The sequence below is a fragment of the Chiloscyllium plagiosum genome, unplaced genomic scaffold (genome assembly GCF_037043375.1).
Source record: "Chiloscyllium plagiosum isolate Xiang-an unplaced genomic scaffold, Cpla_swu_hap1 HiC_scaffold_29, whole genome shotgun sequence".
NCBI classification, from domain to species: domain Eukaryota; kingdom Metazoa; phylum Chordata; class Chondrichthyes; order Orectolobiformes; family Hemiscylliidae; genus Chiloscyllium; species Chiloscyllium plagiosum.
The window spans coordinates 99,390,901-99,679,258 of record NW_028270167.1 but is presented as its reverse complement, the minus strand read 5'-3'; positions in this window follow the sequence as shown (position 1 = coordinate 99,679,258).

Here is a 288,358-nt window from a genome sequence, read left to right as displayed (position 1 = left end):
GGATAGAGGATTTGTCTGATTGGCACAATGGGAACTGGTGATGGGGGAGCTCCACAGGGGTCAGTGTTGGGACTACACGCTACACATAGAGTCATAGAGAGATGTACAGCATGGAAACAGACCCTTCGGTCCAACCCGTCCATGCCAACCAGATATCCCAACCCAATCTAGTCCCACCTGCCAGCGCCCAGCCTATATCCCTCCAAACCCTTCCTATTCATATACCCATCCAAATGCTTCTTAAATGTTGCAATTGGACCAGCCTCCACCACATCCTCTGGCAGCTCGTTCCATAAACGTACCACACTCTGCGTGAAAACGTTGCCCCTTAGGTCTCTTTTAAATCTTTCCTATCTCACTCTAAACATATGTCCTCTAGTTCTGGACTCCCCGACCCCAGGGAAAAGACTTTGTTTATTTATCCTCTCCATGCAGGTCATAATTTTGTAAACCTCTATAAGTTCACCCCTCAGCATCCGACGGTCCAGAGAAAGCAGCCCCAGCCTGTTCAGCCTCTCCCTGTCGCTCAGATCCGCCAACCCTGGCAACATCCTTGTAAATCTTTTCTGAACCATTTCAAGCTTCACAACATCTTTCCGATAGGAAGGAGACCAGAATTGCATGCAATATTCCAACAGTGGCCTAACCAATGTCCTGTACAGCCACAAAATGACCTCCCAACTCCTGTACTCAATACTCTGACCAATAAAGGAAAGCATATCGAACGCCTTCTTCACTATCCTTTCTACCTGCGACTCCACTTTCAAGGAGCTATGAACCTTCACTCTATGTTCAGCAGCACTCCCTAGGACCTTACCATTAAGTGTTGTGGGAAAGGCTTTGGAAAGGATTATAAGAGGTAAGAGGTAAGATTCATAATCACCTAGCAAACAACAATTTGATTTCAGATAGTCAACATGGTTTCGTCAAGGGCAGGTCATTGAGTTTTTTGAGAAAATGACCAAGCATGGAGATGAGGATCGGGCAGTTGACGTGGTGTACATGGATTTAAGTAAAGCCTTTGATAAGGTTCCACATGGTAGGCTGTTGGAGAAAATGCAGAGACATGGAATTGAGGGTGATGTAGCAGTTTGGATTAGAAACTGGCTTTCTGAAAGAAGGCAGCGAGTGATGGTTGACGGAAAATATTCCACTGGAGTCTAGTTACTAGTGATGTGCCACGAGGATCTGTTTTAGGATCACTACTGTTTGTCATTTTTATAAATGACTTAGATGCAGGCATAGGTGGATGGATTAGTAAATTTGCCAAAGACACTAAATTCGGTGAGTAGTGGACAATGTGGAAGAATGTTACAGTTTGCAGGGGGACTTGGATAAACTGCAGAATTGGGTGAGATGCGGCAAATGGAGTTCAATGCAGCTAAATGTGAGCTGATGTACTTTGGGAAGAATAACAGGAAGGCTGAGTACTTTGTCAATGGAAAGATTCTTGTTAGTGTGGATGTGCAGAGGGATCTTTGAGTCCATGTACATAGATATCCGAAAGTTGCCACCCAGGTGGATAGTGCTGTTAAGAAAGCATACGGTGTGTTAGGTTTCATTCATAGAGGGATTGAGATCCGGAGCCGCAATATCATGCTGCAAATATACAAAATGCTGGTGAGGTTATACTTGGAATATTGTGTGTAGTTCAGGTGCCCATATTTCGGGAAGGATATGGAAGCATTGGGAAAGGTGCAGAGGAGATTTACCAGGATGTTGCCTGGTCTGGAGGAAACGTCTTATACGGAAATGCTGAGAGAGTTGAACCTCTTCTCATTGGCAAGAAGAAGGCTAAGACGGGATGTGATAGAAACATACAGGATGATCGGAGGCTTATATAGGGTAGACGTTGGAAGTCTTTTTTCTAGGATGATGACGTCAGCTTTGACGAGGGGGCATAACCACAAATTTAGGGGGTGATAGATTTAAGACAGATGTCAGAGGCAGGTTCTTTACTCAGAGAATGGTTCGGTTGTGGAATGCACTACCTGCTAATGTAGTCAACTCAGCCACAACAGGAAGATTTAATCAATCCTTAGATAAGCACATGGGTGATTTTGGGATATTGCAGCGGGACGAGCTGAGAACAGTTCAAAGGTCAGCTCAACATCATGGAGCAAAGGGCCTCTTCTGCGCTGTATTGTTCGATGACTAAAGTGCTACAAGAGATTTCTGCTGTCTTAAACAGAGTGACGGATCTTGTATTGTGGGCTTACGAAATATCATTGATCTCTACCAAACATATACGAGTTCGCGTCAGGGCAATAATAAGATGCTGCAAAAGGAGGGTAACAGCTAACTCCATACAAAACCCTCCTCCTTCTCACCTATTTTCACGTCCAAAAGCCAGCTCCTTCCAGAAGAGCACCTCTATATCCCACCACAACACTTTGCCCCACAATCGTGGTATCTGGCTGTGCACTAGGAGTAGTGCAATAGTCTGTACTGGGACTCACCGGGGCCCTGAAACACTTGGTAAAGACAAAACTCATCTGAGCATTGAGAGCTCCACCACATTGCATGCATTGTCTATTGTTTTAACTCTGTTCCTGACTTCCCTTGTTTTTCCTAATGAACCTGTTCAAAGTTATTATTACACACATCTGCACAAGCTGTCAATTGAACCCAGGCCTCTCGGTCCAAGATTCGGGATATTTTCACCACATCACAAGGCATCGACTCTAACTTCCTTTGTCCCTTAGCCTGCTGAGTCACGCCTGAATCAACTCTGCAATTGGGAGGAAGGGTCAGAACTTGAGGACCGAGCAGCAGCCGGTCCTCCAACCAGCATGTGGGAGGAGCGAGCCCAAAGCATTCTCGGGAGTGAACGCTTCAGGATTGGTCAGAAAGCAAACTATTTTGTCGGATTGATCATTCTTACTACATAGTGGAGCATGAATTAATGTGAGATTTTTAGAAATAGTTGAGATGTAAATCTGATAACGTACATATATACAACAGATTTGCACAACACGAGTAAGAAACGTATTTTCAAACTCCCAGAACGATTCATAATTTACATACCTGGTCAGTATGGTTGAGTTGGACGGAACAGTCCGTTTGCATGCTAAACAGCTCAATGCCTGTAACTCAACAGAGCAATTGTTAATGACTAACATTCCACCCATGATTCTGTGCAGGTGTGAATATTCTCTATAAACTCACCGATAACGTCAGACGCACGCGCAGTTTAGTTTCTATGTAGAGTGTGCACAGTGTCACATTTGGAGATGCAGGTGTTGGACTGGGGTGTACAAAGTTAAAAATCACACAACACCAGGTTATGGTCCAGCAGGTTTAATTGGAAGCACACTAGCTTTCGGAGCGACGTTCCACAATCGCCTGATGAAGGAGCATCGCTCCGAGCGCTAGTGTGCTTCCAATTAAACCTGTTGGATTATGACCTGGTGTTGTGTGATTTTTAACAGTGTCACATTAGTCAGGACACAGCAAGAGAGAGAGAGACATGGAGCTGCTTTCTCTGGCAGCGGCTGCGATCAGCTTCAGAGAGCGATGCTCAGAGCCTCGCTGGGAGAAAGGAGCGCAGAGAACTCACAAGTCCTGGATACAGGTAAAAACAATACCCGAAATAGACCCTCCAGGACCCATTTTTATTGATTGATTCCACGAACGTAGCTTCACTGGGCGATCCCGCAGGAATATCCTCTCTCAGTACTTCTGTGATGTTTCACCCAATCAGAACCAGCGGCTCTCCTCCTCTCTCAGCTCCCTTTCTGTCCTTCCTGCAGCATCTGTCCCCTGGAACATTTAGCTGTCTGTCCTGTCCCTCCCTCAGCTGTTGTTCTGTAATACCTGTGATATCCCAGTCCCAACTTAGATTACTTCACTAAAGACATGAATGCACCCGATGGATTTTTCTTAACATCAGCAATTGTTTAATACTCACTCACAGATTTCTGGATAAATTGTCTCACAATAATACCACAAGGCCAGCACTTCGCCTGCTCACAGGTTGCGCATCCCAGTGTAACATGAATCAAAACTCTTTTACCCGGCACTCTGGTGATATCACTCAGTATCTCTCCATGTGGTATCCCTCACTGTGTGGGTCTAATTGCTGCCTCTGTCAGCATCTCTCACTCTTGCAGTCACTCCAGATCCTGAGCCAACAGAATTCTCCACTCCAGAGAGATGAGGCAGCGCAGGCCATGAATGGAGACTGAGATTTTCCAGATCTCTGTGGGGCTCAGTGCCATTCTCCATGTGTAACCCTCATAGCATCAATCTAATTTCCCATTCTGCCTATTTCTGTGCCTTCTACAGGTACGTAGGGAGTTGCTGACTCAATAGACTTGCCAATTGCTGGTTGGAAAGATTGTTGGTCAGCCAAAGAGACAAAGGTCAGGGAGGTCGGCAGCCTTTCAAAAATCCTGCCGCCAGGTAAGATCACTCCAGTGCACAGAGCAGAGAGCAATGAGAGGGCTCCAAACATCAGCTAGCAAGACATGACATAGATATCGTGCTGGAGTGGGAGCACAGTACTGACACACCCCAGGCTCATTCACCACGTTTACTTTAAGTGTTGTTGTACTGAGACAGTATCAGGTGTTCCCAGTTTTCAATCCAGGCATGTGGTGTCTTGGTGAGCATCAGGATAACAGAGGGGAAAGCAGGCCTCCCACGAGAAGGTGGTTATGCTGCCTGGGATCTTTCTATTCCCTCTCCAACACTGTATCGATAGCATGTCTTGTGGACCAGTGTCTTCAATCATTTTAACTTCTATAAGAATTCCTACCTCTGTCATCTCCTCCCCTCTCACCAATTACTTCACATATTTGAAGCCTCCAGTTCAGACGACCATCCATATCGCTGTAACTTGCTTCAGTCTCTACACATGCCTTGTCTAGATAGTCTCCTCCTCCAACAACTGAAGACATAGGGTCTGTTTCTGTGCTTCATGACTCTTCGGTCGAGGTTTCTGAAATGGAATGAGTCACATTTGCATGTGATTGGCCCATATTCCTTCAAATCATCTCCTCTCCATATACCTGCCCAAGTGTCTTTTCCATGTTGAATTGTACTTGTTTTTACCATTTCCATTCTGTATATGCACCATCCTCTGTGGAAAATGTTGCCCCTCAGCTCCCTCTTTAAATCCTAGCTCGCTCACCTCACGTTAATGCCTCTCGGTTTGGACTCACCTACCCTTGGCAATTCACCTTATTTAGGCCATGCATGGTTTCATAACCATTTATAAGCTCACCCCGTGGCCTCCTCTGCCCAGGAGAAATATTGACGACAATGTTACACATATCTCCAACTCATGTGCTCAACGCTCTGACCAATGACGGCAAGTGTGCCAAATGCTGCTTTCCCCACCCTGTCCCCATTCAATGCCAATTCCAAGGAACAATGTAACTGTACCCCTTAGTCTCTCTTTATTCGACAACACTGCCCAAGGCCCTACCATTAACTGTATTTGTCCTCCCTGTTTGGCAGAACGAAATCCAACACCTGAATTAATCTCCACCTTTCATTCCTTGGTCCACTGGCCCAGTTGATTACCATCCGTTTCAATAACTATATTGCCTGCCCACTCTTCCACTAATCTTGGTATCCACAAACATACTAACAGTGACTCCTATATTTTCACTCAAATCGTTTAGGTAAATGGTGCACAACTGTGTTCCCAACACCAATCCTTACAGCACACTGCTGGTCAGTGGTCTCCAGTCTGAACAACAACCTTCTCCCACTCTTTCTCCCCCTGTCATCCCATTTTGTATCCAGTTGGCTAGCTCTCCCTGATTCCTTGTGATCTACCCTTTCTAACCAATGTATCATGCTACACCCTGACCAAGGGATTGCTGAAGCCAGAAATAACATCTGTTGCTCTGCCTTTGTCTATCGTCTTGGTCAGATCTTGAACAAACTCAAGTCAAGTTTGTGAGACATGTTTTCCCATGCACAAAGCATCTGTAATCAGTCCTTGTCTTTCCAAATGCATGTAAGTCCTACCTCTCAGAATTACTCCAACATCTGACCCACCCTGCTGTCTGGCTCATCAGTCTGTAGGTTCCTGGCTTTCTCTTGCAGCCTTTCTTAATTAATGACACAACATTATATTCATAGTCAGAGTCATACCGCACTGTTCGGTTAACGCTAACCATACTCTAAAACAGATCTCGTCCAACCTGCCTGTTCCTGGATCATAAACCTTCAAACCTTTCCTATTCCTGTCCTAATCCTAATGTATTTTAAACATTGTAATTGTCCCCATGTTCACGCCTTCCTTGGGAAATTCATTCCACACACAACCCACCCTCTGTGTAACAATGTGCCTCTCATGTCTTTTTTTTTAAATGTCTCTCCTCTTAAAATTAAAAATGTAGCTCCTAGTCTTGAAGCTGCCCTGTCCATGGGAAAAGACAACTCCCATTAACTCTATCTATCCCCCTCATTATTTTATAAACTTCTATGACGTCATCTGTCAACATTCAGGTTTCAATGAATAAATACCAACCTAACCAGCCTTTCTTTATAACTGAAAACTTCCATAACCAGCCACATCCCAGTAAATCTCATCTGAACACTCTCCAACTTAATAATATATTTCCTGCAACTGGGCGAACAGAACTGGACGCAGGATTCCAGAAGAGGACTCACCAATGGCCTGTGTAATCTCAATGTGATTTCCCAACTCCTATATCCAAAGGACTGAGCAATGAAAGCAAGTGCGGCAAGCACTTTTTTTTAGCCATTCTGTCTCTCCATGTTCGAAGAGGAAGTGAGGGCTGCAGATGCTGGAGAACAAAGCTGAAAATGTGTTGCTGGAAAAGCGCAGCAGGTCAGGCAGCATCCAAGGAACAGGAGAATCGACGTTTCGGGCATAAGCCCTTCTTCTGGAATGTGGAAAGAGTGTCCAGCAGGCTAAGATAAAAGGTAGGGAGGAGGGACTTGGGGGAGGGGCGTTGGAAATGCGATAGGTGGAGGGAGGTCAAGGTGAGGGTGATCGGCCGGAGTGGGGTGGGGCGGAGAGGTCAGGAAGAAGATTACAGGTTAGGAAGGTGGTGCTGAGTTCGAGGGATTTGACTGAGACAAGGTGTGGGGGAGGGGAAATGAGTAAACTGGATAAATCTGAGTTCATCCCTTGTGGTTGGAGGGTTCCCAGGCAGAAGATGAGACGCACTTCCTCCAACCGTCGTGTTGCCATGGTCTGGCGATGGTGGAGTGGGAGGGGGAGTTAAAGTGTTGGGCTACGGGGTGGTTGGGTTGGTTGACTCCTTGGATGCTGTATGACCTGCTGCGCTTTTCCAGCAACACATTTTCAGCTCTGTCTCTCCATGTTGCAAACTTCAAAGAATTATGTAACTGAACCCCGAGGTCCCTCTGTTCGATAACACTACCGAAGGTCCTACCATTAATTGTACAAGCCCTGCTCATGTTTGTTGTACCAAATGCATTCCTTCGCATTTATTCAGACTGAACTCCATCTACGGTTTTTCAGCCGTTCACGCATTTCATCAGGTCCCTTTTGTAATCTTCAGAAACCTTCTTCACTGTCAACAATGCCACCCTCCAGTCTACCAGCCTATCGCACATCGCTCTCTATGGTACAAATATCTCTGCTCGGGGCCCTACAATGTCTTCACCAACTTCCCACAATGTCCTGAGATACATTTGATCAGGTCCTGGGGATTTATCTACCTTCCTGTTTTAAACCCTCCAGCACCTCCTTTTCTATAAGGTGGAATCATTTCAAGACATTGAGTCATAGAGATGTATAGCACGGAAGCAGATCCTTCGGACCAACTTCTGCATGACGTATCTAGTCACATTTGCCAGAATGTTGCCAATTTCCCTCTAAACCTTTCCTATTCATGTACCCATCCACATGCCTTTTAAATGTATTTCTATCAGCCTCCACTAATTCCTCTGACAGCTTATTCCATTCAGTCTGCAGGAATCAGTTGCCCTCTAGGTCCCTTTGAAAAGTTTCCCTCGCCTGGGGAAATGACCTTGTCGCTTCACCCTATCGATGACCATCGTGATTTTAAACAACTTTATCAGGTAACTCCTCAGCTTCCCATGTTCAGTTGAAAATAGCCCCAGCCTATTCAGCTTTTCCCTGTTGCGCAAACCCTCCAACCCTCGCAACATCCTTGGTCATTTCTTCTGAACACTTTCATGTTCCACAACATCCTTCCGATGGCATTGAGACCAGAATTGCACACAGTATTCCAATAGTGGTCAGGCCAAACACTGTTTTGTTCCCTGAGCACCCCAGTGTTTATCCACAGTAAGCTCCAGAGTGAAATGTTAGTTTCAGATCTTGTCGTTTCGCACATCGTTGGCTTATTGATCATTTAGGATACCTAGCTCTTCTTTTGCTCTTAATACCCTTGTAGAATCTCTTTGGACTCTCTTTAACTTTCTCTGCCAAAGCTATCTCATGTCCCCTTTTTGCATTCCTGATTTCCATCCTCAGTTTATTTCCACAGCTCCGATGCTCCTGAAGGGATTCACATGAGTCAGCCTGTTTTATCTGACATGTGCCAACTTTTTTCTTGACCAGAACCTCGAAACTCATCCAGTGTTGCCTAATCCTGTCAGCATTGAGCTGCACACTAACAGGAACATGCTCGTGCTGAACGCTCCTTTTATCTCGGTTTTAAGATATTCCTACATGCCAGACCTCCCTTTACCTACAAATAGCCTCCCCAAATCTACTTTAAAAATTCATGTCTAATACTATCTTGCTCCATTGTATAACTTGAAATTGTGGACGAGACCTGTCCTTTTCCATCGCTATTTTCACACTAATGCAATTGTGATGATTTTCCAAAGTGCTCTCCCACTAACACCTCAGTCCCGTTCCCGACCTTCTTTCCCAAGGGAAGGTCAGGTTTATCCCCTTTCTCCAGTTGGGCCACTTACATAATGACAAGGAGTTCCTGGAACACACTTAACAAATTCCTTCCATCCAAATACGTAACACAGTAGCAATCCCAGTCCAGGTTTGGAAAGGTTAAAAAACCTCTACCGTTACAACCCTATTATTCTAACTGATATCTGAGATCTCCTGATATATTTGCTCATTCATCTCCCATTGCCTATCCCTGTAGTACAATCGTAGCAAACTGATGACATATTTTTGTTTCTCAGTTCCACTAATATCGCTTAACTGTGCAATCCTGCATGAGTACTCTCTCTGGGTACTGCCGTGATGCTTCCCCCAATCAAAACCACCACCTCTCCTCCTGTTTTGCCTCCTGCTCTATCCTTCCTGTAGCATCTGTCCCCTAGAACATTGAGCTGCCCGTCCTTAGCTGATTTTCTGTATTACCTATGGTATCCCAGTCCCATGTTCACATCAATGCTGTGGGTTCACCTGCCTTATCTGTCTGGCACTTTGCATTGAAATAAATGCAGTTTAATTAATCGATTTTCCCTCATGTTCGGCTATTGCTTGCCGTTTCTATTTATATTGCTGTCTAGAACGTCTGTACCAGCCTCAAACTTCTTTCTGGCCTTACGACTGTTTGGGGTCCCACAACCCTGTGAAACGAGTTTAAATCCTCTCGACCAGTTCCAGCAACTCTCCCCACCAGGGTGTGGGTCCCCTCCTCTTCCCAGTTCAGCTGTCGTCCCCACCCTGTCTGCCAATGTTGACACCTTCAGACATCCAGGGACATATCCACCAACATCCATATGTTCCTCAGTACTTCAGGAGGACCTACAATTCATGATGGATATCGTTACCTTATTAGACTTCCAAAAGTAATCAGAAGTAGACTCAATTTACCATTACTCTCCTCAGTTTATCATCTGATCGATATCAGACAGCAGCCTGAGACCATCCCCCTCACTGTGACCAACTCTCTCACCTTTCATGTCATTTGCAAACCTCCTAATGATACCTTCTACTTTCACATGCGAGATATTAATGGACATAATAACCAGCAATGGTTCCTGTACAGGTCCCTGTGGTACACCCGCTGGGCAAAGGCTTCCAATCGTGAAAGAAACTCTCCACCAATTGTGGATCCAATTTACCAAATTGCCTTGGATCCCATGGGCTCTTTCCTTTTGGAACAGCCTTCCATGTGGAACCTTGTCAAAGACCTTAATGAACTCCATGTAAACCACATCATCTGCACAGCCCTCACTAATATCAGAGGACAGTCCTCTACCTAATCCATACAGACAATCCCTAATGTATTCCTGTCCTGTTGAATGTTGATTCATCGTGTCCCTCAGAATTGTTTCCAATAAATTCCCTCCCAATGCTGTCAGATGATCTGTTCTGGAATTACCTGGCCTATCCCTGCTGCTCTTGAACAAAGGAACAACATTCGCTATCCTCCAGTCGTTCGGCACTTCATCTGTGGCCAGCAAATTATTAAATATATCCGCCAGGGCCCCAGCAATCTGCTCCCTTCTCTCCCATAGCAGCCTGGGATATATTTTATTGTTACTGGGAATTTTTTCACCTTTTTGCCTGTGAATACATTTAACGCCTCCTTCTAATTGATTTTAATATGTTCCAGAACCTCACCATCCCAACTGAAATCCCCGGCTACAATGACTTTCTCCTGTGTGAATACAGATGGGAATTATTCATTGAAGTCCTCACCTATTTCCTCTGGCTCCATGCACTGAATGTCTCTTTGGTTTCTAACAGGCTCCACTGCTTAGTTGGGGGATCCTCTTACTCTAACTGTACTTATTAAATATCTTGTGGCTTATCCTTAACATTATCTGCTAAGGATATTTTGTGACCATCGTTTGCCCGTTCATTTTTAAGTAACAAGATCCCCTCCCCCCGCTTTCTATCTAATGCCTTTGTTACCCATTATTGTTAGCATCGTTTATTTTGCCTGAGTTTCCACAAGGTTGTGAACCATTGAATATTTATGTTCCACCTTTTGTTCACCCTGTAACCACATCTCTCTGGTGTCTAAATCACTCATCTCTGTGTCACAAGTCCACCTACCTTATTGAAGAGAGTTTGTCGATGCGGAAAGTTAAAGTTCTGTACTCTTTTCCACTATTTCCTATCACAAACCAATTCGCTAATGTAGAGTTTTAGTTAAACTCTGTCCCATCCTGTTCCTTTCTGCTTGTCTTCAGCCACATCCCCATGCTGTTTCGATGCGTCACTTTTACTATTTGGATTTGGAAAACATTTTGCTGTGGGTATGTCGTGCAGACCACGTGAGGAAAGGCAGATGTCCTTCTCGAAAGGACAAGTGTTTGGGCTTTTTGTACATCAGCAATGGTTTCATACGTATTTATGGATTGTTAATTATTGTTTTTAAATTATTGATTTGAACTTCCACCATTTCTGATGGTGGGATTCAAATCTGCCTCCCCTGAACATGCCCCAACAGTGATACCACGAGGGTATCACTTCACGTGTTCACACGTTGCTCATCCCTGAGCACGGATACCAGTGTATCATGAAGCTAAACCCTTTCTCCCTACACAACTGTTTGATCCTGACATCTTCCTGAACTCGAGTGATATCACTCAGTCTCTCTCCATGTCGTATCCCTCACTGTGAGGTCTAATCGCTACCTCTGAGCTCACCTCTCCCTCTTGCAGCTAATCCAGATCCTGAGCCAACAGAATTCTCTACTCCAGAGAGACGCAACAGCATTGGCCAGGGATGGAAACTAGATTTTCCAGATCTCTGTGGGACTCAGTGCCATTCTCCATGTGTAACCCTCACTGCATCAGATTAATTTCCCATTCTCCCTATTTCTCTGCCTCCTGCACGTAATCAGGAAGGTCCTGACTCAACAGACTTCCCAACTGTTGGGTGTCTCGTCCATCACCTCATCGAATACAGTTGCTCACCCAGAGGGCAGGGAGTTCTGGAGCCTTCAATAAATCCTGCAGCGAGGTAAGATCACTCACAGTGACCAGAGCAGAAGGCATTTAAAGAGTGAGAATCTTCAGCTCACAGGACATGTCATAGATACAGTGCTGAAGGGTAAACACAGGTCATAAAGCTCCCAGGCTTAATCTCCACCCTCATGTAAGAGGATGAGTTTCAGCTCTGCTGCCCTAAGCCTTCCTAAGGCAGTATGGAGAGTTAACAGTTATAAATCCAGGCCTGTGCAGTCTCAGTGAGATCAGTACAACAGAGGGGAAAACAGGCCTCGCTTATGAAAGTACTATTGAAGCCTAAGATCTTTCTGTTCCCTCTCCTACATTCTCTGTTGTCCCATCGTAGAGTCATACAGCACGGAAACTTACCTTTCAGTCCACCTCATCTGAGCCTGTGCCTTGAATGCTTCAAACTCTGAGAACAGTTCCTATCTCTGTAAACTCTTCCCTTGTCTCCAATCCCACTGTATATTTAAAACCTATTCCAATGTTGAATATTCTCCCTGTCTCTGTAAACTGCTCCAATCTGAATAATATATTTCCAATCCCAACAATCTCCTCCTTTAGTCATTACAATAATCCCTATTCCTGTCATCTTGCACAATACCTACAGCCCATCCTATCCCTGTAACATCCTCCAGACTTTACCAACCACCCCCATCTGCATACCTTACTCCAGCCCGTACAGCGCATGATATCACTGTCACCTTCAATCCCTATAACATTCCTGCCTCCTGTCCTACGTCACCACATGACTTCTGAAAACATACCTTCCGAACAGACCTCCCAAGCTGTGTAAGCTCCTCCAATCTCTTCAGCCTTTCCTGCCAGTTTAACCTGCTCCAATCCCTGCAACCCTCCCTGTGCATAGTGTTCTGAAACCAATTTAACCTTCCCCATGTCTGCAATCGCATCCATCCTCTGTGATCTCCTCTGTCGCTGTGACCTTCTCCCTCACGGCAATGCTTCGTTACTCTACATCCTGCCATCACTACTAACCTTTCTGACTCTGTAACCTCCTGTCGCCACTAATACCATCGATGAACCTGGAACTTCTCTTTGTGGCTGCATCCAAGCCCACTCCGTACAGGCCCCTCTCTCTAACCACCTTCTGTCTGAAGAATCATCCAGTGTCTACACCACTCTGCATTACTAAGTTCATCCAATTTCAAAAGACATCACCACAAAGCTCACTATCTCAGTAACCTCTTCCAGCTCCTCGCTATCACTGTACGCCATCCTGCCTCTACTACCCTCCCTATCACGTCATTTCATCTCTGAAACCCTCACGATCATAATAAATCTCTTCTATCTCTACAAAATAGACCAAATCTCAGCAAACTCTTCTCTTCCTACTCCCCTCCATGTGCATGTAATCTCATTGAATCTTTAGAAACAGTTGCTTATTACCACTTCTGGGGAAAAGACGACAATATATGTTTCCCAATGAACACGACCTCCTATAATCCTCCCTGTCACAGTAAATTTCTCCAACCCCTTCACACATCCCTTTTCAGTCACCTCCTCCAGCCTCCACAGATGAATGACCGTCCCTATCTCATTAAATCTCGATCAGACTCCAAAAACCTCCCTATCTCTGTAACCTCCCATAGTCAACCCATCCCTTCCGATCTCTGCAAACTCCTCCATTCACTCCCTGCCTCCCTATCTCTGTCACCTCCTCCAGTCGTTCCTCCCGTCCCAATCTCTGTCACTTCCGCCAGTCACTCCTTCCATCCCATCTCCATAAATCACCAAATCACTCCATCCACAACCTCCACAAATGGCGGGCCGAAGGTCCTATTGCTGTGCTTTACTGTTGGATTTTCTAATTTCCTGGCATCTACCATGGCAGTGCCCCTCAGAATCCTAGATGGTCCGTTCAATTTCTTTGCGATTTTTTGAAATGTCAATGTTTCAAACTCAATCTACTACACCTCATTCCATTAGAAAATCCCATTATCTCCAGGATCAGCTGAGTGATCCTTCTCTGGCCTGCCGCCAATACAAGAATATCTTTCCTTCGGGAACTCATACTGTTCATAGTATTCTCGGTGTGGTCTGACTGGTACCTTGTATAGTTTAGCAAGAAATCTATATATTACGACTCCATTACATTTGTAATAAATGTCAGCATTTGATCTGCCTTCTCGATTACCTGCTGACCCTGTAAGCTATCTTTTTCAGATTGATCCACAAGGATTCCCAAAACCCTTTGTGCAGTCAGTCTGAAACCAAACAGTGTTAGCCTGACAGTAAGTCAGGAATGTGTTGGAATATATTATAAAGGATATGGCAATAAATGATAACTGGACACTTAGAAACAATTGGAGATGCATGATATTTTAAAAGAAGAATATTTTTTAAATCTGTTGGATTCTATATTTCGGTGTGACCATAAGTGGCAGAATAGATAAGGTTGGGGGAGGCTAGTGGCAGTAGAGGGAAACTTCAGAGGCATTTTGTCAATTCCAAACAGGGCTAAAGAGTAATGAGAGAGAGAATAGGGCCCCTGAAAGGTCAATGAAGATTTACTGTGGAGAAAAACATGGAAGCTCAGGAACTTGGGAAAATACATAGTGATGTCTTGAACAGAGTTTACATTTGAGAACAGGAGTTGCTGGATGTCTTAAAATGCAAAAACGTTGATAAAACCTTCGGACATAATCAGATGTATCACAGCGCCTTGTGGGAGGCTAGGAATGAAATTGCAAGGCCCCTCGCAGAGGTATTCGTGTCATCGACAGGCACTACAGGCCAGTAAGACTGATGGGAGGGTAATTTGTTCGACTAAATTCTGAGAGAGTGGATCACCATGCATTTGGAAAGGCAAGAACTCATTAGCGATAATCAACATTGCTTTGTGTGTGGAAAATGATGACTGAGTGTTTGTGGAGGTAGACAAATAATAGATCAAGGCAGAGGAGTAGATTATGTCTCCATGTATTGTCATGTGTCTGCATGGCAGACTGGTTAGTAAGTTTAGATCACACATAACCAGGGAGCGCTCACCAAATGGATACAAAACAGGATTGATGGAAGGAGACAGAGCATGTTCAGAGAGGGTTACTGCTCAGACTACATGCCTGTGACCATGGTATGCCATGGAGTTCGGTGCTGGGTCACTGTTATGCATCATTTATATAAACGGTTTGGATGATAACACGGGAATCATGGTTCTCAAGTTTGTGAGTGACACTCTAATTGCTGGGAAAGTGGACGGCGAAGAGGATTATCTGACAGTACAACGAGCTCAACAGTACTTCTGGGCCAGTGAGTTTAGGAATAACATGTGGACAAATGCAAGATTGTGCATTTTGCGAAGGCAAACCAGGCTGGAATTGTACAGTTAATGTTCGGGCCCTGGGTAGTGTTGTCAATCAGAGACCCAGGGATACAGGTACACAGTTCTTTGAAAGTGGTGTCACAGGGGATTATGTGGAAAAACTCAACTGGTCCACGTATGTCCTTGAGGGAAGGATAGCTGACATTCTAACCTGGTATGGCTCACATGTGACTCCAGACCCACAGCAATATGGCTGACTGTGCTGCCCTCTGGGCAATTAGCAGTGGGTAATGTGTGCTGGTCCAAGTGGTGACATCCACAGCCCATGAATGAATAAATAAAAAATGATATTTCCATCGCTACCGCTGCAAACCCCTCCAGCTGCAGCAATTCGTATTGGCTGTGTAACATTGCCCCTCTCTGTAACACTCTCACCACCTCCAGCACCAGCACCTCTCCCTGTTCCTATCATCTCATTAAACCCTGACAATGTTTCATTTTCCTGGTGCACTCCTCCTGCTACTAGACCCCGAATGATCCCTTTATCAAATACTTCCATGTTTATAAAGCATTGGCTTCTTCAGAATTATTGGGTGTTATTTTTATTATCTTCTAAGAATCTCTTAATGAGATCTGGTAAATCCTGGGAATGACTGAGCCAAGACCATCCAAATGGGGGAGCAGCATTGGGAAGGTTTCGAGCACCTTGAGACTTTCTGTGGGGAAAAAGGGGAATCCAGGAGAAAACAGCACAAGGAGCTCGCAGCTACTGCAACGCCCCATCCACACCTTCCCACGGCCACCTTCTGCCCCAAGTGTAGCAGAGTCTGTGGAAGGCCACATCGGTCTGAACAGCCACCTACAGACTCCCCCTGAGAGTGGGAAAGAGTCAGCCCCGTCTGTGACCCACCACCAATGAGATGATGCGATAGGGAAGTTTAATCTTCTTTCAATTGTTCTACTGTCTGTTACAAATTCCGATAATTCCCTGCCCAATGTCTTGCCTCACAATGTAATGCTGTAAAGGGGCCTTAACACTGCCCTTCCACTTCTGTGTTCTGACTCCTATTAACCAGAATTTGATTTCCTAATGTTTGATTGTGTGAGGCCACATATAATCCCATTGTGATCCCTAACGATGAGAGTTCCCCATTCTCCTTCCCATTCTGCCTGACTTTCCACAATATTGTGTATCCGTGAATATTAATGCCCCATCTTTTGTTCACCCTGTGACCACGACTCTATGATGGTTATTGGATAGAAATCACAGTCACATGAGCATATCCCTTATCACAAATGCTTCGTGCATTCAAATTAAGAAATAGTAATTTACTTTTGAAATCACAATTTCCTGTCACAAACCTATCTGCTGATTACAGTTCTGGTTAAACTCAGTCTCTTTCTGTTTCTTCCTGTTTTTCCTTAGCCACAGCCCCATGTATCAATATTTGAACATTTCTCTATGGAATTGGGAATTTCCTTTCAGCTGAGCCCTGTCCCTCCTCGTCTGTGTCAGTTTAAAGCACTCCATATAATCCTGGTCATATGATTTACCAAGGCACTGGTCCCAGCACAGTACCATCCCATTACAATAGCTGACTCCTCCCTGAGTACTGGTAGTAGTGCCCACTGCATAAGACCCACTTTTTCTGACACCATGGTTTGGTCCTGAAATCTTCCAGCATTCTGGTGATATGACTCAATCGTTCTCCATTTGGTATCCCTCATTGTGTGGGTCTAATTGCTGCCTCTGTCAGCGTGTCTCACTCTTACAGCTACTCCAGATCTGGAGCCAAAAGAATCCTCCGATCCACAACAGCACAGACCAGGGATGGGGACTGGGATTTTCGTGCTTTTTGCTGGACTCAATGCTACTCTACCTGAGTTATCTTCACTGCATCAGTCTAATTTCCCATTCTGTCTGATTCTGCCTCGTGCAGTTAATCAGGATGTTTATAACTCCTGTCTCAACTATCACCACATTGACAACGCTTGGTCAGCCAGAGAGAGAGGGAGAGGGAGATTTGGAGCCTTCAGTAAATCCTGCAGCCGGTAAAATCACTCACAGGAAATAGCACAGGGAGGAGTTAGTGGCCGTCTTTATTCAGACCTGGAACACAGGACATAGATACAGAGCTGGGCAAGGAAAAGCAACATACTAGGCTTCAATCCCACCATCTTGTGAGGGTCCTGTTCTCGCCTCTGCTGTACTGCTCCTCCCTGAGACAGCACAGGAGATCCCAGGCATCAGTCTTTGCCCATGCTATATGAGAGACCTCTGTAATATCCTTCAGTCCCGATAATCTATCTCTGTTTGGAATCTCCTTTCGTCCACACCATTCTCTCTGTCTCAGTCAGTTTCTCCAATCCCTAACACCCTAATTCCTAAACTTCTCCAGTAGATACTAAGTTCCTTCATTCCTGTAAACCCTGACAGTCCTGTCTATCCCTGTAAGCTCCTCCTAACAATACCATCCTCCATGTCATTGGGTTTGTTTTTAACCTCTCCATTGGTCCCTACCAAGGTAATCTTCTCGAGCTCCTACAACCCTATCTTATCTGTAAAAATATTATAATATCCTTATCCTTCTCCAATTCTTCGATGTTAATCTTCTTAAATTTCACCCTTTATTCCCACCCCACCACACTCCTCCTGACTACAGGAAACCCGTTCAGTTTGTGCAATCCTCCCATCTGTGTAACTGTCTCCAACCCAGCAACCTGGCATTCTCCATTGCCTTCCTATCTATGTAGCCTCCAGAACTAGAAGCCTTCTTATATCTGTAAATATCTTCAGTCACTACAACCTTCCATATCTCTGTTAGTATACACAATACTCACCTACTGTTACACCCCACCCCCGTCTGTGCCTCTCAGTCTGCTTACCTCTCCATTTCTCCATTCCTATCCCTACCTTCAGAATCTACTCCAGCTCCCTCTTTCTCTGTAATTTCTTCCAATCTCCAAACATCTTTGTCCCCCTGACATTCTTGACCAAATGTAACTCTGTTTAACTCTAACATTCTCGAGTCCCTGAAAGCCTCCCAATCTCTGTAACCTCGACCCATCTGTTCAAACCCCCACTGCTGAGGAATGACTCCCTGCATTCGCCATAAGGCAGATAGAATGGCAGTGAACAGCTATTATACAATTGTCATTCCGGAGATGTAGCTGCAGAATGACTATTAGTGGGAAGGGAATATTGAAGGTTTGTTGGGATCTAGACAGACTACGCAAAAAGCCAACAAGTTGTGAAGAAAGAATGAGGTTAATGCATTAATGAGGGCTGAAGAAGGGCTTATGCCCGAAACGTCGATTGTCCTGCTCCTTTGATGCTGCCTGACCTGCTGCGCCTTTCCAGCAACACAATTTTAAGCTCTAATGCATTAATGAGACAGTCATGTGGATCTGAAGATCAAAATTTGGAGTCTATTTGGGTGGAGTTGAGTTTAAGCAAGCAGTAGCAACCGTTACAAGGAATTCTTCTATAGGCACATTGATGGTAATGTCAATATGGTTACAGTCAGGACACTGAATGTTCTTGTAACAAGGGCAGTACAGTAACTGTGTGTGACAGTGGTCTCCATTGCGACTGGATAACTAATGAGTATCAGGGCTGTAATGGATGGAATCCTGGATTGTATTTAAGATGGGTTTCTATAACAACATATCAAGGAGCTATCAACAAAATTGTCTATTGTAGATCAAATGCTGAGTACTAATAAATATCCAATAATCACATCATAAAGGAGTTTTGTGAGCAGAGATCCATAATGTTATAATGTAGATACTGAATTTGAGATCAGACCATGAGATGTAGGAGCAGAATTAGGCCATTTGGTCCATTGAAGATGCTCTGCCTTTCAATCATTTCATGGCTGACCTGATGATCCTCAATTCTACTTTCCTGTCACTTCCCCAAAGCCCTTGTTTTCCTGATCCATTAAAACCTGTCCAGCTCTGCTGTAAATATTCTCAATGACCCAGCCTCGACAGCCCCCTGCAGTCAGGAATTCCCACAGAGTCACTACCTTCTGAGTGAAGACATTCCTTCTCATCTCCATCTTGAATGGGTGAGCCCTTGCTGGGATTTTCTGCTCCCTGATTACAGATTCACACACAATTGAAAGGAAAGGCAGTGACAAAGATAATTATTGCAGATGACATGAAAATTAGTGGAGTTTGGGTGAATGGGCAAGGAGATCCAAGTTTGCAGGAGGTTACAGATCAGTTGGAAAGGTGTGCTGAGAAATGGCAAATTAAGTTTCATCTGGCCAAGTGTGAGATGATGAAGAAGAAAGTCAAGAAGAAAGTTTGGATACTGAGGGATATTGATATACAGAAGGATCTTGGTGCAAGTCAGTAACTCCCTGAAAATGGCAACAGAAGTGTTTCAGATGGGATAGAAAGCAAATGGAACACTGGCCTTCATCGGTAACAACTTTGGGTAAAGTGGTTTGCACCTGATGTTGTAATTGTATAAAACTTTTGTTTGGTCACACTTGGAGTACTGTGTGCAGTTCTCATCTCCACATAATAGGAAGGATGGGGAGGCTTTGGAGAGGGTGCAAAAGGGGTTTATCAGCATGTTGCCTGTGTTAGGTTTTTTAAGGGTGTCTTTGGTACAAGAGGGAATTAAATGAAGTTGGATTGTTTTGCGAGAGTATCAGATGCTGACAGGCGACCATGTACAAGAATATAACATTCGGAGAGGGACAGATAATATGGATAGTCGGAATCTCTTTTCCAATGTGTAAGCTTCAAATCCTAGAATGCATAGTATAAGGTGAGAAAGAGAAAGTTTAAACGAGATCTGTGAGGCAAGTTATTTTTTACATAGAGAGTGGATGTTTCCGAGTGATGTCGTAGAAAAAGAAATGTGAGTAAAGTTTTGAAGTGGCATTTAGACAAAAACATGAAGAGGCAGAGAATAGCGGGATGTGGACCATGTGCAGGCAGATGGTATGAGTCAGAATAGCATCTTGGACAGCACAGACATGGCGGGCCGAATGGCCTGTTGCTGTTCTGTACTGTTCTATTTTCTAACTTCCCAGCATCTGCCCAGTCAGGGCCCCTCAGAATCTTGGATGTTTCATTCCATTTCCCTCTCATTTTCTAAACTTTAATGGGTTCAAACTCAACCTACTCCACCTCGTCTCATTAGAAAATCCCTCCATTCCCAGGATCAACCAAGTGAACCTTCTCTGGACTGCCTCCAATGCGACAATATCTTTCCTTCGGGCACTCACACTGTTCATAGTATTAGAGGTGAGGTCTAACATGTACCTTGCATAGTTTTAGCTAGACATGCCTATTTTAGACTCCATTCCCTCTGTAATAAATGCCAGAATTTGATTTGCCAGCTGACCCTGTAAGCTACCTTTTTCAGTTGATAAACAAGAGCTACCACAACCCTTTCTGCTGTCAGTCTGAAACCAGATAGTGTTAACCTGTCAGTAAGTCGGGAGCAAACTGACATTGTTATAAATAATATGTCTATAGACAATAGCTGCCACTTAGAAACACATTTGATAAAAGAGAATTTGCTTTTGAGCCTGTTGGATTTAACTTGTTGATGTGAATATAAATGGCAGAATAGATAAGGATGTGGGGGCGGGGGGTGTAGTGGTATGGGGGATATGGTGTATTTAAATTTCAGAAACCTTTATGCAAGTTTTAATAAGAGCTAAAAAGTAACTCGTTGGAGAATAGGGCCTCTTAAAGATCAATAAAATCATCCCTGTGTGGAACCAGTGGAGAAGGGTGAGATATTGGACAAAAACAATCTTGTCAGTATTTATTGTGGAGGAAGACATGGAAGCTCGGGAACTTAGGGAAATAAATAGTGATGTCTTGGAAAGAATCCTCAACAGGGAAGTGAAAGTGCTGGAATCTTTAAACAAATAATTTAGATCAATTCTCAGTGTCTTGTTCTGTCTATGCTAGAATATTGTGGGAAGCTATGGAAGAGGTTGCAGTGTCCCTAACAGAGATATTTACATTATCAACTGACACCGTGAGGTACCGGAAGACTTGAGGGGGTATAATGCTGTTACATCACTTAAGAGTTGCAGGGAAAAGCCATGCAATTACAGCCCAGTGAACCCAGTGATGGGTATGTTGTTGGAGGAGATTCTGAAAGAAAGGAGCTACTTATATTTGGAAAGGCAAGGGCTGATTAAAGATAGTCTTTAGATTAGTGTCTCACAAACCGGATTGACTCTTCGAGGAGATGGCCAAGAGATAGATAGGCAGTGTTGACCACATGGACATCAGCAAAGCATTTGACAGGGTTCGAAGGGATGTAGAATATCTAGTTAAGAGGAAGAAGGAAGCTTACTTAAGATTGAGAAAGCAAGGGCCAGATAGGTTTCTGGAAGGTAACATGGAGCAGCACGATAGCTCAGTGGTTAAATAACTCATAACACCACGGACTCCATTTCGATTCCAGCGTATAGCAACTGTCTGTGTGGATTTGCACATTCTCCCCGTGTCAGCGTGGGTTTCCTCCAGGTGCTCCGGTTTCCTCCCACAGCCTAAGGATGTGCATGTTCAGTGACTCAGCCATGCGAAATAATCCATGGTGTTTGCGGATGTATAGGTTTGACGCATTAGTCAGGGCAAATGGGTAGTAATAGGGTGGGGAAATGAGTCTTGGTGGGTACTGCTTGAAGGGCTGATATGGAGGTGTTGGGCCAAATCTAGCGATTTTCTAAAGGTAGCCAGGAAGGAACTGAGGAATGGACTTAGGACAACTAGAAGGGGGCATAAAAAAGCTTTGTTGGGAAGGATTAAGGAAAACCATAAGGCATTCTCCACTTATGTAAGGAACAAAAGCATGGCCAGAGTGAGGGTAGTGCCGATCAGGGATAGTGGAGGGAAATTGTTCCTGAAGTTAGAGGTGGTCGGGAAGGTCCTTCATATATACTATGCTTCAGTATTCACTGCGGAGAGGGACCTTGTAATTTGTGAGGACAGCATGAAAATGACTGATGTATGTGAGCAGGTGGATGTTAAGAAGGTGGATGTGTTCAGGATTTTGTAAAAGATAAGGATAGATAAGTCTGCTGAACCAGATTGGATATGCCCAAAGTTACGACAGGAGGCGAGGGAAGAGATTGCTGCGCAATTGGCGATGACCTTTGCACACTCACTGTTCACTGGAGTCGTACTAGAAGATTGGTGGTTGGCAAATGTTGTTCCCTTGTTCAGGAAATGGAATATGGATAATCCTGGTAATTACAGACCTGTCAGTCTTATGTCTGTGATGTGCAGATAATTGGAGAGGACTCCGAGACAGGATTTATGATTCCTTGGAAAACCATAGTTTGATTAGAGACAGTCAGCATAGCTTTGTTAGGGGCAGGTCATGCCTCACAAATCTTATTGCATCTTTTGAGAATGTGACAAAAACACCTTTTTGACTCATTCAGAAAGTACATAGGCATGGGATACAGGGAGACCTGTCTGCCTGGATGTGGAATTACTGGCCTTCAGAAGACAGAAGGTGATGATAGATGGAAAGCATTCATCCTGGAGCTCAGTGACCAGTGGGCTTCTGCAGGGAGTGGTGACAGAACCTCTGCTCTTTGTGAGTTTTTGAATGACTTGGATGTGAGAGTGGGTTAGTAAGTTTCCCAATGACACGAAGGTTGGTGGAGTGGTGGATAGTGTGGAGGGCGGTTTTAGGTTGCAACGGGACATTGACAGGCTGGAGAGCTGGGTTGAGAAGTGGCAGATGGAGGTCAATCTGGAAAAGTGTGGAGTCAGTCATTTTGGAAAATTGAATTGGATTGCAGAATGCAGGATGAAAGGCAGGATCTTTGGCAGTGTGCAGGAACAGAGAGATCTTGGGTTCCAAGTCCATAGATCCCTCAACGTTGCCACCCAAGCTGATAGGCTTGTTAAGAACGAATATATTGTGTTGGATCTCACTGGCTTGGAGATTGTGTTTTAAAGCCGTGAGGTTATGCTGCAGTTCTGTGGAGCCCTGGTTCGACCCCATTTGGAATATTGTGTTTGATTCTGGTCCCCAAATTACAGAAAGGATGTGGAAGCTTTAGAGAGGGTAAAAAGGAAATTTACCAAGACGATGCGTGGACTGGAGAGCATGCCTTATGAAGAAAGGTGGTGGAGCTAAGGCTCTTCTCTTGGAGTGGAGAAGAGCGAGGGGTGACATAGTAGAGGTGAACAAGATGATGAGAGTTACAGAGAGAGTGAATTTTTCCCTCATGACATAAATAGTCATTGCAAGGTGGTAGAATCTTAAAATGATGAGCAGGTGGTTAAGGGGAGATTTCAGAGGTAGGTCCGATAGATATAGAGTGGTGGGTGGGTAGAATGCACCGCCAGCGGTGGCAGTAAAATTAGATGTATTAGGGACATTTAATATAGTTTTGATTGGCACATAAACGATAATAAAATGAAGGTATGTTGTTTAGGATGATCTTACTGACCTATAAAAGGCCAAAGGATCTTGTGCTGCACTGTTCTGTGTTCTACATTCCATATGGTAAACTGGGTAATAAGCTCACATCAATGTAAAAGGATATGGCATTCAGGAGGAGCGAGGGAACTGGATACATAAATTGGCTTGATGGTAGGAGACAGAAAGTGATGGGAGACATGTTGTTTTTCTGACTGGAGGCATGTGACTAGCGGTGTAGTGGGACCACTGTTGTTTGTCGTTTGGATGGGAGTATTGGTTTCCTGGTAAGTAAGTTTTATTGGGTGACACTGAGATTGGTGGTAAAGTGGACAGTGAAGAAGGTTATCTATGATAGAACAGATGAATAGTGGGCTGAAGAATAGCAGATGGTGATTAATTAGATAAAAGTGAAGTGTTCCATTTTGGTGAACAAATCAGGGTGGGAATTATGCAGTTAATATTCGGGCCCTGGGTTGTCAGTCAATGACCCAGTGATGCAGGTACACAGTTCTTTAAAAGTGGCGACACCGGTAGACAGGCTGGTGAAGCAGGAGTTTGGGATGGTTACCTTCATTGGTCAGAGCATTGAGAGTAGGAGTTGGGATGTCATGATGTATCTGTACAAGACATTGGTGAGGCCACCATTAAAGCATTGTTGATCAGTCGGAAGAACTCATCAGGTTCACTTACCTCCTTTAGGGAAGGACATCTGATATTCTAACCTGGTCTGGCCTACATGCGACTCCAGACCCAAAGCAGTATGGCTGACTCTGAGCTGCCATCTGGACGATTAGCATTCGGGCAAATAATGCTGTCCAATCAGTGACATCTTCATACTATTAATGAATAAATAAAAATGCATATAGAGTCATAGAGATGTACTGCATGGAAACAGACCCTTCGGTCCAACCAGTCCATGCCGACCAGATATCTCAACCCAATCTAGTACCACCTGTCAGCACCCGGCCCATATCCCTCCAAACCCTTCCTATTCATACACCCATCCAAATGCTTCTTAAATGTTGCATTGTACCAGCTTCGACCACTTCCTCTGGCAGCTCATTCCATACACGTACCACCCTCTGCGTGAAAAAGTTGCCCCTTATGTCTCTTTTATATTTTTCCCCTCTCACCCTAAACCTATGACCTCTCGTTCTGGACTCCCCGACCCCAGGGAAAATACTTTACCTATTTATCCTATCCATGTCTATCATAATTTTGTAAACCTCTATAAGGTCACCCCTCAGCCTCCCACGCTCCAGGGAAAACAGCCCCAGCCTGTTGTCCCTTCCTACCTCTGCAAACCCGTCCAGCTGCAGCAATCCATATTGGCTTTGTAACACCGTTCAGGCCCTGACCAGTCTCTGTAACACTCTCACCACCTCCAGCATCTTCACCTCTCCCTGTTCCTACCTTGGCAATGATTCCCCTGCCCACTGCCCTCCTCCTGATAGCAGACCGTTTGCAAACTCTTTAAAACGTAATCCTAAATCACTCTCTCACTTCAGGATTTTAAATAATTTTTGGTGACCTTCTCAGCCTAATAATCTAATATGATCCATTTTGTGCTGAGTGAGGTACGGGTGGGAATTTCTTGCTGAGGTTTTGTTTGTTTAAATGGAATGTGCTTTTGTTGAGTGTTTTACACTGTTCCTTCAAAAGTTTTCCACTGTTCATTTGCAGACCCATGTTTCAGTGTGTTTCCCCTGTTTACCTTGGTCAGTTATCCTCTCAAACTCATGTAATTGGCTATTTTTATTTCTAATTGCAGCGTGTCCTTTCTGTGATTCACTTTAAAACTTTATATTCCTTTAAACTACACTTTACCAAAATTTCCCGGAGGACCTCTTCAGGTGGAATTACTCATCCACTACGTTTCATCACACAATCTGACATAGTTATGTCCCTTGCCAGTTGCACAATGTGTTACTCAAAAATAAGACAAAAAACCCTGCAAACTCCACTTCCACTATCACTGTTGTCAGTGTGACTGTCCCAGATTATACCAATATCAAAGTTTCCAAGCATTATAACAATGCCTTTATTAAGAAATTCCAATGAGTTCCCGTGTAATGCAGTGATGAGCTATGAAATGTTGTTCGGTGCTGCTGCTTGTGCCCTTAGCAAGTAGTAGCCAGAATTTACATTCAGACTGACTCTACTTCATGATCTACGGCCAAATGCTTTCTCTGTGATGCCTTTGTTGAATATTATTGTTAGTGTCACCCATTTTGCCTGAGTTTCTGCAAGGTTGTGAACCATTGAATATATATGTTCCACCTTTTGTTTGCACTGTAACCATGTCTCACTGGTGTCTAAATCTCGTGTATCACTGTGTCGCAAATACATCTACTTTATTGAAAAGACTTTGTCATTTCGAAAAAATCTCATAATTTACTCTTTCCCACAATTTCTTGTCAGAAATCGATTCGCTAATGTACATTTCTAGCTAAACTCTGTCCCTTCCTGTTCCTTTCTGCTTGTATTCAGCCACACTCCAATGCTGTTCCGATGCTTTACCTTTTCTCTTTGGATTTGGAAAGCTCATTTCACCTGAACCCTGTCCCTGCATCCTCTCTGTCAGTTTAAAGCCCTGTCCATTAACCTACCGACGTGATTGGCCAGGTCACTGATCCCAGCACTGCTCCAGTAGGACCATCTTAATGGATTATTTATTAAATCAGTTTTGGGATGTGGGTGTGTCTGGCTGACCAGCCTTTCTTGCCCAGCCCTTGAGCTGAGTAACTTCCTCGGCCATTTAAGAGGGTAATTGAGAGGCAAACACTTTGCTGTGGGTATATCCTGCAGACCACGTGAGGATGGGCAGATGTCTTTCTGTCAAGGACAAGTGTTTGGGTTTTTTTGTCCATCAGCAATGATTTCATATTTACTTGTAGATTGTTCATTAGTATTTTTAAAAATATTGATTTCAATTTCCCCATTTCTGGTGGGGTTCAGACCCTTGTCCCTGAACATTAGCTGAGGTTTTGGATACATGCTCTAGCAATAATAGCTCGGGACCATCACTTTGCTTACTCATTCCTGACCAGATATTACCAGGGCATCATGAAGCTAAACCCATTCTTCCTATACAGTTGTGTGATCCTGAAATCTTCCTGCCCTCTGGTGATATCACTCTGTCTCCCTCCATGTGGTATCCCTCATTGTGTGGGTCGAATTGCTGCTTATGTCAGTGTCTTTCGCTCTTGCAGCTACTCCAGATCCTGAGCCAACAGAATTCTCCACTCCAGCTGGACGACGCAGCACAGGCCAGGGATGGAGACTGGGATCTTCCAGATCTCTGTGGGACTCAGTGCCATTATTCGTGTGGAACCCTACTGCATCAGTCTAATTCCCCATTCTGTATGTTTCTGTGTCTCCTGTTGGTTCTTAGGAAGGTCCTGACTCAATATTCTCACCTCACTGAAGATGATTGGTCAGCCAAAGAGACCAAGGATAGGGAGATGTGGAGCCTTCAATAAATCCTGCAGTGAGGTAAGATCACTCAGTGCACAGGACAGAGAGCAATGAGAGAGAAACAAAACAATGGCTAACAGGACATGAAAGTTACAGTGCTGGAGAGTTAGCACAGTACAGGCACACCTCCTGCTGTAAGTTATGTTGTACTGAGACAGCATCTGGAGTTCACAGTTATCAATCCAGGCCTGTGCTGTCTTAGTGAGCATCAGGACAATAGAGGTGAAAGCAGGCCTCACACGATAGGGTGGGCATGCTGCCTGGGATCTTTCTGTTCTGTGTTCCCTCTCCAACGTTGTATCTTTGGCATGTCTCATGGACCAGTGTCTTCAATAACTTTTATCTGCTATAACTGTTCCTGTTCCTGTAACCTCATCCCTTACTGATAATTCCTCCACATATTCGAAACGTCCTGCGTTCCAGACTACCATCCCTGTAGCTGTAAGTTGCTTTTATGTCTACAACATGCCTTGGCTCGGTAGTATCCCCATCCAATAACTGGAGACAGAACCATGCAGCACGGAAACGGTTCCTTCAATCCAACAAGTGCAGACTGACCAAGATTCGTGAACAAGTAACATTTCTCTGCATTTGACCCATATCGCTGCAAACCTTTCTCCTCTCCATGTATCTGCCCAAATATCTTTGAAATGGTGTAATTGTACTTTACCATTTCCCTGGCATCTCATTCAAGACGTGCACCATCGTGTGTGTGCAAATTGTTCTCCTCTGATCCCTTTTATGTCTTACCTCTCCGACCTCACATTTATGCCATCTTGCTATGGACTCCCCTACCCTACAGATAAGACCTAAGCTATTCGCTTTACCTCAACTCGTCATGGTTTACAAACCGTTATAAAGTCACCTCTCAGGCACCTACACCCAATGGAAATATGACGGACAACGATACAAATATTTCTGCTAGGGTGCCCGCCACTACTTTGCTACAATGTTCTGGGATACCTTTGCGTTTTAAGACCTCCAGCACCACCTCTTCTGTAATGGGAACTCTTTTCAGGTCATTACATCTTGTTTTCCTTTGTTTCCCAGTCTTTGTCCACAGTACGTTCTGACATGAAATATTCATTTAGGATCTCGTCCATCTCCTGTGGTTCCACACATGGATGGCCTTATGGAAATTTGAGGTGCCCTATTGTCTTTCCAGTTGCGAATTTGTACTTTATTCTGTAGAGTTTCTTTGGATTGTCCTTAGACTTCTCTGCCAAAGCTATCTCGTCCCTCCGATTTCTTTTTCCAGCTTAACCAGCCAATCCTTCTAAGTCAAACCCTCCAATATCAGTAACATCTTCATCAATCTTTGCTCCATTTACAGTTTCAGAAATTGCTTCCTGAAGCAGGAGGATCGGAATTCTATGCAATACTCCATCTAGAGACCAGCAATGTATTATACAGCCGTATCATGATGTACCAACTCATGTACTCATTGCTCTGACCCATGAGAGGTGGTGGTACCAAATTCTGCTTTCAACACCATGTCCACTTCCAAGGAACAATATAACTCCATCCCATAGTCTCTCTCTGTTTGATAACACTTCCCAGGGCCCTACCGTTAACTGTGTTAGTCCTCCCTGTTTTTTCTTCACAAAATCCAACACCTGAATTAAACTCCATCTTTCATTCCTTGACCCACTGGTTCAGTTGATCAAGATAAGCTTCAATAACTGTATTTCCTGCCCGCTTTAATACTATTTTTGGTATCCACGAACTCATTAACAATGACTTCTACACTCTGAAACATATCGTGCATATAATTGATGCATTAAAGTGAATCCACCACTGGTCATAGGCTTCCAGGGTGAAGAACAACCATCGCCAACCACCCTCTGTCTCCTACAGTCAAGGCAATTTTGTGTCCGTTCGGCTAGCTCTCCCTGATCCCATGTGATCTAAACTTACTAACTCGTGTACCACACCCAATCCCGTCAAAGGCCTTGCTGACGTCAGTATAGACAACATTTACTGCTCTGCCTTCATTTATCTTCTCGGTCAACTCTTCAGCAAAACCAATCATGGTTGAGGGACGCTATTTTATCTACACAAAGCTGTGCCGACTATCCCTAATCAATCCTTGCCTTTCCAATTGCATGTAACCCCTGTCCCACAGAATCGCTTCCACATTCTCAATGGTCTTTCGTCAATGGCCTTTTATTCGCCGCCATCCTACAGGATCCCAGCTCATCACCCGTGGCTGTCAGTGAGAGAAATATCTCTTTAAGGGGCCCCACAATTTCTTCCCGCACTTCCCACAACGTCCTGGGATATATTTGATTAGCTACCAGGGATTTGTCTTTTTTATGCACCTTTTATAAACCCCAGCACCTCTTGTCCTCTAATGTGGACCCTTTTGAATACATCACTGTTTATTTCCCTGACTTCCCAAGTCTTTCTCCACAATAAGTTCAAACGTGATATTTTTGTTCAGGATCTCACTCATCTCCTGTGGTTCCACACATGGATGGCCTCATTGATCTTTATGAGGCCATATTCTGTCCCTAGTTAATCTTTTGTTGTCAATATTCAAGTCCAATCTCTTTGGATTTTCCTCAGCCTGATCTGCCAAAGCTTATTGTGGTCACCTTTGTGCCCTCCTGATTTCCGACTTCAGTGTATTATTTCTTCAAGGGATTGCCTTAACACAGTTGGCTATATGTGACACGTGCCCCCTTTTGCTTGACTAGAATCTCTATACACCCTGTCATCCAGTGTTTCCCACTTGTGTCAGCATTGTCCTGCACACTAATAGGAATATGCTGACCCTGAAATCTCACTTTAGCTCTCTTTTGAAATTTTCCCAGCTGCCTGACGTTCCTTTTCCTGCAAATAGCCTCCACAATCAATTGTTAAAAGCTCTTGACTCATAGCTTCAGGTTTGAGGCAAGGTCAGTTTTGATCTTTAACCTTGTGGATCAGGCCTCTCCTTTTCCATCACTATTTTAAACTAATAGAATTGTGGTCACTTTGACAAAGTATTGCCACACTAACAACTCAGTCCCCTTCCCTCCCTTGTTTCCCAAGGGGAGGACAGGTCTTACTCCTTCCTGCAGTCCGACCATTGACATTCTGACTGAGAGAGTTTACTTGAACAAATCCCTCCCATCCAAGCTCTGAACACTCTGGCAGTCCCAGTCTAGATTTGGAAAGTTAAAATCCCTGACCATTACAACCCTATCCTTACAGATATCTGAGATCTCCCGACATATTTGCTGCTCAATTTCCTGCTGACTGTTGCGGGCCTGTAGTGCAGTCATATCAAACTGATGACCCATTCTCATATCTCAATTTCACTATTATAGCTTCACTGTTGTTTGCACAGCAATAGCCTCTCTAAATGGTGCAGTGATATTTCACTGCCCAAAAACTACACTCTCCCTCCTCTCTCACCTCTTGTTCTCTTCGTCCTCTAGAATCTGTGCCCTGGAACATTGAGCTGCCAGTCCTGTCCCTCCCTCAGGTGGTTCTGGCATACCTGTGGTGTCTCAGTCTCATGTTCCTGTCCATGCACCAAGCTCATCTGCCTTACCTGTTAGGTCTGTTGTGTTGAAATAAAGTAGTTTAATTGATGAGGTTTCGCTCACTGCCTACTGTGCTCTTGCCTGCCTTGTCTATTTAAATTACTCTCTTGAAATTCTGTCCCAGGCTCAACATTCAGACTGTAGCCTGAGACCATCCCCCTCGCTGTGGACAACACTGTCACTTTTCATGTCATCTGCAAACCTAATAATGATACCTTCTGCTTTCACATTCAACTCATTAATGTACATAATAACCAGCGATGGTTCCTGCACAGATCCCTGTGGTACACCCGCTGGACGAAGGCTTCCAATCATGAAAGCAACCCTCCACCAATTTTGGATCCAATTTGCCAACTTGCCTTGGATCCCATGGGCTCTTCCCTTTTGGAACAGCTTCCATGTGGGCCCTTGTCAAAGGCCTTATTCGATTCCATGTAAACCACATTATCTGCACTGCCCTCATCAACATTTTCAGACACCATTTCAAAAAACTCAACTGAATTCGTAAGGCAGGATCTTCGTCTACTAAATCGATGCTGACTATCCCCAATTTATCCCTGCGTTTTCAATTATTGATTCATTATGTCCCCCAGAATAGTTTCCAATAATTTCCCTATCTCTGCAATCAGACTATCTGCTCTGTAATTACCTGGACTATCCCTGCTGCCCTTCCTGAACAAAGGAACCACATTGGCGATCTTCCAGTCATTCGGCCCTTCACCTGCGGCCAGCAAAATATTAAATATATCCAGCAGCGCCCCAGCATCTCCTCCCTTTCCTCCCATAGCAGCCTGGGATACATTTCATTGGGCACTTGAGATTTCTCGACCTTTATGCCTGTGAAAACATTAAATAGCTCCTCCTTATTGATCTTACCATGATCCAAAATCTCACCATTCCGACTGAAATCCCCGGCTACAATGCCTTGCTCCTGTGTGAATACAGATGGGAAGTATTCATGAAGACCTCACCTGCTTCCCCTGGCTCCATGCACAGATTGTCCCTTTGGTTGCTAACAGCCCCAATTCTTTTGCTGGGAATCATTTTTACTCTGAATATAGCCATCAAATAGCTTGTGACATTTCCTTAATAGTGTCTGCCAAGGAGGTTTCATGGCCATTGCTTGCTCCTCATTTTTAAGGACCCGCTTGCACTCTATATAATTGTGAAGGGTTTCACCTGATTTTATTGCACTGTATTTTCTTTATCAAACTCACGATATCACTTGATCAGCATTCGCTAGACTTGCTGTCTGTGTCATTTCCTCTTCATGAACACACTGGCCATGAATTCTCACTGTATCTTTAAAATACTCCACTTTCCAAATATAGCCTAACTGCAGGTAGTTCATGCCAGTCTATGTTTGCCACATCCTGTCTAATTATCGGAGACTCAGTAGTGAGGGGGACAGACATGAGACTGTGTGGCTGCAGAAGTGACACCAGGATGGTGTGCTGCCTGCTGGGTACCAGGGTCAGGGGTTTCTCTGAGTCGTTACAGAACATTCTGAAGGTGGAGGGTGAATAGCCAGAGGTTATTGTGCACATCAATCCACAAGGCAGAGGTACACAATGGGATAGTATCCTGTGAAATGAGTATCGGGCGTTAGGTAAAAAGTTAAAAAGCAGGACCACCAGGGTAGTGATCTCCAGATTACTCCCAGCGCCACATGCCAGTGAGGATTAAAATAGAAAGATAGGCCGGACTGATGTGTGCCTGAGGAACAGGCGTAGGGGGGCAGGGTTTTCAGTTCTTGGATCATTGGGATCTCTTCTGGGGTAGAGGTGACCTGAACAAGCGGGAACGGGTTGGACTTGTACCAGAGGGGCACCAGTATCCCCAGTATCCCTTGGGGGGCTTGGGTGGGAGGGGTTGCGTAGTGGGCTGACTGACAATGCACGAGGCCTGACTGGTAAGGCAAATGAGCTCAGACCATGGATTCGCTCTGGGAACTGCGATATTCCAGCCATAACAGAAACATGGCTGAGATAAGGGCAGAGCTGAAAATGTGTTGCTGGAAAAGCGCAGCAGGTCAGGCAGCATCCAATGTGCAGGAGAATCGACGTTTCGCGCATGAGCCCTTCTTCAGGAATCTTTCTTCAGGATAAGGGCAGGACCAGCAGCTTAGTGTTCCAGGATACAGAAACTACAGGTGGGAGAGAAGGACAAGTAAGTGAGGGGGGTGGAGTTGTCCTTTTGATATGTGAGGACAAGACAACAGTGTTTAGTGAGGATACACTTAAAGGATAATCAAATGCGGCCATATATTTAGACGTTAGAAACAAAAAGGGGGATGGTAAGTCTGCTGGAATGGAGTTTTTGACCCCCAAATAGCCAGCAGATATGTGCAGAGCAGATATGTAGAGAGGTTGCAATGACCGATAGGAATATTTAATAGAGTTGTATTGGTTTGAGTTTAATTTCCCCTGGATTTACTGGGCCGCCCATAGTATAAAAAGGCCTGGAAGGGGTGTAATTTGTCAAATGTGGCCAAGAACGTTTCCCAAATCAATATGTCGAGGGTTGATCTCGACTCAGGCGGGTCGAGGTCTAGCAAGTGACTGAAGTGTCAGTCAGAAAGCACTTTGGGTCCAGTGACCACAACTGTCTGCGTTTTAACATAGCTATGGAAAAATATCAGACAGGTCGATAGATTAAAGTGTTTAACTGGAGCAGGGCCAGTTTTGGGATAATTAGGCAGGATCGAGCAGTTGTTGATTGGGTGAATTAAAAATTACACAACACCAGGTTATAGTAAAACAGGTTTATTTCGAAGCACTAGCTTTCGAAGCGCAGGTGATCATTCTAAAAGATGAAAGGCTTAAACTAAATTTGTTGATATTACATTCCATTACATTGCTTTCCTGTTTCAATAAATTCTGTGTCTTATGATTGTGCTGCACAACCACCTGATGAAGGAGAAGCGCTCTGAAACCTAGTGCCTCCAAATGAACCTGCTGGACTGCAAGCTGGTGTTGTGTCTTTTAACTTTGTACACCCCTGTTCAACACAGGCTCGTCCACATCATTAGTGTCGTCGATTGGGTGAGTCTGTTTGAAGAAAAAGCAACAACTGGCAAAAGCGTGATCTCAAAGATCTAGGGTCAATATGTCACTGTTAGAGTGAAGGGAAAAGCGGGCAGGTTTAGGGATGCCTCGCTGATGAGGGACATTGCGGCTTTGTCCGGAAAATGAAGAAGCATACAGTGGATCTAAGCTATCCGTATCTTCTTCCAGCCCAAAAGACACGATCATTATGTGGAGATCTTATAATCTCTCAGGTCCTTGCAGCACTCCTGATCTGCAGAACTCACTCCAATGCCTGTTACTCTCCTGCTCCAGTTCTGAAAAGACTCGCTATCTGTGTAACATCCTCCCGTGGCTATCTCCCGCCCTGTCAATGTAAATTCCTCCAGTTTCTCCATCTATCTCCTCATTTCAATAACATTCTCCAGCTCTTACACTCCATCTGTGTAAACGTCACACTCCCTACAACCCTTCCCACTTTGACCAAACTGGAGGAGGTTACAAATGCTCCCTTACCTATGAAACCGTCTTCACCTAAATTGCTGTGCTTATATCCTGAAATATCTGCCCAATTCCACACCCACCATATGTAAATCATCTCCAGAACCTAAGCCTTTCTATATCTATAAACATCTTCAGTCACAACTGCTCTTCATATATCTATTTTTCTTCCAATCTATCTAACCGTCTTGATCGCCATAATCGGCTTCATTCACCTAGAACACGGCTGTCTGTGTAAACCGCTCCATCCTACCAACATCCCTATCTATGCAAACAACTCCATCCCTCCCAACCTCCCCATCTCCACAAACTCCTAAAGGCCCTACAGCTCTCTGCATTTCTGTAACACCCGGTGGCTCTCTGGTCCTCCCTTCCTGTGAAACCACCTCCAGTCCCCACATCCCACCCAATCTGGGTCCTCTGCTCCAGATCAGACCATTGCTGTCTCTGTTACCTCCGACAATCCTCGCAAACCCTTCCTATTTGTATATCTTCATTCGGATCCCATCCTCTCCAATTTGCTGTAACCCTTCCTATTTGGAACATAGAACAGTTCAACACCATAAAGGCCCTTCGGCCCTCAAAGTTGTGCTGACCTTTTATCAACTATAAGATCAAACTAACCAACATACCCTACATTTAACTATCATCCAGGTGCCTATCCAAGACTGACTGAAATGTCCCTAATGCATCTGACTCGATTACCACTGTTGACAGTGCATTCCACGCACCCACCACCCTCTGTGTACAGCACTACCTCTGACATCTCCATGAAACTTCCTCCAATCACCTTCAATTTATTCCCCGCATTATAGCCATTTTTCACAATGGGAAAAGTCTCTGTCTATCCACTCTATCTATGCCTCTCATCATCTCGTGCACCTCCAACAAGTCACCTCTCATCCTTTTTCATTCCAATGAGAAAAGCCTGATCTCGCACACTCTTTCTTCAAAAGACATGCCCTCCAGTACAGGCAGCATCCTGATAAATCTCCTCTGCAACCTCACGAAAGCTTCCACAACTTTCTGATAATGAGGCAACCAGAACTGAACACAGTATACCAAGTGTTATCTAACTAGGACTCGATAGAGCTGCAGCATAACCTCATGGCTCTTAAACTCAATCACCCTGCTAATGAAAGCCAATATATCATATACATTCTGAACAAGGCTATCAAATTAAATGGCAACTTTGAGAGATCTATGGTCTTTGAACTCAATATTCTTCTGTTCCTCCACACTGTCAAGAATCCTGATGTTTTCCTGTAAAGTTTGTCTGTGGAATCCTTCAATCTTAAACCCTCCCTATCTTGGCAACATCCTCCAAACCCTACAGCACTCATAAACTGTGAAACCTTTTCAAGTTCTGACAATCCACCTCAGCTCTGAAATTTCTTATATTAGCATGCAACCCTCAGAATTACTGAAGTTTCTTTTTGCTATTGCAATATTCCTAATATCCGCAAAATTCTTCTGTCCTGATATCCCTCACTATCTCTGTAACTGCCACCGTCCTTCAGTATCCTTCTGGGGAACATTGCAGAGGAAGGAAGGGTTCTAGAGTCCGGGTCATGTTACGGAGGTAGGAAGGGCTGTAGAACCTGTAGGATGGTACAAATGTAGGAATGGATGTCAATCCTACAGGAGGTTAGAGGGAACGGGATTCTTAGAGCCTGCAGGAGTAACCGGGAATGGGTTGTTGAACCTGCAGGATGTTTAAATTTGAATGTCTTACTGTTTTTGATCGGACTATTGGGCTGATCTCGCTGTCCTATTTATACAAATATTGGACAGAATGGCTAAGCACAGCTTTAGGTTCCCAGGCTGGGAGATGTGATCTCAGATGTGAATCTATTTGCTGTTCTGACTGTGTCCCTGACAGTGACCTAGTGCTGCTCTGGTACAAAGCACTCTCCGTGCATGTGGTAACCTCCAGGTCTATGTGACTGAGCAGAGTTCACCTCATCAAAGTCTTCATTTGGAATGTTCTTTTTCCCCCATTCTTTTCAAGTGGCAGTTTTGCGAGATGCAGGAATCGGGGATTTTCCATTTTGAGAGAATGAAAGCTTTATCATTGGGAATTGAGAAGCCTTCCGAAATAGGATAGCTGCAGTCCCAAGACAGGAGACGTATGCCTGTTAGGGAAAAAGGAAAGGTTGGTAGGTGTGGAGAACGCTGAATGATTAAAGAAACTGAGGTTTTAGTTAGAAAAAGGAGCATATGTCAGGTATAGACAGGAGAGATAGTGTGAATCCTTAGAGTGGAAAGGCAGTAGGAGTATAATAAAGAGGGAAATAAGGACGGCAAAAAAGGGACATAAAATAGCTTTGGCAAATAGAGTTAAGGAGAATCCAAAGGGATTTTATAAATACATAAAGGAAAAAATGGTAACTAGGGAGAGAATAGGGTCCTCGACGTTCAGTAAGGCACGTAGAGCTGCAGGAGATGGGGAAATACTAAACAAGTATTTTACATCAGTATTTACTGCAGAGAAGGACATGGAAGATATAGAATGTTGGGAAATAAATGGTGACATCTTGAAAAGTGTCCACATTACAGAGGAGTATGTACTGGATGTCTTGAAGTGTAGAAAGGTTGATAAATCCGCAGGACCTTATCAGGTGTACCATAGAACTCTGTGGGAAGCTAGGGAAGTGATTGCTGGGCCTCTTGCTGAGATACTTGTGTCATCGATAATCAAAGGTGAGATGCCAGAAGGCTGGAAGTTGGCTAACGTGGAGCGACTATTTAAGAAAGGTGGTAAGGAAAAGCCAGAGATCGGCAGGCCGGTTCGCCTAACGTCAGTGTTGGGCAAGTTGAAGGAGGGAATCCTGAGGGATAGGATTTGCATGTGTTTGGAAAGGCAGTGGAAAGGCAGTAGGAGTATAATAAAGAGGGAAATCAGGACGGCAAAAAAGGGACATACCTTTGTGCGCGGGAAATCATGTCTCAGGAAATTGATTGTTTTTTTGAAGAAGTAACAAAAAGGATTGATGGGGGCAAAGCGGTGGATGTGACCGATATGGACTTCACGAAGGTGTTCGAAAAGTTTCCCCATGGGAGATTGGGGAGCAAGCTTACATCGCATGGAATAAAGGGAGAACTGGCTATTTGGATACAGAATGGCTCGAAGATGGTGGTGGAGGGTTGCTTTTCAGACTGGGGATCTGTGAAGTGGTGTGCCACAACGATCAATGCTGGAGCTACTATTTTCATTATATATACAAATTATTTGGATGTGAACATAGGAGGTATAGTTAGTAAGTTTACAGTTGGCACCAAAATTGAAGGTGTTGTGCACAGTGAAAAACGTTACCTCAGATTACATTGGGTTCGTGATCAGATGGGCCAATTGGCTGAGGAGTGGCAGATAGAGTTTACTTTAGATAAATGTGAGATGCTGCATTTTGGAAAAATACATCTTAATGGTAAGGTCCTCGGAACAAAGGGACCTTGGAGTGCAGGTTCATAGTTGCTTGAAAGGAGAACCGCAGGTAGATAGGATAGTGAGAAGGTGTTTGGTATGCTTACATTTACTGATCAGAGCATTGAGTAGTGGAGTTGGGAGGTCATCTTGTGGCTGTCCAGGACATTGGATAAGCCACTTTTGGAATATTGCGTGCAATTCTTGGCTCCTCCCTATCGGAAGGATGTTGTGTAAATTGAAAGGGTTCATAAAAGATCTACAAGGATTTTGCCAGGATTGGAAGATTTGAGCTACAGGGAGAGGTTGAATGGGCTGGGGCTATTTTCCCTCTGATGTCTGACGCTGAGGGGTGGCCATGTAAAGGTTTATAAAATCAAGCGAGGCATGGGTAGATATAACGGCAAGGGCTTTTCCCTGAGGTACTAGAATCCAGAACTGGAGGGCCTAGGTTCAGGGTGAGAGGGGAAAGATATAAAAGGAACCTAAGGGACACCTTTTTCAGGCAGAAGGTGGTGCATGTATGGAATGAACTGAGGGAAGAAGTGGTGGAGGCTGGTACAATTACTGCATTTAAAAGGCATGTGGATGGGTATGCGAACAGGAAGGACTGAGAGGGATTTGGGCCAAGTGCTGACAAATGAGATGAGATTGTGTTAGGATATGTGAGTGGCGCGGACAGTTGGATGGAAGGCTCTGTTTCTGTGCAGTCCATCTCTATTACTGTAAATGCTTTCCACTGTCCATTTCCAGCCATACACTTCACTGTTTCCCCTCTTTACCTTGGTCAGTCCTCCTCTCAAACACGCGTAAATGCCTTTGGTTGTGATTGTAGGGTGTGCTTTATGGTCACTTTAAAAATCCATCATCTCACTGAATTCCACTACACTACAATTTCCCAGAGGATATCTCAGTGTGACATTACTCTTTCACTCAGCGTCATCACCCAATGGTCGATCTGAGATAGTCGCATCCCTGGCCATTTACACAATGTGTTCTTCAAAGAAACACTGACACAAATATTCAAACAGGATTTTGGAGAACATCACTTTTGCCAATGTGACTGTCCCAGATGACACAAAGACTGAAGTCTCCCAAAATTATTACAGTGCCTTTGCATTACAGAGGAAATCTGTCGACAACAGATTTCCTTTCTTAAAGGATATTGAGCAGTCAGATGAGTATATCGGACACTGACATTAAATTCTGGGTGAACAGTCTGGTGAGAATAACACGAGGCCATCACCTCTCCCACTCGTAGCTCAACCATCACTGAGTACTGATCCATTAATCAAAGCCCTTTCATCATGACCATTGATTGATTCTGAAACTTTCCAGCACTCTGATGATATCACTCAGTCTCTCTCCATGTGGTATCCCTCACTGTGTGGGTCTAATTGCTGCCTCTGTCAGCGCCTCTCGCTGTTGCAGCTACTCCAGATCCTGAGCCAACAGAATTCTCCACTGCAGAGAGACGAGGCAGCACAGGCCAGGCATGGAGACTGGGGTTTTCCAGATAACTGTGGGACTCCATGCCATTCTCCATGTGTATCCCTCACGGCATCAAACTAATTTCCCATTTTGTCTATTTCTCGGTCTCCTGTAGGCAATCAGGATGTTCTTGTCTTAGCCGAATTCCTAACTCCTGTCTCATTTATGACCACATCAAACATGGTTGGTCAGCCAGAGACAGATAGAGAGGGAGACCTGGGGCCGTCAGTAAATCCTGCAGCCAGTAAGATCACTCACAGTAAACAGCACAGGGAGGAGTTAGTGGCCTACTGTATTTACAGCTGGTAGACAGGACATAGGTACAAGCTGGGCAAGGTGCATCTACATTCTAGGTGTCGTTTCCGCCATCTTGTGAGCATCCTACTCTCACCTCTGCTGTACTGGTCCTCCCTGAGACATCTCTCACTCTCTCTCTCTCACTCTCTGTCTCTTTGTCTCTGTCTCTCTCCGTCTCTCTATCTTTGTCTCTCTATCTCTGTCTCTCTATCTGTTTCTCTATCTCTTTCTCAGTCTCTCTCTGTCTCTCCGTCTCTCTCTCTCTGTCTCTCTCTCTCTACACCCCTTCTATTACACCCTCACTTTCATTTTCTTCCTCTCACCCCCTCACTCTCATTCACTCTCTCTCCCACTCACTCTCATTCTCTCACACACCCCACACTCTCTCTTCCCCTCACTCATTCTCTCACACCCCCCACTCACTCTCAACATCATCCCTTTATCTCACCGGACTCTCACTCTGCCTCGCTAACCTCTTTCACAACTCTGTCTACGGCTCGCCCTCTATCTCTCCCTATCTTGCTCTCCCTCCTCTCTATCTATCTATTTTTCTCACTCTCACTCTCTCTTTCGTCCCTTTCTGGCACTCTCTCTTGCTCTCTCAGTCTCTCTCTCTCTCTCATTTCCATATCCTTTCCCTCACTCTCACTTGCACCTCTCTCTCTCTCTCACCCCCCTCTCGCTCTCTCATCCCTCTCTCTTGCTCGCAACCCTCTCCACTCTCTCTCATCCCCATTCTCTCTCATTCCCATTCTCTCTCTCCCCTCTCTCACTCTCACCCCCCCTCTCTCTCTCCCCTTTGTCTCTCTCCCCCTTTCTCTCTCTCCCCCTTTCCCTCTCTCTCCACTTTCTCTTTCCTCTCCCTCCCCCAATCTCAACACCCTCTCTCTGCCCTCCCTCTCGCCCCTATCACTGCACCCACTTGCTCGCCCCACTCTGTCTGTCTGTCTCTCAATCTCTAGACACCTCTCTCTCACGCGCCCCTGTCTCTCGACCCGCTCTCTCCCGCCTCTACCTCTCTCCCGCCTCTACCTCTCTCTCGTCCCCACTCTTTCGCCCTCTCTCTTGCCTCCTCTCTCTTACCCCCCTCTCTTGCCCCTTCTTTCTTGTCCCACTCTTGCCACCTCACTCTTGCCTCCTCTCTCTCGCCTCCTCTCTCTCGCCCCCTCTCTCCTGCCCCCTCACTCTCATACCCGCACTCTTGCCCTCTCACTTTTGCCCCCTCACTCTCGCCCCCTCACTCTCACCCCCTGTCTCCCGCGCCTCTCTCTCGCCCCATCTCTCTCGCCCCTATCTCTCTCACCCCTAACTCTCGCGTCTTTATCTCTTGCGTCCCGATCTCTCGCGGCCCTCTCTCTTGTGCCCCTGTTTCGCTTGCACCCCTCTCTCTCACGCCTCTCTCTCTCTCGCGCGCCCCTCTCTCTCATGCTGCTCTCTCTCACCCGACTCTCTCTCGCCCCCTCTCTCTCGCCCCTCTCTCTCTCGCCCCTCACTCTCTTGCCCCACTCTCTCGCGCCCCTCTCTCTCGCCCCTTTCACCCTTCACTCTCACCCTTCTCTCTCACCCTTCTCTCTCTCGCCCGTCTCTCTCACCCGACTCTTCCCGTCTCACCCCCGTCTCTCCCCGTCTCTCCCCGTCTCTCCCCTCCGTCTCTCACCCTATATCCCACACCCCCGTCGCTCACCCCCGTCTCTCAGCCCCGTCTCTCACCCTCTCTCCCCGTCTCTCCACTCTCTCTCCCCCGTGTCACCCTGTCTCTCTCCCCACCTCTACCCCGTCTGTCCCCCTCTCTCTCTCCTGTGTCACCCCCGTCTCTCCCCCGCTTCTCCCCCCGGCTCTCCCCTCGTCTGTCCCCCTGTCTCTCCCCTGTCTCTCCCCCTCTCTCTAAGCCACTCTCTCTACCCCCTCTCTCTACCCCCTCTCTTTACCCCTGTCACTACACCACTCTCTCAACCCCCTCTCTCTTCATCTGTCTCTCTTCCTCCCTCTCTCTTCCCGTTCCCTCTCCCTCTCCTCTCTCTCCCTCCCCTCTCTCTCCCTCCCCTCTCTCTCACCCTCCCCTCTCTCTCTCTCTCCCTCTCTCTCCCTCCCCTATCACTCCCTCCCCTCTCCCTCACCCTCCCCTCTCTCTCTCTCTCCCCCTCTCTCTCCCTCCTCTCTCCCTCTTTACCTCGCCTCTTTCTCTCCCTCACGCCTCGATCTCACTCCACATTATATCTCCCTCCCCTCTCTCTCCCCCCTCTCTCTCCCACCTCTCACTCTCGCCACCCTCTCTCTCCCTCCCCTCTCTCTCCCCGTTCCCTCTCCCTCTCCTCTCTCTCCCTCCCCTCTCTCTCCCACCCCTCTCTCTCATCCTCCCTCTCTCTCTCTCTCTCTCCCTCTCTCTCCCTCCCCTCTCTCCCTCCCCTCTCTCTTTCCAACCTCTCTCTTCCTCCCTATCTCTCCCTCACCACTCTCACTCCCGAACCTCTCTCTCCCTCCACTCTCTCGCCCTCCACTCTCTTCCCTTTCCTTCTATCTCACCCTACCCTCCCTCGCCCTCCCCTCTCTCCCTCACCTCCCTCGCCTTTCTCCTTCTCTCACCCTTCCCCTCTCACCGTCCCCTTTCTCTCACCCTCATCACTCTCTCGCCCTCCCCTCTCTCCCCCGCTCTCTCCCTGCGCTCTCTCCCTGCTCTCTCCATCCGTCTCCCCCTGCTCTCTCCCCCTATCTCTCTCCCCGCGCTCTCTCCCCGCTCTCTCTAGCATTTCTCTACCCCCGCGCTCCCCTCCGCTCTCTACCCCCACTGTCTCTTCCCCCACTGTCTCTTCACCCCGCTCTCTCTTCGCCCCGCTCTCTCTTCGTCCCGCTTTCTCTTCACTCCTCTCTTTCTTCCCCCGATCTCTCTTCCCCCCGCGCTCTCTTCCCCCCGCTTCTCTTCCCCCGATCTCTCTTCCCCCGCGCTATCTTCCCCCCGATCATTCTTCCCCGAATCTATGTTCCCCCCGACCTCTCTCCCCCGTTCTCTCTTCTCCGTGATCTCTCTTCCCCGCTCTCTCTTCCCTCCGCGCTCTCTTCCCCGATCTCTTCCCACCACACTCTTCCCCCGCTGTCCTACGCCCGCTGTCTTACCCCCACTCTCTTCCCTCGCTCTCTCCCCCTCGCTCTGTTCCCCGCGCTCTCTTCCCCGCGCTCTTCCTCCCGCTCTCTCTTCCCCCGATCTTTCTTCCCCGATCTCTCTTCCCCCGCTCTCTCTTCCGCCGCTTTCTTCCCCCCGCTCCCCTGCTCTCTTCTCCCCATTGTTCCCTCCCGACACTCTCTTCCCCCACTCTCTCTTCCCCATGTGAGAAACAAAGCCCACTACATCAATAATTTCAGTCCGAGACCAAGTATCTGAAACAGCAGCGTCGTTTTATTTGTACATCTGCAGGTGGGTGTAATGTCTGACGCCTCGAAAGGCATTGACAAAATACACACCAAACCCCAATCAACTCTGCAATTTATACATTTTAAATTCCCATATTTTTGTCTCATTTTACTATTTGTCTCTGCTTCACTTACATCACTCATTTCCTTAAGACTTATCCCACAACTTCTGTTTATCCTGTCTTGTCCGTGACAAACTCTTATCTCTGACTCCCATAAGGGTGTTTGACGTCAGTCTACCGTAGGTTATTGATTCGGCATATATTTTCTTCTATCCCATCTATTTCCATCCAGAGGCCACTTTGACCTCTTTGATTAGGGTTTGTTCCTGTGTCTCCGTGTAAGTGGGGAAACAGATGTCTTCCTGTTTGCCCATACATCCACCATTGTTCTGTAATCACGTCTCATGCTAACATCTCCTTTCTTTTTGCTGAATATATATTTTCTCATTCCTGTTCTGTATCAGAATTTATAGTTGCAGAAATAACATTAATTCATTTATATTCCACAATTTCCCCTTTTTCTTTTCATTACTATCTGTTATCTTCTGCATTTTTGTGTCCTTTTTTTAAAACATTGTTCCCAAAATTCGCAAGCATCATTTCAGAGATTTCATCCAACTTAGTCTCACTCATCTCCTTATTATTTAGTTGATAAAGTTCCTCTGCCTGATTCCCTCTCAGGGGCATCTGTTTCAACAAGGCTGTTTCAATCAGCCTCTGGGTGAGCCCTCGTATGCAGGGTATGACACAACAGCCAATGGCCACCAATACCCCGACTACTACTATCAGGGAAGTAAGGATCGAAACCACCACCCCCTTTTTCTGCTAAAATCATATCAAGGGCTATTCTGTTTTCCCATGCCATCCTACTTGTCGCATCAAGCTGTTCTGATATTCCTTTAACCACATCTCTCGTATAATATATAAATCGCTGTTGATTATAGGAAATGTAATTTATCCAATCTACATTTTTATTAATTGTTACACACCAAAAGAGAGCTGACTCAAAGCCTCCTGCCATCTGGTTACGAGCTTTGAATTCATCAGGTACTCCCCTAGGGACTCCTACCGAATCAAGATAAATCCTGTCATCAAAAGAAGTATCTAACAGTAATCTCTTACCCCTTCCCTTTTTCCCTACTATCCTTTCCTTCTCAAATGCCAAGGTAAATGTAATTGCCAATTGTTCAATTGCGCATATCCCTTTCCAATCCGGAGGTAGTGTGGGTCTCAATATTTTTCCTCCACAGTACCACCACAGATCCGCTCTGGGAACCTTTAGTGCTGAGTAGTTCCCTCCCTTCTCCGTTTCGGTAACATTCTTAATCTCTGTACATAATTTCAGCTCCCCCAAATCTCTCGACCGACTCGTACCTCGCCTGTGCACACACGACATGTGATTTCCAACTGCAGCGGAAAATTTCGGGGGGGGGGGGGAACGTTTACATCTTTCTTCTCCAAGGGAGGGAACATTAGAGATAGGGAGGTACAATTCCTATCATTCCATGCAGTCTCATCCTGGTACAGGGCTATCATACATTTCATGCCCTTACTATTTCGCTTCCACATGAGCGGAAAGGGAACCACCTGGGACACTGGCCTACCGGAGGCACATCCATAGCAATTGCTTTTGTTCAGACTTTTTACAGTATACTTTACCCATTCAACCCAGGCATTTGCATCCCCGTACCCAGTCTCTATCTCGATGGTCTGTTTCAAATCCTTTACCTCTATAATTTTTACTACTTTAGGATCATCGGGAGGGGTGAAAGGTTGTATCTCATTACCCAGTAATTCTACCCGTTTTCCCTGTCCTACGCTAATTCGAAAACAACAGCCCACAAACTCCTTCCCATTTGCTTTCATTTCAATCCCAAATGTTTCATTTAATTGTATCTCATAATTGCCACCCCCCAAAACTGCTTCGTGCCATGTGGGTTTCCTTTTCGTTAAATATATGGGGTTCCACTTTTTATCGGGACAATTGCATGCTGGTCGGAAGGGGGCCCGGTGTATTGTGACAAGACCATTATACCAGGTACCATCCCCGAGGCTTTCCCCGTAGCACTTAAGATGTATCTCTGAGTTGCGGTATTGTCTCTGATTAACTACATTTCCACAATTTACTGAGCTACATACATCAGTGTCTATTACTGGTGGATTATCAGACTCCGGAACCATTAATAATACATATGAAAATGATATTTGACAAAATCCTAATACCAAGAGCGCTAGCATCATGACTCTAAACATACGCAGCATTCTAATCATTACGCTAAAACACAAAAAGGCTTAATATACAATCTTACAGAAATAATCCGTGCTCGCGTCGCCACTGTATAGTCAGTTACTCAAAGTCTCTTTAGTCTGAGTTTCAGCGGGTCTTGCGTTGATTCGGCTGTCCAGACTTCTTCCTCAACTGGAGGGTCCACTGGCCCTTTGATCCGAGTGTAATGAGTCCAGCCTTTCTCCGCCGTCCTTATTGCCGTTTCGGTAGTCAAAAGAGCCTGATACGGCCCTTCCCAGTCTGGCTGCAGCTTAGTCTCTGTCCATGATTTTACTAAGATCCAATCTCCTGGCCGGATGGGATGAACAGCAAATTCAAGGGGCGGAGTCTGTGCCAATAGACCCTGTTTTCTGAGGAAAGATAAAAAGGAGGACAAGCCCAGTATATACTTCTTTAAAAACAAATCTTTAGTTTCGGGAATTGGCAATTCTCCCTGCGTTCCCAGATAAGATAATCCAAATAAGATTTCATAGGGGGATAGTCCCAAATCTTTCCTCCGCCAAGGGACAAGCCCAAAAGGCATCCTTTAAATCTATCACACTAAAGCATTTGTGGTCATGAGGGATCTTACTTAATAACATATAGGGGTTTGGCACCACTAGGTGCCTGATCTGTACTATTCGATTTCATGTTCTCAAATCCTGCACTAATCGATAAGTTCCATCAGATTTCCGCACTGGTAGAATTGGGGTATTATAAGGAGACATACATGGCTCCAACAATCCATCTCTAATCAGTCCCTCAATTACTGGCTGCAGTCCTCGTTTACCTTCTATGGAAATAGGGTATTGTCGTTCACAGATAACGTCTCCTTTCCGTTTTAAATTTATTAAAAGGGGAGGGATCTATAGTTTTCCACGATTCCCTTCTCTAGCCCATACAATAGGTTCTATCTTTCTCTCTGCATCCTCTGTCAACATCGCCAGTTGTACAACTAATTCTTTTTCCTGAATTCCAATCTCCAGTCCTAAAAGGATAATTAAGTCTCTCCCTAGTAAGTTGCTTACAATATCAGGGATATACAGTAGATCCCCTGTGACCCTATCCTTAGGACCTTCTATCATCATAGGTTCAAATACTGGAACAGTAAATCCTTCCCCTTTTACCCCTGAAACAAAGAAACAATAATTGACCGTGTCGACATTTCTACCTTCTTTGTTTTAAAATTCAGCAATGACCATGCTGCCCCCGTATCTACTAGGAAGACTGCCTCTTCCCTAAAGGGTCCCACCTTCAAGTTTATCAAGGGTTCCTGGTGGGCCCCCGAGGGCAGGAACCCCTGACACCCCTATTCTTCATCATAATTCATAAGCGGAATTGCCCTTTCTTCCCTTTGTAGATCAGGACACTCCCGCTTAAAATGCCCTATCTTTCCACAATAATAGCATCCTGCCTGTGGAGACTTCCATTTCTGTCCCTGTCGCTCAAACCCTCTATCAAATGTTTCCCCTTGTCCTCTCCCTTTTCCTCTTCCTCTCTGTCCTACATGCCGCCTCCTGCCGCTCCGGTTGCTCACTATTGGTTCCATTCTTTTCTTAATTACCTCATCCACTGTAGCTCCCGTCATTTTCGCCTTCTGTTTTTGTCTCTCATCCTCCCTCTTTACAAATACTTTCTGTACCTCTCTCAACAATTCATCTAATGGTTTTTCGCTCCATCCTTCTATCTTCTGTATCTTTCTCTGTATATCTGGCCATTCTCTTGTCACAAAATGTACTTTCAACAGGCCCTGTGCCACTGGGTCCTCAGGGTTCATTCCAGAGTATTTCTGCATTGAGTCCCTTAATCTTTGCAAGAAAGCTGAGGGAGTCTCATCTTTCTCCTGTCTAATTTCAAAGGCTTTCATCAAATTCTGTGACTTCGGAACTGCCTCTGTTATTCCTTTTAGAATCAGGTCTTTCAATTCCCTCATTCCTTCTCTGTGCTCCGGGTTTTGGTTTTCCCACTGGGGGTCTCTGAGGGGAAACTTCACCTCTCCCTGTCCAGCATCCCCATCTCCAATCGGGTGTTTCCTGTCCCATATTTTAATGGCAGCTCCTCGTATAAGTCCCCTTTCCTCCCCAGTAAATAGTATATTCAAAATAGACATTAATTCAGCCCAGGTATACAGACTGGGCCCCATAAATTGATCAATTTGTTCAGACAATCCCACCGGGTCCTCAACCAGGACCTTCATTTCCTTTTTAAATGTTCTGACCTCCCCACTGGTGAGGGGGGCACTTACAAACCCAATCTCTTTGTCCCCTATGGGTACCTCCCGAAGGGGATAAGTCGTTACGTTCTTCCCCTTTTTCTTTTTTTTTTAAAGAAATATTGCAATATTTCTAGCTCCCCATAACTTCAAACACCAATTCATCAATTCATGCTTGACTAACCTTTAAAGCCTATTCCTAACTTATAAATATATTTATATATATTTACGTTCATTTCTTCAGTATTTAATAGTTAAAATGCAAAATGCATACAGTTCCCAATTTTGCAATTCACTGTAATTACCCAGTTTTAGTCCTTTAATTTAGATCCAAAATTAGTTTTCTTAAATAGTCCTGACCGATCATTGCTCAATTACAATACTATAGGTCGTAAAATAATCAGAGCTTGCCTTAAAATAATTTGTCTACTCAAGTGTTTTTCAAAAAAAAAACTTCTAATGCATGACCAATGGCTGAATCCAAGGTCACAGATATTAACCAGAGAATTTTGCTTTTATTACAATCTAATGTTGAACTGAAACTTCAACTGTCCTCCATAAATCGCTTTTATGTAAAGATAAAAGAGATTAGTTAGAAACTGATAGTAAGGCAGTCATGATCTGTAAAAAGAACAGGAGTTATCATTCTTTTTTTTCTTCATAATCTCGATAGAATCCTTAACCTTAAAAGAAATCATGTTAAGTTTCCATAACAAAAATCAGATTCAAAACAGTCCTGGAACTTAAGCTCCAGGGAATAAAACACAAACATTCAATCACCAACAAACAAATGTTCACTCAAACCAAATCACAAAGGGTTAAACTTCCTACCAGCTGTACAACTCTTTACATTCTCTCTCTCTCTCTCTCTCTCGCACATTGACATATAAACTCAGATATTCACAAACCCAGTTTTCGTCCGATCCGTACTTTGGCCAGAAGACAGCGGGACGAAGAATGGATTCCTTAGTCCATACAAAGCAACAATATTTAATCATCTTTCTCCCTTGTACAAGTATTATTTTGCCAATTTCCACAACATCCTGCCCAAAGGACTTTCCGGAGGAATGTTGTAAATGAATTAATGTTATTTCTGCAACTATAAATTCTGCTACAGAACAGGAATGAGAAAATATATATTCAGCAAAAAGAAAGGAGATGTTAGCATGAGACGTGATTACAGAACAATGGTGGATGTATGGGCAAACAGGAAGACATTTGTTTCCCCACTTACACGGAGACACAGGAACAAACCCTAATCAAAGAGGTCAAAGTGGCCTCTGGATGGAAATAGATGGGATAGAAGAAAAGATATGCCTAATCAATAACCTACGGTAGACTGACGTCAAACACCCTTATGGGAGTCAGAGATAAGAGTTTGTCACGGACAAGACAGGATAAACAGAAGTTGTGGGATAAGTCTTAAGGAAATGAGTGATGTAAGTGAAGCAGAGACAAATAGTAAAATGAGACAAAAATATGGGAATTTAAATGTATAAATTGCAGAGTTGATTGGGGTTTGGTGTGTATTTTGTCAATGCCTTTCGAGGCATCGGACATTACACCCACCTGCAGATGTACAAATAAAACGACGCTGCTGTTTCAGATACTTGGTCTCGGACTGAAATTATTGATGTGAGTGGGCTTTGTTTCTCACAATTGGGGGCTCGTGTCCGGGATTATCCGGGATATCCCACACCCACGTTCTCTCTTGCCCCCGCTCTCTCTTCACCCCGCTTTCTTTTGCCTCCGCTCTCTTTTCTCTCCACTCTCTCTTCCACGCTCTCTCTTCCCCACGCTCTCTCTTCCCCACGTTCTCCCTTATCTCCGCTCTCCCTTCCCCCGCTCTCTCTTCCGCCCGCACTCTCTTCTCCCGCTCTCTCTTTCCCGCCCTCTCTTCCCCGCTCTCTGTTCACCCAGCTCTCTTCCCCCTCCTCTCTTCCCCCGCTCTATTCTCCCCGCTCTCTTTTCCTCGCTGTCTTACCCCGCTCTCTTCCCCACGCTCTCTTCTCCCACTCTCTTCCCCGCTTAATCTTCCCTCCACGCTCTCTTCTCCCCGTTCTCTCTTCTCCTCGCTCTCTCTTCTCCCTGCTCTCTCTTCCCCCGCTCTCTTCCCCGCGCTCTCTCCCCCCCTCTTTCCCCCGCTCTCTCTTCCTCCCGCTCGCTCTTCACCCCGCTCTCTCTTCCCCCTGCACTCTCTTTTCCCCCCGCTCTCTCGCCCCCACTCTCTACACCCCCCGGTCTCTTCCCCCACTTTCCTCCCCCCGCTCTCCTGCCTCCACTCTCTCCCCACCCGCTCTCACCCCAGGTCTCTCTCCCGCTCTCTCTCTCTCTCTCTCACCTCTCTTTCTCCCTTCCCTCTTGCCTCCCATCTTTCGTGCCCCTCTCTGTTGCTTCCTCTCATGCTCCCCTCTGTAACTTTCGTCCTTTCTCTCTCTCTTCTCTTTCACCATCTCTTCTCTCTCGCACACGCGACCCCCAACCTCTCTCCCTCTCTCTCTCTATCCCTTTCTCCATCTCCCCTCTCTCTTGTGGGAAGTGAGAAATGTAGTTTCTGCAGGCGAAATAGAAGTGTAGTTGTTGTAGGTGGTAGTGGAATGTAGTTTCTATAGATGGGGTGGGGTATTGCGGGGGTGAGCGGGATTCTTGTAACATGTAACATACTTAAGGCTAAGACTTTAGTCTGATTGTAAGTGAGTTCTGTTTCTCACAATTGGGAGCTCGTCCTGGATCCAAAACTCCGACCGCCCGACATTCATTGGACGACGGGAAAGGTACACCTCGCCGATTTCGGCCATCTCCAACTCCCTTGTTTGCCGTTTGCGGTTTGGCCGAGTATGATCCGGACTGGGAGACCCTGGAAACAAGGCGGGCACACGCGGCGGTTTCGGTCGGGCTACTCTTGTGTGGTATTTGCTGCAGGAATTGCCGCGGGATGGGGCGCGCCGAAACAACCAGGTAACTCGGTGCACAGACCAAGGTAAGAAAAGAGACCTTTAAGTATCGCCTTAGTGGTTGGGACGTACAAAAGTACGGGGAATTGGCGATATTAAATTAAGCATATATCAATGGAAAACAGCCTGTGTCAGAAGAGCTAGTAGCTGAAGGGCTACTGAGGGTGCACTTCGTAACTAACTTATGGCCAGACGTCCAGAAAAACATTCAAAAGCTAGAGGAGTCGTTGTGGGAAGCTCAAAGTGTCTGTGAGACACAGTGTCTGTGTGTGTGTGAGTGAGAGAGAGAGAGGGAAAAGAGCTGTGAAGCTAGTAGAAAGTTTAACCCTTTGTGATTTGGTTTGAATGCACATTTGTTTGTTGGTGATTGAATGTAAACAGTTTAAGTCTCAAAAAGCATATAATTGGCCAGATTAATTAAATTTGCAATAATGGGAGGCAAAGGGAGTTGCCTGAGTAATGATCGATTTACAAATAACGATAAAGGGGGATATATCCCGCCCGACAGTCCTTTGGAGAAAATGTTGGGTAATTGGGAACACAACTCCCAGACACGGGAGAAAGATAAGGCTACAATGATAAACTGTTGCTGTTTCGTTTGGACTCGAGAAAGTATTAAGGCGCCTGTTTTTTTTTGGCCCAAATATGGGTCCGATTAGGATTGGCTGTGTCAAGATCTTAATATATATGTCAATCGAAAAGAACTGTACAGTCTTAAAAGAGTCCGATTATGCGGCTTGTTGGATAGGGAGCGCGGGAGTAAAATTATGTTCCATGAATACGGAGGAATAAGGGAAAGAACAGAAAAAGAATGAACAAGGGAAGCCACAATGGGATCCCTTAACGTTTTTCCCGCCCCCATACACTACACACTGGAACGGGCCTACAGCTCCCGAAGTAGAACCGAGTCCAGACACAGAAAGGGGAACGGACTTTGAACTAAAAGATGCAGAATCTAGGGGGCTCAGAGTCACTCGAGCCACCACACGTAAAGGAGGGGCAGAGATATTGGAAAATGCAAAATTATGTCCCTTATGAGAGGTTCCGATTGGTGAAGGTACAATCGGATATGTAAATGCTCTCTTAACGAGCAGTGAAGTTAGGGTCTTTAAAAAGGAAATGAAAAGTTTAATAGAGGATCCAGTTGGACTAGCCGAACAATTAGATCAATTCCTAGGGCCTAATTTATATACCTGGGGAGAACTGATGGCAATTTTAGGAAGGTTATTTTCAGGGGAAGAACGAGGTATGATTAGGAGAGCGGCTTTAGAGGAATGGGAAAAGAAGCACCCAGTTGGGGAAGAAGGGGCCCCAGCAGAACAGAAATTCCCAAATGTTGACCCTCATTGGGAAAATAATGACAGAGAAGACAGGGAGTCAATGCGGGATCTATGAGAAATGGTAATATTAGGAATTAAAGAGGCAGCACCTCGAGCACAAAACTTTGTTAAGGCCTTTGCAGTACGACAAGAGAAGAATGAAACCCCTTCTGCATTTCTTAAAAGGCCCAAGGAAGTATTCGGGAATGGACCGCAATAATCCGGTAGCACAGAGACTCTTAAATGTCTAGTTTGTAACTAACTCATGGTCGGACAGATAAAAGAAATTACAGAAATTAGATGGATGGAGTAAAAGACAGATGGAAGAACTGTTACGTGAGGCACAGAAAGTGTATGTGAAAAGGGAAGACAAGAAGCAGAAACAGAAAGCCAAAATGATGGTAGCGGCAGTAGAAGAAATAACAAAGAGAATGGGATCAAGGGATAACAGGAATGGTAGGGGAGGACACGAAAGACAAGGGTCGGATACCTGGGAAAGGAGGCAACAGGCAGGGTTGTTACCATTGCGGCAAAGTGGGGCATTTTATACGGGAATTCCCGGAATTAGCACGAGAAAGGGAAGCTATTTCCTTAATGACTTTAGAGAAGATTAGTGGAGTCAGGGGTTCCTTCCTCCTGAGACCCACCGGGAAACCTTGATAAATTTAAAGGGGAGGAGGCAGTATTTATGATGGACACGGGAACGGCACGGTCATCCCTAAGTTTTAGACCTACCGGTGTTAAGTTGACTAAGGAGTATCTTAAGGTTTCTGGAGTAAAAGGCGAAGAATTCTTGGTTTAAAAATTTGTTGCTGGAAAAGCGCAGCAGGTCAGGCAGCATCAAAGGAGAAGGAGAATCGACCTTTCGGGCATAAGCCCTTCTTCAGGAATGAGGAGGGTATGCCAAGCAGACTAAAATAAAAGGTAGGGAGGAGGGACTTGGGGAAGGGGCGTTGGGAATGCGATAGGTGGAAGGTTAAGGTGAGGGTGATAGGCCGGAGAGGGGGTGGGGCGGAGAGGTCGGGAAAAAGATTGCAGGTCAAGAAGGCGGTGCTTAGGCTGAGGGTTGGGACTGAGAAAAGGTGGAGGGAGGGGAAATTAGGAAATCAACACGGACGTATATTATAAACCGACTGACTCCCACAGCAACCTAGATTACACCTCTTCCCACTCTGCCCCCTTTAAAAACGCCATCCCATATTCCCAATTCCTTCGCCTTCGCCGCATCTGCTCCCAGGAGCACCAATTCCAATACCGAACAACCCAGATGGCCTCCTTCTTCAAAGACCACAATTTTCTCTCCGACGTGGTTGTCGATGCTCTCCACCTCATCTCCTCCACTTCCCGCTCCTCCGCCCTTGAACCCCGCCCCTCCAATCGCCACCAGAACAGAACCCGACTACTCCTCACCTACCACCCCACCAACCTCCAGATACATCAGATCATCCTTCGTCATTTCCGTCACTTCCAAACGGACCCCACCACCAAGGATATATTTCCCTTCCTACCCCTATCAGCGTTCCGGAAAGACCACTCCCTCCGCGACTCCCTTGTCAGATCCACATCCCCCAACAACCCAACCTCCACTCCCAGTACCTTTCTCTGCAACCGCAAAAAATGCAAAACTTGCGCCCACACCTCCCCACTCACTTCCCTCCAAGGCCTGAAGTGATCCTTTATATCTATCAGAAATTCACCTGCACCTCCACACACATCATTCACTGAATCCACTGGACTCGATGTGGCCTCCTATGCATTGGGGAGACAGGCCATCTACTTCCAGAACGTTTCAGAGAACACCTCTGGGACACCCGCACCAACCAACCTTACCGCCCCGTGGCTGAACACTTTAATTCCCCCTCCCACTCCGCCAAGGACATGCAGGTCCTTGGCCTCCTCCATCGCCAGACCATGGCAACACGACGCCTGGAGGAAGAGCGACTCATCTTCCGCCTAGGAACCCTCCAACCACAAGGGATGAATACAGATTTTTCCAGCTTCCTAATTTCCCCTCCCTCCACCTGTTCTCAGTCCCAACCCTCAGCCTAAGCACCGCCTTCTTGACCTGCAATCTTCTTTCCGACCTCTCCGCCCCCACCCTCTCTCGGCCTATCACCCTCACCTTAACCTCCTTCCACCTATCGCATTCCCAACGCCCCGCCCCCAAGTCCCTCCTCCCTACCTTTTATCTTAGCCTGCTTGGCATACCCTCCTCATTCCTGAAGAAGGGCTTATGCCCGAAAGGTCGATTCCCCTTCTCCTTTGATGCTGGCTAACCTTCTGCGCTTTTCCAGCAACACATTTTAAGCTCTGATCCCCAGCATCTGCAGTCCTCACTTTCTCCTAGAAGAATTCTTGGTGCCTATTTTTGAACCAGCCGTAATCAAAAGAAATTATGAGGAAGTGACAGGACAATTCCCGAAATAGGAAGTATTCTATAAGGTAGGGATTTGATTATATCGTCAGAGAAAGATTTGAAATACTTCGGACACCTTATTAATGAGGGCTCTAGGTGCATTAACCCCGACAGAATTAAAGGGATAGTATAACTGCCCCTTCCGATCACCAAACGAGAATTACGGAAGTTCTTGGCGCTGGTGGGCTATTGTAGATTATGGATAGAAGCATACGCCCAGAAAACGAAAGGGTTATATTACAAATTGACAGAATCTGAACATGAAAGACTGTGCTGGACAGAAAAGGGAAAGGAAGGGTTATATGAGTTGAAGCGTAGTTTACTACAAGCTCCGGTGTTGGCCCTTCCCTCCCTAGATAAACCATTCCACCTTTTTGTGACAGTAAATGATGGAGCAGCCTTAGGAGTGTTAACCCTGAAAGGAGGGGGGAAGAGACAGCAATAGCCTTCCTGTCTCGAGAGGATGGCCTGAATGTATGCAGGCAGTAGCAGCCAATTCCATACTGGTACAGGAAAGCTGTAAACTTACTTTTGGAGGGCCGCTAATCGTTGGTACCCCCCATCAAGTTAGAATTGTGTTAAACCAAAAGGCAGGGAGATGGTTGACATATTCACGAATCCTAAAATACAAAACCATCCTGATGGAGAGAGATGACCTTGTGTTAGCAACAGACACCTGTTTAAATCCAGCTACATTCCTATGGAAGGGAAAACCTCTGGACAAACGAGAATTAGAACATGACTGTCTGGATATCATAGAGTATCAAACCAAAGTTAGACAGGACCTAAAGGATATCCCCTTACATGGCGGGGTCAGACTGTTTATAGACGGGTCATCAAAAGTAGTAAATGGAAAAAGATAAATGAATATGGAGTGGTGGAAAGTATAGATTCAGACCACGGGAGCCATTTTTCTTCTAAGATCCTACAAGAAGTAATGGCGGGATTAGAAATCCCTTGGGAATTCCACACTGCCTTCCTCTGGACGGGTGGAACGAATGAATCAAACCTTAAAGAAGCAATTGTCTAAGCTAGTCCTACAGACTCGATTACCATGGACAAAATGTTTACCTATCGCGTTGCTACGCATTAGGACTGCGCCTCGACGTGATATAGGCCTCCCTCCTTATAAGATGATGTTTGGATTACCTTTCTTGGGTGGAAGAGGGGAATTACCAACTGTAGAGTTCAATGATAAGTTTTTAAAGAACTATATTGTGGCGCTTGGCTCTTCGTTGTCTGTTCTTAGGAAGAAGGGTCTGTTGACCCAGACACCTCCACTTGAGATCGCCGTACATCGAATACAGCCGGGTGATTGGGTCCTGATCAAAACTTGGAAAGATACCAAACTGCACCCAAGCTGGTAATGCAGACCGCTCCTAACCGTCCTGACTAGTGAAACAACCGTCCGAACTGCTGAAAAATGGTGGAGTCATCACACTTGTGTTAAGGGCCCGGTGGACGCTCCTTCCTCTTCAGCAGAGTGGCAAGCTCATCCTACGGACAACCCTCTGAAAATCAAGCTGATAAAGAAGAATAGACTGAGATAAGAGACTATTGATATTGGTTAAAAAACCGTATCCCAATACAATTGTAAATGTTGCATGGACTCACTCCTCCCTGGTAGTTAAAGCATTAGGGAATAGACAGACAGATAGGGTTGTGAGCTAAAATGAGTGGTCAGCTTTATATTGTCACGATAAAACTGGCGTTAGCTGTCAAGGGGGGGGGGGGGGGGGGCGGCAGGAAAAAATCATTTTACCGCTTTATGTCAGAATTATGCTAAATTAAAGGGACATGTCGACTGTTGGGTAAGTGCGGAGTTCCCACACCGTGGGGAATCCGGAATTCCTCTCACGGTAATACCACTTACCAAAGAAGAAGTGTACGATGCACAACAATTTGACTCAGGCTCAAATGATACAAAATGGGAATTTGAGTGGGGTAATTATAACTTTGAGGGATGGTTCCCTCGACCAGTCCCGAAAACTCCGGGTTCTATTGATGGCCTTAAAGTCTCCCCACCGAAAGGAGCAGTAAATACCATTTGTTTCTGTATTCAGAATGATACCGCACCCTTCCGATTGGGAAAATCATCTTGTGTCTATACCAGTCAAGTCACTGCCACAACCATTCCCCGAATATTAAACGGAACATATTGGGAATGAGGCCTGGACGCCTATCTATTTATTCCCGGGGAAAAATACATTCGCGTGACTGAATGTACAGGAATGCATGCATGTTATGATGTTGATGAAACACTGCCTCAAGCCAGAAAGGCTGGAATGGCTGTTGCTACCTCGCGTATATAATTCCCCACTTGAGGCTGTTAAAAGGAGCCCCAAAAATACCTCGGAATAAATAGGGAAGAAGGCGGGAAACCCGGGAAGTAACCAATGGGATCGGCTCCTCTGGGCTTTGATACCTTTGTATGGGACTGCTCGAGCAGGAGTAGAAATACAAAAGTTGGCAGCTTCCCTGGAAGAGTTAGCCAACAATACTGCTGATGCGTTAACCGAACCCCAATCACAAATAGCAGCCATAACGACTGAAATGATTTCCACCAGACTAACGACCCTTCAGAACAGGATGGCTCTGGATTATATTCGAGCAGAGAAGGGTGGTACCTGTGCAGTAATTGGAGAGGAATGTTGTACGTACATACCTGAGGTCTCCTCTAACATTACATATATCTCCAAACATGTGCGAGACAAAATCGCCAAGATAAGGCAGGCTGGCAATTGGTACCGGAACGAAAAAGAATGGGAATGGGGCAATTGGGGATTGCCTGGTTGGGGAAGGTGGTTAGTCAATCTCGCTATCGATGGAATATTGATATTAGTGGGTCTGGTAGTAGGGTTCACTGTCCTAAAATGGTGAATGAGCCGACTGATGACATCCCTTGGGGAAAGATCTCAAATAAATCATCAGATGCTTGTACAATCAGCAGGTGATATGCAACAAAGAGAAAGCCAAAGAATGCTTCTAGAGTTCAAGGGACGAACAACACAAATGTAAAATGTAAGATTGTGAACCTCATAGCCAAAAGGCTACGAGGGCAGACCGTAAGAAATGAATTAAAGGAGACTTAATAATCCCAGAAACAACAGATTTTAAAAAAGAAAAGGGGAAATTGTGGCAAGTGAGAAATTTAGTTTCTGCAGGCGATATAGAAATGTAGTTGCTGAGGCTGGTGATGGAATGTAGTTTCTATAGATGGGGGGTGTTGCGGGGGTGAGTGGAATTCTTACAACATGTAGCATACTTAAGGCTAAGACTTTAATAAATATAGAGGGTCTTTTAAAGAATTAATTTTAAAGAAATAGTTTGAAGCTAGGAAATAACTATGGAGTGTTGTAGCTGACAACAAAAGAAGCAGTAGGGGTATTTCACTTATCGTATGATAAGGAAACTGGACAAAAGTAACAAGGAACAGAGAATGCAGACATACAAGGACAGCCGGATAGCCAGATAAGAAAAACTGAAGAAAAACAAGTGAGGTAACCGACTTAAGATAGGATGAAGTTAGAAAAGGGAGTCGTGATTCAGAAACTTGCAAACTGAACAAAGAAAGTACACATGTTCTGTGACGTACGCATTTCTGCTGGACTGCAGAGGCGTCCGGTTCTTGTTTCCAAGGCTTTGTCTCAGGCTGATTTATGAGTGAGTTCTGTTTCTCACATTCTCTCCCTCCCTCCCTCTCTCTCTCCGTCCCTCTCTCTCTACCACCCTCTCTCTCCCCTCTATCTCTCTCCCCCCTCTCTTTCTCACACCTGTCTCTCTCCCCTCTCTCTCACCACGCGTTCTCACCCTGCGCTCCCACCCCTCCCTCTCTCCCTCCGTCTCTCTCCCTCTCTCTCACCCACCCCTCTCTGGCCCTCCCCTCTCTCGTGCTCCCCTCTCTCTCGCCCTCCCTCTCTCCCGCCCTCCCCTCTCTCCCGCCCTCCCTCTCTCGCCGTCTTCTCTCTCTCTCGCAGCCCTGTCTCTCTCTCGCCGTCCTCACTCTCTCTTGCCGCCCTCTCTCTCTCACCACCCTCTCTCTCTCGCCACCCTCACTATCGTTCCTCCTCTCTCTATCGTCCCTTCTATCTCTGTTACTCTCTCGCACCCCACTCTTTATCTCTTGCTCCCTCACCCTCTCTTGCCCCCTCCCTCACTCACCACCTATTCTCTCTCTCTCTGTCCTCTCTCTCTTTCTGTCACTCTCTCCTCCCGATCTCTCTTGCCCCCTTCCTCTCTCTCTCTCCTCTCTCTCTCGAGGTCTTGCCCCCTTTCTCACTCTCACTTGCTCTGTCTCTGTCTCTCTCTCTCCGTCTCTTTCTCTCTCTTGCCCCCTCCCTCGCCCCTCTCTCAGTCTCACTCTTTCTCTTGCCCACTCTCTCCCGACCCTCCCTCTCATTATCTCCTCCCACGTCTTTCTCTCTCTCTCCCTTACCCTATCTGTCTCTTGTTCCCCCCCCCCCCCCCGCTCCTTCACTCTCTCTCCACCTTCTCCCACTCTCAATCCCATTCCCTCAGTATCTCTCTCTCTCTCTGCCCACTTCCGTCCATTTCTCTTTGGCTCAATCTCTCTCCCTCCCTCCCTCTCTATCTGACACACTCTGTCTCGCTGGTCCTTCCCTCTCCCTCTGAACGAGAGACTGGGTGTGTGTGTGTTGGTGGTGAAGCTGCGTGTGGGATGGTGGGGGGAGGAATGGGAAAATGGAGTAGAGACAGAATTACGGGCGGGAGTCAGAGCCGGCAGGAGAGTAAGTGAGGGGGAGAGGGAAAAGTGAAGAAAGTGGGGTTGAGGGTGTGTGTGAAAGAGAGAGGGGGACGAGGGAGATGTGGTGAGAAGGAGAGAGTGTGCAGAGATAGAGAGGGAGATCAATAAGGAGAAAGGGTGGGGGGAGGAAATGGGGAGGCCAGGATGGAGTGGTGGGGATAGAGGGAGTTGAACCCAGCTCCTGAGCTCAGGGTGCAGTGCCCTCCCCTTCCCTGAGGACCAAGACGTGGGGCTGAGTCTGTCTCTCCCCAGCTCAGCTTCTCCAACACAAAAACACACAACAATGTCGGTCACTCTGCTGCTCGGCACGCTTTAATCAACATTTTTCTTTTTTACAAATGGAAGTGATGGATAGTGGGATGGTGTCTTTTCTCATTGGCCCATGAGTTGTGAGGAACATTGAAATGTGCCCCTGTAATCCCCTGTGGGATAAGGATGTACAAACCAGCGCTGCCCTCAGTCTGTTACCATAGCGACAGGCTGCTCCATCACTGAAACACTGAACTGAAATGAGAAAATCCCGGATGGATTGATTAATGAGGAAATTTGATTGATGGATGGATCTGGATGAAGGGATATTTCAGCACATTTTTCAGCTGCAGCCTAAACTTAGTCTGGGTCACGGCATAAATCACGGTGTTTGTGCAGCAACTGAGGAGCTGCAGCATGAAGCCCAATTCCCGAACAAAGTAATCGAGATACACAGATCGATACCCAATCAAATACATACGTCTCCATATAGAATAAAGCGTTAACGTTGACCATAACAGGATGAAATTGGCCGAGATCAAAAACAGTAAAATTATGTTTTTTTTCCGGTTTCTCATTTCAATGTCAGACTGAGCGTTCCCATTGGTGTGAGCGCGGAGTCTCCTGCGGGCTCTGCTGGTCACTAAAATGTGTCTGACGGTGAGAACATTGAGCAGCAGAATCAGGAGAAATGGGACACACGGGGTTAGAATCTGGTGGAGGAACTCGATTGTGACCCAGACACTGCAGTAACGAACAGCGTCTGTTACATCACAAAACCAGGGGGAGTTCCACAGCCAATACCGAGTCGTGAACATAAAATACCGGGAAATGTTCTTTAAACAGCTCAGCACAGTCACTGCTCCCAGAACCACAGCCGCCGTTTTCTCACTGCAATATTTACCTTTCAGCTTCTGGCAACAAATGGCCACAAGTCGATCAAAGGTGAAAGTGACGGTGAACCAGACGGAGCAGTCAGCGGCTGCATGAACCAGGACGGCGTGGATATTACACACGGGGACGGAGTCCCTCAGGAAATAAAACTGTTCCCGATAAACAATGGGAATGTGTCTCAGTATCAGGTCGAGGATAATGATCAGGAGATCCGCCGCTGCCATGGCCCCCAGGTAACGTCTGACACATGGAGACAATCCACAATCTTTATAAAGCAGGACGTAGATGGTCACTACGTTAACTGTGAGGTAGGAAAACAAAACCCATTATCCATCAGCCTGGAGGCAAAGGGACCCGTTTGATCGAGGACCCAGTGAGATTTTCAAATGTGCCCCTGTATTCAGGGATTTATTAAAATAATTGGAGCTAGAATAACAAATGGGAAGGTCAGAATTACTGACAATAATGTGACATAAACCATAAGAAACCCTCCCTTCCCAAACACACAGAGACACATCCATAAGGACAGATGGTTTCTAGAACATTCCCACACAATCGGTCACTCCAGAGCAGACACAGTTCACTCCTTCCCAGTTCCTAATACGGAGGGTGGAAACGTTGCTGTCCTGAAGGATTCTCTCCCAGTTTCCTGAAGACAAACGGAGTTTGGGAATTTCTGTATTTTGCTCGAAATTGTGGTCGATCCTGTGTTGTGGAGAAATGTAAACGCAGGGAAAACGTATTCACCCCTTTAACTGCCTGAGGGGCCTTCGGAACAGTGTCTCCTTCTCCCTGGAATGGGATCTCTTCCTTCGCGATCTTATCGTTTGTTCAATTCACTGACGTCCGGCCGTTCACAAACAATGTCAGGGACAGAATGTTCCGTGGAATGTCAGTTATAGAATGTCAGGGATAGAACGTTCCGGGGCATGTCAGTTATAGAATGTCGGGGACAGAACGTTCCACGGAATGTCAGTTATAGAATGTTGGGGACAGAACGTTCCGGGGAATGTCAGTTATAGAATGTTGGGGACAGAACGTTCCGGGGAATGTCAGTTATAGAATGTTGGGGACAGAACGTTCCGGGGAATGTCAGTTATAGAATGTTGGGGACAGAACGTTCCGGGGAATGTCAGTTATAGATTGTCGGGGATAGAATGTTCCGGGGAATGTCAGTTATAAAATCTTGGGGATAGACCTTTCCGGGGAATGTCAGTTATGGAATGTCAGTTATATAATGTCGGGGACCGAACGTTCCGGGGAATGTCAGCTTTAGAATGTCGGGGACAGAATGTTCCGGGTAACTCCTTGACCTGTCCATGACCTTCTCCCCATCCACCCCACCCTCCTCTCTGACCTATCATCTCTCCCCACCTCCGTCTACTGATCACATTCCCAGCTCCCTCCCCTCCAGCCCCAGCCCCAACCCAACTCCAACCCCAACCCCAGCCCTAGCCATAGCCCCAGCCCCTTCGCATTTATCTCTCAGCTCCCCAGCTCACAAGCCTCATTCCTGATGAACGGGTGATGCCTGAAACGTCATTCCCCTGCTCCTCGAATGCTGCCTGACCTGCTGTGCTTTTTCAGCACCACACACCCAGTCAGGAAACAGTCCGACACCGTCATACTCACAGGATCACGCCTGATGGGTAATTTAGATTAGATTAGATTACGTACAGTGTGGAAACAGCCCCTTTAGCCCAACAAGTCCACACCAATCCTCCGAAGAGCAACCCACCGAGAACCATTCCCCTACAATTCACTCTTCACCTAAAACTACGGGCAATTTCCCATGGCCAATTCACCTGACCTGCACATCTTTGGACTGTGGGATGAAACCAGAGCACCCGGAGCAACCCACGCAGACACGGGGAGAATGTGCAAACTCCACAGAGTCAGTTACCTGAGGCGGGAATTGAACCCGGGTCTCTGGCGCTGTGAGGCAGCAGTGCTAACCACTGTGCCACCGTGCTCACCCATAATGTTTCATGAAGCCCCATCCCCATCCCTGGGTATATCCTGTCCCACCGGCACAGACCCACCAGTGGTGGGCACACCCTGGGATACAGTCAGGGAAGGAGTTACCCTGCAATTTCCCACCATTGATTTCAGAACCCAGGAAATCTCATAGTAACAGATCACACATGGTCAAGGAAATCGCCTGAGGATGGTTATCTCCTGCCCTCCACCCCTCCTCTCGGTGATAACTCAGTTCCCCTCGATGTTGGAAACAAATCAGAGGCAGTACTGAGGGAGACAACGACACAGACCGTCCTCTGGGTGTGGGACTTCAATGTCCATCACCAGGAGTGTCTCCACAGGCCCACCGCTGCCTGAGCAGGGACTGGCTTCAATACACAACAGCCAGACAGGGGGAAAATTCTCACCAAACTCCTTGTCCCAGATGGATCTGTCCCTGACAGTATCTGTCGGAGCAGATTGTCTTTCCTACTATAGTGCATCTCCTCACACTGCTCTGCATTGATCCCCATCTGCCATACACCTGAATACGACACCAACGTGTCACTGTCCTGTTAGAGTTCTACATAGGCCTCCATAGACTTTACAATTCTTCCAGGTTTGGTGTCATGTACAATCATTGAAATTGTCATCGTGTCACGCTCCCCATGAAACAACTGAAATCCTGCCTCACTCACGAGTGTGAGCAAGTGAATACTGATATATTCCACAGACGGAGTCCAATAATTAGATGTTGCTAATGGAGTAACAAAAGTCCTGATACAAACCAGATTGAGTGAATGAAATATTGACAAACCATAGAGCAACAGAAATCCGGATTGACTCCAAGTCTCTGTCATGACATCAGGGTATTCATGTAATGAAGTTGAAAGTGTGTACTGTACCTTTAAGATAGAGGGAAAGCTGTTCTGAACGGAGAACTTACAAGTGCCTGTGTATATGAGAGGATGGCAGACCCAGAGTGTCCAAGTCAACTGAAAATATGTCACATTTGGCTGTGAAATAGATCCCTGTGATGGTTGCTGTTTGGACAACAATTTTAATCAGTTTAAATTATACCCCAGGATACTAAAACAAAATCAAGTTTGAATTTATTGTTTTTCAAAAATCGAACCAATGAGATAATCCGATGGATATTAAGAATGCAGGGATTTTGAAAATTGAGGACAGAGCAACACAGATTCAAGAGATTAGGAAACACTCTCTATCAAAGGTACCTTTTCCTATGAAACATATCCGCCGTAAAAAGAAAGAAGATGACCCAGGGAGATCTTCTCACAGAAGAAGAGACAAAAACTACAGCTGCTATGTGGTTTTGAAATTAAGTTGATGAAATTTTAATAAGCATCTCATTGAAAGAGTTTACTGTTATAGATTTGGAATTGGGGAATAAGCGGTTAAGAGAAAGGGGGTCCCAGAGTTGTGAATAGTTGATGTAAAATGTTCACTTTCAGAGTTAAAAAAAAAATGATGTTTTTATTTAAACAATGGAAGTTGGGAGTTCTCTGTCACACATAGTTTAACAGTTTACGAGGTGAATTGAGCATTTCTTTACGTTTCATTTAAGTTACCAGATGAGCTCAATGCCGTGTCCTAACAATTGCTGTGTGTGTCTCTGTGTGGTACAGGTGTGGCTGTCTCTGTGGTGCTTAAAGTGATGCTACCCTCTGCTGGTCTCCACACGCCACTGCACAGGCATGAGCAGAGGGTGAAAACCAACAGGGATTCATTCAGAGAGGGGGAGGGAGAGGAGAGCTGCTCACAGCACCATCAAAACTGATGTCTTATCCATGGACTGATCTAAATGTCCTTTAAACGTTTTAACTGTCCCTGCTTTTACCACTTCATCTGGAAGTTCATTCCACGCACATGCCAGCTTCTGTCTAAAATAATTACCTATCATGACTTCTGTAAATCTTTTTCCTTGCACCTTAAAATATCCCTCAGTTTTGAAACCCAACTCGAGGGTAAAGACTTCAGCTTATCTGTACCCCTCATTATTTTATAAACCACTGTAAAGTTACCCCTAAATCCCATCCTCTCCAGTGAAAAATGTCCCACCCTACCCAGCCTCTCCTTATAGCTCACTCCCTCCATTCGCAACAACGTCCAGGTTAATCTGTACTCAACCCTCTCCAGCTTAATAATATCAAGGTCAATAATATCGAAGTGAAGATTCAAGGTATTTTATGAGGGTAGGGGAGACCAAAACTAGAGTGCATAGTTTAAAGGTGAGAGGTGAAACATTTAAAAGCGAACTAAGGGGCAGCTTTTTCACCCAGAGGGTGGTGTACCTATGGAATGAGCGGGCAGGATGACCAGACTGGACACAGTATTCCAGAAGAGGTCTCACCAATGTCCTGTACAACCTCAACATGACGTCCCAATTCCGATACTCAAAGTTCTGATCAATGAAGACAAGTGTGTTAAACACCTTCATAACCACACTATCTATTTGAGATGCAAATTTTAAAGAATTATACCTGACGGCCTAGGTCTCTGTTCTACAACACCGCCAAAGACACTGCTTCTAAGGGTATTGGTCATGCTCTTGTTTGATTTACCAAATCCAATAACTCGCATTAATCCAAACTAAACTCCATCCGCCACTCCTCAGCCCAGTGTGTGATATTACCACCCCCTCACCTCCGCATTTAATTTAAAAAATCCCTCCCCCTCTCCAGGAAGCCTGCACACTCCGGGCTTGATTTTCACAAAACCCGGAGCTTGGTTTGCCTCGTGTGGTTAGGGGGAGGTGGGACAGATTACAGACACAGTCAGTGGGGAGGAGAGGCTGGACAGTAATCATTTAATGCTTTCAGGAAGAGGACAATGACATATGAGAGTTGGGTAAAACCGATCTGTGTTTTGGAGCCAGAAGTTATGCTCTTCCTGCGTCTCGAGTGTTCAGTAATAAATATCTATTCGAGACCCTTCTTTAGGGGATTTCTTTCCCTAATATTGCAGACTACAGATAATAGTAATTAAAGACGTTTATAGTTAATTGCGATAGGGAATTGCAATTATAGTTAATTGCAAAGGGAATTCAGCCAAATCCAAATCTGCCAGGGTGAAATCCCATTGCTAGCAGCTGTGTGAGTACAATATCTTCAGAAGCAGAATAACGTTTTGGACAATCTCGCAATTTTTCCTTTTGTCATGAGTTCCAATAATATCTGGACAAAGTTCTTTCAAGTTAGAATTGCAGAGATTTTGTGTGTGTGTGTGTGTGTGTGTGTGTGTGTGTGTGTGTGTGTGTGTGTGTGTGTGTGTGTGTGTGTGTGTGTGTGTGTGTGTGTGTGTGTGTGTGTGTGTGTGTGTGTGTGTGTGTGTGTGTGTGTGTGTGTGTGTGTGACTGCTTTTAGAAACGGAAATATTGATTTTAAATTTGAAATACCCAAACAGTTTGCCATTCATCTTTCCACCATTGCTTGAGTAACATTGCTCTGGTTCATAAACGTGCTGTTTTAGCAGATTAAAGAAACTAGCCTGACTTGTTCCTAAAACAGACCCTGACCCAGTCTGAGACCGATATCATCGGCCACATCGCCGACCTGGTCACATTTAACATTTGTTGCGAGCAGTGGAGGAGTGGGACTAGAAAGGGAAACAGTGACCCAAAAAGCCGGGGAACTACAGACCGGTGAGCCTGATGTCAGTGGTGGGTAAGTTGTTGGAGGGGATTCTGAGGGATAGCATTTACATACATTTGGGAAGGTAAGGGCTGATCGGGGTAGTCAACGTGTCTTTCTGCATGGGAAATCATGTCTCATTAATTTGGTTACGTTTTTTGAAGAGGTGACAAAGATTGATGAAGGCAGTTTGGTAGACATTGTCTGTATGGACTTCAGCAAGGTGTTCATTTAGAGAACAAAGAGCAAAGAAAATTTACAGCCCAGGAACAGGCCCTTCGCCCTCCAAGCCTGAGCCAATCCAAATGTACTGTCTAAACCTGTCGGTCAATTCCTAAGTATCTGAATCCCGCTGCTCCCCACCTACTCATGCATCTGTCCAGATGCATCTTAAATTAATCTACCGTGCTTGCCTCTACCACCTCTGCTGGCAACGCGTTCCAAACGCCCACCACCCTCTGTGTGAAGTACGTACCGCGTGTATCCCCCTTAAACATCCCATCTCTCACTTCGAAAGCACAACCTTCCGTTATTGGATCCTTCACCCTGGGAAAAAGCTCGTCTCTATCCACCCTGGCTATACCCTTCATGATTTTGCAAACCTCAGTCAGGTCCCCCCTCAATCTCCTTTTTTTCTAATAAAATAAACCTAACCTACTCAGCCTCTCTTTATAGCTCGTATTTCATTCCGATTGGTAGACAGATTAGTAAGTTTCAGTCACATGGGATACAGAAGAAGCTAGTCATAATTGGCTTGAAGGAAGAGGGATATTTTTCAGACTGGAGGCTTATGAGCAGCAGTGTGCTTTAAGAATCAGGACTTAGTTCACTGCATTTCTCATTTATGTAAATGATTTAGTTGTGAATATTGGGGTCATAGTTAGTAAGGTTACAGATTACATCAGAAAAGTGGTGTAGTAGAGTATCTCAGAGTACAACGAGACCACAACTAGATGGGACAAAGGGGCAAGGAGTGACAGATGAAGTGTAATTTAGATAAATGCGAGGTTTTGCATTTTGGGAATGCAAAACAGGGCAGACATTATACACTTAATGGTAAGGTCCTGGGGCGTGTTGTGAAACAAAGGGACGTAGGGCTGCAGGTACATTGTTCCTTGAAAGTGGAGTCGCAGGTAGACAGAGTGGGACAGACGACATTTGGCACATTTGCCTTAATCAGTCGGAGCATTGAGTATAAGAGTTGTGGTGGAATGTTGCATCTGTACAGGATGTTGGTGAGGCCACTTTAAGAATACTGCGTACAACTCGGTTTTCTGCAGAAATGACTTACGCACAGATGTTCCAGGACTGGAAGTTTGAGCTTTAGGGAGAGGTTGATTAGGTTGAGGTGTTTCCCCCTGGAGTGTCAGAGGTTGAGGGGTGACATTATAGAGGTTGATAAAACCATCAGGGGCATGGATATTCTGAACAGTCACGCTCTGCTCCCCAGGGTAGGGGAGTCCAGAACAAGAGAGCATAGGTTGAAGGGGAGAGGGTGAATGATTTGGAAGGGACCTGAAGATAAATGTTTCACACAGAGAGTGGTGTGTGTAGAGAAACTGCTGTCAGAGGAAGTGCTGAAGGCGGTTACAATCGCACATTTAAAAACTGTCTAAAAGAAGAGGATATTGGCCAAATGCTGGCAAATGGGACTGGATCAGATTTGATATCTGATCGGAGTGAACAGATTGGACTAACGGGTCTGTTTCCGTTCTGCATGACTCTCTGATTCTATAAGAAGGATGACGAATTATTCTGAAAGGGCCTTTCAAGTGGGAATTCTCTTCACTGGAAGTTTATCGTGCCTCAATGTTCACATTGATTGAAAGCTGCATTTGGTAAATATTTGACAGAGAAGTGAGTCATGGATAATGGGATGCAGACAGAAAGGTGGAGCTGAGACCCCAACCTGATCAGCCACAATCTGAGAGCTTTTTGGAGAAGGCTCAAAGTATCTAATGACCGACTCCTGCTCCTCAGTCCTATGTTTCTGTGATCCAATTAGCTGCCTAAACCTGCTAGACAGGAAGTGTTGGAGGCCACCTACTCATATAACCTGGTGCACAGAAACAGAGGAGACCATTCAGCCTCTCAAGACTGTCACACAAGCTTTGAAGTCATTTGGGAAATGTAATTGGAAAATCCAGGCATGGGTGTGAAAGAAGCCCCTCATTTCTTTTCACAGAGCTTCCCCTATCTGCAACTTGTGCTTCATTTGTTGGTCATATTGTAGACCCAGATTCACTGTGAATACAGCCCATATAACTCACCCAGAGATGGCTCACAAAATCATCTGTTTTTCCTGACTGCAATATTCAACAACATAATATTCATGAAAATAGCACCCACTAACTTTCCAACAACAGAATGTGAGAACATCAGAAATAGGAACAGGTCGTTCACTCCCCAAGCCTGCCTTGCCCTTCACTAAAATCATGACTGATCTGCTCTTGGTCTCAAATCCTCTTTCACACCCAATTCTTCGTTGCCCTCAACTCTCTGACAGGTCAATATCCATCGATCTCCTCTTCAAGTAATTTCTAGCACCCCGAACACTCTTGAGAAGAGAAATCTTGACATTCAATACAATCTGTTTGAAGAAAACACTTGCTGCTCCTATATCATGGCTTATTGATATGAACAAAAGAGGTTGGCTCAAGGGTTCAGGTAAAAATGACTGGCCCTGATATCAAGGCAGTGGTTGCCTGCTGTTGACATCAAGGAGCTGAACAAATGGGAATCAGAGTAAACTCTCCAGTGTTTGGAGTCAAACATGACACAAAGGAAGATGTTCATCATCTCAGTCCTGGGTCAGCTCTGTGGGAGACCCTCAGGGTAGCTTCCTCTTCACAAACATCTTCAGCTGCTTCATCAATGTCTCCCTGCCCCCACCCTCCACACCATAAGATCAGAAGTGGGGATGGTCACCAAAGATTCCACAATGTTCAGAACATTTTGATCCCCGTCTGCTCCTGAACTGGTCTGTGTCCATGTGCAGCAAGACCCAGACTCCATTCAGGCTTGTGCTGTTAAAGTATCAGTAACATTCATGTAACAGCACTGCCTGACACTTCACATTGCCACAGTAAAATAAGAGTTCATTCAGCACCGAACGCTGGTTTCACAGGAATATGAGGAAGCCATTCAGCCCATTGACATTATTGGAGATGAACAGGGATAGCCCATTCAGTGCCTCCAGCCCATTACCCAGGAAGAGAAGGAGTCTAGTGTGATGGACCAAACCAGAGCCCCTCGAAAATATTTGAAGGAAGTAGCCTAGACTCTAATGTTTTCTTATTTTAAAGGAAATGTAAAGTGTCTGTTCCAGATGCAATGTGACAGGTCAAACTACTCGGTGTGAAGCAAAACACCATCTACTTAAACACAAAAGTTGAAATAAAACCAAAGAAAGAGGAACTTAGAATGTAATTCTATTGGACAACTTTACAGAATAATAGATATAGGAACTATTACTAATGAACTGTTCCAATATAGGTAAATCCCATCAACACAGCCCTTGGCAAAAAGAAATATTCAGACACAGATTGTCACAAACATTTCTCCAATCCAGGAATTAAAAACAGCATAAAGAGAAATTTCAGTGAGGGTAGCAGCCAGGCGACATTCACTGAAGCTTTCAACTCTGTGGAGACCCCGATAGCTTCTGATTTTGCTGAGAAACCAGAACCCAGAGATCCTAATCTGTGAGAGCTGGCCATATCCATTCAGTCTGCATTAAAATAAACCCAAGGCCTTCCTATCTGTTACTCAAGTGGTCTTAACTAGCCAGCTTAGTAATGAGCGCTTAATCTCTCTCTTAAAAGAAACCAGGACAAAATAACCTCTTAAAGCTGCAACATCGTCACACTAGTCAGTACAATGAGCTGTCAAACAGGAACCGGGGTAGCCAGTCGGACCCTAGACCCTGTCCAATCAGAAGAGCAAGAAGCCATTCAGTCTGTTGAGTCACTTATACAGGAACAGTAGGAGGCCATTCCCACCTCAATGCACTTCCACGGGGGCAGAATGAGGTAATTTATGCTGATGCCGGATGAATGTCTTATGCCCGAAACGTCGATTCTGCTGCTTCTCGGATGTTGCCTGACCTGCTGTGCTTTTCCAGCAATAGACGCTCTACTCTGATCTCCAGCATCGACAGTCTTCACTGTCTCCTAATTGATGCTCTAACATGATGAACAAGTGGGGCAGAGGCTGCACAGAAAGACTGCTCCACATTGTTCCTCTTGGCTTCTTTGCTTAAGACACACACGTGGACTTTAATGTAGTTTTCTCGTGGTGAGCAGGAAAGCCATATGTCTTGTGTGGAGTCTCAAGAAGGCATATTTCATCTCTGAGAAGACAGCCTACTATTCTCTATATAGGGCGGAAGCTAGTTGGAATGGCTGTTTCAGATGGAAGGGATTGTGGCTGCTGTTGGGGATTGTGAGCAACCTGATGTTCATTACGGATTCACACGTCGATTGCACAATAACGTGGGGCGAAATAATTAAGGCATATAAGGTATCAGGAAAGCCACATTAGACTGATGAATGGACTCTCTAAGTTCAAATAATGCCGATCTTGCTCATGTTGAGCTTGTCCAGTTCATGTCCTGTTCAGTGTAAACTTTATGCCTTACTCTGTCCAAGCCTATTTCCACCCTACGATCTACCTGACCATCCTTGATATGATCTGCCTCCACTGCTCATAAATAAAATGTTTCCCTGTACTGAGGTACATGTGACAATAAATCAAACCAATCAATCCCGGGTAAAGTATGGAATTTCTCTCCCTGTCAACGTCTGTTTTGGAAATAAAAGATCACAGCCACTCCTCGTGTTTCAGCATCACCATTTCTTCGTCTCTCACAGCTCTACAGATAAAACACTCAGCTTATTCACTCCATCCGCATGTTACCATTACCCGTGTCTGTGGTAAGGCGATAATTCCTTACAAAGGAGATCAAATCTATACAGAGTACCCCAAATGCTCTGTCAGCAAGGCTCTACAACAGCAGGAAGATGGCTTTACTTATGTACTCGAATCATCTTACAATGAAGGACAGCATACCATTGACTGCACCCATTACTTAGTCATAGAGTCATAGAGATGTACAGCATGGAAACAGACCCTTCAGTCCAACCCGTCCGTGCCGACCAGATATCCCAACCCAATCTAGTCTCACCTTCCAGCACCCAGCCCATATCCCTCCAAACCCTTCCTATTCATATACCCATCCAAATGACTCTTAAATGTTGCAACTGTACCAGCCTCCACCACTTCCTCTGGCAGCTCATTCCATACACGTACCACCCTCTGCATGAAAATGTTGCCCCTTAGGTTTCTTTTATATCTTTTCCCTATCACCCTAAATCTATGCCCTCTTGTTCTGGACTCCCCGACCCGAGGGAAAAGACTTTGCCTATTTATCCTATCCATGCCTCTCATAATTTTGTAAACCGCTATAAGGTCACCCCTCAGCCTCCGACGCTCCAGGGAAAACAGTCCCAGCCTGTTCAGCCTCTCCCGATAGCTCAGATTCTCCAACCCTGGCAACATCCTTGTAAATCTTTTCTGAACCCTTTCAAGTTTCACAACATCTTTCCGATAGGAAGGAGACCAGAATTACATGCAATATTCCAACAGTGGCCTAACTAGTGTTCTGTACAGCCCGCAACATGACCCCCCAACTCCTGTACTCAATACTCTGACCAATAAAGGAAAGCATACCAAATGCCTTCTTCACTATTCTATCTACCTGCGATTCCACTTTCAAGGAGCTATGACACTGCACTCCAAGGTCTCTTTCTTCATCAACACTTCCTATTGATTCAGACCGGTCAGTATAGACTTGAGAGTCGAAGATCATGCTTCCCAAATTTGTTAGAGTTCTTTGAAGAAGTGACCAAGAACGTTGACGAGGGCAGAGCGGTAAACGTAGTCTCTATGGATTTCAGTAAGGCCTTTGATAAGGTACCACAGGGCAGGCTGCACTGGAAGGTTACATCACGTGGAATGCTGAAGAAACTGGCCAGTTGGATACACAGTTGGCTTGATTGTAGGAAGCAGAGTGTTTTGTGGAAGGATGCTTGTCAGACTGGAGGCTGGGTCCATAGCTGTTTGTTATCTATGATTTGGTTGAGAATGTACAAGGCATGATTAGTACGTTTACAGATGACATTAAAATAAGTGGCAGCGTGATCAATGAGGAAGGTTATCAGAAATTGCAGCAGGACCTTAATCAGGCGGGGAAGTGGGCCGAGAAATGGCAAATGGAGTTTAATATAAATGTGTGAGGTCTTGCATTTTGGAAACTCAAATCAAGGTAGGAGTTTCATGGTGAATGGGAGCGCCCTACGGGGTGTAGTGGACAGAGAGACCTTGGCGTTCAGGTGCACGGTTCCCTGAGAGTGGAGTCACAAGCAGACAGGGCAGTGCAAAAGGCATTTGCCACACTGGCCTTCAACAGGACATTGCGTCGAGTAGTTGGGGATTTTTGTTGCACAATACTTGGAGTATTGTGTTCAGTTTTGTCACATTTGTTATAGGGAGGATTTATTAAATTGGAAAGAGTGCAGTAGAAATTTACAAGGACGTTGCCAGAACTCAATGGTCTGAGATATAGGGAGAGCTTGGACAAGCTAGGACCTTTTCTTTACAGTGTAGGAAACTGAGGGGGGACCTTATAGAGCTGTATAAGATCATGAGGGGTATGGATAGGGTCAATGCTCTCAGTCTTTTTCCACGGTTCAGAGAATCGAGGACGAGAGGGGATAAGTTTAAGATTAAAGGGGAAGGAATAAAAGGGAACCTGAGGGGCCAATTCTTTACACAGAGGCTTGTACGTGGATGAGCTGCCAGTAGATGTGGTTGAGGGGGATACATTAAGAACATTTCAAAATCATTTGAATAAATATGTGGATAGGAAAGGACTAGAAGGATATGAGTGACACAGATCTCCTACCTTCCGCTATGAGGAAAAATTAACAAGTTTATTTCTTTACATTAATAGTGAACACTAAACAACAATCATTCCCAAATTCAAGCCCCTCTTTTCTTAACAATTTACTATCTGACTCCAACTCTATAAAATTATGCCGTTCCAACAACCCACATATTAAACATTAGAATCTCAAGGGCACACAGTCTCAATCTTCCCCGCTGTGTTCACTCTTCCAGCTCCTGATCTCCCTGGGTCATTTTATTTTTACTGCAAGTAGGTTTGAAATAAACATGCATCGTTGACAGAAGTGTTTCAGATGACCAGTTAGCACTCCTGCTGTTGGATGGCAGTGGCTGTCCGTCGAGTATTCAAAATACTGGGTTCATATACTTGCCATGTTACAATAAGTCTCATACTTTCCAGTTGTCCAAACACTAATATCGATTTCCGTTTGCTTTTGGTATGCTAATCGTTATTTAAACTCTTTGGTTGTATTTGAATTGTTGTCAAAACAGCAACCAAAATTCAGGAATTCATTTCCCAGCTAATGGTGACATTTGGAACAGTCTGACCTTTCGCTAGCATCTGTGGCTGTAGTTTCTATTCAGCAAAACCCGTTCTGTCTTAAAGTGACCAGACACGCTTTCGGCTTCATAAAACCTCCCTCCTTCAGAAATAAAAGGAACCATCAGATTGAAAATATGGCTTCATTTCTTTTGCTTTCATTCTTAATCCCATTATTATGAAGTTCAAAAGTATTAATCTCAGTTATACCATTCATGTTAATTCTGCACACGTATATAACACTGGAATAAGTCCAATTTTATCTACACATTTTCCTTTAACTCCGTGATAACACATCTCCTATCACATTTATACGACGCACAGAATGTACATGTTGTAAGTTTAAAGTCTGTAACATAAGACCCCAATGAAATAGACTCATATTCTGGTCTTTAAATATTCCAAAAAAATGCGAGAGATTTGTCGTTGTTGTCCACATCCGTCTCCGACAATTTGTTTGTCATATACACATTAAAATATTGTCAGGGCAGTACGAAACTTAAACTTGTACGAAACTCAATCTTTCTTGTTCAATAATTGAGATTTTTCATTTTTTTCTGGTGGATATTGAGTTTTTTCAACAAGTAGCCAATTGGCCATTCAATTCCATCATCATCTTTCTGTATCAGTACATTTCCAACCCCTATATACCTCGCATCAAACACAATTTTCAAAGGGCTTCAAATTATTTGGTGCAGGTAAAACTGGTGCTGTGATTAATCCTGCTTTACAATTCTCAAATGCCTCCCTGCGTTGTTCTGTCCACCACAATTCTGTGTTCTCGTTAGTAAATCCATCAGGGGTGCCAATACGCTGCTGAAGTTTGGAACAAAGTTCCGATAGAGTCCACTCAGTTCCAAATATCGAACCACCTCATTCTTCGAGGATGGCTTTGGAAATTCCTTGTGTTCCATGGGGTCAACCTTCCATGACCAATGTAATGTCCCAGGAATGGCCCGTCTGCCTTCGTGAATTCTGTTTTCTTACATTAATTACCAAGTTTGCTTCTTGTAATCGTTCAACATACTCTGCCAAAAGTAACATTGAGCTTTCAATCACTTGCTAAAGATTACTACATCATACAGATAAACTGCACAATTTGTTCATCTCACCATAACTCTGTTCCAGAGTCTTAAATGTGTCTGGAGCATTATTCATTCACATGACATACTCTAATTCTTTTTGTCATATCCAGTGTCTTTACCAGATAGTTTAACTGACTCAACATCTTTTTAATTTGAAAGGGGCCACTAAAACTGGCTTTGAAGGGATTTCCTAACACTGGTGACAATACTCATACGTCATCCCCACAGGAAATCGTTAAAGTTTCAGAGTTTATATCTGCCACCTGCTTCATTCTATATTGTGCCCTCTTCAGGTGCTTTTTAGCTAACTAACCTACTCCATCTAATTTCTCACTCACCTCAGATGCATAATCTAAGTGTGTGATTTCCGACTTCGGTCCTGTCAATTTATATTTAATTAATTTCAAAGGACCTGTCACTTCATGTACGAATATTAACACAAAGGAAGTAAAGCGAGTAGATTTATTTGGGGCATCTTTAATGGCAAACAATATGATGAGACGCCTTTATTCCAATCATTCGTGTAATTCTGACAATACGCTGTTAATATTGTCTTCAGTGTCTAATGCCAACTTTCTAAGGTTCCTTGTAATTTGGTATGGGACGCACTTAATTTAAACTGCTGTATGCTGAAGCTATCCATGACTTCCTTAAACAGTTGAGTGGCAAAATGAGACCCTTGGTCTGACTGAATCACACTGCGTAGCCCACAGTGAGTAAAGAAAGCTACCAACTCCTACACCTCCCATTTTGCCTTAACACTCCATCATGGAATTATCCTTGGAAATCTGGTAGACACATCCAATATGGTCAGCAGATATTGATTTCCACTTTTATTTTAGAAAGGGGAGCTCCACAATTAATCATAACTCACGTGAAGGGTTCTTCGTATACAGGAATTGCCAACAAAGGCTGGTTTTAATAGTGCCTGTGGCGTACCTACCATTTGACATGCACAACAAAAATTAACCACGTCCGTGTGCATTCCAGGCCACTAGAAATGCTTCTGTACCTTAGCCTGAGTCTATACACCTAGGTGACCGCCTGCAATTAGTTTATGTGCTACCCGTAACACAATCTTGTGCACCTCAGTCCATTTACCTTCTGCACTAATCTGTAGTGGTCTCCATTTAAATTTTAGGATTATATCTTAAATAACGTTCGACAATATATTCTAATTCCTTTTTTGTGTGTGTGTGCGTGTATGGGTGTCTGTGTGTGTACAAAATATACAAATTTCCTGCATCGTTACATCAAACAGGGTGTGAGTTCACTGAACGTCAACACCTTTGTTTTTTTTCTTTCGTTTTTCATTCCTACTGTAAGTTATCACAGTGGGATCTTGTTACTACACAGTCTGGAAAAATCCCTGGGTATTTTTATTTTAATTCCCCAGTTCCCTAGTCTTCCTTTGACTTCTCCACCACAAGGGGTACCTCTCCCACCTTGGATCCTGCTAAATCGTTCCCAACAACAAACTGTATTCCTGGAACGGACACCCTGTCACTCACTCACCCTGTTACTTCCCCAATCTAGATTTGGCACTCCAACCTAATGTTACACAAGGGAATGCTTAGTTTCTGCCCCCATTCCACAAGTTATCACTCTCTTGAGTAACATGTCAGAAAGAGTGAAAATACTTCCATCTCTTACGATTAGAGGTCGAGGGAAAGTGAGGACTGCAGATGCTGGAGATCTGAGTTGGAAAGTGTGGGGCTGGGAAAGCACAGCAGGTTGGCAGCATCCGAGGGGCAGGTGAGTTGACGTTTCAAGCATAAATCCTTCATCAGGAAAGTGGGGTTAAGTGAGGGGGACATGGGTTGAAAATTAAATAGGAGAGTGGAGGTGGAGCTGGATGGAAGCGAGCTTGGAAGGCGATAGGTAGATGCAGGTGGGCGGTGATGGCGATAGGTCAGAGAGGAGGGTGAAGTGGATAGGTGGTAGGACAGCTGGAACCCTCAAACTATACAGCATCAACATCAACTTCACCAATTACCACATCTCCCCTCCCCAACCTCATCCCAGAACCAACCATTCAAATTAGCACCGCCCTCTTGAACTGTCTTAATTTCCATCTTCCTTCCCACCTACCCAATCCACCCTCCCCTCCGATATATCACTATCACTCCCACCTATATCTTCTTATCACCTTCCCAGTGACACTCTCACCAGCCCAGCTCCTACCCTCTAATTTATCTTTCAGCCTCCTTGTCCCCCCGCCACATTCCTGACGATAGGTTTATGCCTGATATGTCCATTGTCCTGCTGTTCGGATGCTGCCTGATCTGTTGTGCTTTTCTGGCGCCTCACTTCTCAACTATTAGAGACTGAGCAGATCCCGTAATTCACAAATTTATAAATTCTTGTCCTCCTTCCCCCACCCCGTTTTTCTCGTTGTAAAGTTTATCCACAGAGGCGAATTCTTTATGGAGATCAGGCACTGGTTCCATACCCAACCACAATCTCGGCTGTGCATTCTCCTGCAGCTCCTCAGCTCCACTTGGAGTCTCCTTTTCCAGCTTCACAAATGCCACTGGCTTAACTTCTTTTACGTCATCTTTTCCCAAAGTGTGTTCCTTCAATGCCCCGCACGGTGTGTCCCAGCTTACTGCAGTGAAAACACCTTTTCCCAGTGCCCTTCTTAAACCATCGGCACTGTAATTTTATGTGTTCCACTCCCTTATAGTGAGAACACGTGAGGCCTTTCACCTCCTTTCAACCCCCTTGGGCTTTTTTCTCACCTGTGGTAAACTACTGTCAATGTGCTCTACTGTTCACTTTGTAGTGTAGGATCTCACCTCCTCCCAATTTCTATCGCTCACAGGATGAAAAACTTCCCAGAAGCTAAATTTCATCTCATGCACCAATGCATATTTATCTTCCATTTCTGCCGTGCTTCTCATTTCTTGAACTTTCTGTTCATTCACATAAATTCTTACCATCTCTGGAAGTGAGTCTTTAAACTCCTCCAGCAGAATAATCTCCCTTCGGGCCTCACAGATCTTGTCCATTTTTAAGGCCTGCACCCATTTCTCAAAATATCTGTGGTTACTTCTTTCAAACTCAGCATCAGCCTGATCTGGTTCCGTCTCTATATTTCTGAACAGCTGTCCATATGCTTCTAGTACCAATCCATAAGCACTCTAAATAGCCTGTTTGATTTCTGCATAGTCTCTTGCTCCCTCATGTAACAACACTGCACATATCTTTCAAGCTATGCCCAACAGCTTAGTCTGAACTCGCAGTGAACAAGTTCACTGGACACGCCATCTGCCAAGCCAATTTTGCAAATATAATAAAAAAGATTTTGACATTTTCCTCACCGAAACATGGCAATATATTAACATAGTTGTATACATCCCTACGTTCTCCCTTCATCCTGCTAATTTAAATTTTTTACCTAATTCCAAACTTCTGAATTTCAAACTCTCCCTCTCTTTTCCTCTCTTTCTCTTTCTGTCTTTCTTTATCTGCTAACTCCTGTTGCAATTTAAGTTTTTCAAACTCGCCTGCAGTTGCCTCTTCCTCTGATACACCAAAGTGCTTGACCATCTCCATTACAATTCCAGCTTTCCTTTTGTTCCTGGTGAAACTCATTTCTAATCTACTTGTTAATTCTAAAAATCTGCCCTTCTTTTGTCTTTCTACGCCTCCTTGGCAAATTTGAGAATCATCTTCAAACCCCAGAACCTCTTTAGTAATTTTGAAAGCCATTTCTTTTCATTTAACTAGCCACAATGAAACAAAACTAAATGCATTTCTCACCTTTTTTTTTGAAGGTCTAGGTCACTAACTGCCAAGAGATGGAATCTGCTGGGTCCTTTTGTACCCCAAATCTGTTCAAATCCCAGACAACGAGCCGTCAAACCATTATGATGTCAATGTCGAACCTCTCTGCTAATTAAAACCACACACCAAGAAAAGCTTACCTCGCCTCGTACTCTGGTAAAACATGAATGACAAAGTAGCCCCAAATTCCACTATTAAAAGAAAAATGACAATTTATAAGTATGTAGGTTAACTCGATGAGCTGGAAGGTTTGTTTTCAGATGTTTCGTCACCATGACTAGGTAACATCATCAGTAAGAGGCTCCAGTGATACGCTGGTGGTAAGTTCCACCTCTCCATTTGTAGGTTTTGGTTTCTTAAGTTGGGTGATGTCAATTCCAGTTCTTTTTTTCAAGGGAAGGTAGATAGGATCTAAAATGATGTGTTTATTAATGTACTTCTGGTTAGCAGGCCATGCCTCGCAGAACTTTCGTGTGTGTCTTTGTTTTGCGTGTCCGAGGATGTGTGTACAGTCCCAGTCAAAGTGGTGTCCTTCTTTGTCTGTATGTATGGAAACTAGTGATAGTGGGTCATATCTTTTGGCGGCCAGTTGGTGTTCATGTATCCAGATAACACGACAACAGGACAGATTGAAATGGAGGAAAAATGGTTTTATGCACACTATTTAATCAGAGTGTGTTCAGATAAGGAAGATTGTTCATATGTGTACAACACATTCTGAATGAACAACGGAGACACAGTTAACGAAAAATGGTGCACATGATGTATAACATTTATAAAGTATTAACACATTATGTGGTCGTCATCTGAACTGATATGTTCCCCTTCTCTCAACGTTCCCCCTTATGTGGGATTCCCTACTCTTGTCTCTCATTCTTTTCAGAATGTGTGTTATAAATCTTGGTTATGGTGTCCCAACTTATTTCAGTTAATCCCCTTTCTACCAGGAATTAAATATATTGTCCTGCTGGGTTCTTTCCAAAGCTAGCGTCTGTCACATTACTAGAGAGAAGAATTCTGGCATCAGACTCAGCATTTGAACATATTACTCTGTTGTACATGTAGTGTACAAAGGACCACAGCACACAGGAATTGCCAATATCATTGAGGGATGTACATTTACTTCTGTTGATAATCTAGTTTTCTCCTTTTTCTTATCTCCACATCTATATTCTGTCTCTCGTTCTCTCTTTTTATCTAGTTAAGAAATCCCCCAATTATTCTTCGTGTCCCATCTCTCAAAACCACTTTTTTCGGTTTATGCCACTCTCAGTCTAATGTGTTGGACTAACCTCTTGCATTATGATAGTAATCTGTGTTCTCTGCAACTTACAGAGGCTTATTGGGTACGAAATAAAATTTATTTGACTAACAAGTCTCCATTTTCCTTCAAATGAACCATTTTGGAATGGAAGAAGACAGGCCATTATAGCATCAAATTGCCTAATGCTCTCCCGTGATGTAACAAATGCTGTGCCAGATATATCCCAGCAAGCACAGTTGATGTGGCAACCATGACATTTGGACAAAACAGCAGGCCCCTGTATTCTTACTTCACTCTCACCATCAAGATAATCTCTACCCCTCAATTGCCTCAAAGCATTCTGGGATAGCTCAGCACCTAAATGTGATCTTCAATAAATCACCTCACTTTAAAGAGTGATTCGAAAAATATGAAGCATTTCATCGAAGCAGAAGGAGCAGAACATGATGAACTGACCTGCGTGGGGTCAATGCCCAGAATGGTCATCCACACACAGCACAGTTTTAGTCATAAACAAGTTCCCACATAGTAAACACAGGTGAGTCGTCATTCCTACTCACCTCTGCTTTCCAATCATTCAGAGAACAAGGAACATATGACGTTATTAAAAAGTAGATTGGCTTAAATCGGCCAACAAGATCTTGAACGACATCGATATAGCAAAGCAATTATAAGTGTTGGCATTTATATCTCTATATAAATTTGTCTGTGTGGTGTTAATCAAAATCACTGCTTGGACATATACGCCACATGAAAATCGCATTGATGCCCCACACCATGTGGCAAAGAGCGTCATTCAAAGCAGGGTCGACAAACGGTACATATTATTTTAGTAGTGCGCTGCTGATGGATTAGAAATCAATTGGTGACCCTGATACGTTGTCCAAATCACCAATCACCTCAATTCGGAACATCAGCACACGCAGCAGGGCTCAATTTTACCCCGTTTTGCCAGATATCCTTGAGTCTTATTGGAACTTTGGAGCAGTAAAATAATATGAAATATCTTAAATTGTACTTCAGTCACCCCAAACCGAGTTCTCTTCCATCATGGAAAATCTGTTGTTCCACACAATCACCAAAGATCTTAGTCCTCTGGATGGGGTGCAATAACAGGAATTTCTCAAAATTGATGGAGACCTGCAGTCCAACGTATAACACGACGGTTTCACAGTGAATTGGTCTAAATTATATCCAGGATGTTCATCTCCAAAATTGCAGAACAGGAAAAATAACAGCGACGATAATAATAATAACAATAAATATAAACGTAAATTCAGATCCAAATACTGAGTAACAATCCCAATCAAATGCCCTTATATGCCATTCATATAGACCGGTATCGTTTGGGGACATCGAAATATAACACAACAAAGGGAAAGTTGGGAAATATCTTGTTTGACAAACCTGTTTCTCCACTGTTGGATTGCTGTTGCCACCAAATGCAAGATCTCATTATTTTTCATATTCGACTCCTCCCTACAGTACTGTGCATCTTTTTACAAATGACACTACTCACATATCTTTTGTGGAAACAAGCAATCCCGAAATACTCATCATATTTGGAACCCTGTGCTCAACATCCCCCTCCCAGCAACCTGTCCACACATATATCGTGGCCCCACACACCCACTGATTGATGAAAACACACAAGATGTTCAAAGCCATCTGTGCTGACACTCCCTTATTATTCTGTAATGACCTTCTCAAACCAAACATTGCCCACCTGGTATCTGCTCTCCCATTTCGAACAAGATACCTGATAGAGATCCACCAACAAAATACCTTTGCATCAAGGAATTCGAAACACCTTACTCAGAGGTTCCTAAGTTCCGGTCGTTACAAGAACCATCTAACTGATAGTAGGGTTTGAACTACCACGGAGAGAGATCGGTCTTCCTCAACACTCTCTCGACCAGCCAGGGCCGGTGCTCATTCAAACTCCATCAGTGTGGCCTCAGTGCCAACCCATTCTGCGCGGTATAGAGAAACAGGCAATGCTGCACATTACTGAGGAGCCTCCGAATCAATAAACTATTCACTTTAAAATCAGAAACTGGGGACATTGTCATCTGCCATCGGTATTTGCCATGCAAAATGGAAAGGAAATAGCTATTAATCATAGAGTGGAAATAAGTATGATTTAATGCAGAGAATTGTAAAACTGAATTGTTTCAAGACTTGCCAGGAATACCAAAAGTGGCAAAGACGGTATAGGATAGTTTTTCGATCATTATCCTTGGAACATACATTTTGCTGTTTGTGAAATAGCCTCTGATGTCCTGCTGCTGAGAGTCCATCTGAATTGGAGAATTACCTGGCGCTGACACAGATCAAAAGATAATATTTTATATCATGTGGTGCCCCACTGGGAAACACTGAATTTTTATCCAACATTTTGAACAAACAATTTGTGACAGAAGGTTTATTTTAAATTTGTGATGCCATTAAGATTTAAGCCTGTAATTGAAATACCCCAAAGACTAGATTAATCTGATCCTGTTAGATCTCAAATATTAATTGTAAATCTTCTTCAAACTTCAATGCTTGTTTAAAATCATATGCAGTTCATCCCATCAATACCAAAATATTTTTCGATATTCTTTTCAGTGACGGCATTCATTTTGATCAGGCTTTACAGTCATCCAATAGTTCGTGCGGTGGAGCTTTTTAAGAACTGTTCTCCTACATATTGTTGTATCCCTATTTTCCTTGTTAATCCAATTTTACAACACATTAGGGAAATTCTATCTGTGAATGAGCACTCTCAATCAGAACCTGAAGCTGATAGAAACCACAATAGCTGGAACGTGTACTAAGTGATATCGTTCGCAAAATAAATGCAAAACTTGACAGAAAAGTATTTAAACCATTGACTTCAGAATCCAGAATGACAGAATGATACATAATGCAAGTGACCCTGCGACCAGTCGTGTTCATTCCACCAAAATCTTCCTAAATCTACATTAATCCCACTTTCCATCACTTGACTTGCATGTTATGACATTTCAAACGCTCATCCAAGTAATTGTAAAAGTGGGTATGTTTTCCCATCTCGAACACCCTCCCAGACAGTGCATTTCAGGTAAATACCATCGTCTGGACGAAACGAATTTCCCTCATGTTCACTCTAAACCTTCTGCCTTTAGCTGAAGATAATGAAAACTTGTTCCTGACACTTGGACTGAGGGAAACAACTGCTTTGGATTCACACTGTCCATGCCCCTTATAACTTATACACCTGCTCTAGATAAGTCACTCCGAACTTATCCACCCTCCCTCTGCCCAGATATATTGTTGCAAACTGAGCACCATTCTGGTGAATCTCCTTTGCACTTCCTCCAGTGCAATCACGCCCTTCCTATGGTGCAGTGTCCAGAACCACGCACAATACTCCAACTGTGTATTAAACAAAGTTCTGTACAGCTTCAACATGCCCTCTCCTTTTATAATCCTCCCACATTTCTGATGAAGGTATTATGCCCGAAAAGCCGACTTTCCAGTTCCTCGGATACCGTCTCATCTGCTGTGCTCTCGCAGCGCCACACTGATTGACTCTGATCTCCAGCATCTGCAGTCCTCACTTTCTCCTTATAATTGAAGCATCGACTGAAAAAGGCTAGTGTCCTATGCGCATTCTAAACTACCCAAGTATCCTGTCATTCTACCTGCAGGGATCTGTCAAAACAGCACCTCAAGTCCTTTCGGATCCTCTGATTTTCCTAATGTCGGTCTATCCATTGAGTACACCCTTTTCTGGTGACTGCGTTTTTTTAAAGTGCATCATCTACCATTTCAGAAGGATTACATTACATCAACCACTGATCTGCCCATCTGACCAACTACCTATTTCTATCTGTCACCTAAGAATATATACCTCCCTGACAACGACTGAGACAATGTTAGTATCATCAAAAATCGTATTTCTCATTCCCAACCTCATCAACTGCATCTCCCTGTTCCCCAGCCACACCCACTCCGTAAAACACACACACACACATTCTCAGTGTCCCATGTGCGAACTTGTCAAAGGCTTTGCTCAATTCCATATGAACTACTTCAACTGCTCTACCCTTATCTACAGATCTGGCCACCTCATCGAAATGCTTCACCAGATTTATGAGGTATGACTCCCTCTGATGAAACCGCCCTGACTAGCCATGTTGAAAACATTCTGCACTAAATGGAGATTAATTCTGTCCTTTATTTTTTTCTCCAATCGTGTCCTGAACACTGACGTGAAACTCAGTAGCCTGTTATTCCTGTTCGATCTCCACCTCCCTTCTTGAAAAATGGAAACACACCTCTGGCACCCCCACCTCCCCCCTCCCCACCCCACCGTAGCTGAGGAGGAATTGAATGTTTCGGTCAAAGTCCCTGCAATTTTTTCCGTTGTTTCCTTGGTTATATATCCTTAGCATATCATAATTTTTATACATTTAAGGTCTCCAAAATCTACAATATCGACTCGCATCATATAAATGGTGAGAGATTGAGCGATTTTCGTATTTTCAACTTTTTCACTTCCCATTCGGTTTCCCAACCATACAAAGGGAGGACAAAATGTGTTCCATGAACCTTGATTTCCAAATTCTATTTTTTTGAATAAACACATTGCAAAGTCCTTTCAGACTAAGTAAAAGCCGATTTCAGAACAAGACAATATACACTGTGGAAGCAGGCCATTTTTTTGAACGATTACACACCGACTCACTGTACAGCATCACACTTGACCCACCCTTTATCCTATCGTTGTAACCTCTCATTTCCCTCGTCTAATCCATCTATCCTGCACATCGCTGGACACTATGGGCAGTATATAACGTCTCGTCCATTCAATCTGTACTTCCCTGGACTCTGGGAGAAAACTGGATTACCCGAAACCCAGACAGAGACTGCGGGAACATGTGAAATCCACACAAACAGTCGCAGAGGGTGAAAATATACCTGGTCCCTGGTGCTGTGAGACAGAAGTGCTAACCACTGAGCCACTGTATAAAACACTCATACTTCAGCAGAAAGATTTATGTGTTTTACGAACTCTCTCTCTCTCTCTCTCTCTCTCTCTCTGTCTCTCTCTCTCACACACACACACACACACATACACACACACACACACACACTCACACATACACACAAACACCACATGAAATGTATTTTTGCATTATTCTTTTACTACTTACCACTTTCTTTTGTATGGGGAATCAATTCCTCTGATCATCAACAGTTGCTTCTTCCTCACCTAGCAAATACACTAAGCCATCTTGATTTTCTCTTAATTGTCCGCATTAAATGGTAATGTCATTGTCTGGTCTTATTTTGACTGCATTCACATTTTCTCTGGATCAAGTAGAAGCAGCCAGTAATTCGCTAAATAATAATAAAACTTAAATCTTTGTGAGTAATTGGCACAAAACTTTCAAGTTAGTCTCAAATCCAGCTTTAAATCCGTTCATTTTATAACTTTTAATATTGACATAAAGCTATGGTCAATTGAAGTAACAACCCATCGAATTCATTAATGTCCTTCAGGGAAAGAAAACTGCTATCCTCAGCCAAACTGGGCTCCATGTGTCTCCATGCTCACAGAAATCGATGTGGTTTTCGGAGGTTAGTCATATAAGCTCAAGGCCCACACTGCAAGAGTTCCTCACGATTGTGTTCTTAACCTAACTATCTTTTGTAACGGTACAACTTACCTCTTGTCAATTAAAAGAGCCATACGTTGGACTGTTTGTGATTAATTGCACAATCTTCAGCAGTATTCTTGGATACTGCAGCACTCCATGCCGCAGTGATGCAAAATCTCAGAAACATCCAAGGCTGTGCTGATCAGTGCCAATTAAAATGCGTACCACACAAATGTCAAACAATTACCACCTCGAATACGAGATCATTAAAGTTACACCTCTTGATATTCAGAGGCTTTGCTGTTTGTGAACCATTGTGATCAACAACCTGGAGTTACTATTGAGCAGAAAATGAACTGGACTCACAGATTGAATACTGTGGCTCCAAGGGCAGGTCAGAGGGGAAGAACACTGCCATGGCTAATGCATCACATACTCCGAAAGCCTCTCCACCATCTACTGTGCAAGGCACACATCAATTTGATTGGTGCCATATTTGGTAAAATATCTGCATACATGCATTCCATCCACCACCGATGTTCAGTGAAAGCATTGAGAATACACATTGCAGAAATTCGCTGTTGTTCCTTCAACAGCATCTTCCAAATAACGACTGACACATTTCCAAAGACAAAGGCAGAAGATACATGGGAACAGCTCTAGCTGCATGTTTCTTACCAAGCCACTCACCATCTTGACTTTAATGTATCTTCATTAAAAAAAAAATGCCATCACTCAATGGACAATAAAGCTGCTCTCTTATTAATGATAAACGACTGGTTGTGAGTTTAACCTAAGGGTTACCATGTCCCAGGTGAGTGGTGATCGTGGGAATGTAGGAACTTCATGGTGATATCAGCCAGTGTGGGAAGAGACCCCACACTGTTGGTGCCACTCAACATCGCAAAAATAGCCGTCCAAACAGCAATGCTACAGGAGTTCAGTTTGCACAGCTGGTTTGACAGCGGCTGTGAGATATAGAGAGGTGAGGTAATTCTCTGTTCAATATCGCTAACAGTTATCTCACTGTCTGACAAAACAGCCCTCCGTATCTAAGACGATTCCTTCGGTGTCACACTATCAAAATCCTGGACATTCCGTCTCTCTCCAGTCCCCTTCACACCTTCGACTATTTTTTCCTACACTGTTTTGACTGTAGTGGCACAGAAAAGCAGCTACAACAACAGACTGAAGGGAAATAAAATTTGGTACATACATTAAAAAGCAATCCCGCTGAATTAATTGATGGAACATGCCTGAACAAACCATTTTGATAGCCAAGACTATGACTACCAGAAAATTCAGATAAATGTACAAATAAAATCGTTCGATATGTAAATATTTGGCAGATTTTTTCGGGTGGAGACTGAGTAAGAGAATATGCGTGAGAGTGTAAGAGAGATAGTGCGAGAAAGAAATGGCATGTCAATTGCTGAACTCAGTTCAATGTCATTTTGACTATGATGAAATACATTGAGCAAAGACCATTGCTGGTTGAATTTTCTTTGAAAGTTTTCGACACTTGAAGCATTTTCAGGCATGACTTCCGAAAGTGGTTAGTATATGTCGCACGTCAGAAAGTTCCTGCTTCTAATAGCAGAAATACCTCCTTATAATCATAAATAATCATCTGATGTTTGCGCAGTCCTTGTGTCTCTGATGAAAATATCGTTCTCCTGATCCAAGATTGTTCAGTGTTTGTGCTCGAGAGTAATAAAACAAAGTGTCCATGCCAAACTGCTTACTGTTATTGAAATGTTGAAGTTCTGTAATCAGCATTTACGCTTCAGTTGGATTAGAAAATTATTGTTATCTATGTTGAGTGACACAAGTATCGGGAGAGAAGAGGAAATTTTCCAGTGAGGGGTTTTATATTCAAGTCGACATTGTTTGATTACTGTTAGTTCAAGGATATGGTGGCTCAGTGGTAAGCACTGCTGCCTCACATGTCAGGGCCTTAGTATCGATTTCACCATCGCGCGACTGTCTGTGTGGAGTTTTCACATTCTCCCCGTGTCTGTCCATGTTTCTTTCAGGTGTACCGGTTTCCTCCCACAATCCAAAGATGTACAGGTGAGGTGCTATAGTCAGGGGTAAATGTCGGGGAATGGGTCTGGTCGGATTACCCTTCAGACGGTTCTCACGTGTTCATGTTCTTCAGGATACGTGACAATAATCCATTCTAAATCTTTGCTTATACATTAATAATAATATTTGAGTTTGCACACTCGGCTTGAGATTTCATCAAAAATCTCTGAAAATTCAAATGCATTACAGTCATTGCTTTTTCTAAATTTGTCGACGAGTCACCTTCTCAAATATTATTCTAATTTCGTAAATCTGTTGTTGCGTTTGCCTATGCCCTTTATCTTCAGTCCCAAAAAATGCTCCAACACCGTTGATTTACTAATTTCATTCTAATGCATTTCCCTCTACAGACTATTGTTTCCAAGTATTGCAGAATTTTTTGTTTGTTTTGTTTCTTCTGTGAAGACAGAATTGAAATAGTTGCTTCATAGTTCTACCGTTTCCCTGTTCTCCATTCTGCATTCCCCGGTTTCAGATTGTAAGAATGCTGTATTTGTTGTCTCTTACGTTGGCCATTGACAAACTTTCAGACGCTGTTTTCGATCACTCTTTTCATCCTTGTTAACATATTTTTCAAAACTCCAGCAATTACAGCTTTACCCTGCTCAATGATTGATTTTCCACAACAATAAATCACAGAAGCATAGAGTCTGTACCATCAGGCATACAGCACGGTCTACATTACTCTTACGTTGCCACATAACGTCCATATCCGTGAATATTATGACACTTCAAGTGCTCGTCCAAGTACCTTTTACAGTTTGAGAGGTGACTGTGACAACTACATTCTCAGGAAGTGCATTTCGGATCCCAACACCCTCTGAATGAAAACAAACCATCCTCAAATCCTCTCCAAGCATCAAGCCCTCCATGTTAAACTGTTTCTCTCATTTTCTTGTCCTTTTGACGAAAAGAAACAGCTGATGTCTATTCACCCTATCCATGCACCTCATCGTCTGATATTTCTAAGTGATATCACACTCAGTGTTCTCTAATCCAGAGCAAACAATCCGAGCTCATTAAGCCTCGACTCACAGCGGATACTCTCCATTTCCTGGAAGGACATCCTGATGAATTTTCTCTGCACTCACTCTCCTTCAACTGTATTATTCATATAACATCCAGTCAAATTCAAGGATCTGTGGAGAAGAACTTTATGAGTTTTTAGTGTTCTGCCAGTCAATCAGAATTCCTCTGTCTAGTTCATTTTTTCCACATTGCATCCATTCAATTTTATCTGTGTTAATTTCTGTCTATCATTGACTGTCCATCTGACCATTCCATGCATATCTTCGTGTAACATAAGACCTTCCTCCCCACTGCCAAACACCCGGGCAATCTTTGTGCCAAAAACAAATTAACTCTTTACACCCGCCCCACATTCTCCACATTCACATCTGCAGAAGTTATAAATACCACAACAAAAAGAGACACAGCACTGATCCATGTGGTACAACCGGGGACACTTGCCTCCAGTCACTCAAGCATTCTTCAACCAACATCCCTGTCTCCTCCCACTGAAACAACTTTGAATGTAACTTTCCAAGTTGCTCTTGAATCGACGACATTTTAATTGGTTTATCAGTTTCCCATGTCAGAAAGACATGTGATTTTTAGTTTTGTCCACCCCTGACAAACACAGGCACCTCCAAGTCAATATGGAGAGTGACAGAGTTGATTGGGACAGGAGGCAAAAAATCTAAAGAATGAATGTTCCGTTGGCATGAGAAAAGCAGTCTACAATCATTCGGGAACATTACTTTAAAGGGATGACAAATATTAAAGGAGTCTTTGGAGGAACTGTGACCGTTGTTTATTCCTGCCTGGCATAATGTAAATTTGAAAATGTGGTCCTGACATGGTTAACAAGGGATGTTAGGCATAGTACTGATCCAAAAGAGAGGCGTACAAATTGGCTGAAAAGAACAGTAGGCCTGATGACTGGGAGCATTTCAGATTTCAGCTGAAGGCGAGTTAGGGATTCATCAAGATGGAAAATGAAGTCCAAGTGTAAACTTGTGGGGAGCATACAAATAAATTGCTAAAGCTGCTAAAGATGTAATGAAGAGACAAAAAAAATGAAAACAGATCTCTGACAACCAGAAAAAGGGGAAGTTATAATGCAGAATAAAGAGATGGCAGATCAATTAACGACATATTTTGGTTCTATCATCACAATGGATGTCACAACTAATTTCCCTAAAACGCAGAGGGAAACATGAGAAGGAGGAACTGAAGGAAATTAGTACTAATACAGAAATGGAGTTGGTGAAATTTCTGAGATTAAAAACCAACAGATGCCAACACCTGGTAATCAATACCCTAGATTACTTAAAGTAGCCCGATATATCGTGGATGCATTCTGATCGCGTGTCTTGAATCTAAATAGGAGAACTTAATGGCCATCTTTGAAGTTTCTGCTGACTCCGAAACACTTCTATGAATGGCGGGCAGCCATTTTGCCCATTTTAAAGAAAGACATACAAAGGAAACATGGAATGATAGACCAGTTAGCCTAACACTGGAAAACCGCGACATGATGAGACAGACAGTCAGCATGGATTGACAACAGTGAAATTAGAATCCAGACCTCGTGTTCATTTGAACAAGTCCCTCACAGGAAACATTCAGGTGCAGCGGGAGCTGAAGGTATCAAATGGTAAGTTGGCATTAATAGTGAGAGGATGAGAACATACACAGGGATGTCTTGCTTAAATTGTACAGGGCCTTGGTAAGAGCAAACAGAGAGTGTTCTGTCGTTTTCGCAATGGAGACTCCACAAGAACGGTTTAACAGACCGATTCCTCGGATGGCAGGATTAACTTATGAGGACGAGATTGGTTTAGATGGATTCCATTGGAGGTGAAAGAATGAAGTCGGATCTCACAGAAACCAGTACCATTCTAACATGACTAACAAGGTAAGAGCAATAAAGATTCTCTAAATGACGGGAGAGTCCAGAACCGAGGAGGGCTCGCAGTTCATAGATATATAGTTGGCCAATTTCCACTGCGATGAGGAAAATTTATTTATATAAACTTAGAGATTGGTAACTGCAGAATTTGCTGCCACAGAAAGCTGTTAAAGCCAAACATGAAATGTTTCCAGGAAGATGTATATAGTTCTGATGTTAAATGGAGCGTAGAGAATGGGTCTAAAGTGGGAACACGGTAATGAGGAGGGGCTGATGGCCTAGTATTATTATTGCTGGACCTAGTTAGTATTCTCGGGACTTGGGTTCGAACATCACCATAGCAGAAAGTGGAATTTCAATTCAATAAACAAATCTGGAATTATGAGTAAATGGTGACCATGATTCGACTCTCGATTGATGGAAAAAAAAATCTGGATACAGAATTCCCTTCAAGGAAAGAAGATGCCCTCCTTACCTAGTCTGGCCTATATGTGATTCCTGACCCACCATAATGCTGTTAACCCCTAGCAGCCTTCTGGGAAATTCAGGGCAGTAAATGCTGCCTCACCAGTGATACCCTCATCTCATAAATGAAGAAAGGAAAAGGGCATCTATGATCATACCGAATAATGGAGCAGGATTGAACACTACACTAACCTACGCCTTTTCCTATTTTCTGCCTTTGTATTCTGTTAAAGGACGGATGTATAAACAACGATTGCGCCTGGCATTGGTATCGGCATTACCTTATCACAACTGGATTAAAATCCTGTAACTCTTTGTTGACCAGTTATCTGGGAGCAACTTCAGCACACGGACTGCAACATTTCAAGAAGCTGCAGACAAGCTATGGTAGCTTTTGGACTGGCTGATCTTTCTCTCGTTTTCTATGCAGTTCTCAAATTGTTGGCATTTCTGAGAAAAGCAACGTGTATGTACGAAATAAGAAGAGACCTTTGGAATTTTGTTGATAGTGGGACAGAGAGGGGCGGGGCAGGGATAGGGTTAAGCTTACACACGTCAGGAAAGGGAGCAATGAGAGAAACAAAGGGCTGAATTCGTGAGGTGCGCCATGAACAGCTCCAATTTCTAAAGCCTTACAGTATCCCAACCTACTCACGTCTGTCCCTTTACTCCCTGATCCAATTTCTCAGCCTCTGTCACATTGACAGCCAGTTCAAAGGACAAAGATGTTCAGACGACACATCCCCATCATTCTCAATAACTAACACAAACATCAGGGTCTCCCAAATGCACAGACGCCTCTGTCAACACTGCAATGATTTATCACAATATTTTTTTTCCTAATCGACTCACACCAAAGATATACACAAACAGTGACGCGATAAATTAAAAAATAAGAAAACCAAACTCCACCAAGTACGGCGGTCACTCACCGGAGCCTGTTTCTGGCATGAAGCCAGAGGCTCTTCGTGCCTTAAACTGCGGCCCCAGAAACGCCACGTATGTGTCTAGAGTTCGACACTGACCCATGATGAAATTTATAAGCAGAATATAGTTCCTTGCACCTCCCTTCTTTTTATCCATCACACTAGATTGTAACTCCTGGTGCTGTACTTCCCTTTAAATCTCATGCACAGGAATATATCTACTGGTGCAGCAACCCCTTTAAACCTCACTTACTGCCTGGGGACGGCAGACAACGGCATTTCATTCCAGTTTCACTGGCAGCACACGTGCTCACAACCCACATGAACTCTGGGCATACTCCAGCACACTGACAACCTGACTGATGATGTCACACGGCTAATAACAGCAATGCGTAGGACTGGTTTGAGCTGGTTTTCTTGTTCCTCCATTCAATCAGGGAGGAGGGAGGGATATGTAAACGGCCTTGAGCAATCGAAAATGTGATTGGATTCAAGCTCCATCCTTCTTGGATGGGTTGAGGGGAGAACTCGCAGGAGGTTCACTCATTATTTCAGATGGAGGGCTTATTGTCACGTGTCCTCACGGACAGACTACAAGAGACAGGAGGAAGTGGACAATATAGTCCCATACAATAGCACAGAATCACAGAGTTATAGAGATGTACACATTGGAAAAAGACCCTTCGGTCCAACTGGTCCATATCGAATAGATATTCCAACCTAATCGAGTCCCATTTTACTGCACTTGGCACATATCCCTCTAATCATTTCCTATTCATCTGCCCGTGAAGACACCTTTTATATGCTGCAATAGTACCAGCCTCCACCATTACCTCTCGCAGCTCATTCCGTGTACACACCAGATCTGTATAAACAATTTGTACCTTACGTCCGTTTTATATATTTTCCCTCTCATCCTAAACCTGGGCTTCTAGTTCTGGACTTCTCCAAACTGGGGAAAAAGCCTTGCCTATTTACTGTGTCCATGTCCTTCATGATTTTTTAAAACTCTAAAGGTCACCCCTCAGGCCCCAACGCTCAATGGAAAACAGCGACAGCCTATTCAGCTACTCCCCATAACTCAAACCCTCCAAACCTGGCAACACCCTTGTATATCTTTCTGAACTCTTTCAAGTTTCGCAACATCCTACTGATAAGACTAAGACAAAAACTGCATGCAATATTCTGAATGTGGCCTGACAACGTCCTCCACAGCCACAACTTGACCTCCAAACTCCTATATGAAATGCACTGTTCAATAAAAGAATTCATCAGAATTGGTTCTCTGCATATTATAGACCCACATCAGCAATGTCAGCTGTAATTTGCTGAGGTGTAATCTGGGACACTGGGGACAGCAGGCAAAGGGTTGGACATTGTTGCTTTGTGAGAGGTGACTGCGACCAAGTGAGATGGGCTCAATATGGGTGCTGAAGGCATGCTATCCTGATTACCCTGGAATACTGATCACTCCGGATCAATCATCCACAATGACACTCCTTCGTATGTTTTCCCTTGTACGTCCCACGTCAGTTCAGTACGCCGATAGGATCCAGGCATTTTAACTTTTCAAACACTACTCAGGTCAGTTGTACAGCCTCATATTAAGACCATACATTTTATAAGCACAAAGAGAATATTCAGGTTGCCAGGGTTGTTCCACCGTTCAATGAGTTCACGTCTGATGCGAGGATACTGAACTGCACTTCCTTGTCATTCTTCATAACCCTTAAAACCATGAGTAAAAATCTATCGATCTCAGCCTTGAATATCCTTAATGACTCAGTCCCGACAGCCCATGCTGCACAGAATCCCACCGGAATGTGAGAATGGCAGAACAATGGTGTGTCTACCCGCCAGAGTGGAACGAACACACACTGGAGTTGGGGGAAGTGGAGAAAGGATATGGTGACATTCTTGTAACAGGCAAAGCTGAAGGAAAGGGAGGAACGGTGAGAGGGTTCACAATTGCACCATTGTTCTGCCATTCACACAATCCAATCACTTCATCTGAACTATCAACATCCTTCGTCCCGTGGCACAGCGCCCCGTCCCTATAATTGCGTAGCTATTGCACCCTCCAAACTTCACACCAACTCTGAAGAAGAGTCATCGAGATTGAAAAACTAATCTTGCTTTATGCACATGGATGCTGCCTTACTGGCTGTGATCTCCAGCGTTTTGTTGTTTTCCTCGGACTGTAAAAGTGGTAGGAGAGAAAGCCTGATGGGGACGAAGTTGGCAACAATGCCAAGATTTGTTTACAGGAGAACGAAAGAGGAAAGTCGTAGAAATATTTTATTTTGATTGGAATTATTGTTGTCACGTGCACCTAGGCACAGACAGAAATGCTGTTTTGTGTTCAATACAGGCAGATCATGCCATTAAAGTGCATTAGAAAGAGAACAGCGCGAAGAATGCAATAATTCAGCAGCAGAGATCTCGCATAGAGCGAGTTCCATATTAGATTTAAAGTTTGAGAGGTCCATTCACAAATTTAAGAATGGCATGAAAGAAGCTGTTCTTGAATCTGTTGGTTCCTGCATTTAACTTTTCGCATCTTCTGCTTGATGGAAGACACTGGAAGAGCTTATATCCATGGTGGGAGCTGATGATGTTGACTGCCTTCCCTTGGCAGCAAGAAATGTAGGTTAGGTCACCGGTTAGCAAGGTTGGCTTGCATGATGAACTGGGCTGTGTTCACAGCTCTTTAATGTATTATATTTCTGGGCAGAGTAATTGCCATACCGAGCTGTGTGGCATCCGGAAATAATTGTGGTGTATCTATTAACATTAGTAAATATTCTGTCCAGGCATGCCGAATTTGTTGTGCTTTCTTGACTAGAGTAATCAACGTGTGAGTCCTAGTATCTCCAATACTTGGAACTAGATGCAGTCAACCATCTCCACCTCAGCAGAATTAAAGTAGTTGGGATGTGCCCTCCACATTGCTTTATGAAGGCAATAGCCAACTCTTTAATTTTGTTGACATTCGGGAGATGTTATCGTTCTCTCATGCCACCAAGCACTGTACATCTTCCCTGATTTCTGTCTCATCATTGCTGACATCCAATTTAGAAACGTGGAGTAATCAGTGAAGTTGTAGACTGAGTCAGAACGGAATTTGATCACTCGGTAATGAGTGGATACCAAGTATAATAAGAGGCTGAATATGCAGCCATGCGGGGCACCGGTGTTGAAGATTATTGTGGAAATTATGTCGTTGCCTATCTCACTGATTGCAATCTCTCATATGGAAGCCAAGGTTTCAGTGGCAGAGGCTGGAACAGAGACCAAGATCTCAGACTTTGGAATGATAGTTTTGAAGGCAGATCTGTCGTCAATAAGTAGGAGCGTAACATAGTTATCCAGATGTTGCAGGGATGATGTATGTCTGGGGAAATGGCCACGGAACTGCTGTAATGGTAGTTGAATTTCATGGGATCAAGACAGATTTGATATGTGTTATGAATAATCTCTCGAATCACTTTATAATTATGGATGTCAGGGCCACCGGGTGGTAGTCATTAAGGCGCAATGCATGAAATTACTTTGGTGTGGAGGAGCCGGTGTTGGACTGGGTGGACAAAGTAAAAAATCACAGAACTACAGGTTATAGTCCAACAGGTTACTTTGAGAGTTGTGGCTTTTGAGTGCTGCTCCTTTGTCAGGCGAGTTGTAATCCGATGAAGAAGTAGTTCTCTGACAGTGTGCACTTTCAAGTAAACCGGTTGGACGATATCCTGGTGTTGTATAATTTTAACTGAGTTTTCTTTGGCACTGGTTTGGTGGTGTTCTTCTTGAAGACTTCGGCTTGTAGGAAGGAAAGGTTATAAATCGCAGCAAATGCTTGTGCCAGCTGGAACACACAGTATCTGAGTACACCACCAGGGTCTCCATCTGGGCTAGTCATGTTCCATGGGTTCACACTCAAAACGGCCGATCTGACATCTGCAACGGAGACTGAGGGAACGGGTTCATCCGAGACTGTTGGGGCAGATTACATTGTTTGTCTAACAATCTGTTCGAAACAAGTGTAAAATGTATTGAGCGGAACAGGGAAGAATATGCTTTTGTTTGCCATTCTGATTTGTTTGCTTTGTAACTCAGTATGTTATGTAAGCCTTGTCACAAACAGCAGGTATCTGTATATCTTCATAATGTAAAATACCACTTTTAGACTTTTTTTCTAAATAAAAACAAATTAGCCCGTTTGTATTATTGCAAAACTTAAAAATTCTGAGTTCTGACATAGCCACGTTGATGGCGAGATATAAAAGACAACTGACGCCAAAGTGGTGTGTCATACACATAACATACAGGGCAGAAGTACGGAAAGGAATACAGGCCGAGGAAATGAAATAAAGATAACTCTCATCTGCAAGAAAGATTTGCAAATACGGCACAGTCGAACATGGAGACGAGATGTGGGGAAGGTCCAAGATAATTAAGTTAAAAGAAGATGAAGGGGTTTTGAGGTGTCACTAAAATGAATTGTTTGGTCTTTTCTTGATCAATTATCTCTGCAACACAATCAGATTGGGAGTTTAATGTAGACCGTCAGTGTGGCATGATTGGCATTTTGAATATTTAGATCAAAATGGCGGTTAGTAGAGGAAAGTTATGCAAAATCAATGTAAAAGATTTGATTCCAAATACATGATTGATTTTAAATATAGAAAGATTCAATTCGTTTAAAATGGATATATGAATAGGAAGGGTGAAGAGGGATATGGGCGAAGTTCTGGCAAATGGGATTAGATTAGGTTGGGATATCTGGTCGGCATGGATGTCTTGGATCGAAGGGTGTGTTTCCGTGTTGTTCATCTCCATGTGAAGAAAATAGGTAGAGGAGAGAAAATAAAAAAAATACGTCTGTCAGTTTGAACGTGTTTGATTGGATAGGCGTAGTGAAGATTATTCAATTTATAGGAGTTCATCATTACGAAGCATAAATACAAAGATTTAGAAGACGTAATCGTTTATTATAAAATATGCCAAAGAGTAAGAATATCTCCATGGGATGAACACACAATCCTTAAATAATTATATAGGTTAAAGGTAAAATCAAACTTAAATGAAAATAATGTAATGGAGGAAGATGAGAAGGTTGGACATAATGTTTTAAAAAATAGGAAAAAATGACCAAAAAATAATTTGGAGAGGAAAATTAGAGTATGAGTGAAATGTAGTCAGAAATAAAAGAACAGAGCTTTAAAGTCATTCCATATATTTTAGAAAAGTTAATAAACTGAGTGTCTTTCCCATAGTAATTAAATGTGCCCATGTCATGACGGAAAATAAGCAAAATCGATTAATTGGACAGAAATTTGACATTGTTCTTCATTCTAGAGGCTAATGCTAAAAAAATGTCATAAACCAGGAAGTGGCAGAAAAATTACAAAATTGTAGAATAGTTACTTCGTAAATTGTTGAAATTGCGGACTGCCAAATACCTGGTATTGATAGACTTCATCCTCGGGTTTAAAATAGCAGCTAGTAGGATCCTTGATGTATTGGTTTTAATTTTCTGGCTTCTTTGATTGAGCGAAGATCTTAGTAGATTGGAAGGTAGAAAACATAATTCCTCATTTCATCAGATGATGTGAGAATTTGTGCAGTTTAGCAGTAAATGTGAGAATTGGACTATTGGATGGGAGAATTAGAGTAGCGCACCCCTAAACGGGAGAATTGGTTTGGGTACTCTGTCAGTTCTCAAACAATCTCGCAGCACTGATTCTCTGACAAGTCACTGCCTCAGGACGAAACCTCAGACAATAAGACTCTTCATCAATTCTGACCCTCTGGCACTGAAACAATCCCTCAGTAATAAACCTCTGACAGTGATGCAACATCACAGTACTGACATTCTAATTGTGAAGCACTCCCTCAATTGTTGAATATGGGTCAGTTAGGGTTAGCCCTAAGCCTAACCCTAACCCTCAATTCGGAACCCATTAAAAGAGGCACTGGCTGAGTATTTACTCGTTGTTACTAATGCACTCCCTCCGTGCTGTGGGATTGTTTGAGTACCCAAGCCTGATTCTCTTATTTAGGAGTGGTCTACTCTAATTGTCCCATCCAATATCGTCCTTCACCAATTCTCCCATTTACTGCAAAACTGCACAAATTCTGACCCCATTACAAAAAGGCAATGGCTGAGTATTGACCCGCTGTTACGAATGCACTCCCGAAGCGCCTCCGTGGAATGAGGTCAGAATTCAGGGCTGCGTCATGATTAGAGGGTGAGGAGAGAGGCATCTCTGAAGTACCGTCGGAGGGTTTATACTGAGGGAGTACTTCCTTTTCGGAGATTCATAACTGAAGGAGTGCCTTATTGTCAGAGTTTCTGTCTGGCACTAGTGCAATAAGTGACGTCCTCACAATTAAGCGAACAGTACTTTGGGTACTACAGCTTTACCATCGGGTCAGTCCTGAGGGAGTTCGGGAATAGCAGTACTGAAGTATTGCCTCTTTTAGGGAATCCCTACAGTGTGGAAACAGGCCATTTCGCCCAACAAATTCGCACCAACCCCCCAAATAATAACCCACCCAGCAAAGGTTCCCGATCCTATTAGTAAACATTAACCACTGACTAATGCACATAACCTATATATCCCTGAACACTATGCGCAAATTAAGAAAGCCAATTCACCTACACTGCATATATTTGGATTGTGGAAGGATATCGTAACACGTGGAGGAAATCCAAGCAGACACGGTGCAATTGTGCACGGTCCACGCAGACAGTCGCTCGAGGCTCCTTTCTTTATGTTGGTCAGTAATGAAGGGGTGCCTCAATGGCAGAGAGTCAGTTTCGGCAGTGTCTCTTTCTTTACTGGTTTAGTAATTAGGAAGTTTCTCGTTGTCACAGGGGGGAGAAATAAGGGATTGCATGAGAGACAGGGAGTCAATACTCACCCAGTCCCTCCTTGGAATGTAGTTAGAATTGTCAGATTCAGCACCAATGAATTGCAGCACTGTCAGAAGTTCGGTTCTGAGGGAGGGCCTCATTGTCAGCGTGTCAGTACTGAGGGAGTACCTCATTGTTAGAGAGTCAGACCCAAAGAAGTGCCTGATTAAAAGGGGGTCGGAACTGAGGAGATACCTCACCATTCTAGAATCAGCACGGAGGGACCTCCTCAGCTCCATCACAGGGTAGATTCTGAGTTTCTCGTTGTCAGAGAGTCAGTTACTAACAGTTGATTACTTGTCTGTGTGTCAATAATAAGGCATTGTCTCAGTGTAAGGGAGTCAGAATTGAGAGTGTCACACATGTAAAGCGTCAGTTGTGAGGTACTGCAGCTCTGCCAGGAGGCCAGGATTCAGGTTGTACTGTACTGCCAGAGGGTCAGGACTGGAGAAAATACCTTAGGATCAGACAGTAAATACTGAGAAGCTGCATCATTGCCAGAGACTGAGTTCTCAGAGTACATCATATTTTCATACTTTTTCGTCTGAGGCTGTGCCTCGATTGAATGGGGTCAGAATGGAAGGAGTGATGTATGATTATAGGCTTGAGATAAAGGTAAAGCAGCACTGGCAGTGAGTCGGTTCTTGAGGGCGGGCCTGCTTATCTGCGTGGGTGCCCTGAGGAAATGAATCATTTTAAATGTGTATCAAATGAGGGTGTGTCTCGTGATTTGATCGTCAGTACTGGGAAGTTGCAGATCGATCAGAGGGTCAGTACTGAGGGTCTGCCTCTTTGTTCGAGGTTCACTTCTGAGGGAGAGCTTCATTATCAACATGGCAGTGTTGGGAAAGGGAGTGCAGTATTGTCAGATGACCAGTGGGGTAATGAGGTCAGATTGATCTTGTGTCTCATGAATAAAGATCTGTACTGAGGTGCTGAAGCTCTGTCAGAGAGTCAGTTCTGAAGGAGGGCCTCATTGTCAGAGGATCACGTTGAGCCGGTGTCTCATTTGAATTGGGTCAGAATTGAGGGAATGCCACATGTTTCTCGGATTAGTCCTGAGGTCGTGCAGCACTGTCTGCCAGTCAGTCGTGAGGGAATGCCTCATTGTCAGATGGCTGGTTTGAGGCAATGCTTCTTTGGCAAAGGGTGATCACCTTTAGTGCTGACCCACAGACAGTGCAGCACTAACTCAGTACTAACTCTCTGTCAGTGCAACACTCCCTCAGTAATGAGTCTCTGACAGTGCAGCACTCCCTCAGTATTGGCTCTCCAACAGTGCGGCACTCCTCACAACTGACTTTTCGACAGTGCAGCACTCCCTCAATACTGAAAATCCGACAGTGCAGAACTCCTTTATTACTGAGTCAGACAGTGCAGCTCTCCCTCAGTGCTGAACCACCGACAGTGCAGCACTCCTTCATTACGAGCTCTGACAGTGCAGCACTCCCTCTGTACTGACTCCGGCAGTGCAGAACTCGCTCTGTGCTGTTTCTCTGTGAGTGCAGCACTCCCTCAGTACCAATTCTCTTACAGTGCAGCACACCATTAGTACTGAGTCTCTGAAAATGCAGCATCTCCTCAGTGCTGACACCAGACGCTGTGCCACTGTCAGAGGAACAGAACAGTAGGAATGTTTTATTTCGAGCGGATACGTGCTGAGGAACTGCCTGATTGTTGAAGGGTCAATTCTAAGGTAGTTCCTGTTTTCCAGAGTGTCAGATCTGAGGTAGCGTAAAAGTCAGAGAATGTCAATAGCTTGGCTCAGTATTTCGCACTGCTGCCTCACAACGCCATGGGCCATATTTCAATTCCCGCCTCGGAAAACGATCGGTGTGGAATTTGCACATTCTTGCCATGTCTGCGTGCTTTCTTTAGGATTCTCCGGTTTCCTCTCATAATCCAAAGATGCACTTTTGGTGAATTGGCCACCCTACATTCTCCATATTGTTCATGGATCTATGGGATATTTGCATTCTTCACGGTTAGAAATAGAGTAATAGGGTAGGGAAACGGTTCTCGATGGGTTATTCTTCGGAGAGTCTGTGTGGACTTTGTTGGGCCTCATGGTCTGTTTCCACACTGAAAAGGATTCCATGAATATTGAGTCACTGCCTCATTCTAAGAGTGTCAGAGGGAGCGAAACAATTATAAGGTCCGCACAAGGGATCCATCTCATTGTCTGATGGTCAATACTGAGGCACTGCCTCTATACTCGTGTCACACGGAGGCAGTGTCACCGGGGACCCAGAGGATTTGGTGGAACTAGATTTGGAAAAGTCATTCGACAAGGTGCAGCACGCGAGACTGCTGCAAAAGATACATATGCATGGTTCTAGGTGTAGAGTATTAGCGTGGATAGAAGATTGGTTTACTGACAGAAAGCACAGAGTGGGATAATGTGTGCTATTCTGGCTGGCAATCTGTGACTAGTGCTGTGCCTCAGGGGTCAGTGCTGGGACCACAATTATTTACAAATTATATCGATAGTTTGGAATTGGGTATCACGTAAGAAATTGCCGATGACACTAAGATGAGTGATAAGGAACGTGTGCAGAAGACTGTGAATCTTTTCAGAGGATCATAGATACGTTGAGTGAGGAGGCAAATGGAATACAACCTTTGTAAACGCGAATTCATACATTTTGGTCGGAGTAACAGCAAAATAAGTTAGTACACGAATGGTAAACGTTGTAACATGCTGTTACGCAGAGGGACTTGGGTGTTATTGTGCATAACTCACAGGAGATTGTTCGGGAGGTGCAACAAGTAATTTGGAAGGCAAATACAATTTTGGCCTTCATTATGAGAGGGGTTGAGTTTAAAAGCAGAGAGGTAATCTTTAGCTGTACATTGTGCTGGTGAGGACGCAGCTGGAGTGGTATGTGCAGATTTGGTCTACTTATTTACGAAAAAAGGTGGCACTTGTGGGGGTGCAAAGGAGATTCACTAAGTTGATTCAGGAGTTGAGTGGTTTAGTTTATGAGGAGAGGCTGAGAAGATTGAGATTATGCTCATTGGAATTCAGGAGAATGAAGTGGAATCGTATAGAAGCATATAAAATTGTGAAGGGAGTGGATAAAATAGAAATTGATAATAGGTTTCCACTGATGAGTGAAACTAGGACGAGAGGGCATACCCTCACGATTAGAAGAAGCAGGTTTAGAACTGAACTGAGAAAGAACATCTTCACCCAAAGGATTGTTAATCTATCGAATTCCTTGCCCAGGAAATTAGTTACCACTACTGCAGTAATTACTTTTAAAGGTAAGGTACATACTTTGTTTGGAAAATAATGGAATTAAATGATATGGTAAAAAAGAAACTCAGTTAGGTGGAGGTGAGTCCATAAAAATGATTAGCCATGACCTTATTGAGTGGCGAAACAGGGTTGAAGGGCCGGACCGCCTACTGCAGCTACTAGATCTTATGTTCTTATGTTTCAATTGGAGAGTCTGGACTGATTTGCTGCTTTTTAGTTCTGTCAGTTGGTCATGACTGAAGGATTTTCTCATTGCCAAGGCGCGACCATTGAGTTATTGAAGCACTGTCAGAGCACCGGTACTCAGGCATTGCAACACAATCAGAGAATCAAAGCTGTAGCACTGCATAATTGCTAGAGATCAATACTGAGGCAATGCCACATTGTAAGAGTGTCAGCATTCACCGAGTGCCAAACGATAACTTGTTCAGTACTAGGATGTACAGCACTATCAACAGGTCAATTGTAGGTCAATGCCACATTGTCAATAGACAATAGACAATAGGTGCAGGAGTAGGCCATTCTGCCTTTCGAGCCTGTGCCACCAATCAATATGATCATCGCTGATCATCCGTAATCAGTATCCTGTTCCTGCCTTATCTCCATAACCCTTGATTCCACTATCCTTGAGAGCTCTATCCAACTCATTCTTACATGAATCCAGAGACTGGGCTTCCACTGCCCTCTGGGGAAGATCATTCCACATAGCTACCATTCTCTGGGTGAAGAAGTTTCTCCTCATCTCTGTCCTTATTTTTAAGCTGTGTCCTCTGGTTCGGCAATCACCCATCAGCGGAAATATATTTCCTGCCGCCAGAGTGTCAAAACATTTAATAATCTTATATGTCTCAATAAGATCCCCTCTCAGTCTTCTAAACTCAAGGGTATGCAAGCCCAGTCGCTCCAGTCTTTCAGTATAAGGTAACCCCGCCATTCCAGGAATTGACCTCGTGAACCTACGCTGCACTCCCTCAATAGCCCAGTATGTCTTTCGTAAAATGTGGAGACCAGAACTGCACAACAGTACTCCAGGTGTGGTCTCACCAGGGCGCTGTACAGCTGCAGACGAACCTCTTTGATTCTATACTCAATCCCTCTTGTTATGAACACCAGCATTCTATTTGCCTTCTTCATTACCTGCTGTACCTGCATGCTTACCTTCATTGTCTGGTGTACAAGAACACCCAGATCCCCTGTACTGCCGCTTTACCTAAATTGATTCCATTTAGGTAGTAATCTGCGTTCCAGGTCTTGCCACCAAAGTGGATAACCATACATTTATCCGCATTGAACTGCATCTGCCATGCATCTGACCACTCACCAAACTTGTCTAGGTCACCCTGTAATCTCCTAATATTCTCATCAGATTTCACGCTGCCATCCAGATTAGTATCATCAGCAAATTTGCTAATGTTATTGCTCATACCATCTTCTATAGCATTAACATATATTGTAAAAAGCTGCAGTCCAAGTACTGATCCCTGCGGTGCCCCAAAGGTCACTGCCTGCCATTTTGAAATGGAGCCGTTTGTCACTATTCTTTGTTTCCTATCAGCCAACCAACTTTCAATCCAAATTAGTACTTTTCCCCCAATACCATTCGCCCTAATTTTGCTCACTAACCTCCCATGTGGGACTTTATCAAAAGCTTTCTGAAAGTTCAGGTACACCACATATACTGGATCTCCCTCGTCCATCTTCAGAGTTACATCCTCAAACAATTCCAGAAGATTAGTCAAGCAGGATTTCCCCTTCATAAATCCATGCTGACTCTGACCTATCCTGTTACGACTATCTAGATGCGTCGGAATTTAATCCTTTATAATAGACTCCAGCATCTTTCCCACCACTGAGTTCAGACTAACTGGTCTATAATTTCCTGCTTTCTCTCTCCCACCTTTCTTAAAAAGTGGTATAACATTAAACACCCTCCAATCCGCAGGAATTGATCCCGAATCTATCTAACTCTGGAAAATAATCACCAATGCATCCACGATTTCTCGAGCCACCTCGTTTATTACCCTGCGATGTAGAAAATCAGTCCCTGTGGATTTATCAACATTCCGACCTAACAGTCTCTCCAACACCAATTCCTGGCAAATATAAATTCCCTTAAGTTCGGGTCCTTCAGCCACTGTTACCTCAGGGGGATTGCTTGTGTCTTCCCCAGTGAACACAGATCTGAAGTACCAATTCAATTCTTCTGCCATTTCTTTGTTCCCCGTAATATATTCTGCTGTTTCTGTCTTTAAGGGCCCAATTTCAGGCTTCACCCTTTTTTTGCTTTTCACATACCTAAGAAGGCGTTTACTATCCTCCTTTATATTATTGGCCAGCTTACCTTCGTACCTCATTTTTTCTCTGCGAATTTCCTTCTTAGTAATCCTCTGTTGTTCTTTAAAAGCTTCCCAGTCCTCCATTTTCCCACTTATCTTTGCTATGTTATACTTTTTCTCTTTTAATTTTATATGTTTCTAAACTTCCCTCGTCAGCCACGGCCACCCATGCCTCCTCCTAGGATCTTTCTTCTTTTTTGGAATGAACTGATCCTGCAACTTCTGCATTATACACAGAAATATCTGCCATTGTTCCACCACTGTCATCCCTGCTCAGGCATTGCATCATTGAAGTTTGGCCAGCTCCTCCCTCATTGTTCCATAGTTCCCTTTATTCAACAGAAATATTGTCACTTCCGATTGTACCCTCTCCCTCTCAAATTGCAGATTGAAGCTTATTGTATTATGGTCACTACTTCCCAATGGCTCTTTCACTTCGAGGTTCCTGACCAATTCTGATTCGTTGCACAATACCAGATCAAGAATGGCCTTCTCCCTGGTCGGCTCCAGCACCAGCTGTTCTAAGAATCTTTCTCGGAGGCACTCCAGAAAGTCTCTTTCTTGAGGTTCAATACCATCCTGATTCTCCCAGTCTACCTGCATGTTGAAATTCCCCATAACAACTGCAGTAACATCTTTGCGACAGGCCAATTTCAGCTCCTGATTCAACTTACATCCGACATCCAGACGACTGTTTGTGGGCCTGTCGATGACTCCCAAAAAGGTCATTTTACCCTTAGTATTTCTCAGCTCGATCTACACTGACTCTACATCCCCGGAGTCTAGGTCACCCCGCGCAAGGGACTGAATATCATCCCTTACCATCATGCCCACCCCACCCCCTCTGTCCGTCAGTCTGTCCTTACGGTAGCACGTGTATCCTTGAATATTCATTTCCCAGGCCCTATCCAATTGAAGCCACGTCTCAGTTATCCCCACAGTATCGTATCTGCCAATTTCCACAAGAGACTCAAGCTCATCCATCTTATTTCTAATACTTCGTGCATTCATGTATACTATTTTTAATTTGTTACTGCCCTCACGCTTCCCATCAACTCCTATTTCACTCAACCTTACAGCATGGTCCCTTTCTGAGTATTCTGCCTCATTGATACAGTTGTCTTTCATGACTTCTCTTGTTCTAACTTTCCCTTCAATTTTCTTCTTAAACATCCAGTTTGTTCCCCCCCCCCCCTCCCCCACCGGCTACTTAGTTTAAACGAAGCTCTGTTGCAGTAGCAAACCTGCCTGCAAGAATGCTGGTCCCTAACCTATTAAGGGGCAAACCGCCTCTCTTGTAGAATTTATGCTTACCACAAAACATACCCCAGTGATCCAAGAATTTATATCCTGGCTTCCTGCACCAGTTCCCCAGCCACACGTTCAAGTCCATTATCTCCCTGTTTCTGGCCTTACCAGCCCGAGGAACTGGAAGCAAACCGGGAATAACCACCCTGGACGTCCTGCTTTTCAGTCTTCTTCCTAGTTCTCCGAAGTCCCGGCTGTAGTATGTGCCTCCTCCTCTTCCCGACATAATTTGTACCGACTTGTACCACCACCTCTGGCTCTTCACCTTCATCCTTGAGGATTTCCTGCACTCTGTCTGTGATGTCTTTAACCCTGACACAAGGAAGGCAACACACCATCCTTAAGTGCCGTCTGCTGCCATAAAAACCACAGTCAGTTCCTCTCACTATGGAGTCCCCTGTTACCACGGCTCTGTGCGATGTCCGACTATTCCGCTCTGCCTCTGTGCCAACTTTTGATTGACAGACCTGGCCGCCTCGCGGACTGGCAGTGTCATCTGTCTCTACTGTTTCCAAAATATTCAACTTGTTCCGAACAGGTGCTTCTCCTCTCTGCCTTCCCCATTCTAATAACAATTACTCACCTTCTCCACCGGCTTTGCGCTCTGCCTTCACTTCCGCCCAGCTCCCGCCGCTCTTTGATGCGAAAAGACGGTTAGCGTCGAGGTAAGTTCATAAATAATGTCAGATGGTCATTACTAACAGTGCCTCTTTGTAGACTGACAATACTGAGGCATTGCTCTATTGTAAGGGGATCAGAACTGAGGATGTGTCACATGTTTTGAGCATTAGTCCTGCGGCAGACTGTCATGTCTGAAGAAGATCAAAATTGTGGGAGAAGGTTTACATCATCCACTACCAATGAAGCATTCCCTCAGAACTAAGTGAATGCAAGGCATTTCCTCAGGACTGAGCATCTGGCTAACTGCTATTACATAATGATCAGCGTGTCAATACTGAGAGAGTGCCTTATTGTTAGGTTTCTTCCCAAGGGAGTGCCTTATTTTCAGATGATCCATGAGGTGGCATTGCCTCTGATATGGGGTCAGAAATGACGGAATGCTTCATGATTAAAGAACCAATACTGCGCTGTTGCAGCACTGTAAGACAGTCAATTCTGAGGCATCTTGGTCCTGGTTGTCTCACTGTGCTGGACTATCAGTACTTGCCCATCCTCAATTCTGATCACCATGCAGTGAGGCACTACGTCAGAATTGACCCTCTGACAAAAAGGCTTTGCCTCAGAGTAGATCGCAGGACAAAGAGGAACTCCCTCAGGGCTGACTGTCGGATAGTTCTCCAAAATCTCGGCACTGACCCACTTACTGAACCACGAATTGTGGAGCACACTTTCAATGTAGACTCCTAAGTTTCGAGGCAGTGCCTCAAGATTGGTGCAGTGCAGCAGAAAACAGATAAATTAGAAAATTGTTGCGGATTGCAGATTAATTAAACAATTGCAGCAGAGCACGTTGAATAGGAGAATCGGCACAAGGAACGCAGTGTACGAATACGTTCGTTTTGAGAGTTGATAGAGGGCTCGCCAAAAAGAGAGAATTCTGTCAGCGGACTACTGAATGGTCGCATTGTTTCAGGGAAATACTCAAGGGAAGAACTGGTGCACAGTCGAACTAAGTTATAGAATTGAGGCATGGCGCCAATTAAATGGAAGAATTAGAGGAGAGCACCCAGAAATGTAGATTTGGGCTAGGATATCAGTAACTGTGAGAATGGTTGACAGGGTAACAGTAATTGGGAGAATTTTTGAGCATCAGTAAATATGAGATTTATTGCACAGTGCCAGTACATTAGAAAATTGTTGCGGATTGTAGATTAATTAAACAATTGCAGCAGAGCACGTTAAATAGGAGAATAGGCACAGGGAATCAGTTAAATAAGAGAGAAATGTTGCAGCATCAGTAAACAGGAAATTCGTTTCAGCTCACAACGAAATGAAACAAAAAGTGTTTCAAGCAACAACTAAATGGGAGAATTGATATGGGGTTCCAATTATTGGAAATTTTGTGCCGGGGCCACTAAATTAGAGAATTAATGCCTCTGCCACTAAATTAGAGAATTGGTGCACTAAGTAGGAGAACGATGGCACGATAATGCATAGTTGGTGAGTTACTGTCAGAAGAAAGATTTGTGAATAATTGGCAATTGGGAGAATGGATGCAGGGAAGCAGAGCCCGAAATGGGAGAATTGCTGCAGGAACTAATAAATGAAATAACTGCACAGTAGAACTATCACAGGAAATTGCGGTATGGCACCTCTAAAACAAGGAATTACATGTGGCACTCCCCAATTGGGGAGAATTGGGCTAGGGTATCAGTAAACATGACACTTGATGCCGGGCAACATTGAGTGGAGAACTTACTCAGGGCATCGCCAAATGGGATATTTCTTATCAGACAACAACGAATTGAAAAATTGGCGCTGGGCATTAGTAAAAGGGACATTTCGTATCAGACAACAATGAATTGGAAAATTGGTGCAGGACATCAGTAAAAGCGAGCATTTGTGCAGGGGGACAGCAGTTTAGCGATTTCGAGCAGGGCATGTGTAAATGTGAGAACATGGGCAAGGAATCACGAAATAGGACAAATACTGTGATGGAGTCCTAAAGTGGAGATTCGCTGTAATGCACCACTAAATGAGCAATTGTTAGGGGGCACCATTTTGGGGAAATGATTATCAGGGAACAACGAACTGGAAGAATTGGGGCAAAACAATATTCACTGGGAGATTTGGTGCAGTTCGCCATGAAAGGCAGAATTTTTGCAGGATTGGCAATTGGGAGATTTGATGCAGGAAACACCAACATTAAAGAATTCTGGCAGCAGACCACTAAATGGGAGAATTGCTGCAGCGAAATTCAACATCGAAGATACAGTGCAGAGTGGAACTAAATGAGAGAGAGGGGGAATTAAAGTAGAGCACTTCTAAATGGGAGAACTGGGCTACAGCGTCAGTAAATTAAAACAAAATCAGTGCAGGATTATGAGTAAATAGTAGAATTTGTGGGCATCAGTAAATGGGAGATTTGGTGCTCTGCGCCATTACATTTGAAAAAAAAAACGGCAGCAGTGCCAATAAATTAAAGAATTGAAGCAGAGCAGGTCTAAATGTAAGAATAGGCGTACACAATCAATAAAAAGGGAAACATGTTGTCACAAACAATAAACTGGCGTTTTGGTTCAGTTCACTATTAAATGAACAAACGCAATTAGAGAACCAATATGTACAAGAAGTGCATCAGAGAACAGTTAAATGGACATCAATAATTGTAGAAGTGCAGGAGCATGTGAGAGATAGCTTGTGGGTACGCAAATGAGAGAGTGTGTTGCATGCACGAGTGACAGCATGTGCATGCAGGACTCACACACTTAATAGTGGTATCCTAGGAAGTGCTGCCAAACAGAGAGTTAAGGCGTGCAGGTACAAAGGTTTTTCAAACTGCCCTCACAGGTAAGCAGGATGGTGAAGAAGGCTTTTTGAACGCTTGCCTTCATCGGTCAGAGCACTGAGTCCAGGAGTTTGGGCGTCATGTTACAGCTGGACAAGACATTGCTGAGGTTGCATTTGGAGCACGACATACTATCCTGTTCGTAATGCTATACGAAGGATGTTATTCAACTGCACAAAGGTGGAAAATAGGTTTATAAGGCTGTTTTCCAGACTGGAAAGCTTGAGTTCTAAGAAGAGGTGGGACTCTTATTTTCCGAGAGCACAGTCGTGACCGGACAGACGGCCAGAAAATTATGATGTGCATACGATTATGATGAGATGGAAAAGATGTAAATGTGACCTGAGACGTAACTGTGAAACACAGAGCGTGTGTGAATATGGAAGGATTTTTTAGAGGAATTGACAGAAATGAGTAGAATTACAAAGTTTAAAAGACATTAGATATATGTGAGGGAAGAAGAGTGGAAATGGGAACTGGCTCAGGTTAGGAAAAGTGGTTGGCGTGGCCCTATTTCCACGATGTATTATCGATCAAGATGGAGGAACTGAGGGAATTCTGGCTAAATTTACAGATGGTAGAAACATAGTTAGATGGACAGGTAGCACTGAGGAGGCAGAGATGCTGCAGAAAGATTTGACAGGTTATGAGAGGTTAGGGTTACGGTTAGGGTTAGGTTATGAGACGGGGCGAAAAAGTGGCAGGTCGAGTAGAAAATGGAAAAATGTGAGGAATAATAGCATGGACTATTTTGTAAATGAGCAGAATATTCAGAAGTCTGAAGTGCAAAGAGATTTGGGTGTTCCCGTTCTGGATTATCTCAAAGTAATCCTGCAACTTGGGTTATGAGTTCGGAAGGCACGAATTTTGAAAGGGATGAATTTCTAAGGCTGCAAACTGCTCTGGTCTGGCCACATTTGGAGTGCTGTGTACCATAAAGCGGGAAGGATGTGCTGGACCTGGGGAACGTGCTCAGAGGAGGTTCACAAACGATGCCAGGAATGAAAAGCTTGACATATTAGGAATGTGTTTGAACTCTGGGTCTACACTCGATGAAGCTTAGAAAATCTGATAGAAACTTATGGAATACTGAATGGCTTGGAAAGAGTAAGTGTTAGGAAAATGTTTCCATGGTAGGAGAGACTCGGACATGATGACACAGACTTAGAGTAACGGGAAGACTTTGTTTTTTGAACAGAGTTAAGGAAAATCTTCTGAAGCCAGAAAGTAGTGAATGGATGGATTTCACTGCCACAAAAGACTGTGGAACCTACGTCACTGAGTATGTTGAAGATGGAGATAGATCTGTTGCTGATTGTAATCAGGATCAAGGGTTAAGGGAGAAAGAGGGTGAATGGGGTTAAGAAACTTATAAGACATGAATAAATGGTGAAGCAGATCCGATGGGCTGAACGGAAAATTTCTGCTCCTATCTCCTTCTCTCTGACGCCACATTCACCTCCAGAAGAAGGTTCCGAACTGGGACCTCACCTTGTGGGTGGCACGGTGGCACAGTGGTTAGCACTGTTGCCTCGCAGCGCCAGAGACCCGGGTTCAATTCCCGCCTCAGGCGACTGACTGTGTGGAGTTTGCACGTTCTCCCCGTGTCTGCGTGGGTTTCCTCCGGGTGCTCCGGTTTCCTCCCACAGTCCAAAGATGTGCAGGGCCAGGTGAATTGGCCATGCTAAATTGCCCGTAGTGTTAGGTAAGGGGTAAATGTAGGGGTAGGGGTATGGGTGGGTTCGCTTCGGCGGGTCGGTGTGGACTTGTTGGGCCGAAGGGCCTGTTTCCACACTGTAATGTAATGTAATCTAATCTAATCTTTTTATTTGTCGCAAATGAGTGATCGACAGCTAGTCTGACCAATGGAAGCTGGATACTGGGCTAAGACTCGCCCTAAGGTTGGGCGCGGAATCTGGAGGGCTGCGGGGCCTTGCTCTGCATTCGGGCGTCATTTTTTATCCCAGAACCACCAGAATGTCCATGGATTTTCTGCGATATTTCAGCTGTCACGGGGGGAGTGCTTATTTTAAATACTTCCTGCGAAGTTAAGAGAACGGCTTCGAATTAATCAACAAAGTATTAATCTTCAGATACACTGAGAAGGATCAATCTTGGACTCCTCTGCAGTGAAATCAGACGGGGTGAGAAACAGGAAGTGGTTTGAAAGCTCTGTCCAAACTGCATTTGCAGGGTTCCAGGCAAGTAGCTTCGGAATTTGACAGAAACTTTCACAGGGGTGTTATCCGAACCCATGTCCTGGGAACATTAGCTGGGTGTCGTAGGCTGCTCGTCTTAGTCTCCAGCTTGATGGCCTACATTCGAGGATCTAAGTTATACGAATGTAGATATTGTGGCCAGGCTTTTCCAAATTTATCTTGAGTCTGGAGCGGATTGGATGATACCAAATGGAGCACAGCAGCTCAATAAATAAAGGAAAAGAGAACAGGAAACATACAGGCATGAGATTAGTCATCAGAAAAATGCCGGAATTTATTATTATGAATCATACCACAATTGGGAAAGTACAGTCTGATTTTAACAAAGTCACCATGCTTTGACTAAAGGGAAATCTTGTTTGGGTAACTTCTTTTCAGTGGTTTGACGAATCAGGGAGATGGGGAGTCCTGTGTATGATATATGCTTGGATGTTCAAAAGGTGCTACACGAAATGTAAATACTGAAGAGCTCAAGACGTTTGTGATAAATATCAGTGTCAGTGGAGAATTGATTACTGGATGAGAAGCACAAGAATTCGGCTGATATTTTAAAAAGGCAACATGCCCCCTGTCATTTTTAAATATGTTTCTATCTAACTTTATTTCATTTGTTAGAGAAGATCAGAATCTGAAATAACTCTACAATGATGGAAATTTTACGTAGAGCCAAAGTTCCAGTTGCTTCAAAAGAAAAACGAAGCTTATTCACATAGATCAGAAGAGTCCTTAAAATATGTTTTAAATAACTTGATCTTGTGCAAGCGTCAACAGATGTGAAGCTAGAAAAGCACAGCAGTTCAGACAGAATCCGAGGAGTACGAAAGTCAAACTTTCGGGTTGACATCTGTTGTCAGGACTGGGGAGGGTGCCCAGATGTAAATAGAGAGAGGGGATAGTGCTGGGTGATAGGCATAAATGGATGCATGTCGGGGTTTCTAGCGGTTGATCAGTTGGAAGGGGAGTTGAATAGGAAGATAGACAGGCTAGGTCAGGGAGGTGATACCTAAGGTCGGGACTAGGGTTAGAGATCTGATAAGGCTGGGGGAAGAGAGATTTTGAAGCGGACAAGGACAATTTTGAGGCCATTTAACTGTAGACTTCTCAAGTGAAATATCAGGTGTTGATCCCCTAGCTTTCACTTGTCCTCAGTCTGATAGTGGAGGAAGCCATGAATGAACATGTCACTGGCGTAATTGGTGGGTGAATTGAACTATAAGGCAAACAAATTTGGTAGATGCATACAGAGCACAGCTACTACGCTAAACTGTGTCCATTTCTGTATTTGGACTGCCTGATAAAGAGGAGACAACTATGGGAGCAATGGATGCAATAGATGGAGTGTCGGTGAATCTCTGTCGGAACTGGAAGGATTGTTTTGGACCTGCGATAGGGTGAAAGGGACGTTTGGAGGCAACTCGTACACTTCATGGGGTTTCAGGAAAAGTTACTGACTGTGGTCGAGCAGGTGATGTTTTGTTTCGAGTAAACAAGGGAGTTTCGGAGTGAATGGTCTCTGTGGAAAGCAGATGGTTGGGAAAGGAAATTTATTTTTGGTGGTGCGGCCACATTGTTGTTTGTGGAAATTTCGGAGAATGATGCGCTGGATTAGGATGTTGGTGGGATGATATGTGATGATCAATGGAGTGGAGATTTGAGGGAAGAAGAGGTGGAGAAGACACGGTTGATGGCATCCTTAATAACAGAAGAAGGGAGATTGTGCTCGCTGAAGAAGGCGGATATTTGAGACGTCCAGGAGTGGAATACCTAATCATGGGAGCAGATGCCATGGAAGTGTAGGAATTGGCATGGCATAACATTTTAACAGAACCGTGGGTGAGAAGAGGTGTGCTCGGGATAGTTGTGGGTGCCAGTGGTTTGACATAGATATCAGTGGTGAGTCTGTTGCTGAAGATGGAGGGTCCTGGAGGGGATGGACGTGTTAGAAATGGTCCAAGAGAATTTGAGGGTGGTGTGGAAGGTTTTGGCGACGTTAATGAACTGATTGAGTTTCTCACAGTCATCATTATAGCGGAGGAAGAGGTGTGGGATGGTGCTGGTGTAGTTGTGGAACACAGAGTGATCCACCAATCCTACAAAGAGGTCCATCGTTTAGGCCCATGTGGGTGCCCATGGTCATTTATTTGGTTTGTAGGAAGTGGGTGGAGCCAAAACAAAAATGTTGAGTGTGAGGATCAGTTCTGCTAGGCAGATGAGAGTGCCATTGGAGATGGATTGGTTGGGCCTATTGGAGAAGAAGAAGCGAAGGGAATTAAGGCCTTCTATGTTGTGCCAGAAGTATAAATGATCTGCATGTGCATGGTGATGGCACAAAGTTGGCAGATGAAGTGAAGTTGGTGAATGCTGGTGTACGGAAAATGTGTTTTGAGAGGCTGTGGCACAAGTATTACACTCTAACAGATACCTTACAAACACCATAAACTTGAGAGCTTTATTTCAGTTCGCCCCCTAACCACCTCCCACTGATTGCTGACTCCCCATATTGCTATATCCGGTTCATACCCAGTTAACTTTTCAATAATTCATCCATTGCTCATTGCCTCTCTGCATTAGGTCACAAATGTTCCTTCAGCAGATTTTAAATAAAATAGGTTCCCCTCCTCTTTTTTTCAAAAAGTCAATTTATAGTAATAGAATGAAACTTTCAAAATAGTAAGAGATTGTTATCCCATATACTCCACATTATAACCTGACGACATTTCCATTGTCCAGTATCTGCATTAAAACTGCAATTTCAATCTTCATTTCCTTCTTTCAAGTATTTTGGTGAATGTGCATTATCACTTGCTGACTTGTAAACAATATAATACTCAATGGGTATTGCTGCTGAATCCCTTCTTGAATGTTCTTCTTATATTTGTAATTGGAAAAATGCCCTATCTCGTTCCTCACTGAATATAACAGTGTTTCCTGTGAAGATACTTTGTATGACATTTCTGATAGTTTTAGCTTCCAAAATTATAAGGTAACAGTTACTTTCCTTTTCCCAAGAAAAAGTTGGAGCCTCCTTGCCATCGAAAACATCACACAGATTTGCAGAAGAAGCACAGCTTTCTAGAAATTTCATGTTCCTGACACCTCCCAGGCGGAATGTTTTTTTAAATGCTCCTGTCATTTTTTTTCATTGTTTACTCAAATATATGTTACCTTGGGATATGGTTATGAACAACACTGAGACTTGGCGTGTTTTGAGTGCACAGCTAATTCAGAGTTGCTCCATTTCAATCTTTTGGTAGTTGCTGCATCTCTTTGGACCCTAACTTTGACCATTAAGAGTGGAGCAAATGTTTTCCAAATGTGATTGCTGATGCACAGTGACATTTGCTGGGTTCTGCATGGTATCCAATCCAATGTATTTCAGTGATGTGCAATTATTATTTTCCAATATTTGAAAGCCTTGCACAGCCCTTTCTGTTGTTTAAACTCGTTTCTTTCTTTTAAATAATAAGTCATATCTGTCAGATTGAAATTAGTTTATTTTGGTGTTGCAGTAAATATTTTTAATCAGCTTATTCAGTCATGTTATGATGCAACTCTGGAACAGATGGGAACCAAACCCGGGTTCTTATTCCCAGAGGCAAGGACAGGAATACTGCACCATAAAGCTTACTGAATTCTTTCTTGACTTTAATTATCGACTTTCTGCCGGTATCGTTCAAATTCTCTAGTAAATGAAATCAGTTTTTGGTTCTTCCCAAGTTGGGAGCTGATCATTACCAATGGAACGTTTCGGATTCTTACCAAAATGTAAACGAGAGAGCTTATATTCTCCCACGATTTACAATTATGTCTTAGCATGTGCAACTGTCTCCACTACGGATGACAAATTATAGTATTGTTGATGTGCCAATATTCATGACCATTTTTGTCCACTACTGCATGGTTTATTTTACGTAAGCCAGTGCTAAAAGGGCTTTTTATTGCCATGCTCCGTCTTGGGGAAATGATGGCCTGTAGTATTGTCATGAGATGTTAAATGAGACCCAGGTTGGTGGAAGAATTTGGAATTTGCATCCAACAAAAAAAATCTGAAACTTGAAGTCCAATGATAACCATAAGGCCATTATTGCTTGTCAGAGAAAAAAAAGAGACTATTTCACGAATGTCCTTTCGGGAAGAAAGCTGCCTGTGATTACATGATCTGGACTGACAATGATACCAGATTCTCTGTAATCACTTAACTGTCTATGATTTATAAAGTTAATGATTATCTGACTCATTTCTTCAAGTTATTAACGGAGATGAAGATGGTACAGAAATGTAAACTATCCTCATTGTGTGGAGAATTCTAGAACTTTGGAATGTAGTCACTTCTGCACACATAGGATGCGAGATGTTTGGAAGTCTGTTCCTCCAATGGTGACAGTGCATCCTGGGACTGTTAATTTGTACATTTGAGAAATAGATTTTAATTTTGTTCAGCAACTTTATTATGGGATATGGCTCAAAAACAGATGTATGTCATAAAGCCGTAGATCATCCATGACCTCATTGAATGGTGGGACATGCTTCGGAGACTGAAAGTCTGAATCCTGTTCCGAGAGAGGACTGTTATATTTTTGCACTCGTTACGGACTACCAGTTGTACACAGGTGAATGAGGAACAGTCTGATCAAGATTTTATGTCAATGTCTGCCGTTTTCCAGGACATCATTAGCAAGATGAGGTTAAAACAATTGAAGTCAGCTTGTGGAACAGGTTGTGATTTAGCTTGCTGAGCTGGTAGATTTGTCCTCAGATGTTTTCTCACCAAGCTGGCTAACATAATCAATGATCTTCTGATGAAGGGCTGGTTTTCAGTCCCAGTTGCCATTTATCTGTATTGGTCTGTTGTAGGAGGTGATAGCGTTTCCAGTTCTTTTTCTGAGAGGTTGGTAAATGCGGTCCAAGTCGATATGTTTGTTACTGAAGTTCCAGTTTGAATGCCAGGGTTCTGTGCACGTCTTTGTTTAGATTGTCCGAGGTTCGATGTATAGCCCCCGTCGAGCAGATGTCACTCTTCGTCTGTATGTATGGATACTAATGATAGTTGGTCACGTCTTGTGGTGGCTGGTTGGTGCTCGTGTATCCTTATGTCTAGTCTCCTGCCCGCTTGTCCAATGTAACTTTGTTTGCAGTCCTTGCAGGCTATTTGATATGTTACGTTCTTTCTGCTGTTTGTTGGTATGCGGTCCTTACATTTATCAGTAGCTATTTCAAAGCGAGGTTTGGTTTCTGGGCGACCATGTTGCTTAGGGGCCGAAATAATCTGTTTGTCATCTCGGATATGTTCTGCATGTATGGCAGGGTGGATAGAGTATCTGGGTGTGTTATTTCTTCGTGTTTAGGTATATTGTGTAGGAATCGGCTTGTTGGGTACCTCTTGCACCTCTTGCACCTGAATACGTCGTACAGGTGTTTCCTCAGATTCCTGGGTGTTCAAGTACGTTGTGGCTGGTTTACATAATGTTCTGCTGCAGCTCCATTTGGTGGGTTTGGGATAATTGATCCTGCAGATGACTATCTGGTTAGTTGTGGTCTGTAGCTCTGCATCTGCCTTGTGTTCTACTGCGATGTCTCTGAAGGGGAGTCGGTTGTTGTTTGGATCCTCTTTGGTGAACTTGATACTGGTAAGGACGCTGCTTAAGTGTTTTTCGGTTTCTTTTACTTTGTTGCATTTTGTGATGACAAAGGTGTCGTCCACATAGCGAACCAAAGCTTGGGCTCGTTGGTTGGAAGGAATGCTCTTTTTAAACTCTACATAACTGCTTCTGCTATGAGTCCTTATATTGGTGATCTTATAGGCATGCCGTTGATTTGTTTGTAGATTTTGTAATTGAAGGTGAAATGGGTTCTGGGGCACAAGTCAACTTGTTGGAGGTTTCTGAGCTTGCTGGTGAAGTTGGTGCTTCCAGGTGTTTGTCTCAGTGGTTGTCCGCACAGTGGGGTCAGTGTTTTCTTTGGCAAGGGTTACGTCAGTTGATGTAAATAGCATCAGCACGTCAAAGGAAACTATTACCTCATTGTCTTCAACTTTTGTGGCTTTGACGTTAAGAAATTCCTGGGTGGAGTGGATGGAGTGGTTTCAGTCATCTACTACGTATTTCAGTTTAGGATGCAGTTCCTTTGCTAGTCTAAATGCCGGTGTTCCGCAATGAAAGAGTATGGTTCTGAGGGCAGTTGCGTGCTCGACTTGCAGGATGTTGGAGATAAGGGTTACCACTGGTCTCCCTGCTGACTTGGTCTGCAAGAACTATATCCCCTTCCCGCATTAAGAAGTTGGAGCTGGATGAACTTCAGATCATTCGGGAAGCTGAGGTGTGATAGAAAGAAGTTATACGGCGGTAATCACACTTACATTATAGGGTAAAGGTATCTGGGTGAATGTCAGGCGAGGGAAACGGCAGACAGTGCAATGCACACCTGTGGCCATTCCCCTCAATTATCAGTATACTGTTTTGGACAATGATTGTGGGTGGAGGGAACCTATCACGGGAAAGCCACAGGTGCCAGGTTTCTGGCACTGAGCTTACCTTTATGGCTCAGATCGGAAGGGAGGAAAATAGGAGAAGGGAAGTGATAGGAGATTCAGCTGGAAGAGGAATGGACAGGGGATTCTGTGGTCGTGAGCAAGTATGGAATGTTGCCTCCTGAGTGCTAGGTTCAAGGATGTCTCGGATCGAGTGTACAGAATTTTGAAGAGGGAGGGAGAGCCGCTACAAGTTGTGGGCGTACTTTGGTACCAACGACGTAGGTAGGGATAGGGGGAAGGACACCTGAAAATAGAATATAGGGAAGTGAGGTTGTAAGCTATAAGGTAAGATAAGCAGAGTAGTAATCTCAGGATTGTAACCACTGCCATGTGCTTGTGAAGCAAGGAATTCAGAGTAAGTGCAGATGAAAACGTGGTTGCAGAACTGATCTAAGAGAGTGAGCATCAGATATGTGGTTGGTCTGGATACATTCTAGGGAAGCTGGGAGCTGTACAAGAAGGATTCTTAGCTTCCAACTGGTCGGCCAGCAAAATCCTGGGCGGGAGGTTTACTTGAGCTGTTTAGGAGGATTTAAACTAGATTTACAGTGGGTAGGATCAGATAATGGAGGAGTCAATAGGCAGCCAGAACCAACGTGCAGAGAGTCTGTGGGAAAGAATAAGAACTTTATTGGGGAAAGGGATAGTCGGTGTGATGGATGAAATTGTGAATATTTTAATGCACAAGGTATCAGGAATAAGGGTGACGAACTCCGGGCATGCGTCAGTACTTGGAACTCTGATGCTGTGGCCATTGAAGAGACTTGGATATGACAGAGGCAGGAATGGTTGTTGGATGTTCCAGAGTTGAGATGTTTCAAAAGGACTGGGGATGAGTGCGTTAAAAGAGGTGGGGTAGTGGCATTGCTAACCACGGATAGTATCACAGCTGCAGAAACGGAGACCGTCGAGGTACATTTATGTACAGAGTCAATATGGGTGGAAGTAACAAACAGGAAAGGAACAGTCAACTATTGGGAGTTTTCTACAGGCCTCCCAATGAAAACAGATACACAGAGGTGGAGATTGCGAAGCAGATATTAGAACGTGCTGAATTAACAGCGTTTCTGTCATGAGTGAATTTAAGTTCCCTAGTATTGATTGAAATGTACTTACATTAAACAGTTTGGATTGAGCAGTTTTTTTTTCAGGTGTGACCAGGAAGGTTTCTGAGCTCAACATATAGGTAGACCGACTAAAGAGAGGCCATATTGCATTTGCTGCTTGTTAACGAAGTATGCCTGGTGTCAGATCTCTCGATGGAAGAACATTTTGGTGATCATGATCACAGATCCCTTCATTTACTAATGGAGAGGAACAGGAGCAGCCGGTACGAGGAAGTAATTAATTGGGGGAGGGAGTTATGTAATGCTATTGGCAAGGAAATGGCGAACCTAAATTGGGAACAGATGTTCCCAGGGAAATGCACGACGGAAATGTGCAGATTCTTCAGGAAGCACTTGCCTATTCTGCTTGACAGGTTTATTGCACTGAGGCAAGGAAAGGATGGTCGGTCGACTGACCTTTGAGAGAGAAAGAATATGGAACACTGAGTCAAAAGGTAGAAGGAAGCTTGCTTAAGGTTGAGGAGCCAAGGATCGAAGAACGCTATGGATGGTCACGTGGTACCCAAGAAGGAACTGAAGAATAGAATCAAGAGAGCGAGAAGTCGGTACGATAAAGCTTTAGGATTAAGGAAAGCACTAAGGCGTTGTAAATTTACATAAGGAAGAAGTGGGTGGCCAGAATGAGGATGGTACCAAACAAGGATAGCAGAGGGAACTTGCGGCTGGAGTCAGAGGAGGTACGTGAGGTACTTAATAAATAATTTATTTCAGTATTCACTACTGAGAGAGACTTTTACATCTCTGAGGACAGCTTGAACAGACTTATTTACTAGAACAGGCTATTTTAGGAAGAAAACCATAAGAATAGATAAATTGCATAAGCCAGATGGGATATAATCTTGATTACGAGAGGAAGCAAGGGAAGAGATTGTTTTGCCTTTGGCGAATATTTTTGCATCCTTCCTGTCCACTGGGTGATTGGAGAATAGCACTTGTCATTCCTTTGTTAATGAAAGTGAATATTTATAATCCTGAGAATTACAGACCAATCATTCTTTCGTCAGTGATGGACAAAATATTGGGGTTGTTTCTGAGAGACATGATGTATGATTATTTAGAAAATGATAGTTTGATTAAAGATAGTCAGCTAGTCAGCATGGTTGTGTGAGGTGAAGGTCATGTCTCACAGACCTTATTGATTTATTTGAGGATGAGACAAATTATGTTGACGGGCGAACAGTGGATGTGGTCTATATAGATTTCATGAAGGCACTTTACAAGGTTCCCCGTGGTAGACTGATTCAAGAAGTAAGAAGGCATGGGATATTGTGGCATTTGTCTGTCTTGATACAGATTTGTTGTTCCACAGAATGCAGAGGGTGGCGGTAGATGGAAAGTAATCATCCTGTAGCTCAGTGAACAGTGATATAGCGCAGGGATCTGTTCTGGAACATCTATCTTTAAGATTTTTACAAATGACATGGATGAGAAAGTGGAAGAGTGGATTAGTAAGTTTACCAATGACACGAAGTTTGTTGGAGTTGTGCTTACTGTGTAGGGCTGTTGTAGGTTGTTCAGGGGCATTGGCAGTATGCGGAACTGGGCAGATAAGTGGCAGATGGAGATCAACTTGGAAAAGTGTGAAGTCATTTTCCTTGCAAGGCCGATTTTCAATACACAATGCTGCAGCTCTGCAGCACCTTGGTTAGACCACATTTAGAAAATGGTGCTCAGTTTTGTTTGCCTCATTACAGGAAAGTTGTGGAAGCTTTATCGAAGGTGCAGAGCAGACTTACCAGAATGCTGCCTGGAGGGGAGGGCATGTCTTGTAAAAAATGTTTGAAGGAGCGAGGGCCTTTCTCATTTGAGCGAAGAAGGATGAGAGATGACTCTGAGAGACATGGATAGAGTGGATAGCCAGAGACTTTATTTTTCCCAGGGTAGAAATGCCCATCACGAGGGGACATAATTTTAAGGTGATTGGAGGAAGATTGAGGGGAGATGTCAGAGGTTGGTTCTTTACACACACCATAGTGAGTGGAATGCACGGCGGGCAGTTGTAGGAGAGTCAGATACCTTAGTGAACATTTAAGTGACTCTTGGATAGGCACATGAAAGATCGTACAAAGAAAGATAAGTCTCATGTTCTAGTTGGATAGAAGACCATGACAACATCAAGTGCTGAAGGGCTGGTGCTATGCTTTACTGTTCTATGTTCTATTTAAACTGCTCACTCTGCTCCAGGTGTGCAATGACATGAACCTTATACAGTTACAGTTAAACGTCTTGACTCTTTAACTTCAAACCTTTTGAAATGAGAGCCCACGTTCCATGAGCCGCCTTAGTTAACTGTTAAGCCTGAATTGCAAGTTTGTGTGTGTGTTCCATTTCCAAGACATTAGTTTGTAAGTTTCTGAAGTTTATCTCCGTTTAAATTGCATTCGTTTCTTCTGTCCTGCATTCCAAAATGAGCAACTTCTCTTTTTCCCACATCACACTTCATTTGACAGCTTTTTGCTCCATTATTTAACCTATCAATATCTTTCTGAACTGTGTTTATTCCTCTCGCAAATTGCCTTTACCCTTTGTTAAAATCTGTCAATTTCCAGGACATTGGCTTTCTTCCTCCAAGGAGATATATAACTTGAAAAAGAACCCCTTAGCGCCACACTCTTCTTGCTGTCCAGTCCTCAGTTCTCTTTCTGTGCCAATATAATGTCATCAAAACTTTGTTCCCCATAACTGCCTCGATTCCATTTGAAAGAGTCCATATTCACTTCGGCCTTTCTATATAGAAAACTCTCTTTTTAAACTTATTCATTCACCCGTTGATGGCGTCACTGACCAGACCAGCATTTGTTACCCATCCCTTACGACCCAGTGGGCAGTTAAGCATCAACCACTGCTGTGGGTCTGGTATCAATGTTGGCCAGTCCAAGAGAGAAAGGTAGTTTCCTTCCCTAAAGGACATCGGTGAACCAGATGGCTTCTTTTAAGTCGTCAATCCACAATGGTGTAGTTGTCACCATTAGGCTTTGAATTCCAGATTTTAGTTTTTAATTGAGCCCAAATTCCAACATACGCCAACAAATCATCATGACACTATCTGGGTCTCTGGATTTATAGTCCAGCGATTATATTCCTCACTAGTTTCACCATGTAATTTACTTTCTCTCTCTTTACCTTTATATCTCTCCTTCGCAGAATCGACTGGTTCTTAGCTTTTAACTTAACCTTTTGTGAGGTAACTTGTCGAATGCAATCTGGAATTCCAAATACAAAATATATACCGCTAAGATTCTATCCAGTTCAGTTGAGACTTCCTGAAATTTATCAATTACTGCCACAGTTTTGTTATTCCACATTATCTTGATCACACTGGCCAATGGGCCAACGAATAGCAGGTGAAGTTTGGATAAGTGCGAGGTGCTGCATTTTGATTCGGGAAAACAGGTCGGGACTTGTACAGTTAATAGTAGCATTCTGGGAAGTGTTCCCGAAATGAGAAACCGAGAGGTGTATGTTCACATTTCCTTGAACGTTCAGTCGAGTGGACAGGGTGCTGAAGGGTGCTGAGTTCAGAGTGAGATGCTGGAACAGCAGAGCAAGTCAGGAAGCATCTGAGTAGGAGGCGAAACGATGTTTCAGGCATTAGCACTTCATCAGGAATGAGACTTGTGGGCTGGGGGCTGAGAGATAACTCGGAGGAGTGGGTTGAGGGGGAATGTAGCTGAGAAAGCGCAGGGTAGATGAAGGTGAGAGAGGAGGTGATCGGTTGGAGATGAGCCTGACTCCAGTTCCAAACTCCCATCACATCGCGAAGTCCAGCCCAACTGCAGGTCCAAGCTCCCAACCCTGCTGTGTCATCACCATCCCCCCAGGCCTCCTCCTCACTGAGGACGAATGTTTGGTCTTCAGTAAAGGCCTCACATTAATCCCTTTACGATCCCAGCTAAATGAGTTCGACACACACTGAAAACTTGAACGTTTCTTCCACCACCTCTGCCTCCGTGCCTTCTGTTTTAACCAAGACACCCGCTCACACACCGACAATCACTTCGCCCGCCTACAACGCACCACATCCACCTGTACATCCCGTGCTGGCCTGCTATGCACTCTTGACATCTTCACTTCAAACTGCTGCTGTGATATTGACCACCTCAACGTGTCAAACTACCTCACCCACTCCAACATTTCACCATCACAACGTGCCATCTTCCACTACCTCTGATCCAACCCCAACCCAGCAACAAACCGGCAAACAAGGGAGTGCAATAGCAGCCTGGCACACTGACCTGGACACTGCTGAAGCCTGGCGCCAACTCTCACATCCTTCCTCCTACTGTCCCCTTGATCACGACCTCACCTCTCATCACTAAATCATCAACTCATATACCATCCACAACCTCATCACCTCTGAGGATTTCCCATCAACAGCCTCCAAAATCATTTTTTATGATTCTCGCACTGCCCGATTCTACTTTATACCGAAGACTTATAAATTTACCTGACCGGTCGACCCATTGTCTCAGCTTACGAAAGTTTCCCACCTAACTCTTCTCTTCAGTTCATCTTCCACAGTTACACCGGTACCACATCCAACCGTTACTCTGCTATCTCGGTGAGCTTATCGGTACTGCCTTTTGCTCCCACAAGGAGGGTGAATAGCTCATCAACTTTGCCAAGACATTCTAACCCGACCTCAAATTTACCTGGACCGTCTTGGACACCTCCCCCCACCCCCTCCCTGGACCTCTCCATCACCGTCTATGGCAACGAATATCCATAGGCATATACTACAAGCCCACCGACTCCCAAAGCTACCAAGACAACATCTCTTCTCTGCTAATCTCCTTGTAAAAACGCCATTCCTTATTCATAATTCCTCCAGCTCTACTGCATCCATTCCCAGGATGGCCAATTCCACCTCAGAATATCCAGCTAGCCTCCAGAATATTCCAGGTTCGCATCTTCCCTTCCCACTTGGTTTACCATGCCCTCCGTTGCATTGCTTCCACTTCATGCACCACTGCCCTTGAAACCTCCCGCTCACAACGCAGCAAAGAACAGAACTCACGAGTTCACACCTTCCACTCTACCAAACCTCGCTAACAATGCATCATCCTCTGCCACTTCCGCAACCTCCAAACGGATCCCACCACCAATGATATATTTTCCTCCCTACCCCTATCAGCGTTGCGAAAAGACCTTCGGCGACTCACATGGCAAGTCCACCACCCCCACCAGCCCACAACTCAAACCTGTCACATTTCTCTGCCACTGAAGGAAGTGCAAAATCTGTGCTCACACCGCTTCCCTTCACCTCCATCCAAGGCCCCACGGGATCCTTCCACATTCATCAGAAATTCACCTCTACCTGTACCAAGGTCATTCATTACATTCTTTGCATCCGGTGTGGTCTCCTCTCCATCGGGGAGACAGGACACGTTCTTGAGGATCGTTTCAGAGAACATCTATGGGATACCCTCACCCACCCACCCCACTGCCGCGTGACTGAAGACTTCAAATGCCCCTCCCACTCCATCTAGGGTATGCAGGTCCTGTGCCTTCCCCTTTACAGTTAACATTGTTAGAGTAATTGGACATGAGGAATAAGGTCAATAGCAGGCGATGACAACATTCCACCCAGGCAAGGTATTTTTCTTACATTAAAAGTGTTGTGGTGTGCCCTGTACCTTTCAGAGAAAGTGAAAGGCGGCAACAATTGGACAAGCACATAATGTGCCAACCAGTTTAAAACTGTAATAGTTGGCTGTGAAGCAAATAGATGAAGGTTAGTTACTATGTTACAAATCAAATTCGCATTTCGTTTATCAGTTTAAACTATGCCACAGGATACCAAAATCGAATCGAATTTGAATGCTAATGCTTTGATTACATCAAATCAAGGAGTCGATCCGACGTTTTGACATACAAAACAGGACATGTAGATTAGTCAGTAAGTGCAGCAAAGAGCAGCAACAAACACAGATGTCCCACAGAATCACTCTCTTAAGGGTACATATTCATATGAGATCTGCGCAATCAGGGAACATTAGATGAGAATGTTCCAAGAATAGATCAGAACCAGAGAACATTGGACAAGAGTGTTCTAACAACTGAGCAGAATCTGTGAACACCACACTGGAATGTTCGGACAATAGATCAGAATGTGAGAACAATAGACTGGAATATCTCAGCAATGGATCAGAATCTGAGAACATTATGTTGGAATGTTACAACAATGGATTGGAATCTAAGAATATTAGAATGGAATGTTTGGGCGTTGGATCAGAATCTGAGAACATTAGACTGGAATGTTACAACAATGGATCAGAATCTGAGAACATTAGGCTGGAATTGTGCCAACAATGGACAGTAGGTTATTGTATGGTTTTTACCGGCTTTCTCAGGATTGGATATGGTTACCATGGCAGATTGTATATGTCCTGATGATTATTCAGGCAGTTTGCTATCCAATCCTCGCGATTGCTGGTGTTCATGGCAAGTCTATCTCTGTCTAATTATTAATTCTGTAAACCATTCTGAAAGCCATCACTATTTTTATTGTCTATATTTATCAAATACATAAACTACTGTATTCACTTTCAATCACAAACTCCATTCCTATTCCATGGTTTTCATGCCAATCACTTACAATCATCAGGGGTGGAACAAAAGTGTTCAGAACCAAGATAACCGCATTGTGTCCTAAGCTAACTTATACCTCAATGATCCCTCCATCATCAAACCTGTCCACTGCCACCGCTACCTATCCCCAGTGTTCACTTCTGTCTCAGGGCTGTTTCTGAATAAACTGTCATCCACACCTTTCCGATTGCGTTTCTCGACTAGACTGTATTCTAAATACAAATTTATTTGATCACAAACGTATTCCTGTGTGACCCTTTCCTGTGTGACCCTTGGCCTATGCCAGGTGTAAATTGTAAATTCAGTTTGATTCCAAAATGGGGTGGTCACAGTTTTATGTCATCTTTGTCAACATAAACTGTAACCTAAATTTAGATAGAGCACTGTGCTCTCAGTGACCATGAAGTGGCAGTTTCTTTGAACTGTGTTGATTCTGGACGTTTCCGAGCAGAGTTGGTATCAAGTTAATCAACTCTCATGTGCACTCAGTGATGGAGGCAATCTATGCATAAGACACACCCCCTCCACCTCCGCTGAGGGCAAAATATTACCTGTGTCTATACAGAGGACGGCACGGTGGCACAGTGGTTAGCACTGCTGCCTCACAGCGCCAGAGACCCGGGTTCAATTCCCGCGTCAGGCGACTGACTGTGTGGAGTTTGCACGTTCTTCCTGTGTCTGCGTGGGTTTCCTCCGGGTGCTCCGGTTTCCTCCCACAGTCACAAAGATGTGCAGGTCAGGTGAATTGGCTATGCTCAATTGCCCGTAGTCTTAGGTAAGGGGTAAATGTATGGGTGGGTTACGCCTCGGCGGGTCGGTGTGGACTTGTTGGTCCGAAGGGCCTGTTTCCACACTGTAATCTAATCTAATCTTATCTGAAGATGAAGATACACAAAACCTTCCAGAAATTTTACACGAAAGAGTGATTGATGAAATTGTGAAACTGTGGGAGATTAAAATTAATACAGAGAAGTTAATAGAAATATTGAAGTGTAGGTTGGTAAGGGGTAGAACATGGAACATTACAGCGCGGTACAGGTCCTTCGGCCTTCGATGTTGTGCCGACCTATCATACCAATCTGAAGCCCAACTAACCTATACTATTCCATTTACGTCGTAATGCTTGTCCAATAACGACTTAAATGTAATTAAAGTTGGCGAATCTACTATCGTTGCTGGCAAAGCATTCCATACCCTTACCACTCTCTGAGTAAAGAAACTACCTCTGACATCTGTCCCATATCTATCACCCCTCAATTTAAAGCTATGTCCCCTCATGCTCCCCATCATCATACTTTGAAAAAGGGTTTCCCTGTCCACCATATCTAATCCACTGATTATCGTATATGTCTCTATTAAGTCAACTCTCAACCTTCTTCATTGTAACGAAAACCTCATGTCACTCACCTTTTCCTCATAAGACCTTCCCTCCATACCAGGCAACTTTCGAGTAAATCTCCTTCGCATCATTTCCAAAGCTTCCACATCCTTCTTGTAATGCGGTTGGCCACACCAGAGTTTTGTACAGCTGCAGCATACCCTCTTGGTTCTGGAACTCGACCCCTCTATTAATAAAAGCTAAAACACTGTATGCCTTCTTAACAACACTGTCAACCTGAGTACCAACTTTCAAGGAACTGTGTACATGGACAACGAGATATCTCTGCTCATCAACAATACCAAGAATCTTACCATTAACCCAATACTTTGTATTCTGGTTAATCATAACAAAATGAATCACCTCACAAATGTCCGCATTAAACTCCATTTGCCACCTGTCACCTCTCAGCCCAGCTCTGCAGTTTAACTATGTCTCTCTGTAACCTACAACATCCTTCGTCACTATCCACAACTCCACCAACGTTTGTGTCGTCTGCAAATTTACTAACCCACCCCTCTACGCCCTCATCCAGATCGTTCATAAAAATGACGAACATCAGTGGACACAACACCGACCCTTGCGAAACAGTAGTCGTGACTGGACTCCAGGATGAACATTTCCCATCAACCACTACACTTTCAGCAAGCCGATTACTGATCGAATCTGCTATATATCCCACAATCCCATTCGTTCCCATTTTGAACAATAACCTACTGTGGGGATCCTTATCGAACGCCTTGATCAAATCCATATATACCATATCATCCGGTTTACTCTCATCTCCATATTTGGTCACCTTCGCAAAGAATTCAATAAGGTTTGCGATGCACGACCTACAATTCACAAAACCGTGCTGACTATCCCGAATCAAAATACTCTTTTCTAGATTATTTTACATCCTATCTCTTATCATTTTTTCCAACACTTTACCAACAACTGAAGTAAGGCTCACTGGTCTATAATTACCAGGGTTGTCTCGAATACCCTTCTTAAACAATGAACCCTCATTTGTTACACATCAATCTTCTGGCACAATTCCTGGAGACAACTGCGAATTAGAGTTCATTTCAAGAGGCTCGGCAATCTCATCAATGGCTTCACAGAAGATCCTAGGATATGTCCCACCCGGCCCAGGTATTTATCTATTTTCACACGCTTCAGGATTTGTGATACCTCCTCCTTGTGAACCTCAATCCCACCTAGTCTAGTAGCTTGTATATGAGTATTGGACAGGGATGGAAAATAAATCAAGTTTAAATATTGGACAACTTGGTGTCTGTGCTGAGGAAAATATTGTAATCTGTTATTTGGAATGCTACAAATTGACAAGGAGGGTGGGAATCATGACATGACTTGGCAGAGTCAGCTGAGCTTCAGGAAATGGAATCACCATTGCGAAAACTGTGGAATTTGTACTTGTTGAGGCGTTCACAAATGAGACCCAGTCGGAGCAGTGTAAATTAATTTGCAGAACAGTTTTGACGTCTTTAATGACAGGTGTCCGGAAGTTCATGTGTACAGCTGATATACAAACGCATTGTAAATTTGGTAGCAGACACAATACAGAAAGCAGTGCCCGTTACTGGACTGAAGACCGTTATTCTCGGGTTATCACATGCATCAGTGTTTGGTCCAGGTCAATTTGGAGGTGATTAAAAATAGCAGAGATCTCATTTTGTATTGATTAGTTGGTGCGAGGTTGGGAAATGCCGTTGTTCGAAAGTGCCTTCAAGTCCTTGATCATGAGTCAACAAAAAAAATGCAGACGTGAATGAGTCATTAAGTCTTAAGTACGCAAACGTGTCCATGCTGACCTGTTACAATGTCGACTGTTTTGCTCAATTCAAAGTACAGCCACAACTGCTTGCTTACGGTCGGGCTGTTCCAGATATAACAATTAGCTGCCAATTGGATACCTGAATTTTGGTTGTTTCTTTTAATCATATCCATGATACCTGAAGCCATTCGAAGCAGAATTTTATTATTTACACACCTGGAAACCAATCAAGTTATAAGAATTCAATGTGTCAAGGGAGAATATAAATCCGGTATTTTGAAAATAAGAGGGAGAGCAAATACCATCGATCAGCGGAGCAAGTTTTGTACAGCCTCTGACCATCGAAACTATCTGACCATCGAAAGTCTTGGTTCAAGGATAGTACAAAACACTCTCTATCAAAGATAACTTTTCATGTAAAACGTACTTGCAGTTAAAAAGAAGTAAGTGGACCCAGGGAGAAAAGCAGCTGGAAGGTTGAAGACAGGGGAGGAGACAGAGACTCCGTGGTGTTTAGATTAGGTGAATGTAAATATTAATAAGTGGATTATTAGAGCAGCATGTATTTTTACAGATTTGGCGTCAGATAGTAAGTAGTTAAGAAAAATAAGTCTTGATTTTGTGAAAAGTTGTTGTTTCATGTTCACACACACATACGCACACACATACAGAAAGAGAGAGAGGGGGCAGAAAAGGAATCAGAGTGCATTTTCTTGCAGTATTAACTGAATGATAGAATCCTACAATGAAACTGCAGAGCGCAGAGGATAAATGAGCAGAAGCACACCAGATTGCATTGCCAGTAGCATACTGACAGGAAGTGTTACAGGTAGCTCTAGGATGTCGACTACGTGTATGGAAGATTCCTGCTAAAGTACAAACGCACTTTTAATGGCCTGGAATGCGCAAGGCTGTGGTTAGTTTTTGCCATGCATGGCATACATTCCAAATATTAGGTAAGCCACAGGCAGTAGTAAAAACTAGCATCTTTGTTGCTACTTCCTGAATTCAAAATACATTTCACGGCGGTTATGATTCATTGTAAAGGTCCCCTTTCTAAACTAAAATTGGGAACCCGTACTTGTTAACCATAATGGACGTGTCTACCAGATATCCCAAGAGAAAACAATGGGCAGTGTTAAGGCAAAAAGGTTGGCACAGGAGTTGGTAGCTTTCTTCTTACGGTATTGGCTGCCCAGAGAGATTCAGTCGGACAAAGATTATGAATTTAAGGGAATCATGCATAGATAAGTACTCAGCATTTTAGATCAAGTGCCTACCATCCTGTTTACCAGAGAGCCTTTGAAAGTTGGCATCACACACTGAAAACCATATTAACAGCATACTGTCAAGATTGTCTGAATGGTTGGGATAAAGGTATCACATTTGTATTGTCTGCCAAAAGAGATGCCTCCTCAATTCTCTCCTTTTAGTTTATATTCAGATATAAAGTGAGAGACCCTTTAAAATTAATTAAACAGCGATTGACAGCACCGAAGTCAAAGATCTCACACTTGTATTATTTATGTGAGGTCAGGGAGAGATTAGATCGTTTAGATGAGTTAGGAAAACAGCACCAGAAGATGCATAACATAGAATGAAGCAGGTGCAAATCAAAACGCTCAAACTTTGACGTTTATCCGTTGGGGTGACGTATTAGTATTGCCAACATTGGTAGCAAACCTCTTCAAAACCAGGTTTAGTGATCCCTTCCAAATAAAAAAATAGAAATTGTGTCAATTAATCTATCTGACAAAGATACCGGATCTTTTTTTAAAAAGTTTATCGACTATGTCATGTGAATATCTTGAAACCTTACTAGAGTAGAGACAGGAAAATGGCGAAACAGGTGTTATGTACAGCCCTGCAGAGTCAGGAAGCAAATCCAGATGTCATGAAGTTCGATGTGCCTCAAAATATTTAAATAAGTAGTAATTTATTGAGGAGTGGGAGAGGGTAGTGAGCTAACCGTTACAGGAGCAAAGAATACGATTCTTAATTGCATCAATGTAAAGACACATCCAGGAAAAATAATGGGTGGACTTACACGATTATGCATGAGGTGGAATTAGGGAATACTGATGTGAAAAAACAACAACGACACAAGTGTAATCCTTTCAAAGCCACACAGTTCCAGGAGGAAGTGGATGTGGTTCTCCATGAAGATATCATTGAACTGAGTCAGAGAGAGTGAAGTTGACTGATTCTGTTATTTCCCAAACCTGACATAATTCAACAATTTGTGTGGACTATCGGAAGGTCAACGCTGCGAGAAAATAGGATTGCTATCCAACACTAAGTTTGGAGGACGGCATACATATAGTTTCACATGCCCCACATCTGACTAAGTTGGACTTACGGCATGGTTATTGGCAGATCCCTTAATCAGAGAAAGGGAAACAAGTTTCTGCATTTGTTACCCAAATGGGCTTTATCAATTGAAAGTGATGATCTTTGCAATGAATAATGCACCAGCCACATTTCAAAGACTCATGAACAGAATTGTGGTCAGATATAAACATTAGACAATGTATTTGCATGATGTAGTGATCTTTTGTAAGTGATTGAAAGGTAACATATTACAGTTGGCAGAACACATTAAATGATTATAAGAAGAATAAGTGACAATAAAATTAAAGAAAACATGATTAGCGAAGGCAGAGGCAACGTTCTTGGGCATTACATTGGACATTGAAAGTTGACCAGAAGGAACGTAGAGAGGAAGGCCATTGAGGGATTTCCACCAACAACCTCGAAGAAAGAAGTGCTCTGGTTTTATTAAAAGAGGAATTCTAACTCCGCCTTTTAAATGTCCTTCCACTCTAACCATAACTCTCTGCACTTCGCCCTTACCCTTCTCGTTCATTCCTATCAATAAATTTGCCCATATGCTTTTCAAATAGTGTTGATTTACCCCATGCCCTCAACTATATCCACTGACAGCACATCCGTGTCCCAGCTTCAGTTTTTAAAAAAAAAATACACTTCAGGTTCCGCTTTTATTCCTCCTCTCTAACCATAAGCGGATGTCCTCCTGGTTTCAATTCTACAAATCTTGGCAAAAGACTGAGAGAGTTCACCTTACCCATGCTCGAAGTGATGACATACAACTTTAGAAGATCCGCTCTCATTCTCCTACACTGGAAATGAAAAGTCCGAGCTGGTTAAAACTCTCCCGAGAATTCAGTCCGTTAGGTCCAGACAACTTTCTTCAGCACTCTTTCCAATTTAATGATATCTTTCCGATCTGAGTACTCCAAATGCTCCAATGTCTCTCTGGTCCACCGCACCACTTAGCCCTTACAATTGACCGTGCAATTCCTACCTTGTATTGACTTTCCAAAATGCAAGATCTCACACAAATCTATATTAAATTGCATTTGACATTTCTTCGCCCACCTACTCAGCTGATCAAGTTCCTGCTGCAATTTCAGCTAAATGTTCTCATTTACCACGATACCAACTATTTTAGTGTTATCTACAAAATTATTAATCATGCCTAAACCATTGATACAGATGACAGTAATGATCAACATCCTTTCACATTTACCCTCTACTTCCTCCCAACATGCCAACTGTGAAAGCAATTTGGCAACTCCCCCTTGATTCCGTGCGATGCAACCTTACAGACAGTGTACCATGTCGATTCTTACCAAAGGCCTTACGGAAATGTATAGAGATTATGTCTACCGCTCTGCACTCATCAACCTTCCTGGTAACTTCACAATAGAACTCCACCAAATTTGGGAAGCATGACCTCCCACTCACAAAACTATGCTAACTGCTTCGAATCAAACCCTGTGTAAGCAACAGATGCAGTGAATGGCATGCTGTCCTACATTTTAAAACGATTCAAGTATATGAATAAAGCCACCTTCCTGCAGTCGTAGAGCCTCGATGAGGGAATATTTGAGGCACTCTCTACAGTTTTGTTCTACTCTGTAAGGAATGATCCCCTTACCAGAGAAACAGGAGATCGTACAATGAGGAGAGAATGAAGAAGCAGAGTATTTAATCTGTAGAGCTGTGAGAGAAAAAAAAATGGTTGCAGTGATCCTTGAGGACTGGCAGTGATCTATTTCCAAAAGAGACATGGAAAAGGTGAGAAAGTGCAGACTTTACCCAGGATTGAATGGTTTGATTAATTATCAGGTATACCTCAGTACAGGGAAAAAATGCTTTATTTGTGAGCAGTAGAAGCAGATCATTGTAAGCATGGACAGACAGATCATAGGTTGAAAATAGACTTGGACAGCATAAAGTATGTAAGTTACAATGCACAGGACATGCACTCGACAAGATCAACATGAACAACATCAGCATTATTTGGACTTAGAGAGTTCATTCATCAGTCTAACACGGCTTTCTTAATAGCTGATCTGCCTGAATTAACTCTCCCCACATTAATGTGCTGTTGACTTATGAATCTGTACTGAATGCCATGTTGTTCACAATTCCCAATAGCGGCCAATGTACCTTACTTCAGAAACTGGTAGCTATTCCCACCAGCTTCTGACCTCTGCAGAGATCTGCAGTCTGTTTTCTCAGAGATGGAAGATGACTTCTGGAGACTTCACAGAAAACATTTTACTTCCTCCCTCAAAGCTGGAAAACCACATTAAAGTCCCACGTGTGTACCATGAGCAAGTTAGCCACAAGGAACAGTGTGCGTCAGCGTCTGCTCCACTTGTTTATCATGTTAGAGCAACAGTTAGACGAAAGTGAGGACTGCAGATGCTTGAGATCAGAGGAGAGAGTGTGGTGCTGGAAAGGTCCAGTAGGTCAGGCAGCATCCAAGGAGCAAGAGTATTGACACTTCGGGCGTAAACCATTCAACAGGAATCAGCATCAATTACCTCGTTCTGTGCTTATGGAAGTGACTTTATGGGCTGAATGGCCTCCTCCTATTCCTGTGTGAGTGACCTAAGGGAGTCAATGGCTTCTTCCTCGTCCGATTGGACACGATCAAGGGCCTTATTGTGTTACCACTCGTTCCCGTATAACAGCTGGATGTGCTGGCTACTGTGAAAATGTTGCTACTTCAAGAATTAATTTATCCTGGGTCCATTTAAGAGAGATTAAACAGTCGTTACCCAGCAGGTAAGTTAACTCCACTTGCATTAACAGCATGGGTCGTCTTAGGTTTATTTTAACGCAGCCTGAGTGGGTGTGTTCAGCTCTCACAGATGAGGATTGTTATGTTTTGGTTTCTCAATAACATCACAAACTGATGGGGTCTCAACAGAATTTAAAGCTTTAGTGAATGTCTCCTGACTGCTACTCTCTCTGAATTTTCTCTTGATGCTGTTTTTTTTCTTCCTGGATTGGAGAAATTTTTGTGTCAATCTCCCTCTGTGAATTTTCCTTTCTGCCAAAGGGTGTGTTTTGGGGATGTTCCCATATTGGAACAGTTAATGAGCAATAGTTCCTGAATCTATTATTCTGTTAGTTGTCCAATAGAATTACATTCTTTAAAATTCCTCTTTCTTTGTTTTAATTTCATCTGCAGCGTTTAAGTAAATTCTTTTGTTTCATTCCGAGTAGTTTGACCAGTCACATTGCATCTGGGACAGATGCATTCCATTTCCTATAACATAAGACATTACAGTCTCGGATACTGTCTTCAAATATTTTCGAGGGCTCTCGTGTGGTCCATAACTCTAGACTGCATCTCATCCTGAATAGTAGAATAGGCTTGAAAGATTGAATGGGCTATCGTGTTCTTCTGCAATTTGTCAATGGCCGGAATGACTTCCTCATATTACTGTGAAACCAGCGTGATGTGCTGAATGAACTCTTCATTTTACTCTTGCAAGGTGCAGTGTCAGACAGTACTGTTACTGTCACAGTAATGCTACCGACACTTAAATCGTGCAAGCCTGACTGTTTTTCCGTGTCTAGCTGCACATGGACACAGACAGGTCAGGGAGTTGAGGGCGGACAAAATATTCTGAATATTGTGGAATACATCAGTGAACATCCCCACTTAGCAGCTGAAGATGCTTGTGCCAACAAAACTACACTGATGATCTCACACTGAAATGACCCAGGAAAGAGATGATTAACATTCAGGAAACACAAACATCTTCCTTTGTGTTATGACTGACTCCATACACTGGAGAATTTACTCTGATTCCCATTATTTCCAGTGTTGGTAAGCTCTTTGATGTCAACCTCAGTCAACCACACAGTCAATCCGGGCCAGTAACCCTTCCCTGAACCCTTGTGTCTACATCAATTTTTCATCTTAACAGGTCATGTTGAGGAACAGGAATTTTTTTCTTCCAACAGAGGGCTTTGAATGTCAGGTTTTCTCTTTTCCAGAGTATGAGCCGAGCTAGAACATTGAAAGTATCTGAAGAGAAAGTAGATAGATATTGATCTGTCAGAGAGCTAAGCACTTTGAAGGATTGGGCATTTAAAAGGATTATGACGGAGAGCAGATTAGCCATAATCTTAGTGAAGTAGAAGTCATGCTTGGGTTTGGGGATGGGGGGGGGGGGGGGGGGGGTGCGTGGTGAATGGCGTTCTCCTGTTTCCGATGTTCTGGCATTCTGTTATTGGAAATTTAGTGGCTGGCATTTTCCTGGAATGTCTATTATGGAATGTTGCAGTCAGGGAAATCAGATGATGTTGTGAGCCTTCTCAGGATGAGGTATCGGCGTTGTATTCACAGTGCATCTGAGTGTGCAACCACACCAACAAATGGAGCATAAGGTGCAGAAAAGGGAAGCTCTGTCAAGAGATGTGGGGGGGTGGGTGGGGGGAGGCGCTTGTTTCATAAGCAACCTGGATTTTCCAATTACATTTCTCAAATAACCTCAAACCGTGTGTAACAGTCTTGAAGGGCTGCATGGTCTCCTCTGTTTCTGTACACCAGGTTATAGCAGTAAGTGGCCTCTCTGATTGCTCCTGTCCAGCAGCTTTGGGGGGCTGAATGCAACATAGGAACATGGAACTGGGAGCAGGAGAGGGTCATTAGACACTTATTCACCCGGCACTGAGATCGTGGATGATGAGGTCGTGTCTCAGCCCCACTTTCGTCTCTGTATCCCATTATCCATGATTCACTGTCTGTCATTTATTCGACTAACACACTTTTGAATCATTGTGAATAGAGGGGCACGGTAAGCTTCCAATTAAGACAGTTCTCTCCCCAAAATACCTTTCAGACTTTCTCCTCATCCCTCTTTCGAAGCAGAGAGTCATACTGGATGAAAACAGAGTCATTCTTCCAATCTGTCCAGTCCGACCAGATATCCAAATCTGATCTCGTCCTATTTGCTAACATTTGGCCAATATCCCTCCTATTTCAGACACTTTTAAAATGTGCGATTGTACCTCCCGCCACCACTTCTTGTGTCAGCATTTTCTGCCCTCACGCTACTCTCTGCGTGAAACGTTGACAGTAAGTTCCCTTCTAAATCATTTCCCTCTTGACTTCACCCTCTGCCCAATTGTTTTGAACTCGCCTATCCTGGGAAACAGACAATGGCGATTCCGAGTATCCATGCCGTGATGATTTTATAAAGCTCCATAATGTCATCCCTCAGCCTCTGACACTCCAGCGGAAAACACCTCAACCCATTCAGCCTCTCCCTACAGCTCAAACCGTCCAGTCCTGGAACATCGTGTAATTCTGCAGCCAATCGAATAGTATGCAGCATTCTTAACGTGGCCTCACCAACCTCCTGTGCCGATGCAACATGCCATTACAACTCCTATACTCAATGCACTGACTGATTAAGGTAAATGTGTCAAATGTGTTCTGCACCACTCTCTCTACCTGCCACTCCACTTTCAAGGAACTGTGCAGTTGCAGCGCATAGTTTCAGGGCCTTACATTGAGTGTATAATTCCATTCCTGATTGGCATTTCCAAAATACAAAACCTCAAATTTATCTAAATTAAACTTCATCTGTCATTTGTTGCCTTTTCATCCCATGTAATTGTAGTCACGTTGTACTCTGACAAATCCACTACACCACCTTTATAATGTCATCTGTAAATGTGCTAATTATGCCTCAGATATTCAATCCAAATCCTTTACAATAATCATGAAATGCAATGAAATCAGTTCTGATTCTTGCAGCACTTTGCTGGTCACAAGCTTTCAGTCTGAAAAATAGCCCTCTTCCTTCAAGCCAATTGTGAATCCAACTGAGTAGCTTCCTCTGTACGCCATGTGACATAACTTTACGATCTGTCTATAAATTAGAATGCGATGAACATCTTGCTGAAGTCCATATTGACAACGTCAGCCAAAAACCCTTCATTAATTTTCTTTTTCACCACTTCAAAAACACAAACTAATAAATGAAACGTTATTTCCCACGTACAAAGCCATGTCGACTATTTTTAATCTGTCCGTGATTTTCCAAAATGGATCGAAATCCTATTCATCAGGATTTGCTCCAACAACTTACCCATCACTGACATGTTGTTCCGTGGATTTTTGGGTCACTGTTTGTATTTCTAGTACTTTTTCTCCACTGCTAAAATAACACGTTTACAATCCAAAGCAAAGTTCCTCAAATTATGATGGAATGATGAATGACAAACTGTTTAGACATTGTAAATATATAATCGATATTTCCCTTTCTACAAACACACACATACACACACACACACACACACACACCCACACACACACACACACACACACACACACGCACACACACAACATGACAAACCGAACAGCTAAATATCGGCAATTTAAATTGAAAATACTTTGCCCGAATGCAAGTGTAATTCATGGTACAATGAAATTTTGAAAGATTGTCCAAGTTGTTTTTTCTCACAGAAGCTACTAATAATGGGATTTCTTTCTGGAACTATAATATTTACAAAATTCCCTGTGCTTTTAGGCAGTGAGTTACTTCCAAGAAATTCTGGTCAGTAATCCTCCACGAGTGGTGAAGACGACTGATGCGTTTTTCTTCTCAGCTTGCACATATTGCTGTGATGAGGAACAATGAAGAGAGAGAGAGAGTGCAACAGGCCGTTCCTTCGCGAGGAGATCACATCTTCTTCCTCTCTGAGTTGAATCGCACAGTAATGTCGCTCCCTCCCAAACTGCACCATATGCATTCTCGTTGTACATTGTCCGAATTGTGCCTCCTTCACTTTCCTTGTTCCATGTAGTTGCATCATTGCTGCTTTCATACACACAGCCATATTGTTAGCAGCAAAACGACCCAGTCGACTTGAAAATGCCTTTATATGTACATGCGTCACTTCACAATTTAACGTTTAATGTCTTAGAACACCTGTATTAAAATGAATGCATCTTATTTTCTTTAACAAATACAGGTATTGCTGGATACGCTCGGCAGATCTGACAGCATCCAGATGCCTTTTAAATGTTGTAAATGAACCAACCTCCACACTTCCTCTTGTAGCTCATTCCATGTACGCACCACACTCTGTGTGAAAAGGTGCCCTTTTCGCCTCATCTTCCCTTCTCCCCTTCAACCAATGCCCAGTAGTTTGAAATTCCCCTACACTAAGGGAAAAAAATCTAACTATTCTCTCTGTCCATACTCTTTATGATCTATAGACGTCTGCTGCTGGAAAATGTGTTTCCAATCAACATGAATGGCTGTGCTTACAGTCATCCATGACATAAATTCTGAAAGTCAACACTGACACCTCTTCCTTCTTCATCGGGTCACAAATCTTCTAACACAATTTAAATCATTTTGTTTGCACGTATTATGAAACACTTCTGTAGGGTTTGTACCTCGAGCTTTGTACCCGGTGGTAGGGTATTTTTATATGAGAAAACAAAGGTCAACATAATTCATATGGGGTAATTATTTTCGACAGAAGATGGCTTGTGTGTGGAATAAACTTTGAGGAGAAAGTGAGGTCTGCAGATGCTGGAGATCAGAGATGGAAATGTGTTGCTGGAAAAGCGCAGCAGGTCAGGCAGCATCTGGGGAACAGGAGAATCGACGTTTCGGGCATTAGCCCTTCTTCAGGAATAAACTTGCCGATCAAATTGTGAAAGCAGGCACAGTCACAAGAGTTGAAAGTATTTTCAATCAGTGCATCGGTAAGAAATCAGTCTGGATGGTGCTGTGAGCACCCGCCCTTTCCCTCTTTCCTCTCTGAAGGAATCCCTGTTGGTTTTCACCCTCTGCCAATGCCTATGCAGTGGCGTGGGACGTCAGCAGACAGTGATACAGATACACACACAGCAACTGTTCGGACACGGCGTTGAGCCTTTCTGCTCATTGAAGCTAAATGCCCAGAACAGATCAAGCCACCTCATAACCTGCTAAAATATGAGTGACAGAAAGCTCCCAAATTCCACTGTTTAAATGAATCATCAGTTATTTTTTTAAAACTGAAAGTGAACATTAAATAACAACTACTCACAACACTGAACCTCCTTTCTTTGAAATGCTTATTACCAGCCTCCAATTCGATATCAATATACTGTTCCAATAAGACACTTATTAAAACTAGCTGTGCGTTTGATCAGCTTCCCTTCATCGTGGAAACAGGTCCGTCAGCCCAACTAGTCTAAACCGATCCTGCTAAGGTTAACCCAAACAGACCCACTCAACCTAACTACACGGGAAATTTGTGCATCTTTCGACTGTGGGAGGAAAGTGGAACACCCGGAGAAAACACACGCGGAGAACGGGTTAACAGAACACAGACAGTCGCCCGAGGTTGGAATCGAACAGTGGTCCGTAGCGCTAGGAGGTAGCATTGCTAACTGTTAAGCCACCGTGCCGCCCAAAATCCATCAACTAAATTTCAAAACCACACAGTTGATTTCGTTTTTGGTGATTTCTTCCAGCTGAAGATATCCCTTGGTCATTATATTTCTTTTTACTGTGATTCTCTTTCATATGAAAAGTGCCCTGGATAGAGAGAGATTCCTAATTTCTTGGATCTGTGTTGATGGCATTATTTTCTGCCTGAAAATTTCAAAACTTCGCCATTTTTTATATCCCAAACATCCGACCGTCTCATTGGTATGATGCTGGAAGAACAGGACATTCAAACACAATTTGTTTTTCGAGTCGTGGGGCATAATTTAAACTGATTGGTTAAATTCGAATTGTTGTTCGAACAGAAAGCAACTCAGGTATTTTAAGTTACAGCCAAATGTTATTTTTTCAATTTTATAGTGTATTCTGGAACTGCCATATTGTCATATACAAAGAAGTCTGTTAACACTCAGTTCAAAGCAGCATTCACTGTCTGTTAATGGGACAGACCGTGCCTTCAACTTCATAATATCAATACCCTGATGAAGATAGACAAGCGGACTCTATCAGGATTTCTCTTGCTCAATGCTGTGTCAATTCTTCATGCAATCTGGTGTTTGTCAGTGTTTTCGTTGCTCCGTTGATAGCATGTCGTCATTTGACTCTCTCTGTTGGACGACAGCAGTATTTCCCATGCTCACACTCGTGAGTGTGGTAGGATTTCAATTGCTCCATGCGAACTGTGATGCTCTGACTATCTCACGTCTAGCTCTTGTGAGCAAATTAGTAGCTCAGTTTGATGATATCTTTGCAAGTAATCTCACTGAGCTTCAAGGTTTGTTTTCAGACATTTCATCATAATGTCTACGTAACATCATCGTGAGAGTCTCTCGTTTAGTGTGGTGGTATGTCCAGCCTCTTATCGGTCTTGGTTTCTTAAGTTAGGTGATGTCATTTCCAGTTCTTTTATGTAAGCGAAGTTAGATGGGTTCTAAAGCGATGTGTTTATTGATGGAGTTCTGGTTAGAATGCCAAGGCACTATAAATTCACGTGTGTGTCTTTGCTTCTCCTGTCCTGGTATGTTTGTTTGCCCCAGTCCAAATGATGTCCTTCTTTGTCTGTATGTATGAAAACGAGTGATAATGGGTCATGTCTTTTCGTGGCTAATTGGTGTTCATGTATCCTCGAGGCATGTTTCCTGCCAGTGTCTCCGATCTAGTATGACATAGATGTGGTTCTGCTCGCCGAGCTGGAAGTTTTTGATGCAAACGTTTCGTCCCCTGTCTAGGTGACAGTGCTTGGGAGCCTCCTGTGAAGCGCTTCTGTGGTGTTTCCAAAGGGTCTGAGTAGTCTGGAAGCCATTTCTGATAATGTAGCTAAAGTTTTTAGTTGCGTTGCGTCTGCTTGATTGTGGTTGTTTCCGAGGAATCGCAGATTGGGTTTATTGGGGACACATTTTTTCTTGAAAGCATTGTATAGATATTTTTCTTTAGCTGTTGGTATCTCTTTTGTGCTGCAGTGATACAGTACATTGAAATAATGTCTTGCTGCAACTCCGTTTGCAGATGGCTCCAAAACTGGAAGAATTGTAAAGTGCGTGGAGAACAGTGTGGAGCTCCAACAGGACAGTGGCAACTTGGTGTAGTGTTCAGGTGTCTGGGAGATGAGAATCAATGTAGAGCAGTGTGAGATGATGCACATTCGTAAGAAGAACACTGGAAGATAATATTAAATATGATGTGCAGTTAGAAAGGGGTTGCAGGAGCAGAGGGTCCTGTATGTATGTGAATACAGATTATTGAAGATGTCAGGACAAATAGGGAGAGCAGTCAATAGCAAGAATAGATTCAGACTCTGAACTTTTTACCGGAGAAGGTGTAGGAGGGAGTCTCCGTGATCTCTTCCAGGGAGGTGGTGGTGACAATGAGCTGTGAGCACACCGTCCAACCCATCGAGACCATGGAGATTCCATTTCTACTAGCACGACACAAACGAGAGATGGCAGAAGGGCCACGGCTTCTAAGTTGCGCCTGGGTGGAATGGAACTGACAGTTGGTTTACATTGAGAATTACCTTTCACTGAACATTGCTCCTTCCTTCATTGCTGAGGTGTGAATGTTTCAGAATCTCCACACGAGGCGTCCTGGTCCTCTCCGGCTTGTACCATGGTCCTCCCAATATGACGAAGGAAGGTGGGTGAGGGAACAGATATTGGGCACTCCACCACCGGGCTTGGCACTTTCTGTCGTATTCCAGGCTCTTTGACTGGAATGAGAGAAAAGAAGCGAGGGAGTGAGGATGGGAGTGGGTGGTTCTGCTGTTAGTGCTGATGTAGATGATGGAGGGAGCGGAATGGTGAGGTGTCCAGAGTGAGTCCGTTCACAGTGCAGTGTCCTTGCATTGTAATTAGTGTGGGGGGCAGAATGGAGGGGTAGGTTGAGTTAGGGAATTAGAGAGAGAGAGAGAGAAAGTGAAGGCGCTGCATGCAGTAGAGAGAGTGGTGGAACATGTACCTTGGTCGTGAATAGGTGCTTTAACAGATATTTAGTGAGTGTGAGGGAGCAGAGAGAATGCGATGAGGATCTTAATGGTTGTCCGTACTACTGGACATTTCTTTTGAACAGATAGTGCACTGAGTTGGATGATGAGCTCACACCATGTTCTGTGGTTCTGATAGTGTGGCCTACTCTAGGAAGAGAATACTGCTACTCAGCATTCGTCCATCCGCCAGGACCTACGTGCCCCTGTCAACAAATAGTGGTGTAATTGCCCCTTATCTGCCATGCTCGCGGTGTGTCCATTGGCCTTTCAAAGATGGCGAATATCCAGTGATAGCTGGGCATAGTGAGTACCTCCAGCCATAACGGGTGGCATTGAATGAGAGGGATACCATTGGGTTGGGTAGGTAGTTCATGAGGTGAGTTCGATAAGATAACATCGGTAAAGTAGGTCGGCCTCGTGCAGATAATCGCTGTCACACTCAGTGAAATTGCTATTGAGACAAATTATTCTTAGAATCAGTCCAATGAGTCACAGACTGTGCTGAAATCTCTCCCAGTTACAAAGCTGCAAAACAAATACGCATTCAACACTCTCCATCGTCTGTCCTCATACGAAAATCTCGTTCTCCCATTTTTCCTGGGAATACTGGCTCATGCTCAAAATGACTACATTTCAGTATTCTTAAACCTGTGAACACATCGATCTGTAATACTGCCTCTCCATCTCCTCCATTCTGTCTATTTTGTAAACCACTTCCATTTGTTTTTATTTAAACAGGTTTCCCCGCAATCTCTCTCTGGCAGTGATTTTCAAAGCCGCAGGATCCATTGTCATGGTACAATGAAGACATGGAGTTCCAACAGGATGGCGCCTTCACATTCTGTCACTTCCAGCAATTGCTGCAAATTTCCCCATGCAGGGCAGCGATCTAACAGAGTGTTACTGAATATTGCACTAGGGTGGCATGCACAGCTCTACATGCTGTAAGGGAAACTGTTCCTGGTTCACAATTAATTCATCGGTGATCACTGTACAATTGACTGTGCTGCTCAGACTATGTGCTTGATTTTTATAGATAATGCAATGGTGTGGTCTATGCATTTTCTTATGCTGTATGGATATTTATTTCAGGTTTATAAATCAATTGCCTGCTGTGTTCTGTAGAGCTCCGAGTGCTGGACAGACATCAAGTCCGGGTTTATAGATCAATGCATTGTTGTCTGCACAACACCGAGTGCTGGACACGTATCTAGTCCAGTTTTATTGATCAATGCACTGCTCTTATCTGTATATCTCTGAGTGCTGGACAGAAATCTTGGCCAGTTTTATTGATTAAAACGATACTGTGGTATGCATAGTTCCCAGTGCTGCACAGATACCTAGTCTGTGTTTATTAATCAATGCACAGCTTGCCAAGCTAAACAGGCAGGAGTGTGAAACAACACAGCAGACCAGGCAACATCAGGCAGTGAAGAAGTCGATGTTTCAAGTGTAACACTACTTCAGGGCTTCTGCAGAAGGGTTACACCTCAAACGTTGACTTCCCTACGTCCTGATGCTGCCTGCCTTGCTGTGTTCTTCCAGCTTCCTGCCTGATTACTTTGGAAATAAGCATCTCTCTTTTTTTTGTCTCTCTCCCAGCTTCCCATATTCGACATATGTGTAGTCCGTGTTTAAAGATAAATGCTGCGATATGATCTGTGCAGTGCTTCAGTGTGGACAGATTGCGGATTTTATTGACCAGCGCAAAGGGTGAATCTGCACAGTGTTCCATTCTGGGTTGTATGAGAAGAACACCAGCCCGGGCTAAACAGTGTTCCACTTCGAACATGTCTCTCCTCTGGATTTATGGTTTCTGGGCTCATTGTCCGTGGTGAATTATGAATGTGCCAAAACTAACTATTTCAGCTTATCTGGCAATGCCTTTAGTTCTCATTGTTGTGATTGGACCCTGCAATTCTCACTCCATTAGTTTTGCAGCGTAAGCATGCACGGTACATTATGCCCACTCTACTGTCAGGATCCATGGCCTCTTCGTTCAGAAATAGTCAGATATTCCCATCGTCTTCTGGTCTCCACGGAGAAATGAATGATAGCCTTTTAGATAAACGCCGTCCCCTTTGTACACGGATCAAAACGCCCTCCTCATCATCAACTCCCATCACTAGGCAATCACATCAAAATATCCCGTGTGTAATGAGAGGAGTGGGGCCACTTGGAACAAGGGGAGCAACACTTCCGAGGTCTGTACGGGTCTGAGTGAACTCTCCAGTACTCAGTGTTACATTTAGTTTTTAATCTCTCTCGATTTTTGCAATATACAAACCCTTTTCCTTGCTGAAAACAATCACAGGCACAGATTTAACCACGTTATATTCTATTTCCCAAGTTACTTTCTATTGCTTATCTATTTACAGTTTCACTACCGCCACTGGATAACTTCAGTTCCTAACTATCTTAGTGCCATTCTAAATCTAGTTAGTACACGTTCGGTCCTTTTCTGGAAATAGATGATATTATTTGCAAATAGTTGAGGCCAAAGCACTGGTCACTGAGTCACTGCAGTAGAAAACGGTGTTAACCTAATAGAGAATGTTTTATACCTCATGTATCCATGCTTTTGGCTCAGTAACCTGTTCATCCCGTATACCTGTGCCGCGTTTTTGATAGGCTGCATATTCCCTTCCATTTACTATGAAACAAGTATGAGAGATTAAACGCTCCAATTCCTGAGTAACAGCCTCGAATGGCTGTATGGGCCCTGTTGATGTTAAAAAAAAAACACCTGATTGGCTGAATAGCTTACTTCAGTGTCGGTGACGTTGTGAATGGTGCTGAACATTTAGGACCCATAAATGATCAGCCCACTTCTCCCTTTATGATGGAGAGAAGGCCATTGATGATGGCCCGCAGTGCCTCGTGGATGCCCAATTTCCATTTGCTCGATCCTTTACAAATATGTGCAAATTCACAGGAAATAGTGCCACGTAAAACAATAGGCAGTATTTTCAATATGTGGCCGAGACTTGCCCTCCACAAAGACTATGCATTGGCTCCTCCTTCAGATACACTTAAGGACACATCCATCAGTGACAAGCAGTGTGGTGAGAATGTTTCTCTCTTCTGGGTTCCTCCATCACTTGCCATAGTATGGCTGCCGTGTATTTGAGGTCTCTCCATGCTCAGTAAGTGAAGAGCATGTGGAGACACTGTTGGTGATGGACATTGAAGTGCCACAGCCAGAGTACGTTCTGGGACCTTGTCACCTTCAGTGCTGCCGCTGGTTTCTTTTCCGCATAGAGGGGAACTGAGTTGTCACTGTGGGTGGATGTGGAGGGCAGTTGATGTCCATCATCAGGCGGTTTCCTTGACTATATTTGACGTGTTGCCATGGGAATTCCTTGTTTCTGGAATTAATGCTGTGGAATTGCAGGGTAACTTCTTTTCTGACTGTATTATACGGTATCCCCGCCGCTGGTGGGTCTGTCCTTCCGGTGGGACAGTGTATATCCCAGGATTGGTATTGGGTTTTATGAAATATGTCCCATCATATCTGATTCTGTGAGAATCAGGTATCAGACGGTTTCTGACCGGGTCAATGTGAGGAATACAGGCGACAATAGATCAAGAAATAATGCGTATAAAAGTTGATTGAAAGGCACTCTATCTCAATGGGTTTTATATTCTGACTAAAGATTGAGGAATGGATATGATAATCAGAGAGACATGGCGACAGTGTTACCACTATTGGCAAATGAACGTCCAGCATATTGTATATCTAGCTATGTTCTACAAAAGTGAAGGTTTGACTTAGGGTAGCTCTCCCAATAAAAGGACGACATCTGTATGATTGTAAAGTCGCACCCTACATCAAATGTCAAGGAATTGCAGACAAGATTTCGAGTGTGACGAAGTTTGCAGATGACAGACAATGAGTGGTAGACCAAAGTGTGCAGAGGGCACAAAACATCTGCAGAGGGACAAAGATAGCTTCAGCGAGTGAGCAAAGGTGTGGCAGACGGAGTGCGATGTTGGTAAATGCAAGGTCATCCATTTTTATTTGGCCTAACTGTCAAAAGCACAGTTTTTAAAATAGTGAAAAATTGCTGCATGCTGATGTGCAGAGGGAGCTCAGTGTCCTTGTGCAGGACTCAAGAAAGGTTGGTTTTTAGGGAATTAAGAAGGCAAATGGAATATTATCCATTATTGCTGAAGAGATGCCGATTAGAAACAAGAAGTGTATTTGCAGCTGCACACGGTGCGGGTAACACCACATTTAAGTACTGTGTACAATTTTGGTCTCCTTACATGTGAATGAATACACCAGCACTGTAGTGCGTACAGAAGAGTTTCTAGACTTGATAGGGTTTAATAATGAGAGGATATTAAGGAGACTGGAATTATTCTCATTAGAGTTTAGCACAATAATTGTCTTACAGAAACCCTGCTCGCCTTCTCCCCTCAGAAGGAGACAGAGACGCACATTATTGTGTCGCTGTAACTAATGACATTTGAAGGCCCAGACCAGATTTGCAGGATTCACCACTTCAGAATCCGATTATGGAGGATTTGTTTTGGAAGGGTCAACATTCAGAAACAAGGAGACAGACCAGGACTGTGTTGAATATGCTGTAATGACTACTCATGAGGTTGTCAAAGCGGGATCACTCCCTTCTCTTCTGTCAGTGCAAACAGCGGACCTGATTACCTTTACAGAGGCGTGCAAATTGGCTGAGGGAAAGACAGTTTATATTTACACCGATCGCAGATACGCATTCAGGGTTGTTCATGATTTTGGAACCCTGTGCAAACACAGGGGTTTCTAAACCTCCACTGGAAAGCCCATCACACACCGTGGTCTGATTTATGACCTCCTGGAAGCGGCCCAATTGTCCGAATCAATGTCTGTGTGTAAATGCGAAGCCCACACAAAATAATTAAGTTTCTATTTCTCAAGGGAATGCAAGGGCAGACTCAGCAGCAAGAACGACAGTCCAGCAGCCGCCAAGTGATCGCATTGACAAACGTATGACAAGACTTTGTACCCCAACAGCGGACGTACAGGACTTAATGTCACAGTTCACGCTGGAAGAAAAGCGAGAGTTGACGAAAGCAGGATGCAGTGTGAGGGAAGAGGTATGGTGTGACCCCAATGGCAAACCATGTCTACAACGATCATTACTTTAATTCTATGCCATACACACAAACGTTAAGGACCATGTATAAAAAGAGGGGATGTAAGACAGTATTTCAACACATCGGTTAACTGAGGGATTTACTCTTTACTCGCAGAAGTATTGCGTACGATGTGCTGTATGTGCCACTAGTTATGTGGGCTGGGAAATACAGATAAGTCAGACAGCACACCCCCAACCCAAAGCCCTTTGAACATTTACAGACGGACTTTATTGAACTAACACACAACAAAGGGAAAAAATATTGTCTGATAATATTTGATACGTTTTCCAAATCGGTGGAAGTATTCCCCACGTCTACAAAGGATGCCAATGCAGTCGTCAAGACTCTGCTAACTTAAATAATCAGTGAATATTTGGGAATAAACATTAGAAAACACTGTGCCTACAATCTAGGGAGCGGTGGGGCAATGGAAAGAGAAAATTGCTACGCTAAAAAAAAAACTAAATTCACAAAATGTTGTGAGGAACTAGGGGTGGCATGGACAAAGGAACTTGAAATGGTGCTGGCGTATATAAGATCGAGGAGGAGAGGAAGAGCTAACGTTAGCCCGTTTGAGATTTTGTTCGGTTGGCCGCCGAAACCATGTTCTGGATTAGTGCTGGAAGAGCAAAGCAGTTCAGGCATCATCCAAGGAGCAGCGAAATCGACGTTTCGGGCAAAAGCCCTTCATCAGGAATAAAGGCAGTGAGCCTGAAGCGTGGAGATGAATTGGCGCAAGACCTAAGGTAAGACAGGTAACGAGCCGCTGTGAGGATGAGATGTTGTGTCACTATCTAAATCTCTCTGCACTTTTGTCTCAAACATAAAATTAAGTGAAAGCAAAACTACCCCAGAAGGGAAGCTGCACGATTTTGCCCTTGAGACTGGATAGTGGTGAAAAACGTCATGATTAAAAACTGGAAGGCGAAGAGATGTCCGGGACCATTTCAAGTGCACCTTACAACACAAACAACTGTCTCTGTTTGAACTTTGTAAACATTCGACTTGACCTTGCGACAGTCGAGTTCAGCGAATGCTGAAGAACTGTTATGTCCAAGGCCAAGGGATGAGAGAATAACAAGTTAATTTTTACCTGTCTTTGCCCTTGAGAGCGTGATATGATACAGTATAAGACAAGTAACTGAATTATGCTCAAGTACCCCTTGCATAAGGCATTTTGTCAAGTGAAGAGGGACCCTTTACAAAGCTTTTCCTTCACACCTTTCTGAACATTCACCAGCATTCACAGCATTCACCACCCTTCAGTGTTCCAGCAATTGACCTGGACATTCCCTGCTATACATATCTCAGCAAGGTATCTAACAGTCACTTTCCCCAGCTTCTCACAGCATTCTAGGTACACTTGATCACTTCACAGGGAATTTTCTGCCTTTATGAAATTTTTAGACTTCCAGTTTCTCCCCTTCTGTAAAATGGACACATTTCAAGACATCATTGTTTATTTCCTCAAGTTCACTACTTCACAGATCCTTCTTCGTAGTAAATACTGATGAAAAATATTCTCTTAGCATCTCACCCATGTCCTGTGTTTCCACAAATATATGGCCTTGCTGATCTTCAAAACCCTATTCTCTCTTTAGTTACTCTTTTGACGTTCATATATTTTCAGCACCACATTGGATTCTCCCTCACTGCGTTGGCTGAAGATAAGGCATGTCTGCATTTTCCATCCTGATTTCTCTCTTGAGTATTATACCACTGCCCTTGATTCAAATGATTCCTGCTGTCTATAGCTACTCCTTATTTTTCTTGAGCAGAAACACAATTCGGCTCGGCAACCAGTGTTCCCCACGCCTATCATCCCTAACCTCCTCCTGAACAGGAACATACTGCCGCTAGACACTGTAATCTCATTTGTGAAGGTGCCCCACTTTCTGCCACTAGCTTCGCCCAGAGGCAAGATAAATTGCGGATGATGGAATCCAAAATAGACAGGCAGGAGGCTGGAAGAATACAGCAAGCCAGCCCCCATCCGGATGTGAAAGAACACAGCAATCCTGACAGTTTCATGAGCTGGAGAAGTCAACGTTTTCGGATTGATCCTGTTTCAGGACTATGGGAAAGTGGAGGAGGGGGGAGTAGCTGCAGGTAAAGGAGCTAGATGAGCAATGTGGTGAAGTCGCGAGAGGCCAAGAGAGACACTTTTTTTTTTCTCCTTAACCGAGTTCATCCCATTGCAAACTTTCTTCAAAGGATGCGCACTTTGAAGATGTTCTCTGCTTCCTCATAACCCAGCCCGTCGCTCTCCTTTCCATTGCACCCTGCAACCAAACGGATTCAATCATCCCATTGACCAAACAGGTCGTGCCCTCTACTTGTCTCCACCTATCAGCATATCACCACTTGCCCCTGCCTCCCCCTACACTCACCTCGAGTTCAGAAAAGCAGTTAGACCCGAAATGTCGATTTCTCCAACTCCTTGCAGTTGCCTGGCTTGCTGCGATATTCGAGCTTCCTGACAGTGCCTCGCTTGCTGTGTTCTTCCAGCCTTCTACCTGTAAACCAGCTTCTACCAAATCCCTTTTCAAAGTGGTTGCCTCAATCGTTCAAAATTGACCTTATTCAATTTAGAACTTGAGGCTCTACATAAGGAATATTCTTCTCCATGAGTATATTAAAACTAATAGTCACTGCATCAGTCTCAAGAAGCATAATGACGTCCCTTTGCCTCCGGATAACAGGCATGATAGGGCTGAATAGTTTCCTACTGTCACTCTGTAACTGGCACCATGGGGATGGATAATCCCCTTCTTTCCCTCTGGGGCGGCACGGTAGAGCAGTGGTTAGCACTGCTGCCTCACAGCGCCAGAAGACCCTGGTTCAGTTCCCACCAAAGACTGAATGGCCCCTCTGTCCATCTGTAACAGGATAGAGAGCTGAATGTTTTCCTTCTGTTCCTCTGCAGCAGAATTGAGGGGGTAAATTGTCTCCTTCTGCCATTCTGTAACAGGCTCAGCAGGCTAAATGGCCTCCTCCGTTCCCTTTGAACAGGCGCAATAAGACTGAATGCCCTCTTCCTGTCTCTCTGTAACACGATCGAGGGGTTGAAAGGCTTCCTTCTGTCCCTCTGTAACCCGCACAATGAGGCTGAATTGTCTTCTTCTGCCCCTCTATTAACAGACTCGATGGGCTGAATGGCTTCCACCTATTCCTCTTAAGCATTGTGGGGACAGAATTCCTTCCTCCTGTTCCTGAGCAGCAGTCTTGTTGCTGTGAATGATGTCTTCATGTCATGAAAGGATTTCACAATTGTAAATTTAAACTAATAGAAGCACTACACAATGTCAATGGGCAATAAATATTTTAGCCCTGATATGGTCTCTGGAAATTTCCCATCATCATCTTAGAAAGTTGGTCAGTTACATTATCGCTGTCTCCCTGTTCGATCATGGTGCAACATATGCAACTGTGTAGTGTTCTGGCACTATTCTCACATACTGGGAAGAACGATTTTAACAAGATTGGAAGTTTTATAGTCCTTCCCTAAGCAGCACTCATCCATTCTATCCAGACCGCGTAAATATTCCCCTTTATTGTGATTTGAAAAGTGATAAGGAAGGGGTTAACTGAACTTGTTTGTTCGGTAACTTTCACTGATGTCAGTCTCCATGGAATTCGCATTATCCCAGTGGAAAGTTTCCACCTTTAATGATAACGTCGCTCCGTTCGGTATGTTATCCCATAGTCTGAGTGGAACCATCAACGACAACGCTAAAAGGGATCAGCAGCTTTAGTGAGAGAGAATGAGTGATCAGAATCTCAGCACCTTCGACTGTAATGCCCCAAGAATGGACAGGAAATTACACTGGGATGTTTGGCTTCTTTCTACATATTATGATCGATGGTCATTACCACTTCGGATCATACGTGCAATTTACATTATTCAATATTTTTACTATCCAATCCTGGCTATTGCTTCTGTCCCTAGAAAGTCTCACTGCTTAACCATTGATTCTATAAACCGCGTTTCACTGTAATACTGTTCTTTTCATTGACTCTACTATCCTTGCAGCTGTTATTGTTCCTGCTGAGTCCCTAAATCCAGATATACAACCCAGAGATCACTGCTAACTGCATCAGGGAACTTCTTTATTCACTTTTTCTCTTTTCCCTTCTGGCAGTGTCCCTCATAGATCTTTGTGTTGACCTACTCATTTTCAGCTGGAAACCACGTTTCATGGGTTCACTGCCCTTATTACCTAAGTGTTGGCAGGTCACTGTCGTATTTTCAGATAATAAACTCCATTTGTAGCGTCTGACACTATCCCATTCCTGGTCAATATCTGAATCTGAAACAGACGAATCACAAGTGTGAACTGGCATCTTCAGAACACATTTCTCTGTTTCGTCCCATCTGCTATTTAATACTTGAGCTACGCAATACAGCCGTCATGATGGCAATAATTTGCTGCTGGCTTTCCCAGGGAGACAGGGATAACCTGCAGAAGCAATTCTGAATCGATATTCCATGGTTAGGATCCGTACTCACACAAAACTACCATCCATGTATTATTCCTGTGCGGATTGATTTATATAGATATTGTGTCTGGCGTTGCCTTTATTATAACATACTCAAGCACATCCTCAAGTCTGTCCATCGTCTATTCCTCTATCTTGCTGTATCCATTCTCGCAATCCCTGCCATTGTTCGTACGTAACCTGATTTTTGTCCATGTGTATTCTCTGTCAGACAATGATATTCACATCTATCACTTTCCCAGACCCACACACATGCAGACATAAAATCGTACGACTTGAACTGATGAATGGAGTTACAGAGCCATAAATCTGTGGGAGTCCCATATACTGTCACTTTTAGTATGGGCTGCATATCTTCGCATGCTCAGCAGATATCCAGGGCAAGTGTAGCAACAATATACTGGCAAAGCTTAGCAGTACTTTCCATGCTTGGCTGGTAGTCCAGTTCACTGGACAATATACTAGCATAGTCTGCAAAGCTCTCCATGATGGGCTGTTACCTTGTCCCAGTTAATGGTGTCTGGGCTGATTCAGTGGGGGAGAATCAGAATTGTATAAACAAACTATTTCAATGCATCTCGCAATGTTTTTATTCATGTTTTCATTCTTGAGATTGGACCCATCAAGTCTAACTCCTAAATTCTTCCCACTCCCTGTCTTTTCGTTTTGCCCATGTTTCCACACCACGTTCCCAGTTATTTAATTATCTGTTTCTATTTTTCATGTCAATCTCCTTCCATATCTTTTCGTGGCTTTGGTTTTCGGCTCGAAGTAAAGACGTATACAGACTCCAAACAAGGCCTCACGCCTAAAATACATTGTCTGACCGGAGGGGTCACCTCCTTTTCATTTATCTCCAGGCAGAGACTTGTAAGACTCTCTCGGATTTCCATACTAATCACTCAAAACCTGCACCTCCATTCTAACTGATTAAAGATTTAAACGCTAGCTTAGTTGCATACAATTCATGCACATGAGTTGTACGATCCTCTGAAGGTTTCCTTATAAATTATGTATCAATGTTCTTCCTCCCTCTCTTTAACACTTGGCAACGTAGCTGTTCCCTGAAAGCTAGTGTTTTCAAATACGTGTGTTGGAATATAATCTAGTTTGTCTGATTTTTCATCTTGACGACCGCTGTTCATCACCGGTACCTCCACATCCTGGCTATTATTGGTTTGCTAACGCTCTCTCCAAGTAAATAAGCTTTTTTCTACCGCCATGAACTCTTTTCTTGAATATGCAGAGAGATCTCTCTGTCCATGTATAGAGACCCCTGAGAGGTGCCACGCAGGTTGGTAAGGTTGTTAAGCAGGCAAACGTAGTGTTAGCTTTGGTCGTTGAGGGATTGAAATTCGGAGCGACAAAGTCATGCTTCGGCTGTACAAACCTCCAGTGTGGCCGCACTTGCAGTATTGTGTACAGTTCTGGTCAATGCATGAGATGAAGGATGAATACTTGGAAAGTGTTCAGCGGAGTTTTTCGAGGATTTTGCCTGGTGTGCAGTGAAGAACTTATGGGAAAAGTCCGAGGAACTTGAGGCTGTTTTCGATGGAGGGAAAAAGATTGAGAGGTGACTTAATTGACACATATAAGGTGACCAGAGTGTTGCATATGTTGGATATTGAATGCCATTTTTCTCGAATGGTAATGGTTAGCACAAGGAAACATAGCCTTACTTTGAAGTGTGACAGATATAGGACAGATGTCAGAGATAGTTTCTTTACTCAGAGATTAGTAGGGGTGTGGAATGCATGGCATGCAACAATGGCAGATTCTGCAACTTTCAGGTCACCAAAATGGTCAAATATATGAACGGAAATGTAACAGCGTAGGAGAGGTAGGCTTCAGATTGGTTCAACAGGTCGGCAAACATCAAGGGCTGAACGACCTATTCTGCGCTGTAATGTTCTGTATTCCATGTTCTGTTGTTCCCATAGAACAGAGACTAAACTGAATTACCTCCTTACGATCACATAAGGTATTCACACGGTTCTGTACCCTTCTGTTCTTGTGCAAGAGACTCAATGGGCTGAATGGTATTATCCTAGTGTGGCAATTTCCTGTCATTTTTGGCCTTTTCCAGGCCAAAAATGCGTTGCAGCATTGTGAACGCTGAATTGTCTCATGTTGATATTGTGCAACAGGATACACCATGGTCTATTGTGGGTCCTGTGTTGTAGTGTGTAGGGGCTGATTGGCCTCTTCCTGAATCGGTGTAATCAGGATCCAGAAAATAAACAGCCTCTTCCTCGTCAGCTGCAAAAGGTCAAAGGAAACAGATTCTGCTGTTCCAGGTTCGAGAATTGGAACGGATTCCTGAATTTGCACTGCAATTGCTTTCTGTTGCTGAGCCTTATAACAAGTTCCTCTGTCATTCCTGTAAACTTTAATAGGTATTGAATCAATCTGCTCATCCTTCCCCCGTAAGTTAACGTGACACTCTTGTTTAGTTGGTTAAAATGCTGCTTTGTAAATATGTCGATCGGCGGTCAAACCTGAGAAGTTCCTGAACGTCACGTTAACCATTCCTTGTTTACATTTCTCTGAAATGGCGTGTAGCTCTTCCATTGGGTTGTTGATCCAATCTGGTGCTGTGGAAGGAGGCAAAACGTGATTGGTTGAACGGGATTCTCGTGTTCAAAGGAAACATTTCCTTCCACTCCTGTTGCCTGAGCTTGCCTCCTTTCAGAGAATGTTGAATGCAGTTAAGATAATGCCGCTATGGTATTATCACTTCCCTATGCAACTAGTGATGCAGTGATGTCCTCGGGAGCTGGATTCAAATTCTGCTCATGTGTTTAGTTCAGTGTGGTAGCGTGGCTGAGCCCGCAACGGTGCTGGATCTAAGCTTCAGTATGAATTGACGTGTGGATTTGAATTCCACGACTGCCAGATGCGCTGATAGGTGTTATCCTGAATTTTGGTCTGAGTGAATTCGGTCTTCATTGAACACGTCAAAATGTGATCTGTTTCTTGCATAGTGATCTATGATGAGTGACAGTACAGAACGTTCAGAGAGTCAGCGGTCACGCTGTGTTTCTGCAGTATCGTGGTGATCACATTTCACCTCATATGTCAAAGGTCCCTGGGCAGAAACAAGGTGGTGCTGCTGCTTCATGCGGAAGGCGAGTTGTCGTACCTACACTGGTTAGCTCAATGGTTCGCACTGCTGCCTCACAGCACCAGCGATCAGGGTTCAATTCTAGCCTCATGTGACTGTCTGCGTGGAGTTTGCACAATCTCCTAGTGTGGGTATGGATTTCCATCGGGTATCCAGTTTCTTCCAAAAGTCTCAAGATGTGCAGGATAGTTCGATTGGCTATGCTAAATTAACCATCATGTACGGGGATGTGCAGGTTAATGCAGTAGTCATGAAAATTCAGGGTTACAGCGATTGGGTAGAGTTTGGGTAAGCTTTTGATGATCTTTGACTGATCAGTGTGGTGTTCATGGGTCAAATGGCCTATTTCCACGCTGTAGGGTTTCCATGAGAAACACCTTCGTTGCACAAATCAGTTGATGGAACAAACAACAAGTTAGTTCCAAAATCCTGTTTTCACGGGCAGAGATTATATTGAAACACATTACTCCAGATGTGATCTCACAAAGGTCCTGTATAGCAACAGCAACACATTACCAGCTGCTGTAAGATTCCAACCCTGCTTACAACAGTCTCAGCTGTCGGGGGAATGCACTGCATTGTTGAAATATCATTGTCCTTCTCTATCTGTCAGCACAAGGGTATATCTGGTGAAAATGTTATAATCATGCTAGAGAAAAACGGGTAAGTTGTGGCGAGATAAAATTAATGTTGAGATATGCCTCGCCAAGCATCTCAGCTGATTCTACCCTTAATCTCCTCCGAGCCCACGTTGCTCAGATTCCAGAGAACCTGTTAAGGTGGAGTTGAGAAACAACAAGGAGAAGCAAACATCGATGGGAGTGAAATTCCAAACACAAACCTTCTACAAATGTTGGGGATGTCATAAAACAGGGAATTAGAAAGGAAAGATTGTGAATACGGCAGTAATGGTGGATAAAGTGAAATTGCATGAAAACTGTGATAATACGAATGAATGTTAATGCTGGGAAAATTGATTTCACGAGTGTGTATAAGCTGGTTTCCTTTAACCATACGTGAGCACCGAACTTTCTGGTTAAAGGAAACTTTATGGTTAAAGGAGCTCACCGATCAGGCACTTTTTGAATTGGTGTTGTCTGATCAGAAGAGGGCATTGAAAACCTTGTGATAAATGAGCTTTTGTGAATACTGATCTTAATTTATTGATTTTTACATGATGTCATGAATAAATCAGTATGTTTTTCTTCATTTTTCGTATATATCGGAGTCATGGAAGCCCTGAAAGTATAAAGAGCAAGGTGATTTCAGTGAATTTGGAAAGGACATGAACATGATTTAAAGGAAGACAGGCAATATTTGCTATTCATGCAAACACTAGAAGATGTAGATTATATGTACATCCAATGTGCACATAGCAAAAGGTTAAGGTGACTCCACCATGGTTAACAGAAGATAGAAAGTGTATTAGATCAAGGAATATGAATCAGAGAAAATGCAAAATATTGTGGATTCATTGGACCAAAGGAGGGCTAAGAAACTTGTAAGGAAATTAAAGTGTATCAATAATGCAAACGAACAAGAAACATAAAGACTTACGAAGACCTTTTATTAATATTTGAAAGAAAAATGAAAGCAAGGTCAAATGTGGATCAGTGAATGTGTGGAAATGGTAAGTTATTGTTGAGAGCAGAGAAATGACGTGAAACTAATTAGTTAAATTCTGACTGTCTTCATGGAGGAAGGTACAGAACATCTCCCAGAAATGTAAAGCGACCAAGGGACTTGTGTTATTGAATTTTAAAGCTATTCATGTTAGTGACGAGGTTGTGTTTGAAAACATAACCGAATTGAGGATTGTTAATTCTGACAGACCAGATATACTTCACACTGAGATTTCAGAGAAAGCAGCAATGCAAATATGAATTGAACTGAGGAGCATTGTATTTGTCCGCAATCAATTTGGAACTTTAATAATGTATTCCAACGATTCAAACTGGGAAGAAGAGGGAGAATGGAGAACAACAGACCAGTTAACTCGTCATCCAAATAAGGGAAAATGTTGAAATGTATTATAACGAATATGATATTTGTCATCTAGAAAGTAATAAAAAAACTTCAATAGAATGATTCTGCATTAATGAAACGGATGTTATAATTTACAAACCTATCGGATGTACGTTTGCTCGCTGAACTGAAAGGTTCATTTCCAGAAGTGTAATCATCATACTAGGATACATCTTCGGTCGACGTCACGCGAAGCAATGTTGAAACTTCCTGCTTTCTATTTACGTGTTCGGGTTTCTTGGTGGAGAAAGTGAGGTCTGCAGATGCTGGAGATCAAAGTTGAAACTTTATTGCTGGAACAGCACAGCAGGTCAGGCAGCATCCAGGGAACAGGAGATTCGACGTTTCGGGCACAGGCCCTTCTTCAGGAATGAGCAGAGAGTGTTCAGCAGGAGAAGATAAAAGGTAGGAAGGAGGGACTTGGAGGAGGGGCGTTGGAAATGTGATAGGTGGAAAGAGGTCAAGGTGAGGGTGATAGGTCGGAGTAGGATGGAGGCGGAGAGGTCAAGAAGAAGACTGCAGGTCAGGAAGGCGGTGCCGGGCTGGAGGGATCCGGCTGAGACAAGGTGGGGGGAGGGGGGATGAAGAAACTGGTGAAGTCCAAGTTGGACTTCACCAGTTTCTTCATCCCCCCTCCCCCCACCTTGTCTCAGCCGGATCCCTCCAGTCCGGCACCGCCTTCCTGACCTGCAGTCTTCTTCTTGACCTCTCCGCCTCCATCCTACTCCGACCTATCACCCTCACCTTGACCTCTTTCCACCTATCACATTTCCAACGCCCCTCCTCCAAGTCCCTCCTCCCTACCTTTTATCTTCTCCTGCTGAACACTCTCTGCTTATTCCTGAAGAAGGGCCTGTGCCCGAAACGTCGAATCTCCTGTTCCCTGGATGCTGCCTGACCTGCTGTGCTGTTCCAGCAATAAAGTTTCAACGGGTTTCTTGGTGTTGGTGACGTCATTTCCTTTGGTGATGTTATTTCCTGATGTGAAGTTACTTCCTGTTCCTTTTCTCAGGGGGTGGTATATGAGGTCTAACTCGATGTGTTTGTTGATAGAGTTCTGTTTGGAATGCCATGCTTCTAGGAATTCTCGTGCATTTCTTTGTTTGGCTTGTGCCTTTCAGCTCAGCGAGCAAATCCACATCCAAAACCTCAACCTGACCTACAAATGTTCTCAAAACTCGTTACAAACTTATTGCTTGAAGATATCTCTGGTCGACATAAACAATGGAGAACCAATGAATGTGATACAGTTGGATAAGCAGGAGCTCTTTTTCTTAAGAATTCAGACAGTAAGGTATTTGGAAAAAATGCAATGTGTATTGGGAGGTACATTTGCAAATAGGAAGATAAAAGGCTGGTGTGTCTTCTTTGAAAGGGAATCGGAATGTAGATGGCGAAAATCATGTAGATTAGAAGCGTTAGCTTGCTCTCCCTCCATTGATGTTGTCAGACTCGCTGTGATTTCTAGCATGGGTTGTACTGCAATAATTTACTTCTTCTAAAAGTCAGTCTGTCCTGCACCACAATCACCAAATGTTAGTAAGATGGTATTTGGAGTATTATGGACAGTTTCAGTGACCTGGTGTAATGAAGAATATACTGACCACATATACTCAATGGACATTCTCCAGATTAATCCCTCATATTGCCAGATTGTCTGATGAGGGAACTTGTTTTGTGTTCCCGGGAGTTTCAATGAATGAAAATTAACCGAAACGAAACTGATAAAACTCACACAGAGGGGACTGACTAAAACATGGACATGTAGAAGTGAGAGCAGGGAGAATCCCAGAATATTCCAAAAGGATGTCAAGTGGAATAATATTTTCAGCGATCAATCAGGTCTAATTAGAAACCAAGGGGACAATCAGTATGTGAAGCGCAAGAACACTGTGAGATTGTTACATGCGAGATTCACACTTGATTTACTTGGGAGATGGAGAATGCTGGTGCAGAATTCAAGAAGATTGAGTGGGAGACTCTTCAGCCGACTGATTATGATTGAATTAGGGATTGATGGTTTTAGCTGGTATAAAATTGGGCAAATAGCTTAATGCGTGTTATCCCAGGCTGCTGTTGGAGACAACGGAGGAAAGGCCCTGACAAAATTATGTGTTGAATATGACCACAGGAAAAGGACCGATGTGGTTGCACTTTACAGAAAAATGGTGCAGATAGACCAGCTAACGAAAGGTCTTTAAGTATCAGTTCTTTGTTCAGGCAACTATTGGAGAAAAGTAGGAAAGATAAAATTGATCTCCATTTCGACAGGCAATGTATGTTCAGGGATAGTCAGCATGGCTTTATCAGAGGGAAGTCATGCCGAATGAATTGTATTAAAATTTATCACGGATTTCATTTGTATGGTATCTCAGCAGGATTTTGGCAAAGCCCGACATGGGAAACTGCAAGTAAAATCTCATGCTATCAAATGTATCTTATTGATTTACTTTCAAAATTGTTTGAGAGGCAATAGACAGAGAGTGGTGTTGGAAGCCTGTTTCTGTGACAGGAGAATAGTGTGCCCTGGTGTACCACAGGCATCAGTTCTGTGTCCTTTATTATTTGTGGCATTCATAATTGATGTAGGTAGATTGGATTTTGGTATTTGGTCGGAAGGGACAAGTTGGACCGAAGGGTCTGTTTCCATGATGTACATCTTTATGACTCTATCAATTGCAACAATTAAAAGGCATCTGGATGTGTATATGAAGCGAAATGGTTGGGAGGTTTTTGGGACAGGGGCTAGCAGGTCGGACTAGACAGAGTTGGAATATCTGGTCAGCATGGACGAGTTGGGAAAAACGGGTCTGTTTCCGTACTGTACATCTCTGTGGCTTTATGACTCAATGTGAATGTGGAAGGACGTGTGCGGGTCTGATAAGAAAGTGCATCTTTACCAGTGAGGAAAATTTTATTTTTATGTTACAGGACGATACAGATGGAATAGAGAGATGGGCAGATCATTAGCAGATAGAACGTAATGGTCATAAATATGACGTGATGTACTTAAAGAAGGAACCAGACAAGGGAGTACTCAATGAATAGCAGCACACTAGCAACCTCAGATAGTGTTACTCTACACATCCCTGAATGTGACTCGACAGTGTAATGGGCTAGATGAGAAGGCATAGTGGACTGTAGAGATAGCCTCTACTCAATGAACCATAGACTATAAAGCGAGACTTGACTTTGAACAGATTAGACTTTAGGCCAAAGCTTATGTCCTGGAAGTGACCTGTGTGATGAAAGCGGAGTGGCCAGTCCCAGAAACTGAAGTCTTGGAGGAATCAGTTCCGCACTAGGCTGTGTGGAAATAGGCGTGAAACTCATTCTCCTTCGGCCCTTCTAACTTCGGCCGTTAAACTGTTGTTTCATTCATTTGTTTGCTCTGTGTATTTACTGTTTGATTATTGAGAATGTTGTGCATATTCGGCACATGATACAGTACAGCTTGGATAGACTGAGTTCTGTAGATGTTCTTTATTCTTTTCTTTGTGTTTCATTGCGAAATGTTGTGATTGTATTTTGTTTTAAACCTTGTTAGTGAACCTAGCTAGCTTACTCCGGGTAATGTTCACTGTCAGCTTACCGAAACAAATAGCAAACCCACCGTCTGGGCTGCTGCTTAAGAATGGTTTGAATGGTGGGCCTGATCAGTAATGGTTTGGCAGCTGTTTCAAATATTTCAAACAGCGAATGGTAGGCGGTAGTGTATTTTGTTTCGGGTATTGGTTTGGTTGGTTAGATAACGTTTGGGATAGCAATGGCTTTTTTCAGTCGCCAGGGGTTTTCTGGATGTGGATGCAGTAGCTTTGGAAGTTTACACAAAGTGAATAAGACGAAGCTAAAGGAATCATCAGACAATTGGGATTGGAGGTGTCTCCTTCTATGAGGAAACGAGAGATGATTGCAGGAGTAGTTCAGCATTTAAATTTGCTGGAAACACCATCAGGATCTCGAGAGATGGCAAAAAATCGATTGCAGGTTGATTTAGAGATAAGAGATAAGGAAAGTGCAGCAGAATTGAAACAGTTTGATTTACGATTTAAAGCAGAAGAAAGGGTAAAAAGAGAACAGCAGAAGAGAGAGAAAAAGAGAGAACAGCAGAACAGAGAGAACAATAGAGAACGTTCGAACGTCAGAAATTGACACTGAAAGAGGGAAGTCAGCTTAAAAGGTTGGAGGTAAAGTCTGAAGGTAACCTTAGTGAAGAAGTAGTGCAATGCCATGTGGAAGAGTAGAGATTTAAAAGAACAAGGTTATCAGCTGCAGTGGAAGATGATTATGAGCTGTTCCATAAAACATCGATTTGCTTCATCAAAATAAATTTCTGTTTTTTTTTAGATTAGATTACTTACAGTGTGGAAACCGGCCCTTCGGCCCAACAAGTCCACACCGCCCCGCCAACGCGCAACCCACCCATATATTTACCCCTTACCTAACACTACAGGCAATTTAGCATGGCCAATTCACCTGACCTGCACATCTTTGGATTGTGGGGGGAAACCGGAGCACCCGGAGGAAACCCACGCAGACACGGGGAGAACGTGCAAACTCCACACAGTCAGTCGCCTGAGGCGGGAACTGAACCCGGGTCTCTGGCGCTGTGAGGCAGCAGTGCTAACCACTGTGCCACCGTGCCGCCCACAAGGCGTTCATGAGGGGTCGAAATTGGGACAAAGAGAAACCCGCATTTGGAAAGGGAAATGTAGACCTCAGTGAAGATCAGAAGGAGAACTTACCACAGTGGCAAAACGAAACCCTTAAAGTGGACAAAGAAGTTCAAATGCTCTGGTTATTTCATTATAATAAAGTGGACCACACAAAACCAGAGTTTTGGTGGGTAGGAGAAAGTCAGATGGAGGAAAATCAGACAAGCCTGGAGGTTTTGTTGGGAAAATAACAGAAAAGAGAGAGTGAGGACTGCAGATGCTGGAAATCAGAGCTGAAAAATGTGTTGCAAGAAAAGCGCAGCAGGTCAGGCAGCATGCAAGGAGCAGGAGAATCGACGTTTCGGGCATAAGACTTTCTTCAGGAACAAGGAAGGTGAGTCAAGCAGGCTAAGATAAAAGGAAGGGAGGAGGGACTTGGGGGAGGAGCGTTGGGAATGCGATAGGTGGAAGGAGGTTAAGGTGAGGATGATAGGCCGGAGAGGGGGTGGGGCGGAGAGGTCGGGAAGAAGATTGCAGGTCAAGAAGACGGTGGTGAGTCCGAGGGTTGGGACTGAGATAAGGTGGGCGGAGGGGATATGAGAAAGCTGGAGAAATCTGCATTCATCCCTTGTGGTTGGAGGGTTCCTAGGCGGAAGATGAGGTGCTCTTCCCCCAGACGTCCTGTTGCCATGGCCTGGCGATGGAGGGGTTCAAGAACCTGCATGTACTTGGTGGAATGGAAGGGGGAGTTGAAGTGTTCAGCCACGGGACGTTTGGGTTGGTTGTTGCGGGTGTCCCAGAGGTGTTCTCTTGAACGTTCCACATGTAGGGCGGCCTGTCTCCCCAATGCAGAGGAGGCCACATCGGGTGCAGCGGATGCAGTAAATGATATGTGTAGAGGTGGAGGTGATTTTTTGACGGAGATTACACCTCCTCCCACCCTGTCCCATGTAAAAACGCCATCCCATGTTCGCAATACTTTGTCCTCGCCGCATCTCCTCCCAGGAGGACCATTTCCAATACCGAAAAACCCAGATGGCCTCCTTCTTCAAAGAGTTCAATTTCCCCCCAGACGTGGTTGACGATGCTCTCCACCACATCCCCTCCACTTGCCACTCCTCTACCCTTGAACCCCGCTCCTCCAATCGCGGCCAGGACCGAACACCAATGGTCCTCACCTACCACCCCACCAACTTCCAGGTACATAGTATCATCTTTCGTCATTTCGGCCACGTCCAAACAGACCCCACCACCAAGGATATATTTCCCTCACCTCCCCTATTAGCGTTCCGGAAAGACCACTACCTCCGCGACTCCCTCGTCAGGTCCACAGCCCCCACCAACCCCAACTCCATCCACGGCACCTTCCCCTGCAACTGCAAGAAATGCAAAACTTGTGCCAACACCATCCCCCTCACTTTCCTCCAAGGCCTCAAGGGATCCTTCCAAATCCGTCACAAATTCACCTGGACCTCCACACACATCATTTACTGCTTCCGCTGCACCCGATGTGGCCTCCTCTACATTGGGGAGACAGGCCGCCAACTTGCGGAACTTTTCAGAGAACACGTCTGGGACACCCGCACGAATCAACCCAACCAACCATCCCGTGGCTGAACATTTTATCTCCCCCTCTCTCTCCGCCAAGGACATGCAGGTCCTTGGCCTCCTCCATCGCCAGACAATGACAACACGACGCCTGGAGGAAGAGCGCCACATCTTCGGCCTAGGAACCCTCCAACCACAAGGGATGAATGCAGATTTCTCCAGCTTTCTCATTTACACTCCGCCCACCTTATCTCAGTCCCAACCCTCGGACTCAGCACCGCCTTCTTGACCTGCATTCTTCTTCCCGACCTCTCCGCCCCACCCCCTCTCCGGCCTTTTCAGTCTCACCTTAACCTCCTTCCACCTATCGCATTCCCAACACCCCTCCCCCAAGTCCCTCCTCCGTTCCTTTTATCTGAACCTGCTTGGCGCACTCTCCTCATTTCTGAAGAAGGGCTTATGCCCTAAACGTCGATTCTCCTACTCCTTGGATCCTGCCTGACCTGCTGAGTTTTTCCAGGAACACATTTTTCAATTCAAAATAACAGAAAGCCCAATGGAAGCTAGAAAGCTGTATCAGAGATTGATTGAGGACGAAGTGCAAGGTCAGTCGAGTTTATTCAAATAAGCCCGGAGTAGCAGATAAAGAGATTACAATATTAAGGGAAAACGGATCCTCACAATCTGTGATGCAGAAGGATGACGAGATCTTTACTCCTGAGGGAATATTGCCCGAAAAGGTACTGGTAACAAATAATCATGGCAGGGAAATTGCTCAGCTGTATAAAGTGAGTCTAGAATATCCAGAGAAGAGGGGAGAATTTGTGGTTCGAGTCCTGGGCAAACATCTCAGTTCCAGTGATGCAATTTGTCCTTGCAAATGATGTACCTGATTAATCGGTAGGCATGCTGCCTACTGTATTTAAAATGCCAGTACAGAGTCAGGCAACGGAAGCATTGCAGGAGCCTTATTGGGAAATCTTCCCAGATTGTGCCTTCACGATTTCATAGAGGCACACGTTGAAGCAGAAGAGATCAAATGATACAAACCAGAAAGCGGAAATTCATTTGTTTGAGAGTGCTTTGATCAGGTAAGAGGCACAGAGCAGGAGCAAATCGATTAAAGTGCAAGTATCTTAACTGTGCTCCATCTGGCTTTCTCCTGCACCACCAACACTCTGATATTATGCGGTCCACGTTACAACAACAAAATCACCAGAGCTTTTGCTTTTTGTCCCCTCAAGGATTTCTTTCTTACACTGTGGTAAGCTTATTTAAGACTCAATGGAATTATTTGAGGAGGTGACAGAGTTGAATGTTGGCGACAGGGCTTCAGATGGACTTTAGTAAGGCGTTTGAAAAATTTCCACATGGTAGGCTGATGGAGAAAGTGAAATTGCATGGGATCTAGAATGTTCAAGCAATTGGCATAAATAACATTTTGGGCAACAGGAAACAGAGTAGAAGTGGATCTGTGTTTCTCAAAATGGGGCCCTATCACCAGTTGTGTTGCACAGGGATCCGTGCTGGGACCACTACAACGCAAATTTTCAGTTAGCACTTAGACTGGTAGAGTCGCAGGTAGTGAAGGGGATTTCAGAGAATACAGCAGAATACAGAAGATGAGCAGAGAAAAAGCAGATGGAGTCCAATCATGGCAAATGCGAGTTAATGCATTTTGGAAGATCCAGTTCAGGAGCGAACTATACAGTAAATGGAAAGGTCCTGGTGAAAATTAACCTACAGAGAGACATGGGTGTACAAGTCTATTGTTCTCTGAAGGTGGCAACGCAGGTCAGTAAAGTGGTCAAGAAGGCATACAGCAAGCCTTCCTACACTGAACAGGGCATTGAGTACAAGAGTTGGCAGATCTTGTTACAGTTTAATTGGATTTTAGTTCGGCCGGACTTGGAATACAACGTACAGTTCCGGTCACCAGAAGGAAGTGGATGCTTCCAATACGGTGCAGAGGAGGTAAACCGGGATGTTGCTTTTCGTGGAGGGCGCTAGCTATGAAGAGAGATTGAGTAGATTAAGATTATTCTCATTAGAAAGATTGAGGTTGGGAGGACCTGATTGAGATCTTCACAATCATGAGAGGTCTAAACAACGTGGATAGCAAGAAGCGTTTATTTTCCCAGAGTGGGATCTCACCCATCGAGCAGGAACAGTCTGTAAGGCAGTGGAGTGGGAGAGGCCGAGTCCTTCTGAGGACAGTGGGCCCGGTTTGTCTAGGTGCTTATGAACTGTTCTTAAACTGGCAACAGTGTTCCTGTATTTTTCCCGCTTTGTATCAAGATTCTGTACGTTGCGGGGGGTGTGAAGTGGGAGTTGAACTTGGCACATAAGATTGCGTCACATGTGGCGACTTGTCTTCTTGTGAATACATGTGACAATAAAGCTAATAAATTGAATCCGTCCATTGTGGAACCACACATAAATGGCTGTTTGATTTGGAAGGCGTCATAGTTTCGAACGAATTTATTTTTTGCCCTTAATCTACTTCTAGTATATCTTTCCATTTTCCTTAACCTTATCAGCCAAAGCTATCTCATGCCCCCTTTTTGCCCTCATCATTTCCCTGGTATGTGTACTCCTATACACTGTATGTTCGAGGGTTTCACTTGATTGAAGCTGCCTCTCCTCGTGCTCGCATTAGTATTCACACTGACAGGAAAATGCTCTTCCTGAACTCTATCTCGCTTTTGAAAGCCTCCCATTTGCCTGACGTCCTTTTACTTGCGACCAGCTTCTCCCAATCATGTTTTTAAAGTTCCTCGTAGCATCACAATGAATCTAACCCCAATTAATAACGTTTATTTTGTGGACCAGGATTATCCATTTCCAGAACAAATAGATTTACAGTCACTGGTCCTAATGTGCCCTCACTCTAACAGCCCAGTCCCTTGCCCTGCCCAATTTCCCAAGAGGAAATAACGTTGCAGCCTGGATCACGTCAGACATGGTCTTATTGATTGTAAATGCAGGCTTGAGGGGCCAAATGTCGCCAAATACCTGTATATTTATTTGTGTGTGTGTGTGTGTGTGTGTGTGTGTGTGTGTGAGTGTGTGTGTGTGTGTGTGTGTGTGTGTGTGTGTGTGTGTGTGTGTGTGTGTGTGTGTGTGTTAGTGTATTACTGCAATGCGTGTAACTTTGCTTCTCTGAACATTTGCGATTCTGTTGTTTTGGGAGTGAATCCATTGAAGTGGGCAACCAAAATGTCCCTTCTCGCTCCCTCAATCTCTCTTTGTCTGTCTGTTCCGTCTGGCTTTTGAAGTGACGTAATTCCACCCTCTCCTGGACGAGCCATGGCACTGTAGCATTGCTTGGAAAAGGCATCAAAGACTGTCACTCTCACACGTTTCAATTGAATTGTCTTCATTGTCACGTGCATTCTAATGTGTGCAGTGAAAAGATTGCAATATTTTTTGTTTATGGCGCCAGTTCAGGTGCAAGAAATCTTGGTACAGATAGTATAGTATTGTATGCAAAATTGAAAGAACCAAAAATGAAAGTCCAGCAGAAGAATAATCAGGTAAAAATGAACGAACTCGAAATACAGGCCTTTCGACCTCAGTCTGGGCCAGCACTGAATATCTGGACAACACCAGGCCAAGTCTCCAGATCACGACAGGGCCAGTCTCCAGACTGTAGACGGCCCAGTCTCCACACTGCATTGGGCCCAGTCTCCAGGCTGCGCTGGGCCCAGATGTCAGGCCACAACAGACTCAGACTTCAGTCCATGTCGAGCCGAATCTCGGGACCGTGCTAGGCCCAATCTGCAGGCTATGCTAGGCCCTGTCTTCACACCGTGCTGGACCTAGTCTCCAGATTGCACCAGTCCCAGTCTCCAGACTGTGCTAGGCCCAAACTCCACTGCATGCCAGGCGCCTGGTCTCCAGTGTGTTGCCAGCCCAGAATTCATACCGAACCAGGCCCAGTCTCCAAACCAAGCTGGATCCAGTATCAAGGTCATGCCGAACCCAGTGTCCAGATCAGACCAAGCCCAGTTTCCAGACAACTCTGGTCCCTGTCTCCAGACCACACTGGGCCCAGGCAACAGACAACGCCCGGCCTCATCTCCAGACTGCACTGTGCTTTAAGTCTCGAGGCCTCGCCTCCGGTCTGAGACTTATCTCCTGCATTAAATGTTAAAAGTTTGCAAACAGAAAACAGAATGCAAATCAGATAAACGAAATGTGGGCAGAGAAGAGAAGTTTCAGCTCGAATATTATGACTCTGCAAAAATCTTTAGGACATTTCACGGCTGTTTCTTTCTTCAAAAAATGCCTTAGAGACTTAGAGTTGTTTTGTCCGATTCTGTCCCTCAGTTACGAATAGAAGGAGATGAACATGGCCGTTGCTGACCCCTTTGCTGCCATTGCGTTTCATTCAGCATTGTAATTCTCACTGTAATTTGGAGCATACATCCAAATAATTGAAAGTTAAAGAAAATGAAATGAAATTCACATGAACCTCTTACAGGGTGCGTCATTCAGAGAGGCCTGGATATAGTTGCACTGCTGGAGTCTGCGTAGCTCCCAGTGTTGGACAGATATCTAATCCGAGTTTATAGTTCAATGCACTGCTGTGGTCTGCAATGTTCCCACTGCTGAACAGATATCTAGTCTGCTTTTATAGATCAATGCACTGCTGTGGTCTGCATAGTTCCCAGTGCGAGTCAGATATCGATTTCGGGTTGACAGATGAAAGTCCTACTGTGGTCTGTACAGTTTCTGGTGTTGGATAGATAATCTCGTCCGTGTTTACAGAACAATGCACTGGTGTCATGCTGGACCGACACCTAATCCAGCTTTTTGGATCAATGAACTGCTGTGGACTCCATCTCTCCTCGCGCTAGACAGATATCTAGTTCGCTAGCTCAATGCATTGCTGTGGTCTGCATACCTCGTGGTGCTGGACAGTCATCTGGTTCGGCTGTTGAGATCAATGCATTGCTGTGGTGTGCATAGCTCCCGCTGCTAGACAGATACCGAGTCCGTGTTCTTGATGAATGCACTGCTGTGATCTGCACAGGTCGCCGTGTTGGACAGTTCTCTTGTCCGGGTTTGTAGATTAACGCACTGCTGTGGTCTGCATAGTTTTCTGCACTCGGCAGATTTCTGGTTTGCATCCCGAAGAGCTTGATTCACACAGTTTCGGAGCTGAAAGATATCTCCTCTGGGCTAATGGTTCTCTTTGCTGGATTGACAATGTGATATAATTAACCATATCAGCTGATCTGACAATGCATTTTTTTCTCATTCTTGTGATTGGACCCCCTGTTTCTCACTGCATTAATGTTACCGTGTAGCCATACACAGTACATCATGTTGGTGAATACTAACTGTCCTGGCAGCAGCCGGAGCCCCTTCATTCAGATCGTCTTCGAGTCGCTACATGGAAGGAAATGATGCTCTCTCGGATAAAGGCTATCCGCTTGAATCGCGATTAAAAACACATTACCAGTCCCCAGCGCCAAACACCCACATCAAAATCTCTCTCCATTGATGTAATATACAGCCTTTTTAGTGTTCCTGAAACAAAATCAAAATTTCACGGTTACCCACGTTATATTGCTGCTGCCAGGTTTTTGTTAATTGCTTGTCCAATTCGCGACTCTCTACCGTCTCTTGATTACTTAGTTTACTGCCAAACATAGTGAGAATATATTTGTTCCATTTATCTAAAACGTTGGTTTAGTTGCAAGTAGCTGTGCTCCCAGCATTGCTCACTGTCTCACTGCAGTCGATGTTTTGTGTTAAACTGATAAATTTCTCCTTAATTTATCCCTGCTACCGCCTCAGGAACCAAATCTCCACGTATTCCTATGTTGCAGATTAGAAAGGCTGAGAGAGCCCAACACTTTCCTATGGAACAGACATGAGAGATTTACAGATCTGCACCAATTGCTGAGTAACAGTCCCCAATGGTTGAAAGGCCACATTGTTTACATGTTTAATATTGATAGGTGGAATAACCTTCTTCAGTATTGATTTAGTTGTGTCTGGTGCTGAACATTTTGGAATCATCAGTGAACAGCCGAATACTGACTTTACGATGGAATGAAGGCCATTGATGCTGCAGCTGCACACGGCCCACAGTTCCTCATGATGCCCACTTTGCATTTGATCGGTCCTTCGAAGGTATGCCTTGATTCACAGGTGCTAGTAACACATAATATAGTGAGCAGTATCTTAAATATGAGGATGAGACTTCCCTCTGCCAGGACTGTGTGCTGGCTGTTCCTGCAGATAATATTAGGGACAGATCTAGCGGTGACAAGTAGTTTCGTGAGGAAGTTTCTCTCCTGTTGGTTCTTCCTTTACTTCTCACAGTCTAGCTGCTGTGTATTTGAGGCCTCTAGATGCTGAGTCAGTGGAGACACACTTGGTGATCGACATTGAAGTCCCACGCCCAGAGAGCGTTTTGTGTCCTTGTCACCCTCAAAGCTGACTTCGATTCATTTCCAAAATCGAGGGGATCTGAGTTATTGCGAAGTCTTGATATGGAGGGCAGGAGATGTCCATCATCAGGTAATTTACTTGACTGTCTTGAACTGTAACCGTGATATTTCTCAGGTTCTGGAAGCAATTTTGGGGATGCAGGGTAACTCCTTCCTTGACCGTATCCCCCGGTGTCCCCACCGTGGTGTCTGTCCTGTTGTTGCGACAAGATGTAATCAGGAATGGTATTGAGTCTTCATGAAACCTCATCAATCAGATCTAATTGTGTGTGTATGAAACTCTCATACTGTTTCCGGACCGGGAGTGTTGTGCTGGAGAAGCAAAGCAGTTCTGGCAGCATCCGAGGAGCAGGAGAATCGACCTTTCAAGCATACACTCTCTATCAGGAATGAGACTTGTGGGCGGGGTGCTGAGAGAAAAATGGGTGGGTATGGAACTGGGGAAGGTAGCTGATAATGCGAAGGTAGATGAGGAAGGGGAGAAGTGATTGGTTGGAGTGGAGGGTGGACCGCATAAGTAGGCAGTCGATGAACAGGTCAAGATGGGTGGCTCCAAGTTCTAGGCTTGGTCATGGGATAAGGATGTGCAGGGGAAATGAGGAAACTGGTGACATTCATATTAATCCAGTGTGGTGGCAGGGTCCCAAGGTGGAAGTTGAGACATTTTTTCTCCAGGCTTTGGGTGGTAAGAGTATGGTGATATAGAAGGATCAAGACCTGAATGGTCTTGGTGGATTGGAAGGTGGGGGTGCAACTGTTCAGCCAAGCGTCGGTGGCGTTTGGTTGGTGCATATGCCCCAGAGATGTTCTCTGAAATGATCTGCAAGTTGGCGTTCTGTCTTTCCGATGTATAGGAGACCACATTGTGAGCAATGGATACAGTAGATTACATTTGTGGAGGTAGAGATAAACTTCTGTTGGAAGTGGAAAGATCGTTTGGGGCATTTCACGGAGCTGATTGAGAGGTGTTGGCGCAGATTTTGTACCTTCTGCTGTGTCAGTGGAAAGTGCCAGGAGTGGGGTGCGTTCTGGTGGGGCGCGTGCAACTGACATGGGAGTTGCAGATGGAATGGTATCTCTGGAACACTGTAAGAAGTGGGACGGAAAAGAATACCTCGTGTAGGGGTCTGTTTGTATTTGGCTGAATTGGCGGAGGATAATGTGAAGTATACAGTGATAGGTGGGATGGAAGTTGAGGATGAGGGGAGTCTATCCTTGCTGCGTTTGGAAGGGTGGCATTCGAGGGCGGAGGTGCGGTAAGTGGAGAGGATGCACTGGAGGGAATCATCAACCACGTGCAGTGGGAAATTGTAATCCATGTTAAAGGAGGACATTTAGTATATTCTATGCCAGAAATGATAATCCTGGGAACAAATGGAGGCGGAGGAATTGGGTAAAAAGAGATGGCGTTTTCAGAGGAGTTAGGATGGGAGGTGGTGTCGTCCAGATAGCTGTGGAGTCAGTAGGCCTATATTGGGTGTCCGTGGTTAGTCAGTGGCTAGAGATTGAGATGGAGTTGCAAAGGTCGACGAAGGGGCGGGGGGGGAAGGTGTCCAGAATTGTCCACGAAGGCGGTGAGCTGTCTGAGTTGGTCCAGGAAGGGGAGGGATATGTCCAATATTGCCCAGGAAGGGAATGAGATGTCCAAAATGGTCTGAGAAGGATAAGGAAATGTCTGAGATGGTCTTGGAAGGGAAAGGAGATGTTAAAGATTGTCCATGAAGGACAGGGAGGTGTTGGATATGATCCTTGAAGGTTAGTGTACTGTCTAAAATCGTCTATGAAAGAGAAGGAGGAGTCCGAGATAGTCCAGGAAGGGGAGGGAGATGTCTGAGATGATCCAGGCGAACATGAGGTCGAGTGGAATGCGTTTGTGAAGTTGGTGAACCGTTCAACCACCTCACGTTACGTGGGGCTTATACAGTCATCGATGCAGTGAAGGAAAAGGTGAGGGATGATGCCGGTGCAGCCGCGGAAGATTGCCCAAAACATTTTGTACCCAACATTCTATAACTGACATTCCCCGGAGCATTCTGTACCCAACATTCATAACCCGACATTTCCCAGAAAGTTATATCCCAGACAATACTTGTGAACGGCCGGACGTCAGTGAATTTAATAAGCAATTCGATCCCGAAGGAATAGATCCCGTTCGCGGGAGGTGGTGCCACTGTTCCGAAGTCCACTGAGGTAGTTAAAGAGATGAATGCATTTTCCCTGAATTTATATTTTTTCACGACACAGGATAGACCACAATTGGGGAAAAATATAGAAGTTTCCAAACACTGTTTGTCTACAAGGAACTGGGCGATAATCCTTCAGGAGAGCAACTTTTCACGCTCCGTATTGGGAAATGGAAAGAAGTGGTCTCTGTCTGCTCTCGAATGATCGAGTGTGTAAGAATGTTCTGAAAAACCATCTGTTCTTATAGATGTGTCTCTCTGTGTTTGGAGAGGAATGGATTCTTGTGTTTTATGACATTTTGTTCAGTACGTCAGACCTTCCCATTGGTTACTTGAGCTCCAATTATTTTATTAAATCTCTGAATACAATGACATATTGAAAATCTCACTGGGTCCTCAATCAAACTGGTCACTTTACCTCAAGTCTGAAGTGTATGATGTTCCTTTTCCTTCCTTACAGTTAACGTAATGACGATCTGCGTCCTGCTTTATAAAGATTGTGGATTGTCGCCATGTGTTAGACGTTACCTGGGGGCTATGGCAGTGGCGGATCTACTGGTCATTATCCTCGACCTGATAATGAGACACATTCCCATTGTTTATAGGGAAGAGTTTTATTTCCTGAGGCGATCCATCCACGTGTGTAATATCCACGCTGTTCTGCTTTATGCAGCCACTGACTCTTCTGTCTGGTTCACCGTCACTTTCACCTTTGATCGGTGTGTGGCCATTTGTTGCCAGAAGCTGAAAAGTAAATATTGCAATGAGAAAACAGCGGCTGTCGTTCTGGGAACAGTGACTGTGCTCAGCTGTTTAAAGAACATTTTCCAGTATTTTATGGTCACAAGTCGATATATGCTGGGGAACACCCCCTTTTTTGTGATATCACAGACGCTGTTCGATCCTCCCGTGTCTGGGCCGCAATCGAGTTCCTCCATCACATTCTGACTCCGACTCTCCCATTTGTCCTGATTCTTCTACTCAACGTTTTCACTGTCAGACACATTTTCGTGACCAGCATGGTCCGCAGAAGACTGCGTGCTCACATCAATGGGGTTGCTCAATCTGACACAGAAATGAGGAATCGAAGAAAATCCATCATTTTAATGTTTGCGATCTCGGCCAATTTCATTCTATTATGGTCAACGTTAATTGTGTTTTCTATATGGAAACGGATATGGGATATTGGGCATGGGTCTGTGTATCTAGATTACTTTGTGCGCGATACTGGGATTCATGCTGCAGCTCCTCAGTTGCTGCACAAACAGTATTATTTATGTGGTGACCCAGACTAAGTTCAGACAGCAGCTGGTGAATGTGCTGAAATATCCCTTTACCCAAATTCATCAATTAATAAAATACGCTCATCAATCAATCCACCCAGGATTTTCTTATTTCAATTCAATGTTTCAGCGATGAAGCAGTCAGTCCCTATGGTAACGGACTGAGGATAGCGCTGGTTTGTCCAACCTTACCCCATCGGAGTGTTATAGGGACACATTTCAATGTATCTCGCAACTCATTAAATAGTGCCACACAGCAGAGTGAACAAATATTGTTTGTCTTTGTGTTGAAGGAGATGAGCTGGAGAGACCGACTCAGCCCCAAGTCCTGGATTTCAAAGAAGGGCTGGGCACCGGGGCATTGGTCAGGAGTTGGGTTTAATTCCCTCTGTCCTTGCTTTCAGCTCTGGATTTCCCCACTCCAAATTGTACGGGGAAGTGAACGTGATGGTGGAGCATTGTGTAGGTGACTGTGTGTGACAGTGTGGCACAGTGGGGGAATGTCATGGCAGTGAGCATGAGTGTGGGGGAGAATGCGGGGGCATGAGCGTGACATTTGGAGAGTGTGGAGGGTAGTGAGAGTCACAGTGATTGAGTGATGGGCGGGTGAGAGTAACACTAGGGTTTATTCAACAGCGTGTCCATGATTGTGAGGGTTTGTGTGGGGCGCTGAGATTGACGGTGGGGAATATGTGTGACTGTGGGCAAGTGTGCGGTGGAGTGAGCATGATGGTAGTTCAGTTTGCAGGGAGTGAGTAAGATTGCGGGGGAGTCTGCAGGGCAGTGAGCATGAAACAGAAGGACTGTGCGCTGGAGAGAGCGTCAGGAGGATTAAGAGAGCAGGGCAGTGAGTGTGAGAGTGAGGGAGATTGCAGGGGAGTTAGCAGTAAGTTGTGGAGTAGTGCAGTGGAGCGAGCCTGATGGTGGGGTGGGGTGAGTGTAGTTAGCCTGACAATGGGAAGAGTGCAGCGGAGTTAATGAGATAGTAGTGGAGTATGTAGAGGATTAAGCGAGAAAATGGAGGGAGTGAACGCGAAAGTGAGCATAATGGTGAGGTGTGTGTGGATGAGTCAACATGATGATGGGAAGTGTGTGGAGGTGGCCCTCGATAATAGGCACTGGGCGGTGGAGTGAGTGCAACTGTGGTGTGAGCATGATGACGGGAAGTGTGCGAGAGAGTGAAATGATGGTAGGGGACTGTGCAGGGGTGTCAGCAAGACGTTGGGGCAGTGTGAAAAGCAGTCAGTGTGACGGTGAGGAGCGTGCGGGGTATTGATTGGAACATTAGTGTGATGTGGGAGAGTGAGCATGGCAGCGTGGGAATGTGTGGAAGCATGAGTATGACAGTGGGAGTGTGCAAGGGAGTGAGCGTGTCGCTGGGGGAATGTGTGGGGGAAGAGGACGAATTTGGAGATGTGTGTGCGAGAGTGAATGTGACAGTGGGGTGATACGTGGGGACTGAGAATGATGTTGGTGTGGGCAGGCGTGTTATTATGATAGTGGGAGTGCGTGCAGGGGGGTGAGTGTGACAAGCGGGAGAGTGTGAGTTTCTAAATGTGACAGTGGGAGAGTGTGTGAGGGAGTGAGCGTGATGGTGGAGGAGTGTGTGGATGTGTGAGCGTGACAGTGGGAGAGTGTGTGGTGTGAGCATGATAGTGAGTTTGGTGTGGGAAAGTGAGTCTGGTGCTGGGGAGAGTGCGGCCAGTGAGCATGTCGGTGCAATAGTGTGAAGCAGACGTGAGCATGAGTCTGGAGGAGTGTGCAGGAGAATGAGTGTGACAGTGGGGTGGAGAGCAGGAGAGTGAATCGGATGTTGGTTGGTGTGCGAGAGAGTACTGGTGCGAATTGGGAGTGTGCAGGAGATGTGTATGACGGTGGAGAAGTGTGCAGGAGATGTGTGTGACGGTGGGGGTGAGTGCGCTGGAGTGAGTGTGACGGTGGGTTAGTGTGTGGGGGAGTGAGTGTTTTGGTGCCCGAGTATGTGAGCAGGTGAGATTTACCGTGGGTATTTGTGGATGCAAGTGAGTGCAATATTGAAATAGTGTGTGAGACAGTGAGCGTGACCGTGGGGATGTGTGCATGGGAGTAAGGATTACATTCCGGGAGTGCCTAGTAGAGGGGGCGTGATGGTGGGCTTCTGTGTGTGGGAGACATTGTGACAGTGAGTTGATGTGCGGGCAGTGAGCATGATGGTGGGGAGGATGGGGAGTTTAATGTGACAGTTTGGTCGTGCGCAGGGGAGTGAGTTCAGTGGTGTGTGTGACACTGAGGGACTGAGCGGGGAGTGAGATTGATAGTGGGGACGTGCGAGGGGAGTACATTTGTCAGTGTGGAGCGTGCAGGGGAGGGGGCATTACGTTGGGGGCTTGTGCCAGGCACTGATCATGACGGTGTGAGAGTGTGCGAGGAGGTGTGTGTGACAGTGGGTAAGTGTGCAGGGAAGTGAGTCCGACATTGGGTGAGTGTGCGGCGGAATGAGAGTAAGAGTGGGTATGTACATGATGGTGGGGAAGTGTGCAGAGTGTGAGAGTGACAGTGGTGGAGTGTGAGGGGGAGTGAGCATGAGTTTGGGAATGTGAGTCGTGGTATGAGATTGTCAGTGGTGAAGTGTGTGTGGGCTTGAGTGCAACACTGCTGGAGCATGTTAGGGAGTGTGTGTGATGGTGGTGTGGATACGAGTGAGTGAGCATGAAGGTGCTCGAGTGTGATGGGTTGAGTGTGTGGGTTTCTAGTTTGAGTGGGTGAGTGTGACTGCGGGGTTGGTGCAGGGGACCAATAGAAAGGGTGCAGGGATGGTTTCATGACAGTGCGAGAGTATGCAGTCCTGTGAGCGTGGCAGAGTAGTGAGAGTGATGATGGGGGGTTGCGCGTGGTAATGAGTGTGACAGTGGGTAAATGTGCGCGGGAGTGAGCGTGATGCTGTGGAAGTGTGCACGCAACTGAGCACGAGGCTGGGGGAGTGTGAGCGAGACATTCAGTGAGTGTGTTAGAGAGACAGTGTGATGGTTGTGGAGTGTCCAGGGTTTTTTTGTGACAGTGGGTGAGTGCCCAGCGAGTGAGTGTGATTGTGGGGAAGCTTGAGGGGGAGTTACTGAGACTATGTGGGAGTATGCGTGCAAGTGGGAGTTAGAGTTGGGGAGAGTGTGGTGCAATGGGTGTATCATTGGGCGAGTGTCTAAGCAAGTGAACGTGACGGTGGATTAGTGTACTCGGGAGTGAATATGACGTTGTGGTCTAATGTGGGCGAACGAGTGTCACAGTTAGAGTAAGTGCCCGGTGGAGTGGCATGATGGTGGGTGTGCATGAGAGGAAGTACGACGGTGGGGGATTGAACAGGGTAGTGAGTGAGATGGTGGGCGAGCATGCCGGGGAATGAGGGTGATTGTTGGGGATTGTGCAGGGGAATGAGGGTGACAGTCGGGGCGTGTGCTGAGGAGGTAGTATGACGGTGGGAGAGGGTTTGGGTGATTGAACATGACGGTGGGGGAATGCGAGTTGAGTGTGTGAGGTAGTGGGCGAGAGTGCGAAGGGGTGAGCATGACAGTGATGAAATGACAGGAGAATTGAGACTGCCAGTAGTGGGCAGTGTGAAGAGTAAGTGTGATAATGGGAGAGTGTAGAGGGCATCAATAGTAATGGTGGTGAGCATAGTTGGTAGTATGAGCGATCGTGGGGTACTGTGATGGGGAGTGACCGTGAGGGTAGGAGTGTGTGATGGAAAGTGAGCGTGATAGTGGATGATATGCGGGAAGTGGGGCTGATGTACGGGAACTGTGCAAGGGAGACAGCGTGATAGTGGGCGAGTGTGTGAGGGTTGAGAGTGATGACTGAGCATTGTGTATGGTAGTGAAAGTGACTATGGGGTATTGAGCATCGGACTGAGTATGATGGTGATGACTGTGAGGAATGTTGTGGATGAAAGACTGCAGAAGAGGGTCTGATGGTGGGGGATAAGCACGGGAGTGAGCATAGTGGTGGGAGGTTGTGCAGGGGACATACAGTGATGGTGGCAGAGTGTGTGATGAAGTGAGAGTGACGGTGGTGCAATCCGCAGGTAGTGACAGTGATGGTGGCAGAATGAGTTGGAAAGCCAGAGTGAGGGTGGGGGGAATGCAGGAGAGTTGAAGAAACAGTGCGGGGTGCGTACGGTGGATGTAAGTGTGATGTTGGGGACTGTGTCAACGTGAGTATGGTGGTGCAGAGTGAATAGGGGAGTGAGTGTGATTGTGGGGGACGGTGCGTGAGAGTGCGTGTGACAGTCATCGTGTACCGCGGGGAGTGGGTGCTGCGGTGGGGAGCGTGTTGGGGAGTGACTGCCACATTGGCGTAATATATAGGTTTGTGAGAGTGACAGTTTGATGCAGGGCAGTAGAGGTGACGGTGTGTTCTTGTGATGGTGTGTCAGTATGATGGTGGGACAGTGTGTGGGGGAGTGACTTTCACTGTGGGAAACTGTGTACCGGTAATGTGTGATGGTGAGTGTGTGTGTCGGGAGTGAGGGTAGTGATGGGTAGTGTGCAGGGGAGTGGGTGCGGTGGTCGGGGAGGCTGCGCGAGAGTGGGAGTAATGGAAGAGATGTGTCTGGGTTGTTGAGTCGTCTGATGGGGGAGCATGTTGAGGAGTGAGTGTCACATTGGGGTAGTGTACCGGTTTGCGAGAGTGACAGTATAATGCAGGGCAGTGGGGGTCACGGTGGGTGAGTGTGGGGATGAGCGGGTATGATGGTGGGCAGTGTGTGGGGGAGTGAGGTTCACTGTGCCAAGCTGTGCGGCGGTAGTGAGTGTGATTGTGGGTGTGTGTATGTGGGAGTGAGAGTAACAGTCGGGGAGTGAACATGAAGTTGGTGAATTGAGAGGCGGTGTGAGCATAACGGTGGGAGTGAATGCCACAGCAGGGGCTATGCGGGGGACTGGGCGTGATGGTGGGTAGTGAGCCGGAGATTGAGCATGTATTTGAGGAAGTGAGTGACAGTGTGAACGTGACGGTGGGTGAGAGTGTGTGGAAGTGAGTGTGACAGTGGGGGAGTGTGTGGGGTTGTGAGCATGATGGTAATGGAGTCAGTGGGGGCTTAAGAGTGATGGTGACGAGTTTGTGGGGTAGTAAGCGTGATTGGTTGCACTTGGGGAATGTGTTGGGGAGTGTCCGTGATGCTGGAGTGTGTGTGGTGAAGAGGGAATGATTGTACGGGAACGTTCGTTGGACTGAGCGTGACGATGGACAACGCAGATGGGGCGTAGGTGTGATGGTTGGTAGTGTGCGGGATTTAGAGGATGAGGGTGGAGTAGTATGCGGGATTTTGAGCCATGACGGTAACAGAGTGTGCAGTGGACAGTTGGTGACGTTAGACGAGAGTCTGTGGGGATGAAGCTGACAGTGGGAGAGTGAGCAAGGTAGTGAGAGTAATTTGGGGGGATTGTGCTGGGGAGAGAGCGTGACAGTGGCAGAGTGTATGGGCAAGTGAAAGTGATAGTGGGGGTGTGCGTGGGGGAGTGACAGTGGCGGTAGTGGAGCGTGTGGTGGAACTGAGCATGACGGTGGCGAAGTATCTGGTGGAGTAACCGTGACAGTTGGGAAGTGTGCATGGGAGTGAGAGTAACAGTGGGGAAGTGTGCAGGAGAGGTGAGAATGACGTTGGGGGACCGCGTGCAGGGCAGTGAGAGTGACGGAGACGTGGTGTGCGGGCACGTGAGCAAAATGGTAGGTAATTGTGCAGGGGAGTCAGCGCCATGGTGGCAGAGTGTATGGAACATTGAGTATGACTGTGGCGGCGTTTGCAGGGCAGTGAGTGTGACAATGGTTTGGTCTGTTGGGGAGTGAGCATGCTGGCGTAAAAGAGAAGGGGGAAAGTGAGTGTGACAGTTGGAGAATGTGTGGGGAGTGAGGGTAATGGTAGGGGAATATGAAGAGGATTAAATGTGACAGAGTGGACTGTGAAGAGGTGTGTGTGTGCGTGTGTGATGACGGGGGAGCATGTGGGAGAGTGAATGTGACAGTGTCGCAGTGTGTGGGCGAATGAGCATGACAGAAGAGGATACTGCACAGGAGTGAGAATAATGGTGAGGGATGTGCGGGTGAGAGAACATGAGAGAGGGGTGTGCGCTGAGTACTGAGAGTGATGATGGGGGTGTGAGTGGGCGAGTGAGAGTGATAGTGCGGGAGGGCGCGGGGCAAGTGATTACGAAAGTGGGAGAGTGATGGAGGAAGGAGTTTCATGTTGGAGACTGTGTGAGGGACTGAGTATGATGGTGGCAGAGAGCACGGGGTAGTGAGATTGACAGTGTGGAGAGTACGGGGAAGTGAGTATGACTATGAGGAATAGTGTAGTGAGCAGGTTGCAGTGCAGATGTGTGTGTGGGAGAGTGAGGATGATGGTGGTGAAGTCGGCTGGATAGTGAGAGTGACGGTGAGGGAGTGTGTGGGGTAGTAAGAGTGATGTTGTGGGAGAGCATACGGAAAGAACGTGTGATAGTCGGCGAGTGCGTGTGGGGGTGAGCGTGACGGTGGGGAAGAATGCGGAGCAGAAAAGGTGACGGTGGGGGAGTGAGCAGGTGAGTCAGAGAGCCAAAGGGGATTGTGTTGAGGAGTGAGAGAGATGGTAGAGGAGTGAATTGGGGTGAAAGCGTGACAGTTGGGGATTGGGCTGGGGAGTCAACGCGACAGTGGGTGAGTGTGTGTGGATGTGAGAGTGGTGGTCGGGTGTTTATGGGATAAGAGAGAGCTAAGGTGGGGGAATGTGCGTGGGGGAGAGTGTCATGATGGGGGAGTGTGTGCGGAGTGCACATGATTATGTGAGTTCATGTGGGAGAGTGAATGTAGCAGGTGTGGAGTGTGTGGGGAGTGAGAGTGATAGTGGGAGATTGTGAAGGGGAGTGAGCGGAACAGAAGAGAAGTGTGCAGAGAAGTGCACATTACGGTGGGTGTGTGTGGGAGAGTAAGCATGATGGTGTAAGTGGGTGCGGGAGAGTGAGTGTGACAGTTGTGGAGCATGCGGGAAAAGCGAGTGCGACGGTGGGGGACAATGTAGAGGCATGAGGTTGACAGTAATGCTGTGTGTGGTGGAGCGACAGTGACAGTGGCGAAGTGGGCAGTGGAGGGGAGTGATATTGGGGTTGTGTGTAGGGCAGTGAATGTGACAGAGGTTTGGTCTGTGGGGTGTGAGGATAATTGTGTGAGTGTGTGCAGGAGAGTGTGCATGATGGTGCATGAGTATGTGGCGGAGTGAGCAGGGTGGGAATGTAAATGTAACACTGCGGGAGTGTGAAAGTCAGTGAGTGTGGCAGTGGTTTGGTATGTGGAGAGTGAGAATGATGGTATGAGTGTCTGCAGCAGAGTGAGTGTGACCGTGGCCAGTATGCAGGAACGCGAGAGTTTCAGAGGTGCAGAGTGCGGGGGAGTGAATGTGTCGGTGGGAGCGAGGTGGAGGAGCAAGTGGGACCGTGGGGGAGTGTGTTCGTCAGTGAGAGTGCAGGTGGTGGAGTGTCTGTGGAGTGAATGCAATAGCGGGGAAGTGTGTTGGGGTGTGAGAGTGACGGTAGGGCAGAGTACACAGGGGTGTGAGTAATGCCTGTTGGAGTTTGCAGAGAGTAGACATGACAGTGGGGAAGTGGGCAAGTGCCCAGGGGAGTGAGCTCGCTTGTAGGTAGTGTCGGGGCAATGACCATAACGATGTGGGAGAGAGTATGACAGTGGGGGTTTGTCTGGGGTGGTGAGCGAGATGGTAGAATAGTGTGCTGTGGAGTGATATTGAGTGGAGTGGGCAGAAGAGTCAGTATGACACAAAAGGATGGTGTGGAGGAGAATGCCTGTCTCTGGGGGAGTGTGCGGGTGAGTGAATGTGACAATGTGGCAGTGTATGATGAAGGGAGCGGGCTAATGTTTGAGAGTGCAGAAGACTGAAGTTGATGCTGGTGGATGATGGCAGGGCGACAACATGACAGAGGAGGAGTGTGCGCAACAGTGGGGGCGTGTGCGGGAGAGTTAGTGTGGCATATGCAGGGAAGTAAGCATGACAGAGGACAAGAGTGCTGTGGAGTGAGAGTGGCGGTGGATAAGTGCGTGGGGAAAGTGAATGCCATGCTGAGAGAATCTGTGGGTGACTGGGCACGTCAGAGTCAGTACGGGCAATGAGATTCACGGTGGGGGACAGTGGAGGTAGGTGTACGTGACAGTGGGCGAGTGTGCAAGGAAGTGAGAGTGGCGTTGGGGCTGTGTGCAGCGCAGTAATTACGAGGGTGGGTGAGAGTGTGGGGAAGTGAGCTTGATGGTGGCAAAATGTTCAGTGTAGTGGGCATGACGGTGGGGGTGAATGTGGGGGAGTGAGTGTGATATTGTGGGTGTCTGCAGGGCACTGAGTGTGACAGTGGTTTTATGTGGGAGAGTGAGAATGATGGTGTGAGTGTATGCCAGAGAGTGATCATGACATTTGGGGAGTTTGCAGGTGAGTGAGCGAGAGCGGGCAGTGTGCAGAGAAGTGAGCGTGGCAGACGGGGATGTGCGGGGGAGTGTGCATAATGGTGTGTGTTTACGCAGGAGAGTGAGTGTCACATTGGTCAGAGTGTTGCGCAGTGAATGTGACAGAGGTGGTGAGTATAGGGGAGTAAGGGTGACAGTCTGAGGTATGCAGAGGTGAAAACTTAACAGAAAGGAGATGTGTGTGGTTCTGACACTGTGGGAGTGTTTTGGGGAGTGAGCATGTCAGTAGGAGAGTGAGCGGGGGAGTGATTGTGACGGTGGGGCAGTCTGCTGTGCTTGAGCTTGATGGTGGAGGAGTGAGTGGGTAGTGAGCGTAACGGTTGGGGAGTCAGCAGTGAAGCGAGGGTGACGGCGGGGTAGCGTCTAGATGTGTGTGGATGACGATGTTGGAGTTTGAAGGGAGAGCGCATGACCTTGGAGGAGTGTTTGGTTGAGAGAGTGAGAGAGTGAGAGATTGCGACGGTGGCAGAGAGTATGGGGGAATAGTTTTTACACTGAGGAAGTGTCCGGTCGAGTGAGCGTGAAATTAGAGTAGCTTGTAAGGTGGTGACTGTGCCGGTGGGTCACGAGAGTATTTTCGTTCCAGGGGAGAGAGCATGCCAGCGTGGGAGTGAGTGTGACAGTGGATAACTTTGCAGGGAAAACCTGTGCCGGTGGGGAAGTGTGTGGAGGAATGAGTGTGAGGTTGCTGGTGTGTACGGGCAGTGAGCCTGACTGAGGAGCAGGGTGCAGGTGAGAAATTCTAATTTCTGGGAAGTGTCGGAACAGTGAGTGTGACGGCGGGAGTGTCTGGAGAAGTGAGGGTGACACTGGAATAGTGAATAGGGGAGTGAGCGTGATGGTCCGACAGTGTGCACTGGAGTGAGCGTGATGGTAAGTGGTTTGAGCGGATTCAGCATGATGGTGTAGGAGTGAGTGCGACCGTGTGTGAGTGTGCATGGAATACAACTGACGGTGGGGTTTGTGTGTGGACTACGTGGCTTGACGGTGGTGGAGTTTATGGGGGAGCGAGCCTGACTGCCAGAGAGTAGATGGGGAGTGAGTGTGACGGTTGAGCAGAGTCCGGGGGTGTGAGCGTGACAGAGTGGGATTGCACAAGTGTTTGAGTCAGATGGTGGAGGAGAGTGCGGGCGAGGGAACATTACGGTGCCGAAGAGTGTTGGGAGTGTGCATGGGCGTGTGGGAGAGTATATGAAATTTTGCCTGACAATGTGGGAGTGGGCGAGAGAGTGAATGTGAAGGTGATGGATTTGCGGCTGTGTAAACATGCCTGTCGATCAGTGTGTCGGGGAATAAGTGCGATGGCGGGCGTGTGAGCGGCGTAGCGAGTGAGATGGGACAGAGAACATAGATCATAGAACAATATAGCGCAGAACAGGCCCGACGGACGTCAATGTTGTACGGACCTATGAACTATTCTCAGCTCGTCCCTCTACACTATACAGTCATCATCCATGTGCTCATCAAAGGATTGTTTAACTACATCAGCAGGTAAGGCAGTCCACGCCCTTAGCTCTCTCTGAATAAACAACCTGCCCTTGACATGTTTCTTAAATTTAGGATCCCTTAATTTGTAGTTTTGCCCTCTCATACAAGCTGACATCATCAACCTCGGAAAAGGTTTCTACTTTTTGCCTGATCTAATCACCTGAACATCCTGTATGTCTCTATTAAATCGCCCTACAGACATCTTCTTTCCAATGAGACCATATCCCCACTTAGCCTTCTTCTTTCCAATGAGAACAAGCCGTATCTCAGCCGTTCCTCATAAGACTGTCCCTCCAGACAAGTAATGCTCAGGGAGTGTGTAGGGGTGAGTGCATGATGGGGTGTGGAGTGTGTGTGGGGGGGAGTGATCATGATGATGGGATAGATAGTTTGGATGCAAGTGTGATGGTGGCGTGACTGCGTGGGAGTGAGGGTAACTTTTGGGAGTGTATGGGGAGTGGGAGTGACGGTGGGAGAGTGTGTGTGGAGTGAGCATAACGGCGAGATAGGTGCGTCGGGGACAGAGAGTGCAAGTACAGTGGTGCATTGAGTGGGGGGAGTGACTGACGTTGGGTAAAATATGGATGAGTGAGTGTGATGGTTAGTAGTGTGTGGGGGAGTTATTAAGACTTTGAACGATTGTGTCGGGAAGGGAAACTGATGGTGTAGGAGTGTGTGCGGGAGTGAGTGCGATGGTGAAATCGTTTGCAGGAGAAGGTGTGATGGTGGGGGAGTATTCGGATACGTGAGTGTGACGCTGGGAGTGTTTGAGGACAGTGAGCGTGACAGTACTGTAATCTGTGTGAGAGGATGCCTGATGGTGGGGAATGTGTGACAGAGTATGCGTGATGTTGGGGGTCTCTGTGGAGGAGTGAGAGTGATGGTAGGTGAGTTTGCAGGGACGTGAGTCTGATAGTGGACAATGAGCGGGGAGCAAGTGTGATATTGGAGGATTGTGTGAAGAAGGGAATTGACAGGGAAGAGTGTACGGGGCAGTGAGCAAAACAGCAGAGGAATCTATGGGGCAGTTAGCCTGACGGTGCAGAGAATGCAGTGGAGTGAGCGTGACGGTACGGAGTGATGATTGTGATTGTGGGACTGTGTGCTTGAGAGCAACCATAACGTTCGGGTATTGAACAGGGGAGAAGGTTGAAGTTGGAGGAATTGGGGGGGGCAGTGAGCCTGGTGGTGGACTCGTGTGCACGGGAGTGAGGGTGTTTGTGGTCTTGAGTGCAGGGACTGAGCATGACGTTATGCGAATGTGTGGGGGAATGAGCATGACAGTGAGGTACTGTCTGGGAAGAGAACATGGCAGTGGAGATTTTGTGGAAGAGTGAGTGTGACCGTGGTGCTATGTGTTGGGAATGAGCGCGACGGTGGGCTATTATGGAGGAGTGAGAATGACAATGGTGCAGTACGTGGGGTAGTGAAGCTGACGGTGGGGAATGTATGACGGAGACTGTGTGATGTTGGGGGACTCAGCAGAGGAGTGGGAGTGACGGGAGGTGTGTTTGCAGGGGTATGAGCATGACTGTGTAGTAGCCTGTGGGGATTTGCGCATGATGGTGAGGTAGCGTGTGGGGGAGTGAGTGCGATGGTTGTTGTGTGCGGGGAGTGCGTGAGACAGTGGGGGAGTGACTGTATCATTGGACAATTGTGCATTGGAGTGAATGTAGTAGTTGGAGTGTGTGTGGGCGAGAGAACGTGACAATGTAGGACTCTAGTGGGGAGACAGCAAGATGGAGGGGTAGTGTGCGAAGGAGGAGGAATGATGGTGGTTGAGTGTGGTTTGGAGTGAGTATGCCGGTGGAGGTATGTGTGGGGGAATGAGCATGATGGTGGGGTGAGAGCAGGGGAGTTCGAGTGACGGTGGGGGGAGTGTGCAGAAGTTGAATGTGTCAGTCGTGGAATATGTGGAAGAGTGAGCGCAACATTGGGGGATTTCACGGCCAGTGTGAGTAACGGCGGGGGAGTGAGGTGTGGAGTGAGTGTGTCGGGATAAGTGTGCTGGCGAGTCAGAGTGACGGTGGGGAATAGTAAAGGGGATTCTGGATTAGTGGAGCTGGAAAAGCACAGCAGTTCAGGCAGCATCCGATGAGCAGTAAAATCGACGTTTTGGGCAAAAGCCCTTCATCAGGAATACAGATCCACCGTCACGTTTGCACAGCCACAAATCCATGAACATCACATTCAATCTCTCGCCCACTCCCACATTGTCAGGCAAACTTCCGTATACTCTCCCACACGGCCACGCACACTCTCCAACACTCCACCGCACCGTAATGTACCCTCGCCCGCACTCTCCTCCACCCTCTGACTCAAACACTTGTGCAATCCCGCTCTGTCACGCTCAACTCAATCCTCTATCCACTTCTCTGTATTCCAGATGAAGCCTTTTGCCCGAAACGTCGGTTTTAATGCTCCTCGAATGCTGCCTGAATTGCTGTGCTTTTCCTGCACCACGAATCCAGAATCTGGTTTCCAGCATCTGCAGTCATTGTTTTTGACCCAATAATGTAGGGGAGTCAGCATGTTAGTTGGAGTGTGTGCAGCGAAGTGAGCGTGTCACTGGGACAGTGACTGTGATAGTTGTCCATTTTGCACGGAAGGAGCGTTAGGATGGGGGAGTGTGCAGGGGAGTGTGCGTGTTGGTGGCGGAATGTGCCAGGGTAACTGTGGGGAAGAGTATGGGGGACTGAACGTGATGGTAGGGAATGTGCAGGGGAGTTATCATGACATTTTAGGAGAGTGCGCGGAAGACAGCGTGATAGAAGGGGATTGTGTCAGGGTTGTGAGGGTGATGGTGGGGGAGTCTGCGGGAGTGTAAACGTAGCGATGGGAGAGTGTCTGGGAGAGTGATTATGACGGTGTGGGAGTTTGTGGGAAGTGAGCACGATGGTGGAGGTTTGTGCAGTTGAGTGAGAATGATGGTGGCGGAGTGTGTGTCTCAGTGGAGTGGTGTGAGTGTGACTGTAGCCCAGTGAGCGATAGAGTGACTGTAACAGTAAAGAGTGGACAGGGGAGCGAGCGTGATGGTTGTGGTGTATGACGGGGAGTGAGCGTGATGGCAGGGAAGTGTGCAGAGGAATAAGTGTAATGATGTGCATGACGGTGGGGGACTGAGTGTAAGCTACCGAGGAAGCGTGTCAGTATTGGAGTGTGCCAAGGAGTGACAGCGACGGTGAGAAAATGTGCCGAGGAGTGAGAGTGATGATGGGGGTATGTACGCAGGAGTGTGGGCGATTTGGATGGTGTGCATGGGTGTGTGTGTATGTGCTGGAGTAATTCTGGTAATGGTGTGTATATGGGAGATGTGTGAATGTGATGTTCGCGGTGTGTGCAGGAAATTGAGCACGACGACGGTAGGGGAATGATTGGATGAGTGACTATGATGATGGGGTTGTGCGGGATCGTGAACATTTCAGTGGGTGTGTATGGGGAGGAAGTCGGCGTGAAGATGACTTCACGGGAGAGTGATCTAGATGTTGGTGGTACATGTGGGAGTATGTTCATGAAGTGGGTGGGCATATGGGGGAGTGTTAATGACGGTGGCGAGTGTACAGGAGATTGATCGTGACAGTGGGGTTTTGTGCAGGACAGTGAGCGTGCTGGTAGGGGAATATGCATAACATTAAGGATGACAGTGAGGGAGGATTTTGTGCAGCGTGACTATGATGAAAGGGGAGTTGCACAGCGGAATGAGCTTGACAGTGTCAGAGTGTGCGGGGTAGTGTGTATGATGGTGAGGGTCTGTATTTTGCAGTGAGTGTGAGGGCAGGCGAGTGAGTATAACAGTGGACCACTGTGCAAGGGAGAGAGCATAACAGTGGGAGATTTTCCGGAGATTGAGCATGATGTTGTGAGATGCTGGGGGAGTATGCGTGGCAGTCCTGGTGTGTGCTGTGGAGTGAGTGTGAAAGTTGTGCAGTATACAGGTATACGTGCGTAATGGTGAGGGTGTGTGTTGGGAAGTGAGCGAGAAAGTGAGGAAGTGTGTGGTGCAGTGAATATGATGTGGGAGAATGTCTGGGGGAGTGAGCTTATCAGTGGCAGGATAACCGGGGGAGTGAGCGTGATGGTGATGGAGTGATGGTGAGTGGGTCAGGGGAACTGTTTTGGCGTGAGAGTGAGGGTGTCTGAGTGACGGTCATGGAGTAATGTAAGGGTGCCTGGGTGACAGTGGTGGATTTATGTGAGCGAGTCGGTGTGATGCTCAGGGATGGATTGTGAGGACTGTCAGGGTGATGTTGATGGCGTGAGTGTGAGAAGGTTTGTGTCATGGTGAGGGTGAGAGTAGGAGTTCGGCAGGGTGGCAGGGATGAGGGGTTCAAGTTGTGGGTGACGGAGTGACTGTGATGCGTTCATGGTGATGGTGACTGCGTGTGATGGGGTAAGCGTAATATTGATGGATTGAGTGTAAGAGGTCAGTTTAATGACTGTGAGGTGGTCAGTTTGACGGTGATGGAGAGAGTTTGAGAGGGTCATGTTTACAGTGCTTTAGTGACTGTGAAGGGGTCAGGCTGATGGTGACAGAGTGAGTGTGAGGACGTGACGCTGATGGTGACAGACTGAGTGAGAGGAGCTCAGTGTGGTCGTGATGGAGGGAGTGTGAGGGGGTCAGGGTGACGGTGATGGAATGACTGTGAAGACGTCAGTGTGACACTGATGGAGTGAATTTGAGGAGGTCAGTGTGACGGTGATGGAGGAAGTATGAAGAGGTTTTTGTGACGGTAATGGAGAGAGTATGAGGTGGCCAGTATGCTGGTGATGAGAGCGTGTGAGCGGGTCAGCATGATAGTCACTGACTGAGTGTAAGGGTGTCAGGGTGACGGTGATAGTAAGAGTCGGAGGGGGTGCAGTTGACGGTGAAGGTGTTAGTGTGGAGGTGATGAAGAAATTGCTGAAGTGAGCATAAGGAGCTCAGTGTCATGTTGATACAGTTAGTGTGAGGGGGTCAGGGTGACGTTGACAGAGTCAGTCTGAGGGGTACAGAGTGGCGGTGATGGAATAAGTGCGAGTAGGTCAGGGTGAAAATGATGGAGTGAGCGTGAGTGGTTAGGTTAATGGTGAGAGAGTGAGCATGAGAATGTCAGGGTGACAATGATGAAGAGAGTGTGAAACGACCTATGTTATGGTGATGGAAAGAGCTTGAGATGGTATTGATTGCAAATGGTTTAGTGACTGTGAAGGGGTCAGGCTGGTGGTGACAGGGGATTGTGAGGGTTTCAGGGTTACAGTGATGGAGTGTGTGAGAGGCGTCCAGGGTTATATGATGGAGTGAGTGTGGGGATTGCGAATGAGTGAATGTAAGTGCGCCAGGATGACGGTGATGGAGTGAGATTGAGGGGGTCAGAGTGATGTTGAGAGATGGGATGTGAGGGTGTCAGGATGACAGCGATGGAGAGTTGACGTCCACACAGTCACTCCGTCACCGTTACAGTGATCCCCGAGCACTCCCTTATCACCACCACACTGACCTCCTCACACTCCTCTGTCACAATCAGCCTCATGTCCTCACGCTCACTCTGTGACCATCAACCTGATCCCTTCACAGTGATACACCACTGTAATCATGACCCTTTCAAATCTCTCCATCATTGTCAAATTGACCGTCTCACACTCTATTCGTCACTCCCAGCCTGACACCCTCACGCTTGCTCCATCATTTGCGCCCTGAACGACTCACACTAATTCCGTCACTGTCACTATGACGCCCGAACACTCACGTCATCACCGTCTCCCTGACCACCTGACACTCATTAAACTGACCCCTTGCACTCAGTGCATCAATGTCACTATTTCTCGATCACACGCAGTCACCATCACCATGAACCCATGACATTCACTGCGTCGCCCATAATTTGATTACCTCAAACTTGCTCGCTGTCACCCTGCCCGACTCTGACTCACACTCTCACCATGACCTTGACCTCTTCACACTCACGCCATCACCACCACCCTAGTACTCCTCACACTCACTCTCTCAGCATCACCTCGACCCACTCACAAAAATCCGTCACTTTCACCCTGGCGTCCTCACACCCATTCCATCACTGTCATCCTGAACCCTTCACACTTACTTCCTCACGGTCAACGTTACACTCTCACACTCACTCAGTCATCATCACTCTGACCCGCTCACTCTCACTGCATCATCGTCGCCCTGGCTCACTTACATTCACTCCATCACAATGACGCTGACACCCTCACACTCACTCCGTGACTGTTACTCTAACCCAGTACACCCACTCCGTCACTGTCAACCTCACCCCCTGACATTCACTCGGTCATGGTTACACTAACTCTCTTTCACTCACACCATCACCTTCATCCTAACGCTCTCATGCACACACCATCACCGTGACGCAGACCTCCCCACTCTCACTCCATCATATTTATCCTTCATGCCTCTCACCCACTACATAAATGTCACTCTGACTCCCTCACATTCTCGCAGTCACCATCACTCCGCCCACCTCACACTCACTCGGACATGGTCAACCTATCTCCCTCTCCGTCGCTCCATCACCATCATTCTGACGCTTTCACACTCGCTCCATCACTGTTAGAATGACCTCCTCACATTCAGTCCATCACTGCCACACTGACGTCCACACAGTAACCCTGTCACCATTACAGTGACCCCCTCACACTCCCCTATCACCACACACCGACCTTCTCACACTCACTCTGTCACAATTAGGTTCATGTCCTCACATTCACTTTGTCGCCATCAGCCTGACCCCTTCACAGTCATTACTCCACTGAATCCATGACTCTGTCAAACTCTCTCCATCACTGTTAACCTGTTGATCTCATATTGTATTCATCACTCGGTCATGGTCACCCTAACTCCCTCTCATTCACACCATCACCATCACTCTGACGCTCTCACACTCACTCCATCACCGTGACGCATACTTCCCCACACTCACTCAGTCACATTCATCCTGAACGCCTCTGCCCCTCTCAAAAACTGCCATCCTGACACCCTCAGATTCAATCTGTCACCATCACTCTGACCACCTCACACTCACTCGGTCATGGTCACCCTAACTCCCTCTCACTCACACCATCACCATCACCTGATCCTCTCACACTCACTCCATCACAGTGACGCGGAATTCCCCACAGTTACTCCATCACATTCATCTTGAACTCCTCTCACCCACTCCATCACTGACACCCTCATATTTATCTGTCACCATCTCGGTGAACCCCCTCACCCTCACTCCATCACCCTTACTCTGACGCTCTCACACTCACTCCATTACCGTGACGCTGACTTGCCCACACTCACTCCGTAATATTCACCCTGAATGCCTCACACACACTCCATCACTGTCACTCTGACACCCTCAAACTACTCTGCCACCATCAGGCAGACCCCTTCACAGACAGTAAACCACTGTAACTATGACTGTCTCAAACTCTTTCCATCATCATCACACTGACAGTTTCACACTCCCTTCGTCACTGTCACCCTGATATCCTCGCACTCACTCCCTCACTATTAAACTGACCCCTCACATTCACTCCATCGCGCTCACTGATTCACCATCAAACTTGCCCACTCACACATTTTGTCACTCTCACCCTGACCCCCTCACACTCATTCCATCACTGTTCCCCTGTTCCCCTCACACTTACTTCATCACGGTGACACTTACACTCTCACACTCACTCAGTCACCGTCAACTCTGAACAAATCATACTCACTCCATAACCATCACACTGAACCGCTCACTGTTACTCCATTATCACACACTACCACCACACTGACCTCCTCTCACTCACTCTGTCACCATCAGCCTCAGGTCCTCAAACTCACTCTGTTGGCATCAGCCTGACCCCTTCACAGTCACTACACCACTGAAACCATGACTTCAAAGTCTCTGCATCACCTTCAAACTGATGGTCTCATGCTTTATGCGTCACTACCACCCTAACACCCTCACATACACTCCTTCACCATTAAACTGACTTATCACATTCACTCCATCACTTTTATCCCGACCTACTTGCACTTACTCCATCACCGTCACTCTCTCCCACTCAGACTGACTCTGTCAACGTCAGCATGTCCCGCTCACACTTACTGCGTCACCAATACACTGACCTCCTCATAGTCACTACAGCAATTTCTTCATCACTTCCTCACATTCACTCACTCACCGTCAACCTCACCCCCGCATACTAAAAATCTCAACGTCACCCTAACCCCCTCACTCTCATTTCGCGACAGTCGTGCTGACCAATCACACTCCTCCATCACTGTCACACTGACCTGCTCACACTCACTGTCACCATCACCCTCACGTCCTCACACTCACTCTTGTTTCCATCACACTCACCTCATCACATACATTTTCTCGGTGACGGAGTGACTGCATTGACGTAAGTGTGATACTGATGGAGTGAATGTGAGGAGGTCGTTGTGACAGTAATGGAGGGAGTGTGAGAACGTCCGGGTGATGGTGATGGAGTGAGTGAGAGGGGGTTTGGTTGCCCATGACCGAGTGAGTGTGAGGTGATAGAGAGTGAACAGGTCAGAGTGATGTTGATGGCGAGAATGAGAGGTATTAAAGTGATGGGGACTGAGTGAGTGTAAGAGTGTAAGGTTGACCGTGATGAAGTAAGTGTAAGGGGATCAGGTTGACGGTGATGGAATGAATGTGAGTGGCCAGCGTGAAACTGACGAAAATGCGTGAGGGAGTCATTCTGATGGTGAAAGAGTGAGTGTGGTGAAGTCAGTGTGAGTGTGAAGGGAGGGTTGTGGTGCGTGAATGAGTGCGAGTGGGTCTGGGTATCTGTTTTGGCGTGAGTGTGAGGGGGTCTGAGTGACGGTCATGGAGTAGTGTGAGGGTGCCAGGGTGACAGTGACAGATTTTTGTGAGCGGCTCGGGGTGATGCTAAAAGAGTGAGTGTGAGGAATGTCAGTGTGGTAATGATGACTTGAGTGTGAGGAGATCAGGGTCATCGTGAGGTTGTGAGTGGGACTAGGGCGGGGTGGCAGCGAGAGTTTGAGGGGATCAAGTTGTGGGTGACGGAGTGAGTGTGATGGGTTCATGGTGATGGTGACTGGGTGTGTGATGGGGTAAGGGTGACATTGATGCATTGTGGGTAAGGTGTCCGTGTAATGGTTACGCAGTGAGTGTGAGGTGATCAGGGAAACGGTGACAGTGTGAGTGTGCGGGGGTCATAGTGACAGTGACGAAGATAGTGGGAGGGAGTCGTGGTGATGGGGATGGAGTGTGTGTGAGCTGGTGAGGGTGACAGTGACGGAGTGAGTGTGAGATTGAGGATATGAAAGTTACAGTAACGGAGTGAGTATGAGGGGGTCAAGATGACAGTGATGGAGTGAGTGTGAGACGCTTAGGCTGACAGTGACAGACTGATGTGTTTAGCAATAATGGTGACGATGAAGGAGTTTGTGTGATGGGGCCAGGGTGACGGTGATAGAGTGAATGTGTGGGGGTGAGTGTAACAGTGATGGAGTGAATGTGAGGCATTCAGAGTGAATGTGATGTAGTGAGTGTGCGAGTGGAATGGTGACGGTGATGGAGTGAGCATGAGAGTGTCAGGGTGAAAAAGTGAGTGTGAGATTGAAGGTTCAAGATGACAGTGACGGACAGAGTACAAGGGGGTCAGTGTGACAGTGACGAGTGAGTGTGAGGGGGAATGGTGATGCCGATGGACTGATGGGTGATGGTGATAGTGTAAGTAAGAGAGGGTCAGAGTGACGTTGATGGAGTGAGTGTGAAGTGATAAAGGTGACAGTGATGTAATGAATGTAAGTGTGTCAGGGTGAAATTGATAGAGTTAGTGTAATGTAGTCAGGATAATGGTGAGGGAGTGAGTGTGAGTGGGTTAGACTAATGGTGTTTGTGTAAGTGTGAGTGGGTCGGAGTGACTGTGGCGGAGTGAGTGTGAGAGTGTCCGGGTGAAAGTGATGTATTTTTGTGAGCGAATCAGGGTGACCATGACAGTGCGAGTGCAAGGGGTGTCGGGGTGATGGCAATGGAGTGAGTCTGAGAAGGTCAGGGTGACAGTGAGGGAGTGAATGTGAGTTCGTCAGTGTGGTGAGCGGTTCAAGGAGATGGAGATGAAGTGAGTGTGTGGGGTCTCTGGGTGAAGTTGACGGAATGAGTGTGAGGTGTTCGGGGTGAAGTTGATGGAGTGAGCATGAGTGTTTCACAGTAACGGTGTTGGAGCGAGTGTGAAGTGTTCATACTGACGGTGATGGAGTGAGTGTGAAGCGGTCAGGGTGACAGTGTCGGAGTGAGTGTGAGAGTGAGTCTTCATTGTGACAGTAACGGAGTGAGCATGAGGGGTTCAAGATGACATTTATGGAGTGAGTATGAGAGGGTAAGATTGACAATGACAAACTGATATGTGCTGGGGTCAGCGTGATGGTGATGGAGAGGTGTGAGGGGGTCAGACGGACGATGAATGAGTGATTGTGAGGGGGTCAGGGTGATGGTGATGGAGTGTGCTATGGGTTCAGTGTCAGATTGAGTGTGAGATTGAGGGTGTCACAGTGACAGGAAAGAAGTGAGTATGAGGGGGTCAAATGACATTGATGGATTTAGAATGAGATGGCTAGGTTTACGCTGACAGACTGATGTGCGAGGTATTCAGAGTGATGGTGATGGAGTGAGTGTGAGAGTGTAATGGTGATGGTGATGGAGAGAAATTGAGGGCGTCAGTGTGACAGTGATGAGTGAGTGTGAGGGAGTCAAGGTGAGAGTGATCGAAATGTGTGACGGTGATGCAATGAGCGTGAGGGTGTCAGGGGGACCGTATTTGAATGAATGTGTCGTAGCCAGTGTGACAGTGACCAGTAAGTGTGAGGGAGTCAGTGTGAAAGGTTTTCGAAATGTATGATGGTGATGCAGTGAATGTGAGTGCGTCAGTGTGATGATGATGGAGTGAGAGTGAGCTGGTCAGGGAGATTTTGCTAAAGTGAATGTAAGGTGTTCGGGGTGACGGTGACGGAGACGGAGTGAATGTGCTTCATTGTAATGATGTTGGAGTGAGTGCATGGGCCTCATAGTGACAGTGATGGAATGAGTGTGAGGGGGTCAGCGTGACAGTGACAGAGTGAATATGAGTGTGAGTATGTCAGGGTGACAGTAATGGAGTGAGCATGAGGGCATTGAGATTACATTGATGGAGTGAGTGTCAGATAGTTAGGGGACAGTGACAGACTGATTTGTGAGGAGATCAGAGTGACAGTGATAGAGAGGTGTGAGGGGATCAGGTCGATGGTGAAGTAGTGCGTGTGAGGGGGTCCGTGTTACAGTGACGGAGTGAGTGTAAGAATGAGGCTGTGAGAATGTCAGTTGCTTTCTAGCATTCAGCTTTCATTCTCTCTTAAAGGTACAGTACACGCCTTCAGCTTCATAACAGTGCTGGTTATATCGATGACCTGGTGAGTTTTAGTCACGCATGGAAGGAACATTTGCAACATTTGTCAGAATTGTTCAATTGACTTCCGGAGGCAGTCTTGAAAATAAACCTGACTAAAAAAATGACATTTCCATTTTCCAAAGCCCTTGTCTCCTTTATATGCCATGGTATTGAATATGAGTAAATGGCCTCACAGATTGCAAAAAGAAAGCAATTGGACAGTTTCACAACCCATCTACAAAAGGACTGGTGTCATTGTTCCTGCGATTGAGTGAATATAATGAAAGTTTTGGACCAAATTTTAACTTTGTGGATCCTCCACGCACTGAACTGCTGAAGAAAGGCAAGGCGTTCCGGTGAACAGTGGACTGTCAGAAGGTATTTGACAACCTAAAATCCGTGAAAACCACAGTGCCTGTATTAGCCACACGTAATTAGTCAAAGCCAATTAAGGTGGTTAATGATGCGAGGGATGTGTGTGTCGGGCTTGAGCTCGTGCAGGAAGCTCATGAGAAGATAAAAGACCCTCCGGGTATTTCTCAAGAAACTGAATATTCATCAGCAAAAATATTCGACTGTAGAGAAGAAGACGTTGCGCTAGTTTTTGGCATTAAAACAGTTCAATGCTTATGTAATCAATAGTGTACCTTAGACAATTATATCCCCTGATCGTAAAACATTGAATTTTGTGGAGAGATTTCAGGACAAAAATACCGGATTGTTTACTTTGTTACAGCAATTCAATTTGAAAATTGTGAATGTAACACAACGAGAAAACGTGATTGCTGACGGATTTTCGAGACTTGGATGAGAAACGGAAGCATTCGATGAAGGGAGTAAACCAGGCTGCAATAGAATGTATTATGCATGTTTGTATGTTTATCGTCAATATCATCTATATGGGTGTTGTAGTATACTGAAGAGTTCCATTATTGAGTTCTAAAATGAAGCCATCTTTTGGTATATGGGTCATACTACAGAACATTGACTGCCGGATTATCAATGAAACCCTACAGAGTAGGAACAGGGTACTTGGCCCAACAATCCCAAGCAACGGTGGCACAGCAGTTAGCATTGGTGCTGCACAGCACCAGAGACTCGGGTTCAATTCCCGCCTCAGGCGGCTGTTTGTCTGGAGTTTGCACATTCTCCCCGTGTCTTCCACAGTCCAAAAATGTGCAGGTTAGATGAATTTGTCATGCTAAATTGCCCGTAGTATTAGGTGTAGGGGAATGGGTCTGGGTGGTTTGCGCTTCGTCGGGTCGGTGTGGACATGTTCGGCCGAAGGGCCTGTTCGCACACTGTAATTAATCTATAAAAAATATCTCGAGAGTGTTCCACCCTGACTTATCACCCTACCCTATTCCCATAACCCTGCATTTCCCAAGCAATACACCTAACCTACACATCACTGAGCAGCTCAAGCGCAACTAGAAACAAGCAACATGGCCAGCCAGCCATGGTCACACCCCTGATTACATTAAAAGAAACGAGCTCACTGATGGTTTTCACTGTCCTCCGTATCAGTCCATGCACTCTGTGGGAAGACCAGAACAGAGTGCTACTGCTTAATATTAAACAGCGCACAACGCACCAGTCCTGTTGCACACATAAGTACACACAAACACACAGAGATGCATGCACTCTCTCGCTTACAAATGCACATAACCACAAAGACAGACATAACAATAGTCGCACAGATAAAAAGAAAAGCTAAAGCGCTGACATGAATGCAGATATAGGGCATCTCAGTATTTCCCTTGCATTGAAATTGAGTTTGCCACTGTTGCACTTCATTCATCAGATGTGTGCTACCGTTTCTGTTGCTCAGCTGGCAGCCTGTCATTATTTTTGGAAGTGTGTCAATAATTCAGTCTCGCTATGTGAAGTGGTTTAGTGCATAACATGCTCACACGGATGACTGCGCCAGGGTTCACTTATTGTGTGAGGATTGTGTGTATTTTACAAAGCCAAATCATAGAGATGAGATCTAACCTGGAAGAATTGTCAAGTGTGTGGAGGGCAGTGTGGAACTCCAAAAGGACAGTGACAAATTGATGCAATGTTCAGATATATGGCAGATGAAGAACAATGCAGAGCAATGTGAGGCGATGCACTTTCGTAGGAAGAACTTTGAAAAGCAATTGAAACATGTCTGGACCATAATAAAGTGGCTAGATGAGCAGAGATCGCTGGGTGAAAATGAGCACAGATTACTGAAGATTTCAAAAGTGGGAAGAGCAGTAAATGTTTCAGGTTAGTTTCAGGACCTGAGCTGTTTACCGGAGGAAGTGTAGGGGGAGACACTGTGCTCCTATCGTGGGAAGTGGTGGAAACGATGTCTTGTGGGCAAACCCTGCTGCCCACCCAGACCTTGGAGATTCCTTTTGTTCAAGCTCGACACAAAAGGTAAATGGTATCAGAGCCATGGCTTCTAAGTTGTTCCAGTCTGCCAGTCGGTTTCAAGTGAGAATTGTCCTTCTGATTACTCAGTTGGTGAAACGTGGCTGTTTCCTAATCTCCAAACGAATCATCCTGGTCAACTCCGACTCGTGCCAAGTTTCTTCCCGTAAGAGGGGGGAGGGGTTTGACGGAACGGATGCCGGACACTTCACCACCTGGTCGAGCACTTGCTGGCTATTCCTGGCTGTTTCTCCTGATTCGGAGAAAGGGAGGGAGACAGTGGGTGGCCCTGCTTTTACTACTGATGCCGTTGAGGAGAAGGGAAATGGTAAGGTGTGCAGAGGGAGACTATCCACAGTGTTGTATTTATGCAGTGTCATTAGTGTGGGGGTTGTATAGCAGGCAAGAGAGACAGAATGTGAGAGACGGAAGGTGTGACGTGCAGTCGTGATATTGGAGATATCCAATTAATGTGAGGCAGCAGAGACAATAGGGTGACACTTATCCTGAAAGTGTGGAGGAAGCTATAGATGCTTATCTTATTTTGCTGGACATTTCTTCAGATCGCAAATACTGCACTGAGTACAGACCAAGCTTGGTGAGACTGGTGGTGTGATCTCCTTTGTGAGGAGAATCGTCCACCTCTGTACAAGCCCATCCAACCAGCGCTCCATGCACTGTCGATACATGGTGTTGTAATTGCACCTTGTTTGCTTTGATCGGACTCAGTTGTGCAGGGCAGCTCCAAACTGAGAAAGCCTAGCCATGTGCCAATTGGCGATTTAAGGAGAGTAAAATTGCCAGGGATCACACAATATCAGCGGCTTTGAGGCGATGTTGAACACCTCCAGCTGTGATGGTGAGAGAATCAGTTGACACTGAATCAGAAGGACACCATGGAGTGAGATGAGTCGTTCACGAGGAGAGTTTGATAAGATAGCACATGGAAACTAGCTCGGCCTCGTACAAACGATCCCTCTATCACACTCAATGAAAATAAGACTGTGCCAAGTTTTTGTTAGATTCAGCTCAATGAGGCAAAGATTCTGCTGAACCCATTTCGAGCCTCAAAACTGCAGAATAAATGTTTCTCCAATGCTCTCCATTACCTGAACACACACCAAAATCCTATTTAACCATCATTCCTGGGAACACGGGCCCATGTTGCAAGATGCTAACGAAATGTCTACATTACAGCATTCTAAAACCCGTGATGCGTCCTTGCATGGCATTGTCTCTCAGTCTACCCTCTTCTGTCTACATCCCAAACCTCTACCATTTGATGGTATTTCACCTGCTTCCTAAGACAGCTCTCTTTGCCATTATTTTTCGAACCTACAGGACCCCTTCTTATGGAATAATGGAGTTATGAAGGTAGAAATGGATGGGAGCTGCATGTTTTCCCACGCTGGCCAGCGATTGAAGACATTGTTACAGAACAATCCAGTAGTATGGTAGTGCACACAGCTCTTCATTTTGCGAGGATAACTGCCTCTGAGCAATTATTCAGTTATAACATAAATATCAGTCCCTGTTGTTTTGGGCCCGAGCAGGTCCACTCAAAACATATGAAAAAGGGAGCCTCGGCCCAAACGTTTTTTGTTTTAAAGATGAATGCGAGAATTGGTGTTCCAGATGCAATTCGATTGGTTACACTACTCGACGCTAAATAAATATAACAAAACATATCTCCACCTCCACACAGCTACACAGGGCAGTGAAAAAGGCTTTTGAAACGCCGGTCTTACTTATTCAATGCATTGTGTATTATACTGGAAAGTTACATGGCAGTAGTACAGGATGTTGGTAAGGCCGCACTTGACGTATTGTTTTCAGTTATGAGATGTTGGTAGAGGGAAGATGTTACTAAATTGGAAAGAGTGTCAGAAAAATTACAAAGACGTTGCCAGGATCCAATTGTCTGCGTTGCAGGGAATGATATGAAACGCTCCTTAATGTGTACGACAGTAAGGGGGAAATCTTAGAGAAATGTATAAAATTATGTGAGGTGTGGATGCGGTGAATCCATTCACTACCTTTCACAGGGTTGGGGAATCGAGGACAGGAGGGTATCATTTTCAGGCTGGAGGGGAAAGAGCAAAAGGGATCCTGAGAAGCAAGCTTTTCGCACAGAACATGATGCACATATGGAATGAATTGCTAGCGGGCGCGTGATGGTCAATTATGTATTAAATAACAATTAAAGGACATTTGGACAAATATATGTTTGGGTCAAATGCTGGGAAATGAGGTGAGCGTGGGTGGACTTTTCGCTCAGCATGGACCAGTTGGGGCCAAAAGGCCTTTGTCTGTGTTGTATAATTTTATGGCTCTAAGTACATCTGGTCCGTCAGACTGATCAAGGCCCGATGCAACTGTGTTTTAAAATGCTACGTCGCTACTGATATGAATAATTTTCCTCGATAGTTATGACAGTCCAATGGCAACTTAGTGTTTCTCAGGGAATTTCGGGATCTTGCACCACATTAAAAGCAGAGAAGTTACCCTGCAGCTGTACTTTATGCTCGTGAGGCCACTCCTGGAATGCAGGGTGGAGTTTCGATCTCTTAATTTGAGAAAGGATACATTGGCACTAGACGGGGCTGCAGAGTAGGTTCCCTCGGCAGTTCCGGAACTGAGGGGCTTGGCTTTTGGGGAGAGACTAAGTGGATTGGGATTATCTTTGTTGGAATTCTGAAGAATGGGGGAGGGCGGGTCTTGAAGAATCACATCAAATTTTAAAGGGAAGAGAAAGGATAGATGCAGGGAGGATGTTTCCGATAACAAGTGAAACGAGGGCAAGAAGATATATCCTCAATCTTAGGGACAGCAGATTTAAGCCGGAATTGTAGATCAACTTCTTCACCCAGCGGGTGGTCTATCTATGGCGTTGCCGACCTCTGTAATCTTTTATAAGGCTAAAACAACTACTTTCTTGAAGAATAAAGGAATTAAGTAATACGGTCAGAGCTAGTTGGAGTGGCGTTCATGAGAAGATCAGTAATGAACTTATGGAATGTTTGAGCAGACATGAAGGGCCAGATGACCTTCTCCTGCTCTTAGTTCTTTTGGTATTATGTTACGAATATAAAAACAAAACAGCTGTTTCGTGTCGCTGCAATTCCTCAGTTCTGTAAAATAAATTATCCTGTCTGCGCATTCACCGTAACACATTTGAACTTGTGTTTAGTATTTATTTGTAAATATTAGCAGAATCTTTTCGGCAGGCGTTATATTTCTTGATAAATTGTGGTTTGATTTTTAAAAGTATTTTCATCAGTTTATTGGTTATCCTTTGCACGGTCCTAAGTGTCAAGTGATCCTTGTCTCCCCACAATACCTAGCAATTCTTTCTCAACTGCTGCCTTTGAACTCATGAAAAACTTATCTTATTTTGTTCACAATCGTTGAGTCAACTTTCCCTTTTGCTGTTTACATCTTGGAGGGACATATGGACACAGGTCAACGAACAGCTTTTTTACGACTAACAAACATTGCCCATCTTCCGTTAAATTTGTTTCAAGTATTTTACAAATTCACTGAAGCCAACTTGCCCCTCATGCCTTCATGTCTTGAATGACTCAGGCTTACACAGATCTTTCTTTCAAAGAAAACCGTTTTTGTTTCAAAAAGTCTTTTAAAATTCAACATTTTATGAACACGACTCCCAACATTTCCTTTACAGCAAGATTTCAATTAGCACTCTGATTACAGAACACCAATTCTAAACCAACCTGATCTCTATACTAGTGTGCAACGTCCTAAAAAAATGAGAGAAACCATTTCCCCAGAATTAATATTCATTTGGATTAGCACAGTTTCGATGCAACATGAAATCGTCTACTTTTACTGCAGTACTCACAAGCCTGAATAGTAGATTTCTTGTTTCAGAGCATGTCATACGATTTTATTGCAGTTTTCACTTTTATACATTAACTCAAATCGATGCTTGCTTCTCATTGTGGTTCCTCAGCTCCATCTTACCGGATTCTGTGCACATAGAAAAAACGGAAGGCCTTTGATGAGGAACCACAATGCGGGCTGCTCTGGAAGGTAAAATAGCATGGAATCCGGTGCTGCTGGCAAATTGCTTACGCAATTTTCTTGATGGGAAGGAGCCAAGAGCAACAGTGGAAAATTCTTGTCGGACTGGAGGCCGTTGAGTAGTGGAGAGTCTCAGGGGCAGGTGTTGTGCCCATTACTGTTTGTTATCTATAATCAATGATTTGGACAAGAATGTACAAGTTATCATTAGTAAGTTTCATATGACACTAAAATAGAGATCGCAGTTTGTTTATTCTGGATCACGCTGATGTAAGGAGAGAAGATGTTTTGGGTCGGCTAAAGGATATTAAGTGAGACAAATGCCCAGGAACGGATGGGAGCTATCCCAGATTGGTGTCGGAGGCGAAAGGGGAAATAGCTGGGGCCCTGAAAACATTTTGTAGCATCCTTAAACACAGGTGAACTGCCTGAGGACTGGAGGGTTGCTCATATGGTCCCGCTGTACAAGAAGGGTTGGAGGGATAATCCGGGTAATGATTGACCAGTGAACCTGACGTCAGTGGTGCGAAAGTTGCTGGGGAAAGTAATGGGGGATAAAATTTGTTAATGTTTCGAAAAGAATGGGCTTTTCAGTAAAAGGCAATCGTGGTTTGTACGGGGGAGTCTGTGCCTTCCCGACTTCATAGTGTTCTTTGAGTACGTGACCAAGTTGATAGATGGAGGAAGTACTGCAGATGTCATGAACATGGACTTTCAAAAGGCATATGGTAATTTTCTCGACGGCAAACTAATGGATGAAGTGAAGTCACATGGTTAGCAGGATGTTCTAGCGAGGTGGATAAAGAATTAGTTGAGCAACAGGAAACAGCAAATTGCAACTGAAGGGAATTTTTCGAATTGTGGAAAAGTGACCAGTGGTGTTCCACAGGGTTCAGTATTGGGGTCACTATTGCTTGTGATGTATGTCAATTATCTGGAAGAGGGCATTGTTGGTCTGACCAGTAAGTTTGCAGATGGACGAAGATATATGGAGGAATACAAAGTATCGTGGACTGTCAAAGATTTCAAGTGTATATAGATAGAATGGAGAGTTGGATGGAGTTCAATCGAGGGAAATGTGAGGATATGTATTTTAAGAAGTGTTAATTTACAGTCAACTATACTGTCAGCGGATGAGCCTTGGGGGAAAAAAAACGTTGATGAGCGGATAGATCTGAGAGTTCAGGTTTATTCTGCACTGAAGATGGCTGCACAAATGGATAGAGCGGTCGTGATGGGGTATGGTGTGTTTGCTTTCGTTGACGAGGTATTGAATATAAGAGCTGGCAAGTCACGCCAGAATTGCAAGAGACTTTAGTTCGTTTGCATTTCGAATACTGTGTACGGTTCTGGTCGCCACGTTACCAAAAGGATGTGGAACCTTTGGAGTGGGTTTGGAGTCGATTTATGAGAGTGCTGCCTGGCATAGATGGTGCTCGCTATGAAGAGAAGTTGAGTATGTTAGGATTATTTTCATCAGAGAAAAATGAGATTGAGGTTGAACTTGAATGAAGCTTAAAAATCATGAAGAGTGAATAGACATAATACTTTTTTTCCCAGGGGAGGTGTTCAATAACGAGAGGTCACGCGTTCAATGTGACAGGTGAAAGGATTAAGGGAGATACACGCAGAACCTACTTTCCAAAGAGGGTGTAAGTGCCGGGAACGTGTTACCATCATAGATAGTAATGTCAAGAATGCTAAATTCCTTGAAAGGGCGATGGGTAGATGGAGAGAAGAGGGATACAGATCCATCGGATTTAGGTGATAGATTTAGACAGTGGATCTGGATCGGCACAGGCTTGGAAGGGTGAAAGACCTCTTCCTGGTTTGTAAATTTTCTTTGTTCTTCTTGGTTCTTAGGCGATATCATAGACAGTGTGGAATGTTATTAGAAACACAGCAGATCTTTCATCAGTTATAGCGATCCTGGGTGTTTTCAGTATGCAGATAGACTGAGAGAAAGTTCGGTAGTGGATTGCAGGAAAACGAAACTGTGGATTGTGGACACGATGCTGTTTTGGGAGCAGCTTGTATTGGACCACGCTGCGGAACAGGCGATATTAAATTTAGTGTTTTAATTCAGGCAGATGTGATAAGGGGACTCAAGGTGAAAGAATGCTTCGTGGCCATTGATCATAACATGATTGAACTTGCTGTGCAATTTGAAAGGATGCAAGTAGATACAGTGGTCGTGGTATTACAGCTGAATAAAGGAAATGATTCGAAACATAATGGAGTAACTGTGTTAATATAAGTCGTAGAGGAGCCTTGCAGGAAAATAAAACAGTGGAATAGCAATGAAAGGAGTTTGTGGGAGTGATTCAGCAGCCATGGCAGAGATTCACCCAGAGGAAAAATAAGCATGACTCAGGGAGTGTGAGGCAAGTATGGCTGACCCGTTAAGCCAGGACAATGACTAAATCCAAAAAGCAAGTGCATAATGTTGGGAAAGCCGATAGAAAATGAGAGGTTTGGGAAGCCTGCAAAGAACAATAGACGGCAACAAATAAATAAAGAGGGAGAAGTTTAAATATGTGAGTAAGCTAGCCAGTAATATGACAGGAGACTTCAAGCGTTTAATGATATATATAAAGGGCAAGAGAGGCAGAAGTGGACATCGGGCCGCTGGAAATCAACGCTCGAGAGATCGTTGTGGGAAATAAGTAAATGACTGAGGAACTGAAAAATAACTTCGTGTCAGTCTTCATTGTGAAAGACAGGGGAAATATCCCTAAACTTCAACAGAGTGAGAGGATACAGCTGAGTATCCTGGCCATAAACAATGAGAAGGAGCTAGAAAAGCTGAATGGCTGGACGGTGGATAACGTACCTGGGTTAGATTCACTACAGACCTGAGTCCTAATGGAAATTGCTGAATTGCTGAGACAGTGGAGACCTTGGTGGTTTTTTTGAGAAATCGCTCAAATCAGGCAGGATCTCAGAGGACTGGAAAGTCGCTAACGAGATTCCCCTGTTTAAAATGTGAGTAAGGCAAAATATGGAAATTTACAAACCGATTAGCCTAACCTTGGTCACAGAAGTGAAGAATGAAATCTTTCAAAACTTCGAAGTGCATGGTTTCATCCAGGGGAGGTGATGCCTCAAAGCTGGCATAATTCTTAGAAGAACCAACGAGCAGCTTAGATCAAGGGCAGTCAACGCTGGACTTCAAGAAGTCTTTTGACAAAGACCTGCATGGAGCCTACTGAGTAAGATGAAAGGCACATGGTAATAGAGCCAAATTACGAGCATGGATAGGTGATTGGCTGTCTGGCAGAGAGCAGAGAGTGGTGATGGAAACTGTCTTTCTCAGAATGTCTGCAGCTAACAAGTGGTGTCCTGCAAGGTTCTGTGTCAGGACGACACCATTTCACTTGATACATTAACAAGCCATATGAAGACGTGAAGGGCATTCTGGCTATGTTTGCAGATGATGCGTCTTATAACCATTCAAATCGCCTTGGAGGGAGTTGTGTATTCGGACATCTCAGCTGGTAGACAAGGGATTTTCAATCCCACGTCCAATTTTTCACAAATGTACCTTTGAATCCTTGCTTTGTGAGCTTAACCTTGGTTACTCATTCCAGCAGTAGCACCATCGTATTTAAAGTGAGACTTTCTCTTGTTTGGTTTGATTAATGTTGCAGTAATATTTTGAAAAATCAATACCCACCACCAGAAGTAGTGTCATTTGACATTTTGCGTGGCATAACGTGTACTGTTAGCTATTTTGGGAACAACAGCTGAATTGTTGTTTGGACTCAGAAAGGAAATGGAACTCTGTAGTGGTTATGAAGTAACATAATGAGCTAAAATTAAAATAGTTAGTAAAAATGGACACGGGAGTCTGAGGCAAAATCAGAAGACAACGTACACTGATTTATTTAAAATGTTCAAATAGATTAGCGCAGCACATGATCAACTTCAAGATATTGAAATTAAACAAATATGCACTGTGATAAAACACATACAGGAACAATTCTCATTTGTTTTGTGATCCGAGCAACCTGCCACATTATATTTGATGATGAACAGAAGATCTACCATTTGGCATTCATAACGATATAATATGACGAACAAGAGAACGGAGATAATGGGTAACGTTGGTAAGACATGTATTTACCAATTTAATAACGTCACACTCCGTCCATAGTTACAGAAAAGCAAATTAATACAATACGATTCGATCATTCAAGGGCTGCATCTAAACCCAACGTGCTGCTGAACGTCTGCTATCTACAAAATAGTAAAACAATGTGCACTTGTAATGTTGAAATGTGGAGAGAACATACGCAGAAAAATGAATGACAGCAGAGTGATGATCAAAATTTTCGTTTACAAATGTTAAAAATTATGGCATGAGGAGAGACCGATGGATCTGGTGAATGTTCATCAGACTGTCTAAACATGTTGTGTAAGTCTGTTTCCAAACCCAATCAAGAACGTATCTCTCCCTTACAGGAAGTAAGGAGAGCGGATCTCATCTTCCATGTTGGGTCTTTGCTAACGGCAGCCATCCTACTGAGGCACAAGTAGGTGTGATGAACTCTAACGCAACTGTTTTGATAGCGAAGAAGAGACTCACCAGCTCAGAAGAATCACAAACAACTGAATTGCTCAGAATTATCACAATTTCTAAACCAAACTGATGAGGTCTAACATCTTCTTGATTAGTCAGTACTAAAGCAAAGATTGAAGGATAAAATACCAAATATTGACAGAGAAACAATAACTTCCTCGAGTAAAATTAGAGACCAATACAAACTATGGAGAGAAAGCAGGTACAGATTTAAGTCTAGTGACCCTTCTTAAATCTTGCACTCCAATTCCCTCTGCCATACAGCCATACGTGTTCAATTATCTGCGGCTCTGTTAAGTCACATGTAGGCTCTCAGCCGAAACTTACGACCTTGAATAAACATTATGAACAAATAACGAATCCGCCAATAGCCAAGATGGACAATGTTCAGCAGTTCCATTGGTGTGGCCATTGTGAAATTTCTCACAGGAGGAGAAAATGTTGTGAACTCTGCATTGACAGTGAAGGTCTCCCAAGAAAGCACGCCGTAAACTGTAACTAATGTAATATATCCCTTTTAGAGTCAACAAATACGAAGAAGATTTAAAATCTTCCTTACCCAAAATTACCAGACGCGTGTGCAACTCTTACACTTTTTCACGTTTGTGCAATAGGTGTCCGCATCAGATGCTGAAGAAGGAGCGACATGAAATTGTTTTCGCGTGGAGTTTATAGCTAGGACTAAAGATACTGACTTCAGTATTCCCGATTCTTACTGGTTAAATTATGGAAATTGAGCAGTGGAAGTCACACACTTCAGTAAAGTGTGTGACTTGCAACTGAATTTGGTAACAACGTTATTTACATACAACTGCTCACCAGGATAATTAAAGCAGTTTCAGGATGTGTTTCTAAAATCCCTCTTTGGAATCCAACATATCCATAATCTCTCCCAATCTCTCGCTTTTTCGCTCCTCTAATCAACACCACAGCAGATATTATCCTTCCTTCCTTGAAGGATATTTGTGGACAAATCAAACAGCTTTCAGGCAGAGCTCAAATGGGATTTTCTGTTTTGGCGGACATCTCTCATGCACTTCTTTCTCATTTCAGACACGTTCACAGGATTTTGGAAGTGGAGAATTTAACATTAGGAAATGCAAATCAAATATCACATCAGAATCTCAAAGTGTTACACATTTCTGGAAACCTGAATATTTTGGATTTTGAACAGAAAAGTTAAAATCACCATTTATAGTGGGCCGAAAACATTATTTTGTCCCCTGGGTGGCAAGACTCTGTCGATGGCCAGACACAAGTGCAGCCATATCAGCAAGTGTAGTGCTGAAAAAGCAAACAGGTCAGGCAGCATCCGAGAAACAGAAGAATTGATATTTGCAGCATATGTCCTTCATCAAGAAGGGTTTGTGCCCGACACTTCGATTTTCCCTGTTCCTCGGATGCTGTCTGACCAGCTCCGTTTTTCCAACACGCCTCACTCGACGCTGATCTCCAAATCTGCAGTGCTAACTTGCTCTACTGTCATAGACGGGTGAAATTGTGTAAATATGTTGGTTGTGGAAAGCGAATCAATACCCATCTGACCTGGAAACATATCTGCGCAGTCACACTGTAGATAGACGTTTCACCTGTGCAGAACATGAGAAGGGATTCACTAAGTTATCCCAGCTGACGGCAAATCAGAAAGTTCACACTGAGAACAGATCATTCATTTAATCAGAGTGTGGGAAAAAAAAGTACTCAAGCAACACACTCACTAAAACACCAGCGAGTTCACATTGTGGAGAGACTATTCATGTTTTCCGAATGTAGAAAGGGATTGACTCAGCCATCCTACCAACTGAAACACGAACAGATTCACAGTAAAGCAAGACCACTTTAACTGCTGTATTTTGAAATTGATTTAAATATTCGGCGGAACTTGTAAGCCGTTTGGATGCTTCCACTGGTACTGGGTTCGCCAGCAAGTTCACAACATGTAGATGCCAATCAGCCTCCCCAAATGCAGAAAACGCTACTTTTTTTTTCTAATCTGATAAAGCACCAGCATATTCTCATTGAGGAGAGACACTTCGCCTGCTGCAAGTGTGGGGATTGCTTCTCTCAGTCATCAAATGTTCAGGCATGAGCAAGTACCCAAATAATTTACCATGATTGAATTTTGTTGTTACTAGCAGCCTGGATTTAACCTTGTTAACCAGGATCTATCTCTGCTGATTATTACTGCCTCGAGACGAGCTATTTGTGTTAACATTCTGGATAATGATAAATCAGTCTGCTTTGTTTTAAAATAATGCAGATGTTCGAGGCCTGAAAGAAAAATAAACAGCTTGCCAGAAAAAGTCAACAGGTCTGATATCATCAGTGGAGAGATAAAAGTATTAAATGTTTTAAGTCTGATCCGACTCTGCTTTTGCACTGAAGTGGAGTGGAAATTATTATGGTGTAGCAAAGGAGGAGGTAGAGGACGTGAAATATTGTAAATGTGCCTAGAAAGGTAGTGGTGGTATTGGGATGTATAGATTGAGAGGCACTGCGAGAGGTCAGTTTACAGAGAGAAAATAGGTTAGTTCTGCTGAGAGCAAAAGTAATATCCATGACACTGGGTAGCTCGCAGGTTGAGTGTAGAGAGGGGGTATCAGTAGAGGGAAGTTGCCGAGAGGGAGCGTTGAAAGAGAGATTAGTGGTAACTCAAACATGGTAATTCAGAGTGTAGGACAGAGTTCCTGGTGTTTAGTTTTTGAACTCAGTGTTGAGTCCTGAAGACTGTTCCTCCAGCTTGCATGTTAACTGTAGACGATGCCGAGTTTTTGTTTTTGGTATCTCAGATGGCAGGTTGTCTTTTTGAATTGCTCGCCTTGTCTCCTCCATCGTCACTTCCAGCAACAAGAGCGAGGAGCTCATGGAGCTTTTCTGACAGTGAAATGGAAGCTATCTGATCAGCTGCTTCCCTCCAACCACCCATCATTGGACAAGTCCCTAAATGACCTTTTACAAATACGAAGTCCGGAGAAAGACACCAGGTCCCATAGTATCTGTGGAGTAACATAATTCCAAAGAAAAGTCATGCTCAGCACAAAATGTTCACTCTGTTTCTCTCTTCAGAGGTTCTGCCACACCGAATTTCTCTAGTATCAGTGTTTCTAGTTTAGATTTCCATTATCGGCAGCATTTTGCTTTCATTTAAGTCTCTGGATTTTCATAAAAGACCTGCACATGTAACTTTATTCAGCAATGTCAGAGCTCATCTTGAACAAATTTACTGATTTGCCTTCTTCCCACGACACTGCCAGGAAGTGGAGGAGGCTGGTACAATTGCAACATTTAAGAGGCATTTGGAATGTGTATATGAATAGAAAGGGTTTGGAGGGATATAGGCCGTGTGCTGGCAGGTGGGAGTAGATTATGTTGGGATATCTAGTCGGCATGGACGGGTTGCACCGAAGGGTGTGTTTCCATGCTGACATCTCTATGACTCTATGTCTCTGTGATGCAATTCCCCCATGTTCACTGATATTGTAATTGTCCTCTCTCTTTCTTCTGGTATCGTCATTCCCTCTTCGAGATTCACAGTCAGCATCCATCCTCAGAAATAACCGCGTTCTCTCTCGTCCACACAGAGTACTGACACATCTGCGACCTCCCTTTCCACTACTTGTACATGGTGTCGCCAAGGATTAAGCCTTTGTTTGTCCTATTCCTCATTAACACGCTTCCACTGTTTGAATCACACAATGCGCTGCTCGTTTTCACATTACCACTGAAATGACCTAGATATACCTCACCATGCTCCGTCTCCATTCTGGTACTTCATGAATATCTTCCACTTGAAACTCAGCGAATCAAAGTTGTCTTCTTTGTTTGCTGCTGAATGTTCCTTTCGCTAATGTCCAAGCCTTCTCCCATCCTGGAAACTGTCTAAAGACGAATCAATTTGTTCACAATCTTGCTGTTGTATTTGCCACCAGGATCAGTCCGTGATAATTTGTTCCAAAGGCAGAAATTGAGGACTGCAGATGCTGGAGGTCACAGTTGAGAGTGTGGTGTTGGAAAATCACAACGGTGCAGGCAGCATCTGAGGAGCAAGAAGGGCGTATGCCCGAAACGTCGATTCTCCTTCTCCTTTGATGCTGCCTGATCTGCTGCGCTTTTCCAGCAACACATTTTTAAGCTCCGATCCCCAGCATCTGCAGTCCTCACTTTCTGCTAGGACTATATTGTTTCGGGCATAAGCCTGCATTTCTGGTAAAGGGCTGATTCCCGAAACATCGACTCTCCTGCTCCTTGCATTCTGCCTGCCGTGTTGTGATTTTCCAACGCCACACTCTCGATAATGTGACCGATAGCAGACACAGCTCAGAGTGCCTTCTATCTCACAGAAACTATGGCTCCATTATCTTATATCCCCTTGACGTGGAGAACAGAGAGGGAAGTGCAGTTCAAACAAGTTCCCCCCATACAGTCACCCGTTCCTATCCATATGATGTGAGGAATAGAGGAGTGTATACAGACCATGCAGCATCATCTCATGGTCCATCTCTCCCTATCCCCGTGATGTGGGGAATGAGGGATAAATGGTCTTTTTGTAACATGAGGCATGGACGAATTTCAATGACAGCACGCACCAAATTCGAAGAAAATTGTGCATCAAATCATGGACTTAGGGGTAGGGAGCAGATGCGGTTTCCACATGTTTTTGAGGTTTAACTTGATTTCAAATATTGTATCAGCATGCCAAATATAAACTGGTCAGGGAAATATCGTATCAAGTGTCTTAGATTGGAGTTGATTTTCTATTGAAACTTCCCGAGTTGGTGTAGTGGGCAGATAGGACGCAGAAGATGTCCAATGCAGCATAATATGAACACTGAAAGGTAATCTAAAATATGAGGTACAATTCCAACGGTGGTATAGGAGCGCAAGGACGTGGGTGTATACCCGCCTCACAAAAGGTGACAGGACAGTTCGAGAGTGATACATTAATGAAACATCCAGTGTGTTCAGTTTTATCACAGTGGCACAAAATACAATAGCATGGAGATAACGTTGAATTTGTTCACCTTTGCTATTCATATAATTCATGCCTCACATGATTTTATAAACCGCTGTATGGTGACCCCTCAGCATCGTACATTCATAACCAGAACAAAAAAATAACGCAGCATATTCAGGCTTCCCCTGTAGCTCAATCCTGCCTTTCCCACCAAAACTCTTGTAAATCTTTTCTGCAAGCTCTCAAGTTTAGGCAAATCTTATGTGCAACAGGGAGAACAGCACAAAATGCAATACTCTGACCTAGACACCCAAACTTTCATATTCTATGTGGTGACCAATGCAGCGAAGCGTGCCAATTGCTTACTTCACAACGCTGTCCACCTGCAACTCCAATTTCTCGGAAATATGTACCAGCGCTCCAAAATCCCTTTTTTGGTAATATACCCCATGTTCCAACCATTATCTGTAAATGTCCTGTCCTGATTTCTCTTACCAAAATATATCACCTCACATTCATAACAATTAAATTGCATCTGTCACTCCTCGGTCCATTTGCCCTTGTGATCATATTCCGTTGTTCTCTCAGATCACCTTCCTCGCTGTGCACTGCACCACTTATTTTTATGTCAATTGTAAACTTAATATCGATACCTCTTATTTTCTGATCCACATCATTTATATAAGTTCCGAAAAGCGATGGATCCTGCACTATCCTTATAGCATAGTACTGGTTCCAGGCCGGGAGAGCAAATCCCAATCCTCTACCACCACCATCTCCATTCTGCCTTCAAGCTAATTTGAATCCAATTTGATTGGTCCCTCTGGACCCTATCAAGTCTGAGGTAACTGACCAGTCAACCATGCAGATCCTTACTGGCCATTTGCTGAAATCAATAGATAATGTCTGCAATTATGCCGTTTAAATCATAATTTTTATCTTTTCAAAAAAGTCAGACATGGGAATAACTTCTTAAGGGCAAAGCTATGCTGGCTATCCTTCATCAAAATGCATGAAATTCCCATGTCTCAGAAATCTCTCCAACAATTTACCCACCACTCATGTTCGGCTCAGCGGTTGAAGTTTCAGTGGTTCTTCCTTACTACCTATCCTAAAGAATGGCATCATATTCGCCACATTTCAAGCTTCTGGACGCACAGCCGTGTCTGTTGAAGATACAAATCTCTCACAAAACTCGCAACCATCTGTGAGCTTGAACTTGAAGAACTAAGAGACACTTTATCAGATAAATTAGTTAAAAGCTTGAACTGTTCTTCCCCAGCAGAATTTAATGTCTACTCAATGATAATTGAACATCTGGTACTGAAGGACCTTTGCTAACATAACGTATTCGGGGACATGGGGCACACATGAACCTGACAGCTCGAGATTTCCAGATCTCAATAACTCTCTGTTTTGATCCAGAAATATCTGAGCTCAATGTTGAGTCCAAAGTTGTAAAATGCTCTATAAAACTATGAGCTGCTGTTCTAACAGCTCCGATTTAGGTTCATTGGTATAATACCTGGAGATCGTGGATACACAGGTCAGAGTGAGAGTGGCAGAGAATTAAACCGCAAGGGAACAGAAGCTAAAGCTCATTCCTGACGAAGTGCTTATACCTGGAACGTCGATTGTGCTGCTCCTGGGTAGCTGCCTGTCCTGCTGCGCTTTTTCAGCACCACAATCTCAACTCTGATGTCCAGCATCTGCAGTCCTCACTTTCTCCTAATTGATTTCAAACTGACTGCGAAGCCTCTTCCAAGGATGCCGACCGTGAAGATGTTCTCCTCCTCTCTCCACAAGCAGATTCATAATGAAGGGCTAATGCTCGAAACATCGATTCTCCTTGTCCGTCGAATTTCCCTGACATGCTGTGTTTTTTCTAGCACCACTCTCTCGACCAGAAGCTAACGGTCAGCCGGCAGAATAAATGTAACTTTTCCACAAAGTGATCACCCACCCCTATTTGATCTTCCCAAGGCAGGTCAATAAATTACAAGAAGTACAGACAAATCACGCATTTCTTTCAACTCCAACATTTTGGTAAAATGCCCAAGAAAAAGTCCTTTATTGACTGTGTGGGTTATATAATCATGTTATGATTTGTTAGGCTATAGGATTAATATCATACGAGGTAAAGAAAAAAAATGTCGAAATGGTGAGTTCTATGCCAGTTAGTTTTGTTTTAGTATTAGCAGAATTTAACGTGAATCTCTCAGTGAAAACTTGATTCAGTCCTAGAAATGATTGATAGGAAAATCCCATTATGCAGTCACAGCAGATCACCACTGATTTCTCCGTGAGGCGGATGTTTGATGAAACTATTTCGCAAATGTTCTGACCAAGCGAAGAGCCTCTCTGCAATGTGAATCGTTGGTAAATATCATGGGAATTATGGTTTTTCCCATGGACCAGCTGCTGTTGTCCTTCCGGCAGTTGGGGATTTGGGAGAAGGGGAGGCGATAATGAGCAATCCAATCTACTGACACATCACTGCATTCACACTGGGGAGAAGCTGTTTTCTGTTCCATATGCAGAAATGGATTTCCTCGGTCATCCCAATTTCAGACACATCAATACGTTTATACGGTTTAGACACCTTTTCAGTGCTCTGACTGTGAGAAGATATTTATTTTTTTTAAATCAGCTGATATCATAGATCTAACACTGGACAGAAACAATGCTACTGTTCTGTGTGTAGGAAGTTTTTCATACAGTTACCCAGCTGCCTGATAAAATAGCGAGTGGACAAGTGATCACAGGTGTTTGCTGCAGTGGCTTTTGTCACTGATCATCACAGTAAGTATTGAATTCCTTCATTCTCACAGGTTAGGTTCATATCTAATGACTTTGAAATAGAAATACGAGTTGCTGCTTAATAGTGTGGTTAACTGCCAAACAGAATGTCACCATTATTTCAAACACATTGATGCAATTTTGTAACTCTTCCACCCGAGTGTTTGACACCATCAGGAGTGAGATCAGAAAAGACAAACTTGCAGAAGGATCATACACTAAGAACAGAAATTCAACCATGTCATGTTCTTTCAGCGGAACACTGAGAGGGACAAGCAGCATTTTATGTGGATAAAATGTTGGATAGCCGATATGTCCAATACGTTCTGGCGTTGTTGAAGGTCAATATGTATGATGTGAAAGGGCAGAATGGCGAGAACAGTTATTCCAGATCCTTTGTGAATCAGTGTCTGGTTTCTGTTCATACCATCATACCATTCCAATCTCCACGTCACAGCTGTATTTCTAGGCAAGGAGAATGGATACAATCTGTGAAATCAGAGATTGGTACAAAGCTGTGCTTTGTTCTTCACGAGAAGTCCATAAGTTATATGAGCAGGTTGACGCCAATTGGCCACCATGTCTGATCCACCATTTCATGGTCATTGATATGTTTCCCAAACCCATTCTCTTCTTTCTTATCATTACTCTTAATTTCCATTCCAATCCACAACTATCTGTTGGTGCACTGATCACGCTGAATGAATTGATGTCGAAACGTTTCTGTCACAGTCAGTTCCACTGATCAATCACACTCTGACTTCCTTGTTAAGTATCATCTGCTGCTTTGTAAAGCTTACCAAAACTCTCGCCTCCACTGACTTTCACCACCTTTTATGCTTCAGCTTTTGCTATGCCCCTGACTTTCATTGTCATGGTTGCATCATCCTCCCGTTATATATTTTCCTTCTGTGGATTGGATGTCTGTTGTGTGTCTTCAATTATCGCAGCAACTCCTGCCATTGGCGCTATATTCTCTTCCGTGTTAGGCGCCCATTACAATCAACGCTAGTCAACTCGTCTCTCATGTACCACCATTACGTCTGATTCAGTTGTTTCTCCCAAACTGCAAGGTGAATCCTGTCATCTTGTGACAACTGCTCCGCCGGGCCTCCTGCAACTTCAGTGCCCAATTCAAACAAGTTCCTTAGCGATCACCAAATCCAGAATTGCCAGTTCCCTTATGAGCTCGATCATAAGATGCTCTGAAAATAACATCTTGTGCAAATTCCACAAATTCGCTTTCCTGAGAACTGATAAAAACGTAATTTCCCCAATTCACCTCCATTTTGAAGACGGTCATAATTATTGGAAAAGTGAATGTTCTGAATTGCAAAAATTAAATTTGCAGCTTTAACATGGCAGTGATGACTTTTGTGAAGACTCTAACATGTTTTTTGTGACAGTCCAGAGCAACCATTTTTGACAACCATCACAAACTACTAACATAGCACTTTTATCATCCAGTAATAACTCGTCAGAGGCTGGCAATTCCTCATTGAGCGACTCATCTCCAAACCTGTAACATCAACCTTTCGGAAGGACAATCGCATAAGATGCATGCAAACTCAGCACCCATATGTTGCACTGCAAGAATTCACCATCTTGAGTTAGAAGATAGATTGCCATTTCTTTGTTGTTGCTATGTCGAAATCACTGGAACTCACTTCCCGTCAGCATTGTGAGTGTCAATATACTTCATGGACTTCTGAAAAGCAACATATTGTCACAGTTTGCACACCAATTATGAATGGACGATAAAAATGGCTGAGCCAGGATGTCGACATCTGGTGAATGAATAAGAAAACGTGACTAACTAATGCACTTAAATCGCCACCTGAAGAGTTCAGAGGATCTGGTACAAGTACAACAAATGTTTGATGTGCAAATAAAACATGATCTGCAGCGTGTTATGAGGAATCCCCCGTTTTATTGATGTGTGCATGTCAGTTATCATATAGTCGCAGTAGTCCTTCGTTACCTTTCAATTTGATCATCAAGTCCATAAAGAACTAAAGCAACTGACGACTTCCTCATGTCTTCTTCAGTCAGCAAATGTTTCCAAGACTAAATGAGCTATTGTAACATAATTTGTTAAAGTTAAATTTCTATTTGCAGTTTAGTGCCAGTCTGTTTCAATATTTCAAATTGCAGTTCAGATTTCTAATACCCAAGCTCTTGTAAATTATTAAGAGCAGTAGGTTCAGGCTTACTCCTCGGAGAACATCACTTCCTAACATTTGGCTGTCTTGTCTAGCTGAGCTTAATTGCTACACACTGATTTATGTATTGTATCACACTTGCCATCCATCACTGTCTGGCTAATCCGCAGGCTACACGTAGTCAGGCTATGTCAACTGAACAGCCAGACAGCAGATTGTGTGGAAAGCTCAATACAAAATCACAGAATTATTTCGCTGCTGAAAGAGGTCTTTTGGACCGTTGCATCTGTCTCGTTTTCCAAATGAGGAATATAACTTAATATCATTCTCATGCCTTCACACCTAGCCCTGCATATTGCTCCTGTTATCATGACTATCTGATCCAGTCTTGAACATCTTAGTTACAAATTCTGCCACCACACGTCCAGGCAGCACATTCCAAATATTTGCTGTCGCAAAGTTTAACCAACTTGCATGTTTTCCTTTCTTTGTATTTTAGTCTGAAGTCATTCTCTTTGGTTCTCGAGCAACATATGAACAGAAAACGTCCCCTGACCTCCTGAGTGTAGACCCTCATAGTTTTGAAAACTTCAAAAACATCTGCTTTCAGCCATCTCTTCTGTAATGAAAACGGTCGCAGTTTCTTCACATTATCCGTATTAGAAATTCCTCCCCCTTCGAATCATTCCTGTAAAAAAATTATTCACTCTCTCTAATGAGTTATAATTCGTCCTGATATGTGGTACCGAGAACAGAAAAAGATATCCAGCTAATGTTTCATTTATGACTTACAGAAGCTCAGCATAACTCTTCTAATCTATGCCACTAATAGCAAAGTCTAGAATTCTGTGGGCTTCACCAATGACTCTCTTTACCTGTCCTGCTGCCTTTCATAGCTTGTGCACATCTACATCCATGTCGCTCTGATCAAGCTATCTCTACAGTAGTCGTGCTTTATTTTATACTTTTCATGTTCTTTCTGCACTTTATCTGTTATCTATCTGACTACTTATCCAACTTGTCAGTGTCGTCACAGCTTAAGCAGTAAAATATTATAAAGCAGTATAGAAGTGGAGGCTTTGATGCAACCAGTCTATTTTGACAATGTTCCCATATTGAATGAGTCCCACCTGCCTCTCCAGTCCTTTCCTATCCATGGATTTATCGACATTTCTACAAAACATTGTCACTTTACCCCCATCCAACACTTTCTCTTGAAACTGTGCCTTGGCCCGGAAGTTCTACATTATTCTGGAAAACTGAGATCGATTTACCAATTCCTGTGTTACCGCAGTAATTTATCAACACGAAATATTGACCTGATTGAGGTCCCTGTGCAGAATAGCAAAATTTAACCTGATGTTCCTAACTTACTGTGCAGAGATCCAGTGAGCAATTGCAAAACACAGAATTACTGAAGTACATGCAATTCTTCAAATGGACTTTCCAATGTTTCTCCATTCACCTGAATTTTCCTTGCAACCTTGCAATTTTTAAATCTCAAATAAATGTCTCATGACCTTGGTACAACCTACCAAATTCACAGTTCCCTGATTTTTATTCTCGATGTATCTGCTTACTTTTTGAAGCCTTTTTCTCTCCTCACATTTCCGTCTCTTTAATTTAGTTGAAAACGTAACTTTTATACTTTTAACACGGTGAACAATTTCACACTGTCCACCTTGTACAGAACATTACTGATTTTGAAACTTTCTTTTAAAATTCCTTTTCGCCTTCTCTATTTTAACTTTACTGCTGAAATGTCCCCACTGCTAGAGTCACTTATATAAAGATGGTTTCTCCAAACTTCCTCGTGTTCACTTTTTTGGCTCCTTTCCCGCTGAAATTAACTTCAACCCGGAATAATATATTTTCTGGTTCCTGACTGTCTTTGTGCTGAACAGTTAATTTCAATTAAACAGTGGAAAGAATTGAGCCAAAGTTTCCAGTCCATGCTCCAATCTGAATTCCTAATCATTTCCTCCATCCTACTCTCTTGTGACTTTTTGAGATTCAGCTACACTGCTCAGAATTTGGTGCTGAATTTGATTCCTTCTGATCTCCTTTCTATGTTAACACGAAGACCCCCTGGATCCACCTCTGTTATTGGGCGGCAGGGTGGCTCAGTAGTTAATACTGCTGCCTCACAGCATCAGGGATCCAGGTTCGATTCCCGCCTTGGGCGACTGCCTGTGTGGAGTTTGCACAATCTTCCCGTGTCTTGCTTGGGGCTTCATCCACGTGCTCCAGTTTCCGCCCGTAGTCCAAAGATATGCAGATCAGGTGAATTGGTCATTCTAAATTGCCGACAGGTTTAGGTGGATTAGTAATTGGGAAATGCAACTGGGCGGGTTACTCTTCGGAACGTCGGTGTGGCCTTACTCGGCCGAAGGGCCTGTTTCCACAGTGTAGGTGATCTAATCCAATCTAATCTCATTGCAGCTTGTCTCTCTCTCTCAGTGCATCTGCTGCTGCAACACACATTCATTTGTTTCTTACTTCTAGGCTCGACAGCTGAAATTCCGTGCTCAATGATCGTCCATATTGTTCTCTTCAAACTTGATGTAATCTAAAACTTTGCAGTTATTACATTCCAACAGTTCTCAATCCTCGATAACTATCCTGCGGACTGATTGCACTAACTCCAATTCAAGCAACATCGAGATTTTAGAACGCTCAGCCTTGTTATCAAATTACTCCCATGGATCCTCCGAACTTTATCTCTGAAATATTTATTTCCGATAAATGTGGTCTTTTCCCATGCTGGCCTTTTGCACATCCCGTACTTTCATTGTTACATAATTGGTGACTGCACCTTAAGTTGCCTCAGCTCCAAGATCTGGAATTCTCCCTCTCATTCTCACTTTTGTCTTTCACACATTGTTCTTTTCCAATGTGTTTGTTCAACTACCCTGCTGTGACCTCATGTAGGTTCCATGAAAGAACTCTTTTTACCTTCTACCTATGAAATGTGTGAGAATTTTGATTCAGATCACAGGTGCAATTCAATTAGAGTTGTTGCTAAATTCAACCGTGGCCTCCTGCTTCATTTTCCCACACACTCTTTGTTGCTTATTTTTCTAGTCTGTTCTTCAGCCGGGTTTGTTAACACCTTGAAGACGAAAGTTGTGTTGGCACGCTACAGGACTGTGCCCTCACCACAAAGCTGGTTGCAGACAAAAACAAAACACTGCAAATGCTGGAGCTGAAAGACACAGGCAGGAGGCTGGAACACCACAGCAAGCCCGCCAGCATTAGGAGGTGGAGAACTCGACGTGTCAGGTGAAAACCTTCTTTGGTGTAGAGCAAGTGGCATATAGAGGGGTGTGGCTTGGGCAGGGTGGTGAATTGCAGATAGTTGAAGACAGGTTGAGGTTACGATCTGATCTGTCATTTAGAGGAATGAATCCATTGGTGGTACGGAGCAGTGGAATGAAAGAAGACGGAATCGGAGAGTGAGGAAGGCGATTATGTGAAATTGGAGTCCTCCGAGCTGCAGGCTACAAGGGCGAAGATGAGGTGTTGTTCCACTAATTTGCACTGTCCTTCGTTTTTGGGAATGGCAGAGAAAAAATGTTGTCATATCAGAAGGGAATGGTGGGGGAACAGAATTGGACAATGACTGGGAAGTCGATTGACCCCTGTCGAGCTGGCAGCAATGCTCGTTGAACTGTTCGCACGCTTACATACGGACCCTGGATATAGAGAGGGACTCACTAGAGCACCTGATGCAATAACTAGTTTGAAATAGAGCCAGATGAATGATTGCTTCACTTGTAAGGACTGTTCACGGCGCTGAATTGAGGTGAGGGTGTATACATAGCGGGTTTCACATCTTTTCCATTTGCAGGGGTAGGTACATGGGTGTTCGGGAAATTCAATGGGGAGACCTGCGCAAAGCAAGGAGTGTCTAATCAAATGGTCCTTGTGGAATGAAATGATTGGTGGGGGAGTGCAGGATGATCTTGTTGGTGGGTTTAAGTTGGAGTTGGTGAATGTGTGGAATGATGATGCATTGGTTGTAGGGACTTTTGGAGTGCTAGTTGAGGACCGGGGTCTCTACCTTTGTTGTGTTGAGAAAGGAGAGCCACAGAGCAGTGGAACAGGGAATGGAGGTAGTGCAGCAAATGGCTATCTGGATGACTGGGCGAAGGAAAAACACGTCGCTCAAAATAGGTGAACGACTAGCAGGCGCGGCAGAGGCGGACGAATTGGGAGAATCGGATGGAGCTCTCGAGGAAAATAGGGTGCGAGGAGGTGTAACCCAGGTAGTTATGTGAGTATGCATGTATGTCGTAAACGTCCATCTGGAGACTGTGGCCGGAGATAGAAACTATAAGATCAACTAAGCGGACGGATGTGTCTGAGATGGACCAAGTGAATTTGAATGTGGGGTGAAAGTTGTCAGTGGAATCAAAGAACTGCTCCAATTCAACCTCAGTGCAGGATGCGGCACCGATGCATTCACCGACTGCTCCATCTCACTCTCCACTCCAGTAATGTGTGTCTCTGCCACCGTGAGCACCGTGTCTCACTTCAGTTATATACAATGCAAGATCAGCTCTCTCTCAATTGACGCAGTTCTGACCAATAGGAAAAGACAGTCAAATTGAAATTCCATAAAGCAAAGGCTGGTGCTTCAATTAATAAGAATTATTGGATGGCGAGGCTGAGGCCTGTTGATAGTTTGAATTGGTTAGAGAGACGTTTCACTCTGTCCTCATTCAGAACAAAACAGACTGGAAAACAATTCGTCCCAAAGACTGCATCTGTGAGGTGTGAGGTGGAGCGAGTCCAATATAAACAGTGCGATAGATTTCCAAGAACCTTCAGGGAGATTGTGAGAGGATTATCCAGGTACTGATGCTATGAATTGATACGACTTTCTCTGTGTCGTAGCTCTCGATGAGTCAAAATTGGTCTCCTCGTTCGATCGCCCGCATCGCAGCAGGAACAGAGTACTTGGCTCGTTGAGCCTGCTCTGTCACTGATATGATGAGGAATAATCATTCTACTTCTTTCCCTTTTCCCACTTTCGCCCCACCCAATCGGTTCCCGTCCAGCTGCAAAATTTCCATTGAAACAGCAAATTAAACAAAAAGATGTCCAGCTCTGTTGTCTCCAAAAAAAAGCATGACACTTATATTACTTCCAGTTATCATCCTTTCTTTCTACTCTCCATAATTACTGATGGCAGTGAAAACAACCGTACCATCAAACCGTACTCACTCGGCAATAACCAGCTCACGGATGCTGTGTGTTCCACCAGGGCCACACAATGGGGTTTGTGGTGGTTTTGAGCTGGAACAAGTTAATGAATGTATGAAAGCGCACATTGTGGCTTTATATGATATCACCTAGCGCTAGGATCCAGATTAGAATAGAAAGGGCCAGGGACAGATTTTTGGAAGACACCATGTTCCAGCCATTTGGAGAGGAAAACAAGTTCATAGATGATTTCAAGATTGGTGTGCAAAAGAAGGATTTCAAGTCAGTGGCGGAGACAGATACAGAAATGACGCTTAAGAAACATTAAATAAGCGCATGATTATGCCTGAAATTGGAAAAAAATGAAACAAGGACAGGCAAAAGTCACTAGATAAATTAGCGTCAGGTTTGGCAAAACCTTCTGGGTTGAAGAGTCCGTTCCTCACCTGTATTATTCTATGTTCGATATCTACAGTCCTCGTCGCTGTGAATGATGATATCCTTTCATTTTCGAAATCCAAAGATATTCAGGCTGCAAAAAAACTGTGCGACTCTGTCAGATGTTGAAGTTATGTCTGCTTTCTCGTCTTCAGATTGAAAACCTTATTGCTTTAATGTCTTGTGAAATTGGTTGAAAATAGACAAAGGAGAGTGAGAGAGAAACCAACATAAACAGGGCAAAATGTATGCAATTTCATTCATTAAGCGTGGTCTCGCCATTCAATGAAATCAGGGCTTAGATGGTAAGACAAGACTTCCCTTTCCTCTCCTATTCCCTAACCTTTCATTACCCTACTGATTCAAAATATGTTGACCTCAGCGTTGTATATACTGAAGAGCCAGTCTCTACCGTTCTCTGCGGTTAATAATCTCACGGAATCAATAGCCCCAAAGAAGAAGTTGTTCCGAATTTCAATCTTAGCGAGGTGAACACTGAGTTTGGTCCTCGCCTCTGAAACAGTGAAAAACAATTAGCATGAATCTATCCAGTCAAGCCCCCGAGAACATTTTATCATTTAATATGTTTTCCTTTCATCCAATTAGGATATTTTTCCTTATTCTGCGCCATTACCGTGAACTTTCTCTGAACCATCTTTCCCAAAATCGTGGACTAAAGCTATCCTGAGTTTTCGAGGTTGGATCTGACTGGTATTTGCACAGTTTTAGCAAGATTTCCTTGTGTTTACTCTCTATCCCTTGAAGTGATGAATATTAGAACATTTGATTTTCTTGTGAACTGCTGAACGTGGACTCTTTCATTTTGTCTTTCAGACACGACTATCCACAATTTGCTCTGTGATTTGGATTTCTGTATTTTTCTCCACAGTTACATGATATTCATCTCTTCCATCATTCCGCGAAAATGCATAAACCTCCATCTTTCTCACGTTATTTTCCAGCTGCAGAGTCTTTGTCCACTTGTTTAAGATACCTCTTTAACAGTAGGCTCATGTTAGCATCCTCATGACTAGGCTCCCCATCAGTATTTTTTATCGCCAAACTCAGCAATATTGCATACATTGGTAATTAAGGCTATTCGTATGTATTGTAAATAGAGTCAGACAGATGTCCTCGACGAAAGACGACTCTTCAAGCCTGCCAATCAGATATTCTAAATTAATCTAATTCCATTTGCCACCATTTGAATCAGAACAATTTAAACCTTTCCTGTTCATGCATCCGTCTGGAAGCCGTGTAAACGTTGTTCTTGTACCATCCTCCACGACTACATCTTGCTACTCATTCGATAAATGCATCAGTCTGACTGAAAATGTTGCCTCTTTGGTTCCGCTTAAATTTTTCCTCTCTAACTTTAAACCTATGACATCTAATGTTGGACTCCCTTATGTGGGGAAAACATCTTGACTATTCTCTCTTTCCAAGCCCTTGTTGATCTTATGAACCTTTATAATGTCATCACACAGCCTTTGAAACAACAGAGAAAAGAGTCCGAGCCTATTCAGTGTTTAACTGTAGCTCACACCCTCCAATCCGAACAACATTGCTGTAAACCTTTTCTGCATCCTTGGACGTTTCACAACATCTTTCCTATAGCTCAGGAATGAGAATCGAATGCAATATTCCAAAGGTGGTCTCACTAATCTTCTATTTCATAGCTGCATGGTGTCCCAACTCCGAGACGCAGTGCACTGACCAATAAAAGCAAGTGTCCCAAATGTCCAGAAACGAGTCTTTCTACATACGATTCTACAGTTCAGGAAAAAGAAACATGTAAACGAAGACTTTTTTGCTTCGTAACTTTCCCCAGGCTTATTTCATTACGCGTATAAATTCGGCCGTGATTAACTTTATCAAAATGCAACACCTCAAACTAAATGAAAATCCATCTGACACTAATCGGCCTACCTGATCAAGGTGCAATGTTTTCTTTTGAGATAACACTGTCCACCACACTGCCAATTTTACTATAATCTAGAATTGAACTGACTAGACAATCAATATTTGCATTTGAATTATTAATATAAATGACAGAAGCAGTGAACCCAATGATGATCACTGCATTGTATTGCTGTTCCCTGGACTACAGTCTGAAAAGCAACACTCCCCTTTCACACGCTGTTTTCTCTGTCAAGCCAATTCTATAAATGGTGGCGAACGCTCCCTGGATTCCATGTGATCTAACCTTTCTTCAGTTTACTATGCGGAAACCTACTGAACGCCTCGTTGACATCCATGTATTTCACGTCAACAGCTCTGTTCAAGCACCAAGATTAGATTAGATTACTTACAGAGTGGAAACAGGCCCTTCGACCCAACAAGTCCACACCTACCTGTCGAAGCGCAACCTACCCAGACCCATTCCTCGACATTTACCCCTTCGCCAAACATTACGGGCAATGTAGCATGGCCAATTCACCTAACCTGCACATTTTTGGACTGTGGGAGGAAACCGGAGCGCCTGGAGGAAACCCACGTAGACACGGGAAGAATGTGCAAATTCCACACAGTCAGTCGCCTGAGGCATAGAATTGAACCCGGGTCTGTGACGCTGGGAGGCAGCAGTGCTAACCACTGTGCCACCATGCCGCACACTTTTCGTCAGATCTTCGCAAAAAAGCTAATTAGTGAGATAAGATTTACGATGTTGACTATCAGTAATGAGTTCTTTCCTTTCCAAAAATATGAATACCCAGTTCCTCAGAATCCCCAACAATGTATCCACCATCTATGTCACATTCACTGGTCAAGAGGTATCTGAACTTTGCTTACCACGTCTTCTTATGAAAAAAGGCACACTTCCGTCTTCCAGTACCTCACTAGTGACTATCAATGACACAACAGTCTCATCAAGGGGCCCAGCATTCACTTCCCTTGTTTTACACAATGTTCTCGGAAACATCTGGTCAGGGTCTGAGTATTTAATTGATTTTAAAGGCATCGCGCCTCCTCCTCTCTAATGTGAACACCTATCAAGTTTGCACTATTTAGTTCTCCAAGTTCTCTTGCTTCCACAGCATTCGGCACAATAAGTACTGACACAAAATATGAGTTTAGAATCTCATCAATCGCATGTGTTTCGATGCTTAGAGAGCCTTTTTTTTATTTTTAGGGGCCCTATTCTGTCAAGTTACATTTTTGCACATAATGCAATTCTATAATCCCGTTAAAATATTTTGAATGTTATTTTCCAAAGATATCTCATGTTCCATTTTTTCCCGCTTACTGTCCCTATTATCCTTGAGCGATTCAATCAATCCCGCTGGCCACAGCAAAAACAGGCCTCCTTCATTTTCTTGACCAGGGCCTAAATTTCAGTAGTCATCCAGTACAGTGAGTGGTGATAAGAGGGGAGGAGAAAGGGGAGAGTGGCGTGGAGAAGAGGGGTGAGGACCTCTCCTAAATACAGACCAAGTGAGTTACATTTTCCCTAGTTTTTCTGCACGTCACTGGACCATTGATCTGCCTCTCTGCGGTGTGAACTCAATGGTCTTTCAGCAGGTTGGAGAGCAGGGAAATGGGCTTTCTCAAATCTGAAATTGCATGTGTTAAGTGAATTTGAATGGAGTGTGGAACCAACCGTAGTAGTGGCTACTCGTTCTTTAACACATTATTTCCCAGGAACGTTTTAAATATTTCCCACACTCTGGGATTTTGAAAATTCTCTCATCCACGTAACCACGCTGATGTTTCAATATGATGAGTGGCATAATAAATTCTCCCGCACTCCAGGCAGGGGAACAACACTGGCTTCTCAGTTGGGAATGTATATGAATTCCTACAATCCGCACAATTCCACGCTTTAGCGTGGCTGTCAATACAAAGATGTTCTGATAGAACAACTGAATGATTGAAGCCTCTTGCACACACACAGCATGTATATGTTTTCTCCCCAGAGGGAGTGGTGCCCTTTCCTGCCAGGATTACAAACTGAGTGCCCAGCTTACAGCAGATTGGGCGATTCATTAATATAATGCAATGTTTCTTGAATGGAAATTGCTCACTGCACCTCCAAGGCACAAGTCAACAGTGTGATGATTAATACCACAATTTTCTGGATGAGGGCAGTTCCAGTAACACTCAAGAATCTTGACAAAATCTAGGTCAAAGCAGCCCATTAGTTTGAATACATCCACACGCACCCACTTCCTCTATCTTGGACGTTCAGCAGCAGCAGTGTGTACCATCTACAAGATGTTCTGACGAAATTCATCAAAGGTCTCCAGAGAGCGCCTTGCAAACGCACAACCACGACCATCTAGAAGGACGAGGGAATTAGATACAGTGGTACACCATCACATTCAATTTCCTTTCCAAGCCACTCATCATCTTTACTTGTACATATGCTGCCATTCCTTCACTACCGCTGCGTCAAAATCCCGGAATCATCTTCACAATGAATTGAAAACACGCTTAGAAACCATTTTTTTTCCTGCAACATAGCGACAGTGGTAAGGGAAGTAATTCCCAGAGTAGCGCGAGTGTAAGCTAAGCAATTGCCATTCCAGAAACATTGCATATTATTAAATATCAGTGCGAGGAGAAGTGAGTTCAGTGGCAGTGCAACTTACCTTGGTGCAGCTGAATACCTGGCTGAACTGACTGGAGGCATGGAGTGGAGCGAATCTGTTGTTGGCCTTGGACTTGGTGTGGGCGGTCAAACCACCTGGTCTCTGTGCTTGGACAATGTGGTTGTAATAATATCAATCTGGAACTATTTACTGGTCTGCAATGTCGATCCTTCAACATTGATATGACGATTGTACCTTACTTCTAACCTATTTTAAACACTGTTAGTAATGCTACTTTTTAAAACTTATATTCCTCTTTTGTATCTGAGATGCGCACCTGTAAATTTACCACTTCCAAATTGAGATGCAGTACTCTTTTGAAACGTCTGATGAAAGCCAATGACACCGCTCTTCCCCAGGCAATGCATTTTAATCTTAACATCTTTCTATATAAAGACGTTCTTCCACATCTTACTCATAATTCTCTTGCTGGCAATCTTGTAACTGAAATTCAAATATCCACTTGTCCTGGATTGGCATCAGTGTTGTTACACAGGGTACAGGACATTCATCTACTCTCAGTGTGGAAAGAGATTTGCTCGGTCGCCCATGAACTGGGCGAAGAAACCTTTCAAACGTCATAATAAAGGAAAGTCATTCAAAAAGTCCAAGGACCTGATATGCCATCAACGTTTTCACATGATCATAAAACTTTTAAATGTACAGACTGTAGGAAATTCTATAAACATTCAAGGGATCTGATGTCTCGTCAATGTGGTCAGACTGACAAGAGGGTATTCAGGTTTTCTTTGTGTTGGACTCAGTACACGCGATCAATCCAACGTGCAGTTCACCAGCGAGTTCAGACAAGGGAGAAGACAGTCATGTCTTCTTTGCAAGTTAAGATACTCATTCAAACAATGATCCTGCTGAAACGTTACCGCGTACACACTGACAACACATTATTCAACTGCTCCAAATACAAAAAGTGATCAGTCTTCCAAACCATTGACCAGGTTTCTTGAGGTAGAGAAGGTTCACCTGCTCTGAATGTGATAAAACATTCGTACAATTTCCCAACAGATCTGCAACGACTACACGCTGGAAAGTGGCCTTTCATCTATTCTGAGGCCTCCCACCATCTGAAACATCATCGAATTCACATTGGCCAGAGAGCATTCACCTGCTCCGAGTATGAGACAAGATTTATTGAATCATGTATCAATAATGTCGCACTGGAGAGAAACCATTTGCCTGTTTAAAATGTGCGATAGCACTTACATAGCCAAACCAATGACCATTCTTTTACTTTCTCCACTTCAGTATTGAATTTGAAAGGGGTTTCCAAGCCAGGTCGGTAAGATGGTAAGCCGTTGTGAGGATCAAATTCTTGGATGATCCACTGTAATATTAATATGTGGATGGAGTCACGAAGAAAGGTGTAGAATCTGTCTTGATGACAGTTTTCTGTTGATATGAGCTCTGTATTCCCAAATTGATGACATGCTCATTCAGGAAATTCAGAAAAAATGACCGTGCATTACTATTCTAAATTCGACAATAAAGCCTGTTTGTTTTTCTTCATTATATGGAATCCTGTAGATTTATTCTCTTAACAGATGCTCAAGATCTGAACTTTTCGTCTACTTTTTTTTTAAAAACTGGAAATCAGAGTGAAGTACTCAAAAGAGTTTTCCTGAATAAAACTAAAATGTTTGAATCTGTTCAACTTTCTGACACGGCCATCATGGAAAGGTAAAACCGTAAATTTGTTTCCAAAGTAATTTCCACTGCCCCTAATTACAAATTCTTCAGTGCATCTTATCAGTCTCAGTGCATGCTTAGCATTAAATGATAAGATTCTATCCAACACCGCTCCCCTATCAATGTTGAATTCTTTTTGTGACTGAGTTTCACTTTATAGTCACAGAGATGCACAGCATGGAAACAGACCCTTCGGTCCAAACCGTCAATGCTGAATAGATATCCCTACCCAATCGAGTCCCACCTGCCAGCCCCCAGCCAATATCCTTCCAAACCCTTCCTATTCATTTACCCATCCATATGCCTCTTAAATGTTGCAATTGTACCAGCTTCCACCACTTCCTCTGGCAGCTCATTCCATACACATAGCACCCTCTACGTGAAAAAGTTGCCCCTTAGGTCTCTTTTATATCTTTCCCTTCTTACCGTAAACCTAGGCCCTCTAGTTCTGGACTCCATCACCCCAGGGAAAAAAACTTTCCCAACTTACCCTATCCATGCCCATCATAATTTTGTAAACCTCTATCAAGACACCCCTCAGACTCCAACACTCCAGGGAAAACAGCCCCAGCCTGTTCAACTGCTCCCTGTAGCTTAAATCCGCTAACACTGGCAACATCTATGCCAATCTTTTCTGAACTCTTTCAAGTTTCGCAATATCTTTCCGTTAGAAAGGAGACTAGAATTGCACGTAATGTGCCAACAGTGGCCTAACGAATGTCGTGTACAGCCGCAACATGACGTCCCAACTCCTGTACTCTATACACTGACCAATAAAGAAAAACATACCAGACGCCTTCTGATATGTCCTATCAACCTTCGACTCAACTTTCAAGGAGCTATGGACCTACACACCAAGTTTTCTTTTTTTCAGTCACATTCCCGAGCACCTTACCATTAAGTGTATAAGTCCTGCTAAGATTTGCTTTCCTAAAATGCAGCACCTCGCATTTATCTGAATTAAACTTCATCTGCCACTTCTCAGCCCATTGGCCCATCTGGTCCAAATCCTGTTGAAATATTCGCTTTCCACTACACCTCCAATTTTCGTGTCAACTGCAACGTTACAAACTGTACCTCTTTTGCTCCCATCCAAATCATTTACGTAAATGACCAAAAGTAGAGGACCCAGCAGCGATCTTTGTTGCACTCCACGGGTCACAGGCCTCCAGTCTGAAAATCAACCCTCCACCACAACTCTCTGTCTTCTACCTTTAAGCCAGTTCTGTATCTAAATGCCGAGTTCTCCCCGTATTCCATAAGATCTAACCAAGCTAATGAGTCTCCCGTGGGGAACTTTGTCAAACAGATTACTGAAGTCCATATATATCACATCCACTGCTCGGCCCTCATCAATCCTCTTTGTTACTTCTTCAAAAAACTCAATCAAGTTTGTGAGACATGATTTCCCACGCACAAAGCCACGTTGACTATCCCTAATAAATCCTTGGCATTCCAAATACATGCACGTCCTGTTCCTCAGGATTCCCTCCAACAACGTTCCCACCACCGAGGGTTGGCTCATCGGTATATAGTTCCCTGGTTTGTCTTTACCGCAATTCTTAACATTTATGTTATGATGGACTCTTTTGACTCCGTAGAATTTCTCTCGTTGGTCAAAGAAAGTTGGTAAAGGACACCCATGCTCTTAACACTGGCACCAGATGGACGTGATAATGACTCGAGGCTCCCACCTAAGGAACGTCATCACGATGCACTCTTTTCGGAGTGCCAACTGCGACACAGATCACTCTCTAGTTTTTGGCAAGGTCAGAAGTTGGCCAACCAAAATGCACTACGCTAAGAATCCAAGAAACAAAAAATAAGTGCATCGATATCAGTAAGATTCAACACCCAGAAAATACGAAGGTGTACATCACGTCAATGGAACATCCATTCCTTTCAGACCCACCCGAAGGAGATTCTCAGCAGTGATGGGAGTGTCACAGGGACATTATCCACAACACGTGTTGGAGGTGGCCTTTGAGATTTCATACCTTGGCTTCACCATCGCAGACAGTCTCTCCTTAGACTGAACAGACGGATCGTAACTGCAGCCTCAACATTTGGCAGTCTAACAAAGAGAGCCTGGGAGAACAGAAAGGTGATGACGCATACCAAGATTGCATTCAACTGGTCCTGCGTCATCAGCACACTGTTTTTTGCCAGCGATAACTGGAGCCTGTACTCCAGACAAGAGTGGCGTCTCATAGCCTTCCACCGTTGCAGCCTGAGACGCATCCTCGATTTAATGAGTCACCAACACTGAGTTCCTGGCCCGCGCCCAGATACAGCAATTTTACCCTGCTCCAACAACACCGTCTCCGATGGCAGGGCCACTTAATCTGCATGTCAGAGAGGAGGATGCTGAAAGAACTGCTGTAAGTGGAACTGGCCTCCAGCAAAAGAGTACAAGGGCGGCCATGTCTTTATTTCAAAGATGTCAGCAAGAGAGACATGAAGTCATTGAACATAAACTTAGAGAGGTAGGACGACATTAAAAGCGATCTCTCTCGCTAGAGGCTGGAATTATGCAGCAATCTAAAAAGAGGAAAAGTGAAGCTGAGGACCGTTGCGGAAGAAAACTGGGCTGGCCAAAATGGAACATCACCATGACAACACCGGAGAACAGGTCTTTGAAATCCAGACGCTGCACGGGAGACTGCCATTCCCATAGTCACAACAATGCTCAACAATGATTGGAGCAAGAATCCCAAGGCAAAGATCCATGGTCTTGCGAGAAAAACCGATGTCACCAAGTGACAGCGCAAAATATTAATTTAACACCACACACACGTTCCTTTTCTGCAGGACTAAATTCACTATTTGCTTTCTTATCAATGTGACTACTCTACTAACAGCCGTTTGCCATTGAACGGTGGTAGACGTATTTGAGATATCCCTTTCCATTAGTTTTCAAACTTTTTCCCATAAATGCTCTTTGCTGCATTTATCTGATTTTTCGCTTCCCGTCTGAACATTAGACATTGTCTTCAGGGCTCAATTTTGGAGTCGAAGACGTCATCAATCACTGTCACTGCAGTTTCGACTTGGGGACACTGCGGTACATTGTTCAGCATGGTGTGGATCGAGGGTTAGGCTTCGGGGATGGGTAATACTGTCACATAATATTTTTACAGAAAGAATAGTATGGGAATTTGTGGAAGCTCGTGAGGTCGACAGGAAGGACAAGACAAAAAAGCAACGAAGATTCAGGGCTGTCACTTTATTATCAGTCCCCGGCCGCGTTTGCCTCTGGTAAATGTGAGCTATATTGGCGAATATTTTTCTGTGAATCATGAATATAATCTGGAATCGGAAGTGGCTGCAATTCATAATCTGAGAGAATTCATTTAATTTGTTTTTTGTAGGAATTCCCAGAATCTACGTGTGAGCAAGGCAAATATATAACAAATACAGTCCAACGCCTAGCAACCTCCTGTATACCCTTTTGCGTGAGTCTAAAGCCTCACAACCTACCTTTAATGCTGCATCCAGAACTGGACGCAACTGTTCAATCGTGGCCTAAATTAAGATTTCTAAGAGCTGTAAGTTGAATTCCTAAGTTTTATGCTGAGTGTGTTGTTTGGTGAATGCAGTCATGACATATACCTTTTTGAACACCGTATTCACTTCTGTTGACACTTTCAGAGAGCAACTGACATGCACCTCAATATCCTCTGCATATTAATGCACCTCAGGGTTCTGCCATTTCCAGTACACATTTTATTTTTGCATGAGGTCTCCCAAAATACATCACCACATACATGGAATCACAGAAATGTAGTGTGGAAGAAGACCATTCAATCATCGAAGTCCACAAGGACAATCCAATAAGCATCTTAAACAAACCTTTGTCATTAAGGTATCCTTGTATTCCTATCTCTCTCACGGCTAATCCACCATGCATTTACATATTTGGACTGTGACAGACAGCCTGAACAACCAAAGACTCCCCACTCAGACTTGCGAACGAGTATGCAAATTCCAAACAGACAATCGCTCGAGGGGGTAATCGAATCCTGGTCTCTGGCACTGAGGCCAAATTGATAACCATTTCGCTTGTTCAAACTTTAACTACAATTTTCCCCCATATTACAAACTGATTGGTATCCCATTACATCCTTTGACAAGTCTCCTCACAATTGACTGCTGTTCATAGAATCATGGAATACCGGCAGTGTGAAAGCAAACAAGTCAGCCCTCCAGTCCACACCGACATTTCGAAGAATATTTTATTCAGTACCACATACTTATTCTATTGCTGTACCATTGCATTTCGCATGGTTAAAGAACGTAACCTATGTATCCCCTGCTCCCCTTATTAAGCTAGGCATCGACAACTTCACTTCTTGAACGTTCCCGAATTCTTCATGTTAAATGTATTTGGGCTGGGGGAGGGAGAGGTTGCACTTGAAGTAGACGGGCACGTGGTGTTTTGGAGGTGGAGTTTAAAGAAGGGGCGTGCATGTTTCGTGGAAGTGGTGAAGGGTTTCTTTGTAGGAGAACAACTATGAGTTGGTGAGGGGGAATTCTGTCAGTATAATGTTATTGATTGACTGGGACGTGCTGCCACTTACTATGAATGTTTCCAGTGTGATTTCAGGACTTTTCTGAGAGTGGTGGGTCGGAAATAGATGCTCAGCATCTTCGCTGCAACGATCAAACGACCATAACCGGTCACTCAATTTCTCTGCAATCAGTTTGAGGAGATAACTTTCTCTGCTGTATAGACGCAGAGCTTTAGATCTCTGTTAGAACTTGACAGAGATGCCACCTGAAGACGAACCGATCCATGAGAGTTAACTAGTTAGTTTCACTGCCACTAAACTTTCCCCAACGCCCTGTACGTTTATTCGGCTGTCTTCAAATTTCTATTTGAAACTATTTCCATTGTCTTGGGAGCTGACGTATTGAATTTCAGATTTTTGTTTGTCATGTTGCACATCACTGCGCAGAAGAAAAATGTTTCTTCATCTTATCTCTGATACTTTAGACAATTGTCTTAACCTTACAGCAACTAAAATGCTTTCTCCCTATTCATACTATCCAAACCCATCCTGACGTTGAACATCTTGACTTAAAATTTTGCTTCTCTTCCTCTGTTTTGAAGAGAACAAGGCAAACGTCACCAATCTCTCCAAGTTCCTCCCATCATTGGAGGAAATATTGCGCGCAACCACTGCAAGCTATGATCATTCTTGCTGTACGATAATGCTGAGAATTGACTGACTAATACACCAAAAGTCCAGCTCGTGCTTTTTAAGATTTGACATAACGTCTTTGGTTTTGTGTTGTATATTTTCTGTTATGATTTCAGGGATGCTGCTGGGGAGTCATGAGCTACTCGCTGAGCAGGTCCCAAACTCTTCAATGGTTCATGTGAACACCCTAACCCCAAAATCTCTCTCTCATTATCAATCGCACTTTCATGTCCAGCAATACATGAATTGGGAGTTGAAAGAGACTTTAAGTGTTACTGCATATTATACCTGCAATAAATGCTGTTGGTTACGAATCATATCAGATCTAATGGACCGGTTGGAAAGACAGTTAGGGGTAATGAGGAATTTGCAACAGCAACAGTATGTGATGGATGACCGTTCTAGGAAGGGAGGGAAAGTCTCAGATACAGTCACATAGATGGGTTAGCTCGAGGAAAGTTAAGCGAGGTAGGCAGTTGGTGCAGCAGTTACTGTAGCTATCCCCATTTCAAACAAGTATGCTGATTTGTGAAGAGTAGGGCGTGATCGATTCACAGGGAACGTAGCACAAACACTCAGGTTTTGGGCATTGAGACTGTATCTAATGCAACGAGGGGCTCGCCGGCTTCCCAGAGATCAATTGTGTTATGGATTCTCTAGTTGGAGGTACAGACAGACGTTTCTGTGGCCAGCAGAAAAAGAATGGTGTTTTACTTCCCTGGGGCCAGGGTCAAGGATGTCTCAGAGTGGATGCAAAACGTTCTCAAGGGGGAGAGGGGCCAGTATGAAGTCATTTTTAACATTGGAACCAACAACATAGGAAGGGAAAAGGTTGAGGTGCTGAAGGGAGATTACAGAGAGTTAGGCAGGAATTTTAGAAGGAGGTCCTTGAGAGTAGAAATATCTGGATTACTCCCAGTGTTACGAGCGAGTGAGGGCAGCATTAGAAGGATAGGGCAGGTGAATTGCTGACTGAGGAGCTGGTGTATGGGAGAAGGATACACGGTTTTGGATCATTGGAATCGGTTTTATTGTGGAAGTGACCTGTTCAAGGAGGACGAATTGGACCTAAATTGGCAGGGGAATAATATGCTGACAGGGAGATTTGCTCGAGCTGCTCGGGAGGATTGCTCGGGAGGGTGGGAGCCAGTGAGATAGTGAGGAAAGAGATCAATCTGAGACTGGTACAGTTGAGAATAGAAGCGAGTCAAACAGTCAGGGCAGGCAGGGACAAGATATGACTAATAAATTGAACTGCATTTATTTCAATGCAAGTGGCCTAACAGCGACGGCAGATGAACTCATGGAATTGTTAGCAACACAGGACTGGAATATCACAGCAGTTACAGAAACATTGCTCAGGGCTAGGAAGGACTGACAGCTTAATGTTCCTGGATACAAATGCTGCAGGAAGACTAGTAAGAGAGGCAAGAGAGGAGAGGAAATGGCGTCTTTGATAAGGGATAGCATTCTACATGCATTGGGACAGGATATTCGTGGAAAATACATCCAGTGAAGCTAATAGGGTGGAACTGAGAAATAAGAAAAGGAAGATCACCTTATTGAGACTGTACTACATACACTCTAATAGTCGGAGGGTAATGAGAAACAAACGTGGAAGTAGATCTCATCTGACTGTAAGAATAATAGGGTGGTTATGGTGGGGGATTTTAACTTTCCAAACATAGACTGGTACTGAATAATGTTAAGGGTTTAGATGGAGAGGTTTCGAAGAAAGTTTTATGTATCAGAATGTGGATGTACCTACGAGAGAAGGCGCAATAATTGAACTACGTTTGGGAAGTAAGGCAGGGAAGGTGTCAGTGGGAGGGTACATTGGGGCCAGCGACCATAATTTAATCAAATTTAAAATAGTGAAGGCAAATAATAGACCAGACCTAAAAGTGGAAGTTCTAAATTGGAGAAAGGCCAATTTTGACGGTATAAGGCAAGACTTTTCAAAAGTTGCTTGGGGACGGATGCTCACAGGTGAATGGACGGTTGGAAAATGGGAAGCCTTCAGAAATGAGAATACGATAATCCAGCGACTATATATTCCTGTTCGGGTGAAAGGAAAGACTGGTAGTTTTAGATAATGCTGCATGACGAAAGAAACTGAGGATTGGGTCAAGGAAAAGACAGAAGCATATGTAAGATATAGACAGGACAGGTCAAGTGAATCCTTCAAAATGTATAAGTGCAGTTGAAGTGTACCTAAGAGGAAAATCAGTCTGGCAAAAAGGGGACATGAGATTGCTTTGGCAAATAAATTGAGGAGAATACAAAGCAGTTTTAGAAATACATTACGAGCAAAAGTGTAACTAGGGAGAGAATAGTACCCCTCAAAGATCAGCAAGGCGGACTTTGTGTATAGCCGCTGAAAATGGGGGAGATACTAAGGAGTATTTTGCATCAGTATTTACTGTGGTAAAGAATATGGAAGATATAGAATGTAGGGAAATAGGTGGCCACACCTTGAAAAATGTCCAGATGACAGAGGAAGAAGTGCTGCATGTCTAGAAACACATAAAGGTGGATACGTTCCCAAGACCTGATCTGGTATAACTTAGAACCCTGTGGGAAGCAGAGAAGTGATGGCTGGGAGTCTTGTGAGATAATTGTGTAATCGGTAGTCACAGGTGAGGTACCGGAAGACTGGAGGTTGCCTAACGAGTTGCCACTGTTTAAGAAGGGTGGTAAGGACAAGCCAGGGAGCTATAGAACATAGAACATAGAACATTACAGCGCAGAACAGTCCCTCAGACCTCGATGTTGCGCCGACCTGCGGACTTTTCTCAGCTAGTTCCCCTACACTCTCCCAAAATAATCCATGAGCTTATCTAAGGATTGTTTAAATCTCTCTAATGTGGCTGAGTTGACTATCTTAGCAGGTCGGGCATTCCACGTTCTTACCACTCTCTGTGTAAAGAACTTGCTTTTGACACCAATCTTAAATCTATCATCCCTCAAGATGAAGTTATGCCCTCTCGTACAAGCTGACGTCATCTTCCCAGGGAAAAGAAAAGTCTACCCTATCTAACCCTCTGATCATCTTGTATATCTATCAAATTCCCGCGTAGCCTTCTTCTTTCCAATGAGAAAAGATCCAAGTCTCTCACCCTTTCCTCATAAGACCTTCCCTCCAGACCAGGCAACATCCTGGTAAATATCCACTGCAACGTTTCCAACGTTTTCATATCCTTTTTATAATGGGGAGACTAGAACTGTGCACAATATTGCAAGTGTGGCCGCACCATCGTTTTGTATAGTTGCAGCATAATATTGCGGTTCCTGAACTCAATCTCTCCACCAATGAATCCTAACACACCGTATGTTTTCTTAAAAGCACTATTCACCTGGGTGGTAACTTTCAGGGATCTATGGACTCCAAGATCCCTCTGCACATCAACACCACCAAGTTCTCTGAAATCCTCTTGTTCTTCCCAAAGTGCATCTTCTCACATGTAGCTGCATTGAACTACATTTGCCACCTCAGTCCAATTCTGCAGTTTATCCAAATCCCCATGCAAACTGTAACATTCAGGGAGGCTGACGTTGATGTTGGGCAAGTTGTTGTAGGGAATCCTGCGGGACAGGAATTAATATATATGGAAAGTCAAGGACTGATGAGAGAATGTCAACATGGCTTTATGTGTGGGAAATCATGTCTCACAAACTTGATTGAGTTTTTAGAAGAAGTAACAAAGAAGATTGATGAGTGCAGAGCGGTAGATGTGATCTATATGGACTTCAGTAAGGCATTAGACAAGGTTCCACATTGGAGATTAGTTAGCATGGTTTGATTTCAAGGAATACAGGGAGAACTAGCCATTTGGATACAGAACTGACTCAAAGGTAGAAGGCAGAGGGAGGTGGTGGAGTGTTGCTTTTCAGACTGGAGATCTGTGACCAGTGGAGTGTCACAAGGAACGGTGCTCGGTCCTCTACTTTTTCTCATTTATATAAATGATTTGAATGCGTGCGTAACGGGTACAGTTCATAAGTTTGCAGATGAGACCAAAATCGGAGGTGTAGTGGACAGCGAAGAAAGTTACTTCAGATTGCAACAGGATCTTGATCAGATGGGCCAACGGGCTGAGGAATGACAGGTGGAGCATAATTCAGATAAATGAGAGGTGCTGTATTTTGGGAAAGCAGAACTTACACACTTAATGGTAAGTTCCCAGGGAGAGTTGCTGAACAAAGAGACCTTGAAATGCAGGTTCAAAACTTCTTGAAAGTGGAATCGCAAATAGAGAGGATAGTTAAGAAGGCGTTTGATTTAATTTCCTCTATTGGTCAGAATATTGAGTACAGGAAATGGGAGGTAATGTTGCGGCTGCACAGGACAATGGGTTAGGCCTCTGCTGGAATATTGCCTGCAATTCTCATCTCGTTCATATCGGAAAGATGTTGGGAAATTTGAAAGAGTTCAGAAAAGACTTACGGAGATGTTGTCAGGATTGCAGGAATTGAGCTATAGGGAGAGGCTGAAAAGGCTGGGGCTATTCTCCCTGAAGCGTCGGAGGCTGAGGGGTGACCTTATAGAGGATTACAAAATTATGAGGTGCATGGATAGGATAAATAAACGAAGTATTTTCCCTGCGATCGTGGAGTCCAGAACTAGAGGGCATGGGTTTAGGGTGAGAGAGGAAATATATAATAGACACTGACGGGGCAACTTTTTCACGCAGGTGGTGGTACCTGTATGGAATGAACTTCCAGAGGAAGTGGTGGAGAGTGGTGCAATTGCAACATTTAAGAGGCATTTGGATGGGTTTATGAATAGAAAGGGTTTTAAGGGATATTGGCTAGGTGCTGGCACGTGGGACTAGATTGAGTTGGGATATCTTGTCGTCATGGATGGGTTAGACTGAAGGGTCTGTTTCCATGCTGTACATTTCTATCGCTCTATGACGTCCTCTAATGTTATCACATCGTTCCTGTAGTGTATAGAGCGAAACTGCACACAGCCGCAGCCTGATTAACGCTATGCAAAACACCAAAAAACACCTCCTTTCCCTTACGCAATGACACAATTGATTAAGTCAAGTATGGCCTATGCCTCATTAACTATCATATCCACGTCCTCTGCTGACTTCAGGAAAATGTGAATAATTAACCGAAGATCCCTGTATCCCTCCAAGATTCCCAGCGTCCTGCCTTGCATTAAATTCTACAGCATCTTTATTTCCTTAACAAGACTTCAACCCTTCTGCGATGGGCCTACCAATCTGATCAACACTTCGATGCTATGGTTCGTATTTTCGCAGATGACACAAAAATACGTGGTGTTGTTGACAGTGAAGAAGATTACCTCTGAATGCAACGGTACTTTGAGGCAGATCGGCCACTGGGTGGTGGAGTGTTTAAATATAGCTTATCTTAATTACATGTAAGGTAATGTATTTGGAAAGTCAAAAAACCCAGACATATACACTTCGTGATGAAGGGCTTTGCCCGAAATGTCGATTTCCCTGCTCCTCGGATGCTGCCTGACCTGACATGCTTTTCCATCACCACACTCTTGACTCTGATCTTCAGCATCTTAAGTGCTCAGTTTTCTCTGTAGAATTAATGGTAGGGCCTGGGATGCGTTACTCTGTAAAAAGACCTTGGAGTGCAGGTTCATAGTTCCTTGAAAGTGCAGTCGTAGGTAGATAGGAAGTACAGAAGGTCATTTGTAACTCTGATTTTGTTTGGCAGGGCATTGATTAGAAGATTGTGAGGTTGCAGGTGTGCAAGACATTGGTGAGGCCATTTAAAAATAACCTGTTCGAAAAAGATCTCTTTGCTACCGAAAGGATAGCATGAAATTTCAGAAAAGGTTGCCTGGAATGCTGAATTTGGAGGCGTCAGGGTCTCTGAAGCGCAACAGGATGACGGGTGAACCTTTCGAATTTTATAAGTCATGATGATCATGGGAAGGGGGAGTAACTCAGGTCTTCTTCTCACTGCAGAGAGTACAAACCCTGAGAGCATAAGCTTAATGTGAGAGTAGAAAGAAATAAAACGGAAAAGAAGGAACGTTTTCTCTCAAGTAGTGATGCACGTACAGGGGACGTATTGGAGGCGGGTACAATTCCAACATCTGAAATGCATCTGGATGGCTTTCATGAATTGGAAGCGCTTACAGAGATATAACCGAGATCTGGCAAATAGGAGATCAGTTTAGGATATCTGGTTGGCATGGCCATGCTATTTAAAGGCTACGACCCAATGATGGATTGACTCTCATACTCTGTCCTTCTGGTAACCTCAGTGTATTTATTAGTTTGAAGTTATAACTTGCCGGACAAAGTCGGACATCAGAGTGAAATCCACTTGGTGGTTCAAAATTTTTATTTTTTCTCATCGTTTTATGCGTGGGCTGCTGCCTTAACATATTAGCCAGGTGCTATGAATGCACTTTGTGTAAAAAAAAAGATTATTTTAATGTAATCGAAAAAGGTAGCATCCTTGCATAGTCAGTTGCCATTTACTGGAGCGAACTTTGTGTGAACTTCAGAAAGGAAAATATAATGTATTTTTCCAATCGATAGCCCTTCAGAAACTCAGAGGCCACGACGATTTCTCGTTATCAATGTGTTAAGTATCGTTGACAGTTCGCAAGACTGCAATCTACCTCCTTTCCGGAAATTCATGTGTTACCACGCATTGTAAACTTATTCAGAAATAGCTACCCGATTATTAAAAAAATTCATACTCAAATCAATCTCACTGATCATGAGATTGATTTGAAATGAATATTCAGCTCCATGTACCTCCACTGTAAATCCAGCACTCAGACATTAGAAGATTAAATATCAAACCTTCATAAAAGAAGGAAAAGAAGGGGAGATTTAACTCTCTGCTGAAACATGTCAGTTGTGAAATTTTGTGGACGCCCGTCCGAATTGTTTGTCATGTTGAGCTGAGCATACGATATCAGTGCAAATATTTTAAAATCACACGACACCAGGTTATTATCCAACAAATTTAATGGAAATCACTAGATTTCGGAGCGCTGATCCTTCATCAGGTTGTTGGGGAATATAAGTTCTTAAGACATATAATTTATGACAAGGTTTAAGACTGATACAATTGAAATGATATGTTGATAAAGATCTGGATTATTTGTTAACTCTTAGCTTTTCGAATGCCGATGTGTCTTCCAGTTCTTTCATATGTAAAATCGCAGAAAATGTTTTAAAGTTACATTCTCAAATGAACTTTAACAATAGGTGCCATGTCAGCGCATAAATTGCATCAAAGGTTTGAGGTGCCCTATGTGAAGCTAGCTGAGTCCCAATGTTCATACTGAATCTAATCATCAAAAGGGGTTCACAGGATCTTATATGGATTCATGCTGTTTTTGAGCAAAATAAAATATTATTCTGCAAGTACAAACTCGCCTCACAAATTAATGCGTGTGTGTGTGAAAATGTGGCTACGTACGTTAGGAGGTAGCATGACTGTCGGTGAAAGAGTGTGTGTATGTGTATATGTGTGAGTCTGAGTGTCAAGGGGTACATATGCGTGAGAGATTTCAGTGTGGGTGTAAGCATGGGAGGGTATGTGTGAGGGTATGAGTGAGGGTCTGCGTGAGTGTGTGTGTATCAGTGTGTGTGTCTGTGTGAGAGAGACAGAGGGACAAAGAGAGTGTGTGTGAGTATATGTGTACAGTGCAATGGGGTCACCTATTGTGTATCATGAACCCAAGGTCCTGGTTGAGGCCATCCACATCAGTACCGAACTTGGTTAACAATCACTCTCCATTGAAAGCAATGATTTAGCGATGCCATCACACAACACCAGGTTATTGTCCAACAGGTTTGAGTGGAAGCACTTGATTTCAGACCGCTGCTCCTTCATCAGGTGGTTGTGGAGTAAACGTTTGCAAGACACAGAATTTTAGCAATATTTTGCAGTGTGATAAAACTGGAATTATATATTGACAAAAAAGGTTATTTTTAAGTCTCTTTTCTGCTAGAATGACCATGTAAATCGCAATACGTTTTTTTTAAAAGTTACATTCTCTAGTGAACTGTAACAATTGGTGTCATGACACGGTGAACTCTGCTGCCACACAGCACCAGGGACCCAGGCTAGATTCTGACCTCGGCCGACTGTCTTTCTGGAGTTTGCACACTCTCCCCGCGTCTGCGTGGGTTTCCTCCGTGTACTCTGGTTTCCTCCCATAGTCCAAAGATGTGCAGGCCAGTTTAATTGGTCTTCCTAAATTGTCCATAGAGTTAGGTACATTAGTCAGAGTGAAATTGGTCTGGCTGGGCTACTCTTCGGAGGGTCGGTGCGGAGTTGCTGGACAGAAGATCCTGTTTCCAATCTGTAGGGAATCTAATCTAATATCTAAAAAAACGATGGCCAATGTAATGTATTAAAGGTATGAGTTTCCTTGTGTAAGGCTATCTGTGCCACGTTGGTCAGACTGATTCTAAACTAAAAAGGGGATTTACGGAATCTTACATGGAATCATACCGTTTTTGAGCAAAGTAAAATGTAATTCTGCAGTCCAAATAAACCCCCTCAAATTTATTTGTGTATGTGTATATGTGGTGGAGTGTGATTTTTATGTATCAGTGAGAGCGATTGTGTGTTTGTGTTTGATTGTGAGTGTAAATGGGTATAACTCTGTGAGAGGGTCCGTGTTTGAGTGTAGGAGTGTATGTGTATAAGAGAAGGTCTGCGTGAGTGTGCGTATCTGTAGCTGGGTTTGAAATTGATTTTGCCTTAAATTTAAGGGAAAATTTTCAGTCCAGAATTGTATCGTGTGAATAAAAGATAGTTTGAGGAGAAATGAGTTGTAAACAGCTGTTGGTTTTAATATTCTCTGTTGGGTGTGCAGAATTAAAAAAAAGTTACTTTTTACTTTAAGTTGTACCTTCTTGGATGATTCTTTTTCTCTTCAAATTTAACAGATTACGGTGAAAGGTGAGGTTCTTTGTGTGCCTTTTTGGAAAAAAATAACAGAGGTTTTGTAGTGTGGAGGTTCTCGCCTGTGATTTCGCAGGGTTTATGCAGATCCAGTCTGATATTTGGAAATGATTTGGAGATGCCGGTGTTGGACTGGGGTGTACAAAGTTAAAAATCACACAACACCGGGTTATACTCCAACAGGTTTAATTGGAAGCACACGAGCTTTCGGAGCGACGCTCCTTCATCAGGTGATTGTGGAGGGCTCAATCGTAACACAGAATTTGTAGCAAAAATTTGCAGTGTGATGTAACTGAAAATATACATTGAAAAATTGATTGTTAAGCCTGTCATCTGTTAAAATACAGTGATAGTTTCACTTCTTTCATGTGTAAATCACAAAACCCTTTTTTTAAAAGTTGCATTCTCGGGTAAGCTGTTAACAATGGTGATAGCTAGACAATATGTTCAACATATTGTCGAGTTATCACCATTGTTAACAGCTAACCCGAGAATGCAACTTTTAAAAAAAAGGGTTTTGTGATTTACACATGGAAGAAGTGAAACTATCACTGTATTCTGACAGATGACAGGCTTAACATACAATCAATTGTTCAATGTATATTTTCAGTTACATCACACTGCAAATTTTTGCTACAAATTCTGTGTTAGGATCGAACACTCCACAATCACCTGATGAAGGAGCATCACTCCGAAAGCTAGTGTGCTTCCAATTAAACCTGTTGGAGTATAACCCGGTGTTGTGTGATTTTTAACTGAGATTTGGAAAGATTTCAATAGATGTGGGATTCGATAAAAGACCAGTAGATAAGGCATTTGCAGGTTAGTGACCTGGATATTTAAAAAAAAAAGCTTAGGTGAGACAATTTGTTTCATTTTGTTCACATATGATTGGTTAAAAAAAGTGAGAGAAATGTTTGTTAAATTGGTAAAGGTTATCTGGGGTTTGAACACGATTCCAAGATTGCCAAGAACGTTTGGAAAGAAAAGAAAAACAAAACGAAATAGTCTTAGAACTACAAACAGAGGTTAGAATTTGTATAACCAAAGACAAAAGTAAAGCTGAAATTATCAAGGAATTTACTCAAAAACTTAGATATCAGTGAAGCAGACATGGGCAGTGTGCTGAGAAAAACCTGAAATTACAATTGAGGGAAATTTTGTTTGACGATAAAGAATAAAGGATGAGAGAAAGACAAAAGAAAGGGGGAGAGAAAGCGACAGGAAACTTTCACTGAGCAAAAAGACAGAGAATTGGACTTGCCAACTATCAACTTCATCATCAGAGTCAAGTTAACAGGATGGAGATTAGAAGAGAAGTTCTTGATGTACACAAATATTTCAAATATCAGCCACATTTTGATGAGAGAGATATCGAAAGCCTTCTTTAACTCATTTGAAAAATTGGCGAGGCAGATGCCGTGGTCCAAATATTTATGGATGGTGTTCGTTTAGACTAAACTGTTAGGATGGACTAATGACGTATTTGAGGCTCTGTCAGATAAGAGATCAAGAGATTATAAATAGGTCAAACAGGATATTTTAAGTGCTTGTGAATTGATACCAGAAGCGCATAAACAGCTTTGTAGAAGCATTAAGATGGAATTAGGACAGAGGTATGTTGAGTTTGAAGGAATTAAACAGTCATTTTGACTAATGAATGCATTAAAGATAGATAAGATTTATGCGATTCAAAGAGAGATTATTCTGCTGGAGTAGTTGAAAATTCATATGGAATATTCCTGTGGAGTAACAGAAATTTCAGAATTTTCATACAGCATAACGTTGAACACCGTTTACAAGAAGAAAGAAAATACTCCTGTGGGTAACTATTAGAAAGGTTGAAGCTTGAGACAGAAATGGAGACCATGTTAGGAGAGGGCAAAACAGAAATGAGCCCAAATGCAGTAGATTGTGTAGTCTGTGTATTGCAGAGCGGAATTATTAGAGGTAGAATATGAACTAAAACGTAGGTGTCCACCATGGTGTATGAAAGACTCAGGCTTAGGTGCAAGATCATTTTTATTTGCCTGGGCTGCACGAGGATGTTGTTAAACTTCGCCAAATGTGTCATACATGCCAAATGGTAGGTAATTTATGGGCGGAAATAAAACCAGGATCTTTGTTACCAATTCCCGCATGAACGTTTCACACGGGTTACAAATGATTGTTTCGGACACATGCCGAGAAATAAAAGTGGGAAACTGTTTTCGTTAACTATAATGGTTGTGTCTACCAGATTTCAAGAGTCAATTCCATCATGCGAATTCAGGCAAAATGAGTGGTAGAGGTGTTTGTCGCTTTATTCACGTGGTATGGGCTACCCAGAAAGATTCATTTGAATCAAGGTACTAATTTTACTGCGAGGCTTTTTATGGATTCGGATTTTAAATCAAATACGTATCATCCTGAATCTCAGAGAGCTTTAGAATACTGGCATTAGACCATGAAGACCATTTTGAGAGCATACTGTCAGGATTACCCGAATGATGAAGATAAAAGTATCCAATCGTATTGTTTCCCATCACAGATGCGCCAAATGAATCTAATCAGCTTACTTCCCTCGAGTTAATATTCGGACATGAAGGTGACGCCTCACGAAATTATTTAAAGAAAAATTGACGACACCAAAACCCACGACCTCACAGTTAGATTATGCATCTGGTGAAAGGAAGAAATTAAGTCGATTAGGTAATTTAGCTAAAACGTAGCAAAAGGGCCCACAGCATACAATGAAGCAGATGCAGATGAAAACACAGACTCAGCCGTTGCCTTGAGGTTATGAGGATACAATTTAAAGCCAGGTTTAATAACACCGGATAAATTTGGAAAAAGTTGAGTTCGGTGAACTACTTCATAAACTTGTTTACATGTTGAAATCGTATTAAATTGGAAAGAAAGAACTGAAGGACCAGATGTTAGTTACTGCACAGTAGAAGCGGAATCAAATCCAGATGTTGTGGGTTTTGATGTGACTCTTTATAATATCTTTAATACTAAGAAGGACTTGAGTAGTGGGAACAGGTTAATACACTATCTTCGTCAGGAGCAAATATCACAGTTGAAAGTTTTTTACTGTATAATATGGACATAAGTATCAATCAGAACAATGGGAAGAATGCGATTGTACATGAAGTAGAAGTAGGGACTGCTGTTCCGATAAAGAAACACCCCCAATAGCTTCACACTTCCAAAGCCAGCTAGGTCAAGAACGGGGTAGTAGCCAAATTAAACGGGGATGGCCTTGAACTGAGCCGGAGCGCATGACGTTCAATGATGTTCTCAGTTACCAATTACCGCATGTGAAGAATGTTGCACACGGATTTTGAATCATTGTGACAGACCCTTGCCAGGAAATAAATGTGGGAAACAGCCATAATGGTTATGTCTACAAGATTTCAACAGTCAGTTCCAATCACGAGAATTAAGGCAAATAGAGTGGGCTCAACACCAGACAGGACTCAACGATTCTTCGTGGATTATCAGAAGGTCCACACCGTTACAACATCGGTCCTGCATCCAATACCGAGATTGGAGGTCTGTATGGAGACACTTTGACTAGAAGCCATATCACCAACTTGGACTTATTGTGTGGGTATGGCAAGTAGCTTTATCAGAGAAAGAAATTTCTGCTCTTCCAAACCTAAATGAGCTATATCAAATCAAAGTGATGCCCTTTGGAATGAATAGCACACCGGCCACATTTCAAAACCTCACACAAGATTGTGGATCGGTCAACAAACTGTGCAGTCTTTTTGGGCAATGTAACGATGTTTCTTAAGCTCTGGTACGATCTTCTTGTGCAGTTGGTAGAGCTGTCCTAACGACTACGAGATACAAAATTGGCAATAGCATTAAATAATACAGAAGACACGAAAGCAGAGGTGACGTTCTTGGGTCATAGCACTGCACCTGGAAAGCTGACCCCACGGAACGCAAAGATGAAGGCCATCGAGGAAATTCTACCTGATAAAGTATAGATAAGAATGGGGTATCTGTTCAATTATTAAATATATTTATCTGGCAAGAAGTTAATGTGAACATAGATTAAAGTCATACACATGTCGTGGTAATGCTGTTTAGGCAAAGAAGAAATGGAGCCACTTTTTTCATTATGATGGTCCTCTTTTTCTTCGGGGAAGGTGTCATGAAGGTTCATGTGTGTACTGTATTTTCAAAGGAGAGAAGAAGTTAGTGCGGACATAGAGAGAAGCACACAGTGAACAGAAAGACTTAATATGTAACATTTGGTGGCCACAAATACTTTGCACGGTGTTGCAATGTAACTAATAAATTCAAACTCGCTGGATCAGTTTCAATCATACTCCTGCTAAGAAAAAAAATCGATTTTGAATTTTACGATTGGGGATAACATCAAACCAATGAAATGATACCATGTGTTGGGGAATAAAATCAAACATTTTGAAGAGATCGGTAGAGAATAGCCACGACACCAACAAACAAACTGATAGCTATATACCTCTCTGAACGTTACGTGTCTAAAAACAAATTTGTGCAGCAGAAATTCGAACTAGAGAAATCTACAAAGAAAGGTCGACATCTGGAGATGATAACGCATTTTCAAATTGATTTTCCCGTAAATTGCAGTGAATTTATCGGACCATTATTGCTGAGTGATAGTTAAAAAATAGCTTTAAGCGAAAGTAGTAAATAGTTTTTGATTTTAGTATTCTCCTTCAGACCTAAATAATGTTTTTTTTAAACTTTTACTTGAAATGGTGACTTTTTGCATGACTGTTTGTCTCTCGAAATTGTACACTTTGCAGCAAGTGGTGAGGTTCTCTTTGTGTCAGTTTTAGAATTATCAGAGCGTTTTAACCTGTGTCATAACAAAGACTTCAAACACAGCGAAGAAATATTCATTGAGAACCACTTCCATTTCCTTCAGTTCCACAAAAATATATACTCACACTCTTACTCTCGCGAGGCCACATTCTTTCTGTAATTATTCTTTTCCTTTAATGTACTGAAGGAATTTCGGACATCTCATCCAAATTCTCTGAGCTAAGGATACCTAGTACCTCTTTTCCCTCTCCTGATTGCCTTCATCAATAAACTCCTTTTCCCACTGTAAACCTCTCGGGACTCCCTTGATCATAACCGCCTTGACGTGGGACATAACGCCTTTATTCCTTTATTGTTGATCTTCTGTTCAAGAAAGTAAATAACGATATTTAAGAAAACTAAACAACAGTCAGCTTTATATTGGCATTTGGAAAGTTGTTGGAGAGAATTCTAATGGAACAGACTTTTGACGTTTCAAAAAGCCTGGTCGAATTAGACACAGTTAGCATGCCTTTGTGCAGGCAAGGTCATGTCTTACTAACATGATTGAATGTTTAGAGGAGGTGATGCTACTGTTCGTTAACGGTAGAGATGTGGGTAATATCGACATGGATTTTACTGAGGCTTTCAACAAGGGCCCTCATGCTAGAGTCATTCAGAGATTTAAATGCATCGGATCCACGGTGATTGTGTCGTATGAATTCTGAATCGACTTTGCCGATACTCGGCAGAGGAACGTGGTGGAATGGCGGCTTCTTTTTTTCTGAATGGAAGTCCATGACAAATAGTGGTCCATAGTAATCCCTACTGCCAACTCTGCTTTTTCTGGTTTTCATTATGGAAATGGATGAAAATTCAGATGGGTGAGTTTGTGAGTTCACAAATAAGATAAGGTTCAGTGGAATCTGGGATAGTATAAAAAGTTGTCAAAGAATAGAGAAGGATGTAAATCTGTTCCAGGAATGCATGGAGACTTTGCAGATGGTGTTTAATCCAGTGCTGCATTGGGCAGATCAAGTGTTAAGAAGATGTGTATATGAAGTGGCCACTAAAATCGATAGGGCGGTAGAGCAGGTGTATGACATGCTTGTCTTTATTGTTGGGCGAATTGTGAGTAACAGTCAGAATATCATGTTGTAGCTTGATAATACATTAGTTCGGCCAAAAATATAGACCAATTCTGTTTGACATGCAACGCTAAGGATGAGGGGGCTTTGGAGAAGGTGCAGCAGAGTTTTGCAGGATGCTACCAGCAATTGAGGATTTGAGCGATAAGGAAATGCACTAAAAAAAAAACTCGGGTTGTTTTCTCAGGAGAGGTGGAGGATGAGGTGAGAATTTACAAAAGGCTATAAAAGTGTGGAATTAATGGATCGGGTTATTGGCCTGAGTCGGTTCTCCACAGTGAAGTGTCTAACATTAAAGTGTATGCATTTCAGGTGAGCGTGGCAAAGTTTAACGGAGATGTGAAGGACACGTTAATTTAATGCAGTGAGTGTCTGGTGTCTGGCACGTACTGTCGGGCTGTCAGAAGTGGCGATTAGGAAACATTTAGGTATGTACATGTGAATGTACGTCATGTAGGAATATGGAGAAAGGGCAGGCAGACTGAATTAATTCAATTTGGAATCATGTTGAGGGCAACATCGTTAGTCGAAATGCACGTTTCTGTTCTGTCCAGGCCCAAGTTCGATGTTCCAAGATCCCGAAGTTATGAACTTTTGTACCTAAGATGACCCGACATCGAGGGAAGAGTAAAGTTTTAACAACACGCATGTGACAATTGATCTAACTCAATTGAAGTCAATTCAATCATTACTTCTACTCCTTTTCTTCAGAGCGCTGCTTTACCCATGTTGTTTTATGGGAAGATGTGTGTTTTCCTTTTTTTGTGCGAAACCGACAGTGATCAATTAATGACCTAAATAAATATGGATGTCGTAATAAGCTGTCTGGTGTCAAAGAGTAAAGCAATTGTTCTATAATGAAAGGACATGGCTTTCATATGGCAACGAAACAAGTTTCACATAACTATTCGAATTTCTATGATCGTTCTTCTGCAGTGCTTGTTTATCTCCTCTCCAGGTGTGCATCAAATTCTCCCTTCACTCTGAGGCAAAACATTCCATTTTTCAAACCCTTAGCTTCAGGAAATGCCTATATTGTATGTTTCATTCAAGCATCTGAGCCATCTGTACTCTAACGAAACCTCCCATAAATGATCAGAAGTCTTAAACATGTACACTTAACTCTTGGTACTTCAGTTTCATTAGATTGTTGATTTTCCTTCCTTTAATTTGGATGTAAATGCAATCATAGAACAAAGAACATAGAACATTACAGCACATGACAGGCCTTTCAGCCCTCGATGTTTCCACGACCTGTGAAACCAAGATGAAGCCTATTCAGCCTACACTATTCCATTTTCATCCATCTGTTTACTCAAAGATTATTTTAATGCCCTTAAATTTAGCGGGTCTACTAATGTTGCAGGCGGGGCATTCCATGCCTCTTCTAGTCTCTGAGTAACGATAATACCTTTGACATCAGACCTATACCAGCTAGCCCAAAATGTAAGGTGATGCCCCATCGTTCTGGCAATCACAATCCGAGGAAGAAAGCTCTCACTGTGCACTTTGTCTCACTCTCTGATAATCTTACATGTCTCAATTAAGTCACATCTCAACTTTCTTCTGTGTAAAGAAAGCAGCCTCAGGTCCCTCTGCCTTTCCTCATAAGAACTTCTCTCCATACTCGGCAACATCCTAGTAAATCTGTTGTGAACAGTTTCCACAGTCCCCACGTCCTTACTGTAATGCAGTTACCAGAACTGCACACAATACGCCAAGTATGACGCACAAGAATTTTGTTTCGCTGAAACATAACGTCATGGCTGTGAACATAAATTCCTCTACCAAGAAAAGCCATATGCTTTCTTAACAGTCCTATCAACCCGAGTGGCAATTTTCAGAGATCTATGCCCATGGACACCAACACCTCTCTTTTTATTTGAACTATCAAGAATCTTTCATCTAGCCCACCACTCAGTATTCTTGTTGCTCTTTCCAAAGTGAATCGCCTCACACTTTTCCACTGTAAACTCGATTTCTCACCTCCTCTGTAGCGTGTCTATGTCACATTGTAACCTGCAACATCGTTTTTTCGCTATCCACCACTCCACCAACTTTAGTGTCATTGGCAATTTTCCTAACCCCATTCATCTACGCTGTCATCCAGTTCCTGTATAAAGATGACACAATGCAGTGGCCGAAAACAGATACATTCATTACACTGCTAGTAACTGAACTCCAGGATGTTCACCTCCCATTAACCACAAACCTCTGTCTTCTTTCAGCTCGCCGATTTCTGATGCACACCCCAAACCACCCTCAATCCCTCTTAATTTTTGTTAAATAGCCTCCGTTGAAGAATTGTTTCGAACAACTTCTTGGAATCAAAATCTTCAACCTTATACACTGGTTGTTCGCCTTCTGAAAGAACTCAATAAGATTTTTGAGGTACGATATACGCAACACAAAACCGTGTTCCACGTCTCCAGTCAACTTCTTCCTTTCTCGATGATTATAAATCAATCACTTATATCCTTTTCCAACACTCTACGCACAACTGGAGCAAGGTTCACTGGTCTATATGTTCCAGTGGTGCCTCTACTCTCCATCTTGAACAAAATGAAAAACATTTTCTCTCCTCCCGTCTTCTGGTGCTGTTCCTGTCGAAAATGAGCCATAAAGATTAAAGCCAAATGCTCTGCAATTTCAATGCGCAATTGTGACCTCGATGACAAAATGAGTAATGCAAAGAGTCGGGTAATCTCCTATGGAATTGCGCTTTATTCCCACCAAATAGTTAATGATGGCCATATCTCTATGGTTATTAAAATTGCGTTAAATCTGTCTTGGACTGGATCTCATGCGAAATAAAGCACCTCGCTTGATTGGCAGTGCATTTGCTCCCTGCAACATTGAGGGTTAATTAAAGCACTTGACACGATCTACAAGATACACTTTAGAAAAATCACAGTATTTATGGGAAATCACCTACTTTTCTGAAGAAGTACCACCTTCTGTTTGCACGACCATTACCATGCATGGGACAGCCCATAAACAGGAACACCTCCCTCTGAAATCTCCTCTGTGCACCACACAGCACCTGATTGATCATTTCTCAAAGTTCCTTCGCTGGGAAGAATTCTGGAATAGCAGGGTGAGTTTACCAACAGCACAAGGACAGTAGCAGTTCATTTTTATTTTCACCAGGACAATTATGGATAACTAAAGAAAACGCTGAATGAGCAATGAAACTACACATTACTGATTCGTTTTTGTAACATATGTGACAAATACTGATTAAAGCTTCTCTGAGCCGACCAACCGTTAATTTTGTATCGTGTTGTTGCCTATTTCAACAATGCAGCCAGTGGAGGCAGACTGAACTGAGACCGAATAATCCCATATAACAGGCATAACGGATACAGAAATAACTTTTCTGGACAAACTGTTCGAGCAGACTAGTGTTCTCCTTTTTAACATATGCAATAGCTTTTGGAAACTCCTTCCATTTGAGTGCGATGTGCTGAAGTGTACTAATGGACGTGCCTGCTCTGTCATTTCAGTTTCTAAAAAATAAATCAATATGTTACCTTGGATGCTTCTTGAAACGTACCAAGCATTTAGATCAGATGTGTTCTAAATTCAGCACGAAATTTTATGCATGTGCTTATATATTCTCAAATTCTTTTTCAGGTATTAGTCCAACTGAATCAATTAAAATCCTTGCAAACGCTTTCTTAAATGCAGAAACGTGTATTAAAATACTGGTTTTATTGTTGCCTCAATTTTTCCAATTGCCTGACACGTATGACATTTCTGGCAAAATTTAAACACATCTTCATGCCGTCAAAACAGTCTTTCTTTTTACATTAGCATGAGTTTTTCTCCTACTGGTAATTCATATGTTACCTACAACACCTCCTTTCAGTGAACCAGTGCAATACACCTTTTTGAACTTCTGCCCATCTCTCATCTATTTAAGATGGTCTCTATTTCCTCATCAAGATTTTTTTAAGATGGTCGCATGCCGAAATACATACAGTTTCTTCTTCTGTGTACGCATTTAGATACAATTATTTCAGTTCTCCATCTTATGTTGTAACTTAGTTAATTTTTCTGAATGAAAAACATTATCTATGTCCACCTCCTGTTCATGAGATGGCTCAAACATCCAACCAAACACGATTACACACAATTCTACTTTAACATTTTTATCTTCATTGTTTGATTTCTTATCCTTTTTTTTTCACTGATGATATTTTGACCTTGTTATCACATAGTTCGGAAAAATTACATGGTTGACCTTCTGTAATACCGCAGTATTACAGAATTCTGCTTGACCACAGTAGGCAGCAAACCTGCCTGTGGCCCAGGTATATTGTTATGAAGCACCAATTGTACACCAGGTGCCTACAATTTCTCCAGTATTCCTATCAATACTTCTCCACTTTTCCTTTCATACTCCAAGCATTTCACGGATCACTGGAATTCCACGTGCTAGCACGTTTTCCACTAATATTATTTCCGCGTTGCATATCTCTTTATCCGTCAACATTTCAGAGTGATCTGATCCCGTATCTCTGAATAATAAATCTTTAGGTATTTTTCCCAGTCTATGCGAAGGAATCAAATTTTCGCGAGTAAAATGTTGATGAAGAAGTACCACTTGCTTCTCAATTAAAATCCATCTGTGAAGTACATTCTGGTGCATCATTTTCGCATCCATTGTGATTAAGTTTGCAATTTTAACAAAATTCCCTGGTTTATGCTGTTTCCCGATATCTTCTTCCCAGTGCTTTTCCTGAACCACTAACACTGTGAACTCATGCGGCCTATTTTATTGCAGTGAAAAACTTCAGCCTTTTAAGTTATCTTCCCCCTTCATGGGTTTCCGTTTTACCCTGTGGTAATCTATCTTTATTAACTTCAATAGCATCTAGTTTTCCCTTACCAGCTGAGGATTTCTCTTGAACATTATTTCAATCTCGCATGAATTGAAATTAATGTCAGTAGCTAAGTTTTATCCTTTCAAATTCAATATAGGTTCGTACAGCGTCCATTCTTAAATTGTCTGTGATCTTCGGGTAGAATATCATATGCACTTAAGCATTGCTTCCTTCACTTCGTCACCTCCCCAACTCCCTCTTTTGGCAGTGATGCTGATACGCTAGTGGCTCTGCTTACCAAATGTCTTTGCTTTAGTAAAACCCGTATCGTGAGTGGCCACTTCATTTGTTTAGCCTGTTTCTGGAATAAAATGAAAAAGGCTCAGGCACTCCTCTCATCAAATGTATATACTGTCTGGATACATTTGAACCGACGTCCACCAGGACTTTAGCTACGATGAATTTGCTCAACATCACTAACTTCTTAACTAAGTCGAGCTTTCAACTTCATCTTCACCTATTTACGTCAACTTCCCTCCAAAGTGCCAAATTGTGAAGACCAAACTCAATCCCTTTCTCCCCATTCTTTCTCTCTCTGTTCTCTTTTTTCTGTGAGGGCACTCTTCTCTTCTTTTCTTTTTCTGTGAGAGTGATTCGGTCATTTTACTTTTTCTCCTGTCTTGAACTTAATGCAAACTATTTCAGTTCAGGTTCATGTTCCACCTTCTTCAAATGCAAGTGAATTCTAGTCAATTCCAAAGTTTCCAGAAAATTTAAATTTTTGGCTATTGCTGTAATTACCTCTCCTTTTCTCACAGACGAATGTAAAAACATTCCACTTTGTCTGTCCATTGCAGTCAGCCAGTTTCAATACCTTTAATTTTATTGTCACCTTCTGTAAAATCACCAAGTCATTTCATTCTCCCCGCAGAAAATTCTCACTGAGAGGAAGAGCCATTCCAGTGCAAAGCACTATTTAAACTCCGCGCATTGAAAACGCAGATCAAAAGAAACCGTCATCTACCACTCGCCTTTGAGGCCAACTACTCGAAAACCAAATTGGAATTAACAAAACATCGCAACAAAACCACCCAAGTGCAATGCACCATGCTTGACCCCCTCGAAGATGTTTTAGAAGGTGGTCCTGACTCGTTTTTTTTATAGGTTGATGTGAAGTGGTTGTTCCAATCTGATACAAGTCTTCAAAGCACTCGATATTAAGAAAAAAATAGTCATTTAAGCATAACCGTTGAAGCCCAAAGAAAGGGAAACTTAATTTCGCATAACTTAACTGTTGAAATACTTCACCAATCCGCTCCAACAGGTATGAGTAATTAACTGTTCTAATACTTTAGCAGCCCATAAACATGCCCAAAATCTTCAATAGAAAATCTGAAAAATCCTTTCATGAAGTTTACAATTCCCTGCACTCCACCATCCTGTGTCTGCTGCAGCTGAAACAAAGTTGAAAAAAAAAGGCATGAACTGAGAGAACCGGCCACTCCTTTTCCAGTGTTAAACTGAATTCTAATGCATCCAAATAAATCTGTTGGACTATAACCTGTGTTGTAGTCCAACAGCAACCCCTCCAGAAAGTGGCCTTTCTGACCACTTTAGAAAAAAAGACAGAATATCATTTATAAAGTGACAGTATTGTCACCAGCACAATACGTTTTTTTTCTGATTCTACTTCTCTCGCAATGGTATTGATATTTAATTCCAACCCCATATACTTTATCATAAATAGGTTGCTTGAAGATTGTAGAACACATGTATGTTTTCAGAAAGGAATGTTGATATTCATTCAGTGCTCTGTATCCACTCCCAGGCCTTCAGATGAGCCATAGTAACTTTTCAGCTGGTATGGAATGTGCTACTGGCTACGAGCATGGCATTCATCACATGTGATGCATGAAACAAATCTCCAATATGGTAAGTCAATCTTTTCGTGTTCATTTTTCCTCTATTCGTCACTAAGTGTGCAATTTCAAAAAATGGAGAAATGTTCGAATTTGATGAGCTACAATACACGTAAGGATTCAGCGATTGGCAGCGAGGAAGAGCAGAGTATAATTAATAAAAGTGCTAATAACAAAAGACTCAAGAGGCAGTGTTATTTTTCACAAAATACATCTGTCTATATTCTGCAATAATTTGATATACATGACATCTGGCGTCCAATGCATAGAGAAGACAACGAAAGTGAAGTCAGGAACGTCAGGGCCAGATATTACTTTGTTTCGTTTTGTTATGCAAAACAAAAACATTCTCAATGAGCGGAACTAATGTAAGTGATGATTGACGTAATTTACTCACTGGACGTCTGATGAGTGCATAAATACAGGTTACCCTTTTCATATGTTGGTCATACAGCAGTCATCGAACTTCAACGCGTACAGCGGTCATTCATTTTCAGAAATGAGGAAACCACCGGTTTTGCTGTTGAAAGAGATTTACTATACACTTCTTGCAGCTGTTAGTTTTCCAGGTAAGCCCTTGATCTTGTTTCTTTCTGGTTGATTTTGTAAGCGTCGAATACTCTAATTTTCCACGGTCAGTGTTCACAGAAGATTATCAAACTGGTGTCTGAACACCTTCGGCTTCTCCATTTTATATGGAAGCATAACTAGTGTAACAACAATTGTCCCCGAAGTGCCTCCTGCAAAGAGTCCTGTTGTTCTTCAGACAGTCTGATAATACCAAACAAAATGATGACGACAGCAACATATTAGACATTTGCGTCAATTTCATGTTTTGTAAATCACTCAGAATGTTTTCACTTCTTCTTCATAAATATCTTCACCTCTATTTCAATCATGCATTACAATATTGCCGACACTGTTTCTTATATATTTCTCTATTGCAGCTAACATGATGACTGTTTTAATTCTTTTACGAGGAAACTGTGGTCTTTCCAAATGCATCTCTGCTTATATAGTGGCCATGGCGACATCGGATCTATTGGTCGTTATGAATAATGTCGTATTATATCGCGTTTTCAGTTATCACTTTCCATTTTCCTTCTTTTCCCATACGCCTGTTTGCACTCTCATTCTATACATGACTACCATCAGTCTCGATTTAACTGTTTGGTTCACTGTGTCCTTCACATTTGACAGGTTTGTGATGATCTGCTGCCAGAGGTTTAAAACATTATATTGTCACGAAAAAAGTGCAACTACTGTATTAATAATCATTTCGGTCTTGATCTTGTCAAAGAATATTCCAGTCTTGTTTGCATATGAGCCACAACAAATCATTAATAAAATCCAGTGGGGCTGCCGATCAAATGTAAATTCAACTGCATGGATCGCGTTTATCTGGTTTTATAGCGTCTGGATTGGTTGGCTTCCATTTCTTTTAATATTCTCGTTTAATTCTCTCACCATCCGTCGTATTGTGATGGCGAATAGAACTCGCGTTCGACTCCGTGGTCACAGAAAGAACAATGAAAGCAATGCAGAGACGGGAAACCGGAGGAAGTCCATCGTTTTATTATTCTCAGTATCTGTCAGTTTCATGTTGCTTTGGTTGACATATTCTGCTACTTTGGTCATTACCAGACTGTCAAACCCGAATTATTACAGAGGTGACTTTAACGACTCTGAATATATCGCAACAGAAGCAGGAAATATCCTCAAGTTGTTGAGTTGTTTCCTGAATCCCTGTATTTATGTCACAACCCAGAAAAAAATCAGAGCTGAACTGAAGAATACAATGGAATCGCTATTGGAACCAGCTCTCAGATTAGTTATAAAATCTTCGGACAAGAGAAACATATTTTAATGGAATCCCTTTGCAGCTGTGGATGGATTTCACTCTGTATTCCGCAATGGGACGTCCTTACTTCCCCGGGCAGTTCAAAATGTTTTTCATTGTTATTTCTTAGATTTTCAATCAGACATTTGATGTGTGCTAATTTCTGTTTTGTACGATTTTTGTTTGAAATATACATTGAAAAGTGAACTCAGGAGTCAATGTTCTAAAACATATCTTGAGCAGTGATATTTTACACATAATTACATGAAAATAAAATGGGCACAGTAATCAAATACGTCATTTTAAAATCGTACTCATGTTTATTGCTGTCAGTAGAAATAATCAAAGATATTGTTGCTTCAAATTTGAAACTGGCTATTTTTGTTTAAATTTTGCAAGAAAGAGAATTGATATTCTAAAAAATTACACATTGTAAGGCCATAGTCGACAACATCAAACAGATAAAAAGAAATAAAGGAAATGTTCGTTCATGTTGTCGTGGCTCTTGTATGATAAAGAACGGAGCATGAACTCATGCAACAGATGGAGCAGATAACCTTTGTCAATCAGTCCACTTTGTACACAGGAATGGTGCCGATAACACTCAGTGATGAGTACACTGACGTAGATTCATGGAGATATCGAAATTAAGGGAGATCATCCCTCTCAAGTCTGCTTTTTTTTCGTAGTCTGTGCATGCATAAGCATCCCTGGAGCCCTCAGAAATACACATTGCTATTTCTTTAATATATTTAATGAAATGACCACAGCCGGTCTCTGGGAGAGAGAACTCCACAGTCTCTGTTTGAAACCTCGCTCTAGATCCAGGGTGGCACGGTGGCAGAGTGGTTAGTACTGCTGCCTCACGGTGCCAGGGACCCGGGTTCATGCTCCGCCTAAGGTGACTCTGTGTGGAGTTTGCACATTTTCCCCGTGTCTGCGTGGGTTTGCTCCAGCTTCCTCCCACAATCCAAAAAATGTGCAGGTTAGAATAATTGGACATGCTAAATTGCCCATAGTGTCAGGTGAAGGGGTAAATGTATGGGTCTGGGTGGGTAGTGCTTCGGTGTGGACCTGTTGGGCCTGTTTCCAAACTGCAAGTAACCGAATCCCAGTCGTGAATATTCTATGTCATCTTCTGAGACTGTGACACATGGTTCCAGCTCGCAGTAGCGTTGTGGAATATGATGGACCCTCCTTTTTTGTTCTCAAACATAAAGAAAGGGTATCTAATGCAAACCTTAATACTTGATATTTTAGTCAATTAGTGAATTTCCAATCACTGTCTAAGACAAATGTAATTTCTCACGTTTTTTGCCTGTCTGAAAGTATATTGTACTTGCTTCTTTTACTTCTGAAATTGTTATGGGAATACCAAATATGCTAATGCAGGGTCTTCAGGTGGAGGAAAGGCATTTAGCGTTATTTCCCTTTATCTTAACATGCTGATAAAAATATCAATGAACGGTTGCTCTCAGACCATGACAACATGATCACATAAATAATGCATAGTATCAGTCATATAGCGCAAACGCAGAATCGTTCATCCAGCCATTTCATGTCAACCATAATCAAAACTAAACTAGTGCCACTTGTCTATGCTTGACCCATCTACCTTCAAACAATGTTATCACACTGACATAAATGACATTCAAAAGTCGTCACTAGACGTCCAACTCTCCATGTCGAAGTTCATTCCACAAACGAACCACTCTTTGTGTAAAGAAATACTAGCATGTTATTTTAAATTTTACTCCTCTCACCTTAAAAATATGCGACGTTGTCTTAACCTTCCCCACATGATGGAAAACGCACCTGAAATTCTCCTCATCTATGCACCTCATGATTTTATAAACCTCTCTGATGTCATCTCTCAACGGCACAAACTTCATTGAAAATATCCCTGCATATCCCGTGAATACCGAACAGTTAAACTCTTCAATCCCAGTAACATCCCAGTTAATCCCTTCTACCCACTCTCCAGCTGAGATAATAATCATACCCGGGGGTTTTGACTGGCTGAAACTGAGTACTCATCCTCTCAACATTATAGTCGTTGTAGACTTGTCAAACGAAGATTGTGAACTAATCGGTGCCCAATTTCACGTGATGTACGTTGGCAGTACCAACCTCGACCCTCCTGAAAATAAGGTAAGGGGTCTATTCTGCTGTAATTCTGGTCAGCATTAACGGATCATCTCCAGTTGTAAATTTTAACACATCCAGGGCTACATTGTTAACCAATCGCATGATGATTTCGGGAAGATGACAGTTCACTTCCTCATTCATTGATGGAACTTTCGATGATGGATTGGGAATTGGTTCCCCATATCCTAACTTCTAAAGAAAGGGGCATCTCAGTTATTGATTGGACAGGAATTCTCCTTCTTTTGACGAAAGCGCTATCAATGTTGAAAGAGACTGAGTAATGTTTCCTGATTTCTTTCTGTCATTTGTGGTAAAACTGCAATTCCTTAATTTCATACCTGACTCCCCATCGATCAATCACCTCTCTCCGCAGGGAGAGGAGATGCTGAAAGATCATCTCCCTTGCAAGAAACTGTTGCGAAAACTCCACATAAAACAGGAAGCAGGAATGGTATTGGCCAATAAACTGAATAATATTGAGTGTTTGGTAGGCTGTCAGAATTGGATCAATGAAAAGTATGTTGTTGAAGTACGTTACTGGTGGTGTATGGTCGTGGAAATTGGTTGAAGTTTTTTCTGTGTTGGTGAAAGGGTTTTCATGTTATGTGGAGCGTGAAATATAGCTTTTAATATTGTATAAGTTATGGGTTATTATTTGGTGAAGGGGCATGTGAAATGGCGTAGGGAGAAGGGTCTGTCCTGTTCGTTTGAGTACTTTTGCATAACACACTTTTGCAGCGGAGATGTGAACAGGGATCTCAAAGAAGATCAAAGCAAATTTTCGACAGAGAACAAGGTAATCACAAGGTGTTGCCTTCATAAATAAAAAAAAAATCACGCCGAATTCTTGATTCATTCTGTCAATGGATGAGGTCGAGGAATGGACGAATTCGTCTCTGTCAAATTACTTTGGAAACACCGTGGGCGGCACGGTGGCACTCTGAGTTAGCACTGCTGCCTCACAGCGCCAGAGACCCGCGTTCAATTCCCGACTCAGGCGACTAACTGTGTGGAGTTTGCACATTCTCCCCGTGTCTGCGTGGGTTTCCTCCGGGTGCTCCGGTTTGCTCCCACAGTCCAAAGATGTGCAGGTCAGGTGAATTGGCCTTGCTAAATTGCCCGTAGTGTTAGGTCAATGGGTAAAATGTAGGGGAATGCGTGGGTTGCGCTTCGGCGGGTCGGTGTGGACTTGTTGGGCCGAAGGGCCTGTTTCCACACTGTAAGTAATCTAATCTAATATTATAATATGGGTCGAGTGGCAGGTTGTTTTGAAGAAATGATCGGGAATATATTTAATGTCGTTCTCCAGAAGAAGATATTCTTGCCTCGTCTTTCAACTAAAACAGGAATAAAATGTATTTTTATAACTGTTTTGAATGCATGAAACTCAAGAGAATTCAGAGAGTATTTTATCCTATAGGAGCTCACTGAGACTGTGAGGTTGGGAGACTGCAGAGGGAATAAAATTGATATGTCTGTATTAGAATGTTGCCAGTATGTTGGAGGGAATATAATTGGGACAAGGGCCTCCATCATGAAGATTGTAGCATAGTAGCGCATAACTGGAAGAGGGGGCTCTGGATGAAGTCTGAATAAGCTCGTTTTTCTTGCCATGGAGCAACTTGGTGGAGAAATAACTGTCTATGAGAGGCATGGTCATGGTGATTAGGAAGTCGGTGACTCCTTGCGATCAAAGGACAATACAAAGGGGGCACAGTTATCTTGGAAAACAGAATGTTTACCGGGGAATTGATGGCTAATCATTTAAACCCAGAAATTCTGGTATTCTCGATATGATTGCCTCGGAGTTTATTTCAGAATGGTATCATTTAAACTTTTAGGGATACTTACGTGAATACTTACAGTGCTATGACGTCCATGCCTGTTGACCAGGTCCGTAAGTTGGATATCTGTAGGTATGTCATAGTTAAGGTACAGTAGAATCGATAGTCCGAAGTGACTCTTCTGCACTATGTTATTCCAAAATTCCATAGAAGAGTTTGGGAGACATGGGATTGAGCATGAGCAAGGACTCACATGATATCAACACAGGTTGGAACATATTTGAGGAAATTGTTGTTGTAAATTAAATGATGTTTGAAGAGGTAATACAATACAAAACCAAGAGTTTGAATAAGCAAATAAACAAAATATCTTCTGTACCACAGAAAACGACGTAAAGTATTCGGTTCACAGATATTAAAAGTTATCATAAAAAACGTTGCACAGAGCAGTCACGTGCAATATGCTCGAAAATTCAACTCAACATTTCATTTGTTACAAGCTAGACTCTGGAAATGAAAATAATGCTAATCAGAAAAAAAATGCATCTTTATAGTTGCTGAGATACCACAAGGGCAAAGGAATTTGACAATTCATTCTGAAAGGCAATCTTAATTGTTCAGACGCTGTATCAATACTTTTAACTGTATCCTTAACATTATCTTTACTTAAAAAATTCAGCAAATTGACAAAATCCTTCCATACTTTGGAAAATGTAATGTGGAATTGGTAATTTTGATGAACATCTTTAACATTTCTCTCAAAGTGACATGAACACTAATCGAAAGATAACGAACAAAAAATGCAAATTTCATATAGTTTTATGGATTTTTGGTTGTTTGCGTGGTTTGTTTATTTGGATGAATAGATTAATGAAGTCTCATGTTCAGTTCAGCAACTAACTTTGTATTGAAGCTATATTACTTAGAGATGATGTGCATGAAACGTAGCAATGCGTTTACAAATGTTTACCATGGCAGAAATTACGAGGCATTGGATACAGGGAAAGCTGTCTGCTTGGATGCCGAATTGGATGGCCCATAAAAGACAAAAGGCAGATTTATATGTAAACTGTACTGGTTGGAGTTCGTTAACCAGTGGTGTTCCACAGGCTTCGGTTCAGGAACCTCTGTTGTTTCTGATTTTATTAACGACTTGGATGAGGAACTGGAAGGAAGGATTAATTCGTTTGCCCATAACACGAAGATTCGTGGAATTGTGGATAGTGTGAAGGGCTGCAATAGGTTGAAATTGAACATTAACAGATTGCAGAACTGGGCTGATCGGTGGCAGGCGGAGTGCAACGTAGAAAAGTCTGAACTTTTTCACGTTGGAAGGTCGAATTTGAATGCAGAATACATGGTTGAATGCAACATTCTTGACAGTGTGGAGTTAACAGAGGGATCTTTGGTCCATATTCATACATTCCTAAAAGTTGTTACTCATGTTAATTGGATTGTTAGGACGTCATATGGGGTGCTGGCATTGATTTGCAAGGGGGATTTTCTTGTAGATTTGCGAGGTTATGCTGCAGATCTGTAGAGTTTAGTTTGACCACACTTAGAATACTGTGTTCAGTTGTGGTGACCTCATTACAGGAAATATGTCAAAGCTTTCGGCAGGTGCAGAGGAGATATAATGTTATGCTGCCTGGACTGGATGGCATGTCTTATGAAGAAAGGTTGAGCGAAAGAGGACTATTCTCATCGGAGCGAAGGTGGATGAGAGATGATTTGATAGAGGTGTATAAGACGTTGAAAGTCATAGATGCAATAGATAGACATAGACTGTTTCCCAAGATAGGCATATCTATCAAGAGGGGGAATACTTATCAGGCATTTCAACACAAGGAAATACTTCAGCCAGATGATGACCTTGAGACCATTGCCGATTTTCAGGATAAAAAGAAATCAATTAAATCCTATTGACTGTTGTCCTTTACGAAGGCATTAGCTGCTCTTGCCTGCAGGTTATACAAGATCATTAACACTTTACTTAATTCCAAACACATATATTGGCAAAAAGGGTCTGACAATCACTTCTGGAATAGGCAGCGACACACATGTCAGAGCAATAAGTATCAAGAAAAAGTAAACCACGGAGTGAGAATTCACGTAAGAGGCACGGCAGCACACCAGGTGGGTACTATCGAAGTGACATGAATTCTTCACTCGTCCCATCAGCTCCAATGTTATCGCATGTAAAGAAATCATACTAATATTTTCAATCAATGTCAGATTTGCACCTCTGCGATCCGGTTGGCAATGCATTCCAAACACCCATGATACTCTGTGTGAAAAGTACTTTTCTTCAAAGCCCCTTCAAATCTCCTGCCATATTAAATGATGGCCCCTTGCTAAGCTATCTTCAAATAAGATGAACAGCTGCGTCTCATGCACTCTGTCGTTGCACCTCATAATATTATATTGTTGTATCAGGTCTTCACACTCTCAACGTCGTTGTTCCATAGAAGGTTATCTCGCGCCATCTCTGATGATGAATGACCTGTGCAACACTTGGCTGAATTTGGTGTACACCAACTCCAGTGCAATCACATCCTTCCCGTCATGTGCTTATCAGAAATGCACGAATTACTCCAGTTGTTGTCTATTCAAAGTCCGATGCAACTCAAATATAATCTCTCTGCTGAAAGTCTATGTCACATCTGAATATGCAGAAAAGGTTTCAACTGTGTAAGATTGGAGGAATTGAGTTATAAGAAGAAGCAGGATATGTGGGGATAGCTTTCCCTTGGGGAGTAGAGGCTAAGGGAGGGTTTTACAGATTCGGAGAAATTATTAGATTTTTAAATGGCCAAGATGTTTAAATTGATTATGGCCGTCTTATCCTAGATATCACAGAGTTAAGGGGAGAGAGGAGAAAATTAAGATACCTAAGGTGGTCTGTATGCGGAACAAACTGACAAAGGAAGTGTTAAATGCGACTACAATAACTACATCTATGGAAAACAGCTATACACATACATGGATAGGAAAAGCTGAGCCAAACTGGCCAAATGCAGACAAGTCTCGGTGTGGAGTTGTTGGGGCGAAGGGCCTGTTTCTACTCGGTATGTAATCTAATCTAACCTAATCTAAGTACGAATATTTCAGTTGAGATAGCCTGGAAAATCTTGTTTGAACAGTCTGTTTCCAAGTTGTATGAATCTGGGACTGTACTATTCTGAATGTATATGCAAGTTATAGCTGACAGCAAGCTAGACATGGGACCAAGTAAGATGGCACTCATGAGCACAACTGTTAGACATTTTCTGATTCAATACACGCATAGTGGCTGTCAAAGTACTGCATTGTCTATTAGAGTCATACAGTGATAGAGATGTACAGCATGGAAATATATTAATGATATGGACTGCAGTCACAAGGTATACCTGACGAATGTGATTGACATGATTTGGACATGCCGGTGTTGGACTGGGGTGTACAAAGTTAAAAATCACACAACACCAGGTAAAAGTCGAACAAGTTTATTGGACACACACTAACTTTCGGAGCAACGCTCCTTAATCAGGCGATTGTGGAGGGCTCGATCGTAACTCAGAATTTATAGCAAAAATTTGCAGTGTGATGTAACTGAAATTATATATTGAAAAATTGATTGTCTGTTAAGCCTTTCATCTGTTAGAATACAGTGATAGTTTCACGTCTTTCATGTGTAACTCCCAAAACCCTTTTTTTAAAAGTTGCATTCTCGGGTTAGCTGTTAACAATGGTGATAGCTAGACAATATGTTGAAGGTGTTAGCCCCCTGTGTTCTCTGTCTATGACCTGATGTTTAGATTGATTCTAATCTAAAAAGTGAGATAACAAAGTTTTACATAAATTCGTGCAGTTTTTGAGCTCAGAGTTCTACATGAATGTATGCAGTGTTTGAGCAAAGTGCAATGTAACTCTGCAAGTACAAATTCACCACACAAAACATAAGTATGCATGTGGGTCTTTGTCTGTCTCTGTGTGTGCGTCTGTCCGGGGTGGGGGTTGTGAGTGTGAGAAAGTGTGCGTTTGTGTGTGTGTGTATGTAGTCAGTGCAGAGTGTCTTAAGTCTGTGAGGGGGTGCATGTATGAGTGTGGGCGTTTGTGTGTCTATAAGGAGAAAATGAGGACTGCAGATGCTGGAGATCATAGCTGAAAATGTGTTGCTGGAAAAGCGCAGCAGGTCAGGCAGCATCCAAGGGGCAGTAGAATCGACGTTTCGGACATTTTCAGCTCTGGTCTCCTGCATCTGCAGCCCTCACTTTCTCCTCGAAGATTTTAAACTACTGCGAATTCTCTTGCAAGGATGCCTTCCTCGAAGAAGCTCTCTTCCTCCCTCGACAAGGATTTTAAAAACTTCATTACTGAAGAAGGGCTCATGCCCGAAACGTCGATTCTCTTGCTCCTTGGATGCTGCCTGATCTGCTGCGCTTTTCCAGCAACACATTTTCTGCTGTATGTCTATAAGGATGTGTGTGGGTGTCTGTGTGCGCGTCTGTGTGTACCTGTGTCCGTGTGTATGTGAGAGTGTTTGTGTGTGTAGGAATATCTGTGTGTGTGTGTGTGTGTGTGTAGTGCAATGGTGTGCAGTGTAATGTGACATGAACCCAAGGTCCCGGTTGAGGCCCTTCCTATGGATACCGAACTTAGCTATCAGCCTATTCATGGAGAACTCTGAGCTCAAAAACTGCATGAATTTATGTAAAACTCTGTTATCTCACTTTTTAGATGAGAACCAATCGAAACATTAGGTCAGAGACAGAGAACACAGGTGGCTAACACCTTCAACATATTGTCTAGCTATCACCATTGTTAACAGCTAACCTGAGAATGCAACTTTAAAACAAAAGGGTTTTGTGATTTACACATGAAAGAAGTGAAACTATCACTGTATTCTAACAGATGAAAGGCTTAACAGGCAATCAATTTTTCAATGTATAATTTCAGAAACATCAGACTGCAACATTTTTGCTATAAATTCTGTGTTACGATCGAACACTCCACAATCACCTGATGGAGGAGCGTCGCTCCGAAAGCTAGTGTGCTTCCAATTAAACCTGTTGGACTATAATCTGGTGTTGTGTGATTTTTAACTGTGATTGACATGGTTAGAGTAACATAACGACACAAGAACTGGGAGAAGAAATAGGTCATCAGTCACCCCCGGATTCTGTGATTTACATTGAAAGAAATGAAACCAATATTGTCATTCTAAAAGATGAACGACTTAAAAAAAAACAATCCAGATGTTTTTCAATATGTCATTTCATTTGCATCGCACTGTAAAGTATTGTAATAAATTCTTTGCGGTGCGACCTCAAACTTCACAGCCACCTGATGAAGGAAGAACGCTCCTTCTTGGAATGCTAGTGCTTCCTAATAAAGGTTTGGGAGTATAACCTTGTATTCTGTGATGTTTAACTGAGTAAACCGTGGTCAAACACCTGCACCTCCAAATCATGACTGCACGGTCATTTTGCGTTCTTGGTTGTTGTGAAGTCCACCTTGGATGGTAATCACCAGAAAGTCTGAGACTGAATATCGACTGGGAGGAAACACCTTTGCCTAGTGATTGTTGTGCGGTGTTCATTCATCAGTTGTTTGCTCCGTCTCGCCAATGTACATTTCTCTATCACAACTTTAAACAATCGCCTAATCATAAAGAGATCATTGTTCACAGCAAACTGCTCAGCTTTCAGGACGACATCGACAACAACATCTTACAAGACTGTCAGGGCAGACGCTGCAAAACATGTCAGGATGTCGACACAGATCCCACCATTATACGTGGTGACCTTCGCATCACCATCGTCCAAGGCAGACTTTGGAGGAAAAAAACAACCACGTTAAGCAGAGGTTGATAGACAAGTTGGTAACCTCAGAATAGTCTCAACAGGCAGTTTGGGTTCATGTCACACTACAGGTGACCCCACTGCATGATACACACACTCATTCTCTCTCTCTCTCTCTCTCTCACACACACACAAGCTCATAAACTTACTTGCACACAAATGCTTACCAAATGGAAACACTCAGATGCACACTCTGTGCCCCATGCACGCACACACGTGTAAGTTTATGGGCTATACTGTATTTTATTTTGCTCAAAGTGCATAAGGTACTATCAATCCTTGTAAGATTCTATAAATTCTGATTCAAGATTTGAATTCAAACAGACTATAACTTCACACCTTTAATGCATTGTCTGAACTGAGATTACACTATTTGTTAGAAAATTTGAAGTTATCTTGAGAATGTGACATAAAATGAGTTTTGGGATTTGCATATTGATGAACAGAAACTAGAAATTCTATTCCACATGCGATCAACATATATGAGCTGCATTACATTTTGAACTTTGGATTTCAATTTTGTGTTTTAACGTGCAGCTCCACAAATACCTGATGAAGAGGCAGCGCTTCGAAAGCTCGTGCTTACAAATAAATCTGTTGTACTACATTCGAATGTTGTGTGATAGATAACGTTATATGGTGACCAAAACTCTACGCAGCAATCCAGATGCAAATAAACCAATCCCTTGCATAGTTCAAAGAAAATTCTTTGGTTTATGTCCACTTTCTTCTGCAATAATTTTATCTTCTTTCTTTTCCATCCATCGGACGATAATAAAGTCGTGAACACTGAGATATTCAGTACTTTATTTCTGCAGACTTTGGCTGTTTCACAAAATGCGTACTCAAAAAGAAGATGACTGTTTTAACCTGGTTCTATATGTACGTAATCGATGGAACGTCGGAAAGAAATGCTGAAACTTCAAAAAACAAGAGAGAACAGGACGTCACGGGCATATGTCAGCCTTTGCCAGGCATATAGGAGGAAGTGAGTACTGCAGATGCTGGAGATCAGAGTCTTTGTCCGTCATACGGCTGGTCATATTGAAAAAAAGATAAAATGAAACATTCAGGATTTTTATAAATATAAATAGTAGAAAAATTAAAATGTATGGTAATTCTGGATCGTTATTCTGAAGTTGTGTGATATGCTGCTGAAGGTTCTCTGCTCTAACTCCAGAGCTGAGGAACGAATCTTATTGTCAAGTAATTAAATATTTTAGGCCCATACACTCTTGAGTTTTGAAGAATGAGAGAACATATACTTGAGATGATTAATGTGCTAAAGGAGTTAGCATAGTTCATAGTGTGTATTGCCTTCATGTCTGGTAACCACAACAATATGGGTTAATGGGCATAACAATGAATATTTAATACGAAGTGGAAAAATCACAAAAGTAGAACTGCTGGAAGAAATAAAACATCCTGTTTTCAATAAGGTGTGGTTGGGGAAGCATCATTGTGACGTTTGTCCACGCTCCCCATGTCTGCATGGGTTTCGTTCACGGGCTCCAGTTTCTCCCACAATCGAAAGATATGAAGTGTAGGTGAATTGGCCATGCTAAGTTGCTCATACTGTTCAGGAATACGAAAGGCATGTGCATTAATTGGGGTAAATGGAGATGAAAAGAGTAGGGGAATGTATCTGTGTGGGTTATTCTTTGGAGTGTCGGTGTGGGGTAGTTGGAGCATACGGCCTGCTTCCACATGCAATCAACTCTATAACCTAGGTACGGCGACTTAAGCACTGGATACTAAAATGACAAAAAGAAAAAAAACAAAGTCCAGTGCAAGAATAAAAAACAACGAAAAGAGAAGACTGTATTTACTGTCCATACACCCAGTCTATGCAAGCACCGAGTTTCCAGACCGCACTGGGCTCAGTCTCGAGAATGTATCTGGCCCAGTCTCCAGATCAATTTGGGCTCCCAAACAGGATGTTTAGCTTCCCGCGTTATTCTCCCGTCTTGGACTCCCCTCCAAGGCTCTCAGAGTAACTTCAATAAGTTAAAACGTATCTAAAAAGATTCTTAAAGCCCAAAGAGAAGAGAAAGTGAAAAAGTGATACTCCGGTTGGAACATTACGAATGTACCGCCATGCATTGGATATTTCAAGGTTTTTTCATTACTAAAGATTGGCTTTGGAGACTAGAACTATTTTGTTCTATTCCTTGCAATGTTGTCCCTGCAATATCAACAGATGTAGATGAACATACCCATTGCTCGGCTGTATGCTACCACTGGATTTTCTCCAGATTTTATAATTTATTCTCATTATAATTTTGAAGAGTACATGAAATACACGGAAACTGAGAGAGTGGGTAAAAAAAATCATCTCAATCTTTTGGAGAGTGTATCACTCAGAGGGCATGGAACAAAAATTCTACTGCTGCGGTCTGCACAGCTCCAGGCTGGAATGTTATCTCGTCCGTGTTTCTAGAACAATGCAATGGTGTGATCGATACAGTGTTCGACTCAGGGCATGTTGCTTTGTTGGGCAGATACAGCATGGCCTACAAACTGCTCCATGCTAAATGGATATCTCCTTTGATTTTATGGTGCTTGGGTTGGTTCTGTATGGTAAATTGAAAATGCGATATAACAGCTGAAAATGTGTTGCTGGAAAAGCACAGCAGGTCAGGCAGCATCCAGGAACAGGAGAATAGACGTTTCGGGCATAAGCCCTTCTTCATTCCTGAAGAAGGGCTTATGCCCGAAACGTCGATTCTCCTGTTCCCTGGATGCTGCCTGACCTGCTGCGCTTTTCCAGCAACACATTTTCAGCTCTGATCTGCAGTCCTCACTTTCTCCTATTTCACATCATATTGCGTTTGAGAAGAAATTGTGGTATTACATGTTGCTTTGCCCATTTAATTTATCTCCCAAGTTATGCCAACCCGAAACAGATTTTTAACTATACTTGTTTGTAATTCGGGAGGTTTGGAAGATATTTGGAAGGGTGGAAACACTGCTTCATATGCTTTAGATAATTTATTCAGCGTGGCATGACACTGATGCCCTTCAGGTCTGTCTCATATATTCTGAAGAACGGAATCGGTGTTCAAAACATTCGGGTTGGCTTCTCTCCAAAGAATTTGCTAGAACAGCTGAATTTCATCAGGTGAACCTGTTTTTTTGTTTCGCCTATGTCTCCTACCATGCAGCAAATGCAATCAAAATCATTGCTTTCCCTGTAATGTGCCACACAATTATATGAAACTGACACACCTGTGTGCGTGTGCTTGCCTGCTTTGATTCATTGTAAAGCAAGGTACTGTTTTAACAAGAAGTCTTCCACTTCAAAAGTACGCCATTGTCTCATTGACATCTCGACGGAGGAGAAAAGTTTTTGTTTAACCGAGTCAATGCCATTCAAAATCGTGCATGCCTCCATCAGATTCCCCACTCATGCTTCTCTGATGCATTTCCAACCACAGATTACCCAGTACAAACCTTACCTGTGTCTCATCTAGCCATACATCTTACTTATTGCACAATATTAAATTATGTGGGAAGATCACAAGGTAAGAAAAGTTCCTGACATTTGCTGCATCAGATATGAGTGCTCGGTCCAATTTGGCAATGTCATATCCTGTCATTCCTACATCGATTCCCATGTCGTGACCCATGCAGAGAGACCTGCAAAGTCGGAATCACATTCCGTAGATTGGTGTGTATATTCAACGATTTTTGGTTAAATGGAAAGAATCGGAAAGCCATGCTCACTGCTCACATACCAGTTGATATGCTTCTGAGATGCATAGCGTCATGGGTAAAAGAGCAATTAAAATGAACTTCCGAAAATAATCCTGCACTGTCCTATTGTCACTAATCCCACATTCCAACACTTGTCTGCCATCAGAGTTGAAGTGTTCATTGCTATAATTTTTAACATTGGTGAGGTTAAGCACTTTGAATGACACCCACACTTTGGGGCAGCCACTTTCAGATATCCAAATCCCTTTGGCTGCGAAAAAAACTCCTTGATGGCCTCTAAACACTTAACATAAAACTGTGTCCTCTTCGTTATTCACCCAAAAGTTGAATAAACAGCTACTTCATTCCACCAATCCCTTGCCTCTCATAACCTCGTAACCCTCAATGTGGAACCGCACAGCTCTCTCTGCTCTAAAGAAACCCCTCACGTCTATCCAAACTGTCTTTCTGGCTAACTTTCGTCTGTCCAGCTAATCCTTTGTGAATATGTGCTGCATCCCCGCCAGGGAATTCAAATCATCATAAAGCATGGCTAATGGAACTGCATACTGCAATTGAGCTTTAGGATATGCGAAGATTTGTACAATTGTAATAGAACGTCCCTGCTCTATGCGTTGACGTACACATGGCAGGAAAAAGCAGCAGCTTTATTTGTTTTCTGAAATACACTTTCAACGTTTGGTTCAACTCGGAGAAAGTGAGGACTGCAGTTGCTGGAGTACCAGAGTTGAAAAATGTGGTGCTGGAAAAACACAGCAAGCCAGGCAGCATCCGAGGAGCAGGGGAATCGACGTTTCGGGCATAACCCCTTCTTCAGAAATGAGGCTGGTGTGCCAAGCGGGCTGAGATAAAAGTTAGGGCGTAGGGAATTTGGGGGAGGGACGCTGGGAATACGATAAGTGGAAGGAGGTGAGGGTGAGCGTGATAGGCCAGAGGGGGGGTGGGACTGAGAGCTCGGGAAGAAGATTACAGGTCAAGAAGGCTGTGCTGAATCCGACGGTTAGGACTGAGATAAGATGGCGGGAGGGGAAATGAGGAAGCTGGAGAAATCAACATTCATCCCGTGTGCTTGGAGGGTTCCTAGGCGGAAGATGAGGTACTCTTCCTCCAGGCGTCGTGTGGCCAGAGTCTGGCGATGGAGGAGGCCAAGGACCTGCATGTCATTGGCGGAGTGGGAGGGGGAGTGAAAGTGTTCAGCCACTGGGCGGTTGGATCGGTTGGTGCGGGTCCCAGAGGTGTTCCCTGAAATGTTCCATAAGTAGGCGGCCTGTCTCCACAATGTACAGGAGACCACATCGGGTGCAGCGGTTACAGTAATTGATGTGCGTGGAGGTGCAGGTGAATTTGCGATGGATATAGGAGGATCCACTGGAGCCTTGGAGGGAGGTGAGGGGGGAGGAGTGGGCGCAGGTTTTGCACGACTTGCCCTTGCAGGGAAAGGTGCCCGGAGTGGAGGTTGGGTTGGTGGGGGATGTGGACCTGACGAGGGACCCTCCAAATATAAGGGATGAAAATAGATTTCTCCAGCTTCCACATTTCAGCTCCCCGACCTTATCTCAGTCCTCGGATTCAACACCGCCCTCTTGACCTTCAGTCTTCTTCCCGACCTCTCCGCCCCCACCCCTTCTCCGGCCTATTTCTCTCACCCTCACCTCCTTCCACCTATATTATTCTCAGCGCCCATCCCCCAAATTCCCTCCCGACCTATCTTTTATCTCAGCCCACTTGGCACACCAGCCTTATTCCTGAAGAAGGGCTTATGTCCGAAATGTCGCTTCTCCTGCTACTCGGATGCTGCCTGGCCTGCTGTGTTTTTCCAGCACCACATTTTTCAACGTTTGGTGCCAATTTCAATTATCAATGAACAAGGACCCCGAGCTCCCTTTGTTACTCTAAGCTTTCTAACGTCCTGCCATTTATTGAGTAACTGTGCTTGTCGTGTTACATCTTGCAAAGTGCATTATCTCACAATTTTCATGGCAACTGTCGATCGCCTACATATCTACCCATTTGAGCAACCCGTGTAAAACTTCCTTGAACCTAACATCTGCTACTGCACATTTGACCACCCACAACGTCCTGCCATTTGCAAACCCATTTATTATCCCCATCCTCAACCTATCTATATCTTCCAATAAAATATTTTGTGCACTGTTTCGAAGTTGCAAAGAACTATGCTTCTGTGCAAATTAGTTTGGCATATTTCACTTGGTTGCTGGACGTGCAGACTGAGTGATGCTACAAACGTCTCTGAACTATTCACTTTACCATTAAACGTTAAATTCATGGCACTAGCTGAAAACACATAACTAGTTTTCTTTCTTCATCAAGTTATTGCATTTGAGAGAGTAGAAGCAACTCTTGCTTTTGTGAAGGTCTGAGTACCTCTGAACGCTTTGTTCACAACCCAAGCCGTTTAGCTTTTCAGAGCCATAACATAGTTACTATCAGCCAGAAGAATTTTGTCAACAATATATCCGAAATCCGCAGTTCAATCAGTTATTACTTGTAAGGAGAAACTCCACATGTGCGCAGACTCAGGTTCCTCCCCATCGTAACGCTGTCATGAACCAGGCGCTGCAAAACACAGGGCTGACAACGTGTCTCAAAAATGTGCATCAATCGTAACCTGAAGAAAGCTTCTTTTATTTTGATTTAATAATTTGTTTTCCCAGTTCATCCGATAAACAAAGTGCAAATTAATATAAAATAGCTACCTTTTCAACGAGGGGAAGTTCAAGTAAGATTTCGGAGCTGTGGATGGAGTATAGAAATTTGGAAGATCTATATGGAGAACATGACTGAAGCTGGAGAGCATCCAAACGTTCCTCTCTCCTCCTCTACGAAAAGTGTATTACTGAATAGTATTGACCATTCTTTGTTATTCTGCTGACGAGGAATATCGAATTGGAAATGTTACCTCATTTCTCTTTGCACTGATCCTGCCACATCTGCTGTTTCACCAACTTTCCCCACGTTTCATCTCTCTGTTATCTGCTGTATTTCATTTAAATTTTCTTAGTGTTGCTTAGCTTATGCTTGTCTCATAGAAGGGAACCAGACGTGTTACATCTGTTTTTTGAGTCGTGATAAAAATCTCAAAATCAAATTTGAGGAATAAACATTTTCCTATAACTTAGTCACGCAAATAATATCCATTTCTCATAAATAAACACTGGTTTGGATCAGATCAGACACCTTCAAAGCATTTGAAGAACGTGGCCCAAGCCCTAAATTTTCGACTTGTTTTAAGGAGGTTTACGGCAGATATCCCAGGAGGAATGCAGCTGGTTAACCCACTCAGTTTTAAACAAAACATAATTTATTTCTATAATTACTGAAGGAAACAAAAAACAAAAGAGAACAGAACACAGAAAATCCAAATGTTTATCACAACATTCTCTTGTTGTTTCAAATGCTTGCAACAATACCTTACGTACCCCTTGACATAAAAGATAAAATCAAACAAAAGATCTCACAGGAGAGAGGGCACAGAGAGTTGACAAGAATGGACCAGCAGCTTTTAATCTGTCTCCCTGCTTTCAGTGAACAACGACACGACCAAACACTAAATGAACGCAGAGAAAAGCCCAGCTTGATAAAGAAGAACAACCGTTTACTCCACTTTCATTGTGCAGATGTTTCTTTTAAAGCATTTTTGCGTTCGGTGGTATGTGTTAGCTGTGATCATAATGGCCCTAAAAACCTTTAAACTTAAACGTTTTGTAGTCTATGTTCATGACAACCTCTCACTACCTTGTAGCCATGGCAGCAAATGATCTCTTTGTTATTGTCACTGAGGACATCTTGAGTTATGTTAGTAATGATTGCGTCCCATTGTCTTTCCTGGACATCACTCTTGTGTGAGGTTTTATTGCAGACCTTCTTCCTGCAGCCACAGGTTGTTTACTGTTATGTTTTCGTTAGAATGATTTGTTGTCATTTGTTGCCAGCAACTAAAAACAAGATATTTCAAGGCGACAATAGTAACTGGTGTTCTCGCACCAACGAATGTTCTACACTGCTTGAAAAACATTGCTTTCTACTTTATATTTGATCTTCGGGTGATAATCAAAAATGTGCACTGGTTCTGTTCTGCAAGCCAAGCTAATATACAAACGTGGACGGATGTTTTTTTCCATTGCTTCTTTTTAAGAATTTAACTCACTCTCTACCATTCAATTTGCTGCTTTCGATTAATGCTCTGACAGTAAGACATGTTTGAGTAAGCAGTAGAGCCCGTAAGGGACTGAAGGGTCTAAGCAATGGAGTGAACCAACGTGAAACAGAGATGGACAGAAGAAGAAAATCTGTATATTTACTTTACAGCAAACTTCACATTTGTATCTTCTTGTGGTATATGGTGGGCGGCACGGTGGCACAGTGGTTAGCACTGCTGCCTCGCAGCGCCAGAGACCCGGGTTCAATTCCCGACTCAGGCGACAGACTGTGTGGAGTTTGCACGTTCTCCCCGTGTCTGCGTGGGTTTCCTCCGGGGGCTCCGGTTTCCTCCCACAGTCCAAAGATGTGTAAGTCAGGTGAATTGGCCATGCTAAATTGCCCGTAGTGTTAGGTAAAGGGGTAAATGTAGGGGTATGGGTGGGTTACGCTTCGGCGGGTCGGTGTGGACTTGTTGGGCCGAAGGGCCTGTTTCCACACTGTAAGTAATCTAATCTATGCAACAGAAGTCATATAATAGTACATAAGTGGAAGAGACCCCAGGGATTACTCACAATCTGAAATTAAATTTCAACATGTCAGAGGGATGGTGCTGAATTTGGACAGCTGTACAAATATGTTTATTTATACAGTGGCACAATTACGTTTCGGAAATTGCTCCAGTGTCTACTGAAATGTCCAGTCACATCTCTTTTTGAAATACAAAATAAACATCAAACCTGAACAACACTTCGTGGCATATTCCACCGTTAGCGAGCTCGCTCAAATGATTTGTTTGCAAACTCGCCGAAACATAAATCTCCTCCTGTTGACTGACAGTTGCCTCAGCAAATCAGGTAGATAAGTTAATTCACGTTTTGGTACTGGGCTTACTTAGGAATCCATTCGATCAAGTTGTGATCGAATAAATGGAAAGTGCCAAGTTTGAGAACACATCTCCCGATTGTTTTTTTTTAATCCTCAATATGTGCGTTTGAACTGACCGAATGAATGCCTGATCAAATGAATGGTTTGAAACTTTGCTAAAAGTCCTGGAATTAAGTAAAAATAAAATCAAAGTCAAAATTCCGAATTGTGGCTGAGCGTTTTACTGGATCAGCAAAGCCCATGCCTGCCCAATTTGTTACAGATATTCCATTCGATCCATCGACGATCATTCTTACTTATCTTTGATAAATCGAACTGTTCTGATGCTAAACCTGTCCACAGAGTCTTCTTCGTTGTCTCTGCATCTGGTTAGCATCCGTTTGTGATGTTCCTGCCTCTGTGTGCACGTTTATAATCATGACGAATTATTGTGACTCTGCATTTGTAAGTGCGCTTCGCTCCTGCATATCTTTGTCTTACTATATGTTTTTACTTTATATTTATGTATGAGTTTATATCGCTGGTTCAATATTTACATGTCTGTGATAATGTAGCTTTGCCTGTGAATGTACATATATCTTTCACATTTATTGATGATTAATTCTTTGCATATGTCAGTGTTCGATGTGAGACTGCGTGATATTGTCTCTGGCGTTTTATGTTTGTCTGTGACAGTGTCATTTTTTTGAATGTTTAATAATGTTTATGCATATGTCTGCGTGTATCTTTGTTTCTATCTATTTACATCCATGTATGTTTGTTCACACATATCCTTGCATATACTTGTGGATCCGTGTATTTTCAGAAGATTTGTAGCGCAGGTTGAAGGTCTGGATATCCGTTTGCTTGCTGAACTCGACGCTTCGTTTTCATACGTTCTGTCACCATACTCGGTAACATCTTCAGTGAGCCTCCGAATGAAGCACTGGTGGTATACCCCGTTTTCTATTTACATGTTTGAGTTTTCCAGGGTTGGGGATATCATTTGCAGTGATGACATCATGGCCTATGGTGATATCATTTGCTGTTCTTTTTCTCAAGGGGTAGTAAATGGGATCCATGTCAATGTGATCATTGATAAAGCTCCCGTTGGCATTTACGAACGTGTCTCTATTTGATTTGTCCAACGATGGATGTATTATCCAGGTCGATGTGGTGTCCATCCTCATCTGTATGTAAGGGTAGTAGTGAGAGTGAGTATTGCCTTTTTGTGGCCATTTAAATGTTAATTTGCTCGTCTGCACACATACGAAAGTGTCTACATTTTAACGCATTTTTTCTTGTGTTTGTGGGTTTATACACAAAGGAAGAGAGAGCCGAAATCAGTCAGCCTTTCTCTTTTTGCATTCACAACACCGTCAAATTACAAAATTTCGCTATTCTCAAATGTATGAATAAGTTTCCAAACTAGACTTTAAAATCGCAAATCTCAGTCTTTGCTAGCACTCAATTCTAGATTCTTGTTTGTACCATAAGCAAAATACTTAGCAATTTCTCCCAACCACACCACATTCAGCTGCGTAAAATTAAACAACAACGTCACCTAGTTGGTCAATACAATGAACAAAAAGGCTTTATTATCAGCAATATTCGTTCAAGATCGGAAAATACACAATCATGTCAATAGATGAATTAAATTAAAGTATACACAAATTCGAACTCAGTACTTGGCCGGTTTGCACGGTACATCATTCAGCAGGCATAGATAACCGTTTCCTGGTTGATTTTCTGAAGGAAATCTTTACAGTTCAACCAATACAAAGGGCATAAAACAAATATCGTAATTTTCTTTTCTCTGAAACTCCAAGAGCCGTTCGGGGGATGTTAAACAAGGATTTTCAAGGTTTTATGCTGCATCGATAGCAAGGAATTACTCTTATTAGAGGAACAAATCCAAAAATCGTTTAGAAGCTTGCCGACTTACTGAGAGACTGGCCATCTTCTGCACGAGTTTTCTTCCATCATTCATCATCTGTCATTTCCTTTATAATAAGGTTTTGTTTGGACGCAATTCTTGCTTAAGTCTTTTGTACAGGAAACAATCCGCGTTGGACGTTAAGCATGAACACCCAAATAGGCAAAAGCATGTTTGGTCTCTGTTCCTTTTAAGAGTTGCTGTGTACATATTCCAAACCGATCTTTAGCTTACTCTGTAGAGTTATCAGCTGCAAACCAAAATTGATTTTGAAAAGGCCAATGAGTTCTCCAAAAGTATGTTTGTTTCCATTTCTGTTTCGGCATGGCTCTCTTTTCCTGTGAGTGGATGTATATTTTTGTGAATGTGTGTTCCTGTTGCTGAGCATTGTCCGTTTTCTGTCTGTGAATTTTTGACGCTGATTTTTTGAGTGTGTGTTAATGTGTGTGCAATTACATGGATCTTCATCATGCTGTCTCTGTGTATGCATCTGGTCTGTCTGAGTGTGGGAGTGTGTAAGTTTGTGAATGAATCTGTGTCTCCATATCTGCCAGTGTCTGCGCCATGAGAGATAATGGGGATGATGGAAGAACACAAGCGAGACAGCATCAGCAGGTGGATAATTCAACTTTTCAAGTGTAACCTTTGTTCTGGACTGGTTGTGGGTGAAACGGGTGCTGCGCATAACGGGTTTTGGGTGGGCAGGATTATGAAGTGGGGATGGATGAACACGGGTAGAGGGCATGACATCTTTGGTCTCTTAGAGAAAGAATCAGTTTGGTTCATGGAAGGGAGAACAGATGAGACGAATGAAAGTGAGGAGGAAGAAGCCCCGATGGGTATTGGTTTATGGGAAAGGGCGTTATTTGATATTGGAAAACTCAGCTGTGTGTAATCCTGACTGCATGATGCCGAGGTGGAAGCTGGGGTGTTTTTCTCCCAATTTGCGGTTTGATTCGTTGTGGCAACGGACCACGTCAAGGATGGTCATTAGATTAGATTACTTACAGTGTGGAAACAGGCCCTTCGGCCCAACAAGTCCACACCGATCCGCCGAAGCGCGCCCACCCAGACCCATTTATCCCTGCACCAAACGCTACGGGCAATTTACCATAGCCAATTCACCTGACCTGCACGTTTTTTTTTGGAATGTGGGAGGAAACCGGAGCATCCAGAGGGAACCCACGCAGACACAGCGAGAACGTGCAAGCTCCACACAGACAGATACCTGAGGCGGGAATTGAACCCAGGTCTCTGGCTCTGTGAGGCAGCAGTGCTAACCACTGTGCCACCGTGCCGTCATGTGGGAAGACATACTAAAACTGGGCCTGACTTGGAGATCATGTCGGCCCGTGCAGGCCTGGCTAAGATCTTTGGTAAAACTTTCCGATACTTTACGTTTTGTCCTCCAACAGAGAGAAGACGACATCGGGAGCGCCTGATGCAGTAAATTAGAAGAGATGCAGGTGAACATTTGTCTAACTTGGAAAGGCAGTATCCGTCTCTGGATGAAGCAAATGGGTGTAGTGTGCTGTCTAACCATGCCTTACAGTCTATGGTAGTGGGAAGCAATGGTTCAGAGAAACTTTCCTGGTAAAATGTGATAGCTCTAAAACAGTCAGGCTAGAGGAGGGACACGCATTAGCAAAGTACATGCGGGACGAATGTTGGATGGTGAATCGACTGGAAGTTTCTAAAGCAATATAAAGCATCTGAGCAATTGTAGATTTATCACAGAGGAACTCCTTCTCCCAAAGTATCAGAGATCTGTGGAATTCGCTGCACCAAAGTGCGATGGATGCTGGGGCAATGAGTCAATTTAAGGACGAGTTAGACGTGTTGTGACATGGTAATGGATTGAATAAGTATGGAGAGAATGCAGAAAAATAAGAGCGGTGAAGATATCAGCCATGATCCAATGGCAGAGCAGACTGGATGGGCCGAATGGCCTAATTCTTCTCCTCTATCTTATGAAGTTATGCACTTAGGTGAGAAGGGATGAGAAAAAAATGGAAATATCGAGTGAAGGCCTGTCAAAATGGAATTTTCTTTTCGAAAGGGGACGAACAGACGGGAAAATACATTCATTTTTAAAAAAACTCCCTGTATACCGTTCTCGCCATGACAATACAATTAAATGTTGGAAATTACAAATCCCTTATTTTCACAAACCATTTTGCTTTAACATATGCCTCAAATTTGACAACAGATCTGTTCTTCCATTTCTCCCGGGCTGTTGTGGATGTTTGTAATGCATTCCATGCAATGTGATTGCTTTTTCCTTTTTTTTTCAAACTTTTATGTATGTGATTTCAGTTGAGGAAATTTCAAAGATTCATCCCTTTGCTTTGCTGCCATAAATTGTCTGATCAAGTTGACGTCACCTCATCACATACGTTACGACATATTCTCACAGCTTTTAACCTAATGGTGGCTCACTGGTGAGCATTGCTACCTCATAGCATCAGGTTCGATTCCAGACTCGGGTGACTCTCTGTGTGAAGTTTACATATGCGGGGGTTTCCTCTGGTTTCCTCCCATAGTCCAAAGATGTGCAGGTCAGGTGAATTAGCCATGCTAAGTGCATCATTCATAGGAAAATGGGTCTGGATTGGATACCGTTCGGAGGTTCGGTGTGGACAGATTGTGCAGAAGGGTCTGCTTCCACACTGGAGGGAATCTCGCCTAAGTAGAATTGGACAGTGCGAAAGAAACGAGTTGACATCTAGCAGCTCGTGTTTGAAAGGGAAGTGGATTATTTAAATGCATGTGGGGAGTTTCTCAAAGGACATATACAACAAATGCAAGCAGTCGCAAATTCTTTCCACAAAATACAGTTGTACCGCCCATTCAGAAACATAGACGGAATTATAGAATCCCCAGAGCATGCAAATAGTCCATTCATCCCCAAAATCCACACCCACCATCCGGACAGCATCACATCCATTATCATCCCCACACTTCATCACAGTAAAGCTGCATTTCCACTGGCTGTAGTACCTAGTCCACACAGCCATGAACACTATTACCAACTTTGCATGGCTAATTCAACTATCTTTCACCTCTTTGGACTGTGGGAGTAAAGTGGAATTTCCATTCAATCTGCTTATGACTCTTCCTGGTGAACGCATTTTGCAACTGCGACTTGAAAAATTAAACTTGGCTATTGAGGAGCCTTAAACACCTTAGCCTATGACAACACTCCTGATATTAACGGATAAACTGAAATATTTCCATACGGGATCAAAAAGCCGATCTGAAGGCCGACATTTCTCACCAGCTATCCTGAAACATTAGTCCCGATGTGTCTGAAATTGAAAGCACATCCATAACCTCACGAATTTGACGTAGATGAACCAAAATCTTCAACACAAGCCCGAATTAACTTAGTTTTGTATTTATAACGCGCAAAGACGCCGCCACATCGCCCCCTTCCCCCGCAAAATCTGCCTGATCATCCATCCTGAAATTAGATGTTCATTGTCTTCTTTCCCTTCTGTCTGGCCAGTTTACCAAGGTTGAAAGTGTCATTCTTTGTGTTGTTAATTTCTTGCTCTCAGACATCTATCTTAATTGAATATTTAAGATGCAAGCAAAGAACGCTCTGTCCCCAGAAGCCTGTTCCACGACTCAATATGATTATGGCTGTTTAACCAATACGTGGGATATTCAAAACATATAAGATCTGATTGAATTGGTGGAACTGGACAAAATATTTCCTATTCTAAGGACAAAAGGTTCCATGAGCACTTGTTTTAAATGGTGCGACCATTTAAGATAGAAAAAAGGCATGTTCTGGTTGTTATATCATAGGCCTGTGAGTCTTCATTTTTTTCTTTCTCAAAGGTGATTGGATGTAGGCAATTTCAATATTTTGTTGAATGCTTATTGAATACTGAATGGACGAAAGACTACCAGAAGAATTTTGACCTGAAGTTAAAATCAGATCCGGGGAAAACATTGAATTGTTCAACAGGCTCAATTGACATCCTGGTTTGTTCGCTGGTTTGTTAAAATGACCATCCATGTTCAAATGCGGCACATGATACGAAAAACATACTCAACAGTAGAATAATTAAGAACGTTTCTATACAAAAGCAGAACCCATTGCTAATTGTTTGCTCTGTTTAGGTCGGAAGTGTCAAGGCCAATCCAATAATAAAAACTCTGTGATTATCGTGGCAAGGTGATTCCCGGGTTTCAGGGACTCATGAATACGCTCAGTTTACTTCAGGTTCTGAAGCGAATGCAGCCAAGCAATATGTCTCATCATGGACCAATTCCACATCGAGAGCGGCTCGCTCATTAATGATCTACTTAAGCTGCAGTGCACAGTGAAAAACAAGGTGTTTATATCCGGGATAGGAGATGAAGCAGAGTCAGAGATACGGTCAAAAGGAGACGGGGGTAGGGAGGGGAATAACGTAGGCTGTGAAGCTGAAAGTGTGATCTGGTATGAGAGACTGAGACAAGGAGTGTAGAAGAAAGGGAGGCAACGGCAGGATTTCGTAAAATCAGTGATTAGCCAAGAAACCTGCTGGAGAAACACAGAAGTGGTGAGCGTGACCATAAATGCAAGAGAAATAGAACACAAGAGTTGACGTGGGATTTAAAATATCAAAGCAAAAGAAAAAAATGAATGACATTCAGCTCTCCTCTCGATTCTGCTGCATACGAAAAGTGCTGGTGCATGCAGCCATATCAATGTCTTCAGCCTTAAGGACGACCTTCGAACCCTCGAAGGACAGTACCTTTTTTTGCACAATCAATGTTTGGGTCCGTGTGACGCAAACGTTTATAATTGCTGAGCCCCTGCCTCCAAACAGTGTACTGTGGTTGGTGGGAGTGTGAGAGTGCCACCTTGTGGGGTGGCACTGGGTGTGTTGAATCTGTGCTGTCCTCTTTGATGGTGGAATCTCTTACATTCATCATCACGAATTTCTTCAGCACTTTAATGTCAATCTCTGCCTCCGAGGTGATCACCGCATTAAACCACTGATGCGGAGTACCTAAATGCAATATTTACAACGTCAAACAAATCACACACACACACACACACACACACACACATAGCTCAGGTCAGGAAATAGCGCTGATTGAAACGAAAGTTCCGCATCTGATTGGATCGACTTTTATCCTGCTCGGGAATTGTTCCTTCCCTCTGTATATCTGTGTATTGTTACTCTGGCTTCCGTTCAATATTCTTATCTCCTCCGCTCTAATCTCTCAACTACTATTCTTCACTCTATGCTTCTAAAGGGCTACTTTTCATTGCTTAAATTTCACAAGGATTTTATTTCCATCTGTACATTTCCTGAATTCAGTTTTTCCCCTCGTCTCGTGTTTGGAGTGATCAATTAAAGATACATGGGGCCATAGAGACACAGTTGGAGAGAGAAATATAAGGATGGGAAGAAAAAATACGGAGGATTTCCAAAGAAAGGACAGAACGTGGCTTTTGACATTTAAGACAAAGCTTCGTGCACCGTTTTTAACGTTCAACAATAACCGTTCCACACTGCAGTATGTGCCCCAGTCAATATATTTGATTCTATACGTTCCTAAAGGAACTGGATGCATTGCATTGATGTTCCAGCAGTCATTGCAAGGATACAGATGATACAAGTGAATCAATGATTGTCAGAATGCAACCTCAGTCACTCCACCCTGATACATTGGTGAATGTTCAAGAAACCAATTAAAGGAGCAAATCGTTGGCCTGAAAAAACACTGGTGACCCACCTACAGGTTAATCCAAAGATATTCCACAAGTATATCAAGATGAAGCGAATATCCAGGGAATGATCAGTCCCGAATATGGAACAAATTGGCAACATTTGCGAAAACGAGGCAAACACCGGAAGGGTGTTAAATGAGACACAATTTTTGAATATGCAAGTCCACATAACCTTGCGAGCTGAAAGTCATGGCTAAGAAACCTGGTTAATTATTTTCAGTAGGAAACCAAGTGTTTGGCAGGTAATCGATTAATCGGCATTTCAGCAATAAATCTGATACAATCCCAAATGTAAGAAAGGCAAGAAGCTAAAATCGCAGAGGATCCAGAGGTCTTTGGGAATATCGATTAAAAAAAGCTCAGAATTCGACACGATGGTTATGGTAAAGGACAGTTTATGAAACTGGCATTAATGGAAACCACAGTGGTCATTTTTGTCTCACTTAATCTTCGTGATATTCATAACTAACTGACATGTGGAGATGAGAACTTCGGAGTTGGATTACAATGCCATGCAAATTAAACTTGCAGATTATACAAAGATTAGCCAAGTAGGTTACAATTAATATATTTTAAATTTTATTAGATGAATCGATTTTGCCTGTTTGAATTTAAACCTGATACGCAATGACGAATGAACAGACAAGGCATTACGTATTGAATGGCAAGACAACTGGTTTCAGAGAGGCGAACATTCATCTTGGTGCACTTGAACACAGATCGAAGAATATGACAGGAGAGTTCACGAGGGTAGTTGAGAAGGAGTATTAGATGCTTGCCATTTTGAGGTGTGCCACTGTTAGAAAAACACGTTGGTCAATTTGGAGCTGTAATAACCTTTGCTTAGGTCATTGCTGAAGTTTGTGTGCAGATTTTGAAGCTGTGGTTATACGAGAGGGGGCGAATAGAATATGTTTCAGGAATATGTTGCCTTTGATGAAACTACGTATGGATAATGACATGTTTTTCCTTGAGCGTCGGTGGTTAAATGGGGACCACGGGCAGGTGGATGAGCGTAGCACAGGCATGAACAGGGTGAAGTCAAGGACGCTGTTTCTCTTCGTCGAAATATCAACATCAAGCGAAATAAATTTTAAAGTGTGAGGCAGAAGGCTGAAAGAAACCTAAAGCTATTATCTATTGGTATGCGAGGAATTCCTACTCATGTAGGAATATGGCCAGCCAAAGACAGAAGTGGGGTTTGTGTGTGGTCACTGTGGAGATCGCATATATTTCTCATCAGATTTCACTCAGGAAAAGGAGCATATGGTAGAAGACAAGACTGTGATACGTGCTATTGGACTACAAACAATTGAGGTTAGTAAGGAGGACGTGTTATGGATGCTAGAAGGTGTAAAAGTGTGTACGTTAACTGGGCTGTAAGGGATTTATCCGAGGATTCTCTGAGACGCTAGAGAGGAGATGACGGAGCCTTTAACCTTGATATTTGTGTGGTCATCTTCTGCAGGTTTAGAGGACTGAAGAACTGCAAATTTTGTGACCTTGCACAAGAAGGATGGAGAGACGGCCCACGCTATTATAGACCAGTGAGCATTAGTTCTGTTGTCGTAAAAATGCTGGGAAGAATTATAAGAGATAGGATTCGTAATCATCGAACAAGCATCAATTTGATTGGAGATAGTCAACGTGGTTTCGTCACGGGCGAGTCGTGTCTCACAAACCTCATTAAGATTTCTCAGAAGGTGACCGAGTATATGGATGAGAGTAGAGTAGTTCATGTGCTGAACATGGACTTCAGTAAAGTTTTTTATATGGTTCCACATAATAGGCTTTTGGAGAAAATATGAAACCATGCGATTGAGGGTTATTTAGCAGTTTGGATTAGAAACTGGCTTTCCGTAAGAAGGCAGCAAGTGATAGTTGATTGAAAATATTCATTCTGGATTCCGGTTACGAGCAGTGTGCCACAAGGATCTGTTTTGGACCCAATGCTGTTTGTCATTTTTTTGTAAATGACTTGGCCGCTGGCCTACGTGGATGGATTAGTAAATGTTGCAGATGACACGAAAGTCCATGGAGTAATGGACAGTGTGGAAGAATGTGGCAAGTTGCAGGGTGATTTGGATAAACTGCAGAATTGGGCTGAGAAGTGCCAAAAGGAGTTCAAATGCAGATAAATGTGAGGTGATTCACTCTTAGAAGGACAACAGGAAGAGAGATACTGGGTCAATGGAAATATTATTGGGAGTCTAGATATGCAGACAGATTTTATTGTCTATGTACAGAGATCTCTGAAAGTTGCCAACCAGATTGATAGTGCACTTAAAAGGCATACGATGAGTTAGGTTTTGTTGGAAGAGAGATTGAGGTCATGCTGCGACTGTACGAAATGCTAATGCGGCTTCCCCTGGAATATTACATCTAGTTCTGGAAGCCCCATTACAGGAAGGATGTGGAAGCATCGGAAAAAGAGTAGAGGTGATTTACCAGGACGTTACCTCGTCTGGAGAGAAGGTCTTATGAGTAATGTCTGGAGAGAAGAAGGCTAAGAGGGGATTTAATAGAGACATACAAGATTATCAGAGGATTCGTTAGGGCGGAATATGAAAGACTGTTCCCTCGGATGATGACGTCGGTTTGTACAAGGTGAAATAGGTACAAACTAAGGGATGAAAGATTTACGACAGATGTCAGAGGCAGGCTCTTTACTTAGATAGTGGTAAGAACATGGAATGGCATATCTGTCAGTGCAGATAACTCAGAAACATTAGGGGTGTTTAAACAGTCCTTGGATAAGCATATGGATGACGATGGGACAGGGTAGGGAGATGGACGAAGTTTCGTTCAAAGGTCGGCGCAACCTCGCGAGTTAAAGGGCGGGTTCTGCGCTCTATTGTTCTCTGTTCTCTGTCCTGTTTTCCATGTTCGACGATTAAGACAGAATATAGTTTTCACCAGAGTGTCATTGCCGTTTTGATTGCACTGTCAGCGAAGATAGTACTTGTGGGAAACGTAACAATCATTCGAAAGTACTTAGAGGATCACTCAAAGTGTCAAATGATTCAATACTATGCCCCAAGTGCGGGAACGTTGCACTTGTGAAGTTGGTATTATTACTATTGTCAGTACCGATTTGAAGTGTCAAATAGGCTCTTGTATAATCTTTCATTCCCGTCTCCACTACTCTGAATCATTACTTTCTACACGCCTCAAATAATACATTCCAAACTGCTCAGTCATTAAATCGAACAGCACTTAGTCACTACATCCAACTGCCCTCAGTCACTATCCAATTACCTTACTCACAACTTTCCAAGTCAGTTCAGCCAGTCAAGGAATCACTATGGTAAAGTCACTGGCACTGCCTTTACAGCAAGTCCATCCTTTATCAGTTAAGTGGTACAAAATTGCATGCAGTATTCATTCGTGATCTCTTTTAAGCCGCATGTATTTGGCGCAAGATGTCGCTGACACTGCATTCGGTACTGGTTGCTCTGAAAGCCGACGTTTCATTTTCCTTCTTCTTGTCCTACCTGCATGCTTTGCTTTTGCAACAAGGACAAGTAAGTCTCTTTGGACATCACACTTTCTGAATTTATCGCCATTTTCATTTGAAACTGTCTTCCCCCGTTTTGTTACCACAATGGATTTCATTCTGTATTATTTTGTCCAATCATTCAACTTGTGCAAATGGTACGAAAGCTCTCTGCATCTTTTCCACAGGCCTTCGCGGCTCACAGCTTTGGTGTTCAGATACTTTCCTTGAATTTTTACATAATCCAAAATTTCCTCAACTTGCTCAGAATCAGTCTGAAGATTATATGCTTCTGCTGTGTTAGGTTGAGGAGTAAACGATTTCAAAGTCAAAGTCTCAGATCCTGTACAGGCAGTCGAGGCAATGTCAATCAAAAATGTTGTCAATATGTCCTCGTATCCCTGAGTTCGGAATGGGAATATTTGGCGTCGCCAGTTTGGCGCCGATCATTTGGCCCCGCCGTTTTGCCTCTGAACTGTTTTTGCGCTCTTTACTTTGGCGCCGTTTTGGCGCCAATACGTTTGGATAACCATCATGTGAAAATATTGGTTTGTCTCTCTTGCTAAGAATGTTTTCAATGTTAAGGCAGATGAGCTTAAGTATCGTCAAGGCCGTAGATGACTACTAACAATTGTTAAATGAGAAAATGATAACAAAATGAGACTTGAACCTACAGTGGGTCATTGCAGCTTTGACTATCAACTCTTGCAATTTGAGAAAATCACACCGGGTCTCTTCTTTAATTCTGAATTGGCGCCAAAGTAATGAGCGCCGAAAAAAGTTTACAGCCAAAACGGCGGGGCCAAAACATACCCGATCCCGTGAGTTGTCACTGTCTCTGCAATGGAAAGAAATGAAGGTGGCATATCAGCTTTAAAAAAGGTACAGTGTACGATTTTAGAGGAACACAAAACAATTATGTACTGCATTAATTTCTCAAAGAAATGCATCGTGTGTCTTGTTAATGCACCGTCTGTGGGCGATGTGATAGAATTGGATGAGTCATCACAAGAGCACAAGTTGACAAGAAGTTCCCGGAAGCAAATGAATGCCGAAACAATTAAACGCTCGATAGATAAGTAAGTAAAGAATTTACAGGGTGAGGCAAGTGGATAGAATAACTCTGACGGGTAGCATTAAGGAGAATATTTTACGATTACATCAAAAGGAACATTCAGGTAGGATTTGGTCCTGCTGAGTTCTAAGAGCGTAATTGTTGCTTCAACTGAAGCTCACTAGTAAAATGTGATAACATTATTTCGTAGATGACTTTATTTCCAAGAAGAACAACAGGTCAGGCAGCATCCGTAGAGAAGGAAAATCGATGTTTCAGGCCAGATCCTTTCATCGAGTCTTCTTTATAGAGCGAGAAAGAGAACTTCTTCAAGGTAGGCATCCTTGGAAGAGGCTTGGCAGTAAGGTTGAAATCGACTCGGAGACGATGGGGTCTGCAGATGCAAGAGATCAGGATTCGGAGTGTGTTGCTGGAGAAGCACAGCAGGTCAGGTAGCATTCGAGGATCAGGAACATCGACCTTACGGGCTGGAGCCCTTCATCAGGAATATCAGCCCGAAAAGTCGATTTTTTTCATACTTGGATGCTGCCTGACCGGTTGTGCTTTTCCAGCAACGGACTCTTAATTGTAATCTCCAGCATCGGCAGACCTTACTGTCTCCTCCTTTATTCTGGATAAGTACGATGCAAGCAGAGAATATTGTTGAATGGACTTCCCAGGTATTGATCAGATTTATGTTAAGATTACGGAGGTCCAACGTTTGGCCAAGTAACTACAGTGACGGGCAATCTATTTGGTGACAAGTGGATACAAATGATTTCTCAGGGGGACGATTGTGTACCAGACGAAATGTTACACAGATATGTGTGCCATGATACAATTTCGAAGAAGGAAGAATGAATGGCTGGAAATTCGAAATCAGAGAGGAACTGAAAAGTCTTGCTGTGTGTAGACACAGATTCGTGAATGTGTCAAGGCAGGTTCTGAAGGCAATTGATGAAGCACTTCGCATGGTTCCATTTCCCATGTGTCCTTTTCGCTCATAAACGCAAGGAGATCAAGTTTCATCTGGAAATAGCTTTGCTTGAGACATTGCTGGAGTTCTCGGAACTGCCTGGTCAATGCACAACAGAAAGATTTGACAACACTGGAGGGAGTGCACGGAATATTTACCACGAATTTGCCTGAAATGGAGCTTTGAAGGAGGGTGGGAATTGTTCGAGTCGTCTTCTCTGGAGAGGAAGATATTGCTTGTAGGCCTGGCAGCGGAGTAGAAATTAGAAAGAGCATTGACATGCTGAAAGAATAAAAAAATCCTGTTTTCAATGATCGAAACTAATATAACAAAAAACGCAATTTTGAAGGGAAAGATAGGAGTCTCATGAGGCTTTTCGAGTAAAAGCAAATTTGCAGAAGTGGTATTGGTGTTTGTGCTGCATTGGTTGGGAGGACAGTTCAGGTGGGAAACATTTCAAACAGTAAAATGTAGTGAAGCAACACTTGAAGTATCATCATATCCAAAACTATGGGTTTATTTGGAGAAAGTGAGATTTATGAAAGTGGTAGTTTACCGTTGGTCGAATGGCCTCTGCATTACGACTGGAATCTAAAACTCTGTGTTCTCTCTCTTGAGTCATTACATTCAATTCACCTTTTTCACTGCATCGCGATCATCTCAGTCATTAATTTCCACTCCATTGGGACACTACATCGCATTTCTCTCACACGTGACTTCCCACCATTACCCACTCAGTTACGTTTGCTCGCTGAGCTGGTAGTTTGTTCTCAGAAGTATCGTCACCATTTGCGGGAACATCATCACTGAGCTCAGTTGAAGCGCTGGTGTTCTGTCCTGTCTTCTATTTATTTATCTTCGTCTGTTAAGGTGGGTGATATATTTTCCAGTTCTTTTTCTCAGAAGTTGTTAAATGCAATCCATTCAGATGTATTAAATGATGGAGTTCCGGTTTGAATGCCAGAGCTCAGAGAATGCCCATGCGTGTCGCTGTTCAGCCAGTCCGAGGTGGGTGTGAAGTTGCAGTTGAAGGAGTGTCTTTGTTCGTCTGCGTGTAAGGATACTAGTGTTAGCTAGTCATGTCTTATCGTGGCTAGTTGGTGTTAATGTATCCTTGAGTTTAGATGTCTGACTCTTTCTCCAATGTAATGTTTCTTGCAGTCCCTACCGTGCTTTTTGTAAATGGCATTCGTTTTGCTCGTTGTTGCTCAAAGGTGCTTTAGGTTCATCAGTAGCAGTTTCATTTTGTTAGTAGATTTGTCGCTACCAGCACGCTATCGGACAGGCGGGAAACTAGCCACCAGGAGACATGAACACTAAGTAGTAATCAAAACGCATGATCAGCTATCACTACTTTCCTGAAACAGAGATGAAGTAGGACATCACTACGATTTTACATCACATCCCATTCCGGGACAGGCTTAACAGAGACATGCACGGGAGTGCCTAATGGGCATGGCATTCAAACAGCAACTCCATCAATAAACAAATCGATTTGGATCCCATTTACCAACCTCTGAATAAAAGAAAACGAAC